Source organism: Tyto alba, unplaced genomic scaffold, assembly GCF_018691265.1.
Source record: "Tyto alba isolate M040663 unplaced genomic scaffold, T.alba_DEE_v4.0 Super-Scaffold_14, whole genome shotgun sequence".
Classification (NCBI taxonomy): Eukaryota; Metazoa; Chordata; class Aves; order Strigiformes; family Tytonidae; genus Tyto; species Tyto alba.
In genome coordinates, this window is record NW_024881276.1 from 13,249,931 (window position 1) to 13,483,167 (window position 233,237).

The 233,237-nt window shown below is 40.2% G+C and overlaps 3 protein-coding genes and 1 non-coding gene across 9 annotated transcripts; 1 reads left to right on the top strand and 3 right to left on the bottom strand.

Moving 5' to 3' along the window:
• Positions 1 to 5,435: 5,435 nt before the first annotated feature.
• On the bottom strand, positions 5,436 to 5,508 carry TRNAV-UAC. The gene has a single exon. It is a non-coding gene; the product is annotated as a tRNA-Val (tRNA).
• A 183-nt stretch (positions 5,509 to 5,691) lies between these two features.
• On the top strand, positions 5,692 to 48,354 carry PPEF1 (protein phosphatase with EF-hand domain 1). Of its 6 annotated transcripts, none has more exons than XM_033010112.2 (18): positions 5,692 to 5,915; positions 6,497 to 6,684; positions 16,684 to 16,873; positions 21,870 to 21,997; positions 22,778 to 22,829; positions 28,463 to 28,635; positions 30,398 to 30,512; positions 32,954 to 33,000; positions 36,944 to 37,110; positions 38,638 to 38,674; positions 39,125 to 39,274; positions 41,461 to 41,661; positions 43,151 to 43,336; positions 43,988 to 44,130; positions 44,762 to 44,868; positions 45,843 to 46,006; positions 46,823 to 46,907; positions 47,368 to 48,354. In XM_033010112.2, the coding sequence occupies exons 3-18, from the start codon at positions 16,831 to 16,833 to the stop codon at positions 47,559 to 47,561; spliced, it is 1,992 nt and encodes a 663-aa protein (XP_032866003.2). In that variant the 5' UTR covers positions 5,692 to 5,915; positions 6,497 to 6,684; positions 16,684 to 16,830; the 3' UTR covers positions 47,562 to 48,354. The 6 variants fall into 6 exon arrangements, with proteins under 6 accessions (XP_032866003.2, XP_032866002.2, XP_032866004.2 ...); XM_033010111.2 differs by having other exon boundaries at positions 6,515 to 6,684; XM_033010113.2 differs by having other exon boundaries at positions 6,615 to 6,684.
• Positions 48,355 to 48,875: 521 nt separating this feature from the next.
• On the bottom strand, positions 48,876 to 97,019 carry PHKA2 (phosphorylase kinase regulatory subunit alpha 2). Its single transcript, XM_042788579.1, has 31 exons — positions 96,814 to 97,019; positions 92,208 to 92,366; positions 90,841 to 90,888; positions 90,203 to 90,371; positions 89,270 to 89,352; positions 88,571 to 88,651; positions 85,819 to 85,917; positions 85,348 to 85,494; positions 85,064 to 85,117; positions 84,391 to 84,513; positions 82,270 to 82,365; positions 80,784 to 80,891; positions 80,001 to 80,079; positions 78,457 to 78,591; positions 76,400 to 76,509; positions 73,671 to 73,815; positions 73,143 to 73,221; positions 72,099 to 72,262; positions 71,272 to 71,445; positions 70,069 to 70,157; positions 68,794 to 68,927; positions 66,485 to 66,641; positions 64,930 to 65,009; positions 64,603 to 64,681; positions 64,350 to 64,479; positions 62,535 to 62,636; positions 61,787 to 61,905; positions 57,158 to 57,325; positions 55,539 to 55,592; positions 54,046 to 54,246; positions 48,876 to 53,531 (listed from the first exon to the last, which is right to left on the bottom strand). Exons 1-31 carry the CDS (start codon positions 96,889 to 96,891, stop codon positions 53,358 to 53,360), a joined length of 3,618 nt encoding a protein of 1,205 aa, XP_042644513.1. The 5' UTR covers positions 96,892 to 97,019; the 3' UTR covers positions 48,876 to 53,357.
• Positions 97,020 to 99,084: 2,065 nt separating this feature from the next.
• On the bottom strand, positions 99,085 to 160,961 carry ADGRG2 (adhesion G protein-coupled receptor G2). Its single transcript, XM_042788578.1, has 27 exons — positions 160,862 to 160,961; positions 148,878 to 148,996; positions 142,546 to 143,163; positions 130,308 to 130,352; positions 128,393 to 128,425; positions 127,446 to 127,487; positions 125,520 to 125,576; positions 124,253 to 124,320; positions 122,591 to 122,664; positions 121,479 to 121,518; positions 121,317 to 121,351; positions 120,162 to 120,244; positions 119,437 to 119,497; positions 117,923 to 118,803; positions 116,916 to 117,114; positions 116,429 to 116,585; positions 114,236 to 114,385; positions 113,897 to 114,019; positions 112,685 to 112,730; positions 112,476 to 112,579; positions 111,764 to 111,888; positions 110,612 to 110,880; positions 109,697 to 109,796; positions 109,116 to 109,390; positions 107,019 to 107,120; positions 106,110 to 106,262; positions 99,085 to 101,294 (listed from the first exon to the last, which is right to left on the bottom strand). The coding sequence occupies exons 2-27, from the start codon at positions 148,993 to 148,995 to the stop codon at positions 101,107 to 101,109; spliced, it is 4,146 nt and encodes a 1,381-aa protein (XP_042644512.1). The 5' UTR covers position 148,996; positions 160,862 to 160,961; the 3' UTR covers positions 99,085 to 101,106.
• Positions 160,962 to 233,237: the final 72,276 nt, after the last annotated feature.

Here is a 233,237-nt window from a genome sequence, read left to right on the forward strand (position 1 = left end):
ACATGTAGTATATATTGCCTATTGTATGTAGTATGTATTAATTTTCTTCCACCCCTATTATTTACCTCTACATGTCAATGCCTTTCCTAATAATAGCTGTGTGTAGAAATCTGCCCTGGCCTTACTGATCTTTCAGTCACCTAATTGCAAAGGACTGAAAACTGCAATTAATAGATCAAACAGAAATAGCACATTTCAGCTGTTTACTCGCTGATCTGTAACAATCTCAAACCAGAAAAGTAAACCTCCTTTTGCTAACAGTTCTACCTACAGCATCCTCTCAACCAGTTTCCATCAAAGAGAGTTATACATTTGATTTGCAAATGACTGAAAGGTTCAAGACAACAACAGACTCCTAGTGATTCCAGTGAATCTTGCATCCGTTCCTCCAATCTCTGTTAATTACGTGCAATTAGCAGTGAATTTTTAATGGCGTTTTTTGAAAGCAATTGCTTCAGAAGCAGCTTACTTTGTTTCCAAATATCTTGGATTGTATGCACAGGGAATAGATTAAAGCACTGCATAGATCACGTGGACTGCTGCTGAATTAAGACTAGACCTGTCTCTAGTCTTCTGGTCTATATCCATTCAAAAAATGCTGCACAAACAAGGACGCTGACTTCTCAGAAACAGTCCCCTGGGCAGGATTCATCTCACCTGCCTTTGGATACCCACAAATTTGGAATGCCCTGTAAACGGGATGTCAGTCATGGCATCCCTCTGCAGTTGCACCTCCAGGGCCGATGCATCCCAGTGTTGCCAGGGCATGTGACATAGATGGGACAAGTCTCTTGTCAAGGGGACTCGCTGCTTTGCTCAGCTTCAAGCTGTTTAACCTCCTCAGCCCAACACTCTTTCCACTTTAATTTATCTTCAGGGAGAGGGCAGGTTATTGCAAGCAGAACCCTGCACAGACACGGCCATCCTGCTTCATGGAGCTGGGCCAGCTCACCCCAAACACCGGGGAGCATCGATGCATGGCAGGGAGATCAAGCAGGGTGGCTCAACCCAGGCACCAGGAAGGGAGTAGTTTTCCTAAGGGCTGGGGGCTGCTCTTGATTTTTTTCTCAGAGGCCTCACACTCTTGCGCAGCACCCCTCTCGGGGCAGCGAGACATACCAGAAGGTCCAGCCAAGGAATGAACAAACATGACCCTCACTGAGGGTACCAGAGCGGCCTCTGGGCACCAAGCAGCATCTTGCTCCAGGTCCTACACAGTATCTGGTCAAGGGTCCCTGTCTCCCTCTCTTTGCTGTCTGGTCTAAACTGGGCTGCCACAGAGACAGAGATTTCCAGAGCTGCTGAAGACACTCTATGCAATCTACTCTCTCTATGCACTGATGATCACTTGGTATCTAAATCCCATGGGCCTGAAAATCTCATTTTAAAAATCTCTTCATCCACCTGTCTCTTGGAAAACCAGATCAGGGCTTCAGCCTCTCACCTTATGGTCTTGTAAGCACAGGTCACCGGGAGGCAGAGCTGCCCACCCAGACAGAAATCACCTACTGTATCTTAAAGAGAAATCACCTACTGTATCTTAAAAAAGTGAAACGAAATTCTCCCCCATCACCCTAAGCAGTTTAAAATCACCTTAGTTTATGGTCAACTCCACCTTCAAATAAGTCTTGATCTTGTGTAAGAAACGCAATAGCTCAGGGATCATGTTCAGAAATAGCACAGCTATTATCAAAGAACATTTCATCCAATGGGACACCCTCAAGGCTGGTGTCTAGTCAGTTATAAAATGCCCTCCACACAGAAAAAAAGGGCAGCCTTTGTTTAAAATTGTGTCTGTAGCATTCAAAAAATCAAATTGGTTCACATGAAGAGTAGACGGGCCTTAAAATTAAAGTCTGTGTATAAATACTGTGCAGTTCAGACCCTCTGTGTCTAATGGTGTTGATGGTCCTTCATTTTAATATCTGTAAACAGCAAACCCATGCTGCCACTGCAGACAACATTGGTAAATGAATCACGTAGTTAGTTCCTAGCAAGCATACAAATACTTTCAGGTACAGAAGACAGAAAACATTTTAAAGCCAGTACACAATACAGCACCAGAAAGGGCTACATTTGCCCTTTATAAAAATTAAAAATAAAGTTTTAAAAAGGATAAAAATTAGCCTGGCATTGATTATGGAACAAAACTGTAGCTGGTACAAACAGTCCGAAGTAGGACATCTTGGTGACATCCACACTGCTATGTAAAACAGGGGCAGGAACTGCCTGGGCAGGTTCACTTTTGGCCACACATCTTCTCCAGGTCCAGCTCATCTCTCATCAGCCTTAAGACATTTAGGTATGTTTTCATGGCTCTCAGATGTCTTGGTGTGTTTTCTTCCCCCCAGATTGTGGGAAATAACACAAAGGCCACCCTGCACCATTGGGGGATGCTTTTAGTCTGTGAAGTTGAGAGTACATCTTGTGTTTCCAGGGGTGCAACATGAAGGCACGGGGACACAAGGGTGCAAATCCCCTGGGGTGGCAGCAGGGGAAATGAAGCTGAGTGGGGGCTGTTCAACACCCTGCCCAGGGATGCTCCCTGGCATGTGTCCTTCCCCAGATAGGTTAGCTGGCCTGAACCACAACTTTACCAGGAGTTTGCTAAGAATTAAACAGCATGGATGATTGGAGGTCAGCACTCCAGTCTATACCTTTTCTTTGTTAACATGTATAGCTATAGCTCAGCACCGTTTGAGGAGCCCCAAGCCAGCGTCTTATACAGACTTAATGCTTTCTGCCGGTAACTTTCTCCTTATGAGAAATGAATTTGCTTCTAAGCACGCAGAGCTGTGCACCCACGAGCTCTCAAAACATATACCTGGGCACGGAGCCCTCTCTGGCACTTGACCAACCAGTGGTGTGCATGTGTGCCCTTGGAGGGCAAGCAGGAGCAAAAGCACTCGCATGTCAGAGAGAAGTGCAGCTCCACATAGTAATTTCGTGTTTCTCCCAAAGTCGGAGTGCCAGATAGCTAAATCAGAATGGCACACACAGATTCCTGCGTCTGGGAGCTGAACACAAACAACGTACAATGTCGCAGTACAAATGTGCGACTGAAGTACTCTGGTTTTAGCAGAGTTAGGGAATGTACAAAATGCACATTTATACATCTACATGTGAACAACAGGCATGTCTCAGAAGCAGGATACTGATGTGCAGAGAGAGCAAGACTGCCAACACTTTCAGAGCTTGAGTCAAACCGTCAGGAGCTGGATCCCCTTGAAATAGATGGTGTTGCAATGGTCTATACATGCTGAAGATCTGGCTCTTTTAAAAAAATATACTTTCCACAAGCCTGAAGTGTGAGCTTAAGTCCTTTTCAGAAAAGGATCCTTTTTCCTAAATGTAAGAAAACACAATGCAGATAGTTACGTGGTGCTGGCCAGCAGGATGAGGCCCACTGCCTGTAATTGCATGCACCTGGGGGAGCTGTGGCTGCCGTTAGCAGGGTAGGCACCATGGGATCACCATCCCTATTAGATGGGAAGTACCTACACCAAAGGCTTGCATAACCCTACATTAGGAGAAATCTAGCTGTAGCTGATTCAGCTTTGAGCCTGTGTCCTTGAAGCAGCCCATCTGTGGAAGACAGTTTACCCAAGAGGCGGGATACATTGCTTTGGCTTTACCTCCTGTGGGCTGCACACACGCCACTAACCAAGCTCAGCAGAGGAAAGCCAGACCTGAGTATGTCTGTGCTTTGAGGCTGCAGGACACAGAGGCCCTTAGTGTCGTTACGGTGCTTAATGTTATGACCTTATCCTGCTTGGTCTCACTGTGTGGTCTATGGGTGCTTTCTACCCGAAAGAGCTTTTGCACCTGGCCCAGGTATCCCTGCATTGCACTGAAATCTCTAACATCAGCTTGCCCATACCCCAGAGTGTTCCTTTAGTAAGAGCAAGCACTGACAACAGTTTAATAGTTTTCTTAAGATGAGGATGATTAAGGTAAGTTTCTTAATAAGACCCTGATTAAAGTTCATTAAGCCAGTTTTTCTTTCATCTTTAAGATAGGTAAATCACACCCTCCTGCTCTGACCCGCAGAGACTCAGGAGCAAACTCCAGCTCAGCAGAGCTAAGGTACTCATCTCCTCCTGCAGAGATGTCTTGGCCCCAGTACTCCTTAGGACTCCCACGCACAGACAGATGCCATGGCAGCATCCATGCCCAGAGGCTACCCTTTTCTAAAGGCTTGCAGGTGCAAAATGAGACAATACATTATAATTCACAAGTTAAACTGCTCCAAGGCAAGCTGAGAGGGCTCGTTCTTTCCCAATTAATGAAAGCAGTGATAAATACAGTACAGGGGAAAACAAGGACAGAGTTAACTGTAATTGCTAGCTGTGTGCTGTGAAAATGCGCTGGCCTTCCCCCAGCACTCAAACACTTTTCCAGATGCAGAGGTGAGACCAACAGCGCTCCAGTTTGCCCTGGTGAGACATCTCCTTAGGGCTGGGTCGGGCCACAGCCTTCGCCACGGCCGTGTGGGTGCTCACGAGCGCCCTTCACCCTGCCAGGCTGCTGCTTCTCCCCGCCGCCACCCTGGCTGTCCCTGGTCTCTGCCGTCTCTTCCATTACCCAGCCGAGGGACTGTAGTAAGGCAGGGATCCCTCGCCCACGCTGGCAGGGGAAGGCTGCTCTTGCAGGTGGCATTCAGATCCGCCAAGGATGAAGCCTCTAACCTGCGACCTCACCACAGCAGCCAGCCCGAGCCTGAGCTACACCTGTGAGAAGGGGCCCAGAGGAAGATGCAAAATGGCCCCCAACGGCCTGTAGATCAGGCAGGCTAAAAAGGAGGGGTGACACCCTTTTATTAGGCTTCCAGCTGCCCATTCCCTCACCCGGGTGACCTGCGGCTCAGCAAGGCTTTGGCACAGGGGGACCCTGTGACACCCAGGGCCTCCCCTCCGCGCCAGAGGCATGGGGGCTACCAGCACCAGCTGCCACAAAACAGTGCCCAGGGAGTATGGTACAGTGAGTGACCAGATTAAAACTTGTAAATCCTGCCCTGCGGGGCTGTGCCGGGCAGGAGGGTGGAGAGAGTCACTTCAGTGTCTCAAGGTGCTGGCTTCAGCCAGCCCTTGCTGGGTCTCTCTGCATTTTGGTTGATGTTGTTGCAGGAAATGGAGCTTTTTAGGGATAAAAAGAAAGCGCTGCAGCGACACTATCTAAATTACGTTCATACTCTTTGTAAAATGTGCTATTGTGGGAAGGATCTTGCCGGGACAGGGTTTCCTGCTGGAGGTGCCTTTCTGCTCCCCTTGTCACATACTGCTCCTGCTCTGCCGCAGGCAGGACCGTCGCTTACTTTACGCGCCTCTGAGGATGCTTGTCTTGGGGAGAAAAAAGGGAAACCTGAGACCCCTTGCTTTAAAGGAAATGATAAGATAGAGGGTGAACACCACCACAAAATAGATGACACTTGGCGCTGGTTCCACTGGGGCTCGAACCCAGGACCTTCTGCGTGTAAAGCAGACGTGATAACCACTACACTATGGAACCGCCACGCCAGACAGCCACTGCGGCACTGCCCCTATCGACGAGAGGCTGGCGCGCTTCTTCCCCTCCAGCCCCTCCGCCCACGCGCGTGCGGCGCGTGGGGCGGCCCCCCTTGCACGCACATCGCGCGCCGCACTCGGGTGGGCGGGCAGTCGTTGGGCACGCGGCGAGCCGTTGGGGGAGAGCTTCTGAGGGAGGGCGGGATAGCTCTCCGCAGATGCAGCCTCCGGGCGTCTTTTTCCTTTTTTTTTTTTTTTTTTTTTTTTTTTTTTTTCCAATTGCTGGTTAATTGAAAAATGTATTAATTAAAAAATTATCTTAATGCGTCCTCTACCCCTGAGATAGCTACAGAGGAGCAGTGAAGGGGGTAAAATCACTTTAATAGCTGTCACGCTGTGGGGGAAGCCCAGGTAAGGTTTCCGTGCGGCGGCTGCCGGCGTGCCTCCGCGTGTCAGGGCCCTCCAGCCGGCGCCTGCCCCGCCACGCAGGGCCCGGGGAGGCGGGCAGGGAGCCTGGAGGGCGAGGGCCCCGGTCCAGCCTGACGCCGGGACTGCGAGCGCTCCCGTCCCGTCCGCGCATTCGGGCACGTCTTTGCGGTCAGCCTGGGCGCTCTGGGTTGGTGCCTTCCATCGCGGAGCCCAGTAGGACCAATGCGTGGGGAAGGCAGGCTGAGCTCCGCGAGAGGCGTAGCAACACCCCCACCACCACCCCCAGCTGCTTCGGGGGGGGGATCCTGGCTGCGTGGATTCCCTGCGAATCAGTCGCGGGAAGGCGCCCGCCGAGGCGTGCCTCGGCTCTCTTCTCGGTGGGGGAGGAAGGTGGAGAGGATTTCCTCGGGGCGGGCGGTGCCGCGGCCGGGCCAGCAGGGGGCGCCCCGCGCTCGCGCGCCCATCCTCACTCCCAGGGCCCCCCCCCCCCCACACACACACACCCGCAAAAAAAAAGTTTTGTTACATGTGGGTGTAGCACGAGGAGGCCAAACTGTTTATAGGTCTGTCTTTGCTAAAAGGAAGCCGATGGAGCTGCTCGTGCTGTCTGCTCCGCCCCTACTCCCATCCAGAAGTATCCGAGATTACTTAAACTGTGGATTCATGGTGTTTCTACTGCAGAACGTGGCTCTTTGTGAGGGTACAAAGCAGTGCAGCTGTTTCTGTGCACTTCCGTGCCCATCTGCATCAGGTATTAATTCATTCAGGGACTTTTTTGTCATCTGTTACACCACATAATATTTGCCTTGTTTCATCTATTACGTTTTACTTGGAGTTTTGCACTATTTGTGTTGCCTCAATCCTCACCATACTAAATGCCCACATCCCAAAGGGATGTAGAAGTACTAATCAAGGCACCTGTACAGTGTTTATAGGACCGTAGTTAAAAGTTACAAGCAGAAACTATTATTTGGAATATAAAATATAGGTTTGTTAATTTTCAGAAGCACGTGGTGCCTGTAAGCAAAACAGTGTATCATTTGTAGCTAAATACTGTACTTACCTCAACTCTTGAAATTAATATTTTGCTGAAGCATCAGGTGATTTACTGTTACAAGGTAGAAAATTTTGCCTTTTGTCATTAGACTCAATTTCATAAGGATAAGATGAATTTAGAGGTGAAGAAAATTATTTCCATAGACTTTGCTGACCCCCTACCATGTATGTGATGGCTGCACTTGGTAGTTGACAGTTCCCAGTCTTTAAAAAAAAACAATAAAAAAAATAATAATAATAAAAAAATCCTTCCACATATGGATCATTAGTGTGTGTACCCTCCTGACCTGGAGAGCCTGATTTAACCCAGAGATGCCATTTGGGGGGAGGCAGTCTGGTAGGCTCGAGGCTTCGGGGGATAGGTTTTGCACTGCCTGTGCAGCTTATGGCTTACCACACCAACAAAATGAAGATCAAGCTGTCATTAGGCAGTTCTTGTGCCCGTTTCTTTTTCCTCACATTGCTTTACTAAGATTAGGCAAAATCTGAGTGCTGTAGATAGGTATCAGCTCTAAGCAGAGTCTGAAGCTAATTTACGAGGGAGGTAAAGTTGTGCAAATTAGGCCATTAGTCATTGCTTCCCAGAATAATCTGCATTCAACAGATAATTTGGGAAATCATTTTTTAAAAAATTTGTTTCATTTTTACAGAAGGTATCCTGATGCTTTCATAGAGTTCTGGTCTAGTATCTTGGCCTTCAGGGGTTGGGAGGCCCTACAGCTGCCTTTCTACCATCTTAGTGATTCTGTGTTCTTTTTGCCAAGGGTGCAGGTTTTGATGTCTTTTATTCATCATCTCACCGAGAATTGTCGGGGGGGGAGGAGTCTTTTCCTATTCACTCAAATTAACCTACTCCTGATTTGTGAGAACAGATTTCTGTCATCTAACTGACAGAGCTTAAAATTGTTCTGGACATTTATTTCTCTCTATTTTTTCTATTCTTTTTTTCTATTCTAATTTCTTTTTATTCTTTCTGTTTGTGACTGGACATCCAGGTCTCTCAGGCAGGGACTTTTCCCATGGCTAGTACTTTAAAATACTTTGCTGGGTCATATAAAAATACTTCTTTGAGCTTGGTAGAGTAAGAGGAGGGGTACCATGGTCATGGCTCAAAAAGGAGCACATTCACTTCAACAATGATTATCTTCGGTCTTTCTGAAAAATATCAGTTACATCACTCTGTAGTGGGTGCTTCTGAGAAATAGGCCTGAAGCAGAATTTGAATTATGCATGTGGAATGCCTGCATGGAGGCTTTCTCATCAGGTTAATGTTTCCAAAGTATTTGAAAAAATGAGTATGTGCTATTACATCAGGAAGAGCTGCTTGTAGAGGGATGTCCTGATTTCTGTGCTAGCAACATAACTGGTTTTTTTCTTGTCATGCTAGACTGCTCAACATATTGTCAGAAGTTTTTGGCCTACTTTCTGTTGCAGCTGTTGATGCTAAAACCCTTTCATCACCTTCAGTGTGTTTGTGGTTACGTGACTGCTGAACAAAAAAGCGGTAGTATGTGTGACCTTGTTGGTGGGACTGGTATGTTCTCTTTGCCCTGTGTAGAAAGGAGAATGGTCTTGTTTGGTACAGCCTGTGTCCTTGGACTTGAACAGGAAAGGTTAATTTGGAAAGCACATTTGTGTTTCCTCAAGTTGCATGTTATTGTGATCCCCACAAGTAACTGGAGAGGTGGCTCAGTCCAGCAAGACTGACTCTTTATCAGGTTGCTTGGTCACGTCATTAGGACGGAGGACGAACAACTTCATGAATAACAAAAGAAAACAGACAGTGGAGACTTTATGTCCCCCAGAACCTAACAGCTAAAGGTTTGGTCCTTCTCCCATTGATCTTGGGTGAAATGTTTCTGATGGATTTGTTGGCCATTGGAACGGGCCTTGTAGCCTGTCATTATGCAGAGACCTTGGAAAATGCCAATATAGATTAATTTATCAGGTACAGTAAATGTTTCGTAAATGATGTGTATCCCCAGAGTGCAGCAGAAAGAGGTTATGATGTGTTTTTGTTTGCATGCATTTTGGCAGAACGGCGTGATCATACATAAATGATTAGCTACTGTAAGCCTGATCAGGGAAAGTGCATCCTGCCAGAAAAGCAAACATCAAAACTCTTCTGGGTCATGCAGAATTATCGCACCTGTTATGTATCCCATTTACTGTCTCGTCTCAAAGGAGAGAAACGGCTTTGAAAGTGGAAGGTTGTGTCTGGGACTCCAGAACCTCAAAGGACTAGCTCAGTCAGTCAAACTAGTACATTCCCAGTGCCTTCTGCTTTGCTGGTTTGACGCTTTAAGTATCTTTTGCACATTAATAAATGGATATATTCTGTCCCATTAAAGACAAGATTCTGTCTGTCCTGAATGACATTTTGATCACTCTGTCCTTCACAGTGGCGATTGATGCCTTCATGACTGTCACCAGAATGATGGCAAAATTTTCCTAAAAATACCATGTTACAATATTATTAGACCTTTGGGGCAGGGGCAGGAGGGTGAAGAACTTGCTTTGTTTGTCTGTTCTCAGAAATCTTTTGCTCCCTATCCAGTTCTGGTGGGACTCCATCATGTGGAGAGACTGCAGAGCAAGGGGCATGGTGATCCCCATCTTGTGCCCATCCGTGTGGAGCTTTCTCCCACCACAGCATGCTTTATAACCTGTGGTCCTTTTTTGACTCGTAGGCCTCTGCACTGACCCCACAGAAGTGGCTGCTGTGCTCTGGTCCATCACTTTGCACAGCAGCAAGCAGCCCTTCCTCACCTCTCGGAAAGGGGTGGAAGGACAGAAAGGAAGGAAAAAGTGGTGTGATGAGGATGGGTGATGCTGAGGACTGAGCCCAAGACTGTATTGGTGATATTACAATACCATACTTCTACTGACACCTCATATTTTTGAGTGGCTTGGTGGCGTATATGTTAAAAATCGCATGCCACCGATATACTGCCAGAAGCAGCAGATTCCTCAGAGGCTGTTGTGCTAGCAGTGGGCAGTAAGAAATAGCCTGGGGCGTGACGGCTCTGCCCTTCCCCAGGCACCTATGCAGTGACTGAGACTCCGTGGTCAGCATGGCAAGGAGCTAGGTCAGAGGTGCAGGCCCTGCTGTCAGGGGTCAGGGTTTGATTTCAAAACATGCAGCGCCATGGCTTCCTGGCCGCACAGGGGAGCAACGCTGCAGCGTTCCTGGCTTGTCCGGTCCCTTTCCAGCAGTTGCCCAAGGGGCAGGCGAGCCAGAACATGAACTGAGCCTGCTGAATTCCTGTCACACATTTATGGGGAGAACATGTGCATGCACATGAAGAACTGAAGTGTACAAGCGTTAGTACAGTGCTTTTGAGGGCAAGATTTGAGCGCTTCAAAATTGTCCCATTATCTGGGTATGATTGAGTGTTTTGGAGAACACCTGTATCACTAATGTGCAGATACAGTGCCTTGTGGTAAATTCAGTATTTCTTTCCTTAAGGGCTTTCATAACCATGCCAGTCACATCAGATAACCAAATACCTGGACAGCCCGTAAGTTTTTTTCCGGTGTGCTAGATCTGCTAAAATGCAAATCTTTGCCTCAACACAGCAGAAAGGCCGTTCCTCTTGAAAGAGATCATGTGACTTGAGATGCAAAGCAGATAAGGTTAGCCCATCCCTTTCTCTGCCTGAGATTCAGGAGGCATGGTGACAAAACAGCTCTTCAACAGCACGCGTACGGCGCAGCTGGAGGGCTGCAGCCATGCGCTTTCACATCAGGCTGGACGATGAAAACGGCGTTTTCTCCTGACTGTTTCTCTCGGGAAGCTGTATAAATAGGTGGAGAGCAAGTGCATTGCAGTCTGAGCACCAGAGCCCCAGAGAGAAGTGGAGCACCTGTTTGGCAGAGCTGCATTCCTTGTTGTGCAGTTCTGCTTCCAAAAAGGGGCTGCTTTCTCTTAAAAAAAATAATCTTCTAAGGGTACTTTTGTGGAAGAAATCTTGGTATTGCTGAAGCAGAATGAAAAACCAGGTAATATCTTTGGGTGGGGTATATAGATATATTTTTTAATCTCACTTTTAAAGAGCAAATTGACTTCATCCTTAGTCTGTGTAGGAAATGACAGATGTATATGGGACTATTTGTGATTTTACCCTGAGAAAAATGAGTGTGCTTCAAACTATAAAGTTTGACTGGATCAGTTATCCAGAACTTCTGTGTACAGATGAGATCAAATAGCTTTGAGACTGCTGTATTTCATGTACTTTCAGGAAGAAGTATTTTTATAATGATAATTTTGAGCCCTGTTCTGCTGCTTAACTTAAACTTTATTAAAACTAAGATGAATTTCAGCTGAAGCATGAATTTCACTTTCAAACTTGCTTAGATTTCAACACATTTATTCTGGAACTTTGCTTTTTCACCAATTTCCCCCTTCAAATAAGGAGAATTAAATGGGATGTCATTAAGACCCCGCTTGTTAACTGCAAGACAGTGCATGATTCAGATTTTGCTTACAACGGTTGTTAACTTTTACGCTCCGTTTGGGTCTAGTTTACTAGACTTTGCTTCAGGATTTTTGGTTTTCTCCTTGCTTCCTAAATGAATCTCCCTCTAGAGGAGTTTAACATTTCTGGAAAGTAATATGATGGTTTTGCTTATACTTCAAGGTGATCTGCACGCCATTTGTGCACTTGTATTTGCTACACCCCCTCTTTTTAAAAAACATTGTCCCCAAAGTCTTGCTGTGCAAAAAATGAGTCTGCTTGCTTTGTTTATTTTCTGCACAAGATAGTGCAAATGTTTTGTGTAAATGTATCCTCTATTGATTGTCAGTAACATGAACAGGCATTCTCCCATCCTTTTTCTACAGATTATCTTTGTATTTTCATACAATTTCTGAACTCAGCAATTGCTTGAACAATCTCTGCATGTTCGCACATTTGCAGCTCTTGCTTTTATTTATTTTTGCAGTGCATTTTTGAGCTCAGGAATGTAAGTTCACCTTAATGAGCTGGGCTGTCTTCATCCTATTCTCTTTCAGGCTTTGCTGGCTTTCCGGTATCTTACTACATCCATTCTCTATTGATTCCTGGCCTAAATACTGAGATCTAGCTATTGCTAGAAAGGATTCCATCAGTTCTATATTGAGTATAGCTTTGCTTTTCTGAGCAGGCTGAATAAATTATCTGTGAAAAAAAAGACCTTCTCCCTTCTTTTCCTTCTCTCTTTCTGTCCTTCCTTCTCTCTTTCTGTCCTTCCTTCTCTCTTTCTGTCCTTCCTTCTCTCTTTCTGTCCTTCCTTCTCTCTTTCTTTCCTTCCTTCTCTCTTTCTTTCCTTCCTTCTCTCTTTCCTTCCTTCTCTCTTTCCTTCCTTCTCTCTTTCCTTCCTTCTCTCCTTCCTTCTCTCTTTCCTTCCTTCTCTCTTTCCTTCCTTCCTTCTTTCTTCCTTCTCTGTCTTTCTCTATGTCTTTCCATCTTTCCTTCTTTCTGTCTTTCTTTTTCATATATATAATCACTGAAAGTCACTTAATGTCAGTTTGTCCCATGGATGTAAAATATCAGGAGACGTAAACACATACTGCTTTGCCTATGTTTGATGTTCTCATATCAGCCCCTTGACAGACCTCATTCAGGGTTGGAATCAACATTACAGCTCTTGTGCCGTAGCCAGGTTCTCTTTCACTTTGTTAGTTGACTGTGGCTGCTTCATCCCGTTTTCTGCAAGGTGGGTCTTTTAGCTAATGACATCTTTAACTCATCTCTAGGTTCCTGTCCTTGACAATCCCAACTTTGGCAACAAAACAGTTTTGAAGAGTTGTCCCTCTGCAAGTGCTAACCTGGGTGTTGTAGTTTAATGTCTGGGTTCTCTTCTCTACGGTATTTTGCTCTTTCCTGCTTCATTCCATCAGCAATGCATAGAAGCAAATGCATCATAAACCCATGTTATAGCATCTCTCGATTCTCTGCAGTCCTCATTTCCAAAGGAAAACAACTCTAAAAGAAGTCTGTGAGTAACAGAAAATTTAAAAATTGATAGCAAGAAGATATCAAAGGAAAACCCCTGCCATTGGAAGCATCCACCCATCCATCCATCTGATCTTTATGGAGAAAACTGTCCCTATCTCATCACCTCTCCAACCACATGTTCCTTATAAGACATGTTATAGAAGGAGGTCATAAATACCTGTTGACAAATCTGGTTGAGAAAGGGGCGAGTAGGGAAAGGAGGCATGTTGCTGGAGGTAGATGTTGAAACAACATGTAGGGGAAGTAGCATAATTGTGGAAATCCCATCCCCACAAAAAAAAAAAAAAAAAAGGAGGAGCCTTTCATTCTCTATCAAAGGTAAGAAACAAGTGGAACGAATCAAGAAAAAAGTTAAATCCTAGTGGCTCTTATTTGTATGGCTTCCATATCATCAGGCTTGACCTAGCTTACACTTGTCTACCAGTAGCACAGCTCATCTAATTTTAAAAGATAAGGTATGCTTGAAAGGATGGCTCTCTGCCCAAAGGACCTGCAGCCTGATTTCATTAAAAGTCAGCTATAAATCTTTACAAGGTTCCCATTATTCTTGAGGCAGCCTGGTCTTTACATGACTGACAAACTGGAGGCATGATTGATTTTCGGCAGCACCTATTACATCCAGATCAAATGGTGCTGATTCATTATCTCTGTAAATCAGGCTCTTGACAGCTCAGGTTCTGAAAGCCAAATTTCTGAGCACTTGCTGCAGTGTAACCTTCAGTGACTCCAATCTAGAAAAAAAGCAGCATGGTGCCACTGTGGCTTAGCCTGGTGCATGTTGGAATGACATTTTATTTTGCTTCAGTGGATGGGCTGTGTATTCAGTACTTGTCCGTCACAAAATTGCCCTTTTGCTGAACTGAGAGAAATGTAGCAATTTCTTGAAGTTATATCTAAAAATGGGACAGATCACCGGCTTGTAGAAATTGAATTGCTTTTCAGTGAACATGACAGATTCTCTCTTAAGGGTAAATTGGTGGTATAGTGTCTGTAATGCTAACACAACATCATGTCCCAAATTCTCATCCAGCTACCTTGTATCTCTGAAGCCTTTTTGAATACCTTGGTAAAAGCCCAGCTTTCCATTTCATCAGCCAACATTTGGGGGAATTCTGTAATGGAAAACGATTCTTCACCAAACGTTGCTACATTGCATAGTAAATAGCTCACAGAAATGACTCTAATGTTTCAAATGTCTGTTTTTCAACCTTCTTCCCCATGGAAGATCTTCATGGCCGTTGCCTGATATTTTTCTACGCCTCTGCCCAGGCAGACAGGGTATGGCATGGAGGAGGAATTAGATTTAACCACCATACCTTGGGGGTGGGAGGGGAAGGATTTCTTTCTTTGGAGCAGCTCAATTAGGAGCAATGAAGAGCCCTGGCATGGGGGATGCACTGGCTTTTTGCACAGTGGCTTGTTCCCCTTGTTCATGATTCTTTAGTTGGAGAGGAAGGGCAGAAAGTGAATTTGCTGGGCCTGGGTGGAGACCCTGCTTGCTGGGGTCTTCAGTGGGTGTGGCTGGTCTGGCGTCTGGACACACAGGTTGGCAGCCAGGATGGCTCTATGGCCACCTGAGAAATAGGGTAGTTTGAATGTTCACCGTGTCCCTTTTAGAATGCAGATATTTGGGGCTGAAGGTGATGGTTATGCCCCTGGCCTAGCATTTTGATGACCAGATTTGGCCTTTTTAAGAGGTTTAATGATAGCATGTGTTTGTGCAAGTTTTCCTCCAAGTTCTGAGTGTATGTTTCCAGCTTCATTTACTGCTATCACCATAAAATTTCAGTCCCTGTGTATCTTTTTTCTTTCTTTGATCAAGGAGGTGCTAGAAGTCCATGAATTTAGAGGTAGGTGGAGGGAAGAGTGGGGATGACTGGAAGAAAAGCTTAAGTCATTGAAAGTAGGGTGTGATAGTGATTCAGATCCCCATTTCTTGGGTCAGCCCATTGTTTGCTATGGCTTGGGTGGAGTCCTGAGAGGCATGATGGTTCTGTTTGGGGCTCCTGTTGCTGGGCGCATGCTGACCTGCCCTTTAATGAAGATAGTGTTGCTGCAATAGAGCTTAGACTGTAAGCTCTTTTTGCCCATGGTCCTAGTCTTCAGATCACAATTCAAGTTGTGGCTGGCTGGTTTGAGATGGACTGATGAAGACCTGAGATTTTCCTAAGAGGGCAAGTGAGGAGGTGGTATTTAGAACAATTATTTGGAAAGAAGACAAATTTGTGCTATTAGTAATATCAGTGCTGTATTTGATGCTGTCAAAGCCATTGATTGGCTCAAAATTAATGTAACTTCACCTTTTTTTGATTTCATGATAGCTTCCCCATAGGGAAGAAAGGCAGTTCGTTGTGGGGAAAAAGCCCTAAAATCCTTCTTTCCTGAAATAAATACTGACTCAGTAAGTGGCAGACTGAGCTCAGATGTAGGATACCCTCGTGTTGTGGGACCCTGAAAAATAGCCCCACAACTGTAAAGAGCTGTGCGATATTAACGTAACATAACATAATGTAATGCAACATAAAATTATATACTATATAATAATAAATACATAAAAACTGCAGATACTCTCACAACAATAAAATGTATTCTAACTATTAAAATTGAAAATAGGCTAGTTATGCATTTGATTTCTTCTGTCTTATCCTCCTGTTATTTTTACTTCTGCTAGTAAAGCCAAAGTAGTTATGCATTCATGCTGATGAATTTCTTCTTTGTTTTAAAACTCAAAGGGAAAGGAATGTTAATGAAACAAAACAACAAATGCAGTAATTTAGACTTCAGACACTCTAGAGAGAAACATGTATCCCTGGAGACAGGAAGAGAGACAAGTCCGTGTGATTGTATAAGAAATCTTTAGCTAAAACAAAGTTCAGTCTCTCTAAGAGCATCAGTGACTTTCCTGTTACTTAGAAATTAACCCATTTTGTATCTCAAGGGAATTGTATTCATTTGAACTCGTTGATTAGGAAGTGTATTGCATTAGTGAATGGTATCATTTAGTGAAGAGCTGAGCAAGTGCCGGAAGGAAAGCCCAAAAGGCCACACTGCAAAATGTACTTTATTCATTTATTTAATGAAACCAAATCTTTTATTTCAAATGTTTCAGTAGAAATGCAACAGAAAGTTGGATGTTTTATTTAAATGAAATCTGATAATGAAGCAATTTGCTATGGCACTGTCTCTCTTTGTAAATTTGGTGGTGGTGACACTGAGGGATAAAGTGATAAATAGGGTGGTAGGGCACCTTTTCAAATCAATAGAGTGTTAGGAGGGCTGAGATTTGGGATATTTTTAGCAGTGGTATTAGATGTAATTTAAAGTCCTTAAAATTCTGCAGTTCCATTTTTCAAATCACAAGACTGAAGAGTGACATGCCTCTTTCGTTCCTCGTCTCTAGTAGTAAGGCTTTAAATAGCTGTGCTTCAGATTAAGAAATCACTGGTGCACATTAACTGTCATCTAACATGTTAGGAGTAAACTGTATTAATTACTGAGTTCATCTGTCATGAATGCAAGCTGATAGTAATCAGATGTGAAAAAGAAACCTAGTATGGTTCATCAGGTCCAGTTTGTATAGGACATGCTCTATAGTAATTGGTTATGAGCTGTAGGTACTTTAGATTCTGTGTTGTCAAACACTTTTTTTTTTTTTTTTTTAATCTCTCCCTCCCTCCCAATCCTTTCCCCGTTAGGAGTGCTAGGAAGAGTCCAGGAGCCCAGAAAGGTATAATCCTCATCACTGAAGGAACAACACAGGAAATGTGTGTAAAGCTAACAGCTGAGAGAAACATGCTTCGTATCTGCAGCAATTAAAACTGTTGGACAGAATCATTGGAACCATGGGGTGCAACAGTTCTGTAGCTGACAGAAAGTCAGAGAAAGGTGAGTGCTGCCTTTGTATTCAGGATCAATGGTTGTTCTCTCTGTGACACTAGAATAACATTGCAAGGTAGCTTTTCTCCCCAGTCCTGTTGTCAAAATACTTGTTCAGAGAAAATTATTTTCTAATTATTTTATTTTCAAAAGAGTACCTAGCTTTTAGATTCTGGCTGAGGTCAGAAGGCAACTGTAGACCATCTCTACTGTCACTGGCAAAGCCTATGGGGTAAGGTACTGAAGGAAACCTTCTATGCCTTTTCAAAACAGAGGTTTCCTGGGCAAACTGCCCCAATTTTCCTGCTGCTGGGTGACCCCAGTTATGAAAGAAGTACAAAAAAGCAGAGCTATTATAATGACTCTCAGAATCAAGCTTCTGCCATTACAAGTACCTGGCCTGAAATTCTCTCTGACACTCTCTGAGGTTGTCAGTTGAAAGTCTCCACAGTACCTGGTTGAATGTTCAATTAAAAAACTCATGCATCATCCCCTTGCTTTTAATCATGCCACACCCTGGTATGAACACACCAGGCTTTGTGCAGGTAAAGGTAAAAATCCTTCTGTTCCAGGATTGGCTCAGACCTTTGTTCAGACCCTTTGCATTCTCTTTCAAGGTTTGTCTTTAAAGCAGAATTTACAGGTTTGCTGAAAGCCATGTCATGTGGCACTGTGCATGGTTTTAGGAGGTTATTATGCTGAATAACCATGGTTGAAAAAGAAGGCTCTTTTTGGCTACCAAGCCAGGATGCAAATCACAGGAAACTGGTGACTAAGAGGCAGGAGTGCTTAATCATTGCTACAGGGAACCAAGCTGACAGGTTTAAGGGTAGCCCTCAGCTTTGTGTATACTACTTGGCTGTCACAGCAGCATCAGCGCTGTATGACAGCAGTGGAAGCAGAATGGAAACATCTGGAGTCACAGACCTACCTGTAACTGGGAAGCAGTCCTTCCTCTTTGGGTTTGCATGCTCTGCGTATGTGTGTTTGCAAGGCCTTGGAGATGAGTTAGTTGGTGTCATGGTTTGAGCCTGGTCGACAGCCAAACACCACGCAGCCACTCTCTCCCTCTTCTCTTCTGGCAATGAGAAGGGACAGAGAATCAGGCTTGGGGTTCAAGATAGGACCAGGGGGGATAGATCTCACATTATTGTCACGAGCAAAAGGCAGACTCGTTAGGGGAAGAAAAAAAAGAACATACATTTGTTACAGACACTAACAACACCACTTAACAGAGTAGGACAGTGAGAAACATTGCCACATCTTGAGAACATCTTCCCGCCACCCCTCCCTTCTTCTTGGGCTCAGCTCTGCTCCCAGTATCTCTACCTCCTCCCCCAGCAGCGCAGGGGGCCCTGCCCTGCTACCAAAAAACCTCACTGCTCACTCAAACCCAGGACAGTTGGGAATATTTCCGAGGGTGCAAAATCTTGGAGTGGGCATGAGGATCTATACTCTTTCTTGGTCCACAGCCATCAATTCACATTGGTATGGAGCGAGGCTTCGCTACCCCAGAGTTAACTTATGATCTTGTGTGCTTGTTTCACAACGTTTTGTCCTCTCCAGTTGCCGGATGGTATTCTTTTTGCACTTCAGCAGTAGTCAAATGATGATGAACTGTCATTCTATCTGCAGCCTGAGGCTGTACATCCCTCTAATGCATTAATAACATGACTTTAACAGGTACTTGCTGGTGTAGAGACGTTCTGCAACTGGTAATTTCTTTTACAGATGCAGTTTAGCTTAGTATGAAAATCATGTTCTGATTCAGTCCTGAGAATAACAATGCTGTAATAAGCACAATAAAAAAAAAAAAAAAAAAAAAAAAAAAAGACAGGAAATACTCTGTTAGATTTGCAACATTAACCATAGTGGTCGATACATATCTGTCTTATGTGGTACCAGTGGAACTGTGCTGTGTTAAATGATCAGGACCATCAAGCGACCCAGAGGGGCTTTAATGGGAAGTTTAATGGTTCTGATGCTGGAAATCGGTTTCTGTGCTGGTGGCTGTGCTTTACCCCATAGGTACTCTTCTAAACAGAAAAGTTGGTGACAGCCTTGCTGTGATGTGTCAGGCTTTCAGGTTTGTAACAGTGGGGAAATACAGAAAGGACAGAAAAGACATCTCAGAGTTTATGTAGAGTACAACAGATGCTCTTAGTCATATAATATCGAGGGAGACGCCACAATATATAGATTGCATTTCCTTCAGTCAGGAGGATTTTTCTAGGAAGGATGTGGTATTTGTAGGATGGGAGTCTACTGATTTTGGCCTTGTCCAGTAGAAAACTTTAACACTTAAACTATACTGTATATTTACTAATGGTAAAATAAGCAGACAACGTGCTATTAAGGCACCTGTAAGCATGTTTCTAAAAAAACTTCCTTAATGTTGCACATTTATTAATAGAATCACTTTTTCATGGAGGTTTTTCTTTACCTGAATAACTCAGTTTAAGAAAAAAGTCATTCTCACTCGGAGGTGCCACTTATCCTAGTCTCAAAATCCTGGTATTTATGATCAACTAAAATAATTGACTAGTATAAACTGTTGGCCCTTTAGTACAGTGCTTTGCTTTGCTGTTTTGCAGGGAGAAAAAGCATTAGTATTAGTTGTTGGTTGTTATTTCTTGTTTTGTATTGGTTTTCAGTATCAACTGTTCATTTTGGCAACTGCGGTAGGATAGAAGCATATTTACCTTAAGATATTAGTGTTGGTTCTAGTTTCCTCTTTTTTTTATTTTTCACAAATTAGCAGTGCTGTGCAGTGGTGATGTGACAAACTCTGGAATTCAGGAGAATGTCTCAGTTTTGTTTCTGTTCCTCTGCTCAGAAATGAGATCTGGTTCTTAGGAGTGTCAGGAGCTAAGATCAGTGTATTCCTTTGGTCCTTGTACCTTCGATACAGTTGCTCTGCAGCTGCTTTGACTTGTTCCCCCTTGATCAGAAGCAAAAAGACTGTTTTCTGTGTCCTATGCTGATCTATTCATGGTTGAGTTTCTTAAGGAACATCTTGAAGTGAGGTGTTAGCTGCCAGGCTGGAGGCAAAGGCTTGACATTTCTGTCCCCTGTCTACTTATTTACTGGTATCCTGTTGAGAGTACAGGGACAAAGAAGTAAGGAGAAAGAGGTAAGGAACCAGTCAAGAAATAATTATGTGTCTAATTTTAAGTGAGTAAATGTGACATCTCTTGAGAGCAGCCTCCTATCTTACTCTATTTTTTGTTGCCAGGCAAGAATATGGTGGTGACAATGTGGTTGCATTGAGACAGGTGTAGAATCCCGTATCCCCGTGCTCAGTCTTCCTCTCACTGTTACGCAGTGATGCATGTAATGCCTCTTGACTGCCCCTGTTAGTTCCCTGTAGGGGTAAGCATGTTAATACAGAGTCCCCTTCTGACCATAATTTAAGCAAATGAATAGATTTGAATTTGCCATTATTTCAGCTTCTCGATCTACAAGGCAGTAGCTGCATTTTGTTCTGATTTTGTATAGTAAATGGTGTCCTCTGGATGATAAATCCATACTTACATATGCCCTAAGTATCTGAAATGTGCATTTATTCCTCTCCAGCTGATCTTAAAAAAACAGTTAACAAGCAACGGAGGAATACTTTTCTCAAAGTTAGTTGATCTTTCTGGATAAGACCCCTTAAAGCAGTAGAGAGTCACAGCTCTGTGAAACAGCAGAAGTTACTGCTGAGCTCATCTGTTCATCCCCTCCCAATCTCATGGTTATTTCAGACTTAGCACAGCCCCTTCAGCCTTTTGCTTTCACTCCTCCCTCCAGGTCTGTCAGAGCTGCAGCGATCACCTGTAATGCTGAGGGCCCAACTGCTCGCCTTTCCTCTTGTCTTCCTGCTGGCAGTGCAGCTGCCAGCCACGTTTCACATCCTGGCTCCTTAAAACTGCTGCCCTCTGGGTACCAGGAGCAGCAGAGGGGATTATCTTCATGGTGGGGAGGGCTCAAATGGGCATCAGCTCCTGTTGCTCCAGTCCTCCTGCACAGCTCTCGCTGGTGGCCACTGTTCATGCAGCACTAACTGCTTGACATAGGTGTGAGGAGCTCTCTTCACAGGACAGTGCCCACCCAGGACCTCTTTGTGCCACCAGATGTTCTGCTTGATAAACTTGTATCTGAGCAGCTGAGGGAATGGGATCTGTTTCTGGTGTGACTGGGACCTGTAGGCAGCAGGCCCTTCGCTCTAGGCTGAAGTCTTAGTGATTGTCCTTCAGTGAAGTTTCTATTGATTTTCCAGACTGGGACAATCACAGACACAACTTCTTAAAGTGCTGAGTGGGATGTGTATTCAGCACATAGTCCAAAATGTTCTTCTGACATGTCCCATTGAATTCATGGGGTGAGTGTTCCTCTGTTCACCAAGCTAGCCAAAGATATACCTGCGTGCCTTTTGGCATGTCTATTTAAGCAACATATTATGACCCTCAATGCCATTTTTTAATATTTATCCTAAGGTTTGAGTTTTGCTGGCCTGCTGATACAGCTGTGCAGGCAAAAACTTTCTGTTAAAAGTGGCTGTTACAAACTCTGTTATTACATGTTGCTCATGTTACAGCTTGCAAAGTCTGAAGCTTTTTACTGCAGTTTGGTAAAGAAATACATTTTGTTGGTAGGCCAAACTGCTCTTCCTTTCCTCACCTGCCCCAAACCCACATGCTGCCCATCAGCTGAACATGGCAGACTTCTTACATGGGTACTGTCTTCAGGACAATGAAATGGGGAATGTTTCTAACAGTATAGGCTTGAGCAAGTCAGCTAGTTTAGGATCTGTCCCTGAAGACAGAAACAGTAAATGCATCATGTATTTGTTATCAGAAAACACTTTTTCAGTCTCACTTTTACAGAGTTGCATCTTAATGTTGTCTGTGCACAATGAACTGAATTTGTCATCTGTCTGCAAAATTCTGCAAAGGTAGCATGTGTGTTTCCATTGTAGATTATACTGTATTCATATATACTGCATTGGTTTCTGTTTTGACAGTCATTAGAGCTGCTATCCTCATCCAGAATTGGTACCGCTTTACAAAAGCCCGGCTAGAGATGAGGCGCCGCTATTCTCTGAATATTTTTCAGTCAATCGAATATGCTGATGAACAAGATCAACTACAGGTTTGTAATAAATTCTTCCTGTACAAGCAGTTATGTTATCCCCAGAGGGCTGAAGTTGCACAAACGTAAAGGATATGTGGTTATTGCTCCCTATAAAGCTGTGTCCTGTATAATAAAACCAATTCCCTGCCTCACACTTGAACTAATTAAGTTGTGTGTATACATACACATATATAACTATGTAAGCAGCAGGACACCATTCTGCACTTGCAACCATGTCTGGGTTAGAGGTTCTGTAGAGCAGCGCTATTAGCCAGGGATTGCAGGTCACCTTAACTGTGTCTGTGAGGTAAGGAATGTGCAACAGAGGTGTCAGTGTCTCAGCATGTCAGCCCAGGCTTCCTTTAGGGTCAGTACAAGGAATTAGGAACTTCTAGGGCTTTGTGTTCATCCTAGCACCAGTGTCTAAAATCAGTTCAGTGCGTTGCAGCAGTATCCTTCTATTGACTACAAAGGAAGTCTAGACGAATAGTCGGGATGACAGGCAAGATGAATTGCGCTCAGAAATGTCAGCAGCACTGATACAGCCCTGGGACTTTGTATGTATTCATCTAGTGTCAATCTACCAACTCATAACACAGAAGGAAAGGAATAAGCCATTTTTGTAGAAGGACACAAGTTGCATCATTATTGCAGGCTGACACTATGGGAACTAGTAGTGTCTTAGAGCCCCCCTAAATGGGAAATTGCTAGTTGTTGAGTAAGGAAAGAGAATGTTAATGCTTGTTGGATCCCCTAAACTGATCAGTGTGTGTATATTCTTTTCTTCTCTATACACAGCTATCCAGCTTTTTTACATTCATGCTGGATCACTGTACTCATCCGGATTCAGGTAAGGATAAAAATCAAAGCAATATGGAGATTCTGTTTGAAAAACCTGATGTGAGGAAAGTGAATTTTCAATATGATTTTTACAGCCTATAGCATGTGCTGGGACTGAGGTTTGATTTCCCAAATACTGTAACAAAAATCTGGTCCTGTAAGTGTCAACTCTGCTCAATATCTACTCAGTGAGTCAAAATGTAAGACAAAACAGATACCTGTTGTCCTTATGAGAATACTCAGAGGTGCTCAGAGTGCTTTCTCATATGTTACTGCCCCTAAGCTGATCTCATGCTAGACTTACTGACTCAGATTTTCACAGCTTTCTATGCATGTTTTCTTAAACTATGAGATGTGATTATCCAGAAAGACTGTGTCTAGTTGGTTTAGGGCAGGTGTAATCAAAGAGGTTGCTCTACTTTTTTTTTTTTTTTTTTTCCCTGAAGCAGTTCTGGGCCACTTATTAATTTAATTTATTCTAGATTTCACTGCAAAACATGTATCAATATGTGAATTATTAAAAACGAAATGCATTTAAACAGATGGAAATAAATATTTAGGCACCATTTCAGTTAAAGCTCAGTTATCCAAAGAAAAACCTTTAATTTTTGAAGTATTTTTGGATCCTTGGACAAAACTTACTTTTGAGGTCAGACTCAACAGAAGGACAGACTGAAAGTGATTCCTAAATCCAGAAAACAAACATGACTTCCCTGAACAAATTGAGAATAGATCTAATCCCAGCAGAGTTAAAAAGGAGGCTGTCCCCTTCTTATTAAATTACAAGAGAATGTCCTCTCTCTTTCATCTGGTCCAGCCACAGGTTATTCCAATTAAAATTTACACAAGACACTTTGATAGCAGGATAAAACCACCATCAAAACATAAGTGGTTCAATGTTCTAATGGCAACCATTAGAAATGGCAATTTTTCTCTCTTAAATACTTTAGAGTGCTTAATGTTCTTTGTGCTCTGCAAGGAATGAAATTATAAGTCTTGCTCCAAAGCCAAAGCAGATGATACAATAGTCCTTTGATTTTTTTTTTCCATTACCACTGTATTCTGCAAAAAAATCTGCTTTAGTCATTGGCAGACTTAAAGAAAATCAGACACTGCTCACTTCATGTACTTCTACATGCTGATATCACACCTCAGTCCAGCTTTTCCACCTGAGTGGGAAAGAAAATAGTAGTGCTAGGCCTGAGATTTGGAAAAATAGTGTTAATCTCTATTTTCATTATGATATTAAAAGGGAGTTTTACAGCTGCTCATTGTAGATGTGATTTATCTACTGCATCTATTGACTGAAGGAACAAAGGTTGAGTGCTTCAGGTGCCTTGTTGGGGCTCAGACCATGGCTGGTACGGAGCACAGGGCTACATGCATACACTGTTGGTGGGCAGGTGGAGATCCAGGCCCCGCCTGTGCACAAGGAGGGACCCAGGGTACTGTGGGCTGCCCCTCATCACCGCTGTGCAGGTGGCCTGTTTCTTTATCTTGCAGATATTGGGAGTTGCTGATGTGGTTAAGGCTGAAACACATGTTAAAGTGTATAGTAAAGCTCCCCTTTGTCTTGCTTGCTTAAAAATTTCATCTGTTAGGACTGAAGTTGTTAAGACTTGATAACTGCTACAAAGGCTTTATTTTTGTCTTGGTTTGTAATTTTCCCCTTTCTAACACCCTGTGTTACAGATACCAGAACCCAAAATGAAACTGAAATATTCTGTATGGTAAATATTTAATAGAGAGACGGCTGAGGCCGCTTATGCAAAGGAGCTGACTTAGGGTTTTTTTGAGAAATTGCGTATCAAATTTGTTTTGTGTAGTTTGTGGTTATGTTTATCCAACTACTGGCTGTGTGCATTCTTTACTTAAAGCTCTTGATTGCTTGCCCCTCTAAGTGACCTTTGCAGCGCCCATGTAGCTCCATTGACATAAGCAAAATCAGTGCTGAATAGAGTGATTCTTAATGAACTGCTTCCAATTCTGCTGAGTCATGGTCTTAAGATGTAAGCCATGGTGAGTGTGAACATAGCAAGCAGAGAGGCTTCAAAATGTTTTGCTATTCCCAAGCATTTTCTAAAACCCACGATTCTCTGGCTTCTTTTTCATCAGCTTATGCTCACTTAAATTAGAGTGATAGCATATGGTTGAAAAGCCTTCTTCAAGAAGATAATATATAATATTCTTACCAGAGAATAAGTTCCCTGTTCATCTCAGTATGTGATGAGAAAGCTAACTCAAGATTTTGTGATCTGTGTTTTTCCTTACATTATAAACCAGTCAGTCTCCACGATTCATCTTGTCACTTTCCTGTTTTTAATCTTCTTTTTCAGAATATGTTTTTCAAAGAAAGAAAGCAGCCACCATCTCATTAACACAGTAGTGCTTTTGATGTGATTGTTTATCTCTTGTACCCTGAAGCTTTTTTCATCCTCTCATCCTGCTTAAGATGCCAGTGCAGTTTAAGTTGTTATTGGGATATTATATAGCGGTGTGTCTTGTTCTTGTTCTACTTCTGATTAAAAGCTGTTTTCCAAGGGTTTGTGGGAAGTAAGAATTAAAACCTTTTCCACCTTATGCTTTTTTCCCTCCCACCCCGAAAAAATCTGCGCAACTACCCAGCCTCTTAGTCAAAGAAGGCTGGAAACTGCTTTTCTGGCAAAAGGTGACCCATTTACTCACTCTTTTGTGGATGCATTGAGGGTGAGAAGGCTGCAAACATGTCCTGGGCAAAGTGGTGGGACTGGGAGTCTGAGAGACCCCTGGCTGTGCCTCTCAAGATCACCCGGGCAGGAGTCACACCTCCTGAAGCCTTCCTTCAAAAGGGAACAAAAAAAAAGTGCTGTTTTCTGCAGATTCACTCCCTGTGATGCCTCTTTTATAGTATTAACATGCTTCCAAGGCTTTCTGCATGGAGTGATTCTTGCAGTGGGGTATAAGTCACACCTGCTTGCAGTATACAGCGCCCAGGAATGGAGTGAAGGAATAAATGTTTGGAGCATTATAGAAATCTTCATCCTCTTAGTAGGCTCAAAGTCCATCTGGCTTTGACCTGATGGTTGGGGATCAGTATCTGGCAGATGTAAGAGCACTCCTGAGGAGTCGGAGGTACTCTCAGGTACCCTGGTGCTTAGTCTGAAGGCACACAGATGGTGGCAGAACAGAGCACTTATTTCAGAGCCTTAGAAGTAGCTGATTCCCTGTTACCCCGATAGTGAGTGCATCCTTGGCAGTGGCATCTTTGACTTGCCTTGAACAACTCCCATGGCGAGGTGGTCTTGTCAGGAGAACCAGGTCCCTGGGCTTTCTGTGGCCAAACTGACACCATGTAGGTCTGGGCTTTCACGTTTAACATGGAATATGGCTACTGTCCTGTATGGTAGCTGTGCAGGGTCTACTAATAGCAAAGGCTCAACTCACTGAGCTTGGGCCAGACCTCTGGTGTCGGCATATAAAGCAGGTCATTCCCTGTGCTCCCTGTAGTCAGTGGAGAGATGCAGATGCTGGCAGAGGGTATTTGATTCTGTATTAAGACATGTGCCTGAACTAGGCATGCCAAGAGTTTTCATCCCTGTCTTTCAATATGGACTGAAAGAGCCCTGACAGCTTTGACTAGAAAATAACTAAAATGAAAGGGGTGCTGAATCCTTAGTCCTGCATGGGGCTTGTAGTTAGCTAGGGTACTCATCAGCCAACATGCTAATCCCCAGGCTGCACTAGGGCATCCATTACTGACTGCTCTGAGATGAGACAGTCATCCTGTCCAGGAAGGAGTCTTAAAATGTAGCTGAAAGACTGCCTGAGGAGATGTAAGCGCACTCCAAGGCTAATGACCATGACTGGCTTTTGACAACTCATCCAGAAGTGGAAAATGGGGTGTACTTTGCAGAGATATGCCCTACAGGGAAGGAGATTGGGTTTCCCAGCCTGGGCATATGCCAAAAAGGAAGAGAGGCTGCGAGGAAGGCAGGTTCATGTTCACAGGTAAAGGGATGGGTAGCCTGCTGTGTGCAGGGAGGGAGGGCCAGAGTAGGAGCAAGCATGGGCAGCTGTCTGCCTGGCTTGAAATGCTGAGAAGACAGCTGACTGAGTCATGCAAGATGAGGAGAGCCTCTGGCCAGAACAGGCATGCAATAAGGAATTTGGGTGGTCTGAGGAACTGGCTCCATGGTCTGCAACCACCCACTTCCTGAGAGGTAAGTCACAGGGAGAAATGCCATCCAGAGACCTGCTCCTAGAGCTGAGAAGAGACTTGGTGCAGGTGTGCTTGCCTGATCAGTATGTGGGAACCAGTGGTTGCAGTCCATTGGTGATGTTCTGGTGTCTGGCCAAAGCTGTAACTGTGGTGGAAGACTGCAAATCAGACTGTACCTGGGGGAAAAGGTGAACCCTGAGTGCCTAGGTGTTACTTGATGCCTTAATTCATTTACATGGCTGTACACTGAATGTGCTAATTAGCTTACAGCAGAAGAGCTGATAAAAAAAGGTGTTGTTTTTTTTTTAATCCAGAGCTGATAAAAAGTGTATTTTTATCTATTTATTTCCTTAATATGGACTTTATCCAGTTACAAGACAAGTTGGCCTTTATGAATCTCATAATTTATGAGGCCACATGCCAGTTCTCACTGCTGTGAGTTTTGAGTCACAGCCACAGGTGTTCCTCCAGCAATAAATAATACATTTTTATTTCCAGTTACATCTAATCAAGGTTACAGAAAACTTACTTGTAGCCCAGCTGAGTGTTTACAAAATCATCTCACAAGAGCAACTCTGCAACAGCGGCTGCCAGAACACTGTCCTCTAGGGTCTGGTTCTTTCTTTTAGAAAAATATGTGATAAAGACAATCTGCAAGAAGAAAACACTGAAATCTACTGTTCACTCAGTTACATTTCAAGGGTATGTCAAGAAAGTATTGGATTGAAGCAATTAGCAATGTTCCTGCTTTCTCCATGTTCCAGAAAAATTGGAAGCTGTGCTATGCTTTGACTGCTATGTTTTTGTTTACTTTATTTCATGCAATGGTTTTATGGCAGCCAACCAAAAGCTGGCATTGTCTTCTGGTGTGTCAGAAAGGAGTGCTTTGCAATCCACTGGGAATAAATAGGATTTTGTTGTTGACTTTTTAAATAATCACTGACCTCCTGGTATTTAGCCTAAAAATTTTATGTATCAAATAAAAGCAATACAAGTGAATCTTTAAAACCTGTATTAAAAGTATAATACTGAACTTTAAACAGATGATAGTCATTGAATGATCAGCCATGACTTTTGAATGTCACAAAACATTTGTTTTGTGGGGGGAGAAGAAAGTCTGCAACAGGTTATGTTTCTCATTACCTGTGAGAGCAGATTGCTCTACAATTTCAGTGCAAAATGTTTTGCATCCTGAACACAGCTACTGGCTGTGGGGACTGAGTTTTTTGCCTTTTCTTTCATTTGGTTGGTTTTTGCATTTTTTTTTTTTTTGGTAGTATTGTGAAATACCTGGAGCTCTTCCACTATACAAGGCAGGAGTTAGCCACTAATACTCCAGCAAGTAAAGCATCAGTTACATTCAACCAGTTCTGGTCATGCTGTTACAGCCCTATGGGGGACTGGTGGAATTTCTACACCATTGTTTTTCTTCTCTCTTGTTCCAGTTTCTCACATTTTCACCAGCCCTGGTGTGTCTCAGGTGGCGGATGAAGGCTTATCTTTAAAAGAATTTGAAAAGAAGATTGATGTTCCAGACTCCTATTATGGACCGCGACTCTCATTCCCCCTTACTGTTGAAGATGCCAATGCTCTTCTCCATGCTTTCAGGAATGAACAGGTAAGTTGCAACTAGTTTGATTTCTTTTTACTCATTTTACATCTCTGTCAAGTTGTAGCTCCACAATGAGTTGAATCCAATGTAAGGCTAAACTGGTGCCCAAAATGATATTTCACCCTTCCTTTTCCTCCCATTACCCTTTTCTGCTAGCCCCATGGGATCATACAGGTACACGGTGAGCTGTCTTGGGAAACCAATCTGGCTGGAAGCTAACACAACAGAATCAAGAACAGTCAGTTCTCAGACAGACCAGTTCCCAGATTTGATTCACTACTTGGCTGCATGACCACTAGAGCCAGCACTGGAGAAGGGGCAGGGACTAGTGGGGACCTCTTCTTCTAGCATTGGGATTACAGTGATCATGAAATGGGAACCCTTAGCAGCTGCAAGGCAGGAGTTACCAGTGACGGTGCAAGACTGGGGAAGGTGTCCTAAAATAACCTAGAAACTAGTTTTCATATTTCCTGGGTTAAAAGTGCTCCTTATGTGGTCCTCTTTTTTTTTTTTGTCCTCCACCCTATTCTTTTTAGAGGAATTGAGGTGTAGGGGTTAATCACCTCTTTTCAGTGTGCAAGACACCACCATAATGGAAGAGTGACTCTGAAGTATTGGTAATGTAGCGGAACAGGGTGATAGCACAAATCTCAGGAGCTTGCTGTCTGTGGCTGCCATGGCACCAAGAAGGCTGTTGCTGATTCTCTCTGTTCCTGAGCAAGCCCCTTTGCTGTCCTCTTACAAGATGAGGGGGGGCATTACATGGCACAGCTTTGAACTTGCAATCAGGTCAATTTGTGCTTAACAATATATAGAGGATAATGTTAATGTATATAAAGGATAAGGGTCTATCTTGCTTTTTAATGTACTAAACAAAGGTTTTGGGTTTGTTGTTTTTTGGTTTTTTTTTTTTTTTTTTTATGTAGTTTTCTGTGGGGGCTGATCTTAAAAGTAGCAAAATATAAAGTGCATGATAAATATGGCCACCCAGACTTCGCCTTAATGTCAGGTCTCTCTTCTCTTACTATGGTTGGCATTTTATTAAGGAAATTATTATATGTAACGGGCATTTTTTGTTTGCTTTGAGAGCATGAATGTTGAAAAGTCAGTTTGTAGCTCATCTATCTCCTCTACCAAATTTCCTCAGAGATGTGTTTGAATTAAAAGTCTTAAAAATTACTGACTGACAAAATTTTCATAAAAAGCATTAGCAGAGAAGACCAGAAGCTTCAATGTTGCTTTGTCATAACATCTTCACAGTGAGCAGAAAGTTAACTCTTACCAAGGCAACCCTTGCTGGAGTTTCCCTCTCATTATTTTTGCAATTTGATGAAATATCATTTATGGCCTTTGGTTTTTTTTTCGGTTGGTTTGCGGTTTTGTTTTTTTTTACTCACAACTAGAACTGCATCCTTTATTTTTTTCCCCCAGTTACTTTGAACAGATGACCTTATGCAATGATTCTGAGTGCTGTATAACTCAGTCTCATCCTTTCTGTAGATGGGAAGAGTAGAAACAATACACTAGAAATAAAATGGGAAAATATGTAAAACAAGTTCATTAAGGGCTCTATATTCATTCACCAGGAAACAAGTGCAAAGCTATGAACACTTCTAATTCTGAGCACTAAACCATACAGGCTGTAATCGTGTCTGGAGGTGTGTAGTATAAATAATCTTGGGAATACCTATCTCATATTAATAAAGCAGCCAGACATATTGCTACTTCTAATAAGTCTTTCTTTTCTCCATGCATTTTTTTCTCATAGCTGCTTCATGCCCGCTACGTACTGCAGCTGCTATGTGAAACTAGGAGGGTTCTTAAGGAGATGCCAAATATCACCCATCTTTCAACTTCCTACTCCAAGGAGATAACTGTCTGTGGTAAGGTGCCAGAGAAGATAACTGCTTTGGGCTATGGGTTGATATTCTAAGTGGTTAGAGAATGATAAAGACATTTCCAAATGTTGCCATTACAAGAAAGTTCTCAACGCTTCTTTTTTTCCCCTTTTTCTTTTTTTTCTTTTTCTTTTTCTTTTTCTTTTTCTTTTTCTTTTTCTTTTTCTTTTTCTTTTTCTTTTTCTTTTTCTTTTTCTTTTTCTTTTTCTTTTTCTTTTTCTTTTTCTTTTTCTTTTTCTTTTCTTTTTCTTTTTCTTTTTCTTTTTCTTTGTCTTTTTCTTTTTCTTTGTCTTTGTCTTTGTCTTTGTCTTTGTCTTTGTCTTTGTCTTTGTCTTTGTCTTTGTCTTTGTCTTTGTCTTTGTCTTTGTCTTTGTCTTTGTCTTTTTCTTTTTCTTTGTCTTTGTCTTTTTCTTTGTCTTTTTCTTTGTCTTTTTCTTTTCCTTTTCCTTTTAATTTTCCTTTTCCTTTTACTTTTTCTTTTCCTTTTTCTTTTATTTTTCCACAAATACATAAGATGGAGCAAACAAAAAAAACCCAAGGTTCCTGAGTCACACTGAGTATATTTTAAGAAAGTCCCTCACCTCCTCTTTTCTTTTCCCATTAAACATTTCTGAATGATCCAGTATTAATTCGGCTAACTCTGCAGTGTAGCTTAAGTATTCCTGCACTTCCATCTCTAAAATACCAGCAAGGGTTTTGATCACTGGCTGCAAGTGTCACCACTTTCTCCTCTTACTGAGAAAAAGATTTTGCCATCATAATTTACTCAGTGATGATTTTAATGAGGGCTTAATAGGGGTGGCAAACAAGACCTTTCACTGACAGCATGACTATCTAGAATAAATTGAAATTATAATAAACCCTCATTTCTAAAGGGACCCAAGAGGATGTATCAGTCTTTATACGACCAACAAATTAGTCTCACAGAGTGATGTGATGTCTCACAAGGTAAAGAATTAAGAGCTCATCACCCATTTATTTTGTTACACTTTTGTAAATTATGGATAAAGGGATGCACTATCCTGACTGGCCACAGAACACAGTAGCTGCAAAACAGAGCAGTTAACTCGTGACAGCTAGCAGTGTGTGCTGTATGTAACAGTGAAGTGGTATAAGGAAGGGTACTATGACACATGCAAAACCAATAGTGTTTTTAAAGTGAGGTTATGCACCTACTTTGATTGCCATGTTTGTTTAAATGAGGTTTTGTATAAACAATAATTTGTTAACCAAACCAACAAAACCTCTCTCCAAACCAAGGAAATACAAATTCATACTTCTTCACTGCACAGCATGTTCTTACTAAGCAAAATGTATGTCCTCATGTTTGTATTGCATTTGCACTATGTAACAAGTACCCGAAGGAGTCCCTTTTCTGCCATTGAAACTAATAGCTTTTATAACCAGAAAGGTCCTCTGCAGAAGATGAAAGACCAAATTTTAGACACAATTGGTCCAAAATGTTGATTTCCTTAGAGTAAGTTACGCCTCTCCCCATTTTCTTTTAATTTCAAATTAGTGTAGGTTAAATACACACCTGAGATGTTTGCATTCACGTACATGATGAAAATCTTATCATAGCTTGAAGGATTCCTTAGAATGACTTCAGCAGGCCCATAATTAATAAAAAGTTGCACAGAAAACATGTAGAAGGGGTAAAAATGTCACTTCTCTTTTCTTACTCACTGATGGTGAAAACATATTATCACAAGATAGGTTTTGAAACCATTCCGTGGCTTTGCGGTGATGAGTCACAGATGTGAGAAGGTTGGTTCCATGAGCATGCAATTGTTATGCAGAGGGGAGCTATGGCTGCAGTGATCCTTTGTGCTGGGGTGAAATCCCCCTGCCTGATCCAAAATAAGCCTCTGAGAAAGGGCCAAATTTGTCATCCCTGTGGTCTTAGCACTGAGACATACAAGCATGGACAGTTCTTGACACTCTCCAACAAATCCTGCCTGTAGTAATCAAAACCTGCTCCTGAATCAGCCAGATGTTCAATTGTGCTGAATATAGCAGGCTACTTAGTAAATTTAAACCTGTTAGTATATAGAAGTCTATCATATTTCGAAATGTCTTTTAGTGACATTTTCTGGTTTTCAGGTTCATAATATGTTTGTCCATCTTACTTCCATTTCACGGAGTGAACCTTTGGCTGTGTGACTGATCTGATCTTAAGATCCAGCTGGAAAGACGAAAACTTTATGCAAGACAATAGTATACTCTTGAAGTATTTAATTGCCAGATTTTACAAGCAGCTTCAGCATGTACCTTAAAATGAAGCTAATCCTAATACAAGACAAATTACTAAGGAAGACATGGGGAAAACCTTGTTAGGACTAACTGATTGCAGTTTTATAATTCCAGGGTTTTTTTTCCTCTGTGAGAAAATATAAAAAAGAAAATAATGTTTTTGTTTCCTGTAGGAGATTTGCATGGAAACCTGGATGATCTTTTACTGATATTCTATAAGGTAAGTAGATAGTCTGTGATGTGGCGTTTTCACTTTATGACTCCTTGTTAAGAACACATATTTATGTCTGGCAGATCTAGCACTGTTAGAACTGTACATGCGGTGTTCGTGTACCACACACAAATCCTGGAACAATTTGAATGGTGTCTTTGTCATAGCTTTGCCTTCTCCGTGTCCTCTTGCTTACAGTGAAGGAGGAGATCTGGGAGATCTTTCTCTTCCTAAATGTTGAACTGGAGCATGAACCAAAAGTTAAGAGGGTTCCTTGCAATGTCTCCAAATTCCTGCCATTGTTTTATATTCCATATTGACTAAAGTCTTCTAAAGCCAGGAACTAACTTAGATCCTCATGTAACATTATACCATGGATAATATTGGTCCTCCAGAAAAAATGAAAAACCTTTCATTTAGGCCCTCCATTGACATTTGCAAAGTGTTTTTTATTAGTATTTGTTTACGGGAAACAAAAAAGAGTATTATCTGTTTAAAAGCTTTTTAAGTCTTGGAAGCAATCAGGCAGTCTGCACAAAATGGAAATACCTTGGGCACCCTTTACATATCCGTGAACAGCTGACCATTTTTTTAAAGTTAAAGAAGCATAGCTCTGTTTTACTGATGTGAAAAAAATTAAGCTCCAGGCCATCTTTTCCACAACTGTATATTTAACTGAAGATGCAAGAAATTTCCTATATTTAGTCTCACATTTATCTTTAGCATGAATCACCACCTTTCATTTAACAGATACTCTCTGTGATTTGAGATTTCCGGGGGAAAGGGTTTGTGTATGATCCTAATAAATCTGCGCTGAATGGAGACTGCAGTAAACTAAACCAGGTGTTTAAACTATGTAATTCTCCCCCTGCTTCCAACTTTGTTACACTGTATCTGACACTTGTTGAACAGAAACGTGGTTGTTTTGCCGAAGTACATACCTAAAGCCTGAGGAAGTATAATCAGACCTTTTTACAGAGTTCTGCTTTTCTTACTAATCAATTACATTTAGCCGGTCTTTGGCTTACTGTCTTTTAGCTGTTATTTTAGTTAGACAATCTTCCTTTCTGAAACTGGAATAAGACTATGATACAGATTGGTTTCATACACAAGACCTGGAATGGGAAAAAGAACTATTTTGAAGATAATTTTTTGAAGCTATAGTTACATTTACAACTGCAATCAGCCTGAATTTTACTGTTTTGGAGTAAACCGAAGATGTTTCTTTTTCGCTTGTCCAATGGATGTTACAAAGAGAAAGAAACTCTAAGCAAGGACTAAATCCTGACTTCACTAAATTCAGAGTCAAAACTCCCACTGACTTCAGGGACTGGAGCATACCCCCCGTCATTCTCTGTTAAGCTTCTAGGGGAACCCTTCCACCAAATGGAATTAAATGGACAAGTATTTTGTCGTTTCAAAGTGATTGAGAAAATAGAGAGCACATGATAGAGCTGCGTAGTTACTTAGAAACAAATTAAATGACACAGTGTTTTCTGTCCTCTCTGAGCAGTTTACTCAGCTGACCAGCAAACCCAGTCAGCCTCTGGGTTCCACTTTTTCTGCTTCCCTAACTGTTTCAGTTGGAAGGGATTTCTTCCTCTGAGTTGGTATGAACCGCCCTTAACCCTAGACAAGAAGGTGCAATTCTAAACAGTGCCATGAGGGGTGTAAGTGATCTCAGGTCTGTGCAGAGCCATGCAGAGCTGAAGTGGCTGCTGAAGCATTTTGCAGGCCCACGTGCAGACCAGGTGCCTTGAGTGTGGGGCTCTGTCCAGGGGACTTTTATCATGGCACTTTTACAAACTGCCAACTGCAAACACACAGAAGCTAACAATCTACACTTTATCGATACAATGCTGGTTGTAATAGTGTGTATAATTCCTAAGCCTGGTTTGCATAAGGCTAAGATAATTATTCTTTTCCTCAGTAGCCAGTTTTTAAGGTTCATACAGTCCCTGCATTAATCTCCATTAAGACACAGTGTTTCCTGAAATTCCTTGAAACCTTTGAATTTTAAATTGTGTATTGCTAAGTTAGATTGTTAAATGGATGCTATGGATAGGAATAGCCTGAGGCTGTAGAAAATGCAAACGACAAACAGAAGTCTATTAATCACTAACCCAGCAGATACAGTAACGATGCCCAGCAGCAAGTTGCTAATCATTAGAGGACCTTGTTTGCCTTTTTGACATGTCAGAGGCTGCAACGGCATTTGATTTAGTTTTGTTCTTATTGCTGGTGGAAACCACAGAAAAAGAAACAAAAACTTTGCATGAATGTGGAACAAAACTAAAATGAAGTTGGAAGTTCAAAACCAGCTCTCATCTAAAACAAAGAGTTGTGGTAAGCCCTTCCAAAATAAGAATGATAGAGTGTGGAGAGTGCTTAAGTAGATCTGTCTTTCCATGAGGACTGCAGTTACAGAGTGGCTGTGTGTACCCTGACAATCTGCTGGTGATTCACATGCCTATTGGTTCTAAGGCAAAGCTTTAATTAATTCGTCTTTCCAGGAGCTGCTGCTGAGTCTCTCCTGTCTGTTCCACTCCTGAAATCTGTCCTTTCTTTCTTAAAATCACTAAAACCCACTGCATTATCAGAGTCTCTTAAATTGTCACTCTTGTGAGCACGGAGCAACCACAGGCCTCTTCTGAGTTAACTTGGAGAGAGCTGGGGAGAGGCTATGGCACATCCCAAGCAAGCTGTATTTACATCAGTCAGGATTGTCCCGCTGTGCAAATCGAGTGACTAGGATTCACTACTGCATCCTGACCTAACAGCACAGGACACTGATTGGGGCAAAAAAGGTATTTCCCGATGGATTCAAATTAAATGTTTAATTGAGTCCCTGGCCATTTGGCCATGCATCCTGCAATAAACCTGCTAAGGCAGTACACCAGAGAATGCCATAGGAACATAAGCAGTGGGATGTCTTACAATGCTGCCAAACACTGTTAAAGAGTGGCTTCCACAGCTTTAATGTGATTTTATAGATGTTCTATTGATAATTCTTGTGCATGCCAATCATGAAAACAGAGGTTTCCTTTTTCTGGCAAGTCAAAACTGAAATAATATTTCTGATACTCATGATTGGAAATGATGAAGCTACATGTAGCTGCTACTATGCCTTCTGTATTGTGATGGCACCCATTGATATGTTGATAACTAATCTAATGAAACATATCATCAATTCACAATACTAGCTTTTGATGAGTCACCATTCATAATAAAGCACTGCTCTATATCTTTAGAAAAAAAATAAGGTAGGAAATACCTGTAAGTACAGCCTCTCAGGTTTGTGATCATTCAAGTATGTCTTTGCCCTGGAGGGGCTAAGTGCAATGTGGTTAAAATTCAGGTAGTGCTTTCAAGATTAAAGAAACTGGAATCAAATTCTTCAGAGTTCTTTCTTAAGATTTGAGGGCCCCTGGACTATAGTCTTTCTCAGAAGTTTTGGAAGCATACACTGCAAACAATGTAAATGTATGAAAACCATTTTCTTACTGTGTAAGGAAACATAAGGACCTTCAGACTTGTGTCAGAAGATAATTTTTCATGGATTTCTTGTCTTCCACTCAAAATGAATTACTCCTTTCTAATTGCAAGTGCATAACTCCCTGGCAGCAGTTGCATTAACAGAAAAGTATATTTTATTACAAGAATAATGTTTCTTTTGAGTATTTTCAATTTAATACGTAGAGGAAGGGATTAGAGAAAGCATCATAAGAACAGCTAGAGAGGTCATCTCTTCTCTGATAGCTCATACAGGTTGTCTGATATGGAGGCTTTTGCTCTAAGCAGTGGAAATAAAGAAATGCTGCATTTTAGATCTCTCTATTATGCTTTCTTTTTTGCAGATTTTCTAGCAATGTGACCTCATTTAAATGCTACTTCCTTCATTACAGTAGCATAGCAGTGCCTCTAATGTCCTTGTTTTTGTCTCCTTCTGCAGAATGGTCTGCCTTCAGAACAAAACCCTTATGTCTTTAATGGTGATTTTGTTGATAGAGGAAAAAATTCTATGGAAATACTTATAATCCTGTTTGCATTTCTTCTTATCTACCCCAATGATTTACACTTGAATAGAGGAAACCATGAAGACTACATCATGAACCTGAGGTAGATTTTTAGGGGGCAGGGGAGGGCGGAGTATCTGGTCTTTCACTAGAACTGTTGGAGCTTTTGAATGCTGCTTTAGCCACTGTGGCACTCTGAAACAGAAATAATGTCTTACTAGGTATTCACATGTAGTTTGTATCTTCATGATGTGTGAGGAGGGCAAAGAGCATCCTCATTGCACACAGATACTTGAATGAGATTCGTTGCTTGTCCCTGACCTAATCACAATCCATTGAAGCCAATGGGCTTAGTGCAGCTTCCAGAGTATCAAATTTGGGGAAAGGGGATGGATGGAAGGATATTTTGGTTAAAGCATTGGCTTTTTCCATAGCTTACCAAAAGACATGATAGTATGCAATTTAATGGAAACAGTAAACCAGGAGCTGATATTTCACTTAACTTTAGCCAAAGATGCCGCTTCTCAAACACAAGGGGCAGGTAAATATCCTAGCTTTTACACAGTGGAGGGCCATTAGTTGAGAGATGGCAGCGTGCCCCATTGCAGGAACAGCTGAGACCCTGTTTTCTACCACAGACATCTGTACTCAGCTGTACAGCACTGCCATGGGAGTGAACACAGCCAGTGTCTCTGGCTGTAGTGAAAATGTGACTTGTAGACAAAAATAATTTCACAGACATGAGAAGAACTCAGTCCTAGTCCCTACAATTCTAAGACACCCCAGTCAGTCTTTGGGTGTCTGGCTGGTGGGTAACCTGTTGTACCCCTACTATCATTTGATGCATGCAAACAGAATATATTGTTATTTTAACACAGACATAAAGCTGGGTTAGAGGCCCATGTTCAAATCGTATTAATGATCCACATAAGAGAATCAGTTTTGCATGATACTTCCTTTTTCAGCACTTAATTAAAAAAAAAAAATCATAAAACAAGATCAGTTACTTTATGTACAAGAGAGGAAAATTCCCACCCGAAATAGTGGAAAATATTAACCAAGTCTGTGATGATACCAAGTGCAAAGATGCATTCCTGTGAATGGCTCTTTGCTGGGCATTTTGATTATCAGTGCTGCACATCAGTAAATTTGAAACGTGTTGTGAAAATGCCCTTTGCACCAAGGATATCTTGGTGTTAAAAGAATGAGGTATCAAAATCCTTGTCCCTTGTGGGAGAAAAGGCATGACAGATGACATTGTCTAATAATTGAATGATTTAGGACAAAATCTCTGTGGAGGTTTTGTGGGAATTTTTGCCCATCATCAGTTAGGTTGCTTTGAAATTTCTCTCTGGTGTCTAAAAGATAAAACTGCTAAGCTATTTCATTCAGATGAAGAAAAAGCCACTTAATAATTATTGATCTGGATTCTGTTCCTGATCTCTTTTATGTACAAGAAATCAGTTTAACTCAATTCTTGAGACAGAGCAGAAGAAAGCACATTTAAACTAAGCTGAAACAATGGCAGGAGAAAAAGAGGGCTTGGAAATTCCTGGCAAACACCATAGTGCAGAAAATCATGAAGAAGGGGCATACAGAAAACCAATTAATGATGCTGTCCTGTTTTCAGATATGGTTTCACAAAAGAAGTTTCAAAGAAGTACAAGGTAAGATTTCTCCTCCTTCCCCTGTATTTTCTTTGTAGCCTAGCATATGTAAAATAAAACCTGTGTAAGCAAGGAAACTTCCAACCAGTTTATTTAGGTGTAGTACAAGATGACTTCAGTAACGTAGCTGAAATTATTTTGGATTATCAATGGAATAACTGACAAAACAATTTTAAGTGTTAGCCTTTTATGCTCAGAGATCTGTGGGATGAAATAGATAACACCCATAAGGCCACTCAAGAACACAAAAAGAGGTGAACATGAAACTAAAACAGAATGATACAGAGAAAATCGAATGGCCCTAAAGTGAATGTTAAAACATGTTTGTCAGTGTTGCAGTTCAGGGCGTCACCTGGACGGAACTGTTCACACTGTGGCAGATGCTTCAGTGAATTTAGAAGCAAAAGAATCTGCCAGAAATAGGATCTAATATAAGAGTATGTTTTACAGGACCATGGGAAACTGATTTTACGTCTTCTGCGAGATGTCTTCAGCTGGCTTCCCCTTGCCACTATAATTGATAGCAAAGTTCTCATCCTACATGGGGGGATTTCAGACACCACAGATTTGGATTTCCTGAATGCACTTGAGAGAAATAAGGTAAGAGATAATATTCACGTGGGGGTAATTTTGTTTGTTTTTTTTTTTGTTTTGTTTTGTTTTGTTGTTGTTTTTGTTTTTGTTTTGTTTTGTTGTGTTTGTTTGTTTGTTTTTTTGTTTTGTTTTGTTTTTTTTTAAAGATAGTATAAATGCTCAGATAAGTTGTTTGCATTAGGAAAGGAAATGGTTGCTGTGTAAGGCATATAAGGAAAAAGAGTCTTGTTTTTCTTAAAAATCAGTGTTTAGGAAGGAAGGTTTCAGTTGGTGTTGGGAGCCAATTGTTTGGCTGCTGTAAAATAACACAGGTCTTTTGCACGAAAACCACTTTAGATACCTGCTTCCTGCAGTGGTGACGCATTAGCTAGAAAGTATGAAAAGTACTTAATTCTCATGCATTTCTAAACACTTTAGAAATCAATCTAGCCACATTGTTCTAGCCCTGCCTTTTGTCCCAGGGGCTGTGCTTCTGCCATCTGTTGTGTGGGGGAAGTTCTCCACCTGTGAGGTGCTCCCTTGGCAGCAGCTGAGCTTTGCACATGTGGAAGAGCCTTTCCAGCACCATCAGACTTCAAGACCTGGCCTTGAGAAAACAGCAACTACTGCTTTTCAGGGATTTAGAAGACAGAAACATTCATTTTTTTTCTGAAATTGTGTGCAAATGCAGCTCTTTCAAATCAGTGGAAGATGGTGTGGGATGTGGTCTTGATTTGGACAACTCAAGATGTCTGCTTGTGATTGGGGTGCCTAGGCTCCATATAATCAATGGAGATCCAAGCCTTAAAATTGCTCAAGCATAGGTCTCCAGTGCTTTTCAGGGAAACACCCCGTAACTAGGGATGTCCCCTCTGGGCTCTGCCTGCCTCTGCAGAAAGTCATCTTTGCAGGTCATCTCCACTGGTCTCCTCTGGGCCCGATTCGTATCTGCCCAGCTCACGCAGATTCACAGACACGGTAGAGCATCCCAGATGTCACAAGATATCTCTATTTAAGCAACCTTGCGTACCTTGTCATTAGTGTCTGTGGAATCTAGAGCTATTTCTCTCCTCCTCCTGTTTTCTAGTGCAGAAAGAAATGCTTTACAGGACAGTCAAGTGTATCCCTGTTTCTTAAAGATGTGAAGGACAACGTGTACTTCTGGCCATCAGAGTCTAGGCTCTGCTGGTCATACCACTGTACGCTAAAATTGGGTGCCCAGCTACAGATGTGTCTTAACTGTGAGCTGAGTCTGCCCGCCCTTCCACCAAGGCTGGGCTCAGCATGTTGCTGACGCAGTTATCTGTGAAGTGCAGAATTAACAGGTCAAAGTTGCTGCCTCAGGAGAGCATTGCTAATGAGACCTGTGGGCCACAACTCAGGGCAGTATCACTCGAGGACAACTGAGGTATTTTAATTGGTACCATTGGCCACTGACAGGTCTCAAATACCAGCCAGTGCACTGGGAAATAACCCAGTGTTTTGCTTTTTGTTTTGCATCAATCCTTTTCTTTGTTAAAAGAGTAGAATTTTGGGGAGTGTGTGAGGTGTGTGTGTTTTGTTTTTGTTTTTGTTTTTTTTTTTTTCCCCTCTGGAAATGTATTAGTATGAGGAAATTTCAAATGAGAAGAAAAGATACTCTCTGAAGAAGAGTCTGTATTAATGGACACTCCTGGAGCCATAGCATACAGTTCCAAAGAAGCAAATGCCCATGCATATTGGAAGAGGTCAATTTAACAATAAAAGGGCCTGATGTAATACTTCTGTTATCCTCCTGATATCCCATTTATTTTAGCCAAATTAACCTGGCAGCATGCTACTGTATCAGAGCAGTGGTGAATGCAGTTTCATATTCTGTACAGTATACATGTCTATTTTCAGTTTCTGGTGAAGCTGGGCACTTAAGTGTCATCCCTGAGCTCAGATCATACTTGCTGTATACTGGGGCCTTATGACTGACTGTGGCTTGTAATGAGTCTGTGTGTCTGGATAAGAATATGAGAGCAGCTCTGAAGAGGCTGGTCGCTGATAGATACAAAGCAAAATTTCTGCAAGTGCCAAACACCTGCACCTTCCACCAAACCTGTGAGTTCGGGACATTATGAGAGTTCAATATTGAGTACAGGAGATGGGAACTGATGTGCCTTTCAGCTGACACCTCTGTATCATGTTTATGTTCTGGTAACTCTTTCAATTTTTTTTTTTTTTTAAAGTTGAAATCTTTGATGCAGCCACCAAAGCCAGTGAGAGACATACAGGACCAAGTTGGGGAAGACACTCCCACAACCAGTCTCGGTAAAGACGTTGCCAACCAAAATGTTGCAGGGAAAGCACACCACATCTTTTCATCGGGCTCCACTGAGCCTTCAGGCTCAAATTTTTCTCCAGACCCCACCCTGAAGGAATGGAAACAAGTAAGTGAAACCAAAGACAGACTGATACTGAACCCCTCCCGCATAAAACCAGCAGGTGCTCTGTTCAGGCAGTATGTCCAAGTCTGAGGGAACCGTCTCTGAATAAAAAAGCCGTCATTCTTGGGAGTACACCAACCAGCTATTAGTTACCTGGATGCTTTTTGTAGAACTGGTAATAAAGGCTTGTGATTTTATACCTTACAAGTACAATTTACCCAGTGCTTTCTCAGCTGTTAGGATGAAACTGATCAGTATGGAATGTGCTTGCCTGCCCTCATGCGGTTGGATCTGTTGGTACATACGTGGTTGTCAGTTTAAATAGGTCAGACTGTACAATTGTTGGTGATACTGAGCACCTTTTTTTGGCTGTGGTTTTGGCAGCTGAATGCTGATCCTGTCAAAATATCCCAACTCCTGAGACCTACAGGCTGATTACTCAGGAGTGGATATACTCAATACTACTCAAGGGAAGTTTTTGTCCTCTGGCTGTTTGTTTCCTTTTCAATATTAGAAGCAATGCGGAGCTCTTGTCATACTGTAATTTAATAAATTGTGACAATTTGAAAAGCTTAATTTGCACATAAATTTAGAAGCTCAAAATTGGGTTCCATATAAATTTATTTTTTCTGAGCTTCTTTTCAGACAACTGCTTTAAGGGGCAGACAGTTTTGTTTATTGACAAGCAGATCTGTCTCTGAAAATGTGATTTCCTAAGATACCTATCTGACCTACAAAGTAACCTAATGAGCACGAGCAAACCCCCCCCAAATCTGACACTCCCCCAGCTAACCAAGCATCCACTGAGCTGTGCTGGCAAGCGTGAAGTGGAATGTGTCAGCGTAAACATTGTCCAGTGAGGTTTAAACGAACACATTTTGCCTAATGTTTGCTACTGATAATTATGAGGTTAGGTGACTTTAAACCATGATAATTCATCCTCATGTCTGAATCCTGATAAAATGCTAATACATAAAATCTTGTTTTGAAGCATGAGCTAACCAAAGGCAATAAAGCCAAAGACAACTCTTGTTGTGTTTAGAGCAGGCACTCCCATGCTTAGTTTAGGTAAAACCACCGAATCATATGGTTATCAGGTCTGTGCTGGGAAATAGAAAACACCTCTCACACCAAGACGTGAAGAAGGCGGCTTTTGCTCTCTGAAGTAGCCCAGGTACCATTCCTGGTGCACCTACCTGAGTCTGGAAACCTCAGCTGTAAAAGGGGGTACATTTCTGAAATGACATTTCATCTGAAAAAAAGTTCATCCAAAATCTAGATAATGTTTCTTAAGAAAAATAGAACACAAGTTTCAGCCCAAAAGAGTGCCCTGTTGGAAGGACAGGAGAAAGCCCAAGACGTCCTTGTTACCTCAGGTGTGTTTTCTCCCTGTACTGTGAGGCTTTTGCTATGGCCAGTACTTTTAGACAGCCATAGCCTGCCAGTCTCCACCTACTACCAGTGCTCACTTGCTTGAGTTTGCTATTTCTAGATCCTTGACATTCTTTGGAGTGATCCAAGAAGCCAAAATGGCTGTACACCAAACAAGTGTCGAGGAGGAGGTTGTTACTTCGGTCCTGATGTCACTGCCAAGCTGTTTGAAAGATATAATCTGAAGATGCTCATCAGGTCTCATGAATTTAAGCCGGAAGGTTATGAGATCAGTCATGATGGGAAGGTAAGATGCTTCCATGTAAAGTAGAATTCTCCTGTGAATTTCACAGGCACATCCACAGTAGATCCATCTGCAAAGCTAATTAAAAAAAAAATAAGTGACTTCTTTAAATCGGGCTTGGGGGAATTGTGTGCTGGATAGATGTTAAAACAAATTATGGGGTTCTGACAAACAAAATTCTTTATAGCTTCAGGGAGTGGGGACTGGCTTATTACTCGTGTGAAAACGAATGAACAACAAAATCCCTGAGGAGAGGTATGTGTAAATACAGTGCAAGAGATGCTCTAAGGATCCAGAAACCTTTTAATTTAATAATTTCTCTTCTGTCCCTGCTTTCTTGCTTTCTGACATGCTGCATCAGGAGGCCAGCAAGAATCCTGAAAACCAGGTCTATCTTAGAAAAAGGGTTCTGTGAATCAGCATGTTATATCACACTGCCCTCTGAACTGACATTTTCCTATGACAGGCCAAAAATACAGGCCTGGGGCTCTGACTCAAAAAGTGCAAGCGGTTTAGTGAACAACACAGTTGTTGATGTCTGGTTTTATATGTAGACAATTCTGTAACCTGCATGTTTTTCTAAGATCAGTTTCAGAAATCGGTCTCAAGAAGAGTTATTCTGGCCAATCCAGTTTCTTTGTTTCCTGTGGTCAGGTTATCACTATATTTTCTGCCTCCAACTACTACGAAGAGGGGAGCAACCGGGGAGCATACATCAAACTGAATCCTAAACTGATTCCACGGTTCGTACAGTACCAAGTCAGCAAGTACACACGCAGGCAGAATCTTCAGGAGAGGTAAAGCTGTGTGTTGTACACAGTGAGCGTGTACTCAGTGAGCACGCGAGTACCTGTCACAGATCTACAGCCTGATTGAATAATTAAATAGCCATTTATTTTCCTTGGCTTTCCTTGGTTTTCTGTTTTACAATTTAAAAAATAATGCAGTAGACAAAACATGCTCTAAGTGCTCTAACTTGGTTTCCTGAGAAAGTCCCAAAGGTAATTAGACACAGCAAGCGGTTAGAACAGACAATTGTCAGGGACTCGTAAAAGGCCTGCGCCCGTCTGTCAGGCCTGCTTTAAGGCTGCAGTGTTAATCTGGACAAATCCTGTTATGAATCGAATCCAAAAAGTTCATCATGACAGCTTTGCCATGCCTCGCACTGTGGTCAGATTTACTAAAGCAAAGCAGCTTAGAATTACCTGCATAAACTCGATTATCTCGCAAATTCGGGTTATACTTATGGGGCTTTGTTTGTTTCATTCGTTTTGGTGGGGCTTTTTCCCCACAGTGTTATCTTTTAGGATGACCCTGAACATGCTACATGTTAAACGATGGAAGAATTTGCTAATGACTGTTGAAAAGCATAAAATGCTAGAGGATTTAAATCCTTTAATGATCTGCTCTGCGTTTTTTTCCTCCTAGGGTGGGAACAATTGAATCATCTGCCTTAAAGTCCTTACGAGAGAAGATTTATGCTCACAGGTCTGAGCTCACTAGTGCTTTTGCACAGTATGACCTCAACAGCACAGGTAACACTGCCTCTCTTGTCCAGTTGCCACCATGGGGATAATGGCTTCCACGGCGGGGCGGGGGGCTGAGGGCACAAACCCCATGGAGAGCGGTCCCGCCTGGCGCCGTAAGGCTGGAGGGCAGCAGAGGCTGGTTGATCTTTTGTTCTTTCTGACCGCAGAGGAGGATAGGTGTTAGCAATTGCTCAGCCCCAGAAAACAACTTGGGGGGATGAGGCTTTAAGTAGGAAGAAGAAAACAACTGAAGCACGTGGGCAAATAAGGAAACGATGTTTGATGTTGGGCAGAGTTTGGGCAGGCAAACCCAGCTCCAGAAGCTCCAGGGTCACCACCTTCACTTAGGAGTGTCTTCAGAAGCTGCCAGACAGGGAACTGGGGTCTCGGGTGAGGGGGAGTTGGTCTCCCCCTGAGTCCGGGAGATACCTGCGGAAAGTTGACTGGCTATGCCACCAGCAGACACACACCCATCAGCTGAAGAAAAGTCAGTGTTAAATTGATACATGAACCTTGATGATTTCTAGCACAAATACAACTTTTCCTCATGATGGCATCTCACTTGGCTGGGCCATCAGCTGTGCCCCTAAAAGGGCAATCAGTAACGTGATGGTGCTGTTTCTTTGGCCACAGAACAACTGTTTAACACATTTCTATCATCTTGGGGTTTCAGACACGTATCTCTGTAGTTGCAGCTCAGCTCAAACCTCAAGTACTTCACGGCATAATCTGGTTTTCTCTAAAGGTATTAAAACATGCTGAACATCATAATAGGATCACCAAGTTGCTGAGGTTGGAAGGGACCTGTGGAAATGTCTAGTCCAACCCCACTGCACATTGTTACAAGGGTTTTTATCCCAGGGTTAGGAGAAAATGTTGATTTTTTTGCAACTGCTCTTAAAACTGGCAGAAGGCATGCTGGTGACTGATGTGTCTGTGTCACGTACGGCTTGTAACTGTGAACTGACCCCTTCTGGCAGGCAGGATTTCTGTCAATGACTGGGCTGCGGCGATGGAGTCTGTCCTGCAGCTGGACCTGCCCTGGAGGATGCTGCGCTCTCAGTTAGTGCAGATGAACCCAAACGGAAAAGTTGACTACATGTCATGTTTTTACGATTTGAAAATAGGTCAACCTACAAAAGAGGTAAGGAGGAAAACGCCTCCTTGCAAATCTTGGAGGAATGGCTTTTGGTGCAACTTGAGGCAGAAAAACAGTGGTTTGGCCAATGAGGTAGACACCTACAGCTGAACTAGTTGCTGAACTTCCTTTTATAGTCACTGGAGGGAAATGAGCACTGCTGGGCTACGAATCATCATTCCCTGCTAAGGTAGACGCTTAAAATAGGTTGGGTGAATCACATGCTAGAACTGCTTCTTACTTTCTGTTGACTCTCATGGGCGTTTAGATAACGTAGCTGAGGAGATGCGACAAAACCTGCCCAGAGCAATGCAACTCTGTGAAATGAGCTTTTCAGACGTGCTCCAGAGCCAATTCAGGCACCTGTAGGAGGGAGCTACATTTGTGGATGGACTTCTAGATGTTTAATGGTAGCTGAGGTCTCTTCTACAGAGTCCAGTTGTTACCGAGTGGCTGCTTTGGCAATGGCTATCGCCGTCATTTTTCTGAACGGCAGCACCCGTTCACCTATGTACAGAGAAAGCTTTGTATGAGTGCACGGCTTACTGCATCTTCCCCAGATTATCTGTGTTGCCACAAATAATTACTGAGGGTAGGAGGTGTGAAGGGCTTCTTCCCCCCTGCCCTGCCAGCTGAAAGTGACAGGTTTTAGCTGATTATTCCTCAGGGCAAGACATCAACTATCATTCCAGAGAACTCAAGCATAAGGATTTTTGTTTTAAACATTTGACAAGTTAAACTGGGAAAATAGTACATATTCTGTTGGTTAGACTAACTCAAACCAAGCTCTGAATGGTTTCCTGTATGTGATTTCAAAACCAGGTTCAGCCAGCTTTGGTGGAGACACTGTGCCGATACAGAAAGGATCTGGAGATCATCTTTAACATCATTGACAAAGATCGCTCAGGTAAGGCTAGGTAACTTCACTGTGCTGGCTCCAGCAAGCCTATGCTAGTTATCTTTCCCCGCTGTGTTTCCTCCTTCAGGCTTCTAAATATAGAGAAACCAGAGGTGATGTCATTTTTCCAATTTAGTGAAGACTAATTTAAGCAGTCAGGCTGTAACCATATAAGGGACAGTGCACAGAGCCTAACTCGAGAGAAAATTCTCACATATCCCAGCTCCAGGCACTTCTCTCTTTCGGGGGCTTTTTCTCCCTTCCACTCGCACTCTCCATATTTACTGCTTTCTCAATTCTGCTGTTGAAAGCACTCGATCATCCCCTGAAGTAAAAACGTTATTCTGTCATGAAATCATGAAACACACCCAAGCCTCGGTAGGCAGGTAACTTCCTTGCAGCGAAGGAGCGTGGATGCAGGAAGGGGAAACCGCACCGGGAAAGGCAATGTGGTGTCTGTCTCCTTCAGGTCTGATTTCTCTTGAGGAGTTCGGCCAGACCTGGAAACTCTTCGCTTCTCACCTGGGCATTGATGTGCACGATGAATCCATTGACAAGTTAGTCCTCAGCATAGACTACAACAAAGACGGCCATATCGACTTCAATGAATTTTTAGAGGCCTTTCACGTGGTTCACAGACTAGAGAAAAAGGCAAACTCATGAAAAGGCAGAACTTCCCGGGGGCCGTCTCGGAAGCTCACCCTCCTGGCACCAGGCACACGCGGTCTGGGAAACCAGTCTCCAGCCTGACCAACAATAAATGTGCTGCTCAGTACAGTAAGCACTGCGGTCACTGTGTAAGCCTTTATTTAGCCCCTCGTGGATGATATACACCTGCTAGTAACGAGACAGAAGAGGTGAAAACCCGCTGCTTATAGTGTTACTGTGTCCCTGCCACGTCAGTACCTCACCATTTATCCCCCTCCTTGGTGGCACCTCCCTCATCACCGTAATCTGTGAACGCTGCCAAGGTCACACCCACAGCCCCGTGGGAAGAGGAACATGGGAAAGGTTCCTCCGACAGGCCTCAGCGACAGCCGAGGCCGCGGCGATGGCCACGAGGAACGTGTCAGCCCCTCGCTGGTGACAGAACGGGCACGACAGGGGCTGCCGGCGGGCCAGCCAGGCCCCGAGAGGAAAACGGGAGGTGAACGGTCTAGTTAACATCGGTGGTTCTGCATTTAATCTTGCTCTTCGCATGATGCAGTGAAATTACAACATTCCAGGTCACGCTCTGTCCTCCTCAAAGTTTACAGACACGGCTTAAAGGAACGTAGTTGAAAGGTGTTTACACTTGCACTAGAATCCTTCTTGCCACTGGTTATTTTTCCCTACATTTGTTGGGGTTTGGAGCTAAGAAACAGTCGTAACTCGTCACCTCACAGAAGGCTAAATCCACAGCATGTTAATGCAACATATGATAGGTCGCAGAATAAAGCTTTAGCTTTCACGGCCACGTGTGAGTGTGGTGTCTTTTTGCCTGTCTTTTGGTGTCCTACAGGTATCAGAGTACCACACGCTTTTCCTGAAGATGACCTGGATTTCGTCAAAGAGATGAGTAAGAACACAAAAGTACACAAATGTCGATACTACCAAACCTAAATATTCTTGCATATAGTTAAGCATAAATTCTTTGCCAAGTAAAGTAAACCGAGAAATTCTGAAATGGAGTTTTTGGAAGCAGCACGAGAGAAGAGTGCAGTGCCCGCGGCCTGCCCCTGATGCCCCCAGCCCTGCAAGTAAAGCACCCCCGCCTGCTCCCCCGGGGCGAGCAGGGAGATCCCGGCCGATTCCCCGGCGTGTCGCACTCTGAAAGCGACAGGCAGGTACGGAACGGCGTGAGGCCAGGTCAGGAGCCTTTGGAAACAGCAGCGCCTGTCTGCCTTACTGAACGCAAGGTGCGTAACGTCACTTTTGGGTAGGAAAAGGTTCCAGCCTAGCCCGTCCTTAAATTTTAATAGCGAAAGATCAGCTGAGTAAAGTAGAAAGGTTTTATTTAACAACAGTGTTGGAAGTACAAAAAAAGAAAGCATCCTTCCCGGTTTCTCGTCACAGAATGTAACAGCAGCCCAAGCTTAGGGAACTGCTGTCTTTCTTAAGTCTTATTTTCTACAATTAAAAGCAAAATATTTTTCCAGAAGTATTTTGTAACTTGACAGACGAATGAATAAACATGCACACACTCATTTCTCTTGCCTAGGGGACGGGGAAAGAAAAATCTTCAGTAGTGCAAACAAAATTTACAGTAGAATTCTAACAGCATTGCTAACATTGACTGTGTATTTTTTTAGCACGCCTTTACTCTGATCTGGGCAGGGCGGGGTTCAGTCCCACCTTACTCGAGGGGGGCGACACAAAGGCTCCACCTGAGATGGACAAATGCCGCTGCGCGTGGCGGGGCCCCACCTCCCCCCTTGGTTTCGTTGCTGTGGGCACGGAGCGGCGAGGCGCAGGGGGACAGAGCGGCGCCGGGGTCCCCCTCTGCCGCCAGCCCCCGCAGCAAGTGGTGGGAGCGCAGAACCGCGGGGGACGGTGTGCCACGCGCCCGAAGAGACCCCAGGGACACCCGCCTCGAGGGGCCACTCCACGAGGGGACGTGGGGTAGGGGCGCCCCGCGCAGCAGGCAGGGAGGAGAGGCTTTCGGTGGAGCGGCGCTGGGTGCGAGAGGAGCTGAGCCATCAAGCCAAAAGAGACCAAAGCCTGCCCGGGCAGCCCCCCTACCCCTAACAGAAGAGGGGGGGTGGCAGGGGGAGAACCTGTGCAACATCTAACAGCACTAGAGACTAAAACTGGGAGTGGGTGAGAGCGCAGCAACATGTACTTAAATCCAAGCTGCTCCAGCTGAAGATCTTCCTCCATAACCCCCACACACACACACCTTTTTTTCTTTTTTATTTTTTTTTTTTTGTCCCAGAATTTTATGCAGCGGCTACTTCCAGCAGCGAGCAGTCCTCTGAGCAGGGACTGAATCAGTCGGCAGCCGAGCGCCCCAACTCCTGCCCCGCAGGTGCAGACGCTGCTGCTGGTGGCACCTCTCTTCCTCCCCCTTCCCGGGCAGCTCTGCTCCCACCTCTGGCCGCACCACAGAGTGCCCAGTGCTGGACCTGCCCTGGCCCCAGCTCCACAATTATCAGGTCAGAAACTGATTTTGACAAACTTTGTACCCCAAGCATTAGGTTTTCACATTTACTTGCCGGAACTGCAGCTGAGGGAGATTAATGCCGCCTCTGATCTGCCTAGTTTGGCAAACTCGTGCCCTTGGCACAGCAGCGGGGAGAAGGAACCGGCCGCGAGGCAGCGAGTGGGGCGGCTGCGGGCCTGGGGGAGCCGGGTCGGGGCCAGCAGGCTGCATGTGCACTGAGCCCGACACCCCTCCTAATTATTCTGGGCAGTTCCCCCTGCCAGCCCCGTTCCGGCGGCCCCCCCAGAGCCGTGTAGGTGCTTCTGGCCCCACGGCTGCGAACTGCTGAGGGCAGCCGTGCCCCTCGGACTGGAAAGCCTACGCCTCAAGCGGGTCTATTTTAACTGACGAACGCCGTTGCTGCTGAGGCACAGGATGCGTCTGTTTAGTTTCGCCTTCCTTCCATAAATGAGTTTCCAGGGACTTGACGTCAGCCGTGTCATCCTCTGCTGGCTCCCCTGGGAAGCCTGGCAGCCACCTTGAGCCTCCACCCATTAGCTCAGCCCGCACAAACTGCAACCTCCTCACGTATTTTAGCTGGGAGCACACCCCTGCCGCCGCCAGCGCCAGCTCTGCTTTGCGGCCGCTTCACACACACACACACACACACACACGGGTGGATCCCCAGCAAAGCAGGGGGCTATATAAAACCTCAGTTGCTTCATCAGGTTTCCACCGAAACGCGACTCTCCAGCGGGAACTGTTCTTCGGTCCGAGCAGTAACGCAGCAGCAAGCTGCTGCTGTGCCCGACCTGAAGGTAACAGGAGTTTCCCTTCCATTGGCCTCATGTTTCAGAATCCCACCCTCCATCACCAGCTACCTAAACACTTCAAATTATCACATTAAAACTTCCCAAATGCCAGCATTCTACTTCATGATTAATCATAAATATACCATAGGTCATACTATGATTTTTGAATTAAAGATATCAGTGATACTCCCATTAAAAAAAACAAGTGTTCAGGGGTGTCCAGGTATGTTTGGCCACAGGCTCACTCGCTTGCTTTAGACTTCAATGCAGCTGCATGTAAAACCAAACACATCACCCTTCTTGTTTCTGAAAACAAGGTCACACTGCAGGTAAAAAAAATAACTAAAGTGTCTGAGGGAAAATCATCTTGCATCTCTCACAACCTAGGGTTCAATGAGAAAAGCAAAAATAACTGTTACTGCTGACTTTTTGTAGGATACCCGATAGAAGAAGAAACCATCACAGAGGCTCCTTTATGCTCACGCTCTGCACTGTCACATCCGTCTGCTTAAAGTAGACAAAGGATTTTACTTTCGTTTACTGGGAAACAAGCTAAGTGATCTCTCACAATATGTGTGAAACCAAAACAAAACGAAACAAACCAAACCATAAGGAAGGCAAAACCCTACAAAACTGGCACCATGCCAATAAAACGACTTCCACATCCAAGTGCTAACTGTACCTGAACCGTACCCGTACACGAGCCCCCCAGCAGGCTCGCAGTTTGCACGGTGGTTAACGCAGTACGTGCCTCTCTCTGAGCGCCCAGTCCAAGGGCTCCCAGGCCCTTGGAGCGCCCAACTCTCCTGGCCTCTGCAAAACCACGAAACCTCCTCCTGAGGCCTCCCACACCTTCGCTCTCCTGAGCCGGCGGCTGGCTGCCGATGCAGCGGCAGCGAGGCTGTAGCAGGAGGGCAGGCGCGGCGGCGTGCGCCCCGGGAGCTCAGCCTCCTCCCGACCACCGGTGCTGCCGACTCGGGGGTTTACTTCCCTCCTTTCAGCAAGGTATTTCAGGTAGCTGCATAAAACTGGAACCAAACCCCTCCTTCTCAAAAGCACCCTGTACTGTTGTTACAAAAAAAGCTTTCAAATCCTGTCAAAATGGCATAGATGTAGGCTTATCAGCACAGAAAATACTTTTTGCAGGCCGTATCTGCTCTCTTCCCCTCTACCTGGCAGCACAAAATCTCTCTGACCCTCTCTGCTCGCAGGGCGGCAGCGCCGGCACACCTCCCCGTGCCGAGCGAGCCCGTGCCCACGGGACGGGCTCCAGCTACAGCCACTTTCCTGCCAGCCGGGTGCTGGTGGCAAAACCAGCAGTGCCGGCACAAGATAAGCCACAGCCGAGGCCTGGGGCAAAGCAGGGCCTTCCCCTCCAGAGGCAGCCTACCTCTGTTTTCAGTTTAAATGGCCACGGAGCCATTTTCCTGCAGGACACACCGATTCTCCTCACAGCAGCTCAGAGCAGCCACAGAAACTGGTTTCCAGTGGGCGGATTCAAGGCACAGGCACTAACATGGGAGCTGTCTGAAGGGAGACTTCCAGGCAACCCTTCCCTAACTACATGTGACAAGTGTAACTTCAAATAAAAAAAAAAAAAAAAAAAAAAAAAAAAAAAAAAAAAAAAAAGGAGAAACATCAAAGCCTTCCATAAACTCATGCTGCGCTGGAAGGGTGGCAATTATGCCATTCTTAACTCTGAGGCTATTTGCAAGGGAAAGGATCAGGGGACTTGGAAAGGCTGCTTGAGTGGAAGAGGTTTATCTTGTTCCATTCAGAGGAAAGGATTACAGGCATAAAACTGTCTGTCACCTTGGAGGAGCTGGAGAGTTGAGGTTTTGCCTCCAAAGCCTTGGGGATGCAGGAAGGAAGCTATTTTGTTCAGATTAAAGCCAGATGCAGCCTCCTGAGAGAGGCTATCCTCTCAAATTAGTGGATATTGTAAGACATTTGTCTCTACTGTCGTTAGCCCTGCACTGACTAGGTGCAAATGAGATGAGAATCAGGAGAAACGTGTATTAGAAATATCACCTGGGTATTTCAAGTTATTCCTATTCTTCTAATTTACATTTCCCTGGATGTTTCACACTGCGCATTAGTGATTCACAATGATGTACATTTACACACAGCAGGAGAAAAATTAATGAGTTCCATCACTTCCCTTATTTGGAAGGCTTCATGCTTGAGATACAGCTCCCTCGTTTTATTACGCCTTTTGATCTCCACAGAGTGATCTGTTTTCCCCCTGGCAGAACTGTATAATTCTTGGTAATTTAATATGAATTACATTTATGCACTTTGGGCAGAATAAGCCTCATCGTTTGTTACTTCTCACACACTCTTAAACCCAGGGTGGGCCAAATTCCACCTGCCTGTCCCCCGCAGGGAGGTGTGCACGTAGCACGACGAGTGTGAAAGGCTGAGGTAGTGCACGGCACACAAACATGCAGCAACCAAACAAGAGGTTCGTGACAGGGAAATGGGCAGGAAGAGCTTCCGAGCCTTCCCTCCCGCACGAGGCATCACTTACTGCATCGCACAGCCTGTGCTAGGCAGGAAATCATGTAAATAAATAATGATGGCTTTTGTTAGGTACGTCATGGTGCCATAGGCCCCGCTTGGAGCACTGTCATAAAAAAAGTGGCAAATTCCTGTGGCTACGTCTTTCTCCAAGACACTACCAGTAGCTCCAAATGATTTCTGAAAAGACACAAGCAAAGGAGGAGGGAAAGTTAGGCGTGGATGCTTACTTACTGGAAAAAACCTGCCACATGATTTTGCATTTGTGCTGAATACTGAAAGCAATTCTCCTTTCCCTCATGAAAACCTTAATGAGGATTATTATAAGACCCACACGACTTCGTTGGATCAATGTAAGTAAATGAGGAACATAAAACTTCACAGATTTCTGTCCTTTGGGTGGGGCGGGTGGGAGTACTCAAATATTGGTAATTCTAATGCCTTAGAAAAGCAAAAATTCACTTCAATCTACCCACTTACTTCAGAGCTTCTTAGCCACTGTACTTTTATTCCCTTTAAATCCACCCCAATTCTTACTGTTTTCCAACTCTATTTCCAGAAGACACTTAAGCGATTTGGTCTTTCTTCGTAGGGGAAAGAGTAAGGCTAAGATCAAGCTCATTGTGCACATACAAAAGGAGCAGGGGACAATTTTCAGACGCGGAGGCTTCCCACCACTGCCTGCTTAACTCACCAGCTCCTGCAGAAACAGGTCGTTGGCCATGTGCACGATTCGATCCACATGGATGATGCCCCCGATGCTGTTCACCTCGATGTCAGAGAGGAACGTGAGAACGAGAATAGCTTCCACCAAGAGCTGCCTGTACTCAGGCTGGGGTACATGGTTCAGCACCGACTCCACGTGCACAGCAAACTTGATTTCACACGGGGTCATCTGGCAAGTTTGAGTGGAAACGGGAAGAAAAACTGACAAACCCAAAAGGCTAGCTCCCCACATCCTGCAAGCACTTAACCATATGCTCCTCTCGGCACATGGGGGTAGGCTGACAAGCAAACAAAATGTTTGTGCAGCTTTAGCGCTTACAGAAACTTTTTCTGTTGCTAGGCCCGGATCCTGCAAACACTTAGGCAACTTCCAGAAGAGTGCTCCAGCCCTGCAAGCCATCACACACGGGTGTTAGTTATGTACAGGAACTGCTGATGCTTGGCTGGCAAATTAACTCTTTGCTCCTCACTCTGCCTTGTAAGTATCTTTCTGGCACTTCAGGTTAGTTGCAAAGCCAAAATGACTGTTCGAGTTTTAAAAATAACCACCTGCTCAGAGTGAATGCTTTTCCCCCACAGAGATATACCTATAGTGTTTGTAGAGCAGCCTAATTTGCACTGACACAGCTCTGTGGATGTTACGTGAAAGGCTGCTGCCTTAGGAGGTTTGTACTTATTTCACTTGATTCCTTTAAACAGCAAAATTAGATACTGTCTAGGTCTGACAAGCTAAAAATATAAACCTACTTATCTACACAATAGGAATAAATAAAGCTGTCCATTCTGAAAAAAAAAACAAACCCCCACGTTTAGATTTGGCATAAAATTTCAGCTCGTCTCTTCAGCTGTTACCAACATCCCTCAGAAGAGGGGGAAGCCAGAGACAAATCTGAGGGAAGCAGACAGGAAAACAATCTCAGGCACACAAGCACCTCTCTTGCACTGATGGATTACTGTTCACAAGAGTTTGTTTTATAGATGTGAATTCAAAACTTGCCAGAGCACTTAAAGACAAAGTGGCAATCCAGCTAAGGCAAAAAAAATGTAAGGAAAGGTTATGGATTTAAAGAGTCAAAGCTTTGGTTAGAAACAATCAGCCTTAATTGGTAGTTTAGAGACTGCGGTGCCAAGACACACTCACTGCTGTTGCAGTGTATTAATAAAAAAAAAAAAAAAAAGAAAAGTGGCAAGAGACATGTCTGCTTCCTTCCAACAAGGCTGCTTTCTCCTCAGCCTGCCCAGAGGACTGCCAACAGCCAGGGCCGCGGGGCCGCTCCCAGGGCTGCCTGCCGGGGACTCGCCTGCGCCGCCCCGGGGAAGCTGGAGCAGGTGCTGGGGGAAGGTCCAGATCTTCCAGCCTTCATAAAACCAAGGGTCTGCAACAGCAGCCCCGCTGCACCCTACCCTTTCAAACCAAACATTCGGCCGTGGGGGTAGAAAATCATGGGCGATTTACTGTACCTCTCTGGTGGTTGAAGAAGGAAGGACGTACCCATCAATGGACAGACCATGGCACTGAAACAACAACGTTTTGACAATGAACAGAAATTAGTCTTGCAAGCAAATCTGAGGGTTCTCTGTTCTAAGCCAATATGTGACAACTTTCAAACAAAAAGCCCCCAAACAAAACCAACAAAACCTGTTAAAAATATTATTCGAGCTTTGCTGAAGAAGTTATTACGTAACCTGGCAAACGTTAGAAATAGCCTGACATGACACGTAGAGAGCACGCTGTGTTCCAACCCAGCTACTGAAGGGGAGAAAAGTACTTAGAGAGCCACTACAGCAAGGGGCACACAAAGGAGGGAAACAAATCAATGCAATCTTTCTGTGGGAAAGGATGTACAAATAAAAGATAATGCAAAAGCATGTCAACAGACCACAGAAGTAAGCAGCTTTGTTTTCCCTTTTCGCTGAGACAACATCTAGTTAAGTGTTTCAGACCCAGGGCACCATAACTCAAGGATGTCAACATGCTGTGGTTCCTGGACATGGACCACCAACATCTGGGGAGAAGTGGTGTTAGAAATACCAAGTGGTATACAAAGAAAGAATGACAAACTAAATGGTGAGAAAGCAGGCTAAAGAACAACACATCTGGGTACCTGAGGTACAAAAACGCATCAAGAAGAGAGAGATTTTATGAACAGTCCAACGAGAGTTTAAGAATTAAATACTGAAGACAACTTAAATAAGCACAATTGATTTCAATAGCCAGAAAACCCATTCAAATACTCCCAGCTGTTACATTAAGTCAGGACAGAAGCGACGCTCACTCTACTGAAAGATCCCATTCCTAAACAGCCACGAGGTCATATATGACTCATCTTGGCTGACATCAACACTAACACCTTCAGCATAAGCGATTTTAGGACGACCAGAATCAATCTAAGCTGGCAATGCACATTTTTCCCAACTGTGTAGGCATGAACAGCTCAGTGCTGCAAGGTGCTGAATGCTGGCTTTCATCCAGCAAAGCAGAAGCACAGGTGCATAATCACCTTGAAATGAGTAAAAATTCCTAATTCCCCTCTCCTCCTTCCTGGAGTGCTGCTTCAACACATTTCCATACCCCTGATCTCCAAGGTGCTGGCAAGGACTTACTTTTCACTTAAAAACAAACAAAAAAACTGTTAAGAATGCCATACAGCTCAGAAGAGCCAGCAAGATGTCAGGACATTTTGGAAGAGTGAGTGCAGTTTCCTACTTCATGCCTCGCAGCCTTTCTGAACTGGGACCCACGAACAACACTGCCTGGCAGGGCCCCTCAGCAGCACTGACCACAGCTCCTGTCAGGCCACGGGCGATGCCAAGCAGACAGTGGTGCAAGAGAACCATCCACCCGAAATTCAGTGCTGCTGGTTTCAGAGGAAAATATGCTTTCCAACACACACACGAACTTGTGTTAAAGAAGCCCTTTTATGTCCAAGAGACACACTCCTACTAATGACTCTGGCCTTCACCAGTCTTCCAGCTAAAGACCAACTTCAACTCCCGGCAGCAGGCCACCTCCAGGCCGCCATTTCCCCACGTTACCACACAGCTGGCTTGCTTCCTACCCTCCACAGCTCTCAACTTACCTTCTGAAGGATTTTCCACACTTTCTCGTAAAAGCCAACAGGAACTCTGTTAATAGCACCATCAAGCCTCCTTCTGCGCAGCCACTGCCCTTTGCGGTCACCCCAGCTGGTGTCTCCACTGGAACCAGTAGGAGAAGTACTAGTGGGAGACGATGGAGTACTGCCCCTCTGTAAGAAACATTTGAAGCCTTGGTTAGTTGCTTCCTACCACCCCAAGTGCTACTCCTGGTGAATACATCATTCTGTTACCTCAGAAACAGGGAAAAAATACAGGCCATGATGTCATACAAGATGACAGAGCAGGATTGATCCCCTTCTCTCCCCTTCACAACAAGCTTCACTCCTCCAGCACTTCAGTCATTTCTCAACAAAACAGGCAAGCAGTTCAACAAGGCATAACCAAGTAAACTTCACTGCTTGGTTCAACACAAGGCACGACTATTTTAACAAGCATGAGTCGGCTGGCAGGGTGGTGTCACTGGTGAGCAAGGTGGTGGGATTTGCAGGTGGGTCTGACTCGGACTTCAGGCTCTGTGTCTTAAGAGAATCAAAGGGTCTGTGAGTCCAGCAAGAGAGATCCTCTATGAAAAAGCTCCATTAAAACAAGTAGATAAAAAATTGATTTAATGTGGCCATGTAATCATCATGCCTGCCTCTCTGTATCAGTCTTGTTTCCTTTATTGTCACTATCACCCTATTCTTTTACTCTACCAGACTTGAAGACTAAATTAGGCAGCAAATCATCTTCAGAGTCATGGCACTACCACCAAATTCTTGTTCCTGTTTCCACACATGCAGTCTGCCTACTCTTCGCACTCCCTGAGTCTGTGTGCTCTTCTGTTTCCTTGTTCCTTTTGGCACACCTCTTACTTTCGGCCCAGAAAGGACTACGCTGACAGCCCCCTCTCAAATCCCATCACCTCTGAGTACCAAACCGCCTGAGCAAAGTACTGTGAAAGGAGGAAAATAAGACCAAAAACCTGTATGTTTGCAAATGTAGGCTCACTGTTTTTACACAGCCAAGCTCTACAAAAATACCAGCAAACAAGAACAGTTCATTTCCACTCCTACTGGTGTCAGTGAGGCATAGGTGGTGTTCCCTTGATGTTTTAATGCTTGCTATTCCCTTTCCATGCTCACTGACCAAGACAGAACTTCCTCAACCCTGCTGAGCAGAGCTAGGGGATGCAGGAGATCAGCAAGAGGGTCAGGGACAAAGTAGAGAACTCCATCTGCACACAGTAATTAATTTGGCTACTCATGTGGTTCAGAGAAGCAAAGATCTCATTGAACAATTCTGTGCACTTGAACCAAACACACAGCTGAAGCCTGCTTTTCTGCACCAGAATGTGGGAAGAGACAGTCAACAGCAACCTGGCAGTTGTCAGGCCAGGCCACAGGGCTCGTGGTGCTCTGCAGTTGCGTATTTAGGACACCTGGGAAGTGTGCCATCGACAGCAAGTCTGCAGACGCAGAGAATCACAACCGCCAGCTGTGGACGCGTAGCTGCAAACTGCAAACTCTCCATGTCTTCATGACAGATTTGGAGCCTTGGACTTACTTTAAATTGTTGAGGTTTCTGCTGGTAAAATAAAAAATTATTTTCATTCTTAACAGTGAGACATTAAGAACAGCTACAGTCCTCTGTCTTGAAAGATGACTGCCTGAGGAGATTCCCATGCCCATAAACCCCCTGTGTCAGCAACGTGAAGCTCTTCTGGGTTTGTTACTGTCCAGGGACTGCCAGCGCTTATCAACGCTATCTGACTTCTAAATTCTGATGACACCTGTAACTTAATCCACCATCAAGTAGTTAAATCTGCTATGGTGCTTTATTTGCTACAACTGCTTAAGCTTCACAAGAACTAAGTGGATCTAAATGAGACACTCAACTTCTATGAAAAGATCACTAATGAGAATTTGTTGCCAATGAAGATGAACAAGACAAAGACGTAGGGACTGTAAACAAGATTTTACTCAGAAGTCACAGGAGGTATCTAGAGCTAAGACCCTTGCACACACACACAGGGTGAAGAGCAGGTGCAGAGCTCCAAGTGTTATTTTACCATGGAAGCAAACATGCCGCTGGACATGGAGGTGCCCTCATGAAAGAACTACAAAACAAAAACAGACACCAACACATCAGACAGACAGCCATGACAGAACAGAATGCAAACAAGGTTAAACAATCCATCCATGCAAAGACAAGAAACATGGAATAAGCTTGGGTACTCAGGAGAAAACTGCAACAGCCTCTTACAGTGCTGCACTTCACCTGTCCTTGGGGCTGCTGCTGCTGCTTCCCAGGGTCACCATGAGGCAGACCCTGCCGTGCCAGGAGCCTTTTTGGTAACCATGACTGCCCACACCATCCACTGAGCTCCAAGCACGGCCAACACAAACCGTCAGTTTCAGATGCACGCAAATGCCTCCCTGTGAGTCAGGGCTGGAAAAAAACCCCAAGCTCCCCACTTCCATTCTGCATTCGCTGCAATGTCAGCAGCTTCTCTTTGCATGAGAAGGTCATCTTGCTGCAGAAAGTATGCAGGCTGCCGACTGGGTGGGCAGCGCTGAACAGCTGCAAGGGAAAATTCTTGCTGGAATGTGGATGCAGCACGTCAGACTCTTTTCTGTAACTGTCCACCCCAAGCCAGGCCTCCTAATTAAGTATTAATGGTTCGGACCCAGGCAAAGGCTTGATGCTCAGATTCAGGAAACAAGGGCAGCAAACAGGAGAGCTGCATTCACTCAACACCTGAGTTCTGGTGAAAAGAGGTGTTAGTATAAGTACTTGAAATGTTCCTTGTAACACGAAGTTGCTTCCCCCCCCCCACCAAAATGACATTAAATTAGTATCTAGTGAATTATTCAGGAGATGCAGAGACACGTGTCAGGAAGCAGCATGAATGGCGAGGTGAGCGCAGCAAAAATAAAACTAGCCAACTCCTCCTCTGTGAGAAATACCACGTTTCCATCTAATGCAAAAGCAACTCAGGAACTACATTTCCAACCTCAGCAAAGTGCTAAGTGTTTCAGCTCAGGCCTACTTCTGTATTTAAAACAAAATAATGCTGCCACCTGGTGCCTAGTCCCACTGCCTTCCTGGAAAGGCCCTGCCTGAGGTCAAACACCCACTACAGGACTGCGAGCCCTGCTCAGACTGAACCCCCAGTCACTGCAGGGCCGCTGGAAAGCAGCTCGCAGCACCCCCACAGCCACAGCCGTACCACGAGGCTCGGCCACGACGATGCTCAGGCAGTTTGATGCCCATGGCTCACTCATGGCAACCAGGTCTCGCGAGACAGACACCATGTGTTTCACAGGTGCCTTTGCTTCCCTGCCTGGTCGTGTCTTATGAAGATTCATTAACTGATCTTTATTGTCACCATCAAGCGCTCCATGTCAAGACCATGCAGAAATGCCACTCCCTTCTGAAGGCTTACTGAGCAAATCTGTTTTGTACAATCAAAGGAAAACATCAAATACTTTCTTAGAAATTTAGAGAAATGGCCGCAGATTAAAGGGAACAGGCTTGCTTGTTAAGAAGCTCTTCAAAAAATAGCTTTCAAATATAGAACCATTTGCACTGTAAGTGACCTTTAAAGATCATCTAGTCCATTCCACAGGCAGGGACACCTCCCACCAGACCAGGTTGCTCAAAGACCCGTCCAGCCTGGCCTTGAACCCTTCCAGGGAGGGGGCAGCCACAGCTGCTCTGGGAAACCTGTGCCAGCGCCTCATCACCCTCACAGTAAAGAATTCCTTCATTATATATAACCTAAACCTTCCCACTTTCAGTTTAAAATAATTGCCCCTTGTCCTGTCACTACAGACCTTGGTAAAAAGCATCTCTTCATCTTTCTTATAAGCCCCATTTATATATTAAAAGGCTGCAATAACATCTCCCCAGAACTTTCTCTTCTCCAGGCTAAATAGCCCAGGCTGAAAAATATAGAACCATTCTTATAAATGCATTTTATTAGACTACTACTTTCCAATTTATCTTGAACAAAAGAAAATTACTAATAGAGACACAAAACAGAGAAATTAAAAACACTCATAACAAAACCATCAGTCACATTCATTCAGAATATTTTGGTTGTGTTTTCTGTGATATCTCTCCATATACACAGTTGCTGTGTACATTAGCGTACTGAACTTAAAATACATAGATAGAGATATATTCTAGTAGTAATCATCCTCCATTCCTGAAGAAACAAAACAGGAAGAAAACAAACCAATATTTCTTTTCCAAGGGTATCTTTTCCAAAAGGCATTTGGACCACTTTAGCCACTTGAGCTGAGTACAAGAATGAACACTGTTTGCACGAAAGCTTCACTTTGTACATCTGACTTTTCCTTAGCTAAACATGATAAAAGAGCTGTTTCGAAGTTGATGCCACAAATGCATTAGAGTTTGTTCAAGTTCTTCTATATTCAGCATGTGGTACAAGAACAAAAAAGGGGCACATTTTTGGAGGAAACATCCCCTTACTGCCTTCTACTTAGTGATCAGCTTTAAATCAAAGGATCTTTGGAAACTTCTGTCATTTACCAAGAATAAAACCTAACATAACACAGTTCCAGAACAGCTGCATTTTCTGATGAGCATTGATAGAAAACCCTCACCTGCTTCATCTCACTCTTCAATTTAGTAATACCACTTCTTTCTGTTTTGGTTGCTCCAGAATGCCCCATTTCATGAATAGAAATCGCAGGGCTAGATGAAGAGGAATCTACAGGTCGCACTAAAAGAAACAAATATACATTTTTAAAATTCTAGGGGTAGAAAATCAGATGAAATTGTATCTAAAAGTTAAACACATATCCTTTCAGAGGTGTACAATGCTCTTGGTGACAGCACCCTTTCAAATCACATCAATAGTTCAAACCTGACTGCATCAGGTAACGCACCTAGATTCATACTTGGCTATCAGGGCTTGATTTTCCAAGACACTGAGAAATCGTAGCTCTAAAAGATGTTAGAGTTGCAAGGAGTCTGTGAGCACTTAAGAATGAACCCAGGAGAAAGCTGACATGCCTGTTGGGAATATCTGGGCATCACAGACATGCTCCTTGAAGTCAGGTTAGATATGACCTTCTTATGGTGTTCATTCTGGTCACAGAATTTTTTCAGTTTAAAAGTTTGCCTTCATATAACTGAAAATTTGATACAATTTTATTTCAGTGCACAACAGCTTCCATTACATTTGTTTTGTTTATTCCACAGCAGACATAAACATGTAATGGCCACCCATGATTAATACATCCCCTATACCTCTATTTTACGTGCCAAGAGAGTAGAATCCTGCTTACAAGACAACCCAACTTAATATTTCTCACTTAACATATAACAGTACCCAAGCGCACAACTTACAGCTTCTTTCCACTCCAAACTCTTTTCCACTGAGAATATGGTGTAGGAGATTTTTCATATCAAAGGGGCTCAGATTCATCAAACTCTCTGAAGCTTCTTCACCTAGTTAAAAAAGAACATAAAAAAAAAAAAAAGATAAACATCACTACAGGTGGCTTTATAGCTTGTTTTCCTAAGCAAACTGCTGATGAATGAAGTTCAGTCACATTTACCTTTGTGGCTAACATTTCCTTTTAAAAAAAATAGTACATAGAGACACATTTCAAAGAAAATACATTTCAGAACTAAACTGCGAACACTGCATGGAAGTAGCACTATTCACATTAGTGAATATTATGCTGCAGCCTGTGCAAAATCTCGCTGAAGATGATGATGAGAAAGGAGCTGCTCCTTTGTAGAGCAGGATCACTTGGAAAGGCATTACAGCCATCTCCCAACATCAGAGGACATGTAGATCTAAATAACAGCGCCAGAGTTATTCCATAAAGAAATGCATTCATGCAGAACGCTTCTGTTTTATTTGATTAAAGGATCATGCTTGTAAGTGTGAGAGAAAAAGCACATACATACACACGAGCACACGTGTGCACAGACAAATCTCCCATAGGATAACATGGAAAAGGCAGCAATGAAACTGAGGGAAGTGTACAAAGCAGATGGCATTTAAGGCTAAGGAATAACAAAAGGGACCCCAGGAAAGACAGGCTTTGCCCTGTGAACAAAGCAGCTTCTACTATTGAGCTACATGTCTGGGGCAAACAGGGCTTTCTGTATACTCTCTGTACAGAAACAGAAATATCCCAGAAAACCACTTGGCTCCTTTTGTCAGCTTCTCCTAAGGGAGAAACCTTGAGCTAGTCACTCAAGTTAGAGAGCAGCAGTGTCCAAAGTGGGCTGCATCTAACCAACTACCAGGGACTCCCTCTTTACTCCGTGAGGGAGAAAACTGGGGAGACCAGAAAGTATGTTTCCACAAAGTTACTTCCCTTTAGGATGTACTAGAGCATTAGAAACAGTAACAAGACCTGAGCCATAAAAGTATGTCCAAGGGCACATTCCTAAGTGTCAGCATTTGACTATGTATTTGTCACATTAGCTTGCTTACTTTTCATGACTGCTCCTTCTTAGACTTCTGACCCCTTTCAATGAGGAAAATCCTTCAGTGACTTTTCAGATCTTTTTTCAGTCATGATTTCTCTCTAGTTTCACTTTTCTCCTCCAAAATTAGTTTAAAAATATTTTTGCCTTGCACCACTTGTTTGTTACTTACTTCTTCAGTTTTTGTAGGTCATATGCAACATCTTGGGGGCCTGTAAGAATTTTTTTTCACTGACCTCCTGGCAAAATAACATATCACTACCTGAAATCTAAACAGCAAATATTTTTCAACTAAGTACATACAAGGGCAGAAGACAAGTTACACATAAAAGGAAGAAAATGAGAAGTTACTTTGAATAAAAACTACCAGAACTATGAATTAGGGCTCAAATATTCAAAAGATACATAGGGTCCTAATTCTCATTGACATTAGTGGCATTGTGTCCCTAAATATACCACACGTGCAATTTGATGACCCGGACCTCAAACACTTACTGAAAGTCAGGGGACTTAAGTATTTAATATCTACTTCAGTTTGAATAACTGGGGATGGGGGGACAGCAATCTTTCATTAAGTCAAAAAGAAAAGTTATTTTCAAAGTTTGTAACTGTGCATGCTGAATGAAGAAGTTAATAAAAGGATTTAACACATATAAATGAACCGGTACGGTGAAGCAGAAGTAATGCCAAGTACCCTTACGATAAAATTGCTCTTACCTGAGCATTTCAGACTTCGAGCCAGCTCAGTGGCCATCACCTGAATTATCAGACCAATGCGGAGCCTGAGCATCTCCAGAAAAAGACTAGGCTGTGACCGGACATACATCGCCAAGTACATAATAATTTCCTGTAAGGACAAATCCATAAGGGCACCCATTCAGAGTGGGTCTTCTTGGCTTCCCCAGTCACAGAGCAAACACTGGTGCCACACTGGGAACTGCTGAAAACCCTTTTTACACACGCTGCATACCTGTGTCAGGACCGCAATACTGATGTCTTGGCCGCTGGCTTCATAAATCAGATCTGTGAGCTCCTCAGGTGGCAGCGGGCTGCAAGAAGGCAAACCACAGTTAGCAGTGATGCAGGAACCTGTTATTAACCTCTTGACCAACCACTGGAACCAAGTCACCTAGAAACATTTTTGCACCACAAAGGTGCCTGCGATTCTGACCGGGTGGCTGCAACTCCTTCTGAAGGTGAGGAAGAAGTTTTAAAACAAGACACTAGCAGCAGAATGGTACTTTCATGAAGATGAAGGGCAGGCTGCTTCTGTAATTGAGGTAGAGCTCCGACTTACGTGGTAATGACTTTCTCACGGGGTTCTGGTGGCAGGCCCACTGTAAGTTGCTTGTGGTGCGACAGAAGGTCTGTGCATGCCTATCATAATGTGACAGAAAGCAAGAGACCTTTCTCTGAGTCATGTGAAAGTGATAGTTTTTAATTCCCCAAAATGAAGCATTTCTTTAGCAATTTTTAAGTGCATTTCTATTAATTACTAGACATCCAAATCCAGCAGAATGCTGCTAACTAGTTGCTAAAGATCCCCTGAGGTCAACAGGGCTACAAAAGTCTGCCCAGGCTGAAAGCCTGCTTCCCGCTCAGTGTAATCAGCAGCATAATGATTAGGGACTCCAGTGGGGATGGCAGATCAATAAAGGACTTTATCCTTTATCGTAAGATAAATGTTTATTCTTTATTTAAGACAAAAAACATTTTTAATCAATGAAAAACTTGGCAGTATTGGCTAAAAAAAAATCCTGCGTACTAATATATCTCTTAAAACAAGCAAAACCCAAGCACATTGCATCACATTCCTGAATTTGGCACCCTAACACATTCTGAAATAGGTGCTTCCCTCAGTCCCACAGTATTTACTCTTTAATATCAACCTTCTTTAAAAGTGGGTGTTCAGGTTACCTGGTTTTGCATGCTGAATGGAAGACCTCACAGAGCAATGTTCCTCTGATTTTGAAGAGTTTATTTTCCCATCCTTAACGTGGAACAAAACAGATCATCTCTGCACCCTTCCTCCCCAATTCTTTGCCAGTATTCTCTCAATTTAACACACACAGCTTTCTGTGAGCATGTCTGTACTGCTCGTCCATCATGTGTTGAGGATGGAGAAGGTTATGCGCTTAATAATGAAGTACCATGCAGGGTGATTATCGCAAATTGCTCCCCACAGATATGACTGTCACTAAAATAGTGCACCATAGGTGTGACAGTCAGAGCTCTGAAAGTGGCCATGAATTAGACAAAGAGCTCTTCAGAAATATGTAGGGATAAGTAGGGAATTAAACAAATACTTTAGAGTACTTGAGAGGAAACATTTTTGTAATGTTCAAAACCAAACCTGTACCCTTGCAGTGGATCTTTGCTGTTACCATTTAATAGTCCCAGGTATTTTAATGCCTCTGAACATCCACATCCATGGCAGACTGTCTGCTCAATAAGACAGAAATTGGCAGAACGTGTTTCTGCATCACAACTAGCACCTTGACATCGTGGTGCTCCAAATCACAATAGCAATAGACAATAACCACCAACAACTACAGGTTTCAAAGCACATAATTACACTTCTCCAATTAGCAGAGATGAAATGAAGCCTTCACAATCATTTACAGTGTGACATTCTCAGTCCATACCAACATTAGCACAGTTCGCAGTACAGATGAAAGGTAAAGATTTTGTAATAAGATTTTAGATCAGAAAAGCAACTGTTTACTGGAAAAATGCTGCACTATGCATGTTGTAAAGACCAGAAGAAGGGCAATCGCAAGTCCCACCAGCAAGCTGGTAGTTTTAGCTTTTTCCAGGCAGGAAACTGAACCAGCATTATTTATATTTTTTACCTCAGCCAGGACTTCCACTCTCTTTTTGAGTATACCAGAAATATAACGGATTAAGCCCCATTCTTGATTGAGGCCTGCCTTTCTGTAGAGCTCGTTGAGTAGGCAATGAACCGTGACGCCGTACTGTCCATCCAGCTCTGTGTCCCAGTCAGCGCCTCTGCCAGAAAAGACACAGAAGGTAACTGTCATCAGACAAAATGCTACACTGCTTAACCTTACCACACAACGAGCAGCCTGATTTTCATCACATTGCTCATTTTGGTGACAGAATCAAGGAAGACGTGAGACATGCGGGCCTTTACCAGAGATCAGTGAAAGGTGGACAGAACCCTCTTGGTATCAGGAACTTTCATCTTAACTTCAGCACTCACTTAGCCATGAGCCTGTGAGTTGAAAGCAAGCGCCCAAAGGATTTCCCACCAGACTAAATTGAGCATGCACACGGACAGTTTGCAGGAGGAATGCTCCATGTAGTGCTTTTTCAGAGCAGAATTCAGCAATGTCCTCAGTACTGTGGAAGACTGCACCCATTTTTCAGATGACTCAGGGGACTCTTAACGTTTTTGTCCTGCCTCTTTCTTAGCTATTAATTAAGCTTCCATGCTGCTTATACCATTACTGAAAAAGCTAAGGAGATTTCTGTTCTTCTTCTGGTTTTGAAATGCACTGCATTATGGCTTCTCTTTCATAATGTTCTGAAGAGTCACAGAATGACCTTTCCCCTCCTGCTTGGAGGGACAGAGTCCACCAGAAGCCCATGTGCCTGCCCAGCAGAGACCGATACAAGCCACACTATTGGCCTCCTGGCTTGTATCAGAACTAGGGTGGCCAGCAGGACGAGGGAAGTGATCATCCCCCTGTACTCAGCACTGATGAGGCTGCACCTCGAATACTTTGTTCAGGTTTGGGCCTCTCACTACAAGAAAGACATCGAGGTGCTGGAGCGTGTTCAAAAAAGGGCTACGAAACTGGTGAAGGGTTTGTAGCACAAATCTTATGGGGAGTGGCTGAGGGAACTGGGGCTGTTTAGCCTGGAGAAAAGGAGGCTGAGGGGAGACCTTATGGCTCTGAACAACTCCCTGAAAGGAGGCTGTAGCGACGTGAGTGTCAGTCTCTTCTCCCAAGTAGCATGTGGTAAGATAAGATGAAACAGCCTCAAGTTCCATTAAGGGAGGTTTAGATTGGATATTAGGAAAAATTTCTTCACCAAAAAGGTTGTCAAGCACTGGAACCAGCTGCCCAGGGAAGTGGTTGAGTCACCATCCCTGGAGGTATTTAAAAGACGTGTAGATGTGGCACTTGGAGACATGGTTTAGTGGTGGACCTGGCAGTGTTGGGTTAACGGTTGGACTCAATGATCTTAAAGGTCTTTTCCAATCTAAACGATTCTATGTTTCCATGACTTCCACAGTGAAACAAGTCCAGAACAGGAAATTAAGTGTGTTTCATGTTGTTAAACAACAAAATTATACATTTTTCAGGATTTCCTTTGCACTTTGAAAAGCTGCTAAACATTTTGCTTGGGAAATCAAGACCAAAGAATAGGTCCTCACAGGAGAAAGACTAAAATAAACAAAAATTTAATCTTTGAAGCAGTAAGGAAGACTATCAGTGATTAACACATGCTTGTCTTTGCACCCAAAGATAACTTCCTGACAGGCTTCAGCAATATTATCCTGCACAGCAAAAAAAGCCCAATAAATGCACTCCAGAAGATGATTCCATTGGTTTGTATTTGCATTTTTTTCCCATCAAACCTATTTAATAGCAGCTGTTTACTAATCCCAGCAGCTGGGGTTAGCCTGTTTCCAAGAATGTTTTGAAGAGCACCGAGTTTTAGCCAGTGGTGCACTTAAACATGCAGATGTATTAGAGGGAAAATGGTGACTACTCATTAAAATTGCATTTTGCCTTTAGTTAGAAAATGACAAAATCAAGTTTCCCTCCACTTGCGTTCTCGTGTATAAAAATCACACCAAATCCTTCTGAGCTTTATTAACAGAGTGCCACAAATACAGCAAGATGTATTCTCATTCATGGAAAGGATTTGTGCATTTCACTTGTGAGCCTTGGAGACTGTGTGTATTTGCAACTATGTGCCAATCAACTCTGAAATTTGCACAAGCATTTTTTTGTATCCAAACTATTTATGTAATCAAGCTAACTGAAAATATGCTTGTTAAAGCACAAAATATTTTAACGTCTCCCCTCAAAACACAACCCTGAACAGTGGAAAGCTTTTGCACAAGAATAATCAGACAGTTGTGACCAAACTTAAAGATGCTGAAGTTTATACTCAGACAACTCACTTTAGTATATGCAAGATATATAAGATATCTGCTTGATCATGGAGCGTTGGACATTGCTTCAGCTGCTCAACAAGCTTCCTGCAATCCAAATCACCATGAGCATCTTTAGGCAAGTGCAAAACATTTTCACGGTCCTGGTAACAGAGATGGATGAAAAATCAAAGAAATTATCTTGAAAAAAATAGCAGATAATTCAAACCTTAATTTCCCATTAAACAATAACACAGAACTGCAACATAACTCTGCACTTGAAATACAGGCACATCACATAGTTCTTGCCAGACTACTGTAGACTTGAAAAGGGGACTCATCCCAGGAAACACAACACCCAGAATGGAACATTGTTTCTAGTTTTGGTTCAATCAACAAGCAAAGCCATTTTTTTGGACAAAACAAAGAAGTATTTTGTCAGAAAAGGAAAACAAAATATTTGCATGCTTTTCCTGTCATTTGCTGTTACTTGTAAAGAGAAAAGCAGAAGGATATTACCATTTTTTGTTGAAATAATTTAGAGCTTTTCGAGTTACATCTCTAACCTGTATATGTGACGCTTTATGAATGCAGATGTTGCCATCATAAATTTGCCAATCTTATGAAACTAACATGTTAACTAACCAGAAGATGCAACCCTGTGATGAGTTCTTGGATGAAGAAAAGTTTTGTTTAGTAAGCTATTCAGCAATTTATATGGTCCTAAAATACCATTTCCACAAACAGAGCCTGTAGAGCAAAATCCTTCAGGAGGCTGGATACAACCCCCTGCAACCTTTCTCAGCAGCTGGTCACACATACTAAAACAAAAAAAGTGCCCAGCACAACCCCTTCTTCATGCCTTGTAGTGGGATTTGGCTGGTGCCTTAAAGACACCTGTCCTTTCACACACTCCCCTCCTGCCCAGACATTACTGTAAGTAGCATTTCTTGGAGAACATCTCTAAAGGCCATGAACATCCCATCCTTCCCTTTGTGTGTTCAGTTAGAACTGAAGAAGATGACTTAACCTTTGGCCTTTAAAATTAAGCACCTGTTATATTATTTTCTGTTTTGCACACACAATTAAAATGTTTCCACTTGATAATGTCTACTGAGCCAAAAAACCTTCACCCAGCCATGAAATAAATTCCAAAACAAGGGAGTAGCTATCTGGTGCCTCAGGCAGAATGGTTTGTCTGTGAAGGAAAATAAGAACTAGCATAGGGTTTGGCTGGGAAACACAGGAAAGGCCACAGTATTGTGTCCTAAAACCACAAAGAACATAAAAATTCCCACAGTTTACCTTTGTCTCAAAGAAATGGGGATTATCAACAAGATTCAGAGACTTCCGGTGCGTGTTCAGAACTTTAGTGGGAAGAGACATAGACATAGCTGAAAGCAAAGCCACCAGAAAACAGAAAAAAAAGTCCATTTCAGTAACATGAAAACACCTATGTGAAGCAACTGCACTAGGCAAAAACAACAGAAACATCTCCAAGAATCAAAATATAGAGTGAACACTTCTGAGATGCTCTGCATGGAACTCAGAGACAAACTCACATTCTGAACCTTATCTCCTTGCAGGATTGCTGCAAGAGCTTCTGAGATCAATATGTCAAAGGCTCAGGCACTACATGCTCAACTGATACCCCTTATGACAGTTCATGCCTCAGAAAACGAACAGCCCAATGACCTGACCCTGCTAAGTGTTTTAAACATTTTAACAGGAAGTATGTAGAGAAAATGGTCTAACTGGTAAGATATAATCGTTAAAATGGTAATGGTAAATGCAGGCTGATCCTCCGTTAACTTCATATGTTGAATTCAATAGAGGATCAGATGACGTGGCATGTGAAAGATGGGAGAAGAGATTAACAAAAAAATCTTGGAAGTTATTAATTTACACTGAAGTTAAGGGAAGCCTTCCCTTAACCAGGGCATTGAGTACTACATACCCACATATAAAACTATGCATGCGTCAGAATCTATTTACAAATTGAGTCAAAGCATTATTTTAGTGTAAATCCTCCAATCAGTCTATTAGAAATGTAGTGTAATTAGGAATACCATCCTCCCTCTCTACTCCATTTGTTCTTACAAATTTAGAAAGTACATGCGCATACTTATATTTTACTGGCATTCAAACATTTGATTCCACCACAAGCTTATTAAAATAAGAAATATTTTCTATAAACAAAGACAAAAAAGGAATTCACTGACTTAGGGGCTAAAATTCTACCCAAGTGAGAAGCTGTAGCAGTTACCATAACATTGATTAAATGTTACATTTCATAAGAGGTTATTTATGTATACACCAAGGCATGGGACACTGTGGGAACACCACAGTAACGGCTTCAGATGCCTTCTCACTTCTTGGTAAGTACAACATACTCATGCCACTACTTCTTTTTAAATGGCAGAGTTTTTAAATACTTGAACTTATCCCTTGTAGCACCTAAAACAGCTTTTCTAATACTATCACTAAATAAATAATAGGGAGAAATACCTGGAACCTCCAAGCCCTTTGTCTTGGCCATTATTGACAGTATCTCTTTTGTGGAATGGTTTGCACTGAACAAAGGTGGTTGATTTGCAGTCTTTGAAGTTGGAGGCAGGTATGACCTCAGTGCTGTACTCTGCAGGACATCATTTATATATTGATCCAGCTCATCCTGGCTTTCTAGTTTGACATACATAAAAAAAAAAAGGTTTAATGAAGGTAAAAATCATGATTTATCGGTGCTTTCTTTTTCAAACATACCATTCTATTCTTGCTTATATAGAAGGGTACACAAAAATGGAAGAGTATCATAAGCAAGAGATTTTTAAGTTCAACAAATTTGAAAGAAAAAAAAATAATCCATTTTTGACACTTAGAAAACAGTTACATTAAGAAGTTGTTTTTCCCTTTAAAAGGAAGGAAGAGCGATTTTGTTGTGCTGGTAGCCCACAGATCATGGTTGCACTTGATAATCTTAGAGGTCTTTTCCAACCTCAACGATTCTATGATTCTATCAGCATTTCCACACATGCTCGTCTGTGACTCCTCACAGTGTCTTCCTCCCTCCAGCCTCTTGCACACACATCCCCATCTACTGACTCTTCAGACTCTGCTTTACTGCAGTACTTACTGATCAATGCCATACTATGAACATAGGAACAATATGCACAAATTCTTTCTCCAAATTAAATCATGCAGGTACGGTCCTCAAATTGATGCGTGAGAAACCTGAATGACTAGCAACTGCACACAAAATAGACTGCATTGTAGATAAATCCAGGCTCTGCTGATAGAACTTGACAGAGAAAAAATGCGAAGCGAAAACCCAGTACCTCTTTCATAGAAGTCTGCTGGATAGCTTCCATATTCACTGTCAGGACTATTGCGGCCTTCACTAGGGTTGTCAAACAGTTTTACATCACAGTCGGGATCCAGGAAGCTCAGATACGTATGAAAAGATGTGGTAAGAAATTCTGATAGCTTGCCTATCTTCACCCTGCAAAGAGGAATGCATGCCAAAGAGCATTAACATCCACCATTTTGCTTCTGATTAATTCTCACTGAGCTTTCAACAACTCCAAATTTATGAGACCTACTGTTAAATCCACCTTTGGCAACCACAAAGCAGCAGATACTGACACTAAGAAAAACAAATGCAAAACAATAGTTGTCTATCAATCGAGCTGGGTACTTACTGCTCTAACTGAACTTAACTGTGTTATGGTAACACCTACAGGCCTAACTCAGAGCCTAATTATGTAGGGTGCTGTATGTTTATATGAAGAGAGACCCTAAACAAAGACTAAACTTCAAGGATAATGGATGAGAAACTGGGGCTGAGAAGTTCCCATGAAGAGCACTATCTTTTCACAGAACTGCACTGCTGCTAAAAATCAGAAAGCTCATCTGATTGTCAGCTAGATACTGATTGAGAGTGGGCAAACAGAAAGAGAATAAGGAGGTACTGCAGCACCATACTAAATTGCTTTTATGTGTAGATGAATGGAAAACATAAGTTTACAAGTACTACACATAATTAATGTTTAAAACATGTCCAATAACTATGAAAGATAATTACTTCTTAAAAACAGAAGCCTAGCCAAGACCAGGTTTTTGTATTTCCAGAGGTCTGGCGTTTGTTTTTCCTTATTCATCAGTGGCAGTCAGAAACAGTACACCTCTTAGGAGACAGATCCTTCACGTTGCATCTGAGGTCCAGCTACCACCTGACTGCCACATAATAATTAAAGCTGAAACTTCTCTCTCTGCAGAGTTCCAGAAAAAGGTGTGTGCACTGTCATAAGTTCAAAAGTGAGGCCTGTATAGGATTTCATTGAAAAATCATGGAGAGACCCATTTGAGGGTTCTGACATTACCTTGCACCTCCAAAATAACCATCCTCTAATTTTCTTATGGTGGCAAGAACTGCTGGATGAATGTCAGTACCATCATCAACTGAAAAAGAATAATAGAAGAGTTGACGCTTACCAATATGTTCTTAAATTATCATGTCCAAATAAACTGTATTACTGAGTGTTCTCTACAAAAGTAAACCAGATAAATTTAAAACAGAACCCACAATAGCTATCAAGACTAGCTTATTCAAAAAACCCCAAACAAGCAAACAAAAACTAATCCTCTCAAGACAAGTTCCAAAGGGACTTCTATCAAATTTCTTCAGACGGAAATAGTATGCATATGATGGGGAGATGCAAGAATATAAAGGGGGGAGTAAAACCAGCATGAAATATTACCATGTCATCTAAATTTAGCATATACTTGAGAAAGTTAAACTGTACTTCTGATGTTGAAACAGTCAGATCACCTGTCTCCTCCCAAACTGACTTCCATCCTACTCCTCTGCAGTGATCTACTCTGCTTGATAGAGAGAAAATGAAGTTTACCAAGCATTGTGTGGGTGATGGGAAATGTCAGCGTTGGTCTCCCTGTCATCCTCCAACAAGACGTCAGGTAAGCCAGCTCTGTCTTGAGCATCTCCACAATCATCTGATTGTCTAGAGCCAGATAGAAGTGATGCTGGTCAGTAAACTAGAGAACAGAGAAATATGGCATATGAGTAGTTGTCAGCGCTCTCCTTAATTTTTTCCATTTCTTCCCTTAAATCATTTACAAAAGCCATACGAGCTATTCTTGACCACAACACAAACTGCATGAATTAACCTAACAAGGCCTAAGGCTGTGAAAAAGAAACCCATGCTTGTGCAGACTCCATTTTCTTACACTTGTAAGCTGACCATGAAAGAAGTCAGTCATACAAATAAAAAGCAGACAACCACACCCATGAAGTAGAATCTTCCCAATGATGAACTACAGTAACCTATGATCTGAAGACAGAAGTACTCTAAATGTGAAAGAAATAACTAACAATAACAACAAAACCAATAAATAGGCTCAAGTGCACGCTGGGGACTGGGAACTAATAACTGTATGTCTCTTGGGAACAATCTGAAAGTCAAGCAGAATTCAGAAAAGCTGGCAATTACTGTGGAAAAAAAGGCTGGACAAACAATGGAAAGTATATCAAAGCAGCTACAACAAAACTTAAGGAAGCACCTAAGCCTTGGGGAATGGTGGAAAAAGGAGGCTGGGATGTAAAATAAACATCAATTAGTAAGACACATAGTAGTCAAAGAGAAAACATACTCTAAATGCATCAAAAGTAATAGGAAAACACAGAAACTGTAGGTCTGTTAATAAAGAAAGAAAGGCGGTAGGAAGAGAGGATACAGGCAAGTCGAAGCTTTTTTTTTTTTTTAACTGACAAAAGAAAAGTAGCAAATTATGACCTGTAATATTACTTTTAACAAAGCAATCGGAGTCCAGTCTGAGTATGGGAAGAAAAGGTCAAAGAGCACAGAAATTCAAGCTGGCAAAGTCCAAAGAAATTAATTCACAGAACTAGCCAAAACAATCCCTGAGCCACCCGCAATTAGTTTTGATAATTCAAGAACAAGTCCCAGAAACCCAGAGAGAAGCAAACACACTGCCTGTCTTTAAAAAGGAAGAACCAGGGTAACATAGACAGTCAAGCCAAATTCAGTGCCTGAAAGCACAGGAAAACAAAGCCAATTTGAGACTGCCAAGATAATTAAAAAATCATAAAGCAAGATGGCCAACCAGTCATATTAAAAATCAATCTCAGCAAAGGAGTCCAATTTCCTTCTTTGGGAGCAGCTAGGAGATAGGTACAAGAAAGTGGCTGCCTTCTCTAAACTTCTGCAAATTTTCACACTAGTGAGCTGAAGAAAAAACATCTCAGGAGGCAGAACTGCTTGAAAAATTGTTCTCAAAAGGTAGCTATTAACGTTTCTTTTCAGAATGAAAGGTTATCTAAATGGGGTCAGCCTTTGCCCCACACTTAATCAATGTTCTCATTGGAGAACAGGATGAAATACAAACTACAAAATCACAAAATCTGTGGACATTAGTCAAGATCAACACACATGAGTTAATTGCTAACATTAGAAAGGTGAAATTAAACATTAATTCCACCCCCCTCAAAAAAAAGGCAGAGGGAAATATCGGGCTACAAAGTACAACAGAAAGTTTTACGGAGGTTTTAGTCAAACACAGAATAAGTAGGAACTGTCAGTGTGTTGCTAACGCAAAGATAAATGCCATTTTGGAATATATTAATACATACTTGATACATGGCAAGATTTCAGCTGGAATATTGGGTCCTACTTACATAGTAAGATGTGGACAGAGACATTTAGAAAAAAAATAAAATCACACCTCTAAGAAATTTTTCCCTAATTTGCAAAAGTGAAAAGTGGTGTGGGGAACAACACAACAAATAATCTGATACAAAGCTGCTTGTGATCAAATGACATGGGGAAGAATGGGAAGGAATCCACAATTTTTGCAGTAAATCTGATATTGTTTAGACATTACGAAGCACTGCAGAAGCCATCTACGGAGTCCACTGAATGTCATCCACTGGAATTGAAAGACTACACTAGTCAAACATATATTTAGGAGGGTATGAGCATTCTCTATCCTGCTCTAGTTGCACATGTTTATAGTAGGTAGAGTAATTCTACAGAAACGTGTGTCATATTTCATTAAATGTATAAATAAGAGCCATCATTCTGGGAGGATCCGAACTTCTAGCTACATTGAAAAAGGCACTAAATAAAAAACAAAGACAGAACATCCCTTTCTCAGCACTATCAACCCTTTCAACAGTATCATGAAAAGATTACACCTTAGTCCCTGGGGGTTACAGTCCTTGGCATGCTTATGTGAAACTACCTTTTTCATCAAAGCAATCAGTAGGACAATATATTAAGTGAACTATTTCTGCAGAAACTATTTCATTAGCTAGAATGTTGGTTCGGGCAGAGATCAGTAACAACTTAGTATTATTGATTTGCTGCGTTCTCCTAAACCAGAATCCCAAAAAGCCAGACTCTGTATGACAGAAGAGATTTATCAACATTCTTACCATGGTGATCATCCAACGCTTTTAAAAACCCCACAAAGCAAAGCACATCTGCTTTATCAGCCCTGTTCTGCCTCAAGTAGAGAGACAGCACATAAAAGCAAAGCGCTTCACTAATGATTAGCCATTAAGTAAGCAGTGATTTCCCTGCTAGTTTTACATCCTCACCTGAGGGGTAAAAGCAAATATTTGATTTCTTATCACGTACAGCTTGGAGGTGCCTAACACTCCAATATGTCGGTGTGGCCGTCCACTTAATTTCATGTTCTTGTTCCGGCCTGTAAAGAAAAGAGAAAAAACAAAAAAGTCTCCCCTAACATTTCCTGTGTGATTTTCCACAACAATCATTTTAGATTAGGAGATCTGCTTCAATGATATCAGCAAGGCAGAAGACAGATAATAAAGTGAGATACTATAGACTGGTTCATTTTGTAGCAACCATCAATATAATAGCTAGAGTCCTTCAAAGGCATGACTAAAAAGAAAAATTTTGGCTTCACTGACCATGGGATCAGGTCTCTTAATTAGTCATTGCTTAGTACCCAAAGCTTTCCCACCAAGAAGGACAGGATGTATGCCCTTTCAAAAACAGGGTCATCAACATGCAACAGAAATTGCAGTGCTTTCACTGTAAAACCTTAAAAATTCTTGCCCAGAGAAGGCTAAATCCAAATACAAACCACATCCAAACACAGATTTTCATTCTTTTCATCAGGCTAATAAGCTCCAGTCTTCTCAGTAGAGCTTATTAGCAAATGATCTGCACTGCACCTTTTGCTCCAGCAGCCAGGAGCTGACTGGAATCTGTCTGACATGGAATATGAGCCAAACAACTATGCGCCTGAAAAAATACCACTGTGAACATTCCCAAAGAAGTCACTGTTAAAAACAATACACAAATGTGTCAAATCATCCTGCTCACCCCCCCTACTAGTGAAAGAAAGCTATTATGAATTCTTATGAAATAAATGTAAGCTTCCAAAAAGACAGTTTCATTTGTTAAAAGTTCTTTGTGATAAAGAGGATATTTCCCAAAAGCAGCACATGCAATTTCCCTTCTCCATGTAAAGGGCACACTTTCTAAGACTTATTTGAAGGCCCTATTACTTTGGATGCTTCCACAAAAATTCCTGTTAAAACAAACAAACAAACATAAAAAGCAACAAAAAATGCCACAACAACAACAAAAAAACCCACCCACCCCATGAACAGTCTCATACTCTCCCGCAGCATTATCTGTAGCCAAATTGCCATGGGAACATGCTCCAGACTGACAGAAAAGGCACAGTACAGCTCCCATTGTCCATGCTGTAAAGGAATCTATCAGTGCTGACTGACCCCACCTCCACTTTACTTTTTGAGTCATGAGTTGCTGCCACACTTGAAGTAGTAAAACTAAGTTAAATTTGGAATACATGTTACAAATTTTCCACCAAGACCTTATTCATTCCAGCAAGGATTATCAAAAAAGACGGTTACCAAAAGATTTTCAACAAGTAGAACCAGTCACGAGTTTTGCGGCATTTATTCAAACCAACTGCCAGGCTCTGGGGAAAACAGACCTCTAGGGCCACTGATGAAGAACTGGAATGTGTTGAAAGCCCTGTGGTTAGTAAAGCCCTAACAGCTTCTGGGTTTGCAACAGAGACAGAGAGCTTCAGCAGTTCAACTCAGCTCAGGATTGGAAGGAACATTAGCAAGAACACGACAGCCCAAAGATTCTCTGAGAACAGCACTGCTTCTCTGATTTGGAGCAGAAAAATTCCCAGGCTGTCTGCTTGTAGAATGGCAACTACATTCCTCAGTTTCCAGACTTAAAAAGAAGTACTCTCACTTCTGAAAGGAAAAACAAATGTTTTTTTAGTGTGTTTTTCCAGCAATTTTTTCTAAAGCCAGTTCCTCTGTGGAAGTAGTTCCCGGAGGACAAAAAAAGTCAGTTCTTGACTAACTCCAAGGGCACAGGGAAACTTGCATTTTGGCCACTTTTTCTAAGGAGGCATTTTTTTTTTTCCTGTTGGAGTCCCTTATTTAAGACAGAAGTCTTAACTTTGTTAAGGTTCTTTGCACAAATGCATTTTTTTTAATCAAAGAAATTGATTTAAATAAAATAAATCGAATCAAAGAAATTGGGACCACGTGAAGCAAGAAAAATGAAAACCAAAACTCTACCCTTAAAATATACCTTGTACAGCAGTAGAGAGAGTCTTCCATGTTCAGATACCTACCCAGCATGGTGTAGAGGTTACTCAGGATGCGAGCTGGCTGCACTCTGAGCGGATGGATATCAGCAATGCTCTGAACATTAATTCCATGGTCTTGCAAGAGATTCTTAATTTGATTAGATTCTGCTAAAACAGTTACTACATAACAGAAGACAAAAACACTAGTAAGAATCACTGTTCTACTCTTTTTAACTGTCTCTGCTGTAACCTCTCAACTAATGCATTTAGTTGACTGAAAAGGCACAAAGGTCTCACTTCTTTCTTAACTTATGAGCCCGTGAGATCAAAAGGGATTGCAAGAGGCTGTCAGGCAGATTTTGGTGCTCTGCTTCTCAACGTGTCTTGCCATTCTTGTCCACGCTGGACAGCAGGGTAATTCAGGATGGAAGTGTCCTCACAAGGCCTCTACTCCAGCCTCCTGCTCAAAAAGCAGTGTCAGCTCTGAGGTTAGACCAGGTTCTTTGGGGCTTTATCAGTTTCTTCTGGTTTCTTTCAGTAATACTAGTTTGGATCATGCAGTCTGTTTTAGCAGACAGGGCTTTTCCCCCATAAAACAAGGGGAAACGACTTGAAAATCTTTGTTGTTTTAATACAGCACACTATAACAAAACAGCCAAGTAAATCAGAACAGGTGCTAGTACTTGTATAGCAATAAACATTACAGAGGCCATAAAATGGCAGAGGTATGGAAAAAAAAGGTCCCAAATCAGAGAAATTTACAATCCAGGCCCTGATCCTACCTCTTGTCCTGCTTGAGGTTTTGCCCATGTTAGGTGGCTTATTGGTTTGGGACTAATCTTTCAGTATTCTTCTTTGCATTATGGATATTTCACAAAGAATGCTAAAAATAAGCAAGCCCTTCTCTACTAGAAATTAAGCACTTCAAAATAACAAAACACCACCCCCCTGAGACAACAGGGGGTAAACAAGCACCTGCCCAGGTCACAGTGTCATTGACAAAGGCAGCTGCTGATAAACAAGCTTCTTGCTTTTCCAGAGCAATACCGGCCCCTGGAAAGCCTTTAAGCCCTGATCAGCTGGTGTTTGCTCCCTACTTAATTTTCTGGTTTTGGCTGTTCCTGCACGACTAAAGCAGCCACTCCCTGCAGCAGCCAAAAGATAGCTGTAAGTCTGGCTGCCTCATCTCTGTGTAGAGAGATCCACCCTACTTGCTGCTCTCTGGTTCTTCTGAAAAGGTGCTCTACAGAATGTAATTAACCTGACCCATCTCGTCAGTCCCACTCTTTCTTGCTAGAATCCATCAAGATACTCCTTTTCACTACAAGATTAAGTTTGCCACTCTCCAGTCCCTGACAAGACTTAAAATTTTAACAAATATTTTTAAATAATTCTGTTAAACCCGATCTTCCCTCCTGGAAAAAGGCACCTAGGCAAACAACTCCTTTCTCCTCACAGTATCATCAAATCATCTACATCCCACTCAAAAATCCACATTATTTTTCAACATGTCTTTCTTCTCTCCAGTACATAGGGGCTTTGCTATCACATGATTCAATTCACCCAGAATGTTCAAAAAACTCCCTCACCTTGTACCACAACATCAGGTTTAAATCCAGTGGAAAATCTCCTGTTTAAGGGATCAATTTCACCTGCAGCAAGAAATCCCTAGAATAAATGCAAAAGAAAGAAAAAAGAAAGAAAACAAACAAAAATTAACTAAAAGGCTTCTGATGACATCTAGAAGAAATCTTAAACAATTTTCATATTTTATCAGGAGAGCAGGACTTAAAGCCTGATTTATCTACCCCATCCACTATATATAGTACAATTCAATAAAAACAATGGCTGCTAAATTTTTTAGAACAAGAAAATGGTTATGACAACTGACACAATTTGCATTTTCAGATTTACTGTTTTAGAGCTGCAACAAGTGACACAATTTTGCCAGGCCACTGATTTTTTCTGTAGCTCCAGAGAGATATTCAGTGATTCCTTTAATGGGTTCATGGCTAACACAGGCCACCTACATAGGCATCTTATGCCACAGAGTAAGACATAGCCTAGTGAAGCTAATCCAGTGCATAATCCTAGCTCTGGGACAGTCAAATCAACCTGGGTGTATTTCTCTAGCCTAACCATATATCTAGGCCATCTGACAACTTATTCAGCTTGATTAGAAACAGGGAATCACATATCTATATATTAAAAAAAAAAAAAAACAAAAAACTCTTGAAAGCTCAGAGTTATCCCTCCATGGCTCATGTACATGTTTCTACTGGAAAAACCTGTCAACCAAACTGTACTTAAAGCCTAAGCCATCCCAAAACAAAATTAAATATAATCTGACCTACTCTAAAAGAAACAATTACCTCTGCTAATAGGCAGCTAAGGACATACAATGACTGGCCCCAAAGATGAGGCAACTTTCCCACCGAGACACGATCCACTGAGTGAGGATTTTCATACTCCTCATCCACCTGAAAACAAATACATAAGGAAAAATTACCCTAAAGTTGTGAGAACAATCAATAACATGGAAGTATTTGAAAAAAATATGGTTTATCATCTACATTTTCTAACCTGCCATTATTACTGACATCAAGATCCCTTGATTTTACTTTTAAGGCTACATGTTTTCTGGGACAAGAACTATGCTACCTTTTTGTACACTGCCCCACCCTTCAAAGCCGGAGGTTGAATGGGGACTCTGCATGAAGTTACAGCTTTAGTGTTAGCACTTCCCCTTTCTTCTCACCATGCCTTTGCTGCCTTCCCTCTGGGCAGCTTGTAGGTAATTGTGTGCCTGCTTTCCAACCCCTTGCAAGATGACACTTGAACTTCACCTCACCAATATCTACCTAGCTTCCTGAAGTAAAGGCGCTTTCCAAAAACGAAAGCTATTCTACCTCTCCTGTGTTAGCAAGAATGGTCAATGGAAAAATTAAGAGCAGACTCTTATTTATTTAGAAAAACTGCCTTGGTTTTGCAGCAGTATACAGATCTATTGAGGGTGGGGAAAATCCCTCCCAGATATGACAGGCAAAATCTACATTGTTTATTTGGCATGTTCATCAGATCATCATCATCATATCAAAATTCACAAGAAGGCTCTGAACTCTTACACGCTTGTTCCCACTGGGAAGGTAATTCACAGTTTCCACCTCAGATCTGCGGGCAAGACATCAGCTGTCGACACTCCCTGCCCAAACTCAGACCAACCCAGGAGGCTCCACACCCTTAGTGAGTGAGGACTGAGAAGTCTGGAGCGGGAGAAAAAGTTGGCAGGGAGGGATGCAAAGGCAAATAGCATGGAAGAGCACATAACCTCATCTGAATTTCGTTGCCACAACAGGAGAATCAGGTAAACAGTAACAGCAAAGTTGGGGGGAAACTTAAAAAAAAAAACAAACAAAACAAAACACCAAAACAAAACCCCCAGCCCAAAACCTAATCTATCTGAAACCTGTTTCTCTCTCACATACAAGCTCTGGAAAAGAAAGAGCAATCAATAGACTAGACAGGCAGGACAGTCTATGCTTTATTTCTTCTTTGAGCTTCAGTTCCTAAGTCAGCATCAGCACTTCTTAAATATCTGTCTTGCTGTACGGATTTAAACCTTTAGACCCGCTCTAGTATTTCTGCAGACACCCAGATTCCAAAGTGAAAAATATGACCATTTGGAAGCCTAAAGTTTACCATTTCTCAGTGGGAGCTGTGAGAGGCTTCTTAGTTTATAAATAATGTGCAATAGTCTTTTATTATTGCTGGTTTATATTTATCAGCTACAGGAAAACTATAAAAATCGACATTCATCTTGATATCTATACTGAAGAGGATGCTGCAGTTTCACAGTACCTTTTCTGGAGGGACCGCATACAGTTCAGGCATTAGCACTATTCCATTCTTCTCTCTAATAAGTATTCCTTCCAGAGCCTCTCTATACTCTTGTACCTGGAAATATTTTTAAAAGAGAGTGAGAATTCACATTACAGCCAGCAAAATTGAAACAGTAAAGTTAAAGTTTTAGTACTTTCCAACAGTACTTTTGTGATGAAAGATCATTTAAAAAAAAAAAAAAAAAAAAAAAAAAAAGAGGGGGGGAATTATGACTTGCTGATGGAAGATCAGGGTTGAAATTCTCAGAGATTGCTCCAGTATCTCAATATTACCAGCCTCAAAAACATGAACATGCATCTTTAATCTGTAACATACCACTGCAGTACAAAATTTCTAACGTATTCCCATCAAGAAGTCACTGGAACAAATCCTACATGCCATTTGCAACAGATGACAATGCAGTGACATGAATGTCAGGACTGCCAATATCCATAAAAGTGTAAGATGTACAAATTGTTAGCCTTCTACCATGCACATTTGTCTATGACTTTCTGAATTCTGCTTTGAAGGACTGAGAAATCAGTTTCTCTTAACTGATTTGCTTAAAAACTTGCCCAATGGAAAACTTACAATATATTTAAACTGTTTAAAAGTATCTAAGTTAATTGAACAGAAAATCTTCTTGTTCTTGTGTTGTTAGACAACGTAATATGAACAGGAATATTAGACTGATACAAAATAAGGAACATTTAATATTCATTTTACCAGATCCCTGTTTTTGTTCCATTTCTTCACTATCCCACTGCAAGCTTTTACTTACAGGAAAGCTGTTTTCAAGCACTACCAGCACCTGCCTCTGAAATTCTATTTCCCTTTCTGAATACATTGGAACATGCAAAGTAAGGTACCCACAGGTCCATATTATGGTACACTGATATTTTCAGTATCCTGTCCTTCCACACTCTTTTTGAGTCCCTGGGGTGTTTATTTTTCTAACAATTGCTGCCATTGCAACCACTTGTTTGCAGCAGTAATTGGGGAAGACTAGACACTCACTTGAGCATCTCAGTCACTCATTCTGCTGTTTAAATGGTGGGAACTGGGAGCAATTGCCCAGTCTGACCATGCCCTAGCACAGCTTGTCTGCACACCATAAAGGCAACCAGGTACATATCATCCCAGATAATCCAAATAAATTCTAGAGACTGTTTTGTGAAGTGGTATTTTATTGACATGACCAAAGTTTCAGTAAACTTTCTGATTTTTCCTCTCATGAAATAATGCTGTTTCTCTCTCCACCAGACTAATTTTACTGTGTTCAGGAAAGCAACTTACATTTCTAGTGTCAGTATTGCATCTGATTTACAACATCTGGTATAGAAATAAAACTTTTTGGTCTAAAATTCTCTGTTTTGTTTCTGATACCATTCTACTTTTTAAGGGCTTATGTTTAGCAATCTCCTTTCCCTCTGCATACCAGGTGATTTTAAATCACATGTATTTTTAAATTTCTGCAAGACATCAATCTGCAGAAGTCCTAGTATGAACACATTTAATCCTGGCTACTTGTTGCTCTTTAATTCACCAATACTTTCCAGGTGCCACTATAACCTTTGGAAGGCTACAATCAGTTTAGCTCCCCTGACCACTGTGATGCTTGACGTGGTAAAGGCATGAAGTAATTTAGTGAAAATGAAATGGCTCCTCATAATCCAACTCCAAATTTCTCTGAATGTACAAAAGGACTGAAAGTACTATGAATCTTGTTCTTAGCAGCCAAGCCACAGAGGTCGGGGGTAAAAAGAAGCTGGTCTCATCCTGAAGTAACTGGAAAAGGGGCATCGAGGTTGGTGATATGACAGAACCAGGCAAATAAACCCTGTTCAGCCCAGTTTGACCACACCAGCTAAGAGAGCCACTCAACCTGGTAAAGACAGGACAGTGAGGGCCCTGTGTGCACAACACTGCAGCCTCTACCATGTCATGAACTCTCCAGGAAAATGAGATTGGTTGAAGAATACTCCCATGCCACTGATGGGGCATCCAACTGATTCCCAAAATAAACATGGAGCAAAGCTACAAAATACTGTGGGTAAATGGTTTTGCATTTTCATTTAAAGTAAATTCTCCTTTCCTCACCTGTATTTTATCCTCATTAAATACTCCATCAATTAGGAAGTATGTCCAGAATACTGGCCACTCGCATTCAATATTCTCAAAGAGCTTGAGCTCAGCAGGATCATAGTGCAGTCTGCTTGGATCCTAGAAATTCAATCACATTCGTTTAGTCACAGTGCTAAATCAGCCACTCATATTCCAGAGGCAGCCTACTTCAGACAAGTAATTAAAACCAAGAAACCAATAAAAACACCAGAAATAGTTTCCATACAGTCTCTTGACTTCTTTTTCACATTTGTCTCAAACTTATTTAATCATTCCCTAGATAAATTGACCCTTCCCAGTCTCAGAATCTAGGGGTCGCCCAAATAATCTTGGCTCTGCCTCAGTTCAAAGACATTTTGGGATGCCTCAGAGACACTGCTTCCACTTAGGCACCAGAAGCATATCTAAGGGTTCATTTCTTACAGAATTATGGATTAAGTTCTGTCCTTAGTAATTGGTTTTCAAAACCTTAGCCTCCTTCAGATGTGTGTCGTTTCTAGGGTGGATACCTGGATGACCTCCAAATCCACTAAGATGTCTTAACAGTGATACTGAACTTCAGCCCTTCATGTAAATGAGACAAAAAATGTCTATAAAAAAAGAGATAAAATTCTTCCTAATGCCTACTGAAAATATACATCAGAAGTACCTCTCTAGGTGTCTTGTAACCATCTCGGAGAAAGCGACAGCACCCATAGCGGCCCTGTAAGAACAAACAAAATTATAGAAAATTTCACATACTGTTCTTCTCACAGACTAACATCAGCATGAAAGTATGTGCTCAGTTTTAAGTGTCACTCAGGGATTTCCCTCCCTCTCCCATGCACAGATGAAACAAGTCCAGCAACCCTTGTTTAATTAGGATTTTTGGTTAAGAAAGGGAGGTTCTGCCTCTCTTTCCCTCTGAAAAATAAAAATAAAGGAAATCCTTACCTGCAATTTGGATATGATTTCACTCTTGGTTACATTAACAAGGTTTAGATCCTCCACTGCAAAAGCTGGGTAAGAAATAATAGAGAGAAGGCCAGCATCTATCTCCTTTGACGTGGATGCCCTTGGCAACATGGAGTACAGAATAGACTGAGGAAAACATGAATAGAAGAGAGGGATGTAAAACAATTTACCTACATCAAAGGACTATGTCAGGTGCAAATGGAATAGACTATACTATTAGCAAACTGACATAGAACTCACTACATAATTATATTTAACTGAGGTAGAACAAGCATGCTTCACACTACTCACTTTCACATGATCTACTAGAAACAGGGTGAACAGCATAGTCTGAAGCCATCCTTATTACATTAAGCTCTTGGTTCAGTTAATTAACACTTCATTTAAAAACAAAATGGAGAGGGTGTTGGGTTTTCCCCTAGCAAAGGAAACAGAAGACTTAATTTTTACCTGACAGTGTTCTACTTCATCAGGAAGAACATGAATCACTGATTTGTGTCCTCCATGAGCTCCAAAAAGATCTAGTTCATCAATTGCTTCCAAAGCAGCCTTGAAAAACAAACAAACAAACAAACAAACAAACAAACAACAACCCACAATAATTATATACCTTTTAAGCCCAGTATACACGCTAGCACCTGTGCTTATCCTCAAAGGAAATTACCTAAAACAGAAGTTTACTCCAGACACATTTTTTCATCTTTAAAGGGCAGCTTGGCAGTATTTTAGAAAAAGTAAATATTTCTGTCTTTCTGCTAGCAGGATATTATCACTTCCCAAGGGAATTAAAACAAGACGCCTGCTCTCTGCACAGCCAACATCATGCTCCATGTCAGCAGGGGAATCACCCCATCCCATACCTCTTAGCCATAATGCACTTGCCTAGTGACAACATGAGCACTCCAAGCACTGACCCCATTTGGGCACTCCCTACTTTAACGTAGCAGGCTACAAAACCTGGCTTTGCAGAAGCGGGGCATGCAGCAGCGCACAGGGCATGTGGCAGGAAGAAAGCAAGGACTGCAAAGCCAGAGTCAGGCTAGCAGAGTTTTCCTCTGAAACGCATATTCATAGTGTTACGGTAGCACTGAATGTTGCTCCGTACCCATTTTTGTCCAGCATCTTCATGGTAATGTCAACCTCTGACAGTGCAGCTTGCCTTATTCACACTGCAGAGAGGCAAGGGTATTTTTCTTCTTCCATCATAAACATGGGTTTACTGGTTCTGCAGAGTCTCTCTCTAGCCAAGTGCCAGAGCAGCAGATGTTCCTGGTAGCAGCAAAAATCCCCATTGAGGAACTGACAGCTGGGGCTATGGGCAGTCTAAACGTTGAACAAAAGGCACCAAGATCAACTCAAAGGCCTATGCTCCATGCTATACTGGTGCCACAGGGAGACACACAAAGCAGATGCAGGAGAGAAATATTAAGAAGGAGAATTCCTGAATCAGATTTGAAAAAATAGCATTTATCCTGCTCTCTGCAGCAGGGCCTCCAGCGTGCCTCGTGGTCCCCACCCCAAACAGCACTTTTATTGAACCCAGAGCCACAGAGAAGCAAAGCTGTGCAGCAAGCCCCACAGATCATGCTGACACCAGTGCACCCAGGAGCTGTGTAGAGACCACAGCAACCTGCATCAGGCTGTTCAGCACAAAAGATTTGTACTGGACACCTAAGAAGTAACCTCCCCCACAAACACCTGCCCCACAGCTATCTGACTGAACTGTGGCCAAGACCAGAAGTTTCTCCCTCCTGCAGCAGCACAAGATCTTGGTAACTAATAAATCCTGCTGAAATGCAACTACACCTTCAACCTTAATAATATTTGGCTTCTGTCAGGCACCCAGACACCATGTAAAAACATAGCTGTGAATTACACATTTACATTTATGACCTTCTGAGCTTCATTTAGTATCTCTGTGACCTTGTGCTATGGAGGAACCAGAAATAGCCAGTTTCTTTTAGTTATATCTTTACTAATTTTCCTCTCTAAATTACTTGTGGATACTTTCTTAGACTGATATTCTACTGCCTTCCAGAATTTACATCCAGAGGGAACTGGACAGGCTTGAGAGGTGGGCCTGTGCAAACCTCATGAAGTTCAACAAGGCCAAATGCAAGGTCCTGCCCATGGGTCGGGGCAATCCCAAGCACAAATATAGGCTGGGCAATGAGTGGATTGAGAGCAGCTTTGCCGAAAAGGACTTGGGGGTATCGGTGGATGAGCCAGCAATGTGCACTCACAACCCAGAAAGCCAACCATATCCTGGGCTGCATCAAAAGCAGCATGACCAGCAGGACGAGGGACAGTATTCCTCCCCTCTCCTCTGCTCCCATGAGACCCCACCTGCAGTGCTGCACCTGGCTCTGGGGCCCCCAGCATAAAAAAGACAGGGACCTGTTGGAGTGAGTCCAAAGGAGGCCATGAAGATGATCAGGGGTCTGGAGCACCTCCCCTGTGAGGACAGGCTGAGAGGGTTGGGGCTGTTCAGCCTGGAGAAGGCTCCGGGGAGATCTTATAGCGGCCTTCCAGTACTTAAAGAGGGCCTACAGGAAAGGTGGGGAGGGGCTCTTCATCAGGGAGTGCAGAGATAGGATAAGGGGTAACAGTTTTAAGCTGAAAGAGGGGAGATTTAGTTTAGATATAAGGAAGAAATTCTTTGCTGTGAGGGTGGTGAGACTCTAGAACAGGTCGCCCAGAGGAGCTGTGGCTACCCCCTCCCTGAAAGTGTTCAAGGCCAGGCTGGATGATGCTTTGAGTAACCTGGTCTAATGGAAGGGTGGTTGGAATAGAGATCTTTAAGGTCCCTTCCAACCCAAGCCATTCCACGATTCTATGATTTAATCTTACCATGAAAACATCACATATAATACTGGGGCTAGAGAATTAAGATAGAGGGACAGAAAACCAGAGGCCGCTTTATGAGACTGCACCTTACTGAATCTATCAGATTCATGCCTCAATGAATCTGTCATTCTTCTTGCAACCCCTGGAACAACTGTGCTGAGGTCTTTCAGTGAAAGCCATTATCACAAGGATTTTACACTGAAAAACACTCACTCGCACCCAAACAAAAATTCTTACACAATCAGTTAACTATTGCACTGGCCAAGAAGACTATGCAAAGGAAGCCATCAGGTTTGCCAGAGCCCTTCAGTGTGACAGAACAGCCATGAAGGAGGTGACAGGAGGACATTCTCACTTTGGCCATCCCTACAGAGCTTGCATTCAATTCAGGGATGCCCTGGTTCGTCTTATCACCACGTTCCCAAATTCCATAATCCTGCAACAACATAATCAAGAGAAAATTGGCATGATCATATAAAAACCAATGTTTTCCCCCCTCGTCCCACAGCAAAATCAAACCCCTGAATTAAATTAGTTTATCTGCCTTAAAAAAGAAAAAAAAAAAAAAAAAATGCTCCAAGTCTCCAAAGAGCCCCTCCTCATCTTTAAAGAGCAGCACAGAAAAATACACCCCAAGGGGATCAGGCCTACAGTCATGAATCACTGTCTTCACAGAACACACAAAGCCCTTTATCCTTCCCCCAATGCATGCTTCTTCCTGTGCCCCTTCAACTCGTCACTTTCTGAAAAGTTTGTTAACACTTTGCTCTTTTTAGAAAGGCCTATAAGATTTTAATGAGACATCAAAAAATGTTATTAACTATCCATAAAGAAAAGCTATTATGACTGAACAAGTATACTTCACCCAGGCACCTGTAAATCCTCCACAGCCCTCCCACCACCTCCAAAGATGCTGCTCACAGTGTGAAGTACTGACAGGATCTGATAACTTCTCATGGAAAAAGAAGTCTGTATTTTCCCTCTCCATCGATAAATAATTTTCCACCCACAGCTGAGCAGCGTTCAGGTGATTTACATATAAATAACTACTTACAGCAACTTTGTAGGCAGCTTCTATGTAGAAAACAAGATTCTGAATAAAGGTAACTTCATCAAGGGTGAAGATAATACGTAACCCTGATTAAAAAAAGGGAAGAGAATAATTATATCAGAACTGAAATATTTACTCTTCAGTGAGTTTCATGCTTTTTTTTTTATTTGCTACCAACTACTGCCCACTGAAATCAACGCAAAAGCTCATGTTGCTTTCAAAAGATCATGCAGCAAGCCTCAATACTCACTGCTGATAAAATACTTCAAATGGCACCAGTACATACTGTTTCAAAGACTAATCAAAAACCACCCCTGGGAGGGTGGCATTCAGACACAGTGGATACAAAGCAGATACATCTGAGCCAGCTCTGGCTCTCATGAGCAGTGCATCCCAATTCCTGTAGCTCCCCACCCCTTCACCCGCTTAGTGGTCTACCGAGGGACCACCAGGATGACCAGGCACCTGCTCTGCAGGGGACAACTGCAAGGGGCTCTGAGGATAGAAAAACACATAAGGAAACAAATCCTGTTCTCACAGGAGTACAGTTGAGAAGATCACAAAATAAAATGGCACCAACAAGAAGAGGGACACAGATGGCACTAGTGTGGCACCTGACTTGATGTTGCCACTCTCTGGAGAAACCTGGTTGTCCATTAGGACAGCAGTCTTCAAACACAAAACTTCTCTAACGTGACTCTGAGTATCTCATGTATTAGCATGCCAACAAATATGAAGGGAAGGGACAATGCCAGTTACTGTAAACATGAAACCCTAACAAAGCCACATCTCTTTTCCAGAGAAATACTACTTTCTCTTGAGTAATAACTACGTAATGGTCTTTGCAGCTAGTGACAACTTTTTTTCCTTTTTAAATGAAAGCTGGTATAGAAAAAGACTGCAATAATAGTCAAGGCTAAAATATCTTCTGCTTACCTGATGCAGTCATCTGTGCCAAGAAGAGCAGGTAAAGGGAAGTTGCATCCACTTGTAGATGCCCCCACTGGTCGTCCCCAACCACCGTGGCACAAGTTGCAGAATTATACTTGGCATGTAGGCAGTCTTTGGTACTCTGTGTGCGTTTGAACTTCTCTACCTTATCTACCTAAAAAACACGGCAAATCTCAAATCTGAAACATTTCAAAAGAAATTCTCTAAATTATTTCAAAACTAACAACTTTTCTTAGGTGAGGAGAAACTTGAGGTCTTAATTTTTGTTACCTTGCTTCAGTGTGTTTTGACTGATCGGAGTGTTTAAACACAACCCTAACTTTGGGCTCCAGCTAAATCCACAACTCTTTGGGAAAGAATATTACCTTGTTGAATTTAAATTTGGTTACAGGTATGCATCATGGTGAAAATCAGTTTGCAAAGGCAAAACTGCGATTTGCTACAAGCACAATCTCAAAAAGGTGCAAGTAAGATCAGAGTTTTGCTCAAGAGTTTTAAAAAGACTCCCCACACCACCGTCTACACACACAAAAGAAACTCACTCTACAGAAGGAATACGTGCTTCAGACTAAATGCTTTGTAAATGCAACACGTACTAGTTCAGCTCATACCTACAACATTACCTGTCTCATCATGCACTGTAAGAGTCCCCGCATCAGCTTCACAACATTCTGCAGGAACAAAAATCAGCTGTTACAAACAACATTTGAAAGTGACAAAGTTCCCACCCCCTACTAGCATCCTGCCAAAAAAATGCGTATTTTCCTGAAATGCTTTATATGCCTTTCTTTTTTTTAATATACTGGTTGATTTTTATTCCCACATCCCTATTTAGAAGAACAGATCTTTTCCCAAAGACCCTCTCTAAACAGTGGAGCAACTCTACGGTCCTTCTATCCAGCTGAGGAAGTAAGAGGAATGCCATGTCTTGTAAGAATAATAATGATGATGATTTTTAGAGTGACACATCCAGGGAACAATAGTAAATGGTTGCAAGACATTGACATGTTTGGAAAACCTGTGGAGTTTCTTCCGCTTTATACATAGTACAACAGAAAGCAGATGACTAATGTAAAGAAAGGGCCTTCAGTGTGTACAAAGAGAAGCACAAGATTTTGTCTTAAATGAAGAAATCAACCCCATCTTTTTATCCAAAAATTATTGTAGCCTCAAAATATGATCATGCAAACTGAGCTGAGGTTATTCTGTCACCACAGATCTCCCTTGTTTCAGCAGTACATGTCAGCATAAAATTTACCCAGTGCCTTCAAAAGAACAGCAGGACACTGACACCACCACTCCCCCACTCCCTATTAAACCACCTCTACACCCTCACTCTGATACCCACTTTCCCCATCGCACATCATAGAAATTAACTGTGTGAATTACCTCCCCTTCCAGTTCTCTAGCATGTGAGTCTTACCAGTTTGAACATCATTGCCTTGTCTGGTTTGATCAAACACGCCTATACACCATGTAGGGCTTCCATGAGATGACACAAGTGCACCTTTCAAAGACTGCTACTTTAAATGGCATGCTTCTCCTTTCAGGGAAGAATGGTCTAGCAGATAAATTGCTACCCTGGGATACAAGTGACCTAAGTTTGATTTTCTGCTCCACAATATACCTCATGAGGGATCTCAAGTTTTAATCAGAGGCTTGTAAATCTAGGCATAAAATCTCTCAGAAGCCTAATTTTCAACAATCAGCCAAGTGTGGAAGTTTGATTCCTTTACATATTTCTTTTGCTTATATTTTAATTCAGATGTTAGCCTCCCTGTCACAGTTCTCCCAATCTTGCTTGCCAGAAGGCTGCTGGGAACACCGTACGCTGTGCGCTGCATGAATAACAGCGTGCTAGGAACAAGACATGCACTCCAAACACCCTGCCAGATCCTAGTCAGAGCAGCAATGCGAATGCACCATTCAAAACCACTGCTGTGTGAAAAAAACAAACAGCATAACTAGTTTACACCAAAATGTTACATACCTGCTCGAGCTCATAGGCTTTGGCCTTATCTTCATCCCGGTCTGCATTCTTCCGATAAGCCATCCCCAGCCCCCACACGGCCAGGATGCTGTAGATGTTGTCCCGTACCCAAGCATCCTTATGGTCCGTACTGGCTGAAAGCAGCCCCGTAACTGGATTCTAACCATGGCAGAAGGAATAAAGAACAAACAGTACTACCTGAAAACCCATCTTTCCATATCAAAGGGTAACAAAGCAAAAGAGAGGTCCAACGATGATTCCACTCTGATTGCACACTGAGGCTGCTCACAATTTTGCAAGAGAAGTGAGGTCCCATTTTTCTTTCCCAAACTCACACAAGTGAAACACAAAATCTCTTTGAACACTTCAGAAAATAAAGCTTATGGTATCCAGCTGGGCATCCTCATCCACATAGGATTATTATCTAAGACACTGAGCGAAACTTGAAATACATTGAAGAAATAGAAATTTAAATGTTACCTATTTGTAAGGAAAAGATGGTACCGAGTTAACATTAGAAACTGAGTTTAGGATCTATTCTTTATGTAACTGGTCTGTGGCATAATCTTGAGGAAGTACAAAAAACTCTACTTCCCTTCTAGGAAATTAAAAAAGTATTTCTGTTTGTTTACCTGCTTGGTTTATGACAGCTAAAGTGTGAACGCATGCAAAGCCTTTTTATATCCTCCTTTGGCAAATGTACAGAAAGACAAATTGTGATGGTGTTGAAATGCAGCAGTGTCTGAAAACCAGCACACTGAGTAGTTTCCTGCATCCAAAATACTACATTAAATTTTTCATTGAATCATTAGTTCTCATCACTTTACTATCATTAATTTTTAAGACCATCTTTCTCAGCTGTATGTTCTTCACTACCAAAAAAAATGAGGTAGAGAGGCAAAAGGTTAATAGAGCTTTCAATCAAATCAAGCCTCTATAGCAAATTTCAGTGAATGAAGCCCAGTTGCCTGGACTGGTGTGATAAGGGGCACAGATTACAATAATAAATATAAGTAAAATTAAAAAGAACACATACACCAATTTCTCATTTCTGCCACACAGAAGGACTTCACTCAAGTCCTTCTGTAGTTATTTTTAAGAAAGAAGTTTTGAGAGGGAGGATCTTCAACTGCAATTTCCTGAGCTTTGCATGCGACAGCTGCACAAGACAGGGATGACAGCCTGACACGCATGGCTGGGCACCGTCAGTGCTATCGTTATGGTTTGAACACAGCAATGGCTAGTGGCTTGCTGACAGCAGAAACACGTAGTACTGCTGAAAGAGTTCTTCAGTACTGTCTTTACAGACCAACAGCAGAACCACCTACTCATCTATTTGCTGGGGAAAATAGCACATATGATCCCAAAGAGCTTAAAAAACTTCGTTCTGAACTTGAAAAGTTAAATCAAAGAGTAACAGAAGTGAGTGAGCAAAGAAAGGAGACCCCACTCCCAGTTCAGTGCTGCACCTGAGTGGTTAAAACCAGGATCTTGAAGGCAGAATGCATATTCCCAAGATTTTTAGAGGGCACTTTTTCTCCCTCCTCCCATGCAGCAAAGCAAATTTCTATGTACCTGCAGCCCTGGCTTGACAGCGATCGCCCTGCTGCCTGAGAAACTACCATTTGGGGGTTTTTTTCCCCACATTCCATGCTGGGCTGGATGCCAGCTGCAAAACAAAAATGCCTCCAGATACCAAGATGCAAATACCTGAAAAATGGCCCATGCAAGACTTTAAAAGACCATTTGGTCTCCAGGGAGGCACCTGCCTTCTTTCAAGAGGCTGTATTAAACACATCCAAGGGCAGTTATCACTATTTCAGCACCTCTGGCTCCTCTACAAGAAGGTTCCAGCTCTTGGGGCGCACTAGGGCTGGCTCTCATTAATGTCTTTCCTCATGCACATTCAGAATGTTAGCAGAACAACACACTATATTAATCAATATTTTAAGTGGTTTGGGTTTTTTTTAGAAAGTGCTTACTCTTAAAAACTACCATTATTTTCTTCTGTTACCTCCTGACACCGTATGAAAAATACAATCCCTACAAGTTGCTAAAGAACCCAAGGAAACACTGAGTGTGCTTAACCCTAAAGATGTTGAAGGGATTTTAGCTCAGCTAGCACTTCAAACCATTACGTCTACACAGTGATTGCTAATTGGACTACCGGGTCTCATCCTGCAAATCACGCTGCACATACAGATCCAAGAAGCAAAGAATTTCACCAGCACCCATGGGGTATGTGAGTTGAGAGCACCACAACAGAAAGCTGATTGCTGGACTAAAGCTTTAAACTGTTGTATCATGCCCAATCCTATTTTTAACCCTGCAAGGTGCCACATATGGAAAACTGTCAACCCTGGTGAGGAGTCCAGACCTGTGCTTTGAATGCATGTTTGCCTGGTAGCACATATATTCTGAATTAAAATTTGCCTCTAAAATAATGTTGATTTAGAGTGATTGGAATGAATGTAAGATCAATTGCTGCTACTGAGAGACGTGACCCCTGGTGTACTGAACACCTTCTTATCAAAACAAAATGTTCCTGAGCACACTATGCATTCTCCTCACTGCACCCTTATGAGAGCGAGCTCTCATTACTGCCCTCCATCAGAGCACACCAGCTGACATGCCAAGTCTGCACATCTGGCACACTTCTGGATGCATGGTGCAAGGTCACAGTGACACATCACCCCTGTGCTGAGCAGCACCTCAGAAGCATCTTAAATGCCTCCTGGCTCTTCTGCCACGCTGCTCCTGGGCAAACTGAACTGATGGCTTGAACTCCCATCCCTGGCTCCATTCTGAAAGGCACTGGCAAGGCACCACCAGTGAAGCAGCCGCCCAGCCCATCCTGCCACGAGCTATTCTGCTCCCAAGCAAGAGGAGGCTGCACGTGGCCCAAGGACAACTGTCCTACTTGCCCAAGCAAGCACTGCATCTCTTCAATCAGCTGAGCAGGGCAGTTTCAATCTATTGCAGTGGAAAACCACAATGAAATATATATAGGAAAAAAACCTAGAAAGCCACCATGCAGCATATCTCTGGGCCCTCTTGTAATATGGTTGTTTCTCTGCCTTGCTGCTAGCCTGTGACTTGTTTTCCACACACAGAAGAAAATTTACTTATCTCCTTTCCCCACTGCTGAACTCTCCCCAGCACTGAGCACTTAGCAGAAAAGGCAGCACTGAGTCATGAACATGCATCCAAGCACTGCAAATAGCAACTACAAAATCCTGGGTCACTGGTGTAAACTCCCATATTACCATTAAGCTACCCTTTTTATTATTGTTAACTACTAATATCATTAAGGCACAGCTTTCACAGGGCCTGTTTGATCACTGGATCTCAGAGGCTCCATCTCTCCTCTAATGGAGGCTGTTATCAGCATCCTCGTCCTACAAACATGAAGATCAAGGCAGGCACTGGAAGCAACTTGTCCAAAGTCATTGCGCAGACACAAGGCAGAGACAGGAACACAACTGAAAGCATCTCCTGCACCCCCAAAAATGACCTACTTGCACTATATCCTTGCATTTATTTCTAGTGAGTTTACAATAATTAGTACACAAACATTAATTCACAGGAGTCTTGACCCTGTGCCCACAACAGTCAGTGACAAAAATCTTACTGACCTAAGCAGATTTGGGTCCTAAGTTCTTCTTTCACTGCTTTCCAGTTTCTTGTAACTCTCAGCAACTAATGTATGGGAACTGATCTGCGCAAAAAAAACCCTGCTGCCCTCATCTTTATGTACCGCACTGTTTAAATTGACACTGCAAGCACAATGTGACTGGCCATGCTCAGAGCTCGCCTGGGTGAAGCGAGCACATCAAGCAGAGAGCGCTATGCTGCATGCTTATGCGTATGTGCTGGCCAAAAAAAACCAGAGTGGGGAATAGTTTTTTTCCTTACCAACTCTGACATCTTAATTCTTTTACTGCTCACCTATGCAGGCAGCCCTGCCACACAAGCCAAGGCCCAAGCAGCGTAACAGCAGGAGCAGTCGCTCCCCTGAAACTGACGCTCCACGAGTGGCACCAGCAGCAGGCTGGGGTCGGGAATCTCTCGGACATGCAGCACTGCACACACGTACCACACAAAGCACACACGCCAGCCACCGCGAACCCTGCTCTGTCCTGGATTCACACTGAGCTGATGCTGACAGACAGACATGTGTCAAAGGCCCTGCCAGGGAGCTCTGTGGTACTGGGACTTAAGAGCGTTAGGGGCATGTATATATATAGCGGGTGTGTATCATATGACCATGAACACATTCTCTAAACAGTGTTATTGTTTGCAAGCTCAGACTTACTCATTTTCCACGCATCTTCCAACGTGCATTTACACAATCCCCTAGCGAGCACCCCCGAGGATCCGCACCGCCTCAGCATTCCCCGCGCCCCTCCTCAGGCAGGGGAAGGAGGAGATACGGCCAGGAGGCCGTGCGCCAGGGAGAGAGGAGAGGTTTTCTTCCACCGGCCCCGCCGCGCCCCTTGCGCAACCAGGCTTCGGCCACCGGCCCCAGCCGCTCCAGCCGCAGACCCCCCGCGCCCCGGCCGCCGCCCCCAGCCCCGGCCCAGCGTCCCGCGCCGGCTGCCCTCACCTGGTGGCAGAGGATGGTCCGCTGGACCAGGCGGGCGTAGCCGTCCAGGCGCACCCCCGAGTTGCTGCGGCTCCTCATCGCCCCCCGGCCCGCCGCAGCCGCGCCTCCTCCGCCTCAGCCGGCCCGCCTGACAGGCCCGCCCCTTCCCCCCGGCCGCGGTCGGCGCGGCGGCAGCCGTTGATGGCGGCGGCCTCCTCCCTCCCTGACGGCCCAGACCGACCGCCCTCCCGCCGGCGAGGCGGAGCGGGGCGGGGCGGAGCGGAGCGGAGCAGGGGGCCCGGCCTCCTCCCTCCCTCCGGCCGGGTAGCGGATGCCCGGGGCGGCGGGAGCGGCAGATGGCGATGGCGGGCGGCCCCGGGGGCGGAACGAGCGGGAGCAGGCGCGCAAGCCCGCCGACCGCCAGGGAGCAGCGGCGCTTCCGCGCGAGTGGGATGCTTGAAATCCCCAAATTCAGCTTTTCTGGAGAACCAGCAGTCCTCCCCCTGAGCGGTGTTGGCAGCTGTTTTTGCAAGCCTCGGCGCGCTGCCCCGGGAAGCGGCAGGAGCGGGGCGAGCGCGAGGGGCGGCGGCGCCCGAGGGGCTGGCGGGCAGCCGCGGTGAGGCCGAGCAGCCGGAGCCGTGGAGACACAGGTGACAGAAGTCAGGCTAAACGGTCAAACATAAAGGCGGTTTTATACATCCTGATTTCTTAAGATAAAATGCAAAAGGCCTGAATGTTTGTTAGAAGCCTCATTTTTTTTTTTTTCAACTTTAAAAAACCACCGGTTTGAGATCTGCGAGAATGAAGGGCAAAAATAATGCAAGATGTTGTCAGGTATTTTCACACCCCAGCCTTGGCTTTCCAACTTAATGACAAGATTCAGAGATTTCTGATGGAAATGAACCTGTTGTGTGAGTAGGCAGCTCCCCGGGGGCATTTGGCAACAGGTGCTTTTGACCCGATTTGCCCTTGCCTGACTCCAAGCCGTGGTTCCCCAACACGGGTAGGGCAGGAGCGAGCATAAAGAAGTCAGGCAAAGAGAACTAAGGCTTGAAAACTTGACAAAGACTTGAGAGAAAAAAAAAAAAAAAAAAAAAAAAAAGACCTGTGTTACATACAGTTGCAAAATGTTCAGTAAGTTCCCTCTGTGCTCCTGACAACAGAAGGAAAAACAACAGTAAGGCGTGGATGGGTGCTGAAGCACAGAAAGGATGTTTCCGAGTAACTGGAGGTGTGGGATTCACTCAGACTTCAGAAAGGACTTCTTGTCTGTTTTTTTTTTTTTTCTTACGTGAAATTACTGCATTAACAAAGTCAATTTTGTAACTTTTTTTGCTGTGCTTACTTCACTGGCTGTGTAACTGACAGCCATGGTTGAGAAGAGTCTTCAAAGTAGGCGTGCTGGTTCAGCGTTGGCAGCTGGACGGCGTTTCTGTAGGTACTGCACAGCAGGGAGGGGACAGGGCACGGCTTGGAGGTCCATGAGCTCCATCAGCCAGAGCCTTGCAGCTGCAGCTCAGGGAAGGCCGCACAGCCTCACGACATGGACCGTGTCACTCTCCCCTGAACCCTGCACAAGCTTCCTGCTGCGGAGTGTTGCTTGGTACAGAGGAGGTTGCATACACTTGGGCAATGGGTCTGCTGAGCAAGCTGGTGCCAGCTGTACACAGCATGTTGCTGTTTATCTATGACCAAGTGTAAAACCTCCTTTCAGATGTCCCTGAGTTAGGTTTGCAGCCACTAACTGATGCACAGAATTTTACTTCATGGTCTGGGAAGGGGTTGCAGCTTCCATTGAGCTCTGGGCTGCCAAAGCTAAACTTCCTAGTGGTGCACAGGAGCTCAAGTACCAAAAGATACTATGATGCCCAATGTACAAACACTTTATCAGCTAGTTTACTGATGGTAATTATTCACTGAGCTAAAATAATATGCTGCTGAGATGCAAAATTTTACTACATTATGTGATTTTAAATGGCAAAGTCGGGAAAGACTCCCCACCCCCAGGAATGTATCAAATAAAAATTATTAAAAGAATCCCAACATATGTTAGTATGCAAAAATAAAAACAAGATTCCAAGCAGGTCAGTGACAGTGGAGTATGTGTTTTCATAGGGAATTTAATTACTGAAGCCAAACTCAGCTGTGTGCTTTTGCTCGTAGCATTCTTGTGGAAGACCTTCACCAGACTTCAGGGTAAGCATTGGCTAGACCAACTTATTTCAGGGTTTTCTCTGCTAAAAAACAGACGTCCTACAAGCATGAAGGGTAAAATATATGCAAGACAATAAATGTGAGGGCTAGGTCAGCATTTTATCCAAGAGGTTACGCACTGCAGCTCACGTAATCTGAAGAATTGTAACACAGCCCAGTATAGTGACACATTTATCTAAACGACAAAGTTTATCTATTTTAGGTGTTGTACTTGCTGTAAATTTAACAGGGTTTTTTACAGGTGAAAATATAAATACATGAACATTAAATAAATTTACAAGAAATAGTGCAAAGGCAATTAGCCAAACAGTTAAAGCATTCACAGAAATGCATTCCAGCTACTAGCATTCCAGTATGGTCTTTTATTAACATGCAGTAAAAACCTTGTGGATAAACACAACAAATACATTAAATTCTCACTTGAAAAGCGTATTCGGAGTAGTCTTGGACATAGATGACCAGAAGAAACCATGCATTGCATATAGAACCACAAGGGGGTTTGAGTACTGAAGAGGTTCAATTGCTGAACTACAGCAGAGCCCCAGACAGTAGGCATTTAATTGAAGCTTTTTGTTGAGTGTTTCCAGGGCCCACTACCAAGTCCTCTGGGAAAGCAGAGCCCTTGCTCCTCTCTAGCACGCATCTGCCTCAAAAAAACCCCTTTACAAGGTCTGGCACTCCACACTGTGGCACCAGTTGGGCCTAGCTCTTGCTCCAGGAGCATCCAACCTTTGCCCAAGAACACAAGGGAGAAAAGTAATGGCCACAGCTGCACACCTGTGTGAGGCAGAAGAGGCACAACCAGGGCTCAGGCTAATTTCTGTTCATGAAGAATCTTCATAATGTTGTATGGGCTTTCAGCTGTTGTGCATGAAGAGCCAAAATCCAGCTTTTTCAGACAACTATCAAAAAGGGGAATGAAATTTTGCTTCAGGTATTACTCAGCTAGGGCCTCAGGATTTGGCTTGCCAACCAAGGGCCAAAGTACAAGCAGAAATACTCATTAGGATAACTCAAGAGCTGCCCCTTAAAAAACCAGCCACATAATGAAACAAACAATTTCTTGGCTACTAAATATAGCAGCTAGCATTTATTCTCTGCATTTTTTCTTCAAAAACTAACACTTTTCTACTTTATCATTGCAAATGAGAAATGGCAGTGTGTTTAATCTCTGGAACCATCACTCAAGATAAAATATTGACCCTGCTGAAATCAATGGCAAAAGCTCCCACTGACTTACTCAAGCCACTAACATAACTTAGTTATATTTAATAACCTACTGACTACTTTATTTATCACTCCCTCATTCATGGTACTCTACTCTGATGATACCCAGTTTCTATCCCTCTGTGGTGTGCCAAGAGGTCGCTAAAGGTTCAAGACCAATAGCGTTTGTATTTACAGTTCTGTACCTGGTGAATATATTTAAACCAATGTAAGTGATTTCACTTACTGAACAAATTAACTTCTGTATCATTCTATGTTAAAGTATGTCAATTAAAGAAAAATGCAAACTTACAACAAAGCTAAAACAAAATACCAATTATTTTTTCTATACATAGGAATACTTAAATTTATATTACAAGAAATAAATATAAAAGTATCATTAAGTTGCTTAAAGATTGATATTTTTCTGTTTCTGTACAATACTATAGTTTGCTACTACAACATACAAAAAGTCGGAGACGGTGTAGCTAACACTCTTGAAGATAACATTGCTTGTATGCACAAGTTGTAACTTCCTACATTTATACAATACTACTATGCATTATATCCAGATAAACTTAGTTGTAATGAAAAAGGTCTAAACAAAACTTTCCTTTAAGTGTAAAAAACAACCTCAAACCTCTAATGAAGCATCAAAATGGAAGTGTGCCAGCTATAATTTGACATCCAAGATACCTTGTCAAAATAGTAGCTTCGTTTTTTTTTTTTTTTTCTTTTTAAATAATTGTTCTTGTCAATCCATTGCATGGCTGCCTTGAAGTTCCAGTACCATATATTAAATAAAATCAGTTCTTGGTCTGCTCACATTATGTAAAACTCTTGAAAGTAAATCTCTCCTTCACACTGTAAAACAATGTGCTGTTTAAAAGGAAATCACATTTTCTCAATAAAAGTTAGGCTTCCCCTCTTCGAAGTCTTTCTGAGCGAAATATGGCTTTTTTGGCTGCTTGTATCATCCTTTTCTTGAAATACGAGTTGTTTGCCTGAAAAGTCATGGAGACACACATCACCGTTCTGTACACTGAAAGAAACACCATTCTTCTCACTGGAATAATGGCCTGCTGAAACAAAAAAAGGGCATCCCTTAATCATAAAGGTTCAGAATCAAGCTTCCCATGCTTTTTCAGTCACTGTAGGGAGTTTATGCACACTTGTTTTATCCCTGTGACTATTTCAAAATACGGATTTTTCTGTACATATGCTGCATATACTTCTTTTCCTGTGTGAAATCAATAAGAGATTTGAGATGTTAATATATTTATACACAATAGTATTCCATATTTTAAGCAATGAAAGTCACAGTTCTCAGAATGTAGACTTTGACTTGGAATAAATATCACTCGGTAAGATACAAAATACTTCTCATTCTAGTTTTGCTTTAACAAGTTAAGTTCAAAAGGTTTCTCAGGTTTGCCATGCATCTGAAAGAAGAAAGTGTTTGAGAAAACAAGAGTATTTTTTTCCTTTGAAAGGCACTCAACTTGCAGCATTTATTTCTGGAGGACAATCAGAATATGGCCTGGGTCTGGTCATGAGTCTAAGCCATATTTAGTCTGAGAATCTTACACGTTTAGGTGAATCTGCAATGAACATGCATAATACCACCGCTGATTAAAGCCTATTAATGAAATGCTCCACAAATGCTCAGTTCACTGGAGATGCATCATGTTCTAGATAATTTTGATGAGAATTACATTTTTTTTATGGTAAGTATTTGTGCACATGCTTCTGGTTGGATTTAGTTAGTTAGTTAGTTTAGTTAGTTAGTTATGTTTGTGAAGCAGTCAAGTTTAAAAGATCTGCCAGCATCCTGATATCAGATGTATCATATCAGTAGGAGTAAATTATAAGGAATACCACAATTGGGAAAACAGAACTCGTATTTTTGGGGGAAGGGGATCATTTTGTTAAACACTGAGAAACAAGTTCACAAACACAGGTGCAGAGCTGTCATTTATCATTGAAACCAGAAACAGAATAAAAAACATAAAACATCCCAGTTTGCTATTTGTGTTAATATTCACAACACTTCATATACAAACGTCCTCACAATTCGGTAGATTTACTGAAATATGTTTACTGAAAAAACACTGGTGAGAAACCTCTAGACAGTGAAAGATGACTCTTACAGGGATCAAAATTTGATCCTCTCTAGTACGCCTGGATTCAGTCCATCAAATATCTCAATACCCTGGAGCAGAATTCTCCTTTGGGTCTGTCTCCCCTTTTCACTCTTACTTCCTCAAGCTTCTGAACCCTTCCAGAAGGCGCAATGCCTCATTAAAGGATGCTCTTCAGCTACTCCTTGCTTGGGTCACCAGAGGGAGAAGCATTTGGTGACATCCCTCCCCTGCACTTAATCCCTCCCACAGAAAGGACTCTGCTGCTTGAGTGACTGGGCTGGACTGCTCTTCCCTATAATGCTTGCCCAGGGCCCCCAGGCACACAGGTTTAGTATCAGTCTACCCAAACACTTCCTCTAGAAACTAATCCTTCACTTTAGGCAGAATTCATACCTTTCAGCATTTACCCTACTGTTTCAAGCAGATGCCAGCATATCAGCTGCATCAAAATCTCACTGGCAAACTTTTCTTTGAGAGGCAGCATTTTTTAAATAAAACATGAAAATGTATTTCTAGCTCATAAAGCTTACTACCAGTTTGAAGATGTAATGCATGTAACATCTCAGGATGGAAGTTTAAGGGAATGGGTTTGTGGTGATTGCTGTCAAAGATTACAAATTCCATGCCAAACTACTGAGCTGCCACTGGACCCACAAAATGGAACCAATGGCCCAAAAGATTATGCAAAACCTCTTAAATATAAAGCCTAATCTTTCATTACTAATTTTAAAGGTCATTAAGCACTTAAAGAGGCACAAATGTAACCAGGGTAAGATGAGCAAAAGAGCTCTGTTAATCAATTCAAATCAGGTAAAGACTGAAATGACAGAAAATAACCATACTTGCTGACACTGTGATTGTACATATATAGTTGTTTAATCCCCTGCCTGAGTATAAATGTTTTCTTTTAGAAGGAGTGTTCAGAATAGCTGTGCCCTAACGTTAGGGCAAAACTTGAGAAGAAAATAAGGCTAGTCTGTGAGCAAATTCAGAAAGATCATTTCCCCAGTGAGGACATCTGCGGGTTCAGCCATGTGATACCTAATGGTAGTTTCCCAAACATGCAAATCCATAAAGAGAAAATACAAGAACAAGGAAATACTAGTTTGCCATGAAAAGATGAAGTTAGGCAGTCCAGTAGGCAAGCAAAGCCACCGGATGAATGGACACCCCAAACTTACCATGGCAAGTCATTCAGTCTTGCATCTGGAACAGCATTTCAGTGGAAGTATTAAGGCCAAAACCATTAAGGGTTTACAGCCCATGACATTTATGACATAGGTCTTAATTTCTAAAGTGTTTTCGGTGTTCACTTTTTAAAATGAAGCACTGCAATGTTATTTTCAAGTTCTAGCTGTGAGAACAGGGAAATAAGGTTCAGCAAATAAGTAGATCCCATGTACCTATCTAACACCAGTCAGCTATCTTTTGGAGGCATTTGCCCAGCATTTCTGAGATACAACTGCCCTATGTCTGGAAAATTAAGTGTAAGGAATTGTCTCAAAGAGCTTTGCTGGGAGGACCAACTCTATCCAAGAATAAGTTTAGCGTCTTCTTGTGGAAGTCCTAATGACCCAGAAGAATTATTTAGTCAAACAAACTATGCAGGCAAGGTATCATACAACTCTTTTGATATGAAGGAGGAATGTGGTGCAGGGCTCACAGCATTGAAAACATACAATAAAATATGAGAGAAGATGAGGTGGGTCACCTGAGACATCTGCCTTCATGAGTGTATAGGAACAAAATTCTATCAAAGTTCTTTCAGCTGCTTCAGCTGAGAAACTGTTGGCACAGGACATACAGACTCTCACACTGGAAAGATCTAATAATGTGAATAAAGTAGGATAGAACTGGAACACTTCCCACAGAATTGGCATTGCTCAATGGTTTAGACTATCAATTTTGCATCTCATTCTAAAATACTACCCAAACCAACAAAAACTTGTTCCAGAAAGCCACAACAGGACCATTCATTCAGTTGCTAAAACAAACAAGTTCAATAAAACATTTCTGCTATCTTTCTGTTGAGAAAAGTAGACAAAATGCTTTTGTAGCTGCATATAAGCATCAAGTGTTGCAGGGAGAGGTGGCATCTTTCATCAGAGTAACTAACATAACTGGAAAAAAACCCCTACAAGACATACAGGTTTTTGTGCCTGAAAATTTATCTCTTTGAAATGTATTCCTTCTACCTAAAAATATTGCCTTGCTTTGCATTTGATGACAGTGAGTTACTGGATTCTGGTTCTCAACTGACCTGCTAGATACAAAGTCTGTTAATTACTTCATTGTGTGTTATCCAAACAGAAAGGTTTTATAAAGGAATGACCAAAAAAAAAAAAAAAAAAAAAAAAGAGGAACTAATTTTGGAAAGCTGTTCAGGTTACATCCAAATGCTATTTCCTGAAGCATTGTGAACTCTTTACAATAGACAGCCAGTACATCCAAATGGACAGTAACCTATTAAAGGTGCAACACATAAGAATTTGCTGATAGCTCTTACTCTGTACATCTGAGAGATTATTTGTGCTGAGATTACCCCATTGATATTATCTGCTGTCTTCTGATGGCATATGCCAGGAAACAGGAACACAGCCTCTGTGAGTATGTTCTACAGCTTCATACTGAACAACCTGGCTGATGGCATGACTTCTTAGCCTCAACTCTTGATCACTTAGGAAAAATACCTCAGGCACGCAAGAGTAATGTCCTGTAAGCTGTGCTCAGTGTAGGCTTTTATACATTACAGATTTATAAGTTATTTTTCTCATTGAAAAATTGTCTTTATTGAGAGCTCAAACCAGCAGCGTGATGTGTGTCCAGCAAGAGTGTGAAAAACTAGAATATGTCCATTGAAAAAAGTATTTTAGTAAGTATATTCAGTGGAGATTCATATCTAGCTTTCTCAATAGACAAGTAAGCCACACCAATTTGCAACTGAAGTTTTCCAAGTGGAATTGACTGGAGTGCTACGGACACCTGCATTTCAGCTTCTTAGGAACAGAGCAGAGGGTAGCAGGTGAGAGGACAGTACTGTGTTAGGACAGGAAGGATAGGAATTTTACTTCTGAAGAATTGTTTCCTGCAACAAAGATATATTTCTGTTAGGCAAAAACATCCTTAAAAACCCCACAGGTGAAATAAAGAGCTATACAGGAAGTCAGTTGCAATACTCTGAAGGCAACAGTGATGCAGCCCTCTCAGCAGCGCTCTCTTTAATGGGGTGATCTTACACCATTTTCACTTACTTTTCCTCTCATAAGTAGCTTCCATGTGAGCATTTAGTTAAAGTTCTTCCTCATACTACCTCCCACATGATTTCTTTCATTCTTTCAAGCTATATTATTATCCTGTATTTGTTTCTTCTTCAGGCAATGTTTGTTTTAATAAGGTTTAAAACATGAACTGTTTTAAAATATGCTTGAAGTTTATTGTCATATATTCAGGTGACAAAAGTGTTAACAGCAGCTTCTGGTAATTACTCTAATAATGAATATTACTTATGATTTGATAGATAAATCAAGAGTTGCCATTGAGTAGAAGAAATGGATATTTTAAAACTTTGTCTGTAGTTCCCTAAAACAGATGTGTGGTACTACTTCTGAGGACATCCTGAAATATTCTGACCCTATATTTATGAATAATATTTTTTCAGCACTTCACTTTACATTAGCATGAAAGAACATAGCACTTCTGTTTTAAGACAAGAAAAAAAATAGCTTGAGAAACACTATTTTGCATTATACATACCATTTCCATTCGCGTGCACTGAATAATCATTATTCATTAGCAATGTTGTAGAGTTAGTAGAGTTACTGTTTGATTGTAAGGAATTGGAAGAACTGGATACTCCTTGATTTACAGTCTGCTTCTTTAAACCATTAGTAGCAGTTCTACTCCAGTCTACAATAGATACATGTTACAGAAAATAGCACAACTCATACAAGCAATACATTAAAAATATAGTTAATAATGCAAGCAAATTAAAATAAAAACAGGGTTTTACCCACTCTCCTCACAGCATTCTAGACAGAATTATATTCTCCTAAGACTCTCATGATTCCTGATGTTTAAAATTTTTTAAATCTACTTTTTTCTCTTGTACCCTTTCTAATACCAACAGCCAACTGTCATAGTTTTACAACTACAGACCAGATCAGAAAAATAAAGTACAGTTGATCCTCTAAGTTAAAGTTTATAAAAAGTATTTAGCTTTATTAAGAAATCAACTAATGAGTAACAAAATAACATAAAATCATTTATAGCTTTTTTTTTTTTGGTTTAAACTATGCTTCACCTTGTTTTTGCGGAAGTTACTGGTAAAACTACAGTTGACGAAGATGGAAATCTTACGGTTTGTAACTGATCAAAAGTATTCTGCAAAGACATGCCTTTATACTGCAGTGGAAGAGATCAACTGCAGTTAACAGCTTAATGCAATAGCATGTAAGCATTAAGAAGTACATCTACTACCACTTTTAGAGAGTATAATATTGGAGGTTTATTATACCTTTGACAATAAATTAGAATTGCAACTGCAGCATCATGATTTATTGATTTTTTTTTTTAAAGTATTATGAAATACTAGGATCTTAACACTGAGTATAAGTATTCAGAAATAAAAAAAAAAAAAAAAAAAAAAGAAACATTTGCATTTACCAGAGTTTTCAGCCAGCCTGAACTTCCCACAACAGAGATACCTTCTCCATTGTTTACGGACATTCTCCTTTGTTACACAATAGAAGATAAAAATGAAGAACCCTGCAAAGCAGTGATGTTAGAGAATGTTGCAACACTGACTTTTACTACTTCTTAATGAACAATGTTTTGGTTTTCTTTTATTTTTTTTAAATCTCTAATCAAAAGTAATGACACCTTTCTTTAGTGAAAAAGTTTACAACTCTCAACACTGAAGACTACTTTTCCCTTACATCAACAACAGGAATCATACACACAGATGCAAGAACAATAAATATAACCAAATCCACAAAGTGTATAAAGTTTTCTTCTATCAAACAAGAAGGGAGAAATTCTGTGGATCCTGAAATTTCCTTAGCACTTTTGGAAAAGAATTGAAAGCAGTGTCAAACAGAGAGTATGATACGCACTGTCAGGCTATGTTGCTGTGGTGTGACACTGTCCCATCTTTTATTAGCAGATAACCTCTTACCAACTGGAACAGAACCAATAACACTACGAAATTTTGAGCATTCATACAAAGAAAACAGCTTGTATCTAAAATAACAATAAATGGTAGCCCCTTTACCACAAATTCAAAGCCAGATATTTTCTAGAAGGGATGAGGCTCAACTCTGTCTCTTGCCAGTGCCACATTACAGACTCATTCTGAATGCTTCTCATTCACTTCTAATTGACACAGGGCAGGATATAACTTTCCCTGCTTAGAAGTCCATCGTCATTGTCCCCCTTTAAGGAAAAGTGGCACTCAGTCTGCACAGTTTTCCAGCTGTGATGTGTCCCTGAGAACAGATGTGTTACATTTACAATGAATAGAAAATAACATGAAGGAAAACTAAATGATCCGACTGGTGCAGGCACACATGTATGTTATGTTTACACTGCTTTTAAGGCCAGTTAAGCATGTTAAATCCCGCTATAAGAGATTACTCACACCTTTCTTTGCTTAAGTATCTTTTTTAACTTTGGCTTTTAGAATGAAGTTTTGAATGTAACCAAGTGTTGCTCTATACAGACAGTTCTATACCATTTTCAAATACAGTTTTGCAACACTGGCATAAGCTTAAAGTCAGTACAATTTATGCACCTTTATTACTTCTAATATCAAAATCTGCCCAGCACCTACCTGAAAATTGGGTAAAGGGGGAACTTAGCTTCACATAACAGATTACTCTGACCACACAGAATCTAGTCTTGTGTTAGTTCAACAAGATCACATGCAAGACCTGGGAAGATGTGGGTTCAACCCCTCAAGTTACTGAAGAGTAAGTTACTCAAAAATCAACAGAGCAAGTAGGGGAGGGGATATATACACTGAGCTGCAATTTTCATTGCTTTAGTCTCAGGGAAATCATCCAGCAAGTCATCTAAAGAGCCATTTAATCAGAAATTTGGTTCCAAACTTCAGTAGGACAATTCAGGTAAACTTGATAACTGTAGGCACCTACAGTACCTCCTATTTATATGAAAGCTTTTGCAGCCTCTGAAACTCTGCTTTTGGATATGTCCAGTAGCATCCTGGTGTTTGCAAAGCTGCATGTCTTCACATTTACTTCCTGTATGTTCTTAGGTACTAAAAGACATGCTTAAGAGTTAGATGGGTAACTTTTAGATGTTGCAGCCTTGACTATCTCAATGGACCTTTGTTGAATGCCACACCTCACACCTAAGCCCTATGGGTAAGTAGAGAAATGACACAGTTTTCACTATATTAATTGCATTAATATGTGAACACTTACAGTAACTGAGTATTTACAATTGATCTGTTGACTAGAGAAATACAGTCACTTCCAGTGGTGTCTGGCTTGCATACATTCTAGAAATTACAATATTTATAGATCTAAATATACTATACCTATAAATAGAAGCTAGCTTTCCTGTACCATACCTTAACTATAATTTAAGATTACAATAAAGCAGTATGATCTCTAATTTAATTAACATGTTAAAGCATGTATCAAAATTACATCTTCATTGCTGAATCAAGAAGATGCCATTTCCAAATGATCTGTTCATTGTATTGTACACAATGGGCTGTCACATGAAGGATAAACTTACCTTGCAAAGTGTTGAAAATGGTAAAGAGGTAAGTAAATACCTCATTTACTGTGAAGAAAGCAAATCCCCAAGTAATTCCCAACAAGAATGTGAGGCCAGCAACACTCCTAAGGTCTTGAATACTGGTTTTTCTTTGAGCACCAAGTTGTTTTTTCTTTTTGATACGACAGAGCTGGATCAGCACAACAATGAACATGCTGATATTGATCAGGAATATCAGGCAAAAGTATCCCACAGCAGTAATATAGAAGACAATTCGATTTTTAATCCAGCAGCTAGAATGCAAGAACAGTCTGTCAACCATTATCAGAAACAGAAATTAAGTAAAATAAACATGAGATAAAGCTGTAGTTTGTTGCACAAGCAACCATTTTGCCTCTTTAGTAAAAAGTATTATTTTGGCCAAAGAGTAAGAGATTTCATATAGGCAAAAACCACAAAACACATGACATACTGTAGAGCTATACCATTTCAAAATTCTCCCGTTGCTTCCTTCCCCACCTTTACTTTAAAAAAAAAAAACCAATTTTGTAGGACCTCCCTCCCACCCATGCCCAAAAAAGCACTTCCCTTTAACTCACAATTCATCAGGTCTGTTTACTGAAACCTTTCCAGTGGTTATAAGTCCATAATTATCTGGTGATACTGCCAACACGATGGACACAACTACTGCTGGTAACCCTAAAAGATTATGAGCAAACATGTAAGTGAAAATCATGCCTATGACAGTATTATGAAGACTTTAATTCATTACATTTTTCTGTGAAATCTACAACTTGTTTCTGAAATTTGTCAGTTGAATTCTGTTGACTACTAGCTGTCTGAAAGAATCTAAAAACTGGAGCATTCAAACCGCTCAGGAGTGTAACTTGCCAAGAAACAAGAAGTCTTCTCCACAGCTAGCTCCAAACCTTTCTGAATAAGGCAACAAATACCATCACTCATCAAACTGATTTAAAACATCAAATAGAGCATACCCGATTTTATTTCTTACATCTCTTTTAAGAAAACAATTCTGTTTATTAAACAATTCTTTTAGTGCCTTCACTCATATTAACTCAAGTGGCCAGAGAGAATAATTTGGTCCAGAATCTCTTTATCCAGTTAGATCTGTTCTGCTGCTTTTTGTTAGCAACAGTGCTATATATGGAATATATATATTTATTGGCATTTATTTTCAAAACACAACTGATGCCATCCATCTGGTAAATGGAAATGGAAGTATGCACATTCGTAATTGTTTCTATTGTACTTGCAGAAAGAAAATTATCAATTTGCATTGCAGCCTTCTCAGTTCTGCGGTTAGTGGGGAGTTCCCTACCTCAGAAAGGTAGAATATATAGGATCAGGTTTATTGATAATGACTACCTGGTCACTGCAAGGTCATAACATTTAATGACTGCTTCATTTTCATTTCTGAACTGTGCCACATTCACTGAAATACCTGATAAGAGGATTTATCTATTTAGCATCCAGAAGGAAAAAAAAATACATACCCCAGCCAACAATGCAAAATTTTAGAATATATTTCCGTACATAGGTATTAAAGACTTTCACAAGGGCCAGATACATGTGGAAAGCTTCTAGGCCCATCCAGGTGAACGAAACCAAGAGGAAATAGTGAAGAAATACTGCAACTGCAATGCACAGGCCTTGTGTATCATACAGTGCAATCCATGAATCAAGGAGGAAAACTAAGTTGAGTAGAAGTAATGCAGTACACAGCTGAATAAGAATTTTGGAGGGGTAGTCTCTCCGGATTTTCCTAAAAAAAGCAAATCAGTGAGATGACATCAGTTGCCTATGGATCCCTGGCTTACTTTCTCTCTTGTAGTCTTAGTCTTAAATCATCTTCTTGATTCAGCAATAAAGTGCACAAATGCCAAGAAAAAAATATTTATATATTTTCATTCATATATAATGCTTCATATACTGCATTTATATGTGGAGAGAGTAATTTTAAAAATATTTCCAAATTAACAATCTGTATGAATAAACTTTGTTGTAATAAGCTTACATAAATACAAACAATAACTTGGATTCTTAGAGTTTAGTACCATGATTTTTGTTTTTTTGACATTGTATGTTGGATTCCTCCTTCCAAAAACCAAAATGTGACTGTTCTTTATTGCTAAACTAGATTAGGCTTTTGAGTGGGCTTCTAAAGCCTTGATAGAGACAAGTTAAGTCGTTGATGACAGGATAATGTGAGAATAAACATGCTGAATAACTTCAAGGAAGATTTCCAAAACATAGCATAGAAGATTCAGTCATTAAGGCTCAAACATAAGAAAACATTCCAACAAACAACAAAGAATACAAATGTGTTTAAAAATGCTATCATTCTGCACTGCTTTATATATGTTGTATCTTAAACACATACTTTCACAATTCTATTATGTAAATCATTATAAAATATTTAAGAGTGCTACTTCTTCACTTCTTACTGCATAGAGCCTCATGATTAATTCACTTGTAGACAAGATTAACATTCCTGAGGACTGAATCAACACCTTCCTGGTAAATTGGACAAATTTGTGCATTATTAATGGAGATGGAATCCATAACTATTGGGTAGGACTTTGCAGTGAAAACTACAGGCAATCATAATTGAAGAATAATGGGAGCTTAGCTGAACAGGTACTTACTCAAAGGCTATGTAAGTCACAAGAGTAATAGAAAGAAAAATTGCAGAGAGGCCACAGCCTATATAGGATATAAAAGTCAGTACCAATTCTTGTGTTGGATTCAAAGGAGTATTTCCATACAAGTTCTAAAATGGAAACAGAAGTTAATTTCAGAGAGATGTTTATTAAATGGAAAAAGATCAAAACAAGTCACAATGAACCTTTCCCTCTGCAATTAAAAAAAAAAAAAAAGGAAACAGTTCTTTTCATCATGGATCTTCTAAAAGGTTGACTGAAAAACAGAAAAGCCAGTCTAGTCCTGTGAGAAACAGGGAGTTGGACTCGATGATCCTTACGGATCACTTCCAACTGGAGATATTATGAGTCTATGATTCTAATTGTGAAATCCCATTCGATTAAAAACCTGTTTTAAACTTGATTTATCCTAATTTTTATTTCCTACAATATAAACAACTGCCTAAATGTAAAAGTTGCAGCTTAATAAGCACTTAAGGAATTTTTTATTCCAGTGGAACTCTTGGACCTCCATTCAACAAGCAGCTTAAGCATGTGACTAATTGTATAGCTAAATGTGCTAACACTGAGATGAATAGAACCCAAGTAGTATTTCATAGGTGGTATGTGCTTACTGAATACTCATTTGCTTAAGATAACACATGCTTAAATGTGTTATTGAACCAGGGCAAGATTGTATAAGTTTTTAAATAATTACCATCAAAACTGCAAAGCTTGTGAGGTGGTTGCATGAACAGATTGTTTCATTTACTCTACTTTCTTTAACTATGCAACCTTCATATGACCAGCCTCCATGTCCACCTGTTAAAGAAAACAGCTTTGTTATTCATAAGAGCCTTTATTTATAGTAACATGAGTTAACATAGCCAAAACAGCATGGTATCTCAGATGATATCACGTACTTACCATTTTTATTAAAGTCCCAAAAAACACACCTAACTGTTGAATTATCCTGTTTAGAAGGTAAAAAAAAAAAAAAAAACAACACATTTTACTAACTCTGAGTTTATCATCAAGTAATTTATGAACTATCTACAAAATGCAGCCAAGAATAAATACTATATACAGCAAATATAGCTGTTTTACATTAATGCAAAATTAATTTAGGTGCATAGAATGGATTAATATTGCAATATGCAAGTGAAAATACACTGAAAGAATTTGAAGTTACCATACAGGATCTAGCTCTCATGCTTATGTTAAGATTCTGTTCCTGGTAGGACACTATGAATACCCTTTCATTGTCTTCCCACACATACAAATTCTTGAGATTTCTCATCCTTCCTGATTTTGTAAGTATCAAGAACATGACCACACAGAAAAGAACAAACTTTTTCATTTGCAAACATATGATCACTTTGTATTACCATGATGTTAAAGGTTTACATATAGATTTCCACACACACATGGAAATCCTAAAAATAGTAACAGTAATACACTATACTGCTATAAATACAAATACTTCTACAGTTATATCTCAAAACACAGTATTATATCAATTCAAGCAAAGACTACACTAAGACAGTTCTTGAAAAAAGCTTCAGGTACATTAGTGGAATGCCTAAACTCTTCAGTTTAAAATATTTTAGTATTTTAAACTCTTTTAAGATATGGAACAGAAGACTTTATTCCTTGATGCTCATTTAGGAATGAGATGCTGTATATAAGCCCTAACACTTCCAGATGACACAATCCTGCGTTACAGTTAGAACATTGTTAGAACAACATTCCCTTAAAAAACTAAGTAAATATTGCTTTCTGGCCATGCAGCATCTACAAATCTCATGACTGCAGCACCTCTGTAGCAACTCTCATTATCATGCTTTCTTCTAAGAGTTTTTATTCTTTGAAAAATAAAACAGAATGGGATGTAGGAAAGATAAAAACTGGATGGATAAGTGATAGAGCAAAATTACCTGAAACCATTTGAGAACAAAAATTGGTATCAGTGATAAATAAGCAAAGATAATTGATTTTCAAAGTCCAGATGGAGATGAAATGTCCACACTAGTAAAGCAGAACCAACCAATATGTATTCTTAGTACAGTGTTTCTTCTACAGCAACTCTAATGGAGGCAACAAAATTGTACTTTAAGTCTGCCAAAATGTAAATCATACCTGATTAGGTTTGATATTCTGTAAAGTGACTGTAACATTTGCCTTTAAGTTGCTAATTGTAAGGTTAGCAACACTTGATGATATAACATTGCTGATTAAAGATGCATTCTTCAAGGACAGATCCTGGAATGACAAAAAAGAATCGTACTTCAAAATCTTAAAGAAAACAGTAGTAGACTACAGCACCCACAAGCTCAGTTATTATGCAGAGTGAGCCTTCGACAAAAACAATTACTTTTTAAAACAGGAAGTTTTGAAATGTGATTTGTGGAAAAAAAGTCCATTCATATTTTATGGCTTGAGTTTAAAACCCTTATGAACAGAGGATCAAAAAGATACCTGGAACACAGTGGTCTTTTTAAAGAAGTTGAATATAATTCTAGAAGCCAAGTCCAACTCTTCAGGGCGTAAATTTGTCAGCAACGATGAAGGAAGTGTAATTGATCCGAGATTGTTCAAATCATTAATTGCATTAATGCCTAGAGAGATCTGAAAAATAAGTTCAAGGATTATGCTTCATTTCAGTTACAAAAGAAATTTGAATTATGATTTATTTTCAGTTTAGAACTTCAAAATACATATCTCTATAATCACTGTCAGGAACTCACTGCTGCTCTCTCATTCCACTCCTGCTCCAATGAATAAATAGCATTTGCAGGCCTGAAAAGGATGCAACTCATTTCAGGTCTGCCTACCACTGAAAATACCCTGGCTTTACCCATTTGCTTACAGGGACAGAACACATCACTGTGGTGGATAATATTGATTTGAAAAAGGTAAAGAGCAACAACCTAGTTAGGTCTATGTAAGTAGTAGGGAAATTAACATTTCACAGCACAGAAGCCTGCAAAGGCAAAAATTTTTATACCCATATGAAGTATGTCAGAATTCAGAAAAACTGTAAATAGTCATTATTTGTCAATAGGTTTTTAAGTATAGTCGGTTAAGCAGAATCTAAGAACATAAACCTGAACTTTATGATCATCTGGCAAAAATGACAAAAATAAACTGAATAAGCTACAATTCAGATACCTCAAGAGCTTAGTGATCTAACATTATAAAAAAAAGATCTGAACTTTCACCCAGTTTTCTGTGCTGTACTTACAGGACAGAGCACTTTGTTCAGTACAAAATCTCTAACATTTTCTTGTCGCACATTAGTCACTTCACATACAAGTATCATAAACTCAGAGTTCCTGAGAGATGTGAAACATGAGCAGAACTGAAGAAATTATCTGTGTATTCAAAGATGACTGTAATAGGAATAATAGTGAGCTCCCCACAGTGCCCTAACAATATGGTTTAATGCTTCTGTTTAGTCCAGTGATCTCTAAACTTTTTTGATCATATACCCAGTAGAAGTTTTTGAGCATGCACCCCAAAATGTATCTCTTTCTAAGCTATATGCATGTATTACTGTACTAAGATATTACACGTTATAAAGAAACACAAAAATAGATATTTTAAAAGGATGAGATAAAGATTAAACATTTTTAAAAGATGTATTTTTTATTTATTAATCATATAAAAAATATTTTCTTACCACACCCCAGTGGAGTGTCGTGTGCACACCCTGGGGTACTCACACCCCACTTTGGAGATCACTGGTTTAGACAGCCAGCAAAGAAATACCAAATCAATTCCACAAAAGCATTCCTGTTGCTCCGGTTTGAACTAGATGATACTTTTTAAAAATTCTCTGTATTTCATTGCCAGTGTCATGAGATTTTCAGAAAATCATTACTGAACAAAGATCTGTTTTTCAGCACTACCACCCCCTAGTCACTTCACGTTCATGCACCACATACTGCTAAACATTTCATATAATTTTCAGTATCACAGAACAGTTCCACTACTACTTATAGCTGACACTACATTAAGCTGTTTCCTTCTCTGAGAGGAGAAAATGTGTCATAATTTATCCAGAACTTTCCATCTCTCCTTGATTAAGCCTCCAAGGCTAGTATTGCCCAAATTATTATTTTCTCAAGCAGGAGGGAGGTTTTGAGTGAAACAAAGTGGATCCAAACATTTTAAGCACCTCTTTCTTAGCAAGACCAACTAGTCATGAGTGACAAATGCATGAATGTCATTATCCAAGCAACATAATAGTTCCTTCCTGGAACCCTCTGCAATTAATCTCCTGCTGACAGTGCTAACACTCCTTGACAAATTTCAGCACTGTCAGGGTGCGTGATTAAGTGACTTAAGTGATTCAGGGTTTTTGGGGCAAAGTTATTCTGCCAAGCACTCTGTCCATTCCGGTGTTCTGGCTGTACCCTCTCTAACAGCTTATTAGTCAAGTACCAGTTTCTGCTAAGCCTGTTTATTTACACAACAGAAAATCAAAGGAAAAACTAAGGAGGGCTTCAAAAACAAAGTATTTTTTCTTTGAAACTAACACAAACAAAAGATCCTGAAATTGTGACATAAACACAGAACAAACTCATGTTAAACATAAATGTAAAACCATAAATACTTAAAAATAAATGTTTGAGATTTTCTAAGTATTTAGAATTATCAGTGTTTAACCTGCAGATCAGCTGAGTCCTGGACAGCAAAAGACATTTGGTTGGAGCGGATGCTATTGGTTTTGACAACTGCTAGAGCCAAGGAAGGGGAGGCAAAATCAGCTGACGTTGATGCGAAGTTCAATTTTAAGCCAATATAATCCACCAGTTTTATAATTCTGTTAAGAAGAAGAGATACTTAGTATTACCAAGCACATACACCCCCAATTCTCACGCAAGTTGTGGTTATGGAGCAGTAATCCAAGCATAGTGTAATGACTCTGCTCACTCATTGTGCTGTCAACACAAAAAACACACCGTTTTCCATGGCATTATATTATAGCAGAGCTGGTAATACTAGAATGACACTCCGTCCATTTTGTATAAGTACATTAAAGAACAAGAAATATTCTTTTGGATTATGATTATTTAAAAATAAAACTTGCTGAAGCCAACTTATCAAGACAGTCAAAACAACACACCTTCAATCTATTGCTAGAATGACCTACCTGTTAGAAATTCGGGGTGGTAATGGCTGAGAATCAGTCAGGACTTTGCTAACCTCACTAACCATTCTTTCTACATCTTTTGGTTCTACTTTTCCAGCTGCTAAATCATTTTCTATTTTGGACACGATTTGCTCAGCTGTGGTGATACTAATGGTGGTATATACAGAAGTTGTGTATGTGGTAGCTGATAGTATCTTTCCTGTGACAAAAGAAAAATCGTGCATTTATTTAAACATTGTGTTCAACAAATGAAGTACGCTTTGAGGAGCAGAAAAAATAAGCAGTTCTTGTGACCAACAAACCTTATCACAACTTGTAAGGTCTGTCAACATGTTATGTGAGACAGAATCCCTTTTTCCCCTTTTGGCTACTTTGCAGATAGCAATACTTTAAATCATATGAGAACATAAAGCAAGGTTTCAAACAGCCAGCATTAATTCCACTTTTTACTGATTAGAGAGTTCCTCACATCAGACTATTAGTGATGTTAAATAATCTATTATTTTGGACTTTTAGCCACTGGATGCCTGCATGTAGAATAAAATCAAGATAAGATCAGCAATTTGAAGAGAATCTTGCAAAGATGCATACAATCTTCATAGGAAAATTCATAGCCACTAAGACTACTCCTAATCAATAACAATATTTTAAGGAAGATCTAACATTGATTTGCAATATTTTAAATACTAACTTAGTAAAAAAAATAGCTACTTGGCTCTGTGACTTAATCTTTTCTGCCAAAGGTACCTGCTGGGAACTTGGCACAGTACCTATCTATCACAGTTACTAACCAATTCATAGGGTGAGGTATCACTCATCATGGCCAAAGGCATCAGAATGTATTTTAAAATAAATATACACCTCATGAGAGTTGTCTCAGGTTTTTCACAGTACCTGGAAGGTCACAACTCAGATATAATCTTGTTTAATAAAGTTTAAAAGCAAATTCAGTATCTGGCATTCAAATTTAAAAAAAAAAAAGAAACAATTTTATTTGTCATATTTACCTGTGCTCCCATTAGGCAGGCTATCGTGGCCATCAGCAGTAGAATGGGGATGAGCAGCTGAGACAGAATGGTTGACAGGACTAACAGTAGGGGTCAAAGTTATTGTGAAAGGAGTAAGGGGAAGAATAGGTGCTCTAGTAGCATTTTTGGTACTAGAAACAGGTTGGGTCGAATCTGTAGCAGGATGAATTTGTGCAACAGATTTAGTGGTAGTCTTAAAGGGCGGAATTACTGTTGAAGGTTTGGGGGGAAGCTTAGAAGAGGAAACTGCAGAATGCTTAGTGAAACCTACAGAAGAAGAAATTATTTTAACGGGCTTGCTAAGATATACAGCATCAGATTTAATTGAGAAACCAGCATTAGTGACAGATTTTGTTGCAGGTGTAGAAACGGTGGCCGGTTTGTTAGAAGCTATGGAAGGAAAAGTTGGCATGGCAGGTTGAGCATGAGACTCAGAAGAGGAAAGCATAGTGGTAACACTGGTGGTAGATGTGGAAGTTTCAGTAGTAGATGTGGTGGAAGTTTCAGTAGTAGATGTGGTGGAAGTTTCTGCAGTAGACGTGGTGGAAGTTTCAGCAGTAGACGTGGTGGAAGTTTCAGCAGTAGATGTGGTGGAAGTTTCAGCAGTAGATGTGGTGGAAGTTTCAGCAGTAGATGTGGTGGAGGTTTCAGAGAGAGGACTTGTAGTGGGAGATGTGGAGAGAGTTCCAGAAAAATAAATTTCTGTGAATGGTGGGATCAGTGGTCTAACTGTGGGACTTTGTTTGGTAGAAAGCATAGTGGGGGAAATAAAAGTATTAGAGTGGGGGGAAGTCTTTTTAGGGAGAGAAGAAGAACGAGGGAAAGGAACCCATACAGAATGAGGTGGCACTTGTATAGAACTGAAAAAAAAAAAAAAAAAAAAAAAAGCATAGAAGTGCATGTTAAAATTTAATATTTATATTTTTCAAGAAAATGAGTTATAATATAGGAATATATACAAATGATCTGGGCATACTACTAATAATGTGTATTTTAAAATCAATCAGATTGGATGTTTCATGCTCTAGTAACAAACATGAATTCTGTAATTTTTGAGGGTTCTTACATTCTATTTTGCTGTAGTTCTTAACTAGCAAGTCCATGAATAGTACTACTGCCTTTGCTGACTATTCTGGAGTTGACCTGATGCTGAACACCAAAGTTATCTGCATCAGGGGGGAAAAAGAGAAAAAAAAAGAGAAAAGAGAATGGAAGAGAAAAGGAAGAGAAGAGAAAAGGAAGAGAAGGAGGGGAGGGGAGGGGAGGGGAGGGGAGGGGAGGGGAGGGGAGGGGAGGGGAGGGGAGAGGGGAGAGGGGAGAGAGGAGAGAGGAAGAGGGAGGATTGGGGAGGAAGCTATGTAGGAAAATGGCAGGTTGTTCTTGTGGAGTCCTTCCTGGCTATTACACTGCAACACTGCAACATGGAAGTTGACTCTACTAATGCATTAGGAAATTTAGGAAATAAGCAAGTCAAATTTTGTATTTATACTTACTACATTCGTAACTCTTCAGCAGTCAAGAAACAATACTTCGGTGATGAACAGCAGCACCGTTCTGAGATAACAAAGAAGCATTAACTTAGTTTATCCTGAAGCACAAAAATTGCTAATACTGTTAAGAAGGATATTCAAATAAGCATGTGTTTTATGTTTATAAAACAATTGTGGTTATTGCACAATTGATTTTTTCTGAAATTACATTTGCAAAACAGATCTTGACCAGTCAGAATACTGCAATACCCCCCAGATGTTCCTCAGTGCCTAGTAAGTACAGATTTTCCTTTTTGTTATTGTAAACAAACCAAAATGTAAAGCTACATCTTTTGAAACAGAGACAAATGGTATGAGTCACCACTCCATACTATCACAATATCACTAAGAAAGCTTGGCTACTTTATAACTTTTCAATCCAGATCACCATTTCAGTTACATATTTATGTTCTCAAGTAATGTTACACCTAATCCTTTCAAAGTCTGCCTTATTAATGTGGTCAACAATTTTATACCAAAGTTTTTTAGTATAAAATATATCTTCTCCCTCCCCACCCAAAAATCATTGCTGCATTTTTGACGTATTTATATTGTTCAAAAAAAAAGGTATTTTTACCTAAAAATAAGTAACAATCTTTTCTTTCAGCTACTTGGAGATCACGTGTAAAGATATGAAATTTAATCTGAAAGGGTAACTGTGAAGAGACTGTGTTTAAAGCATAACTTACCAAGTTGGCTTATTTCTGCTTTGTCTGTTAAACTGCTTATATTCTCTCTCTCGGCCAGCTTCACTATGAAGTTGCAGTGTATACTATGAGAAGAAAAAGCTTTAGACTCAAGAAACAGATCTGCCTCAACTTTACAATGCATGAAAGTAACATCAAATGCTAAGTGAAAGCACATTAGTACAAATGCTAAGTCTGAAAGCACATTTTTCCTAGGGTCTTTGAGATTTCAGGATATTTTTAATGTGCATAAAACACTAAAGCCAGGCTAAATAGAAGAGCAGTACATCAGTTTATGGCTGCCTATTTTCTCTTCTCTCTACAGACACTGTTGATTCTTAAAAGGGGTCCTCCCTAATTAATGTTAGCCATTAAAGAGTTGACAACTTTGTAAAGATAATAACGCAATCTCCACTGTTACTGTAAAGAAACTCCAGAGAGGAACTAGCAAGTGTCCTAGGTGGCTATGTCAGTGTATATGAAATCTCCATCAGCTGGGAAAATCCAGTTCTCTCTCTCTTGACTCCAGAGAGAACTTAAATGACCCACCTGTGCAGGTTACACATTTACAGTTATAGCTCCATGACTTGAAAGCCTGCCTAAACTAGCAAACCTACAGTAAGAATTCTTCACGTTCAGCAAACTCGAACACACAGGTGAATGAAAAGGCAACACATAAAAGATGAAGTGAAGCTTCTTTCCAGTTAACAAGAATTAAAAGAGTGCCCAAACTACTACCAGTATATGACAGGAAGGTGTGATCTGACTTTCTGTCTATTACTATTTGAGCGATTTGGACTTTTCTTTCATCCTGACCCAGGAATATAAACCCCAAATTCAAGTATTTGGGGAAATGAAGTTCCACATTTTGTTTTAGAATATAGTCTTTCCAAGCTGACAATTTTAAAAGACCAGCAATTTAGTGGTGAGTAGCAATTAAACTGACAGACATTATCTGTATTTCAGGGTTTCTAGGATCACCTCTGTGGAACAGCCCTGCTATTCAGCCCACATATATTTCTCCATTCTCTTCCTCAAATTTAAATTCCTAGAATGTTTGTTTTTTTTCTTCTGTTACACAGTCATTCATATTGATATATCACAAGACAATATATGAGATTTTAAAATATATGAGAATTTGAAAAATTAACAACAAACCTCTGGTTTTCTGCACTGCATTCCATAACAGAGGACTGTAATGATAAGTGAAAATAGAAAAAAATTGTCAGGAGAAAACATGACTCATACTTAAATAATGACATTATCAGAAATAAGTTGGAAAGAAGTTTTCCAAACAGTAACAACAATTAGTAATCTTACCTCACTTATTGCTTGCAATGTTTTGTTGAACTCTGAAATTCTTTAAAATAAAAAGTTACTATTTTGGAGGATTTCTAGTTATGCTTTTAAAGACAATTACAACTATGTAATGAAAAGAACAAGCAATTACTGAGAAAAAAAATATTTCCAGTTGATCAGTGATTTTTTTTAAATCATACCAGTTCTAATATTGTAAAAACACTTTTCAAAGGATTAAACATTTTTAAAGTTGCCTTTTACTAGGCACTCCACAAATTAAGTTTAAACCTCTGTTATCAAATATTTTAACATCAATCCAGATCTTTAAAAGTTATTTAAAAGAGCCAAAGATAAATCTTAATGTTGCCTTTTGGCAAGCAAGCATTTGGAGCAGAATTCTGATCTATACTCAAAGGCACAGAAATAGAATGAGTAACAAATATGGATTTCTTCTACAAAAAAGACCTGTTGGCCAATTACATCTTTCTCTTATTCAAACCTATCCTTATAAAGACTGTGAAAGAAGAAACTACACCAAAATAAAAATACAGATATGACTCCAAGAATACATATTAAAAAACATGTAGCTGTGGAATTTCTCTGAGTAATTTCCCACAAGACAGATCGAATCCCTGAAATTATAAAAAACATTTATTCATGAAGAGCAGCAGCCAGACTGGCATTCTCAACAATCCACAGCTCAGGTCCTGATGTGGTGGTGGCAGTAGTAGTAGTAGTAGTAGTAGTAGTAGTAGTAGCAGTAGTAGTGGTGGTGTTGGTTTTGCTATTGTTATGATTATCATTATCACTATTATTACTATTATTAAGATCATCAGAATATAAACAAGGGCTTTGGGCCTTGTTGAGCCCCAAGGAAACTAAAGGACCTAAAAGGAAATCAGCAAGCATACCATTTCTTAGAACAAACACCAGTGGTACATAAAACAAAACTAAGACTATTCTAACCAATATGAACTTTATGTTAAAGAACAGTAACTTACAACTCCTGAAATTTTTAATTTATAAAGTGCAGGAATAATGCAAAGCGAAGAGTCTGCTAACCAAATGGAAGGTCTCACTTCATCTTTTTTCAAATATAACAAAGATTTCAATCCTTATTTGAAATTACTTACCTCAATTCTTGTGGACTAGGTGCTGGAATTGCCATTAATTTTGTAACTTGATTGTTGACAGTTATGTTATTAATCTGTTAGAAACAAAGATTCCATGGCTAAGTAAAACCAGTCATTTTTAGCCTTAGAAGAAACATGTTAATTTCACACATTTTAAGTGTCTGAAATTCCAAAGGTAAGAAGCAGATTTTCTCATGAATACGTTTCAACAAATATTTACCATGACACTGTTGTCAAAACTTACAGAAGGGATTGGCTCATCTAGTATAGACCAAATAACAGGATCTGATTTGTGAAAGATATGGGCAAAAGGATAGTGACCTCACCATATCTCATGTTGGAAAAACTGGAATTCAGCTTAGTTTGCAACAAAGACAGTTTAGACCACACATTGAACAAACTTTCTAACTGTAAGTGCAGCAATGGGACAAGCTCCATAATAGACATAAGTAACAGACAACATAGAATCCTGGGAGTAAGAAGTCAAGAACTGAGGTAAAAGACATGATAGGAATGATCTAAACATATATGATCTAGCCTCAGGGCTGGGGGATACACTACGGTTTATCTAATGGCCCTTTACAGATCTGCATTCTCATGTTCTTCTGGTTGCCATCATTAGTGGTTATTTTTGCATTTCATGCAAGCAGTGAGCCCCATGATGAAAACATCATCTAACACATATGGTACTGACATTTCCCAATAAATATTATGCTGAAAAGAATTTCAAGAGACAGGAAACTTGTTTTTCTAATAGCTCTAGGCATAACGTTAATACACTTGGATGGTTTCAGCAGGCATTGTCAACACTGAAATGCAACGCAATGTAGAGGTGGTTTTTGCCAGGTGCCTATCCCTGAGCAAACTCAATACTCCATGCGCACCTGGGCAGTAGCTCTCTGCTGTGATTTTGCTGACTACTCTCATGCTTGCAGAGACTGGCATGTGAAGTCTGAGACTGAGTGTAGACAGGGATGGGCAGGAGAAAGATACGAAGTCCTTTACGAGCTAATGTCTTTTTTTTCCCTCCCTCCAGTTTTCCATCTATAACAACTAAACGTTCTCATTCTCATAACCTCAATACTGAATAAACTATATGATACTTGCTTTGCATGATATTATTCCCTTAAACCTCTGTTGTGTTGTGTAAGTGGACACATTCGTGTTACATAGGCCTATTGAAAAATTAATAACTGATTAACCACATGCCAAATAGCATAGACCGATACCCTATTTATGAGAGTCTCAACATGAATTATTCCCAGGATGCAATCCAACATAATTTATAAACACACTGTTGCCAATCTAATGATGCTTGCCTTCTAAAGTGCCTAAATTAATCTCCAAAGGAAGATCCTGTATGCCTAAAGGTAGATTCCTAGTTAGGCAGCTCTTCTCTCCAGACTTCCCAGGGCTTTCTCCTCCTTTTGGTGTCTATATAGAGAATACAGGCCCGTACTGTAGGAATTTTGCTTATCTGGAATTCTAAAATTTAGCTGCAAAGCAGCTGTTTAAGAGAGAGAGAGTAGATCCACCCACTGTAAGTATTAACTTGTACTCCAAACTGTATTCGGAATAAAATAAAAATATAAAAAAACATAGCAACAATGTTATGAAGTTTTAATTTCCTTACAATGAAGTTTTAAAAGAGAGAACACTTACTATTTCTACATTTAGTGACGTGTTACTTTCTTCACTTGCCTCAAGTTTCGCCTTGCCCACATAGAACGCTAAAACCAAAAGGCAAAAAAGAAATTCAACAGTAAACCACATAAGGTAAAATTATTTGAGAATTTAAAAATTCACTGTCTTGTGTTACAATAGAAGGGAAATAAGAACACCTACACTAGCTTTACTGATCATTCACTCTTTTTGTAATTGTTCTTCCATCTCTTCACTTACAATTTCCACAAATTAATTAGTCCAATAGCTTAATTATTTTCTGTTTATTTATTTTTGCTGGCTATCTCTAAATTCCTTCTATTTCTTTTGTTTGTTTGTTTTTTCAAAACAGAAAAACTGCACTGCACATTACTATTTATACAACTCCAACTCTCACAACAAGAATAAAATGTGTGGGTAAAGGCAAAGTGATAGTCTGAAAATTATTCTGTTAGGGATTAAAGAACTTTCAGGATACTATAATTCAGAGCATCATTCAACAGTCCTTGAGAGCTGGTAGGCACATTTTGAAGACAAAAAGGAACTTCTAAAACATGTTTCTTCCTGCAGCCACACATCCAGTGCAGGCTATAAAGACCTGTACAGGAATGCATACGTGACATCACCCAAATCATCTAGCAATCTACTGTGTCAACCAGTAGGGAAAATTTATAGGTGGCAGATACTTATTCTGCCTCTTTCTAATCTATAAAGTACTCAGCATGTGGCTACTTGGCAGAAGGGACTTAATTTATTGAAGTGTTTTGGAATGCAGTAGTATGTATCAACAAAATCTTTCGTTACATTTTTGTTAAGACACATAAAGGGAACATTACTGCCCTTTCCATTTTCCTTTGTCTGTTCTGTCACATTACACTTTTAAAATATGCAGGCTTTTACAACAATTCTCCTAAACATTATGTCAGCTTCTGTTCTGATAGAGTTAAGCTCAATATGGCAGACATTAGCATCTACCATAGCATACTGGTTTCTTGTTTTCTCGGGTTTGTAAATCTTATCTGCAACTGTGTATTCTTTGATAAGAAACCAAAGACCAAAAATACAATAGACTAAACATTACTTTTAAATAAAAAACCTACATTATATATTAATTTTCAGAAGTGAAACAAAATCTCTCTAAATTCACAAGAATATTTATTACGGAGCTAGCTTTTACACAGCAACTAAAAGTTGCCTCATTACTCAGAATAGAAAATAGTTGGACACGTTTTTTTATACGAAAAAAGGGAAAAAGAAAACCACTAACCTGAAAAATTGCAGACAGATGTTATGTTGCATAAAATGGTTTCTCTTGCTATAACTTCTTTTGGGAAAAAAAAAATCTAGTTAGTAAAAAAGTTGAACTTAAACCCAGTACTGACAAACATACATATTTACAATTATTTCAATGCCTTAACTGCATCTTTACCTTTTAGAAATATTTCACATACTGTTTAAGCTTCACTTCTCTAGGGCACTTACTATGACATTTTCCAAGACACAGTATTCAGACTGAAACATTCTGCTTTTGATTAATTAATTTTTAATAATTTTCTGTAACAGTTTCTGACTACATGCAAGTGGTCTCTATTTTACATTTTTTTAAAATCTAAATTAAACAGAAATCAGCATATCATAAATAAGCTCTTCAGATACCCCAGTGTTCAATCACTAGGTAGCATATTACCTGCTTCTGAGGATCCTCCTATGGCTACTTATGATAGCATGAAACTAAAACTGTTCTACCTGATAGAATTCAAACCATGATGAGAGCAAATATGTATACTCTTATCTAATAGAACATGTCTTTAGTTAGTTACAGCAAGCTTTTGGCTGCTCCCATATTTTGAATACTACTTACACTGCAAATAAGTAACACTGATTCCAAATTAAGGGTACTGTAAACTGTAAAAGGGCTCTGTTGCATAAAATCAAAATAAAGGACCAGAAGTATATTTGCATCCAAGACAAAACTACACTTGTTCATAAAAACAACATGGCAGCACAACTTTCCTCACATAAACAGATAGAGATTGGCCTTCTTTAACAGAAAAACAAACGCTATTTGCTCTGCTGTTATCATTAGCTAGTCCCAAACGACATTGGAATTTTTTTATTTTTTTACTTTTTCGGTGTTACAAACATTTGCCTGTTAAAGATTGATGCTTCACCAATTTTATCACCATCAACAAACAGCCATCAGAGGGTACAGACTGTGAGCTGGCAGCAATATTCAAATTATTAGAAAACATTTTTTTTTTCAGGCAGCAATTTAGATTCAAGTAAATTTGCCTTCCCTTTCATGTTGGCAGTTGTCAGTGAGATAGTTATGAAAATTGTATCAGCACTTTTTTTTTTAAAACAATCCTTAAAGAAATAAAATGCTCATAAATAATTGAATTTGTCAAAATTATTAACTACATAAAGAACAACACTTATAAAAACTCAACACAAAATCCGGGAATGACACGGAAGTAAAGAGTAACATCTGCCTTTTTTTCTTTATAGAGCACCCACTCATGTGCCACCTAGTCTTGCTTAGGATCTCTGCATGCCACCAAAATGCACAAAATAAGTAAGCAGTGTGGAGGATAAAAGACTGATCAAAAATCACTAGTGCTTCCAGCCCCCAAAGCTCATCAAATAACACAGTTGCAAACTTCTTGCAGGTGACTTTCACACAGTCAAATTACACTAGCCAGTATGGCTCCAAGCCAGTTCTACCACTTGCACTAATTCAGTGCAAATACATTCTAACTGGTCTACCAGGCTCCTACATGGATAGTAAAAAAATTAAATTCAGCCTACTCTTATAGACTGAACCTGCTCTGAGAACATCATGACTGGAGTCAGCCTGCTTCAATATACTAAAAAGCATGAGGACCTTTTTTTTTTTTTTGTAAATAAACATGGTCCCTAAGATTGTGTTTCTTACATCTTTGTGGCAACCAGCTGCTCTGATTTACAAAATAACCAAACTCTTCTATATGCAACGACCTATCAAGCATTGGAGAATTAGACCTTCTACCTGGCTGGAGATCAATGTAATCTAAGGCAGACTGCTAATATGACACACCATAATACCAATAAAAAAGATCCTATTAAAAACATGTGGGAACAGACTTCCTGCACTCATACACACTTAAATTTTGAGGAACATAAAAGAAGATCAGGGGTGACATATGAATCCTACCTGGTTTTATGGTGGAGTAATAATCAGTGATGTCAAGAGCTTCTGTTAAAAAAAAAATAAATTAAAATTAAGCTTTCACATTTTAACTTAAAAAGCCTATGGAATACATGTCATAAACCCAAGTTTCCTAATTTCTACTTTAGGCTCTGTCTTCCCAGGAGAAGTGTAAACACATGGGGAAATTAAGTTACTTTCAGCATGGGAAATGAAAAAGCAGCATTCTAAATAAGATCCATCTAATCAGCTGTTTATGTCCCCACATATGCCAGTCACTCTAGTCTCCCTATTATTCAGTGTAGAAGGTGGTGCTTTTAAGGTGTGATTCCCATTTAACTTATTCTACATGGGCACTTCAGCTTAAGACAAATTATGTTCTAAAAATGTGTCTTTCTCTCCATGAAGAATAGCAGGATGCCTAGCTTCTATACAGACATGTAGGAATCTGTACTGATATGGAATGGACCTAATCCTTGTTTTCAAATGCAAACCTCAGGGAAAAAAGGGGTAGCAAGTTGTTCTGATTGAGTCTTTACTGATCCCATCTGGCGATTCATTGCAAGAACATGTATTATGTAAATATCTTTAAGGAACAGGGTGTACATTTTAGTTCTGTAAAATACTTTCCATAGAATCAGAAAGTACAGAAAACATTCTGTCTATAGATACATCAACAAAGTACATACTTGCTAAAAATAAATATACTCAGTTTGGGCTTTGGAAAGCAATGTAATATTGTGAATAAAACAAAAGGTTAACAACCCAGTGTCTGTTAAATGCACTACAAAACTCTACCCATGGAGATTTAAAATACAGATTGGGAATAAATACAAATTTTAAGATAATGTTAAAAGATAATTTGGAATAAACAAATCCCAGCTATTAAAAAAAAAAAAAAAAGACAACAAACATCTCCATTCAGACCTTACTTTCTTCATGCTAATTGTTACCTGCAGTTTGTGTAGTCTCCTCTGAAGTCATATCTGAAGAAGAAAAATTAATAACAGTAAAAACAATAAAAATAAAATAGAAATCTAAAAGAAAAATCTAAATCTAACTAAATCTAAATAAGATATACATTAATAAAATCTCGCCTGAAAGACTAATAGGATACATGATAAAAGTAATAATAGAAGATTCTGAAAAAAAAAAGATGATATGAATTTTGGAGAAGAAAGATCAAGCATGCAACCCTTCAAAAAGGAATGGAATATTTTTTATCTAAGTGCCATTTTAAGAACAACTGCAGTGCTTTCTAAAAATGCTCACATTATTTCAATACAAATATTTAAAATAATGTTCACATTATTTCAAAAATCTGAGTATCTGAATGCAAACAGCTGGTAATTGAGTTCCTTCAGATAAGTTTCTTTTATTGGTTTCATTATTTCAGAAGATGCAGATGAATCTGGCATATCCAACAGCAGTAACTGCTTAGCCCCAAGGACCTCTTCCTCCACAAACTCACAACATTCATGAGCAGAGATCACACCCTGGGTTTGGTAAACTGTCTCTCCAATAAAACTATTTTTGCCAATAACTATATATAAATAAAATAGAGTGAGGATGCAATTTTTTTTTCAGCTACATCAAATGAAAAAAAAAAATTACTTTAGGACAACATGAGAAAGTTTAAAGGTTATTCAGGAAGGATGTGCTTAGTAAGCACATTTTAGGTGTCAGCACAGGAATACAAAGAGGACCACTTTATAACACTCCAATATGACAACTTAGTGACTTTTTAAAAATGGGCCAGAGTAGTTTCATAACAGAACAACGTTATGCTTTCCAAACTTCTTTACTCAAAGCTTCACTGTCATTAGCAGAAGCAGTATGTTAAGTATAATAAAGAAAAGTTGGTGGCTCTGCATAAAGACTGCATATCAAGGAAAAAGAAAACAATCTACTTCATTACTTGAAAAGGCCAAGGGGGCTTTTCTTTCTGATATATTTAGTTCAACTAGACTAGCCATTTTGAACCTTTTGAAAAGTGCCCTCTTAATTCCATACTCAGTAAAAGCTAAGCCTATTTGGTTCTTAAGTAACAATCCTGAAGACAACTAACAGGCAGCCAAAATATGAGGAATCAGAATGAAAACTAAATACTGACTTCATTTATTTGGTTTTATTTGGTATTATTTGGCTTCGTATAAAATACAACAAATATTGAATTGGCTGCAGTTGTTAAAGATGAACCTGAACCATTCTCAGAGAAAGACTGTATCTGTAAAAGAACAAAAGCATGTGTGTTGTGTCTTTATTATTTCTTTTCTCCAGAGTACAATATGTCAGTATACATTAAGCAAGAAAGCAACTGGCTTTCACACAGCTATTTCTGTGTGTCTACATTCTTAATTTTTAAAAAATGCTTTCATAGATGATGTTCATCACCTCTGGTCCCAGAAGCCATTCGTCTCGTGTGTGTTTGTGTGTGCATGTGTGCACGTGTGTGTGTGTATGTGCGTGCGTGTGTGTGTGCAGTACACCACACTGCATGAAATGACATATGCACATCTGCTAGGGTGGGAGGAGATGTAAGGGAGCTCGATCGCTGCAGTATTCCTCCTCTGCCATCTCTGCAAACTGCTCACTGTTTACGTTACTGGACAAAAGGCTCCTGATCAAACAACCTGCACCTACTTCATCCCCAAGCATCACTGCCATGAGTGATCCTATAAGGTAAACTATTTCATTACAAAGTAGAATGAAGAAATTAATTTTCTCTTCAAAAAATATACAATGAAAACATAAACTGTTGGAACTCAATTACTATACGACTTTTCTGCATTATCTCAGATAAGAGCAGATTTTTCTAACAGGAAATAACAAACAGTGCAGTAATCAGTAAAGTCCTGATTTTCTTACCAGAAATAGTTGCTGCAGCTGTTTCTCCGGAATTTGCAGCTTTTGCTTCAGACAGAAAAAAAAAAAAAAAAAAAAAAAGAGGGGGGAAAAAAAGGACGATAATGAAGTTTCAGACACATACATAATCATCCTCAGCAGCCTTTCCTTATATTATCTAAAGTTTACTTCATTCACCAGAAGAGGGCAACACCTGCTTATCAGAACACTTCCAGGTTGTCAAAAAAGGCCTATGTAGCAATCTCTGATTAAAAAAAAAACAAACCATTTTTATGAATTCAAATATAATTCAACTGAAGATTATTTATTTTCAACAAATACTGTACAGTCTGCATTGTGTAAGGTTAAGAAAACAAAAATCATTGACCCAAGTTATGTGCCACACTAGCCTGAAAGCTGTATGGCTACCCTGAGCATCTTGCTAATTCTGGAAATGGGAATCAAGCATACATAACCAGATGGCTGTATTTGGGTATGAAGAACTCTTTTCGGACTTTGTATAATAACACTGAGACTTGCCATTTAAAATTTATCCCATACATATCTCTTCTCCTTTCTATCCTGCAAAAAGCAGCATTACAAAATGCTAATTTATTTCAAATTTGAATCTCTGATCTTGATAGGAGCCAGCCAATTATTCATGTAAAAAACACTAGCCACTAAATCTTTGATGTTGTTACAGTCAGTATTTTGATCAAAAAGTAATTAGGAAATTTGATAGCTGGTTCACATAGCAAATTCAAGGTTAGCCCTTTCATTCACTGAGTGGTTTTTGACAGTGCCATGGACAAGTCAAGTCACAGCTATCACATAAGTATCATCTAAAGAACAGCTGTCTGCAAATATGAAGCAATACTTTAAAAATATACTTAAGGTACTTTGACGTCTTCTCTAAAAACTCAAAAGTCATCCTCTAATGTTACTTACAATATACTATTTATACTGTAAAGCCTTTCCTACTGTTGTAGAAAATTTAAGTCAGAGATACCAAAAGTCTCTGCAGAAATCCAAATTTTTTTGTTTAAACATAGTAAACAAGGAGTTTCTGAAATGCTAATCACTCACATGATTCCTTGCTCAGACTATTTTGCTTGCCTTACTGAAAACTAGTAATACCTTCTTTCCAAAGGATAAATGTAAATATAATTTCTTCAGTGAAAGGCGAATTGGAGTCATCTCAGTGACCTTATTTTCATTTTCTCTGGAGAATTACTGATGCTATTTGCACCATGAAACATGCTAATAAGCCACCAGCATGGTATGGATAATTAATTTGCAAATATTTACATATTCTTAATTATCACCATTAATTAAAAAGTAACAGTAGCAGCAATCTTCCTATGCACTTTCTAAAATACAAGAACAATGGGGGAAAATTACACAGAACCTCCATATATCTGTTACCTGGTTTTTGCTAGGCAACATAGCAGCAGTTTCAACTACAAAGGAAGATATTTTAGGAGCAGAAGTTTTTATATGTATTTGTACACATGCATATATATACACACTTTTTTAAACATAACCATTTTAGATGTGCTGTCCATCTTAATTCAAGCCAGTTTGCAAAACTACTTTGCATCCATTGAGAAATGAGTGTCGCGTCCTTTTGAAAGCTGGAAGTTGAACTCAAAATCGAGTCCAATTTTTTACTCATTTTATCACTTTTATATTTATGAAAGACACACATTAAGGTCTGAGCTTTCCCACTGCCCTTTCACTGTCAATGTCTTCAGAAACCCTCTCAGCATATTTGCTTGAGTGAAGATGAAGTAGACTAAATGGCAGCAACCAAAAATGTAGCAGGTACACACAGCTGTGCTTTCACACAGTTATTTTTGTAAAAATGTGGTAGAGAAATGCTGACAAATTATTCAAGAAGTGGAATTTTATTAATACAAAGAGAAACAGAGAAATTAAACCAAGAAAAAGCAGTTGGGTAAGACGGGGATGCTTTATTCCATACGTATTTACGCATTACATGAGATGTACTTTGAGAATACATCTACATCGTGATATGCATCTACATCATGTAGATGCTCACCTGCTCAAAAGCTGCATCACCAAAGAACATATAAACAATGAGCAGATAGATTAGGCTGCCAGAAATGAAGCAGCTCAGGTGGACCTGGACTGGGAATGAAAAGGTGAGCTATTTCTAGCTCAATGGGCCCATGAAACATGTCCCTAGGGACACCTAGGGAGAGGTGGAACATACAGATGAGCTCTTGATCAAGGTGTGGATCTGACAATTAAAGCTATCACACAGGCTACCCGTGAATGTGAAACATGTGCTGTAATCAAGTGAGCCAAGTGACTAAAGTCTCCCTGGAATAAAAGATGGTGACTGGGCCTAGCAGATTGATTACATCAGACTACTGCTGCGAACCTCCCACTAAGGCAAGTGTTATATGATTCCCATGGTGGAGGCAACTAGCAGGTGGATAGAAGCATACCCTGCAGACTATGCCACCACCCAAAACATTATCCTTAGCCTTGAAAAACAAGTGGCAACAAAGCACAACAAACGGTTAAGGCACTATCACCTACTTCAGCACCCTTGATAGCTGACACCCTGCCTGTTGGGGCAAGGAGGAAGAGATATTCTCTTCAAGTCACTGAATGTGGTGGGACACTAGCCACAGCGAAGATGCAGGCCCACGGAATCACAGAGGAAGAAAGATTCTCTTTGAATTGCTGGAGCTGGTGGGATGGTTTCTCCACAGTGCCTTGATAGCCAGCCATTCCATCATCACCAAGGTGTTGGCATATGACACTGGTGCGTACTGTACTAACCTCTGCCACATGACCCATGTGCAATGGACGTCATCCAGATCTTTGGAGACCTGGCTGTTGTCTAAGTTGCTGTAAACTACCTCCACCACAGCTAATTCCCTCAGATACTGGACACCTTCCTTCTTCCACCAGTGGTGGTCCACTTGCATCTGTAGTCTACACCACCATCCTTGGAATCTGAACCCACTGATCCAAGTTAAAATCTCTGTTGGACCTCCAGCAACCAACCAGTTGGAGTGACACACAGGAAAGTGCTCTGATAGAGCAAATTCCTGGATAGCAAGGTATGTGGGAGAATCTGGGCAGATGCCAAGACCAGTTTTCACCTCTGATGACTTGAGAGTTTACACCTGAACAGGCATGGAATCCTGCTGAAATGGCAGACCACTTGAAGGAAGGATGTCTTGCTTACACCAAAGTCAGACAGAGACTTTTGGTGCTGTGGCCTGGCCTATGCCTACCAGGCCTGTGTCCAACACCCTAGAAGAAGCAAGAGGGTCTCTGGATCTAAGGACATACAAATGGATGGTGTGCCTAAACCAGAAACACAACCCTAACCATAACAGCCACTCCTGCAGTCAAGCGGAAACAGTGGAAGTGGAGGCTGACTCAGTTAATGAATGAGGAAGAAGATTCAGAAAAGGCAGCCTGTTCTGCAGCAGGGCAGCCACAAGAACAGGAGTGGGAAGTGACAGAAATCGTAAGAGACATAAAGCACCCAATCCCTATTCTTGATCAAGCTGTGAGATATGCACAAAGATTACAGCTGCCAGCCAGGGAAGCAAATTGCTGACTGGTTGCTCCAATGCTGAAATAGTGTGGCCAACGATCAGGAGTAAGAGAGTACATGAGAGCTTGATGAGATGTAAAGAAATGTCAGTTCATGTTTACTGAATGTCATACACTGCATGAAGTTAAAAGCATCAACTCTGAAATATGGCAGGATGAATACATGGAAATCAGATTAATTGCACTATGTTTAATGTTTTAGGCATTTTCCTTTAAATTAACTGTTAGTTTTAGTTGATTTGCATCCTGGGTAGAAATGTTCGCATGTAAAAGGAGGGAAGGAGAGGGAGAACCAATATTCTAAGTAAAATAATACACATTGATTATGTAAAAAGTCTAAGTAAAAAATTACATCTTCATACGTTATCAGCCCACTGAATTTAAACTATTTCAGTAAAGAGAAAACCAAGTTACATCACACATCTCATTTGAGACAACTAGGATTCAGACTATAGAGAAATACAATTAGTCTTTTAAACATCTAGCACTATGTGAACTCCACAGATCATGAAAGCTTGGCTATAACCTTAATTTTTACAGTCAATTTTCAGGAAAATTAAGACTTCTCACTATATAGTAAAATACATGATCCTATGAGGTATGTGTTCTAGAGCTCTTATGTATAGGCATTGTTACTTTAACACTGTACAGTGATTATGTATTACGCCACCTATAAAATTATTTTCTTAACACCTAGTGTGGTTTTAGGGATGACCCTTAAGATACAATACCAACTTTAAATAATATGCAGAAGTGAAGCAGTAGTCAGATAAAACTGTTCTGTATTGTTCAAACAGTAAATAGTTTTTTTTAAGGTAGAATGGGTTGAGTAAAAATAATTGAGTCAATTCTATATGAAGTGGCCCTTTGGATAGAGAAGAATGTATCCTTCCATATGTGGGTAAACTGGCTTTCCTCCCACATGAAGTGAATTCCACCTCCAAAAATTTACCTGACACTGATTCTGTCTTACTAAGTGGTTAGCACCTTGTGCAGAAGCCCTTATCTTCAATCAAAGGGTGCTGGAGGAAATTAAATTCTCAAAAGCAACCCACCTCTTGAAGTATTCAGCATCTCACAGAAAAGACCACCACACTGCTTCCTCTGCCCGCTGAAAAAATTTAAAAAACCTGCCTGTGGAATCTGACTTTAAGGGCTTTCTCACATACTCTTGAGGAGCCAGTATAGACATCATCACTGTAGACTAACTGCATTTCCCATCCTCCGTATCCCTTCAACCTACTTTGTGAATTTTTGAGAATACAAGTAGTAGTATCCTGAAATAGGTAAGAAAATTGGCCGCTAACACGTTTAGCACTGTAGGTTTGTAAGAAGATAGTGAACTCTAAAAATCCCAAATGCTTTTAATGATAAGTCCAGCAGTATAGGGAGCAAAATAAGTTAAACATATGCCATGGATATGGAGCTGGCAAATGCAGCAAGTGATGATGGCATGCATAATTTGAAGGGCACTTTTTTCTGGACACAAATCTAACCATGACTTCTCTTACAGCACAATATTCACATGCCGACAGGTGGTAGAAATTATCCGTGAGAATGAGACTTGTCACTGATCAAGGTACAGCATTAAGTTCACTAATCAAGTCTTTCATCAGAATCACCTTTGCATAGAGAAAGAGGGAATGAGGAGAGGCTGTCATACATTATTTAATTTCACTTACATTTGTCAACCCTTCTTTTTTGTTGTGTTTAAGAACTAGAAAAGAAAGTGAATAGGGTTTATTTGGAGAAAGATTAAAGTCCAATCTAAAATATTCCTAAAGTTGACATGTAAAAAGGAAAGTAAAATAACCCAAAGTATGCTAATTACAACCTAAGAGAAAATGTATTTCCTTTTGGTTGTTCACAATCAATAAGAGCAAGAAAAATCCTTACTATATGAAACCTCATTTTATTTGCTCCATGCATTTTTATTTGCAATATTTTTAATTTAGTATTATCAAATCAACATACCTAATATCCTATTTCAAAATTAGACATTACATATTTTAGCAAAACTTTTCTACATTTTCTCTAATAGAGAACACTCCCAAGGATCCAAACAGCAAATAAATAGGCAAATAACATTATTCAGTATTATTCTTTGCTTTTCGGGCAAGGGAGACAGAATAGATCTCCACAAGAACTGTCTTTTTCTGATGGAAAAGACAACTGCATTAAATGAGAGAAGCACCAGTTTCTGTTACTAACATGCATCATTAGAAACAAAAGCAGCAAGTCCCTTACTGTCTTCATAACACTTTGCACTGTTCTGACACAAATTGGTAGCTAAGCCAACTTGAGAATCCCATCTAGCATAGGCACAGGAAACTGTTCCACTGGTATGAAACCTGTTTAGCAACTCTTGCCATTGCTCCATACCACAGCTGCAAAATGCTTACCCGGGAATCAGTATTTGCACTGTGATAACCTTCATTTCCCATAATGACTCTGTATGACAATTAGAACCAGTGTAACTTTAGCAGCTCCAGTCTGGTAGGAGACTGAATCCATTAATACAGTACTTAAGGCTAGGTCCACAAACTGATGTGTCTCTCAAAGAGACCAGTGACTGGCCCTGTCTACAAAATTGCCCTGTGCTTACATCATTCCTTAGCATGACAGATCTTAACTACCAGTCTACTGGCTCTGTTAGGATGGCATGGTCTAGACATGTCCTGCTGAAGCTGCTCCACCAAGTAAAGCATAATTCAAAAATTAATTCAGCCAAAGAGAAAGAAAGGGAGAAGGAGGTTTTGTAACACAGTGGTCAAGATGGGATGGATGGTTCTGGTCCCTGCACCAAAGGCACTTATAGCATTCCTTTTGTTCAGTAACTTAGACACAGGATACAGAAAAAAACCTTAAATTATGAACAGTGTACAATGTTCTATCTCCAACTGGAAGACTGAAAAATATCCTCTTTTTCTCCCTACCTACAATCTAACTTATGATCAGTACACATTTTCTTAAAATTTTTGGAAAGGCAACACCCTTTCTGATTCACCTGTCTTCAGGCAACCCACTCTGCCAGAAGCAGTTCAGTTTTTCCAGGGTGGAGGAGTGAGAAGCAGCTAAAACCCGGCTGCAGACAACACTGTGCAAGAACTAAGTTAGTGGCAGCTGCTTCTTGCTCCCCTATCTCAGGGGAATAGTATTGCTGCTAATATTGTTTTACCTAACACTTCATGATCACTTTTAAACATTTGCAGAAAGCATCCTTTGAGCAAGTCTGAGACAGCAACTAGAGTGCTTTCTTAGGAGAAGAAGAACCTGAACTGTAGTGAACTAGAGCCTCCACACGGACACCCAGTCTGCCCAGTTCGTGTGGTGTGGAGGGGCAGGGGATGGTTCAGCAAGAAGGGTTATGCCTGCTGGACTCCGTCTCTCAGGACAGATCACAAGGGGCAGTTATTTCTTGTCAGGTCCAGACATGAGATAGGCACTGGACATTTAAGGCACAGCAACAGCCCTGGCAATCCATAGAAGATAACATTACTGGCAGGAAAACATACATTTATGGACTTACATGTTCTGCAGCCTAGATGACAAGTTTAGGAAATTAAGTGCCTAAAATTTTACTTATGTTAACTGAAAAACATGCCAAAAATGAGAACAGTATGTATTATCACCCAGGACTACTTCAAACTAAAGGTACCCTTCGCCATGTCAGCTCTCACAAACAGATCAACAGCAGAATCCGAATGGAAGAATCCCAAGGGACACTTTTGTGGCTATGTAATATGGTCTCCCCATGCCACAGTACCTGGCTGACACCACAGAATGTCATAACAACAACTGTGATTGCTGATAATATCAGTTTTGACTTACAAATACACACAAAAATACCAGGAAATTAATAAAAAACTGATTTTCTAGATAAGACGTGATAGCAAGCTTAGTGCTGAAAGTTTTTTCACCGAAAATTCAACAGATCCAGGCAGGGCAATTGATTTGCATTAAAAATCCTCATCAGAAATGACAAATTGGAAGTTTTCATTCAAAATAGATACATAATATCACTTTCTGGCTTAGAAAAAAATAATTAAAGCCATTTTACATCAAAAAGTAGATTCCACACTGCATTTTTAAGTCTACAAATTCTCATCTAAACATTCTCACAGACAACAGTTATCAGTATGTATTATACCAGTTACAGTACTGTGCAGCAACTACCGTCCATTTGTATTCAGTGTTACTAGGATACAGTCAATATGAAAATGCCTGGCATTAATATATTTCACAGGAGTTGCTTATGAACAAAACTGAGTTAGCCCAAACAGCAAAATTTCAAAATGGTGCTGTTCTAAAATCCATCTGTTTACAGAAATAGGCACTGAAAACACAACATTCAATTCTCATATTCAGATTAAATCCGTATTTTCTATTAAGAGATTGGGTTCCTTTAACATTTGATAAACCTTTCAGGTGGATAAACATTCTGCCAAAATGAACCATCCTGTCATACAAGGCATTAATAACAGTAACACGTAAAAATCCTCCCCAATTGTTTCACTGTAGACATTAGTCCATATTGACTTTTTATGTAAGTTAGATTTTGAGGTACATTGAGTAAGTTTATAAGGTAAAACTAAGTGCAATCTTAATTTTATGTTTTGGTGCCTCTTATGACACCTCGTGTCTGCTTTGACTCTTAGCAGTGGTACCATGGAAGAAAGGATGAGTCATCATTGGCTACTGGACAGAAGCAAATGTAAGAAAATTATGAAAGTGCTTGTTCACACCAGGCTGTCACTTTGGCCAGTTCATTTTAGTATCCTTAACAGAAAATTTAGGTGCAATATTTTTAACTCAGTTTTGATGTTACACAGGTTTTTGTATTAGATACTGAGGTGAATCAAATCACCTCTTCTCTGGTAGGCTGATGTCCAAAAAGCTACTTCTTTTGATATCACAGAAGAGGAAAGCAACAAGAGCAAAGAAAGGGAAGGTCAAACATGCATTCTGTTAATAGGTAAAAAGTAGAGTGGTACATGACTCATCAGATAGGCACTCCAGAGTTACGTATTTTTTTTCCCTGTCACATTTACTTCCTTTAACAGCTTCTACAGGTTTCTGTATTATTCTGTCCTTACAGTTTTAGAAAGAAAATTATATTGGGGCAAATAGTTTAGTTTTTCATCTCCAGCTTTCACGATCCAGTCAGTAAGCGTAACAATATGGTCCAAAGTTTGGTACCCAACAGACTGGGATGCAGACTGGATGAGTGGGTGAGTGGCAGCTACATTTCCACCTTCTGCCTGCGGTGAAGCCTTGGGACTCCACCCACCCTTCCAAGAAAGCTGATCCTGTCATCAGAAGTGCACACCACTTGGGAAATCTTTAAAAGGGATTACATGAGCCTAAATCATACCTCCTATCGCCCACACCTGCACACTAGAACAGCCTGAACTGAAGTTTTCCTCTTTGACCATGCAAAGGCAAAATAGTCACACAGGGCACCGGTCACTTCCCATTTTTCCCACCACTATTAATCTGCTGTGTTCTCGCAAGCCTGGAAACCTCCTCCAGCAACACCAGTAGCAGGCTCAGCAATACTGGGAGTGAAAAGGATACATGGAAAAGAGAGGGCAACACTTTCATCTTGAAGGTTGGACAGGACAGTTTAGAAAAATCTAAAATGCCACAATATAGACACTGAATTGTATTAATGTAAAAATCTGCAACCAAAAGGAACAGGCACTGGACTCCTACTAAAAGTTAAGTCATTGTTACCACAAATGAAATGAGAGTGCTTTACTGTCAGTGATGTTATTTACATTTATGCCGTAAATAATTTATTTATTCACTGAAATTTGTAAAAAGATATCTCTGTGCTCTTTGCATAAATCTCTGTGTTCCTTGCATAAATACAGTGTAACAGTTTGGATATTTATATTTGGATTAAGAACATTACTGTTTAATGTGTAACTGGAATTATTAATGTTTAAACAGTACATTTTTTCCAGTTGTCAAGTTATTATTAAAGGCAACTTGCAAATATCCCATGTAAAAATTGAAAACTGAAGAGCGGGTACTCACAGATGACTAAAATTTCTTTTCAAGCATTTAGTATTTTAAACTCACCTATTTTCTTGTGGGTTTGTATTCTCTTAAATCACCCAGAGCTTTATATTACTTAGTGCACTTTTTTCTTGGATTATGCAGAGATAATAGTGGTATCATTCATATTGTCCACATTAAAGTATGTAGCTAAATAAGAATCAATCATCGAGGAACAAGATATTTTCCAACGTTGGCATTTGGAACGGTGAGCACATCTGTCTCCACTTACATATTTTTAAATACCAGGAGATGATCTTTAAAGTGAGATACATTCGATCTGTGGCACTCTTTCTCCATATCACAGCTGTTATGCTACTTCTTATTCTCAACAAAAGGAGAATTATCAAAGGAACCTGAGGAATGTAAGTGGAAGGTTAGTGACGCACGGTGTGCAGGGCCTCCTTCCCTCTTTGGCCCTACCTGCAGTATTTACACCAGCTCAGCATGCAATGGCTACACCAAGAAGAGAACCAGAAGACTGAGTGACTGAAAGAAGCAAGAGTTGCATCTTTAACTCAGATCTACAAGTCTGATATTGCTAAGTTCTATTAGTCCAAAAAATGGGCTCAGCCTTCACCACAAACTAGAAAGCAGTCAGATATGTCCTTTCTTGCAAATCTTCAGATGCATAAAATATGTAGCTACTGCAAAGGTAATCCCGTCCACTTCTGGGCAGTGAACTTCTTGGTTAAAGTTAATCATGCCTTTAAGTGCTAAACATGCGTGTAAATCTTATCAGAATCAGGATTCTGGTCTTTATTAGACCTCACGTGGTTAAGAAAAAGCTAAACACATTTTTGGTAATCTGAAAATTATTATAAAAATAAATAATAAAACCAAAAGAAAAATAATCTGAAGAGTCAACAAGAAGGCAGGAAAAGGAGGGATGGAAACAAGCTAATACTGTGACATTAAGTAAATCTAGACTTATTCATGAAGTGGATCACTGCCTATGAGACAAAAATTAGATAATGGCTTACACTGCACAAAGATTCTGAGTGGTTAAGCAAAGGAGAAATCACAGAAAGCATGGTAACTTTTGACTGAACGGTTTTCAAATTGTTGTTTTATGTTGGCACAAAATGCTAACCAGGTCATAATAAAAATCCTGAAACTTGTCCTCCAGCACAATTATGACTGTAATGAACCACTTCCTTTTCACCTTTTGTGCCTACACGGGAGACATAGCCCTTTCCTAAGCTTTAGTCCTTTGCCAATTACATTCTTTGCAGATGCAAAATCAGGTATTTCTGAGGACTTGCTACTTAAAGTCCCTCTGTTTTAACAAAAACAGAGAAGCCCCCAAAATCAGATAATTTTTACACAGCTGTACAGAGGAACTTATGAAAAGAAATCAGATTGCAAGACCAATAGCACCATCAATTAAAATTGCCTGACGATGACTATTATATGTTCCTACTGTCAATGCTTTGGTTTTGTTTAATCGTTGGACTGACATTTGCTAAGTATATGCCTTTCACAGGCTGACTTGGAGGGGGAGGGAAATCAGCTAAAATGCATCTATTCCTGAAAATAGGCAAATAAACTGTTAAAAAAAATCTAATGGACTTTTCTTCGAAAAGCTGTTATTCTCCCAAGTTATCTAGATGCGATGACTTCTATTTGGCAGTAGAGATGGCATCTGTACTGAAACAACCCTCTGTCAGCATAATTAAAGTTCAATTTGGCTAAGCAACAGAGCTTTGGAAACCACTCATCTTGCACACTCACTAGAGAGCTCTTGCAGTTAGACAAAGGATTCCACAAGTCCCTAAATCACTAATTCTAAAATCATTAATCAGTTGGGGCTGAGCTTGGGCATTGCCTAAGCAAGCTGCCTTGTGATGCTTAAGGATGCTCTATATTCCTTGGGGACAGAAAGGGCAGAAAGTGCTGGAGCTGAAAATAAGAAGGTTGTTCTTTCCGTGCCTCAGAGAAAGATAATCTGGTGCTCCATTCTGACCACGTTTTATCCCACTATCCAGACAGATCTCTCTCAGACTTTATTTGTACCAAATTTTTGTCTGGTAGCCAGAATGTTCCCCCTTTCAGCCCTCAGATGGTGTTCCTTCAAACACAGTCACACATGAACAAAAGAAAGACATCTTTTCTTTTAGCTCTTCTCCCAAATCACACAACCCAACAGAGAAGATGTGCTCCCAACTACAGCACCAGGCCAGCAGAGACATTTCATTCATTGTGATCCAGTGTTAGGCATTCTCCATGAGTCCTGGTTTGTCAGACAGACCTTTCCTGAACAGAAGGTATGTAAATTAATTATTTTTAAATGACATTGATAGAAAGCCCTAGTACTCCAAGGAGTTTGGGTTGGATGCATCCTGCTGTCATTACCACTATATGGACAGTAGACAGACACTAAAGTTTAACGTCTTTAAAGGACTGCTGCTATGCTTTTTACATTCGAATAAAAGCTGGAAAAAGCTGCAGATCCTCACATGATCTCATTGAGCATTTAGATAGAAATTACTGATAGACAAATACTTTGTAAAATCTGGAAGAGAACTGTTAGAAGCATTTGGATCAACTTTTGACAAAAATACTATTTTAAAAACAGGGGTGCAATGGTACTTACCACATGGCAATGAGTTATCCTCTTCTATTGTCTCATTATAGTCCCAATCCTCCTTCCTCCAGCGTATAACACCACTATCTTCACAGTTCAGAGATTGCTTTATATTTGCTTTATCCCACATTCTGAACATGTACAGCTCACCAGTCATGCCCAGGTTAGGTGACGTAGCTGTACCCGGCAGCTTTGAACAGCCAAGTAAGAACTTCCCCTTTCCAGGGAAATTAACTTTCCCAGTTAGTTTTTTGTTCACTTTTTTTGTTTCATTTATGAATACCTTCATCTCCTCATCTTCACCTTTCCACTGAATACATATTTGGTTCCAAGTGTTTTCATCAAGTCTTGCTGTTGTATTTATTTGATTTCCAAACAACCATATTCTCAATTTACCGTGATCTCCTGTAAGTCCAAGATCATACTTATTTGCAGAGAGATTGGTGTGAGGTGTTTCTTGATTGTATACATATGCTGTCCAGGGACTATCTGAGGAATATAGCTTGAGGCGCACACATACAATAAATTCTTTCAAGGGATGCAGAGAAATTCTTGGTGACATAATCCAAGGATCTTTGCATGCAGTCTTAAAGACGGCTTTATATTGTCCTAAGAAATCCTCCTGATCTAAATAAAGAAAAGGTGAATTGTGAAATTATTTCATTTTTAAAAGGATTGTCTATATGAATGTTATTCTTACATATTGTACTGTTCCTATTGTACTGAACCTAGGAGTTTTCAAAACAACACATTACAAAACAACCTTGTATCCTTCTCTTTTGCTTTTTCGGTACTGGGGAAGCAGCAAATTTGGAGGCTCATGAAAGCTTAGAAGTAAAACTCACAAGACAAAGGATGATCATGTAGCTCTCTAAGGCAGCACTCAAACCACAAGTGGGAGGCAAAAAGAGAATCACAGATCCTGGTTCTTGTTCCCAGTACTGCACAGGTATTTTGCATTTGGTACTGGGTAAAATACAGAAACAGAGCCAGAAGATGGGACTACAGCCCTTACTGCCTTCTCATGTCCCAGCCTTGCATCCTCTTCTCTGAATAAGATCATGCTTCTCCATGCCATTTTTTTCCAACCTTGAGATTCTTAAATCCTCTGCTGCATACTGGCAGAGTTTCAGCAAGAAAGGTAGAAAATAGCCATATTCTAGAAGAGAATGAGTTTAGGTAGCTTTCAGGAAAAATGTTTTGGAGCCACTGTTGTTTTTAATACTTAAATCCCATCCAGCCCCCTTTCCCTGTTCTCTACCAGGGCATTTACTTGCAGAGATATCTGGTCTGTGAATGTCAAATCTACTGAGGCATTGAGATGGTGGCAACCCAGAGTTCAGCTATGGCAGTAAGTAGAATTTTAGGTGCTAACAGTAAATTTATTGGTGAAAAGAAGGTGTCAGGCTCTGTCAATGCTGATAAAATGAGCAGTGCCAGGGAATGTCCCAAACACTGGAACTTGATCATAACTTGTAAGTTCTTGCAGGTTTCTCATTTCCTCCATTGTCCCACCACAGGAAAGCACAGTTTTTTGTGGCTGCAGATGTAAGCTCTTTGGAGCTGACTCTCATTTTGTGGAAAAATGCACATTCTAAATGCACAATCATTATCATGTTTGATTGCTTTATGGTGCACTCATCAGCATATAAATAACTCCAACCTAAGAAAAACTCTTATAGGACATGAAATGGAACTACAGAAAAAATGAAACAGCCTGGTAGATGCTCAGCCAGTGCAAGAGAACACATTACTGACACCTTTAAGGAGGCATTTATCTATCAATATATGTAGAGCTTTTATGTACTCTTCAGAGGATGTGATTCATCATGATTGGTCAGGGTTGGATAGCAGGAAAAGATCAGTCAATATAGGAAGAAAGCCTTTCCATTAGCTCCTCTGTGAAAAATTTCAAAGTAACTTGGATCAGATTTATTTTCCAAGGTAGGTTACATTCATAGTCCTAATTAGCTGTCAAGATCACAGCCAGGTCTTCCATGATCTTCTCAACCAACCAGAGCATCAGCTTTCATCGGGCCAATTCTGAATCAGAAATGTGTTCAACTTTTCTGTCTCTTGACCACTGGACTTTCAAATTTCTTTCTCAATAGCAACAAATGAACAAACATGAGGAAGCTCCTAATTTCCAAGTGCAGCTCGATAGGTACAAGCTACCAGAAAAAGTTTGAAACAAAATATATAAACCAGTTTCATGGAAAATCATTGATAACTATTCTTGTTGCATACTACAGCTTTCAGACTCCTTTTGTGATGCTAATTATCAAAAACCTGTAGTTATCTTTTACAACCCTGAATCATTCCAGAAGTTCAACATACATCATGAAAGTGCCATAGAAGTCTATAGATCAAACAAAAAACTTTCAAGGTGCAGGCTGAATTAGGTGAAAATCCTAAATAGCAGACAGTGGATTCTGAATGGCAAGGTAATACTTAAAATGGTTCCACAGCAACGGAGAGGAAAAACACACTAGACGCAACTGCAAGCAGTGGCACTACGCTCCTCCCACCCAACTCTATACATCATGAATTCACACATTCAGTTTGGCCATTTGTCAGAGCCTAAAAGCAAACTCTGGGATACTCAGCTAAGAACAGTTCAGCACAGAAAACTAGTTTTTAAAACATGACTGAAAATCTGGGGTGACGAAGATTGGGCAGCAGGGGAAAGCGTCACAACAGCGGAGATTTTTAGATACAGACTCAAATGTACTTAACCTTTTTAGTAAAAGGATGACTAAAATTGAAATCAATTTGCTACCTTCAAGTTAGGACAGATCATGAGGAAACTGATTTTACAAAGGAAACAGCTAGCTAGATGTACAGTTATATGCCAACACTTTTGACAGTCTCTCCAGAGAAAAATAATTGCTGAAGTCTTTCATTATTAAGTAGGAATTACGCTGAAGGTTTTGAAAGACTTGATGCAGCTGCTGTTCCTCAGAGACCATATGTCAGAAGTGTATTTGCATGATTCTTATACCCTCCAAAATCCGTGTAAGCAATCTTGAGTGTGCAGATGGCCAAAGTGATCAATTAAGGAAGTTTCCTGACATAGCTTCAAAACTTGAAGTCACTGTTAGCTATCCAGATTGAAAGACTGAAAGTCCATTCATGAGCAAAAACGTTAATCAAAACTTGAGGTACCATCAGCAGACTTGATTTTGGAAGTGAACAAATTCTGAGAGAGGTCTGATTTCATGGTAAGCATTAAGTCAGTGTTTATGTGCCAACAGTGAATTAAATAAAGGGCTGCAAAATCCTACTACATTCTTTAGGGGAACTGACACTACAGAGTTGTCAAGGGAGACAAAGTGGACATAAACTTGTAGGTAACCAACAGAAATGTTGCAAAACGAGACTAATTCTGCTGATGATTCTCCTAGTCTGTTTTTTATCACTCAGGAAGACTGCTGTTGATCAGTATGCAAGGCCTGATAAATTAATTTAAACTAACAGAAGAGTTTAGACAGTTCTACCCTTCTGGAAACTGGAAAGTCTGGCCCATTTTGCTCTAAATAGTTCAAGAAAAAAAAAGGTGCCAAAGGGGTACCAAAGTTAAGAAAATAGATACCAATGCTATCTGAATTGATACAAGAAAGGCTTGGGAAATTTTGTATGGTTTGCCTACCCAATGAAGACTGAAAAAGCACAAAAGAAATTGTAACTATAGTCAGAAAACGCACTTCACTGTTCGAAGTGGAACACATGCAGTACAGTGTTAAATTAGTTAAATTAATTATCAACATCATCTTGGCTTAGTCTGTTTGATATGTGGGTGGATGCAACGTAAGTAGGAAATAGCATTACTTTAAAGCTTTTGGAAGTTCTGTTAATCATCACTTATTTTCTTTAGTAATGGTACTTGTGGGCTGTGGCCCACCCTTGACCACAGAACCAAGGAGCTGGAACTGGCTGTGCTCTGACAGTGGCATTCCTGGCTTACAATTAGTTCCTTTGGGTCCAGACAGTACAAATCACACTCAGACACCTAGCCATGAACATACCTTTATCACTACAGCACAGAAAAGGTAGCATAGTAGAAAGAATGCTCAAAACATCTCCCGAGTAAGAAAAATAAGCAATTATCACAATTTGGAGTCAAGGAAACTCCATGCAATAGTAATTATGGGCTGACTTTTCAGTATCATTTATTGTATTCAAGCACTTAACCTCTTTCAGAAATGCAAATTGTTCCTTCTTAACATATTTATCTCTAATAGATGCAAAACCTGAGGGTTTTACCCTCACTAAAACTAAGAGCATCCACTTAATAAGTGTGTTCTCTTTAGCCCTAAAAGAAATCCTAAAATGTATGCACATACTTTCAAACATTTAAAATAAACTTTCTGAGAAAGACAAGGTAATGCAAATGTAAACCAAAAATGTAACATTTTTTGCAAACATTTTCACATAGTAATTGATAACTTTATAAGAAAGAGCCAACCGTACGTAGTAAGAATTAGACATAAAGGAGCAGATCTTCTACATAAGCACCGGTGTTATTTTCCTTACATTACTAATAGCTACTCTATCAGTATAGCTAAGCATTAATACAGTTGAGTATTCTCTTGAATAAGAATAGTCACAAGTTTATGTATCTGCACAATCTGGCTTTTACCAGTAACAACAATAGTCATTAATTTGTATGCAAGTGTTTGCCACCTGTAACACATTTGGCTTGCTACAGTCCATTAAGATGACATCACGAGAATCTTGCATCCTAACGTATTCTGCCTAGAGCTCATAACTTTTCTTCATGAAAAGTTTAAAACTCTAAACTTTCTACATGTGGGTCACTTGATTCTGCTGAATGTTTTGGCAATATGAAGCTAAGACCTATTTCCTCAAAATTCTTTTCAACCCTCCTTTTCATTCGCCACATTATCCAGAGTGTCCTAAACATCGGAAAGAACACAGGCATTTCTTCTCTCTTCATATTTCCTGGATAACACAAACATACTTTGGCACCTTAGATGAGGAGAGAACTGAGTAGAGATGCTGCTGACAGAGCTAACAGGCTAAAAAAACAAACAAACAAAAAAAAGGCAGAACCATAAATAAACCCTTGCATTATTTTAAGTTTTCCTGAAGGATTACTGACACTTGCAAGTGATATGTAGGTGAAAGACAAAATCCCTGCTTCCTCAGAACTCTAGATGCAGTTGAATTTTCCCTGGGAAAATTCTTGTATGACATACACCCATATGTTGAGAAGTCCTGTCATTTTTACTATTTAGACTACATGAGGTTAACACCTTACCATCTTAGTAACAGTTTTATCACCTGAATCTCAAATTCTGTCTCAATGAAAGCTTCATTTTATGAAAATGACTACATTTGGAGAATTAGAATAAGAATTAGTCCAGTCTGTAAAGCTATGAAATTTCATTCCTAGTACAATGTCATTAAGCAGGCATACTTACAAAAACTACAAGAAACTCTGACCTTCTGGAGTAAAATAACATGCCATGACATAGGAAGCAGTTTCTAAAACTAGCCATTAAGTACATGTCAAAAAACACTTCTAATTTTTTACTATTCCATGCACATTACCAACACTTATTATTGTTACTGATAAATGTAGCACACATTATTGATATAAGGAAGTTTTATGAATGACAGATATTGTTATTTATATCAGTTGAGGTCCAGAGTAGTGACAGACTTTTATCTGCCAGCTTACAGAATAGCCACAAATAAAACACAAATTGCTGATTCTACTGTACCTCATACATGTCAGTTACCCAATTTGTACAAGAACCTTATGCATTTATTTTTCATTTACTGTCTATAAAGAGCATAGACTGTCAAATGCAAACACTTAATTTCTGCTACATGTTTTAGACCTTACGACCTTTTCCCTAGGCATATTCAGATCCACAACCAAGAGCTACGCAGGAGATATTCTATGCTCATACATGCACTAAGTAGAGTGAAGCTTAAAGAGTCTTGTGGTGTTTGTGTAAGAGCAGTATAAAAGATTTAACAACATGTTCTGAAAATAGTAACACTTTCAATTTAAAAAAATAGCAGGAGAGTAATTTGTCTTGTTATTACACATTGTGTTTACGTTCTTTCCTCATCTATAGCTGAAAAGAAGTTACTATTGCTGATTTTTATGAAAACAAATACATAGGGTATAGAAATCCAAAGTGCTAAGCACCAATGGTTTCATTTCTTATTAATGGCACTTTTTCATCTTGGTTTCAAGAGGGCAGAAACCTGCCTGTTCTGAATATATTCAAAAGTCCTGTTCATCAAGACTAATGTTATTTATTTTGAATACCAACACTAGATAAATCAGGAAAAAATTGTGTTACCTTTGCCTGCTGTAGCCAGGAACAAATGAAGTAAAAGGACTGCTAGAACAATCCTGAATCTCAAGAAAATGTCCTGTATTCGGCCAACACAGCAGTGCTGTTTTCCCCAGGCAACCATTCTAGAAGAAAAAATAAATAAATAAACCACAATGACTAAAAAAAGTGCAGATGTGCAGATATTATGACAATTTACGTTTCCAGCCCAAGAGTGTAAATCTTTTCAACCCTGTTACACTGTTTGGTATATATCATACAGAAATGCACAAATACACTGTATATTGCCAGGTTACCAAGAAAGAAAGAGCTGTTTGCTGAAAGGAAAAAAAAAAAGAAAACCAAAAGAAACCCCACACAAGCTCTAATTCTCCAAAGACTCACAAATACATCAAAGCATGGCCATGAGTCCTTGTACAAATAAGGCTTTCAACATTTGAAAAATCAACCAATCAACAACAACAACAAAAAAAAAAAAAATAAAAACAAACAAACAAACAAACCACAACAACCTACAAAAAGCAGCCAGAGAGCAAGCTTGGAGACTGTATCCAAAAGCTTTGTTAATCTCAGTAAGTACATAGAAAGCATCTCTTCAGTTCTCTACCCACAGGTTCTGTCATCTGACATTTTAATAGCAACACTGTGAACTCCTAAGGAAGAAGTAAGAGTTTGATTCCTGATCCTCATCTTATTCTCAAAGCAAGAAACTACTGCAAAAAAAACTGAGAAATGCCACAAGTCACTGTGGGCAGCAAATTCATGGAGAGTATCACGAAAACCTGGCTTCTCCACAGTTCTGCTTAGTGATGGTTGCTTAAGTGAGCAACATGACATGGTGGTGGAAAAAGAATATTGCTCCTACTATAAGAGATAAAGTTCTGTGAAATTATATACCTTTTTAAAAGAGATCTTTCCAAAAGAGGTATATCTTCTTAATATTTTGTATGATGAAACATTAAGTGAAATGTTCATGTGATTTTTGCATGCGTTACTTCTTAAATAAAAAGGTTTAGAGATAGTTACAAGTGATTCTATAAATGATTCTTGAAACAAATACACAGCAGTAAACTTTGTGTAATGTTTATCTTTAATGTATCAGCTTTATGGTAGACCAGAGCATTCTGCATGACACCAGAAGTTTAACTTTGCCATCAAATTTGGTGCATGTGTGGGCGTATCAGCAAGCATTCATACTGCTCACGAACTTTATTGTATTTTTATACATGCTGTATCAGGCTGCAATAGTTTCCCTTCTTTTCTCGGACTGCAAATTGTGAACTCTTTCAAGAGTTGTAAATTCATGTTCAGGTTATAGCTAAATTGTATTTTTTGTAAGCATTCACATTAATGTAAGTATTTCATAGCATAAAATGGTTACTATAGGCTGGGCTCTCCAAGAGCAGTGCTAGAGGAATAAACTGAGAAACAGTGAAGTTGCTAGGTAGTTGACATTTTGGAAACTGATTAAATGTGCATGCAAATAAATTATATAATAACGTAACATAGAAAACATAAAGTAAAGGCTTTTTAAAAACAGAGAACTGAAACACTGTTGCCAGACAGCGTTTTCAATAATTACATAGTATGTGATATTTCTAGCAGAAAAATAAAATCATATTGATTGCACTGAAACAGACCAATCTGGATGATGACACATACTGCTTCCACTTTGCAGATTCTGGATGCTATATTTAAAATTGAAGTACACTAAGGAAGTAACAGTCAAACTGTGGCAATATCATGAATGACATCTGCATGGGTGCTGCAGATGTTAACCTGCAGGAAGAAAGGCTATTGATAAAAGGAATACAAAAATCAAACATACTAAAGATGAGAGAAAATAAATGGTGTAACAATGGACATAGCTAATACACATAATCCTATGCAGGAATAGACCAAAACCAAACAAAAACAAGTAAAAGGAGCAAGAAATGTCAAAGACGGGCTAGCTTTCTTAAGATTCACAGGCAACATGTCCAAATCTGTCTTCAGCTTGCTTCTCTTGCATGCTAAAAAACTATGTATTAATAAAGCTGTTCAGTCAGCAAACTAAGTAGCAGAATTACATAAGTTATCCTAAGAACCTGATAATGAAAACTGCCATGCTTAAATCTATTTGACAACTTCAAGGACTGTGCACCTACAATATAATTTACCAGGGTTAGAAGATGCCTATCCAAAAGCTGTGCTTCCTTTCTTTGCCTACTCACGCTTCCCATTCTTGTCTCAAATTATGTCACTTCCAAGCAAAACCAAGCTGCACATCTATTCCTTCCTTTTATGGGGACATCTCTTCTTTTGTACAGTAAACCCTCTATCCATAGTGATGTATTTAGTCAACAAATCAAACAAAAATTCCAGAATCCTTTGCCTCTACTGTCTAGACATCAAGAGTTGAAATGTGAATGGGATGTATCCCAAAAATACGCAGTGGCACCCACAAGTTTAGCCATCAATGCTGGTTAAGTACTGAAGCAAAATGGTTGCTCTGTGTCATACATGCTGATTCAGAATGTTTCTACATTCCCTGCATTTAGTTTCCTCCTCAAGCCTCAGTTCTGCAAAGAGATATACATGAAATGAGCTGACTAGGATAAAGGTTTACTCCCCTACCATCAAGAGTGCCTTCTATTTGGTCCAGTATACCTCATTAGACAATCATGTTAGTGCCCCATCCACCAGAAGTAACAACTGCATTCCAAGAGTCTAAATTTGAGGGCAGGAGCCAAGAAATTCCTCGTTCAGACTCCAGCTCTGCCTGAGTACTATGATGTTCCTCTAACTCAGGCCTTCAAGAGTGAGCTTTGCTAGTATTTGTCCAATGTTAAAATGAAATAAAATACTTTCAGCACATTTAGGTTTCTACCCCCTCTGTTTTTTTTTGACATTGTTCTCATTTCCTGAGATGGGCCTAACAAAGAAATGGGGACAGAAGCACATACTCTTGTTGGTAAAATACAGTCACATCAAGAACTCTGAAGCTATTGAAACCTATGAGCGCAGATTAACGGTCCCAGGGACAGCAGGAAAGTGAGTAAATGTATAAAGCAACATCCTGACATGGTCACAGTTCAACTGACTTTCTACAAGAATTTGGACATTTATGCTAGTTCAAGATTTGTTCCAATGTCCAGATAAAAAATACAATTAAGAGTAAGGAAAACAACCTCAGTGTTTCTTCCTTTTTGCAACAATGCTGTTTAGACGCTATCAAAGGAAAAGATGGTGCTAAGACTGATAGATATTTTTAGATTTTTTTTTAAAAAAGCAAGACATGAAATATCATTTCACCATATCTTTTGAAATAAAGACCATATGGTACATTCCGAAACATCTGGATATTATGTTTCTCTTAAATTTATTTAAGCCCTTCTTTGTATTGGAATTCTAAAGCTCTACTCTTAATAGTGACCCTGAAAAGTAATGTAATTGTAAATATATAGTTGTGGACATTACAGAATTAGCCATAAGTGATTTTTTTCATTTGTTACCAATTTTGTTCATTTGTTCAAATGAACAATTTTATTGTTCATTATAATAGATTAATACAGCATGACTCAGAGAGCCCAGCATGAACCTGCATAGTTTTTACAGTAGGATGAAAAAATGTCACTTGTAAATCAGGCAAATCTAATCAAGTACAATAGCTACTGGGCACAACTGCTGAGCCACCGAAGTGTGGGAAAGAATTCTATGCACAAGCTGCATGTAAAGATATAACTGGCTGTCTTTGCTTTCTCACTTACTATTCTCAAATAACAATTAAGTTACTTCCATTTACAAAGAGCTAACTGCCTGAAGTAGAAGAGAATATAATCAGTTACTTTTCTTTATCGTCGATAAAATGGAAATTCAGAAAACAGGAGGTAAGGGCTCTAGGCATAAATCTATTCCCTCTTGTTTGCTCTCCACGAAGAGTGTTCTATTTTGACCAGTGAGAATTTTGTAGCATTGGTACCTCGGCTCACAACATCTCATACTATGTCATTAACTTGGAAGTGCAACCAGAATTGATAGAACTTTTTTTAAGACAAATGAACAAACGTACTTCAAAAAATTAGATGGTTGTTTTGCATGTTGTATTATACATGTTGCAGTTCTGCATTAATATCGCATTCTCTGGAAATTAAAGAGGTTACTGGAAGTGAAGACAGGAAGATGGTATAAAGAGGAGTCTGTATTCTTATAATTAGTGTTAATGAGCTTATGTCTTGCTATCTTACTATTTTTTTGATGGAACAGTCCTTCAACACAATGGGAGTTTTACCTGCCTAAAGAGCACAGAGTTTCTGCAGGAGAAGTTACTGAAATCTAACAGGTTGACTGAGACAAACACTGTGACAGGGAGCCTGCTGCAGAAGGATGGGCAGAATAGAGGGATGAAGGTCAGCATGCCAACAGCAACTTACAAGAGCAGGCAAGAAAACTGTCAAAACCAAGGCCTGTAAGCTTTTTACTGTTTACTCTGCTGCACCCAGCTTTGTACCCCTGAAAGATGAGTAACATTATGTGAAGTTGGTGTTTTTAAAGCCCTTCACCTAGCAGGTCAGTCAGAAATATCCACAGTGAAATGACTTTGAGGTGTCCCAGGAAGCTGGCCTTGTGTTACAAACACCAGTGGAAGGCAGAGGAGATGGAGTCCATGCCTCTGCAACCAGCCTCAAGGGGAACTGCATGGTGCAGCTCCAAAGTGCAGTGTGAGCAACCTGGACTGCTTTCCAAGTGTGCACCCACAGGTGACATATCAAGAGATACAGGGCTTACCTTAAGCCATTTGCTTGCCTTGCATTACAGCAGACAGATTTTCAATAGCCTTAAAGGAAGTGCAAAACATAAATACAGCTGTTCTATGCTGTAGTATACTTTGTTAAAACACTTTTTAAAAAATACATTCAAATTTTATGATTCTTGTTGAATATACCTATTTACAGTCAGTCTTTAAAATTTAAAAAACTATTAGTTCTTTCATGCCAGGTTTTAGCCAGAGAAAGTTCTCACTGCCAATGCATAAACTGTTTGTAACAGAAACACGCTGGAAACCATGACACAAAGCAATCAACCACTGATTTCTAACCATGCTGTTTACTGCTGAACTTCAAGCTGTTTTGTTCAAGTCACACTTATTTCAGCCATAGTCTTTGGGGCTCATTCTGTTTACTTTTGTAGAGATCCCCTATTAAAATCTTGGATTTCAATATAAATATTTCCCAAATTTATAGAATTTACCACTGAGGGGGAGGGTAATGAATAGCAAGCTTCTGGCTGTTGTCCTATGACAGTCTGCATTATTCAAATCTATACCAGGCGATAAAAGGCAGAAAAAAGCAAGAGAAACATCCTACTGCCAGTTATGAGAACTTCTTGATGCCTTTAATTACTTTCAGAAGCATAAGACTGTAGACTTCTTCCATCAACTCCTTATATTTTCCAGACTGGAACCAAAATGTAGTGAAGTTTTTATGTTATTTTTAAATTTTGGCTGAAGCAAGTTAGATGTAATAGGGAGGACGTTTATGTTGGAAAGTCTTATGTCACTGTGAATTTTGGCACATACAGTATTCACTGACTTAACAGCAGAAGTAACACCATTGATTTAAAAATGTTGTTCCATGGAGGCTTTTTAAATGCGTTTTTCCAGAGGACAGCAACAGGATTACTGTTTGATAATATCTTGGTCTTCATTTATTTTCCCCAGTTCTTATCAAAGGCTGTAAAAACAGGCATACTGTGTTCTACACAGTCAGTTTATGTAGGACACCAGCTTTTCCTAAGACTGCAATGGTAATGTATAGAGCCAGTTCAAGGACCTTCCATACATGTCCTCTTGACATAAATCCTTACTGTTTTCAAAGATGTTCCATATTTTACTTTTTCATAAATTGGCTTACAGAGAGCAACAAGCCACTTAGCTATAAACATCAGTCTTCTGCAAAACTCATTGGTTCAGTTCTTAACAGAAATAAACAGGAGGAAAAACCCTCCAAGAAATCCATTCTTTTGTTTAGTCTTTCAACTGCTGCACGATACTGGGACCAGAAATACTTTTTTTAAAATTTTATATTACAAATACCAATCTGTGCATGCCAAGGTCTGCCCTCAGTTCAACTCACAGCCTCCCCTTACACTCATGTAAAAGTGTAAGCTTAATCATTAAGGCTTGCATAAGTGGATTCATGAGTGTAGTATGTGCCAGAGTGCTATTGGATGGTTCTCCATTACAGACCTCAGTGCCAAAAAGTATTTTTGGTACTTAATTCTCTCTTACAGTAACGTGTGTCATATATAGTGCAAAAATGGAACACGGGACAATTTCAAAGAAGTTTTTGTTCCCTCTTATCTAGTTTGGCAATGTTTCACCTCCTCATATCCAGCAGTCACCTGGAAGATGAGCAAGAGGTCTCTTTCTAGCTCGTATGGAAGTTATCCACTATCTAGGAAACCCTCTTCTGCATTGTATATTCCCCTGAGAGGACAGTATTATCCACACACTCCATTAAATCTTCTAGAGCAAACTAAAAAAAGTTCAGTGGCAATACCTGAGCAGGTTTCCACTTCAAAGAGTTTACAAAGTACTGATGAAGCATAAGAAGCAGAGATGTAATAAAGTACTTATGTTTGTCACAAGTCTGATTACTTCAACTACAGGCAGGTTATTTATGTTTTCATTAATAATAATTTGGGGTATAGAGGTATATTGATTGGGGGGAGGGGGGAAATACAAAAGAAGTGTTCTGCAGAGTAGAAGACTGAAAGTACAACAATGACTGCATTTAAGTTGCCACATAGAAAAAGATTAAAGGAATGCTAGACATGCACATTGAGCCATGTAAAAGGGATAAGGAGGGTGTACAAAGATGTAAGCATAGAAAAGTAGACAAAGTTTTACAAAACCTTTATATTCAGTAACAGGACTTAATTTTGATTCAGAGAGAAAGAGGGAAGGACAAAGACCCCTAAAGCTGGAATATTCAAACCAATGAACAATGTAAGCAGGCTGTAAGGCATCAAGTATGGGCCAGGCATGACAGAAAGAAGACTGTTCCGCTCATGCTTTTTATTTTCCTACTTTTGAAAATAAAACCTGAAAGTTTCTTTAATCTTACTGTAATGGGGGGGAAGGAAATAGTTGTTTCTGCTCCACTTATACTTTCCTTCACCACTATCCTTTCCATGCTCTCTTGGCTTTAACAGCAGCACCCTAAATAACAAATTATATTGTGATTTCATCCTAAACTTCACTTTATGGACTTAACAGGTCTCTTGGATCTTGCACTTGGAGCTGTTAAAACTGCTCTGGAAGCTACAAAGCACAATACTTGGTGGAGACTTTTTGTTTGGTTGTATGTTTTTTCTTTTAAACAATCCCTCAGACTGTTTTAATCAACAGCTTAATGACCAAAATTAATAGTTTGTACCAAAGAAATAAAGCTCATCAGTTTTGAAAGATGGATGCACTAAAGCAAGCATCTTCCAGAGTCCCACTACAACTCTGATTAGGAATATGGAATCATTGCCCTACACAGCCTAAGGAAATACAGTCACTTTGGCAACTCAGTCTTCTCATGGGGTAAATACTAAGGGGTCCTTTATTAAGACTTTCTAGGAAACAGGGTTATGCCAGAATAGTGTTCTGGGCCTCTTTTAGCACTGCTCCTTGTTAGGGTACAACATAAGTCTATGGAGCACAGGAAAAAGGAGATGGTACCATTGACAGGACAAACCCCAAAACCAGTTGTCAGGGAATGAAGGAGAGGCAAAGTTCCAACTGGAGCCTATGTTAGACTAATACAACTGAAACGAGTTAGTTAATAGCAGTCATTCTTAAATACTTGAAAGTCATCACACGAGAGTAGATGACTTCAAAGCAACTTTAGAATAATTTATTTAAACCGGCACCATTTCTGTATGAAGCCCCCACCACATGTTTCAGCTCAGAAAATTTACTTTGTGCAACTACATCCCACATGGCTTTTTTCACCATCACCACCTCTATAAAAAAGGTGATTAGCCTTCTTACAAATAAACCACCCTAACCACAATGCTGACTTGCTGAAAGATAAGAGTGAAAGAAAGCATTTTTAAATTCAAGTTATATGAATACATGGACTATGTTATGAATAAATTATGATGGAACAACAAAGCCCCCCAGACTTCAAAACATGAAGTGACAAGTATTGTCAGAAATCCATTCAGTCAGTTTATGTCCATAATTAATTTGGTGCATAAGAAAGTAAGACATTCAAAGTGTGTTTGGGAACTCACAATTTAAATGTGGAATTTGGCAACATTCACAATCAGGCATGCCCAGACGTCTATTAAATCCAGGCAGAGACCCACAGTAATTTTTTTCTCTAAAGAATATACAAGGGATTTTTAAGAGAATATTCAAAACACTAAAAGCATTGGTAAAAAGATACTGGGTTTTGTTACATGTGCATAATAATGTTTCCACAGTCAGCATATTCACATTACTCGTTTTCCTGCTAGTTCTACCATTTCTAAGTATGTCACATCTTGTCAAACATGACAACTTCTGTCAAACCTACTGATGGATCTCTTAGGCCTTAACTCTTCAATGATTCCTTTAAGTAACACCATAAATGAGAACATACACAGTACTTAATATGTGAGTGGTTTTCTTTTTTGGCAACTAAGGCATCACCTGAGGTACGAATCTCATGCAAATTTCAGAAAACATAAATAATGTGATAAATTCTAGTAATTTCCTTGAAATTCTGCAGAGTGAAAAAGTATTTTAAGTAAGTTGGGGAACTTCATAAACTATTTCTTTTCCCTACACTGTCTCATCTAGTATAACTGACATTCTCCAGTTCTCTTTTAAAGCAAACAAAAATAAGTAAATTGCTACAAATTACAGTTTTTCTCTGAGATGTTAAGAACACTGTGTTTCAGTAGCCAGCAGAAGAGGGCCTAGAACAGAAGAACAAAAACACTGTTTTAATAAGGCACTAGCTGAAAAGCAGCTGTTGTGTCAAACAATAATTAGATTTCTGGGCTACAGCACTAATCGATAAAAGAAAAATAGAAAATGCTGATGCTGGGACTTTAGCTGCCAATACACTTCTAAAAACTTTTATCAGTTCCACTACATATCACCTGCAATTAAACTGTCCTGAAGCCACTGTAAGTAACCTTCACAGGTTGAGCACCTGTGGTATACAAGATGTTCAGCTCACAACTGGAGACAAAACCATGGGACTCCAGGGAGGAGTTCGAGATCCATTTCTTTGTCTTTGATTTAATGTCAACTACAGAGGATCTTTTGTCTACCCCGAACAACAATAAATTTCACAGATACTTTAGCACAAAATGAATGCAAGACTCACAAATAATTGAGACTTATTAATTACTGTAGTTACACAAGCCTATCTTTTCACAGAGCAAGTATAGGTCCCTTCCAAATTGTAATCGTACCAGGAATTTATGATTGGAAAGACCATCACAATCATGAGCACCTATATAATAAATATGAAGTGATTCATTATGTTCCTTTCTTGTTCACAAGCTGAGTAGCACCCACCAGTGTCCTGCAACAAATTAATATTCTCTAAATCCATGCATCTGAAAAAAGAACAAAGCTTTTAATTGAACCTAGACACAATACTACTACTAAACTTACCACTTATCAGAAAGCTAACATTTCAGGCCAAATAGCATGCCTTATTCATGCCAATTCTTCTGTTGAAGTCAACAAGATTAACTGTGTGAGCTACCCTGATTTTGGCCTTCAAATAATCTAATCTACTACTCCATTGAAAACATAAAATTCCAAACTCAAGTGTAGTGATCAGTTTTAAAGCTATACTGTGTTTGCCAAGGCCACTGATCATGTTACATATTAAGAACTAAAAATGGTCCAAATTTAACAAGTTATTCTCTCATGAAGTCCAAAACTTTCTCAATCAGCCCACATTCTACGGTTATTAGTGGAAGACCTGACTAAAATCTTTCACAGAACAAAAACTGTATAAATTGAGCACTGAACTTCAGAATGGGAATGTAGTCCTTTATCTTTCTCCATCTAGCTCTAATGTGAGCCAATTTCTGTTGATGTATTAGAAATAGAAGTTTAACATTCAATTTGAAAGGCACTGAAGAGAAAAAACATGCTCACAAACTCCATCTGATCTATAGAATTACCTTAAGATACTGAAGTAATATTAATAAAGATACTAGTAACATTAGTTCACTTGGTGTCTGACTACCACAGCAGAAATAACATACTAGCTTGCAGTGTAAGTAGAAAATTCTTTGGCCCCTATTCATATCTGAGCAAACATTGTTTACACTCAACATTTCTCCTGCATCTTCTTTCAAAGCATTTCGCTTTAAGAGACTGTCCTTATCAATAAGTTATAAGTGTGCTTCCTCCATGAAGACAAGACCTTCCTCAGAGACTTTCCTAAGCGAAGGCATGTTTTCTCGTCTTTAGTTTAATTCAACATATATATTTCCAGTCACCCAGCAGAGGACCAAATCCTGCTTGCTTCCCCCATGCAAAAAGTTACCCAACTGTATACTTTCCAGTTTAGGAAGGAAGGGCTAAAGTCATAAGCCTAAATCTCAAGAACAGGACTATCAACTTGCACAGCTCTCTTCTCATGATGATGTACACTGTTAACCTATGCAAGAAAAAGGAAGAAATGTGTTTTCAGTAGAGACGTAACGCCAGTTTTACCTTTTCAGCACAAATGAGAGAGCTGAAAACCCAACTAATTTGTTTTGGGACCAAGTAACACTTAGAACTGCATGCATAAGGTTGTAAACTCTATTTTGGCTCATGTTAAAGCCCATTCTACCACGTCTTCAGCATTACTATAACTGAATTAATGTAAGTCAAAACCAGCCCAGGCTTGTACAATCACACATTTAATTTGCTGGACGGGCATGCCTTTAGAAGTCTAGTGAATTAGTTCAAACATTTCTTTAACATTTCCGCATAAATCAATGCAAGACAATCACACAGCAAAAGCAACAGAGTTCAGTACTGTTATACATACTACCCATGAATGACAAAACCTATATATTTGCAAAGCAATGCAAAAATAAATACATCTGGGAAAGGACGCTTCCAGTACGCCTAGCCAGTGTAAGGGGACAAAACAAAAAACACACAAAAACCCCCTCAAAACAATTATTGTGCACAACCGGCACAATTTTACTTTTGGTGATACAGGTTACCTTGCAGAATGTATGAGAACCAAGCAGCAAAACCTTTTGAGCTGAAGATATTCTCAGCACTCATTCCCACAGAAAATGTGAGAGCAAGACCTGACCCAGCCTAGAAATACCGTCCCAACGGGACACTGCCCTAGCTCTTCATCGTAAACCACATTCGAGCCCAACTGACGCCTCAGTCAAAACCGTTCACTTTTTAAGCCCACTTAAACACCTTACTGATTTTTTTTTTTTTTTTTTTTAATCGCCGTTGATTAAGCGCTTAAAATAAGGCTGGAAACCAGAAGGAAACTTTCCCACCAGCAGAAACGTACCTGGGTAGAAGAGCAGTCCCCCTCAGGGCGAACCCAGAAACGTTCCGCCCGCAGCCCCTTGCCGCGGCCTCACTCCCCGCACCGGCCCGGCCGCGAGTCCCAACGGCCACCAACGGCCCCGGCAGCGCGCGGCCCCCGCCCCGCTGCCACAGCACGCCTGGTGCTCGCAGGCGGGATCTCCCCTCCGCTCCCCCCGCACGCTGCTTCCCTCGGCCAGGCGAAAGCCACTAGTGCCGCTCGAGGGGAGGGATCCGTGGAGGGGGACGTGACTAAACGGGGGCCGCGGGGCTTGCCTGCGGAGGTGGAAGCTCCCCGCGCTGCCCCCCTCCGCCCGCCACCACCAACCTCACAGGCAGCTGCCCGCTGGGCTTTTCTGCCCTCAGCCCGGTCGATCCCTCCCGGGGAGGGTCGGCGGGAAAGCCCATCCCCAGGAAGCCGCGCACCTCTGCCGCCCAGCCCCGGAGAGTCGCTCACCTCGGCCCGGCAGCGCAGGGCGGCTCCCACCTTCGCAAGCCCGCCGCGTCCCCAGTGCCTCCGAGAGCCCGCCGCCTCTGGCCGCCTCTGCCCCCGCCGGCCGCGCAGCCGCTCACCTGGCCCCGGGGGACCACCCGTCCCGTCCCGTCCCGTCCCGCCCCGTCCCGTCCCGTCCCGCGCCACCGCCTCCCCGCCGCCTTGCCCGCTCGGCACTGGGCGCAGGAGGCGCGGCGGCCGGCCCCGGCAGCTGGGGCAGCCGCTGGACGCAGCCGGGGGGGGGGGCGGAGGCAGGCGAGGGAGGTGCTGCGACAAGCCGAGAGGGAACCCGGCGCTGCGGCCGGCCGGGCCGCCTGGGAGCGGCCCCCGCGCCCCCTCGGCAAGGCGGGCCAGGCGGCGGCGGCGGCTGCGGGCGCCTCCCCGCCCGGCGGCCCCGCGGGTGCGGGCGGTGTCCCGGGCCGCTGAGGGAAGCGGGGGCCCGGCGGGGCAGCGCCTGGGGCGGGCGGCTGGCTGGCGGCGGGTTGAAGGCTGCGAGCAGGACCGGCTAAGGTTGAGAGAGAACCTGGGGACGCGTTGTAGCTGGATGCGACAAACTCGGGGGAGAAGGAGTTGGTGCTGTGATTAAACTGTCTTAAGTTCCTTGGCGGACAACGTTTTCAGTGTTAAAACAGCCTTCTTTCTTGTATAGCTTACTTCGCCCTTAAAACAGGCTTAACTACATTAAGCCCTAGTGTAAATGTAGTTTTTCAGAATTAGCAGCCTTCAGCTATTTTCATTCCAGATTCATAGGTTCGGTCCAGATTACTGACAGTGTAAATGAACTTCACTTAGCCATCAGGACAGCAGTATGCTGCTGTGGCCCTCCTCTTCACTCTTTTTAATTGCTTGGGATGAATCATATTCTGAAAATGCGGAATTTTCAATTACTTATTTTTTTCTTAATTTTTACTGCTTAATGTACCAAAATGTTTAGGAACTGTGCTTGGGCTGGAGCTTTGGTCAGTAGGCACTGCTGAGAGGAGCCTGGCTCCTCCAGGGCATAGCTGGGGAAAGCAGCTCACTGCATGCCCTGCGGGAAAGGCTGGAGCTGTAATCAGCAACTCCTCTCAGTATTACTGGGTTCTACAAACTCCACAGGCAACAGGTCTTCCTGAGGACGTAGTGGGGTGATGAGTCCATGTGATGAGCAGGATTTCATAGAGAAATACTTCAAAAGAAAAGCTAGGGCTAGATGAAGAGGCTTGTTTCATTTTGATCTGCAATGTTTAATTTTGATCATTGATCAAAGATGGTTCTGTATGCTTTGGAGCCAGCATCTAGTGGTACATAAGTCCAGTGCTTTTGCAGTTCCTCACACGGGAAAAAACAGGAGGCAATTATCTTTCTCTGCCTGGCTTAGTGGAATATCTTTAATTTCCTTAAATTTTTAAGTATCACAAATGGTGTTCTCTTCCTAGCCTATACCGCCAGTGAGAACTATGTCTCCTCCTTCACATCCGATCTGGATGTCTGAGGTCAATAAGGAAGGAGAGAAAAATAGTTCTGAAGTTAATGCTAGGGGTGTGGATATGTGAGAATATTGTTTGTCTATGAAAAGGCTTGCCTAGAAGCTCTACATCAGTGCTCTTTTGACACATCCACAAACAGCGTGCTTTATCCATGTGGCTCAGTGATGTCTCAACAGAAAAGCTAAAATGTTGAATGACGTTGGAAATTGAAGCCCAACTTACCCTGGGCACGTTACGCATTGGCAGTGCAGGTTTCGTAAGCGTACTGCATTACTTGTTGTGTGAATAGTTAACCAGTGTACAAATAAATGCAAGTCTGCCTCTGTCTGCCCGACAGCTCTAATAAATTATACATTCTTTTGGATAAAAAACAGACAGTTCCTGAATTTTCAAGCACTGAAATGTAACTGCAGGCAGGGGAATTGCTTCATAGTACCTATTCCCTTTCCACTCAGACCAAGTTCATTTACTATGAGAAAATACTGTGTAATTTATGAAAGGAAAACAATTTATATCTGTAATTTTTTATTTAAACTGTGTATTGCATGCAACCAGGTAGTGTCCAGTAACATACAGATAAACTATCCAGAATTAATTGGTAATGACCTAAAACCCAGGACTCAGTAAAGAACTTAATTTCCAAAGTGCATTTTTATAGCTGTGCTTAGCTGGAAAAGCCCCTGAAATCTCTGTACACTCACTCAGATACCAGTACACCAGCTATACAGTTCTAGGACTACACTGGATCTGGTCGGTGTTGCATGGAAGCCAAAGGCAAACTCCTATGCACTTACCAAGAAAATGCAGACTGTAGCATATCTGAGGAACAAGCATGGATAACTGAACGATAGAGAACTTTTCAGTCCCATTAGTTTTGTCATGTTTTTGAGAAAATGCCAAAAAAAAAGTGTTGTCTTAATTCAGATTGCTCAATGTGTCCTTTATTTTATGCTTGTGCAATACTGAACACTGGTTTAGTAGGAACGGCAGGTAACACATGCAGGTTTAAAAGAATGATACTCACTTGGAGAGAAGGAGGCAAATCTTCTCTCCCCAGGCAAAATGGTCATATTAATAACATCCTGAATAGAGCTAATAGCTCCTGGAGCTGGAAGGCACTCCAGAAATTTGCTGATCAAAAGGCGACTAACGTGAAAATGGGAGTACAGATACCATAAATTGGTGTTGATATAATTTGGCCATGCATCGTCCTAGTAGAGAAATACTGGATTTCAAAGGGTTGACAATTCAAGCATTTTATTTTCACCTGTGTTCAACAAAATTGACTGTAGAAACACCAACACTGACTCCAGTGCCTAAATTCTCATTAACTTCACCTTAAGCAGAATTTCATATTATGCTTTCTAATTGGTTTGGGAGTTATTATTTTTTATTTAAAATCTTTCTCTCTTTATTTATGTGTGTGTGTATACATGTTTCCTAGGGAAATAAGACATTACTGTGATATACTGCAGCATTCGTTTCACGTCTATAATTTATGTATCCAAATGGGACTTGTTCTAATGATGTAATTCATGTCTCAGTAAGAAAAAACACAAATAATTGATGAGAGAAAGGGGAGAGGAGAGGTGGTGGGAGAGGTGAGGTCTGTTTGCCTTTTCATTTATGCCCCGAAGGCAGGATGGTGTTGTTTCACACAGGTGAAACACTGGACAGCACAGGCTTGTCCTGTGCTTGCTTCTCCCTGCTCTTCCCTATTCCTAGTGCACAGGACTGGAGGTTGCTTTGCCCTATGATATGTATATGGTCAGTCCCAGGGAGTTTAAGTAGATTATTCTTTTAAAAACAGAAAACCAGAGGAATTACTGTTTCAATGAATCACATTAACATATCACCGTTTATGTCAAACCCACTCAATTTAAAAACAAAGCAAAAAGACCTGATAATTCCCATGGCTCTGGATTTTGTGAGCTTTTGTCTTCTTCTTTGCCACATTACAGGTTTCCATGAACACCAGAAACAGACTGGAGGTACAAAGAAGCAGTTAAAATGGTACACTTCTCTGTTCAGTATATAAATATAGCTCTCCTCTCCCAATTGCTCATGTTCTGTTCTGTAATCTCATGTACTAGTTATGAGTCATGTAAATTACAGATTATTAGATAAAAAAATAGTTTAGATGTTTTTTTAAACTGATGGTAACACTGAAGATTAACTAAAATAATCTATAAGTCTATTTTCTGCTTCCAGCATTGCAAAGATGTAAACGACAAGCGGATAATTTTAGGATGAGAAAGTGATACAGACTAGCTGTGATTATGAAAGGAGTTAAACATATCAAGGGAGGAGGATCTTAAATCTAATCTTAAAACTGAAACATATTTCGCACAAAGTTGAGAGCTCAGTTTGTGAAAAAGAGGCTGCATCTCTTCAAAATCTATGTGTGACCAACAAATCCATATCTTACAAAAGAGTCTTTGGAATCGATATATCTATCTAACATCCTAACAGAATAACTACTTATTAATATTCTTTTGTCAGAAAGTAGCATATAGGCGTGGATACCATGAGCGCAGTGTTTGCTGAATGTTAACTGAACCAATATGTAAAAGAAATCTCTTAGATATGTAATCATTAAATAAGGAGGTTTAGTCTATCCAGCTGTGATTTTACACGTTGTCAAATACTAAGTACAACACCCAGGGTAATTTTTTCTTTTGGCTGTTGCAGTTTCTTCATAAAAAAAGAAATATGTAGTATCTTCTCTACTGAAGATCCAGGAAGGATATTAAAATAATAATAATAACTATATCTCTCTGGTTAACTTCTAAGCCTCAACTCACCACAGAAATATGCATGTCACTAGTTTTTGAAAGAAAACACATTTAGAAAGTTGCATCTTGTATCATTACTGATGACAAGTGATGTTTATGCTCACCATGTTATTTGACCCTACTGAATTCCATGTTGCAGGTTCTCCTGCTTATAGACACACAGCCATGTTATATCAGACTGTACTCCAGCTCAGTGTCTCTATTGCATTTACATTCCAAAATGGGGTATAGATGGGAGGCATTTTGTTAGGTACACAGGCCAAAAGAAAAAATAAATTTTCGATGCTGTTTTGTCTAGCAAAATTTCCTACTACTTATACAAAAAGAGTGAGTGGTTATATGTAGCAGCGGGATGAGCATCTTGCTCTGTTGGGTGACCAGCCCTTCAATACATCACCCTCTCCATATGTTTTCATGCAATGCTTCATTTTGTAGAGTTGAGAGCTTTCATTATTACCTGTTGGAGTTAAAAGTGAACAGAGCACAAACTGAAATGCAAGAAATTCCATTTAAACATAAGAAAAAACTTTTTTATGGTGAGAGTGATCAAACACTGGCACAGGTTGCCCAGAGAGGTTGTGGAGTCTCCATCCTTGGAGATACTCCAAAGCCATCTGGATACGGTCCTGGGCAACCTGCTGCAGCGGCCTCTGCTCTGAGCAGGAGGCTGGACTAGACAATCTCCAAGGGTGTCCTCTAGCCTCAGCCAGTCTGTGATGCTGTGAGAAGAACTGCTGCTAACCCTCTGCTTTCCCTCAGTATAAAAATATACTTTTGGCCAAACAAAGGACAGTGATCCTCACATTGTGAAAACCTGAAGGTGACAAAAGGCTCATGTACCAAAAGCCCAGACACAGGTGCTAATTAACGTTATGGGAAACTACAAAGATGAGTTGCCAAGGAAAGCAATTCTGAAGAGAACATCTGGAAAGGACTATAAAAGCTTTCAGTTCTCCATTTATGGCACTCACTGTCTTTAAATTGTACCAACATTTGTATTTCCATTAAACAAACATTTTAAAGGAGTTGTAACTTGTCCATAAAAAATGAGTCTGTGTGGATCTTGGCAGGCAAATTATCATTATGGAAACGTTTCATGTCTTTGCTTTTTCTTTTTTAAAAACTTAATTTACAAAAATGATGTATTAACCTCTGTAAATTTACACTGACTTAAGTGATTCCACATTAAATGTTCTTGTGTAGTAAGACCTTGATCATAGCATGAACTGCTAAAATAAATCCAAGGGAGTTACTGTAGCCCTGTTGCTTCCCAGGTCCATATAACTTGTAAGGCAACAGAGAAGGATCTTTTTTTATGAGGGAACGCTTTTCTAATGTATGGTCTGCAATGTGCATCTTTCACATACTAGGGAAGGGATTTTAGCTTTCATGCCACGGCCTTTCCTCACTGACAACACTCTTTTTTTCTTCTTGAGAGGAAAACTTGCGTTCATAGTTGTCCTGTCTAAACTCTGTCCTTGGCCTTGCTGTATCTTTTAAACAAAGAATGTGCATCTCAGCTGTAAAATAAGAGGTAGAGTAAAATGTGAGATGCTGTCATGTTCTGAGGATCAGCAAGGAAGGCAACCTGCTTTTGATGTATCAAAGGAGGGGAGTATTCCTTCCCCTGGCTTAACTATAAGTTATTCCCCTGTTTTTCAGTGTTGAACTCTGCCCGCACTTTACAACAGGTGATTGAATCAGGGAGTGGGGAGAGACCTTAGCAAGCCATTGCAGTACTTCTGGAAGACCTTTCTGCTGAAATTTCAACTCCTACAATTTTAATGCCACTGACTATATTCCTTTTCAAGCTCGTCCATTTTTCAATATTTTATTGGTTTATAAGTGAGTAAAGTAGTTCCTAAAAGGTCAACTAATCCATGCTGCCCTTGATTTTACACCAGCATAAATCTGTTTCACAAAGTTTCTTTTTAATCATACTAGAATGCTTGGAAGGAAAACGAGAGCTTGAAAAATTTTCAGCTCAGAAGAGCCTTTCCTCCGTGGCTCTGTCTGGGGTGCAGGAGTATATACATATAGAAGTCACAAAACTGACTGTTAATACTGGTATTCTATAGGAGGACTAAGGCAAAGGAGATACCTAGATTTCCAAAGACTTCAGTGTATGTAGACTTACAGTAAATTATTTCTGAGGCAAAGACTGAAATTTCAAGTGCTATTCAAGTGGCAGCTTCTGGAACAGGTTATGTGCAGCTAGACAACCTACTACAAGTCAACTACATTTCAACAATTAAATCTCGTTGGATGGAGATACTACACACGGTAAGAGTCATCACATAAGATATGGCTAGTTATCTTCATCTGGGATGCATTGAAATCACTAGTGGCATGTCTGAAGTCTGATGGAAAGGGACAATAAAATGGTAGACAGCAATTCAGTTGTTCATCTATACACCAGAGATAATATTTCAACCTTTTTCTAGATACATCAGTTGTTTTATACTAAATGTCTTTTTATTTAATCTTTTAAAATGTTAACAGTGATGCTAATATGTCAATCTTGGTGGTGCCAGAAAGCTCTTTGGCTAAGTGACCCACCGGAGTTTTAATAAACCTCAGCACTGCCATTAGTTGTAATTTGACTGACATTCTGAATGCTCTGTGCAGAAAATCCATTTCTTGTTTCTACCTAGGTCAAATAATTTGTAATATTAAATATTAAACAACCTATAATACTGGATGATTGAGATAAAAAAAGAAGCACGTAAAGCCTCAAGTGCCAGGAAATGAATGTTTTCTTTTACCCTTACGTGCATGTCTCCTCAAATAGTTTAGAATGTCTTCTTAAAAGCTCTAGATATTTCACAAAACTTGATTTTATTAAAAAAAAAAATAGTTTTTTCAACTGGAATGATTCAATTGAATAAAACATGCTTTTATAATAGAAGCTATTACCTTTTGTTTCATGGTGCAGGGGGGTGAACCTTTTTGAATTTAAAGAATTACAACTTTTTGGCTGTAGAGCTTTTCTGTATTGAATCCCTTAACAATTATTTTTGGTCTTGACTTTTCTTCTTCCAGACTTCTTTTCTATTTTCCTTATTTTTCAGATATTGTATGTATTTATCTAGATGAAAGCCTCCATTGTGATAAGCACGGTGAAGATCCACAGACCTTAAGGGAGCAAAACCTTTGAAAGAAAACTGTCAGCCAGACTGTAGACCATTGTATCTTTTCTACAAATGTTTTTCTATTCCTGAAGCCTTACTTCTATTTCTTGCTTACATTACTTACTATATTGTATTCTTAACCACTTTTTATATCTTCATTTCACTGTTATATTTCCTCTTCCTACCCACCCTGTTTTGGTGTTCAACTAAATGCAGTAATTTGACCAGCCATGGAAAACACATGATTGTACTCCCCTAAATACAGCTGTGCATAAATAGAACTCACTTTAACGCTGAATTTGATCCACATGCTCATTACTATACTGAAATCAAATGGGCATTTTACTGAGCATACAGGTCCTTACTTGTGTACCTTTTACACCTTGGGGAATGCCTTCCTTGTCTTTCACAGAATCTTGAAACTCTTAGCAAAATTCTCCTTGAGGGAAGCAGTCAAATACCTATACATCATATTACAAAAAAGGTGATAATGCTACATTTATTTATACTAAAGAACAACTTTAAGCTTTCAGTGTATGTTTGCTTTGTTTTATGAGCAGAGAAAATGATAAGATACTCAGGAGAAAGTAAAGTTTGTGTCTTACAGTCCACCTTGACACAGTGGTAGACTAATTAGTGGACAAACTAGTATTGTCTCTTCAGGTAAAGTTATTGGATTGTACAGATTTAGAGAAAACAAAGTCAGATTTTTTCATAACTTTATGCAACCACAAATTTTACTCCCAAGTTCTCCAATTTTGTTTTGTTTCAAAGTTCTGCTTACATTTCTGTGCTTTATATCAAGTCCTTGCTCAGTGTGATAGCTTTGAAACCAGGCAACTGAAATGAGGAGAATAGTGTCACTGGACTAGCAGTACAGAAGAATAAAATTAAAACCACCATAATTGTTATGTCAGTATGATTTGTTAACTATCTCCTATAAATCTTGTTTTGCCAAGTTTCCCTTTTTGTAGTCCCTAAACTTGTTTGGGAGTTTTGTGGGGGGTGAGAGTGTTTTGTTTCATTTTGTTTTGTTTTCTTGGTGCCTTTTTTTCCTCATGAATTATCTTTTATCACCTTAAAATTTAGCCTGGCTCTGACACAAATTTGGATGTCACGAAATTTTCTGAAATATATTACCTTCAAGGTTAAACTAAAAAGGTACAGAATCTTTATATTATTCTGGGTAAATAACTCACAAATAATAGCATATATATTTCAAGTATAATTCATTCCTGTTCAAAAGGCCAGGAGGAAGTGTACACATACTTTGTGGAGTTAAATATCTGTTTTGAGGACTTAGGTATTATTTAAATGATTACTAGATCTTCTGCAAATCTTCTGAACATAGGTGAAATTCATCCTTTTTATTTACATTTTGTACGTAGAATTGGAACTAGTCCTGCCTTTCGGAAAGGAGATACACATTGCTTAGGATAGTATTTGATGATTACCTTGGGTAATTCTCATGTTCAGTGGCATCTGACTCTGACTTTTAACCTGAGATACACGGCAAAACTGAAGAGCTATATGATTCATCTTCATGAACAAAAGAGATTTCCACAGAAAACTGGCTCATACATTACTTTATTTTTAGGATCTTTTCTGTATGATAAATTATTTTCTCTAAATTCTATTATTCTTTAGTTGGTTACTGTACTGATTATAGATTATTTTTTGCAAAAATGCAAAGCAACATTTTTGCAAAGATGTCAGGTAATGTTGACAGGACGTTGTTCTACCTTTCAGGAAAGGCCCAATGGTGGTCCCTCATACCTCCAAGAAAGTATTAAGCAGAGACTTCTTTATGCCACTTTGTATTAGGTTATTTGTTTTTTTTAGAGAATCACTAAGGTCTTAAGAGGAGTTCTGTTTAGTCCTCTTTATTTAGAAAGGTCCATTCAAATGGAAATGGGTCTGGAAACTCTAGGACTGTGCTAGGTTCCTGAGTCAGCAAAATGCCCATGTCTGTGGCCAGAAAATAAAATAAATAAATAAAAGGGACATAATACAACTGTGTTACAGGTCTGAAAATAATATTGCCAAACAAAGTTTATGACCAGCTGAGATCATCATGTCCTAGATGACACCTGGAACATGCTTCAGTAAGATACAGTTTTGATGAGCTTGACATAAGTATAGTTGCTTGGAGGAGACAAGGATGGATATAACAATGATCTTCAGTTATCCAAGAATACTGTGGAATAAAAGAATAGTATGATGAAAAAATAAGCAAGAATATGGATGTTTGTACTCGACAGTAGAATCTAAAATTTTTTTCTTGGTAGTTGTGTTTCGCCTTACATTCCTAATTATTCTTAAATTCATAGCACACTGAAATTCATATATGATCTTTAGGGACTATATATAACATTTCATGAGATCTGGTCTTGGCAGAAGTTTTCCACAAGTAATGTAAGGGCTAAACTTATACCTCCCAGTAACTTCAGAAAAATCATATTTTCAAAGTCTTCTGGCAATACAGCCGTGGGTCCCTTACATCTTTTATATCTAGTAATTTCTTACATAGCCACATATTGTGGTTTCTTTGCTAAGTACATTTTAAATTTTATTCAATGGTTTAGTACATTAAAATATTGCCCCACAGAAATATTTCCATTTCAAAATAATTAGTCATATTAAATGAATGACTGTCTCTTTAGAATATTAACCTGGTTTTATGCTATCTTCAAAGAGTTGCCTTTAAGATTTGTCTTTCATGATCGTAAAATATTTGAAGCTGAATAATTTGATTTAAAAGGTATGACATTTGCAAAGTAATTTATGGGGTCTCTTGGTTCCAGAGATTGTATCAGGCATAGTAAGTGTGAGAATGATTAATGTCACGAGGGGCAAGATAAGCCAGAAATCACAGTAAGCATCTGGCATGTGTTTGTCTCTGCCATATCTGCACAGTTCTTCTGTATTATGCAGCACTGCGAAGTGAGAACATGGTCCGAGCTGCACTAAAACCACTTAAGAAGTGGCAGTGTATTGTAAAAGAAAACAGATATTGTTGCTTATAAAAGGTAACAGAAACTATCACAGAGCATGTGGTGGGTTGGTCTTCTCCATCTACCAGGCACCCATCCAGCTGCTCTCTGTCATTCCCTCGCCTCAGCAGAATGGAGGAGAGAATACGATGAAAAAGCTTGTGGTTGAGATAAAGGCAAGGACATCAGTTACCAATTACGGTCACAGGCAAAATGGACTTAACTTGGGGAGAACTAGTTAATATTTATTTATAAAATATTGTTATTATAAGTAACATAGTTGGATAGTGAGAAACAAAGGAAAAAACTAAAACGCCTTATTCCCACCCCATGTTTTTTCCAGGCTCAAATTCAATTCTTCGTTCCCAGCCCCTCTCCCTCCTCCCCTTAAGTGGCACAGGGGGATGGGGTATGAGGCTTGGGGTCAGTTCAGGACTCCTCTGCTCCTCTGTCCTCTTCACACTTTTCCCTACTCCAGCATCGGTCCTCTCCACGGGCTACAGTCCTTCAGGTTAAACCTGCTCCAGCATGGGTCCACCCCAGGACACCTTTCCTGTCAGCAGAACACACTCCAGTCCGGGCTCTCCATGGGCCGCCATGCCATCAGGATATATTTACCTCCATGGGCAGCAGTGTGGATAGCTGCTCCGCCATGACCCTCTCCATGGGCTGCAGGGAAGCACCTGCTCCACTGCCACCTCCGGGGGCTGCAGGGGAGTCTCTGTTCCAGCACCTCAGAGCACCTCCTCCCCTCCTTCTTCACTGGCCTGGGTGGCTGCGGGGCTCTTCCTCTCACTACTTCTCCTCACTCCTCACACTGCCATGGGGCGGTTTGACCTTTCTTAAGCGCTTTACCCCAGAGGTGCCACCACGGTGGCTGCGGGGCCCAGCCGGGCCCTGCGGGGGGTGGTTGGAGCCGGCTGGAACCGGCCGTGTCCGGCCCCGGGGCAGCCCCGGCCTCCCCGCACAGAGGCCCCCACAGCCCCGCTAACACCGAAACCTTGCCACCAACACCCAAGGCATTGCATTACAGATCAGTATTGCTTTTCAGATAACAGTAAATCAGAGTTAGTTTTCTGAGCTCCATGGAGTTATGTCGGTTTCAGAACAGCTCTGAATGAGGAGAAGACAGACCCCCAGACATCCACTAGACACTTTGGGGTACAGACTGTTGCCCTAATGCCACAAGATGTTGCTGAAGCAGCAGATTTATTATGGTTCATGGGGCAGTTGCACACTTCTATGATAATAATATTCTACTATAGAGTAATGAAGTATTTTCACAAATTGTCTAAGCTGAAAAGCATGACTTGCACATCCTAGCTTGATCATTTTGCCAAGGAAACATTTCAAAGTCTAATAATTACATTTTGCATGAACACAATAGCCCTTTGTTTTTCATGAAGCCTGAAAAAAATGGCTGTTTTTCTGCAAAGCTAATAAAAATGGACTTCTCAATTTAGTTGATTATCTCTAATTCCATTTAAGTTTGCTGACACTTCAGATTTCTTTTATGTGTACTGGCTTTCCAATGTTGCATTTAAAATATAATTGTAATTTAAAAGATGCAGCTATCGAAATATAAAGACGTTATTGGTCTGAAGATAATGTAGATTCTTTAGGCCTTGGTAACTCATCTAATCCTGGTAGCAAAGGTTTCAGCTCTGTCTTCAAGCTATTGTGATGTGAACAGGAGGACAAATAGATACTTCAAGCATTCCTGCATGATTAGAATTTATTTTCACAGTTAATATCTCGAAAACCAAAAATCTTGAAAATGCTTATCTTAAGATACAATAAACCTAGCAACAGAAAAGTAATTTTCTGGGAAAAATGGACCTTGCTGCCTGAATTCTTCTTCCGACTTACTTTGTGATATTGCAACTGTTGACTTGTAAATACCTCTCCACAGGTAATGTGTAATTTATATAATATATATTATATAATATATAATTAATATGTGATAGTATAATAATATAATAATATGCCTCTATCAGCCTGCATATACACTCCCAATGCCTGATTGTCCTTTCAGTTTGCTTTTGTAAAAATGTAAATTTAGCCTGAGTTACGATCTCGTAATCCTTGTGAGAGGTATATACAGTATTTAATATGTATGTGAATTTATGATTCTCTTCTGGGCAAGTGTATATGTGAATAATAAACGATAATCATCAATGTGATTAAAATATCTGATTTGCCTTTATTTAGCATCATAAAACCAGAAATTAGTAAACTTTTTCTGAAATATAAAAGCAAAGTGAGTTTGATTAAATATGTATGTGACTATATGTATTCACCAAACTTGAACTGAGAAGTATCCTTGAATGACTCGAATTATTTGAGCACTAGTGAGATAGAGAGATGGGAGCTAATACAGCTACTTTCAACTACTACTGTGACCAAGAATGACAGATAATGACATTTTTACAGATAAATGAATGAAGATTAAGAGAGACGTAACTGTGAGGATTAAATAATCTAGAATGTCAACTGGATGGAGAAATCTTTCATGAAATGTGCTGGGAAAATCTAATAAGCATTTTAAAGAATCATTGTCAAATATAAAGCATGTTTTTAACTACAAAGCCTGGAAATTCATCCAGATTTATCTAGTAATAAGTTTGATATTTAGCTTCAGAAATATTAAAAATTAAAGTGAGTTATTTCATATACATAACTTAGATAATGCTGTCTCCCACAGGAACAGTCAATAAGTATAAAGGGTGAGGAAGTCCTCACAAACTTTTCTACCGGGAAAAGTGAGCAATGAAAGGCCATTGCACTTAAGGACGTTATAGAAAGTCTCTGTGGTTAAATTCATTAAGAACGGCAAGTGTAAATTCCTGAGTTATACCCACTGGATTCATGGATTTTCAGGCTGGTCATACTTGCTGCAGAGTGCAGCATCAAGACATCTGCTGATACCCCTTGAATCATCATTCTTTGTGAAAGGATGATAACCACAGACTACCAGATTTTCAGATGTGAAATTGCATTTTGAATTGTACTAATGTTATTTCTCCATAATAAATAACTGTGAAGTTGCCAAATATACCTGAGCTTCCTCATCAATAAATAGATATACCCAATTATAAAGAAAGCAGTTATAAAGAATTTCAGTCCCTGAGAATGCGTGAAGCAGAAGTCAATGTTTGCTGTTGCAGTTTCATGTGATGAAAGATTAGATTAGATTTCATCTAAAACAGGCTAAGCCAGCACACAACATCCTCTGCTTTTCCCCAGTTGCCCATCTCCATGGTTCCTTCTCCCCTTTTCACACCACATCCTGCTTTGTACCAGCGCAGCTACTTGCATGCCCACCCAGTGAACTCGGGTTTCTTGCATGGGTAGCTTTCACCTGGGTTTGTCCCTCAACCCAGGGGATGAAGGACCACATAGGATGTTTTCAGATGAAGAGTGGGGGATGGCTCTGAGGCAGGAGCAGGGAGCAGCAGGGGTGGGGGTGAGGCAGGGACACTCCTCTCAGTGGCAGACTCAGCCTGAAGTGCTCATGGGACTGCTGTGTCAGTTAATGCAATAATTTCCTGTTCTAAATTTAGTGAAAGTGGTAATGCCAGATATCACTGTGTGGTAACTGCTAGCAAATTCCTCCCTTTTGAAATAATGAGCACCAAATGTGCAGCCAGTTAGACATTTGTTGTTATATATTCAAATTATGTTGAGGGCTCCATCACAGAAGCAGGCATGTTCTTAGCAAGCCCATGGCACTTATTTTCATCTCATTTTTAGTGATGAAACAGTGTTATGTCTTTCTCAGGACATAGTGCTTATGTCCCAATATTTAGTATGCAGGCTTTTTGTATGGAGATTCACTTTAGAAGGTACAAGATAACATTTCAAAAAAGGTGTACAAATAAAACCCTGCATTCAGTTAATGTATGCATGAGTGATTGGAAGGAGACTAAATTCCCAGTCTCATCTGTATGTTACATATATGTATCCCAAAGAAACAGGGCCTAAATTACAAACCCTGTTAAAACATTCCTGGGTGCTCAGAAACTTTGTGATCTGCGTGGGAGAAGTCAGTCAGGACCTGATGACTGAATAGAACAAGTTTACAAATTTCTGGACACCCAAAAAAACAGAACAAAAGTATTTTTTTTTCTATAAGACACTGTGGTCTAGTTCACATGTGGTAGAAAAAAAATGCTTACGACATCACAGCTTTTACCACATCTCTTTCCACTTAACTTTTTTTTTTTTTTTTTCTGTGAAAGGGCCGGATTTGAGAGTGTTTTCATTCGACTTCAGTAAAACAAAAGTGGAAGAAAACACATGTTATTCCAGGTTTCGTGTCTGAAGATATTTGGGCCTTTGATTGCTTAAGCCAGTGGTTCCCAGAGTGAGGTTACAAATTGGTGAAGGCTTACCAAGCCACAATAAGAGGCTGGAAAATAAATATTGCTAGGTTAATAGGTAGAATAGATAGATTTTTTTAAAATTAAAATATTTGTGATAAAAGCGTATGAAGATTAATGATTGTCTAAGCCAGTATTTCAGTCTGTGGACAGACATAAAAAAAATGCTCATAGGAAACAATAGTTTCTCAGGAAGCTATTGAAAATGTTTTAATTCATTCACAGTAAAATCACCTCACTGTATATAGACTATACATTTCAGGATTTTCTCTTCTTTAAGCATCAAAATGCCTGAGCAATGGTTGAGACCTTTCTCATCCTTTACAAGATAGACACTCTTTCCAGGAGCTCATCATGTGTGGTGATGACCCGAGTCCTGATAATTCTGGTCTGTACCCAAAGAACTCTACTCCACTGTATTTGGGTAGATTGCAATTCTGTGTGGATCTGCTTCTTGCTAAAGGAAGAAGTCATTCATTGGGAAACTTCTGTAAAGCTTATTTTTATATATTTGTATAGTCACATGCTCCTGGGGAGGTAAAGAACAACGTTAGTAATGTATTTTCTTATGTACAGTCCTGCCCATGCAGTATGTACACAAGAAATCAAAAGCAGAAAGGATTAAAGACAAGGGGCCATTGGGATAAGAAAAACAGGTTAGGGCAAATCAGAGGCAAGCAGGCTACCTGAGATAAGAAGGCTCTGGAGGAAATTTCCTCTTTACTCCCATCTTTGTAGTCCACAAAGTACCAAAGGTTGTGTGGGGAGAGAAGCTACCGCAGCCTGCTGTTCTTTCCAAAGACATCTACCGGGTGTTTAAGTAGAAGCACTGTACTGGGAAGCCAGTCAGTTCCTTCTGAGAAGAGGTGCACTTCCCAGATGAGGTAGTTGGCATGCAAATTGATGCCCAACTCCAGAAGACAGCAAGGTCCTACTTCTGCAGGCAGACAAAAAGGTGTATGCTGAGGCACAGTCATGCTCATGAAGTTTAGGACCACAGTCTAGTGGGGCAGGCCTGAACACAGTAGTCCAACAGGTACCCAGTAAGGGAAGCTTTACCATAGGACTGGAACAGTTACCAAAGTTTTATAAAACTCGTATCAAACTTCAGCATAAGGCCATGTAAATATCTATAATTCATTCACAGAAGATCCTAGTGTTTTCTTAAATAATGGGATCTTTCTGTTTTGATGACCTTAATTAGAGTTTTTAACAAGTGAATATTGCAAGCTTTCTTCTCAATAACTGATGATAATTCCAAGGGGCATTGTGAAACTAACTTGGGATCTGCATAAAATAAAAGTGAGTTTATTTCCAGTGTATTCCAATTATGACATCTTCTTGGCTCAGCGATATCTAACAGTGCCAAGATAACTTCTAACATTTTTTGCATAATTCGATGATTTCACAATAGTTTCTGTAGTCATCTGATTTTTCTTGGACAACTGCCCAAGATTTTTGAAGTGACAAAATAATGACCTAACTGCAGATGTAATGTATGTTGCCTGCTTAGAAATTGTATTCAAAAGCTTGCTAAAACCCACCATCTTGAATTAGTTATGGAGTTTTTAGGAGACTGGGGAAATTGTGTTATGTAGATATTAAGTTCTCCCCCTTAGCAGAATTCATTTCTCCAGCAACAATAGGTCCCCAAGTATTTCTATGATCACTCATGCCTATTAGTCAAGGAAGAGGACTGTCAGCCTGATCCAAAGGTGAAGCAGAACTGATTTTCAGTATAAGAGCCACAAGAATGTTAAATGAGTCAAGTTCTTTTGGCATTTCCACCTGGTAAACCATTCACTCTATCTTCTAAAATAAAAGGTGCAAGGTAACAACCATGGCAATTTTTGCAGGAGCAACTAACATACTCTGCTGCACACTGATCTGACTTTTCAACTCTGCGTGCCTGATGTTAGGCATCTAAACAAAGGTGCGTCTCTGAAATGGCAAATTCCTGCTCTTGTCCTTGACCTTCTCTCATGCAGAAAAGAGCCTGTTTAACTTAGACATCTAAATTTTTCCAAGTTTAAGTTTAGAATTTTTAGGGTTTTAGGGCTGAGAGAGGTTAAACTATCCAGCCCGCCCATAGAAGGACATTTCAGTTCCGTCGGCTCATCAAGTACACATAAACGGGAGGTAACAAATCATGTGAGCTAGCTGAACATTATTTAAAGCCAGCAATAAATAATGGTGAAACCACTAGGTATTTTTAAAGGCCTCTCTTTAATGTGGACAATGTAAAGAAAGCCTTAGGAATAAAATATTTTTTTTCCCTCTTTTAATCAATAAAAATGTAAAGGGTGGTAAGATCAGAGCTAGTGTTTCTGTAAGATGTGGTGCCCTGAAAATTTTTTTTCATTTACCTAACTATACATACACATTGTTTAATAAATCAGTTATCTTAAAATTCAAAGCATATTTTCATAGTCTTACCTTTAATTTGGTTTGCTATTTCAAAAAATTCACCCAATGTTCACAATGTTTAAAATTCTTTTAGGCACATGAATTGTATTTCAATTTTTATCTAAATGCACCTTGACATAATTCAACATTAACAAAAATACCAGCTAGCACAGAACAAACATGTCATAGATTTGTGGTAGTTTCTCTTCTGTGCACCACCAGCAGTTCCAACTGCAGAGGGGGCTACTAAGTCTGTGGGTGGTTCAGAACAGGAGATTATTTTACAGAGCTTTAAATGACAGCTTCGCTTCCTCTAATCTAGAGATAATCATCATTTTCTGTAATTCACATTTTGGTGAACTGAGAAAATTGTATAATTCCTTTTAGAAACATTACATGTACAGTTTCTGTGTTGATCTCTGCCAAAGTTCCCAAGAACATCCAAGGATTGTGGCTTATTATGATAACATCAGTGAAGTATTAAAGAAAGTGATTATCTGATTTGGAAATTCAAAAATCTATGTGATTTAACCTAGGGGTCAACTTGCCAGAATGTCAGGATCCTGAGGGCTGCAGCTTTCTACTAAATAAAACAGTTGTTGCTAAAATGCTATGCATTTTGAACAATGTCTTCCTAGCTGTTTATTTCCTAGCAAGTTACCAGCAGCATCCATTATGTACAAAAAAAAAAGTTTATAAAAAGGACTTTCCATTTCTAAAACTAAACAAATTAGTTTTGCAATATGATTAGGTTAAAGAAGTAAAGCATCCCATAATTACTGAAGGAAAATATTTTCAGAGACTTCGTAGTATTTTCTGGTACATCAGAATATGTAAATAAAAGCCATGAGCCAACATAAAAATATTGAAACAAAAATGTTGCAATACGAAGGAAAAACTATTACATGAGATCACAGACGCTATAATTATCAAATCGTATTTACAATTTGAATGTGCCAACTTCAGTTCTTGTTTCTCTAAAGCTATTAAAATTTCTATGTCACAGGCACAGCTGCAGAACTCCAGTCCTTCATTGATTTCAGGGGAGTGAAATTTCAGCCGCTCTGTTAAACTGGATGTTTTACTCCAGAACTTTGGAAATCAAATACATAGTCAGCGTTCAACTTCAATAATCTTGATGAGTCCATTTCATTTGGAAATATATGCACAAGAGAATAGTGTAAGAGCAGAGCCTCTGGAATTCTTAGTGTTGGTGTATCTGTCTTTAGTGTTTCCATTATAAATCCTTACTTTGACGTGTTTTTCAGTATACTGTAACATCTGGCAGAGAAGCTTTTAGTGCTGGTGGGATTAAAAAAACAAACACACAACAACATCAAAAAAACCACAAAACCCCACAAACTAATATGACTGTTCTATGTTACAGGACACATTAAAATAAAGTCTGTGGTTCCTATCTCCTCCAAGCTGATTGCCTTAAAAAGAGTCCTGCTTTTAATATGTTATAAATCTTTTTGGCCTCTCATGTGGTCTAAGATATTTAAGAGTTGGAGACAACAGAAGAGGATAAATGACCAGACTAAAAGTGAACTGCTTTTGTAAGAAGTAGTGATTTCATATATTTGTAACGAATAAATGAATTAACTTATTCAACATGCATCCATGATTCGAGGTGAATCAACATTTGATAAGGGCCCAGAGTCTGTGGATCATATCTGGGTTAGGAACATGTTTTGGAAAGCCTCTGGAGCTGAGACAGCCTCTGGGATGCATTAGGGAGTGTCAGAGCAGAGGTCGCTTCTGGACCCAGCAGCTGCATCTCATTCCGTTTTCCTTGGACCGCACAGCTGCTGCCTTCGCAAAAGCAAGCCCGAGGGTGTGGTGTCCCAGACATTGGAAGCTGTGGCCAGCCCACGCTCTCCCCCAACGAAATGAGGCCTTTTCAACACCTACTTAGCGTCAGCCAGAGCCCTCCCTGGTGGTCTGGTGGGCAGGATCCCGCGCCCTCACCTCTGCGTCTGGGCTTGACTTCTGGTCAGGGACTGCTCAAAAAGATGCACCAGCCTGCGTCCAGCCACACGGCAAGGTGGACCGGCTCATGAACAGAGCTGAAAATGAGCCCATAAAGAAGTACATAGCTGTCAGAGGAGTGGCTTGAGCCAGTCGGCCATGTGCTGCATGCTTGCTGCTGCCAACACCAGCATCACAGTAGGAAGTTGTAGCTGGGGCAAAAAGGAAGGAAGGAACCGTCCCCATCAGCCACAGCACGACCGCAGGTCAGCTGGCTGAATGAGGAAACTCAGCCCGGGGGGGTTTCTTATCCAAGCTCTCCTAGCCTAGCACAGACAACCTCAGGGAAGAAATTCAGTGTACTTTTGCCTGCATTAATGGCAAAAATAAATTTTTAAAAGTCCACTGAAATCACCATGTAAAAAAGCATCAACAGTATTCGTGTAGTTGAAAAAATCCAAAGACTAGATTTTTTTGTTTTTAAACATTTTCAATTGTTATGCCGAAGTTAGTATGTGACATAGCATAGTTAGCAACTTGGCATAAACATGTGAATAATGAGATATCCTGTAGCTACATAGACGGTAACAACAGAATACTTTAATAAAAAATTACTTGTAATAAAAAATCAACAATAAGGCCCAAGATCACCACTGTCAAAGGAGTTTCAAGTGCATTATGGATCAGAAACTGAGTTCTGGGAAAACTGTTAAAAAATAAACAGTTTGTGCCAAGGTGACTGAGGGAAAGTCCTTTCTACAGATTTATTTTTTCTCTTTATCCAATCAGCCAAATATGGGTTAGAATTGCACGCAAAAATATTGTACAGACAAATTCTTCCAGTGTTTCTTCAGGAGCACACATGAATATGACTGTTCAGGAAGAAATATTGTAGGGAACCCAATACTCCAGCCTAAAAATACCCCCAAGCTTATAACACTTTTATTCCATTAAGACATACACTCAACTGACACTTTGAGAGAAAACAATCACCTCTTCTCTATGTTTTTAGGCCAACACAAGGAAATGAAAAGCTAACACATTATAATGGAGTTGGGGATATGTGACATTAAATGCCAGCCTGGTTCCAGGAGAACCCAAACACCATTCAGGCTTATGTACTCTTTAGGACTGGCAGATTTATTTTCAAAATCTCTCTGGAAAGGGGGTGGGAAGTCTTTACACCTTGGGCAGTCCACCCAGGAACATATATATAGCTTTGTTCTATCGTTGATCTTATCATGTGACCTTAGTTCTGGTCTTTCTTTGCCAGTTTTGCTTACCTTTCATGCTTTCTTATCTTAAGTTATAGCTGAAGTGTTTCTCCAGGGCAGTTCTCATTCACCAGACGGTATCTCTAACTCTTATTAAGCACTGCTTAAGCTGAGAGTAGGTGGCCATCGGCTGATACTTGAGCTGATGCTTGATCTGGGGTTGCCGCTTAGTCCAGTAGATTTTAGGCAGGGTCACCTGCACTCCTGGTCAGATCCAGATGCCGCTCTCTCCCTGGCTGGGATTTCTCACACTCCCACGAAGCTAATTCAAGTCAATCGAGATAACTGCAGGACACCCAGGATACTGCTGTTACTATCAGTTCCAGCTAGGAGGTTCTTGTGCTTATGAGGCTGGTTTTCTCACAAAAAGATCTTCCTACCCGTGATTTATTCACATGTTCGCCGTGATCACTGTAAACATATTTTGCTATCCTCAGGCTTGTGCCACATTGCTTAGGAAATAAATTTCAGGTTTTGTGGCTTTCTTTTGTTTTTCCAAATTATTTAATTTGACTACTGGCTCTTCACTAGTAATGGTATGTGATTAGTCACATAAGTCTAACAACATTTTCCAGTTGACTGCCCAGATGCCTGAGAGCTTTAAAACAGGAGAAAAAGGAAGGATGATTATCAAAGACTGAATAATTGGCAAAAATAGCATTCTTGAAAGAGTTTTTTTATTGCTGTATATTAGAGTATATTAGAACATGTACACTGTAAGACAAGACATTGTTTGTGTACTGGAATATATCTAAAATTACATTCCACTGTAATAGAAGTTTAGGTTACAGTTAAAGTTACTTAAATTAATATTTTCATTATTTTACTTTAGGTAAAAATTGGCTTGTGCATGTTTTATAACACACCAATACCCCTGTTCTTTTCTTTCCATCTAAGCGTGCACAGCCAATTTGGGTGTTCCCAATTTTGACTCAATGGCTTGCTCATGTTGATTATATAATGACACATATTTCCAAGGCTGTGGTTGGGTGCAGGTGCTAAGATCAACTTCTTGGTGTTTTGATTCTCAGGAGGATCTTCAGAAAATGAAGCATCTGTGGTTACTTTTATAATTATAAATCATGCAATGAGATCATTGTAAGTGTCTTTGTTTTCATAATAACTACGTGTAACATTTTAAAGCACATAGATTGTATACTGGAAAAAGCATTTAACAGGGAACATCCCAAGGTAAAGTGCCCTGAACGTTTCTAATGCACTAATCTTTATATACGTATAGGTAAAGTCCTCTCACCTCTTTTTTAAGGCAACTCCTTCATAGATTGTTTCCAACACTTTTCAGAGAAAGTATACAAACTGTACTGCAAACAAAGGCAATACCTAAACTACGCACTAATGGAAGAATCTTTGTTTAATAAGTGAAGTTAAAGCACGAGAAATCTGTAAACACTTTACTACTCTGTAATAAAAATCACCTTTTATTTGCATACTACCTTTTCTTCTTATTAAGGAAGTGGCAGTTTGTACACACTACTGTTTGCGCTACATGATACAAATGGAAATAATAAGCTAGTGGCTAAATATTTACTTATTGCATTCTTCCCCTATATGCTATTCACCAAGTCATGCAACTTGCAGTTTTACATAGGAAGATGATCAATGATTAACCACAGGTTACATCAAATTCCCTGGATAATCCCACAGATATTTCTGTAAAAAGGGTAATGTTTATGAGAGGCAGAGATTCACATAAGGATTATGTCCTCTTTTCTAGGTGAATTTCTTCTGTGTCCAACATACTGTTTTCTTCCATGTTTTCTTTTTGTTCTATGGTATTTGGTTGATGCTGGAAGAGAAAATTGGTAGTCCATGTGTTCATAAAATCATTTTAAAAGTAGAAATACTTTATCAAAACCCCCAAATATTTTCAATCAAAAATGACTAATTGCTTAGGCTTGCAGTATCCTGAAAATTTTCTGATTTTCTTAAGGGTGGCAAATGCTTCCCACAAGATGCTGTGCTCATCCATACTATTTTCTATGAAAAACAAACAAACAAGAAGTTTTAATGAAAATTTCATGCCCTAAAGGGTAAGAATAGCTGATAAAGGAAAAGGTGTGCCTCTGCAGCATGACTCACCACGCAGGGACTCCTGTGTGTTAGGCAATGGTCACCTCGATTGGGTTTCTGTATGCAAGGACTGTTCTGCTGCGAACTGTACCAATGGGAGGCACAGTGGTGGCAAGGGCAAAGGGGCAATGACAGAGATGTGTCTCATGATAACTTGGAGAGAAATGGGTGTCCAGCGCAAGCAAGTGTCAGCGTTGCGCAGAACCGAGCAGGGATTTGCTCCGTCATACGCCAGCTGGCTCCACTGTGCCACTCGGGTAGAAAAACTGAATGTGCTCCACATCATGAGACAGAGAAAAGGCCTCTGCTGAGCTGGAAGGGAATATGCAGATTTAATCTCACCAAAAATGTCAGCTGTGTAGATCTTCTCGAGGAGCTTGACTCATCCTTCCCTGAGCATAACCTCTCAGGGACATCATTTTGCCATTAAGGATGTGCAGGCCAGAATGTTGCCACTGTGCATCTCTCCTGAGCACAGTGCCAGAGACTTCATGATCTGCTGACCACTTTCCCTTGGTGAATCCAGGAGCAAATCATTGTTGTCTTCTTTTGGATGGAATGTTCTATGGGAAAACGGAAACCTACGTTTGCTTTATCTCCTGATCTGGGTGCATGCTTCAATCACTGATGTGTGTATAACTCTTTGTACTTTTATACCGTACCATGTACTCCACAGAACTTTTCTTCTGAAACCCAGCTAACCCCTTATTCTCTTCATTTTGGCCTCATTTAAAAGTTAAGGCAAAATGAGAGTGGCAGGAACATGTTTACAGACTTTTACAGACTTTCATCATATGAAAATAAAACATGTTTCATATACTTCTGTACGTTCACACACATTTTAATATACCACACTAAACCACCCCTAATCTTATTCCTAAAGAGATTGCTACACATCTGCTTTCATCACAGGAGTCTCTGTGCCACAGCTGCAAATGTACTAGTGGTGGCAAAGGTGAGGCTGAAATGAGTGTATTGATTTCTCAGTGATTTCTACATTATATATTCTGTTGCATCAATCCCAAGAGAGAAAGGATGCTAAAAACACCTGGGGTTAAAAATAGTAAGCGTCAAATATAAATTTAAATAATTCTAGAGGCTATAGGAAGAAAGCAGGTTATGTAGAGTTCTAGATATTTGCAAGACTCACTGAGTCACAGAGTTAATGGACTTAAAAGATAGCTCATCGCTTCCATGTCACTGCTACTGTAGAATTATTTCTTCTACTACTTTCTCCAGTGCTTTAATCCACTCCTATATTAATATTTTCTATTTATACTTATTTTCCTTAAGTGCATTATATTGATTTTGTATTTCAGCACACCACAAAAGCTCCTATCATCATTAGGGTATAAACAAAGCATGCAAAAAATCCACCATAGTACCAAACTGAGAAGTTATAAAGTAAAGCCACAAAATGCCATGTAGAATTCTAGATATTTAGCTGAGCGGTTCACTGAGTCACAGAGTTATTAGCGCATTAAGGCACCTGTTAACTTTATCTGTGTGAGTACCCCCCCTGAATATAATGAGAATGCTCATCTTGGTTCTAGAAAGTGTTAGTGTTTAGAACATTGTTTTATGTTTTTGGCCATATGTCTTATCAGACTTGTTCAGCAACATCCTGAGACGGGAAATATATACAGCTAAACAGTCAAGACATGATGGTTTAAGAGAGCTTCAATGCTGCATTATAGATGTTAAACAAAACAAAACAAAGCAAAACACCACCACAAACACAGGGAAAAAAAAAACAAAAAAACCAAAAAAACAACAACAACCAACCAATCAATCAACCAAACAAACAAAAAAAACCCCAAAAAACTACAGAAAGGAATTTCCCTCTCCAATATAGAGAGAAATTCACCCTGAGCAGAAAGCTAGTACAACATTTGTGTACTTCTTGAATTCAATTTACATAAATTGGTCCTTTACTTAAATGGTATGTAATATTTAGGGATTTCACTTCAAAGGCAAACAACATGCAGGTTTCTCTGTTTTCTCCATGTAACAGTATAGATCATCTCATTGCACTGGATTCTGAAATCACACAAAACCTATCCCCTTCTGGCAATCAGTATCTATGGTCTTCCGTGAAATATCTGCATTTTCATATTATGAAACTGCTGCCATGAATTTACTAGTAAGCTCCAACTCTAACAACTTAATTTCTCTTATCAGTAGCATTCTCTCATGATATTTCTAGTTTAATTATCAAGAATAATAAGGATATGCACTCTGTGTGATGTTTTCAATGTTTGCACTGGATGATTCCTAAAACAGTTTACAGATTACTTAGCACCAAAATAAATGTCTGAGTTTGTAACCATGACTGATTAGTAAGATTCCGGAGACAAACAACCATTGGAAAATACCTGTGTGTCTACCATGAAATTTTCCGCTTAGACCATCTTGAATTTTAACAGTGTTTTGCAGAATGGCTCCTAAAATGCTCATAAAGCTTCTTGTTGACATCTCCAGCCCTCACCAAAGTGCTTTATACTCTCATTGTGCTATTCTAAACAGAAACCACCATGGTTTGTAAAGACTAAACTGTTAATTGTAGTTCACATCTGTAACTATTTTGACTAAAAGCACCAGATCCATAACCTCGCAGTGACTGGCTGAATATCTGAGCTGATTTCCTGCAACACATAACTTAGTATAATTATACAACTTATTTGAAGGGGAGGTACAGTACACCAGATTGAGCCGATGAAAAATAGGATTGGCACTTTGCTGGAGTTTGGTTAGTCTATAATTTCCACTGGTGTTTTAGCTTCTCAAGCAGAAAATTAGATTTTCCTTAGTTCTTCCATATCTGTGCAAAGAATATGGCCCCACAGAAATCACTGAAGTAATTAATGCCTTCCTGTAATGAACAAAAGGCTTGGTCTATCAGAAAGGTGACTTTCACATTGTCATTCTTTTTGTAACTACCCAGAGAAGAGTCATGAGGCTGAAGGACAAGCATGCAGTGTGCCTATCCAGGGAATAAGTGCACCTTTGTATGTCTTACTCTCTAGGTAAAACTTATGCTTGGAAAGATTATGCCACCTTCTTATGATGCCCAGGTGAAACAGAAAAGGCCCAAACAATAGGCCTCAAACCAAAGTTGACTTCTGAGTGAATTCCCCGACCAGCAACCAGCATCTTATCAGCAGACTGAAGCAACCAGCATCTTATCAGCATGAAAATGCAACCCTGGGAACAATCCCTGGGAACTATAAGTAACCAATAGGAAGTAACTATAAATCCCAAATGTAAAGAAAAACAGAAACTCCTCAGACATGCCCGGATCCTGGCCAGATCTGGACACACCTGAGTGAGGCATGTCAATCTACCAGATATCTTCTGTGCATTTTGTATAGATCTGTTTGTTAAACTGTACAAAGCTGGGCCCTCTCACAGCACAGACGCAGACCTCACCCACGAGCGGACGCCCTGCGTGGGACTTCCCAGCTGCCGGGACAGGCTCTGCGACCCTTGGCTGGGACGGGGCTCCCCGGCTGGTGCACGGGTCGGGGGGGTGGTAAAGTAGGAGGGCAACTGGTGATGGATCTTTCTTAATCACTATAGCCAGCTTTATGTAGTAATGACTAGGTGCATTACCTTGCTTATTCTTTCTGCTGCTTTAAACTAAAGTAAAATAAGCCTATTTCTTTAGCTTGGTGTGTGTGTCCTTTGTGTTAACCCCATCAATTGGCAAAACAGCCGGTGATCCTGGCATGTGCATCTGTAGTATGAGCTGGCAGTAAAGTCTTGCAGGTGTGCATTTCTACTGAAAGCATGTAAGTTATTTGGGAGTGGAGCAGAGGAACACCAGTAAAGAGGTAAGCTCAGGGTCTTCTCCTCTTTCCTTATTCCTACTTTCTGCAGTCCAAGCCCCTGTGAACAATGGAAGGGATGTCCCATCTTCTTGAGAGGACTTCCCATCTCCTGTAGCTTCGCTTCCTGGAGAAATCTCCAATGTTTGGCAAAGATATGTGTACTTGCAGCTCACAGTTGCACATCCCTGCACCTAGAACGTATTTACACATTTATGCCTCTTCCTGGGAACTAGAATATAAAAAAGTTGTCCTTGGAATAATGTATGTTATTTGCTCCCTCTTCTAAATATTTCTAAACACAGGAGCATAAATTAGTATGTGTAATGATTTATGAACAGGTTGGAATGTTCATTATCTTATTCTGTTTTTAAAACCTAGATTAAAAAAAAAAAAAAAAAAAAGAACAATGCAAAACAAATCAGAATAAGTAACGTTGACAAGACAACTGGAAATATCTGATAAATACTAACAGGTTGGTAGACACATTGTCAGAAACATACAGTCTACCATTCGGTCAGTAGCTACTGCTACTTAGATTTAGCGATAGCACCTTTAAATCAATAGCTGCTTTTTAATATTTAATATCCTCATACCATTAGCTGATTCTTATGTCTCTTTTTTATTGCTAATCAAAGCTATTGGCAATGACCTTGACATTTTTCTAGGTTTTTAGTGGCTCAAGTTTCACTTAAATTAGCAAGCACAGGAAGAGCTTTTTGTTGATTTAAAATTCACCTACATTTTAAGAACTTTGGTTGCACTTCCTTATTTCAGCAGTAAGCAATTCTATCATTTTTATATTAAATATAAGACCTAAATTAAAATGGTTTGGACTTTTCTGTTTTCATTGTGTATAGTAGCCAGATACAATCAAAGTGACTTCTTATATATATCTAATTATGTGTTATGACTACAGGACACCAAAAAAATAATTTAAATCTTCTATTGTAATTGCCCAGAGAAGCCATTGTCAGTTTGGGTTCCCAGTTTGGGTTTGCAGTTTGTTTGAAAGGATTTCTGGGACATTTTCTTATTTCATGGTTATTGCATAGCTGTGATGGGAGGTATTCAAACTCAGCGATGAGTTTTTCTATGTTTTTTTAAGTGTGGAACATACCTTTAGCTTAAAAATTCTTATTTTTAGTAATAGAATTACTGCGTAGTTAACTGCATCTCAAGCATTTCCTTGTGTATTGAGGACAGAATACAATAATGTTCTCTGTGAGCAAGAAAAGCACACAGCTTCTCATTATTTAAATTAGGCAGGTAAGAATAAGGAACAAGGTTCCAGAACTGAAATCACACAGCAATTAAATAAGCATCGATCCAACACTGCTTTTTCACACAGACTATTTTCCTGTTAATGGCGTTTTAGCAATTATCTTATCAGTTGCTACTAGCCCAATAGTGATTTACCTAATTCTGCCCATGTAGTTAGACTGGTGTTAGATTATATCCATTGAAATGAACACAGAAGTTGTATTAAACAGCTCATTTACTTTTCAATGACTCACAGGAACTACTTAAACCAGTTTACTTTGTACTAGCAAAAGCTTTGTACTGAAAGTTACAAAAAAATGTAGGATCTGATCCAAAGCTTATTTAAGTCATTTAAATCTTACCACTAAGTGCAATCAGCCTCTTACATACATGCGTAATATTTAAAAAACAGTGTTGGTCTCTCCTTCTGTGATTTCTCCTGCCTACAAAAACTTCTGCAGTATTTTGGCATGTATCTCTCACTGAAGTTAATCATATTCCCACACAGAGTTAGCCTGCAAGCTCAGGTGAGTTGCTAATCATCCTCTATGCTCAGGGCTGCATCAGTGCAAGTGAAGTCCAGAGTGGTCTTTCAAAGTACACTTGCATGGATGAGAACTTGACAGGTTTCCTAGTGTTATGCAGTACTTTAGCAAGGTGTTGAACAGATCGGAGGGAAATGTAGGTGCTATTTGCTTAGAGCAGAACTGCGCATGTCCTGTGGGAAGGCATCCGAGAAGCATGGAAGTTGAATGTCAAGGTCATGACTTCACCCTGCAAACCTGCTGTTTATGTGAGCCAGCCTTACATATGTGACTCCACTGAGAGAGGCGTATTCATTGCCCAAAGACTTACAAAAGGATTGTTAGCAACACTTCTTGCAGATCAGAACCAAAAACAAAGCTGCCCACAAAAGCTAATGAAAATTTTAACAAGGAAGCAATTGTGGAACAAATTCCATCATACATACTGGAATAAAAATGATATTATATGCATCTGAACAATCCTTTCCACACAGAGATCTCAAGACACTTCCTACATGTGTATAAATATTTTCTTTCTCTGTGGGCAGGTGTGAAAATTAATTGCAACATAGTGGCTTCCCACAAGTGACAGTGAGGATAAGTGGTAGACCTAAACAAATTTATGTTGAACTACCTTTTAAGTGAATACCATTTATTTTTGTTATTTCTTCTATTATTGCTTGTTTTTCAGAAATATGCATACCTCCTTCTCACACTGATCAACACTAACAAGCCTAGCTTCACTGAAGTTACTTATGCAAGAAAATACCAGCAAGAGACCTGTATAATACTGCCCTTTAACAATAAGATTATTCCTGTGCCCCCTAGAGTCTACAATTTTATCTCCTTCTGCAAAAGGAAGTCTCTTCTGTTATGAAGTCTATGCTATAAATGATTTTCTGGAAAACTTGCCAGTTTTAGAGGTACATTCTAAAACCAGGGCACCCTACCAAAGCTGTCTAATGAATCCTGTGAGTTAACCTTATACAAGTCAAAGAATCAATATTTTTGCAGCATGGATCATGCTCTGTACCACCACAATCTGGTAATTAACATCCCTATCATAATATTAAAAGTGCTAAGAAATTTCAGGGGCTTATTATATGACTCAAATGCCCAATGCAAGAAATGTCAGAAGGGCCTGATTATTGTGTGCTCAGCATTTCTTGGACATCAGGCTCCGTTTAGGTGTCTAACTCTCAAAATAAAGTATTACAAATTATAACTCAGCTGTGAAAATATTGGGTGATCTTTGTAGATGCACTGGTCAATGGCTCAGTTAAGTGCAAAGAGTTTTAAGGTTAAGCTTCTTTACTGTTGAAATGTGCAAAAGGTATGCCGAAGGCGCGTTTTCTGCTGGCTATTGGCACGCTATTGTCCTACAGAGGAGCAAATGTATTTGTAAGGCCTGTTGCTGGTGTTGCAATTGCTTAGTAATTTTCAAAAAAACAGAATATAGAGACAATGGTGACACTGGGCCAGGTCTGAAAAAATAGTGCTGTTCTTAAATATGTAAATTCATTTACATACTTAGAACCAATATACATTATTTTCTTCTAGAATGAAGTATTCACATCTTGAGTATGCTTTTAATCTAGGACTTCCATGCTCAGGTAATGAGACATTTTGGTTATATTTTATATTAACATTAATTTTATAACAAAGACAGAATAAGTAATAGATTCAGTAGTCATTTGTTCTAGATTGTTACAAGCACCATACCAGAGGATATATAAAACAGAGGGTTATATACCATGAAAAAAACCAACATGGTTATCTGTTGAACACTTAACAATATGTTGTCATAAATCTCTCAATTTTTTAGCCATTTATTAGTTTTATATACACAAACCTTTACAGACAGTGGCCCTAGATTCACACTGAAGGAATCTTAAGAATACTTCTAAAATACTCACATTCTTCTCATGCCTCAGTGTCTTTAAAACTGTCATGAGATACCCATATCAGAGGCAGTTTTAGGAGTGCACAAGCACAGCAGTTCCCTCATATCCTATGCTACGCTGTGAACAAGGGACTGGAACAGGGCAGAGCACTCAGTCAGACAGCAGTGCAAGTCATCCATATAGCTAGGCAACAGGAGAAAAAGCAGCTTTTGAGGGCTCCCACAACTCCAGCTGTGAATCACAGTGAAAACCAGGCTAACACATCCAAATGGCAACTCTGCTTCTCAGTGTGTTACTGAAGAGCATAGGTCGACAGGCTCGTCTTCTCAGAATGCAACTCAATTTCCTAGAAATTGCCCAGCGAGGAGCAGAGAGGACATGATATTTCTATTACAGAATTGCTTCGTGCTCCTGGGACGCTTCATTCTAAGTATGGGCCAGTCCTAAGAAGGAGGCCAAAGACAGAAATGTTAATGCTCTTAATTAAAAGATGTCAGTGGAATCAAATTTATACTTTTAGCTCTTCTGTTGAATTTCAACACTGGCATAGACACCTCTGATGGCACCAGTAGAGTTTTATTTTGACTTTTGACAGTTCAGATACACTGGGTGAGAGGAACAGAGTATTTCTGGCAATTCCTATTTAGAAACCATGCGTCTGAGCTACCTCAAATTTCAGCTAGTTTTGGATCCAGCTCGGGATCACGTAACTTGGATTCATCTTTGTTATTAATTAAGTCCTCAGAGGAATACTGAAAAAACAAGTATTAAGATTTCACTGAGTACAACAAGTTATGGTAGTCTGTATAATCTTTGCCCAACTTTCTTGTGGGAAGGCATTGTGATAATGTAATTACCTACATGCTCTCAGCTTTCAAAACATAGGTCTCCCATGTAAAAATTTGTAGCATTTATCACTGTGAGTGCTTCACAGTTAATAATTTGTTTTTAAAGTGTCCCTTTGTGCTAAATAGTTACTATTATAATCTAGATTTATATAGATATGTACTCAAAAAAAAAAATCAGCTCATCTGTATACTCAAGAGTGATTGAAGTTGAGCCGCCCTGGGACTTCATAGCATAGCAGTTTCAAAGTCCTGGTATTTCCTAGTATAGTAACTAACAATGTATTCATCCTACAGCCATACCAGAAAAGTGATTCTACATACTTTTTTAGGTGCCAGAATGATATCATGGGCCAACAGCTATATGCAGGCATATATATTCATATACATTCTTCCCATTTTCACATCGGAAGACCATGAGTCACTGGCTTTTTCAGCACCACACAGGAACTCCATGTAGGTGCATGAAGCTTATGTGGGTTCAGTAGAGACAGACCTAGTACCTAGTCTAGTACCTGGAAGAGAGATCCACCCTGTGAGTTACTATATAAGTCACAAAGGAAATAACTTGATTTCAAGTGATTTCAAGGCTTGGGAAACACCTGAGATGCAAATGAAGGTTAGGAGAGTATTGGGGCAGGAGAGAAAAGGGAGTTTGCTTTGAGTTGTTCTTCAAAAAGGTATACTTCTGGCTCTTGAAGGAGACAGAAAACTGAGCCACATAGCCCATGAACTGAACTAGAATTTCCACTCTTATGGAAGCTGCCCTATGGCAGCTACCTTCAGCACGAAACATTTTCTCCTCCTGCATTTCCCTATGTCAAAACATAGTCTCATTTATATCAGACCTCATCTGTTTCACTTTCATTGGGAAATAGGTAGAAGGATAAATAGCTCTGGATAGTGCCTGACCAGATGCAGCTATTGTAACCCAAGATTTACATGGGTTACAGAGCGAGAGTACAGAGTGCCCGGACACTAATGAGGAGACCCAGTTGTCTCCAAGGGCAGTAGCATCATGAGGCAGCAGTTCTTTGCCTGCCTGTAGTCTCCTGCATGTCAGACTGAGGAGATCCTGAAGAAAAGATGATGGAGAAGCCTTCTGGATCTTTGGCAGCTAGAATACAGATGTGTAATATCTGGTCTGCACCTTAGTAATCAAACAACCCAGAAATGTTCCCACTGAGTGTGCTCAGACCTCCTACCTGATGCTCTCCCACAGCATGGGTGCTGAGGCGGGGGTGAGCTGCTAGGCTAGTTAAGCCATCCCATACTTCAAATAGATTAAGCACACCCTTTCTCTCATTTTTTTTTTTCCCCACTTTTGTCTTTTGTAAGACTTTTAAGCTGCATGGTCTGCTTGGTTTCGGTGAATGACTGCTTTCCTTTGCATCGTTGGTTAACCTGGTATGCATTAAGAGTGATTTCAAGATGCCTGAATAACAACAAAGCATTCCCCACCCAAAAGATAAACCGCAGCACCTTAACAGCACTGTAATATGCACCTCCTGTGTATCAAAGAATAACAGGGTGTTCTTCACAGGGGTGAGGACAGGAAGAAATGCCTAGTGATCATTAGGTAACAGGGAAGGCTTTCTGCCAGGCAGCAGGGCACTGGGAGCTACGACTCACTCCAGAGAGCAATGAAGCAATTTCTTTCAGTGGCACTGCTGAGACAGGATTCATGCCTGGTTCTAATTAATGGAAACCAGGATTTACCCTTGACATCAGCAATAAAAGTTAGTGTTATAAAGACACCTTGTTTCACGGATGGCAGGGGGTGAGGGGTGGTTTTTGTTTGGTTGTTTGGTTTTTTAACTTGGGTATTACAAATTAGTGAATAAGGGGCAGGAAATTTCAAGCAAAAGTATTTTTTGGAGGCTGGGCTGCAATTTCATACAGAATGGAAAAAAAAAATGTGTAGAAATCACTGATTGGAGAGGGCAAAAAAAAAGCGCCTTTTTCAAGTGGGGAACTTTTCACCTATTTCTATTTGCATTTGAAGTTCACAGTATACACGGGTGCTTGGAAATTCCAGGGGAAGCTTCAAGAAATGCAAAACTCTGTTAATCCAGCATTCTTATGATCAGATAAGTAGAGAAAAGTTATTCTCAGAAGATCAGCCTTGCTCTGGGAAAATCAGAGGCACTCTTGAAGCTTGAGTACAACTACTCTTTGCTGAGAGAACTGGAAAAGATGCTGAAGAAGAAGGGAGCTAGAAGAAAGGAAAAAACAGTCTGAAGGGCTGCAGAGAACTGAAGGAGGAGGGACTTCATGGCCATGACAGGAAAGTTTAGTGACCCAGAGACCCAGTGGGTTGTTTGACTTTGAAAGTCTCTGCCTCTAGGCTTCTATAAGGAAAGTTTGCGTTAAGGCATATCTTGCAGTCTTTGAAAGTTTATTGAAGAGCATAAAGTAGCAAAAGACCACTAGATGTCTGCCTTACTAGTCAACCTGGAGAGTGACGTCCTGTTTTCAACAGCCTCATCAAGGATGAGATTCAGATTGCAGCCAGACTGAAGAAGCATTATTTTAAAGGTTCTGAATCTGGACTTCAAGGAAAGGAAGAATCTGATTTATTCATGGCTATGGTTGAACTGCTGGAAAACCTGCATTAGATTAACCACAGACTTCAAAAAAATGTCCCCCAACTGGTTCACTTTTGTTAGCATCAAATATGTGACTGTAAATAGGTCTTGTGAAGCTATCTTTGTAAGGATTATAGACCTCAGCTCTGCCTTCAATATGCTTGGATGTCTTATATCACTTCTGTTTTACCTTGCAGCTGCAGACCTGCAGTAAGAGATTTCCCAGTGCTATATCCCACTGTTCTCACTTTGTGAAAAGCAACAGAATAGCACTTAGTTGCTCCATATGAATGCTGAGATGGCTAAATTGACCAGTCTGAGACCCTTAAAAGGATGTCAGAAAAGCTCTACAGTATTGGTAATATTATTGTTGATGTTGAAAATTTGCTTGGTTACTACAGCAATGGGCTCTATAGAACATACTCCAGAAAAAAAGAAAGAAACTAAATATTTGCAAAGAGAGTGAGTCACCAATTGAGTAGGAAGATTAATCAAGATTTAACAATGAGCAACATTGTGATGGATCTTGCTTAGAGAATGGGATTCACCAGAACTTTCTCTTAAAATAAAGTTTTCAGGAATGGGCTTAGCTGGAAATTCTTTTGCACAAAAGAAGTGCAGAAAGAGGTGCTGTAAAATTATTATTATTTTAAACTGTGGGTATATTCAAAGGACTAAAAGGAAACAATTCCTTATTCACTCCTGAGATCTCATTTGACTATGTATAGTCTATAGAGAGAGGTTAATTGGCTAAAAAGTCTCTTGGGACATGTAGTAACTCCTGCCTGGAAAACCACTGCTGCCCAGACAAAGGGAAAGAAGGCAGTGAATGGAATCAGGGAGGGACAAGCCAGAAGAAATATTTTTTAAACCATTACCAGAGTTTAGAGTAGTCAAACAGCTCAGTTTTCCCATTTGCTTTTGTTATCCAGATAGCCATTTTGATACCCTGCCACATTACACATGCAAGCTAGTAAAATGAATACATCCTGTTCATAAAACAAAGCCATTAGTCAGACAGTTGTGTCTCTAAAAAAACTAAATACACAGCATTGTTCAAAAATTAGCCAGCGTCAGAAATTATGCAGCCTTCTGTATCAATAGCATTCTGGAAGAAGACCAGATCTGTCAACTTCAGAACATGTAATATGATTTAATAACTATAGCAAAATGTTTGGGTCCAACCCATCCTTAGTGAAGATGGAAAACTGTTGGTGTTCCCACACAGAATGTAGAATGTTTAGTTTGCATGTGTTTTTATCCTGAAAACATGAATTGTTATTATTATTAAATCCATTAGCAAATGTTTGCAAAGAGGGAGAACCTTGTTAAAGTTTTTTACTGTGCATTTACTGAAAATTTCTGGACCATGGTCCTACTTGACTAACCTGATCTCCTTCTCTGACAGGGTGGCCTGCTTAGTGGATGAGGGAAAGGCTGTAGATTTTGTCTACCTAGATTTTAGTAAAGCCTTTGACACTGTTTCACACAGCATTCTCCTGGAGAAACTGCCTGCTCATGGCTTGCACAGGCATATTATTTGTTGAGTAAAAAACTGGATGGATGGCCAGGCCCAAAATGTGGTGGTGAATGGAGTTAAGTCCAGTTGGTGGCTGGTCACAAGTGGTGTTCCCCAGGCTTCAATACTGGGGCTAGTTCTATTTAATATCTTTATCTATGATCTGGACGAGAGGATCATGCACCCTCAGAAAGTTTGCAGATGACACCAAGTTGGGCGGGAGTGTGGATCTGCTTGAGGGTAGGAAGGCTCTACAGAGGGATCTGGACCAGCTGGATCAACGGGCCAAGGCCAACTGTATGAGGTTCAACAAGGCTCAGTGTCAAGTCCTGCACTTGGGGCACAATACCACCATACAACGCTACAGGCTTGGGGAAGAGTGGCTGGAAATCTGCCTGAGGGAAAGGACAGCTGTTGGTTGACAGCCAGCTGAATGTGATCCAGCAGTGTGCCCAGGTGGCCAAGAAGGCCAACAGCATCCTGGCTTGTATCAGAACTAGCGTGGCCAGCAGGACTAGGGAAGTGATCATCCCCCTGTACTCAGCACCGGTGAGGCTGCACCTCAAATACTGTGCCCAGTTTTGGGCCCCTCACTACAAGACAGACATTGAGGTGCTGGAGTGTGTCCAAAGAAGGGCAACAAAGCTGGCAAAGGGTCTAGAGCACAAGTTCTATGAGGAGCAGCTGAGGGAACTGGGGTTGTTTAGCTTGGAGGCTCAGGGGAAACCTTATTGCTCTCTACAATTCCCTGAAAGGAGATTGTAGCGAGGTGGGTGCTGGTCTCTTCTGTCAAGTAACAAGTGATAAGACAAGAGGAAATGGACTCAAGTTGCACCAGGGGAGGTTTAGATTGAGTATTTAGCAAAATTTCTTCACTGGAATACTTGTCAAGTATTGGAACAGGCTGCCCAGGGAAGTGGTTGAATTGCCATCCCTGGAGGTATTTAAAAGACATATAAATGTGTTGCTTAGGGACATGTTTTAGTGGTGGACTTGGTTGATCTTAAAGACCCCAAAGGGAAGGTCCGTACAACTCAGCCCTTGCTTCACTTACTCAGGCTGAATTGCTTTGAGGTTATAATTGTGTACTTCAACAGACCCAAATCCTCGAGTTACTTTTGTTTTGGGGAGAGAGTTTATTAATTATGAGGTGTGTGTGCCTGTTTGCTATGAAGTCCTTAATGTTACTATTTTAATGTTCCAGCACACTATCTTCTTCCAACACAATATCTTCTTTCTCTCCTCCCCAATATACAGGGAGGTGATCATGTGATTGAATACTCAACTCATAGAACAGATAAAGAAAAAAAAAATTCTCAAGTTCACACAATAAAGAACAACAAGTATAAATCTTCCTATCTCAAGTAGTCTCAGTACATTTTCAGAAGTCTTACATGTCTCTCCGAAACAAGCCTCTGTGGGTAATGTGGAATTTCCAGAAGTTTCTCAATGCAAGCACATGGCTCTTCTGTAAGTTGTGGCACTATGCTTGTTCTAAACATTGAAGAGAAACAGTTTTCAGACAAATTTTTAAAATAAAATAGGTATATTTTTCTTTAAAATGCAATAACGTATGTAGGTAGGCATAAAAGAGCATAAAAGTAGACTCAAGATGGGCTTCTCATTACTTAGCTAGAAATGTTGCTGTTGATGGTCCATCATATAGATCAAATATAATGTCTTAGGCAGCCACCATTTTCTTCCAAGGGCTGCAGCATATGGAAAATAGGCCTGGTCAGAATATTTTTTATGAAGTTCTGTTTTAACATGCTGTTTTGCTAAAAATGAAATTTTCAGAGACGTACCTGGTTTTGACATAATCCTCAGAGTCATCATAAGAAAACTGCTCCAAAGCAAGCAAAACCTATATTTTCAAGTAGGATTCCCAGCAGCCACCTTTGCAGAAACCTCTCTGCTCTTCATTTCGAAACAGGTATTCTGATGATGTTGTATTTTCTCAAAAATTTTTGAAAGGTTTATTTCAATGAACACACATGCACACAAAAACAACCCACATTTTGAAACATCATGGTGAAATGTGATTGTCTTCCTCTGGGCAGCACCAGTGATTATTTGAGCACAGAGCACTTGATCATTTTAGGTCTTGTATGAAATCCTCACCACAGCAACTAGAGAGAGGTCTCCCATTAAGCAATTGTTCAGCAGAGAAAAGTGAAGTCTGGCAGTGTCTGGAACACTTGGCTGACATTTGCAAGTTCATTTAACACAGTGCTTTAAACATGGCAGTAAAAATGTGGAAAAAAATAGAAAAAAAAGTTGAGAACTGGAAATTTTATCATCATACGGAGCCATGCAGGACACCAAACTGCATTACTGATAAGGTTCTTACCTTCAGATCTACAGCAGAGACTTATATTTTCAGAATAAACAAAATCTTCGGAAACAGTAAAGGGCTATTAAGGTCCCCATGGATCAATCACTGAAAAGAGATGAGAGACCAGTATATGCTGCCAGCAGGTTGCAGAGCAGAGGACTGTAGAGAGCTAGGCTTGACTCATGGCTTTGGCCCCATCCTGTTTATTCCACTTGCCCCTGTGCAACCATCTCATTGCTTTTACTTCCATACTATCAGTTCTCCAGTCAAGAGATCACTGAGACTTTTCCCCCTTTTAATCTTCAAATATGGTGCCATAGTAGCTCTTGCTGATACAGAAGGAGTCTTTGGTTCCTAAGAAGAACTGCTTGATCATCCTGTTAGGATGGCACATTTGAAGCTCCATTACACACGTATTGAATGTGTGGATGGTATATGTTCAGTGCAGTTGATATTCTTGAAGAACATGCCTATCACATGCCTATGTTTCCACTGAGGATCCATGAACGGTTGCCACAGTGTCAGAGTTAGGTGAATTGCCCTGGGGCAAATAGAAGAGCCGTTCTTGAAACAATAACCTTGCTTTTACTGTTCTCAAATCCTTGAAAGAAAGCACAAGAATATTTAAACTCTTGTGTTTGTTGGGAAGCTTAGTATTGGCAAAATAATGTACTCTTGACATCAATTATCATCTGAAAATTCAACGATATTACCTGAAAATTTCTCCACAAAGTTCAACTTGCGGAAAAGATCTACCATGAAAAATTCCATTTCAATTTCTTAAAGAAAGAGGTTGTGTAAGAAACTGAAAATAAGAATATAAAAATTAATACATTGGGATATACAGAGTCACCTTAGCTATAATCCCACATATGTCTTCTCCTAAACTATGTAATCAGAAACTTGCTTTTCCTTATGTCTTCCCTTTCCTTATTCAAAATCTACTAATTGCCTATTATGCCTAAACTGTGTCTCTATTCAAACTATATACCATGCTTAGGACAGGTTCTTTCTGCAGCTTAAAAATCCATGTTCTACAGTTGAGAAAAATCATAGTTTCTTCCTGTAGAGGAGGCAATTGTTTCTGTAGCTTGTGGATGAACATAGCACCATCCACAAAACCAAGTTTAAAATGGCCCCACAGGCATCAGAGTAAGCTATATACATACATCCTATGTTCCTGGAAAACTTGATCACTATATAACACTTGCAGAAATATTTTATTATATTAAGGACATTTTTGCCCTGATGCCTCTCTGTCACACACACTTCTAAATATAAGAAACATGCATAAATTTATGTTTTAAAGAGAGTAATTTAAAATTTCCGAAGGAATATTAGCTGCATATGCCATACCTTTCTAGGAGATGGTATTATACAGCATTTCTTACACAGCAAATAGACTAGGAGCGACATGTAGCTGAAGAGCACAAAGTTCATCTCATGTATAAATGCTGGCTGCACAGAAGTCCAAGATCGTGGCCAGCCTTTTTGTGAGGCAGAAGGTATGGGAAGTAGGTACGTTGTGTCTGTATTAAAGAAAGCACAGTCTAGCCAAAATTAAAATCTTAGCCTAACTGGAAGGCAAGACAGGGTTAAGAGAGTGACTACAATACTGGAATTATAATATTTCAAAGCTATAGGACCCTAAACTTTACAGATAAATCACTGAGTTTTTGCATTTCATCTCATTGTCTTATTGCACTTTGCATCTCTGTGTGTGCAGTATGTGGCACTGCTTTCTGTTGACATAGCTGAAACTTCAGTGAAGATATACCTCTGACGATGATGGAAATACAAATGTTTTGAGGCAAGTTTTGGTAGAAGTCATATTTTCCATGAGACTAACAGAGATTCTTGGGCAAAAGATGCATGCTTTTGGCCACACCAGCCTTTCTTCTACCCTGAAAGAGCAAGTACCTTCAAGGTTTGGTACAAGTTTAATTTGTTTAAGAAGGTGGCTGGTACCTGTGGAGCTGGAGAGGACTGTTAGCTAAAAAAAAAAAAAAAAGAATGTGGTCCTTAGCCACAGAAATATACCTGAATCACTCAAACTATCCATACTGGAGAATATATGGCACAATTTCCTCTGTTATACATAGTGGGATTATTTCTCTGTATGGACATCAAGGTGCCTCAAGAGGGAATCCCAGGTGTAGTCCCACAGCTCACAGCAATGTGGAGTTTTTATGTGGATCTGGAACACCTTCAGAACCACCAACAGAGAAATATTCCTGGGCCAGCACACAGAGGTGGTCAGTGGCACAGCTGTCGAGAGGTACTCCTTGCCTCTCAAATATGGGAAGTCTAACTACAGTAGAACTGAACAGAATTATAATTATAAAATAAGTGTGTGTCTTGACTTCAAAACTTTTACTCTCATGTAGAGTTTTGAATTTAAATTCCCAAGCCTGAAATCTTAAGGTATTTTTCAAGTTTCCCTTTCTGTGTCAATCCTTCATTCTTGTTTGATCTCTCTAGTTTTCACCTCTTCTCCCTTCAAATTACAGGGAGGACTGTGGATTGTTCTGTTTCTTGAGTTTGTTTGCTTTGTTAAGAATTTGGTTGTTGCTTCCAGTCAGACAATTATTGTCTCCCTCATACTAATTGCTTCATCAAAAGGCCAGTAATTGCAATAGCATCTCACAAGTCTCTTCCAGACCACACCATGTGTGATAACAAAGGGTGTGGTTCCATTAGCCTCTGCGAGAAATCTTAGCACATGGCCTGCTGCAAGCCTGGAAATGATCTTTCAATATCTTATAATTTGTACTTTAAATGTTATTTAAACATTATATTTTTTTAAACTCTGAAGCCACACCCTTTTCAGTCAGTATCATGTGTCTGCCAACTTTAAGAATTATCCAACTTCTGCCTTAGCCCTGTTTTGATTTGATTTGATTAATTTTGTTTTGAAGCATGGATTGGTTTGTTGGGGGTTTTGTTTGGCTTTTTTTGTGTGTGTGTGTGTGGGGTTTTGTTGTGTTTGTTTGGGGGTTTTTTTGTTTGTTTGTTTGTTTGTTTGGGTTTTTTTGTGGTTTTTGTTTTGTTTTGTTTTTTGTTTTTGTTTTTGTTTTTGATTTTTTAAGAGGCTACGTTTGGGTGTTCCTTACTCTCATCAAAACCAGAGCAGCCAAAATGATTTGTTCAAACTTGTGAGTGAAAAAGTACAGCACAATTTTTGCTGTTAAGCTCCTCCTGTTACTTTAGGTCTAAAAGAGGAGATCGGAGCCTTGTTACAGTATAAATCAGATGTCATTAATCTGTTGCAAGCAGCTCAAAATCAGACCACAGGTTACACCTACATGACCTTATTGTGTTAGCACTAAGTTATCCAAATCCCCACCTCCAGGAGAAAACCATCAGAGGCTGTAGGATTGTATCCTTTGTCTTCCATCCATGCCCCAGTGGTACACTGCCCCCAGCATCCACCCATACTGGGTCGCTGCCATTCCCAGGAGTGACAGGCAACTTCTGCTCGTGACTAACGCTCAAAGACACCTTTCCCATGAGTTTCTCTGGTGCATGTAGTTCTTGGCCATGTGAGGCTTTCTGGTGTACAGCTAAGAAGAGTCACCTGCTTCCAAGTAGTTTCACCTCTCCATCACCTACTCTCCTCTGTAACATCAGAGGAGCACTCTGATCATCTCTGGAGATATACTTTGCACATCTCAACAACTTTGGTACAGTTTGTTTTCTTACAGTAGGAAAAAAAAAAAAAAAAAAAAAAAAAAGAAAAAACCCCACAAATAAACAAAAACAGAAAGGCAGGTGTGAACATGTAACTCCAGAAAAACCCAGTTAAATTTGCTGCTATTACTTTGAACCCCATGGAACTGGAATACAAACAGCCGAATTATATTTGCAGAGTGCAGCTTTAAGGAGATATTTGTACTGCAATGGCTTTAGTGGGCATAGGGGGAAAATAAGAGATTTGGAAAATAAGAGTGACACTGTTCCAAGTTGTTTGTGCCACCAAGAGTTTTATTTTGCCCAAGGAACTCTCTGAATATCTCACCCTTGTCTAGTAAAAGCAGCTGTTGAAAAAATACTAGCAGAACTGCAGGGAACAATGACCTAGAGGCTTTTGGCAAAGCAGAGAATGGACAGCATTCTGGGGGGTGTTTTCGGCTTCATTTTATGGAGTTCATCACTATGGAAATTATGCTTGTTGATATTGGTAAAGGGTGGCAACTCTGATGAGGGAATAGCTTGTATTCAGTTATTTATGGTATGTTTTCCAGTGAGAGAACACAGGGAACTAAAAGGAGAGCAATAAAACAAGGGAAGACATAAATCCCATGTAAGAAAAAAAAAAAAAAAAAAGCAAATTTTTCAGTACATAAGGAAGGAATAAAATACAACCCCCCAAAGCCCATGTTCTTACCACAACAGATAGCACTTTATGCTGATTATTATCAAAATGGGATATAAAGTTTAAAAAGAAACTCCAAACAACTTTTAGTAATGGCAAAGTCAGATTTATCATCTAGCTATATAGCTAGTATTTTGCTTCTCCATCATAGGCAGTATTACATTTCCACTTGGATCTTCTGAAAATACAGATGAATGAGATAGAGATCCATGACATATCTAGTACTGATTCTTTCAGCCTATTTCAGGCATTTGTAGATGCGAAAATCAGATAGGCTAAAGCTGTATTCGCAGTTTATGGAGCAGAAATACCAAGAGGCTAGGAGGACTTTTCTCTGTGGTAACCCAGATATTAAAATGGAATGGTTTAGACCATTTGTATGTGGAATGTGCCCATCGCCACAGGCCAATATACATTAACATGGTCAAAAAACACTGACAAAAACTTTTGCTGCTGTTGCAAAGGAGAGAGTTTGTGAAATATTGGGAAAGTATCCTTTTCAACAGACACAGAACTGGCAAGCTAAAAACACCTATTCTTTGCTGGCATCTTCATTACTCTGCTAAGCGCAGCCCTGTCTGTAATACCTTCATGGAAATCAAATTACACACTACAGGAGCTTTTGGATCCTCAGGCTAGGACTACCATAGCCTTCTCAGTATCTCTATAAATGCACCTTTCTGGCACTCCCATCTTGTAGGTGCTCTGAGTTACAATACCAACATGATGACTGAAAAATTTTGTAATGGTTCCAAAATGCCAATTTCTGCATTTTTTATGTAACATGACAAATGTGCAAATCAGACATTATAATAATATATAATTATATATTATACATTCTATATTATATATTATAATATTATAATATTATAATTAATCGCATGCATGTTTTTTCCATGCCAGTCTCACAAGCCCTTTTGTCAGTATCGTCTCAGGATTTTTCTTTCCACACACGCCTTCTCCTTTGATTCACAAATTCATAAACAGCAGGGCTGAAAGGAACATAAAGAAATCATCTGGTGTACTTTGGCCTGAAGTAATAGCAAATGCACCTAAATCATTCTAAATGGATATTTGTCTGACATCCATTGAATAATTTCATACTATCCAAGCAAAATATTCCAGTTCTTCAGTATTCTTATTATTAGAAACATTCTCCATGTGTCTAACTTATGCTTCTCTTTCTGCAAGTCTGTTGCTCTTACATAGAAGAAACATGTAGAAGATGCTGTATAATTTTTCTTTTCTATATTTAGAAATTTTTATATTTTGTCTCCTATCTCATTTTCTCTAAACTGAGTCTTTTTCTCTTCTCTTCTGTAGGTCTCTTAGAGTTCATCTAGTTGAGCCCCTGAACAAAGGAGGCTGTCCTATATTTAAATAATTTGTATTTATCTCATCAGTGTTTATCTGTCCTCTTAATAATACAGATTTCATTATGACTGTAGTCATAGTTGTGTAGTTCTTAGTTTATGTCTGGTCTTTCCCCAGTAATTTACCTTCTGACTTACCCAATGTTTCATAAACTCTTCCTAAACCTCTAATGGAGTATCTCTGCTCACATGCTTCTCAGCGTGTTTCATGTAAGGAGATGTGAAGTCCCCTTATGGCCAAATAAGATAGAACAACAGGTGCCAGTTGCTTTTAATGTAATTTATAAACACTTCTAAAATGAAGAGAATATTTTATCTAGGGTCCACTTCAGAACCAATGCAGACTGTATTTTCCCCTCTCACAGAGCTCTGCAACATTATGCTGTGTTAACTAAAGCAAAGTGAGCTTTATGTTTAGTGGTACAAAGCCAATTTCAGTGCTTTTTAAAAAACTCCACAAAGAGTTTTGCTGTAACTTACCATGATGCAAAAAGAATGCTAGTGATGTGTGACATATATCACACCTTTTTAGGATGATGTATGGAGTTGACAGATGGTTTTGCCATTCTTCTCATGTATGCAGCCCTAAATCAGAGACATTCATACAATATTTCATGCATAAACACTGCTTAGCACCTCCAGTGCCTTTCTGGTAACTGGGGATCATTAATAAGGTATAATGACATGGACATACAGTATCCTGTGGCAAGCAGTTGTAAGAAAATAAACTAAACATTGTTAACATTGAGTCATCTACAGTAATAAACCATACAATAATACGGGCTAGAGAGGGAAAAGACCTATTAAATCATCCACTCCATCTCCTGCCAAGGCAGGCTTCTTTTCTGCCATATATCATTAAGTGCTTTGTCCAGTCTAGTTTTAAATTATTCAGGCAATTTGATTTCCACTATTTCCTTTGGGAGACTACGCTACAATTCAATTCAGGAGTATGTTTATTTATTCCTTGCTCTTTAAACAATATTTTCTTTGTTTATCTTCACTACTTTAAAAACGACTTTCCAAACTCTTTTATTTTATTACTATTGGAACTAGGATTTAAAATGGAGGATGGAGAGGACTTTGGATGAAACAAAGACATGAAGTTCTCCTGGGAAAGTAAACAAAGGGAACGTATTATCTTTGGGGTTTCTTGTTTGGTTGGTTGTTTTTCTTAACATCTCACACCATGTCTTTATATACCTCACAAACCAGAGCCAAATATAATAGCAGCCTTTACACGCCATTGCATAACTTCTCCTTGTCCTGCTGCTAGCTGTCCTGTGTCGGTAAGCATCCCAGGCGGTGCTGGGGGAGGCGACGTAGGGGCCATGTCCCGGAGGAGGCAAGGCAGCAGGGAGGCAGGGAGGGGTGGCTGCCCCAGCACCCTGTCGAGAGAGCCCACTGCCCACGGGCTGCCCTCGGCGCCAGCAGCTGCCTGCAGAGCCGCCCAAGCGGTGCTGCGGGCTGGGCTCGGATGCGGCAGGGGTTTCTAAACCTCCGGGCCACTCAGAAATGTGAGGTCAGCTCAGGGAAGCCCTCGGCACTTCACAACCTCCCTGCGTCCTGCGTGTCGCTGGGCGGGCTGTCGCAAGGGGAACGATCGAGCACTAAATGTGCAGGGCAGCAGAAAACACAGATAAGTGATTACAAGGAATGATTAAAAGGCATGTGTGTGGCATAAAAGGATAAATAGTAAAGAAAGAAACTCCTAACCCCAGTTGTTCAACTGTGCCTTGTCAAGTGTTTCAGCAGGCTCGTCCCCAGCCCTACGCTCCGGTACACTTTACAAGAAGTTTTCAGGTAATAGGAGTTTAAAAATTAACTGGTGCAGCCTGTGCTGTATGTTCATGAGCCACGGCCCTTTGAAGTGGGTAGAAAAATCCCCCATCAATTTCAAAGGGCTTTGGAGCGAGCCCTGAGCACACAGAGACAGTAGTTAATTTTATACTCGGACACAAGCAAGCGAATGGCATGGTGGCCAGGACAGCGAAAAGGCCTCACCCCCGCTGCCCTGCCAGTGGGAAGGGCTGCCGGGAGATGGCGGCGGGCAGAGCCAGAGCACGGCCACCTGGCACAAAATGGCAGCCAGCCAGCACGGCGTCCATGCTGCAGGGGTGCCTCTGGCAGGCACCTCCCTCTTGTTGCCTACATTAAGGCAATGCAGAAGTATATGGAAAAAAATAAGCCGCCCTTCCTCTAAGTGAGTACAGATGTTCCATCTTGGGAAAAGGAGCAACTACAAAGTAGTCTTCTGGGGAATCACCTTCGCTTGGCAATGGGAACGGAGAGGAAGGTAAGCTAACTACAGGATAGCTGGAAATACTGTAATACTAAGAAACACACTAAAGGGTAAACCAGCCAGGGTCTTGGAGTAAAGAGGACATAATGTGGCAGCAGACTGCTGCTTCCCCCACAATCGCAAAAGAAAGTGAAGGTCTCTTGAGCAATCATACAGAAAACTCTAGGGTTAGGTGGCAGCCAACAGCAGCAGCTCCTTTATTTAGGTCTCCTTTTCCTATCTTCTGACAGAGGAGAAGGGATGATGCCGTGCTTGGTGGAACAAAAGTAACAAATTTTGCTCCTCAGTACCTAGAGAGCACTGAAGAGGATGAAGGCGGTTTCCCAGGCAGCACTGAGATGCAGGCACAGCTAGCCCTCCCCATGTTGCTGTGCCTCGGCCCCAGCCCCACGTCCTTGGGGCAGACTCACTCCAGGACACACGACACCAGCTCTCTGAGGTGCTGATAAGGGACTAACTGAGGCCAGGGAGTAACACCTGAGCTTCACTGTATGCTTATCCTATTTGGACTCCCTCTTCAGAAAGGATTCCTTCTGAACTTGTTCTGGTTCCCCTTGCACGACAATATGTCTACCTCAGAGGCCAGGCACACCCATCCAGAGACAGAAGGCCTTTGGAAAGCCATTTTCCATCATTATTAATCACTTTCAGTGTTTTAAGAAGGTCATTTGAATTGTGTTGTGCTGTTGCTAGGGTCTGGTTGTATTCTTTAGAATAGTTTTAGAAGAAAAAAAATGTAAAAAATAACAGCATATTAAAAATAATAATTAATATTATAAAATATAAGGACACATGAAGTATTTCACCAGATTACTTCAAAATATTGGTATGTGTTATAAGTTTCCCATTTGTAAGAAACCGCAGATGTTTTCAGGGAATTCATTAATTTTTCCAATTTTTGTGAATGTGCTTGAGCACATTAATCAAAATAATGAGTTTTATTTTTTTAACTGTATGAGCTCTATTTAGCATTATCCATCTGAATTTACACGATTTGGTGTGAGATCCACAAGTACAGCCACCATTTCTGGCACACCACGGGTGCTGCATTTAAGCAATCTAGTTTGGGACTCAGGCAAGTAAAATTCTCCTGAATAAGGCTTTGCCCACTCCAGCACCTGAGTTGAACACTAATAAACACTTCAGGCTGTTTTAACTATAGTCATTACTTGTTTCCTTGGCAACTTTGTTTTAAGTCTATTTATGTGAAAAACACACAGAATATTATGAACCTGTGGAAAAAAAATATTTGGTAAACTAAGAATGGGACTGGAAATAAGAACCACATAGGAGGATGGACCACAGTGGTGTCTTCTAGCCTTGGTCTCTTTATGGGGCACACAAGCTGAGAGCAGACCAAGGCTCAAGTGAGGGAGAGTTCAGTGGTTGATGGGTCTCAGCAAAAGGAGAGAATACTTTACAAAAGCTGTTTATTTCTACTCAATCACTGAACTTCTCTACCCAAATGTTTTGTTCTATTCAAAAATGTTTAGCCATTTCATGATAAGAATTACATGAAATATATTCCTGGATTGGTTAGTGACTCTATATTGCTGACAAGCTACCCATAACTTGTTTTGTGTTTTAAATATGTAAAGTAGGCACCCCTTAGATGTTATAAAAGACATTTTCAGCTACCAGTTGAAAAAAAAAAAAAAAGGTCATAGGGGTACTATATTTAAAAAGAAGAGAACTTTTACTTTCCGAATAGTCAAGATATTAATGACTTTGTTTTTTATATATGGATAAATATTTACAGTTGTTATTAAAGTAAAGACATACCTCACAGTTTCATCCTTATGACTCTGTGTGGCACATTTATAGGAGCTTAAGTTATTTCCTGTGCTATACAAACATGGGACGTTGTCACTTATTTTTGATGGTGGTCTGTACTTAAGTTAGGCTATCAGTTGAAGAAAAATGTTTTAACTATTGTCATTCATTATATTAATATTCGGACTATGAAACCTGAAAATACAGTTTGTTTTTAATTTGATGTCTAATTCTTCAATCTAAGAATTTTCTTAGAGTCCTTTTTAGGGATACACTGTCCTAGTCAGATGGACCAACATGTGGGCTTCAACCAGCTCTTGCGTAAGATGGATGCCACTTGCACTCCCCTTGACTTCTTTGCTGGGAATGAAAAGTGAGGAAAACAACTGTTGACCTTTGACTAGAGCCTGCCGTGATGCTGAGTAACACCTTGCTCTTGGCACAGACAGTGTTTTTTGTGGAGTAACATTTAATATAATGGTTACAAAATCCATCTCTGAGATTGAGGGAGGTGAAGGTGTACAAAGGACTTGGCCCATTACTTCATGGTATCACTGCACATCACTGTGCACTCTTTGGGACTGAAGGGTAACATCTACACTGTGCCATACAGCATGGAGCAAAAATCTCTGAATTAGCTACCAGCAGTTCTAATGTAGCCACATGGCATCACATGCTTCATAAAGCTCTATAGCTTGCAACTCTGTCCCTGAGCTAAATTAGCCCTACTTCTTAGCACAGCTAATTAACCTAAGCAGAGTCCACACTGACAGAATACTGCCTTTGGTCCTAAAGCCAACTAGGTTGCTGCTATCTGAGGATGTCCAACGACTATGTTCCATTATATAGTTGACATGGACATGTATGTGGATGTTTTCAAACGCAAATATTTCAATCCAGTGCCAGTGTGACTTAGCCGGCAGGTTGGGAGATAGACAGGAGGCTCCCATCAGGCCAGGGGCAGCTGTAGGCTGGGATACCAGATGAAGGCAAATATTTGCAGTGCTATGTCCTGTCACAAAAGAAATAATGTATTTCTTTTCACCTGGTCAAATGTCTTTGCGGAGAGTAAAACAACTAACTCACACGTATTGGCCAAACCCTCTCTCTTCCCCAGCATTGCACTGACACCAGGGGACTTTCTATCAGTTGGGGTTATGGGACAATGGGAACTGCTGTCTGAGCAGGAGTGCCAGCCACCAGGCAGGAACTGGGTGCCACCTTCAGACTAACACTTTTCTTTCCATCAGCCCTCCCATGCAGGGCAGCTGTCCCAGAGTATCCAGAAGAAATGATCTAGGCAAGACAAACTGAAGCCAGAGGCTTCCTTGTGTACTCCAAGGCCAACCCCATCTGCCAAGTTACACACATCTAAGAATACAGTTAAATAAAATATACATACTTTGCCCCTGAAGAGAGATGATAATATTTTAAAATAAAAAACAGGAGCTGGTAGATTCCACTAAAGAAAGAGGATTTAAAGTAAAAGGAAACTTTTCAATTAAATATAAATCCAGCCTCTTTTGTTTATTAAACATCATGTTCAGTGATTTTTACAGGGATGATTTATGTTCTAAAATATCTTGCTCTCCTTTAGCCTCTATTGTAGTTAAATTTGAGACATCAGATATTGCTATAGCAACAGTTTGCTTTCAGAAAAACAAAATTTGTCAGGGAATATTTCACTTCCCTACAGAATTAAGGAGTTGGTAAAGACTAAAACAGAAATATCTGAAATCACAGGTTAGGGTGTATAGAAGCATGATGTACTACAAACTTATTCCAGAGTGTTGCCAACTTTCACAATTATTTAATATCTGAAAGCCCCAGCATTTGACATCTTTTATTTGATTTTTTTTTTTAATTTTAAATAAATTCAGAAACTAGATTGAAGAGAAGATAAATGATTTTTTTTTTAATTGAATTTGCTGTTTATAGGGAAATATTTGCCTAGTTAAACTACCTGAACAAGCTGCTTGGAAGTACCAGTATGCAACAATGACTACTAAATCAAGGATACATATAATATAAATGTATTTAAGAAACTCACTTAAGTTGATAGATGATATGAGCGAAGCTTTAATAATGTATTCCAGTGGTTTATACAAGAACACACAAGTTGAAATATAATTCATGCATATAAAAATTTCTACATATTACTTATGGAAGGCTAGTGGGTGTCATGCACATAAAATGCATGCTACAGAGTTGAATACCTCAACCTCATGCACCTTTCTCCTCCAACAAATAAACAGACTGTGTCTGTATTCCATAGTGATAGATTTTTTTTTTTTTCAATTAAAAATGTCTGTAAACTGAGCATAGTATTAGTGTTAGAAAACTAGAGTTTATTGAAACACCATTCAGGGCATTGATAAACATAGAAATAAGTACATTTTGGAGCTTGACTATTGTACACACCTGGTATTTAGTTTTTAAAAGACAACAATAAAAAAAAAACCTTGCCCAGGGAAATGTAGCTGTGAGTGTCAGAGCTTCTGCTGAGGATGAGACACCATAGCCAGTAACACAGCACATTTGCAGAACAAGAAGTTACCACAGTATCTTCACAGACCCCTGTCAGACAGAGAAGGAACAGTCAGTGCTATCTGGAATCCCATCTGAAAGCACCATAGTGGTGATGACTCATTGCTGCAATATTAAAACATCTACAACTGTGTTTTAGAAAAAAAGCATAGCTAAGAACGGTCAATTCTATGTGTACATATGTATTTATATCCATGTATTTGTATGTTAGGTTTCATATGAGCATTAACATTGTGAACAGCTTCTGGTATGTTTAAAAAAGGAAGGAATTGCATAAAGGAGCTCAGAATACTGATGCATATTTAGCACTATTAAATGGTAGAATGACACCAAGAAAGCATATGCTGTCATCTTTAGAACTAGTTCAACTGAGAACTGAAAATCAAAATGATGTGTGGCCCTGACAGGGCATGCTTCATATAACTTGTCTAGTGTGCCATACAACACCAATTTTCTATCAGTTTTATGTTCAATTTACAATCCAGACACTTGTAATTGATAAAATAAACTCTGTATCCACAGGTTACAAAGACAGTCCTGTGCATTCTTAGGCGAAAAAGGGAGCAATATTTGAGCTATTTGCTGGACTGTCTATAATAGAGCACAGAGAGAGGCTGATGTCTTACTTAGTTGGACTGCCTGGTGTTTAGAAGACAAGATAAAACAAAACAAACTCCCTCCGATGGAAAAATTGTTGCAAACAGTCATGTACCATGACATGTAGCTACATACAAGCTATGGAGTCATAGACATCTTCTTTATGTCCCAGAAGTGTGGGAGATAAAAAGCACAGAGCTGCTGCTGCTGCTCCCGAAGTCTACGAGGGGGAACAACCACATCAGGCTGAGCTGGCAGGGGATACAGTCCGATGAACAGATGTACCAACAGGAACATGGGTATCTTTGGGGAGACCTGGTGATCAGACAACAATTCTGAATTGCACTGGTTGAGTCAGAGACCAACTGAATGTCAATTGCCTATCTGAATTAAAAATTTTGCTTACATAAACATTGCTAATTAATTTCATTATTGTTGTCTTTGAACAGGAAAATGTGGGTAAGTGAGCTTTCTTAGAAGGCAACTGCTGTGTGAAACAGGGCTGATTACAGAGTGGTCATCGGTTCCCACTCAGATACTGAGTGAAACAAACCTCTGCCAGGTAGAGTTACGTGTAAACAGCACATGGGAGAGGGTCCTTGCATTCTGCTTTCCATAAAAACAGAGGAAGGATGCCACCTACCCTCGTGCCTACCAAGAAAATGAACAGTCAGTAAAACCCAGTATTTTTAATACTTTTTAAGATTCAGATATTAGAGTGCTTTATGCAGAATCTAAACAGAAATATTTATTTCAATCCTATACACATTCTGATTTCTCATAATGCCTCTGGAAATTGATACTGAATTTGTTTCTTGCAGAGTAATCTAGACTGTCAGAAGAATCATCTTTCACATACCCTCAGTATTACAGGAGGGAGTTGCCTTGGGAACTTAAATTCAAAAGCAGAGAGAAAAGATTCTTAAATGTTACTTAAGACCTGTAGGAAATGTTAGCAGAGTTTTAGCTGACTTCACTATGTATTTAACACTAACTTATTTGTCCCTTAACTGTACTAAATCTGTTAATAGCACTTTTTCAGGATTGGAGCAGTCCAGGAAAATTCCAGACTTCACTTTGGCTAAGCCAAGAGGAAAAACAATCTGTAAAGCAGAATTATGTTAGCAGGCAAAACCTGAAGTGTTCAGACCATAGGGAAGGTTGGACTGATTTTCTCAGAGAATGGGGAAAAGGACAGCTACACACAGGTGCCTCTGACCAGCGTTTGTCTGAAGATTATACTGGCTATTTTCAGTTTTTAGGTTTACCTACTTTTTTCATTTGGGCACCGTGCAAGAATGATGCAAGGATCATACTACTTTTTTAGACCACTTACAAGAAGAGGAAAATACTGAATAAGAACACAGTGAACTTGTTCTAGTTATGAATGATGTAAAGTAGTATGGATCTATATTTTTTGCTGAATTTTTAACCTTTTCATAGCATAGAGGGAGAGACCTACTATGTCATCACTTGAGAATAAAATTATTTACTCAGAATTGTTCTTAAGAATCAAAACTTTTCTTTCTAGTCCCCATCAAGAATCTTCACTTTCACAGTTGATTTTACATGAAAAGTGCTCCATGGAGTTAACTGGTCTTGTCATGACCCAAGTAGACACCTTTACAAAGGTAGGTATATTTGTTGTTTGCCATCATTAATATAATACCACCAATAAACTAGATTATATTTTGTCTTCTTGAGTCTGCAGACATCTTGAAACAATTCCTCTGAAAAATGTACCTGTACAAATAAGATGACCACATGAGAATTAGTAGAAGCTTTTATCTGTGTTACTATCTCAGGCTCTCAAAATTTACCACAGCTTTTCCATTACATCAGTTTTCAACAGTGGTGCAAGAATCAGGCAGGAAATGTTACGATTAAATTTAAATTAGTTGGCTATGAAAACATTCAGGCATTTCTATTTACTTTTGTATTATTTTCCTCATTTCATGCATTTAAAAACGTGTGTGTAACACATATATATTGATATATGCGTTTTGAGAATCTATATGGAAAGCTTGGAGAATTTAGTGTCTTCGATAAAGATTTTGGGTACAATTTACCCAAGTATACATAGGCACTGTGAACAATCCTGTATTTAGTTGCTTTTGTAAATTGGTTAGTGGCTTTGTTTTGGATTGCATGTGTTCTGTGGTTTGGTGACGTGACAATGTAGTCTCTAACTTCAAAATCAAGTCCAGAAAAAATAGAAAGTTTTAAGACTCACACTCCAGGTTGTCAAACAGCCTCCAAACCACTACTGACTGTCTTTTCTAGTGAGGCCAGGGGAAAGCCTTTTCATAATCTGGGTCATGTTGAGTTTTTATCTTTGGGGGAAAAGTATTCCTAGCTTTCAGAACAAAATGCATCTTTAAACTTTTTAACAATACAGCATATGTAAACCAGGTGTATTTCTCCATGCTCTCCAATTCTGTTTCATTCTTTTCTTCTGTGTTTCTTTTCATTAGTTATGTATCACTCCTTTAGTTTATGTTTTCTATATCAAAATAACTGGACAATAAAACTTTGGTATTTAGCACCTAAATTCCTCCTTTTTTTGTTTTTGACTACATTATTTTCTCTGCTGGAAAATATAAAGATGAATGGATCTCCAAAGCCAAACAACATTTATTTTTCCTTCAATGTCCTCACATTTTAAGATATGTAATCAATCAGTGGAGGAAGGTGTAGAAGTTAGAATAACAGGCAAGGCTCAGATGCCCATGGTGGTAGCAGAGGAAAGTATGGGGTAGAAGCAATAGGACATTGCCATAAAACCTGTCAGCATGTAGGCACAGAGCCAGGCTGTGACACAGCAGAGATTGAAGCCTCCCACAATGTGATGGGGGATCTTTCAAGCTGGGATGGACAGCAAAAGCAGAGAGATGAAGCAGGTGGCTTCACTCCAGAAAGACAAGAAGGTAATACCAGGGAACAGATCTTGCAGGGAACAGAATTGTGTGGGGATTTTCTTGGGCTTTGTCTTTAATTTTAATTAAGTTGTTCTGCCAAAACACCTCCTGCACAGCCCCAGGGAGGAGAGTCTAGTCAGGCTGAACCAATGGTGAATATTTTGTCAAAGTTACTTTTTGGAGACTCAGATCACTTTCACTCAGCTCAATCTTCAGAAGTACGGAAATTTTTCAAAACCTCTTTACCTTCTGATATATCCCTTCTCCATCTTATATTCTTCTGGGCTTCCTCACCCTATCAGATCTTTCCTCTTCTGTCTGAACTACCCTTTCATTCTCCATTCCTCTTTTCTTATGACTTTTTCTTATTACAATCTTCTGACTTGTTTGTCTGTCAGTCACAAATCTCAGATCCTCTTTGTAGAAGACACCTTAATGTAAATAACTTGAAAGATGTGAAAGAAGAAAAATCAAGACATACGTTTGGAAGGAGAGCTGACTGCGCCTTCTCCCATTAATTCTCTTGTTGCAGTAATTATGTTAGAAGGATGCAACAGGATGTTTTGATGTTTTGTCTGGTGGTTTTGTAGGAACTCAAACAAGATTTTTATCATAATGGTCCTTTCTGACCAAGAATCTATGCACCCCTGGATCTTCCCTGGATTATGTTTCCCACAGAGAAATACCCCAAGTTTTTTCCTTTTCCTTTTTCTTTCTGCTACTGTTCAAAGAGTATGTTTACCTTCTCTTCATTTCAAAGTAGTGCAGGATTTCCATAGTACCAGTCTAACTGACGTGATTTTTTTTTCATTTGCAGTCACAGTTCTAGAGATTTAACATTCCTGGTTTAATTTCAAACCCACAATATTAAATCAGCTTTGATACTAGGCAGGGAGAGTCTGCCCAGCCAACTGTAAATACACGTAAAATGCTTACACTTATTCCATTACAGCATGCATTGGTTATTACATTAAATCCTTAATAAAGTTACATTAAAAGGCCTATAAGAGCAAGACAGAAACTTCCCACAGAAGGGAAATATTGAGTATGTATTTCTGCTGTGTCTTTAATTCCTTTTGTCTAGACATCACAACAGCTGGTAGGCATATCCTGCCAACGTTAATAAAGTCTCTTGAGGATACCTGGTAAATTAACAAATACAGCAATAAAAGTAATGGGATTAGAATTATCTAACTATAATAATGATAAATCATCTATTAATGAAATATACAGACACACACATGCATAAAAAAATATGTACTTACAGGCACATATATGTGTATGTGTAACTTCTGAGCCAAAATCCCCGACTCACACCACGCCCTAGTAAGCCTGCTTTTTCCATGTAGATTTGTACATGTACAGTTCTTCATGGCAGATGGATCTGATGGTCAGGCCATTGTAACATCTTTATATGAGGATAACAACATGTGTGCACAATGCCAGACCTATGCATATATATGTGTGCCTGCACACGCTGACACAGCCGCCCTCCTCTGAGGTGAGTGAGCCCAGGCACCCTCTAACTCTCAGGGGGTGCCTGCATGGTGATACCTTGTGTTTGTGTTTTTGCATGCTCTCTGACCTCTGGCTGAGCTTGGATGGCCCACTGATCCCAGATGCCCTCCTTGAAGACGGAGCTGAGCCTACTCAGAAAGAGCCCTCTGACTTCTCCTCTGAGTGGGTGGCAATGATGTGGCAGGACTCTCAGATGAGCCCCTGAGCATTCTGTGAGCACAGGATGCTGGCAGCTCTGGTGGGGTTACACAGAGCCCCCTCCACAGGTGTCCCTGCAGGCAGGCAGCAACCAAAGAGTCTTGCTGAATCCCTCAGTGCTGGGTGAATGCAAAGAGGGAATTGCACCATTTTCGACTGACCTTTTTCCAATTAGAAAGAGGACAAAGGATCTCTCTTCACAAGGAGCCACATGGAGAAGACAAGGTGGCTACAAGTTTTACTGGCAGAGGTTCCATCTGGAATTAAGAAAGAAAATTTTTACACTGAGAACAATCAATCACTGGAATAACTTCCCCAGGGACATAGTGAAGTACCCATCAGTGGAGGTTCTCAACAAGCAAATGCACAAGGTACTAGCTAGTCTCATCTAGGCTCCCTCTCCCATGAAATGTTGGACCAGATGATCTTTTGAGGTCCCTTCCAGCCCAGGTTGTGCTGTGGTTCTATAATTCAGTTGAAAATCAACATGGGTTCTCCTGACACTCCCAGGAGGTCTATGAGTTCCACTGCTAGAAACAGTTTTTCACAATCAGCTTTAACTACGACACTCTTCTAAAACAAAATGTATTGAGAGAAGAAAAGAAACTCAGTTCTTTCACAGCTGTGCAATGGACACAACTGTAATCACAGTTTTTAGGAGTCATAGTAAACAAAGAAGGTCAAGCTTGCCTGCAGTGAGATCTTTTCCTTGGTTCGTTATTGATCAAACTGAACAAAATAATCTGAGAGAACACAATAATCTCCTCCTGATACACAAATCTCTTCCTTTCTATATGAACCCTAAGTAACCCCCTTTTCCCCCAAGCTTCATGTCCTTCAGTATAGAACAGATAACAACTCGGCATCCTTGCAGTAACCTGGCCCACGGTTTACACCCACCTCATTGTCTCTGGATTGCATCTGCAGAGATAACCATTACCAAGCTCAAAACTGAAAAAGGGACTTGTAAAACATTTTTTCCTCTTTAAAATGAGAAATTTCCACCTTTTCATAGACTGCATCCCACACTATGCCTTTCTTGAAATTGTTAATAAGTTAAAAAATGAAAACAATAATTAAGATAGTTATGACCTTTATTTTTTTGTGAGTTTTCAGGGAGTTTATACCTCTCTCTTAAAACAATGAAATATTATATTTATTGTACCTAATTTTCCAAACACCCCCTGTGAATGTTATAAATTATTTCAGTTTATAAAGGTATTGAACTGATTTCATCACTAAATGAACATTATCTGCACCAACATACATAGTTTCTGTCTTCACATACCTCTCCAAAAGACAGTGAGGTTTCATCAAGTTTAACTGCGGTTCAATTTGTTGCTACGGATATAAACTTCAGATTTGCTTGAAATAATGGCTATAGATTACAGTCTCTATAGCTACAAGAATTTACAAGATGCGTGAAACAATATCTCAGGAGGAAATATAAATGGCCTTATGATGATATTATATGTTGAGTCTCCTTTTAAAAGAGCAAAACAAGAAAGTTTTCAAGTTTTAAGCATGGATGCTGTCATTAAACTGCTCTGACCAGTCCTGAAAGAGTTCGTGATTTTTTCTGTTTGTTGGTCGCTGTCACCACAGCAACTAACTGGTTCTACATGAAGCTACAGCACAAGCCAGCAAAGGCTGTAATGGAATACATTCCTTAGCATGAGTCAACGCCTGTGCTGAAAAGGTAGCACACTGTTTTGGAAATGGGCTCTAAAATGGTGTGCTCTGCTCAGAGACTGGAAATAAGATATTGTCTAGAATCAGATTTCTCCCTCTTCCATGTATTTTTAATTATAAGTACTATAGTTATGCTTTGTCTGTGATGGATCAAGAATCCTGATCTTCCAGTGTGACAGTAGCCATGGAAAGGAGAGAGCTGAAGCTGAGGTTGCTTTGTGCCCTGCAGAACAGAAAGAGATTGATCTCTATTGGTCACAGTGTAGGCTGGTGGCTATTTCCTCTCAGAGTAGCCTTTGGTGTGGTGGTTTTCACACTGTGTCCCACAGACCCTTGGGGATTTGTTGACTGCTCCCAAAAGGTCTTCAAAATGGGACTATAAAACTCAAGACTACTGGTATTATAATTTAAATTCACTATCCAGGGATCTGTATTCCCCTTGGAAAACTATGAGAGGTCAACAACTCAAAAAAAGTTGAAATTCACTGATATGCACAATGGAATAATACCTACTGTGTAAAGTGAGTCTCATTCTGTCTTTATAAAACCAGCATCAGTCTGGAGAAATTCTGATTGTACTGGGAATTACACTGGTGCAGATGTAGAAGGCCAACATTTTTCACTGGCCAAAATGCTCCAGCTCATGTATGAAAAACTCTAGACATTGATTAGTAAAGAATCAAATATATTTTTTCATGTGATTTTTGGGGAAAGCTATGGCTCAGTTTTAAGTCATTATAAAAGCAAATTTGAGGAAAAGTAAAATCGAATTGTATCCCAAACTGCAAATCACAGTAATGTTTAAGTAAATTATTAACACCGTACATTTAATAAGATGCATTTGAGGTTACCAGTCTGTGGAAGGAGTTGCATGAATTTTAGATTTATATTTTAAAGCAACATTGCATTGCCAGGTTCATAAATCAGCAACCAGATGAAACCTTAGGGTAGATTATTTTTGCACCAGTGTATTCTCTGTGCAGTCAGAGCTACTTTGGAAGTTTTTTCTGAGAACAAAGTGAGAGCTTACTTTGCATCATAGATATTATGTCATCTGCTTTAAAAAATAAATCTACAACTCCAGCCACAGGCTGGTAATCCCAAATGTAACATGTCACATTTGTCTTAATAATACACATATTAATAATCAGAATTTTAATAATGGCTTTGTCTTGGAATTGCTGTTTGGAATATGATTTAATGTTACTTTCCCTCAAACTTTCCTTTAAGACATTTATTATAAATGTCTTAAAATTGAGACATAATTTCCTCTAAAAAAAACCAGATGACAAAATACATTTGGTCCCTTAACAGTTAAACTTAGGGAAGGCTTAACAAAAGGCTTATGTGAGATATCAGAGTTAGAACTAAATTGGTCAGTAAATATATTATTTTTGTTCTCAGTTTAAAGTAACTGCTTGATCTTATTTTCTGACTTCCCCAAATAACATTTTCACATATGACTATAAATCTTGACAGCTGTGAAGTTTATTTTTATCCTACCACTAATGGGGAAATTGCAACCACAGTAGTCTCATGAACATTTTCAAGCAGATTTGCAGGGGCCACCCTAACAAACTATGATTCTCGGGTAGAACACTTCCTCAGAAAATGAAATAATGACTTTGTCTTTTCTGTTGCAACATATGGAGATGATACATAAGGTTAAATAGTAAAAAATAATTTGTAATTTATCTCTGTCATTTTGATAAATATTAATAATAATATTGAAATCTGGAAGAGAGTCCACCAAAATAGCAGAGTTTGGCCAATAAAGTCTTACAGATTGATAGATTAGTAAAGTTATTACACCACCTGCCTGTTTTCTTGCATAATGTCATCTGTGGAATGGCATCCTGCGACTCATATATTGAGTCTAATAACTTGTGATCAGCTCTGGAAAGTATTTTGGACAATTTCAGTTTGAGGATGAAGAACCCCACACTTCTGACGATTTATTTGGGTGTCATTATTACCACTATTAAACATACCTGCTTTTTTTCTAGTAGCTTAGTTTTTCTGGCCATTGGTTCTTGTTATGCTTTCCTCTACTAGATTATCCATGGTAAAAGTATCAAGAGTGATATTTTATACATGAAAAGCTTATTTTGTGTATATAAACAGGTTGTGGTTTTTAAATTTATCACTGTAAAGCATTATAATCATTCTGAGTTACTTGTTTTTCACTTTCCTCTCTTTCTGCATAGGGGTTTCAGAACAGTACACAGTATACCAGTATAAGCACTATAGACAAAGATAAAATAATTTTTCTGCTTCTTCACACTACTTCCCATTTTATATAAGCATGGATCATAATAAGTATTAATACTTATCTGTATTTTCACAGTGATGAATGAAACCTTTCCCAAGCCTTCAGTGCTACTGCCCCAAAGTGCAAAATCTGCAAGAGTAACGGTTTTGTTACATAATATTAAGAGTATTTCTGAATCTTGACATTAATTTTCCACATTTCTTTGCTTCTAGGAATTGATTAAAAAGTCTGGACTCAAAGCTTTTGACAAACTACCAAATACTATATATTCCCACAGGTCTGCTCAAAGTAACCCGAGGTGATGCTTAAGTCCATTCTGTACCAGTTTCTTAATTTTCTCTTAGAAAAAACAAGATGCTCCCTCTTCAAAAGGACAGTTGGCTTTTCTGTATATCAGCTGTGTCCTGAAAGGGAACACTAAATCTTAACTAGATGTGAGCTCTCCAGTTGTACATAACTTTTTTTTTTTTTTTTTTAATGATAAGAAGCCCAAAGGTCAGAGGTTCTTTAGAGAACATTATCTTGTGCCAATTCACATATTTAGAAGAAACAGGACTGCTTCTAAGTGTTGATGAAATTCATCCCATTGCAAATTAGACCATATGGCACATGAAAGCTCCCTCCAATCCAATTTGTAAATTACAGAGTGAAGGGAACTGAACCAATTTAGGATTTGCTTTCATCCTGCCTCTCTCCTTCCCCACAACTGTGCAATCACTAGACACATGCTTGATTTTACTTAAAATGAGCAGGCCATAATGGGGTCTGCTTTCCTGGATGTAAAATTAAGCCTCTGTGAAAGTATTTGCAGGATTTGGGCTAATTTGCCTGGCAAGCTAGAGAACTTCACTCTGATTTCCATTATATTTATCATGTACCAGATGCAGGAAATGTAAGGATTTTTAGAATGGTGTAATCCTCAGTTAAAAAATGATGGTCATATACCTTTGTCAGATTGGAAATCTATGGATCAGACACATCCTTATCTCTTGCTTACTGGACCTCCTTGACTGAAATGACTTTATTTCACAAAGTACCAGCCTAAGGAACCAAGTCCAGATTCCATAAAGGAGAGTTACTACAATAACAGTGATACAATGTATTTATTTCAGACAGGGAAACCTGCATGTTGTGAGATGTACTTCAAGAATCTCTCTACTGCAATGTGCAAAATAAAAGTAACAGGTCAGAGGTAAATGTAGACTCTTGCCTTTGACTACATAGAGAAGAGATTGTTTCAAAAGCAACGTACATAAGTCCAAGGAACCAAGATTATCTTAGTTCAGCCTTCCCATAGATCTATTTTCCATTGTTGTCTGGATATGGAGGACAGTTGCAGTAATATTTTTAATAATAATAAAGAATGAACAAGCGTTACATGTGTCTAGCAATGAAGCCAAGCCCCTGTGCAAATTTCAGCCTATGTAGCATTTGGCAGGGTCAGAGAGTGAAAATACAGTAAAACTTCCCTTCTTTTTTACTGTGCTTTAAAAAAATCCACTAGAGGTATCTGTTATTCCAGCACTGGCCACACCAAAGAACAAAAATCTCTGAAATCCATTGGGAGTGCAGTTAAAAAGTTATTGTGGGCTTTGTTTGTTTAACAGGACCTATGAAAAAGGAAATTAAAATGCTATTTCAGAAACTGTTGGAGGAGGCAAAAGATGGGTATCACCAAACTCCTGGATTCTTTTTGTGCCACCCCTATAAGCCCCCTTCCCTGCTACCAAAAAACCCCACCACTCGCCCAAACCCAGGACACTCTGTTTCTCCTTAAATGAAAAAAAAAAAAAACAAAAACCAAAAAAAAACGACAGCAAAAACTATAACATCCTCTGATATTTTAAGGACTACAAGCACATCAATGAAATGAGGGTGGTGAGGCACTGGCACAGGGTGCCCAGAGCAGCTGTGGCTGCCCCCTCCCTGGAAGGGTTCCAGGCCAGGCTGGACGGGGCTTTGAGCAACCTGGTCTGGTGGGAGGTGTCCCTGCCCGTGGCAGGGGGGCTGGAAATAGATGATCCTTAAGGTCCCTTCCAACCCAAACCATTCTGTGATCCTATGAAACCCACTTACTAACCTGTCTGTTCTGAATTTGAGTCTAATCCTAGATGCATAGCAAGCATGCATTGCTTTGAAGTTGTGACACTGAAGCTAAGATATTTGTTTTCATGGCTGAGAGAGTCCCTTTAACATTTTCCGGTTTATTCTGCTTAGTACAAACTAATATTTAACTCCTGCCTTTCTTCTCTATCGTGATCATGTTACATGTGATTCTTCTCACCTACATATGACCGTTTCAAATTAAGTACATATTCTAAGACAGGCTCTTCCAGAGGGCCGTTTATTTTACTGGTGATATTTTATGGTAAAGTGAACCATTCTGTAGGATTTTTTTATTCTCTTCAGTGACCATAAGGGCTAAATAATGAGCTCAGACAGCATGCCTCACTTCTGTACTTATGAAACTATGTAAGATGACCCCATCATTTTTCAGGTAAACCTGTGAATCCTTTCATTTGGCCTTATGGTTCTGATTTCTCTTTTGCATGATTTTTGTTTCTAATCTTAAATTGTTCTCCATAAGTAATTTTGAATTTATTTCACATTTCACTCCCATTTAATCCTATTTCTAGTATGCACTTTTGCGTGAAATCATTAGTTCTTATCGTCCACAGTACATAGCTATTGTCACAGAATGACCCCCAAGAAAAAAACATAACATCGTTGTTAACTTTTTGTCCTTGGATGTGTTCTCCAATTTCATGCACTGTACTCCCTGTACTCTTCCATCTGCCAATGCATCATCTTCATGTACATGTTTGCTTTGAGGCACATTTTGTATGTGTTCCTAATACTGGCATTCTTTATATTTTGCATGACAGACATTTATTGGAAACCTGTTCTCTCTGTGCCTTTGCTCTGACTTTATGCTCTGTGTGGATGGGACCTTGTTCTTGACTCCTTTTATTTTTGTGTGCATTGCATTCCTGTCTGAGGAAGTTTGCCTACAAAAGGTGTAAAGTTCTCATTATTTAATTAAGAGCATAAAGAATGCCACCTTCAAACTTTATCTCTCAGAAGGAGATCTACACTGTTTGTGTACAATTTTATGTATACACACATGCACACATAAAGCACAGCTGCTATGCAAAAATGCCCATAGTAGCTCCAATTAGCAAGATAGGGAACTGTATTAGCACATCTCAATTTCTTCTGGAACACAGATTACTTGATTTAAGTCTAGCTCAGTGTTGTGGATAAGCCTGCTCAGCTGCCAACCACCCTGCAGCCACTCACCCACCCTCCCCCCCAACCTGGGAATGGGGGAGGGAATTGGAGGGGTAAAGGGAGGCTCGCAGGTTGAGATAGAAACAGTTTAATAATGGTAATAAAATTAAAACCATGACAGCAATAGAAAACATAAATGGGCAATGCACAATGCAATTTCTCACCACCCGCTGACCAACACCCAGCTCATTCCCATCTAGTGATCCCAAAATACCAAGATCCCGCAATTGCAACCCAAGAAGCGAGAGAGATCCCCTTCCTGATCACCCCTCCTCTATATACTGAGCATGACATTATATGATATGGAATATTTCATTGGCCGGTTTGGGTCTGGTGCTCTGGCCGTGCTCCCTCCCTGCTCCCTGTGCCCTTGCGCACGGGCAGGACATGGGGAGTTGGAGAGTCCTTGAAATCTCAGCAGCAGCCAAAAACATCAGTGTGCTATCAGCATTCTTCTCATACCACACCCAATGGTGAAACTAAAACACAGAAACACAGCACTATTCTAGTTACAAAAAAGAACATTAACTCTATGTCAGCCCAAACCAGGACACTTGGTATCTCTATATGATGATGTTTTCCATGACAGAAGAAGTCTTTTTAAAAAATCTAATCAAAACATGGATTTTTCTAGATTATTCTTGATGGATCTCCATTCGAGGGAGCAATATAAATCAAGACATGACAGCATTAGCTGCATACAATTTCATAAGACTTATTCCCACTAGCGAAAGTTCAAAAGCATTTCCCTGACATGAGTGAGATTTGACAGATGTGAAACTGCTGAGAGAAAGAACATCAGAAAAAGGCAGTAGTCTCAAAATCAATTTTCATTACAATCTGAGTATGTACCCACTCTCTGAAATACACTGATTCAGGTCTGCTGCTTTTACTCACCCAAGTGACCATTTCTTATGGGACTAGTGAAATTAGTCTCATTACATCCTTAATTGCAAAGGGACTGTTTGCATGTGGATTACTACACGATTATGGGTTTCTGAAAAATTCATGGTTACTTTTATATCGCTTTTAATGATGTCAAATTTCAGTTTGACAACATCAAACACTCAAATTCATTAAGAACCTAATCAACTGGCTGCCTAGATGTTTTTCAAGAAGCCTTTAGGTCAGGCAGACGGATCCACAGCTTTCCTTGAATATAAACATCCAACTGATAACAATGTAGCTTTGCACATGCAAAAAGAGGACATAAGACTGTTTTCAGAATTAATGTCCTTGTAACAATGCCTTGAAAAGAAGTATGGTCAGAAACTTGCATTCTGAGGGTGCATGGAATTCTTAGAGACTCATTATATTCTTAGATTGGTCACCTGGTATGACAAAGTGTCACAATTAACTGCTACTTCCCTGATGCTGAATGATAGTCTTATTAACAAAAATCTCTCCTCCTTAAGTGCTCACCCGCTAAGTTACAGCAGTTTTCCATCTATGGAAGGAATAATGGCCTTGCAAAACCAAGGTCTGGTAAGAAATAATACCAGAGTAACAGTCTAGATCAGAGAAGGCGGCTGGCAGCTTTGTGGGGTGATTTTACTCAGCCTCTAACAGGTCAGACTTACCCTACTGTGACTGCACATGCTCGGGACCTTTCTTTGATGAGCAATAATCCTGTCTAAATGAGTTGAGGGAGCAGCACAAATGGACAGCAGATGTGCCCCAAACTGGCATCTGTCCCACTAAACTGTTAAGTAGCTCTGATCTAAGCGGTAATGAGTCTCAGAGGGTGACAGTGTCTCACCCTGGCTTTCATGGGACTGATATTTGGTTTGAAAAAAAAGTAAATGCGGTCTTTAATAAAAAATGCTACAGTAATAGCCTTAAGTGCTCATTTCAGTATCATTGTGGGGCTTACATTAATTCTAACATATTAACTAGAAAATTAATTAGACTTATGAGGGCTGGATGGCACCTTCAGTGTCAAAGATTTAGGCTGATTCAAGGCATACTGTTGTCTGAGACATGTTTTGATCTTCCTAGTGATACATCTTTTGCTGGCACAGGCAATCAGCAACAGAGGCATGGCTGAATCAAAACTAGATGTGCTGGGAGAAATGAAGAAGTTATTCCTATCTACTGTCCAGGAAAAGTCAATCTAGAGGCAAATTGTTAAGTATTTTATTCCGTCCCTTCCTGGAATAATTTATGCTCTTGAACATTCTTTAACATATAGCTAACAAGCAAGCTTCAGACTATACAAGTGTCTATAAATATTTCAGTTACAGGTAGACCAAATGCAGAATCTAATTACTAAAATCAGCACTAGATTAAGGCAAACCAGAAAGAAAATCAACTGAATACAACACCCTGAAGCACCACCATTTTATATTTCCACCTTTGGCCTTTCTTCTGCTGTACAAGTGGAAAGAAGTGCACAGGACAAATGAGGGAGCTCTTCAGCTGACCAAACGTATGTGTTTCAAAAATTTGGAAAAATAACAGGAAAACTCACACTGGCTCAGATTTCCTTTGCTTCTGTTTTCTGATCTGCTCTTTCAGCTAAGCTTCTCCTAGAAGAGCTATAAAAAAATCCACGCTGGAAATCTGCAACATTTACACTGCTTTGGGTCAGCCAGCTGGATCACTTGTCTCAAACACTTTTCCAGCCATTGAGAAATGTTCTCACAAATTCTTTCCTTACTAGCTTTTCAAGTGGTTGGTGGCCACACTATCATGACCCCATATACCAAATTTGTACAGCCTTGTCTTGCTCCATTTCAACAGCCTGTCCAAGTGAAAAATAGGTAAAAATAATATTCTAATATTGTGCCTTCCTTGGTTTCATTGCTGCCTATTCCTCACAGATAGCTGCGATTACCATCACTAAGTTTTCCCTATTTGAACTCTCTCAGAACAAACATTAGTACTGGAAATTGATGTGTGGTCATAATGTGATCTAATATGGGCTTACCCAAATCTTTTTTCTAGTATAAATCATCTGATTGTTTAACACATTGATTGAGCTGTATATCTGAATAGTAGATTATATGTTGCAATTAGAATGGCTTAAAGTGTTTCTAGGAGTTAAATTCTGGTGGAAAAAAAAAAAAACCAAAAAACAACAAAACAAAACAAAAAAACACTATAAAATGCATATAAAAAACAAGCCAACCTGCAAATCTTAAAAATATGTATTCTAATATTTGTGGAAACTGCTGCTCAGTCTGCTTGTCTACTCTCACTGAAAAATTGATGAAAAATTAATGGAAAAAACAATGAACCCATTTCAGAGGAGACTAAAACAAATTGCTATGAGCCTTGCTGAACACTGCTGTCATGCTGCTGTAGAAAAATACAACACATGAATTTTCCTTGCCCTTACCCACTCCATCCAACTCACATGGCTCCTTTCCTCACCAAAATGTACTTGTTTCAGGTAAATGGGCTAGCAGAATTTTATAAGTTTGTTTTATTTGGATAATATGTAAATCAAACTAGCTGATTCATTTGAATTATTATATTTGAGAAAAAAAATAGCCATCTGTAAAAAAATGGGAAATGTTCCAACAAATATAATTTAAAACAAATGAGTGACTATTGAAGTTTTTAATGGGAAAGAAAATTTGCCATCAGCTAAATTATATGGCACCAGCAGGAGAATACTGGAGCCTAGCTGGTGACAGATCTGGGAGAACACTGCTTGTCATATGAAATAGGAGACAGATGCTTGAAGAAAAAGTAGAGCAAAGGGACGCAGTACTGCATAGTAAAAAGATCCAAGACATAATTTTTGTATAAAGTTTATGGGACTTAAAGCAGTTGAAGCTAGTCAGACAAAAATAAAGAAATTCTGCCTTATTTGACAGACACTGTAAAATTAACAAACACTTGAAAACTGTATTCCAAGATGAACTCTTCTTCATGTTTACTCATTATTTAAGTACAGCTGAAGTTAACCGTGCACTTCCAAATTCTGAACATAGAACACAGTCTTAAAATCTTTTAATGATTTGCCTGGTTTACATCAAAGGGTTATAGACTTGTATGTTTGATTGCAGATATACACATATTGATATATTTGAAAGCTAATACCCAGTGAGTTTGACAGAAAACATACAGAAATCAATTGGAAGCTTCTCACCGATTTTGATTGAGTCTGGAGAAGATCCATCATCTGAAAATCAGTCAGGTAAATGTTGTCCTCATCTAGATGGTAAATACTCAGGCAACCTTTCGTAGCCTTCACCAGCTTCTTTATGAAGAGACATTGACCTCTTCCTCCCTCTCCTGTGGCTTTACAGTGAATTACTCTTCAGCAAATACTTTTTGCAAGCAAGTCTATGTTTGCAGCACACCTTGGCCCTTCAGGCAAAGACTCCTAGTATTTGTAAGCAAGGGAAACACATCAAGAAGATACGCAGCTGGAATAAAAAGCCATCATTGTTCAGGGTCAGCTAGAACCATGGGCAAAGCTGGGATTTGCCTGGGAGAGCTGACTGAGAGATGCAACAGGATTATCATGGCCCTACTGCTTGTTTCGCTTGAGCCAGAGCCCTGGAAAGTCATGCTGGTTGCTGCTGCTGGCAGAGAAATCCATGGGGCAGCAGTGCTGCTCAGGCAGGCCCTGGTGTCTGTGCTCCCCATCTCCACCCAGGCCTCAAGAGCCACAAACCCAGCTCCAGACAGTCCTTCAGCTTTATAGCTCTCTCCATTCCTTTCTGCCCCTGGCTCCGAATTTTGCTTAGCCAACTCAGCCTTCCACAACTGCTGAGACGCCTTGTGCTAGCACTGCCTTTGACCACTTGCTCAGGACTTGCCTGACTGATAGTAATGCAAGCAAATATCTAATATCCAAATATAAACCAATAAGACAGTCAGAATTTTCTGAGTTTTTAGGCCAAAACTGTATGGAAGATCCCATTTAATGTTACCAAGAAAATAATGTTTAGAAAAAACTGTGTAGCCATTGCCTTTTCATGCTCAGGACCAGGTGACACTGAATTCAGCTCTAACAAAGCTGTACTTAATTTTAAAACCTAGGAACAGAGTAATAAATACAGGGTTCATTCTACCCATGCAGGAAGTCATATGCAGATTACCAGAATAGATTCAGCAGTTAGCCAAATTCCCTTAACAAATTCTTGCATTTAAACGCTTTTCAACCATCCTCAAGAAAAGGACATTGAATGGAGGGACTACTCTTCACCTCTCTGAAAATCAGAAGCCTGTTTTCTTACTTAATTCACTCCCCACTCCTCATTCTCTTTGTATATATTTAGAGCAGTCTTGGTTGCAAGATAATCAAAGATAATCAAAGATAATTTTGAATGCCATTAATCATGGCAGAAGAAAAGAATTTCTGAAAGTGTGAGATTAGAGAGAAGTGTGGAGGACTCAGTTTTATTTCTGAGTCCTCCACAAAGGGGCAAGAGTGTTTTTTAGTATCAAAGCTGAGGAAGCCAAATTAAAGAACATCCTTAATTCTCTTATTTGTTCGATCTGCTTTCATAAGCATAGTGTTCTCCCCTATAATTATTTGCAGGTTTTCTGCACATGGATCCAGATGCACACATGCTAAAACAAGTGGCATCATATCATCACAAAAGTAGAGTAAGCAAGGGATGAATCAGAATCTGCTAAGGGTTGTCAGAAACAACGTGGCTTAGTGCAAAATGGCATCAGAACATACGAGTCTGGTATCGAATGGTCATGACACATATTCAGGGTTGGGGGGGTTTTGTGATATATGACTCTTACTGTATAGCATAGGACTGGCTTAGATTTTGCAGAGGTTCAAAAATCTTCGCAGCCAGTAGTTGTGTTTCTTTGGTGTGGGGGGTGTGGGGAGGAGAGTTGTATAAATTTGACTCTGCTCAAATTTATGAGCTTCATTTAAACCAGATAAACATTAAAATTACTGAAGGACAAATCTAAACTAAGCACTCTTTCCCCCAAGGGAAGCAGGGGACAGGGGGCAACGGCAACAGATTGGGAACTAAAAAATGCCCTTCTTGGGCTCTGGGAAATGAACACCACAGATACAACTGGGGAAGCAATACCAAGCAGTCACACCCTTTCTAGTGTAACCAGTTTATTTTCAGTTTGTTCCCTTAATATTATCCTAACATTACTTTCTCGAGTAACTTAGCAACCCCCAGTGCCCTACTGCTAAAACGGGTTGAGTCACTGCTGGGACTCCCGGCAGTTTGGGGTTCGCTCCCGGGTGCAGGAGAAGGCGCAGAGGCGCTCCCATCCCTGGGCTGCAGTGCCGCCCGACGGCACCTCCACCACACAGCTCTCTCCTTCCCCCCTCAGGCTCTGAAAAGCCCATAGTCAAAGAACAGTTATCTATGATTCTGCTGGCAACGTAACTCTGACAAAGTATTTCCTCGTATCTGCACTATTCAATTTTCTTATTAGCAGAGCAAAGGAAACCCAGAATCTTCCATTTAGTTCTGGGAAGACATAAAATGGGGAGGGGCAGAGGGTTAGAACTCAGAGTTATTTGGAAGTAAAATTGGAAGAGTGGTCTGAAAGACAGGATGCAAATCAGTGGTTTCTACTGGAAGCAGAGAGCAGAACCCAGCAAAAAAAAAAAAAAAAAAAAAAAGGCAGGCAGGGAGCGACGGGGCTGGCAACAATCCTGCACACAAGAATTTGGAGTCGTAGTGGCTCACAAGTGAGTGTTGTTCAAAAATGTTCTGCCACTGTGAAAAAGGCAGGTGTCATACAGAGCTGTATCGATAGGAAAGTTACCTCTAACGTGCTGTGAAATAGGACATAGAAGAATAAGGATGCCTGTGTAAAAAACATAAAGTACAAACAGTTGGTTTCTTTAAAAAGTTTTATATGTTTACAAAGGTTTCATAAAATGTTTGTTTAGAGCATTTGCTTGAGCCTTGAAGACACAAAGTCTAAGACCTTGATTTTGGGTAAAACTATACTTTTGTATATACCTGAAAGTCATACATGATCTCAAAATACAGAAGAACTAAACTGAGTACCAGACATAACATACTGGTTTTCATAACAACAAGATCCAGCAACCACAGAAAATATATCTGTTTTCTCCCCAGTTTTCAAACTGATCAGTTACGTTCAAGTAACTCCACAGTAGTTTGGCTTGCCCAGGAGAGTAAAATAATATCTTTTTTCCCCTAGGAGTTTACTGTGTAAACGAATACAGCCTTTTCTACAGCAGTACTTCTCTGTATGTTGTAATGCTAATTACTCCAGGGACTCAAAAAAAAGTAACATAATAGGAAGCATAGAGAGGAATGGTATAAAAGGATAAATAAATCAAACATGAAAAATTACATTATAACTTCATTGGCATCTTGCTCCTTCAGTGTTTTCCAAATAATAATGCAGGAAAGCAATCAGAACAACAAACAGAAATTATACTTTCTTAATCTATTTTTCTGTCACTGCTAGAAGCAAAACATCTGGAAGATCCTAGAAAACTACTTCTCTTCCAAACTCCAACAACTCCAAAGGAAACAAATCATCTGAAGGATTTTGACAGTGTAATTAATTGTTCTAATTCCCCCATCAATATCGATTGCACGTGTCTCAGTTTTAAAAGTAAGTGGGGAGCAGCATTCCTGTCTAAAGCAGGAACTACTGGAAAATGTAGGACAGAATGGGAATTAGTCAGAAGGGGTGAGAAGCAAAAGAGCAAAGCAGAGAGAAACATTTTTTTGTGAGAGATGTAGAGGAGCAATGTGGACCTGAGAAAAGGAAGAGAGGAGGTGACGAAACATTTGGTCAGGGAAATCAAATGATAGGGGAGGACAGGAAGAAACATGGGAGAAGATGAAACAAATGAAAACTCAAAAGAACAAATAATGAGGGAAAAAGGATTGTTCCTGCTGAGCAGTTTCAAACAGTGTGTAATATATTTAGAACTGGAGGATGCATCTGGAGTGAAGCTGGCGATTCAGACTTTAAAGATGGAAAAGGAACTAAGGCTACATCTGTTCTGTTTGATAACTTAATTCTTCAGTTCAGTCCCAGGACCTGGTCCCCAGTCGTTCACATCTGAGTATGATCATCCAGTTGTGTGCTCTCCTTTGGAATGAACTGACTGCTTCCTCCTAGGAAGAAGCCAGGGCACAGGCCTGGAGGCTGCTGCCTGTGACCAGCGTGGGTGAGGCTCTGCCACCACCTTTCCCAGCCAGTCCTCCAAAACGGAGCCAGCTCACCATGCCACCACACAGATTCCCACGCCACCGAGCATGCAGCACAGTCCCACTGCACAATGCCAGTCAAATGCCACTCCGAAGGGCTGCTACACGGCCTCAGTTTACTTCAAGCGTTTTGAAAACTAAATAAATGCGATGAATAGTTCTTACAATTTCAGGGCCCACCGTACGGTGCTCCACAGAGCAAACACACCAGGGTGTGAATGCCCCCAGAGAGGAAATGAGGCTGACGCGATGTGACCAGGGGCTGTTCCGTGGCAGCCGTCCTGGCGGCCACAGGTCAGTGTTAAAGGAGACTCGAACTCCGTCGTGGGTTACTCTAGGATTTTATTCAGGTCCAGCAGCGTTGGGTCACCTCCGCAGAGAGTGACAGCTTACATGAGTTCGCATACATGTATTTATGCACCTACAAAGCATTACCTAATCCAGAATACACAGAATTATACTTTATCAGTCATTATTATCTTGACAGTGGGTTTCACATCTTGTTCTGGAGTCCGACCACTTCGTTGTTTGTTTCTTCTTTCTTTTAGTCTTCAAGGGAGATTACCTCAAGTTCTGTACGTCTCAGTTCTTAGTAGTCACAATGATAGATCTCCCATTGCTTCGGTAGCTAAGGGCCAGTTTCTCATACATCAACATCCTTTGAACTGTCAGGCCCACCATTACCTTTGTTACAACATTTTATTGATGCTCTATTCAGTTGACTGTGCTTGCAGCCCTGGGCTGGGGCTATACAGGGGACAGAGCTGATAGAACAGCTTGTGCAGCAGCACTGCATTGCAACATTTTCCCAACACAGTCCCCCACACTGCCGCCTTCTGCGAGTCAGATCTGTGGAGGCACGGGAAGAAGAAAAATCAGGCAGTGATCTTCTGACTCCTGAAATGAGGCGAGGATTGGTTTCACCTGGATGTAGATCGACGGTGAGCCGGGGTGAGTCCCCAACGCTGGATGTTCCCCTCTGTCTTTAACCCAACAGCAGACATTTGTAACAGCAGCTGCAATCCAAAAAAATGATAACATTTCAGGATCACACCCAGAACAATAGAAAACAGTGAGTTTTGGCCAACTGCCACGCAACACACCCTTGATGTGGTAATACTAGAGTCACACATGGCAAGGTGCTCCATTATGAAATATTATATAATCATCTTTCATTAAATTATTTTGTAGTGTCATTATCTGCTTATGATTTTACTATGTTTTCCTTTTCATTGTTTACTTTATTCATGAATAGGCTTTCTGCATTAGTTTTCTGTGGGACAATTTAATCATCTCACAATGTTTTAAAGAGTTTTTAATGGAGAAAACAGATCAATATTAGTGAAATACCATGAAAAGTAAAGAAGTCACAGAGGCAATATAGATCGATGCTTTACTATATATATCCAGGGAGGACAAAAATGGATCCTTTCTCATCAAAAATAACCATTTCCTATGACTAATAGAAGTGTTAATAACATAATCGGTCTATAAATGCGTAATTATAAAAAGTGCTCCATTTTTTTCTTTCATGTGGAGAAGGAACAGTTAGATGACACTGAACTTGAAGTAAGCGTGACTGCATTCTTTTGTCATAATAAATTATCCCATCCCCGGTGCCACCTGGCCTTGCTATAAACCTGAGTAGGCCAGGAGGACGTTGGAAGTATTTGTGTTTCGTGAGTCACGCCAATATAATTGGTAGGCACATGAACACCATCGGTGCGCATGGATCCATCAGTAATCCCTCCAGGACCACACAACACTGACTGATAAAAGTGCAGGCTGCAAACTTCCAGGCAGAGGTGCCTACACCAGCCAGAAGCAGCCTGGGACCCCTCGGGCTGTCGCAGTACCTTGGCAGCCCAGGGGAAAGCCCCACGCAGACCTTTGGGATAATGCCTTCTCCAGCTGCAGAGCCACTCCCAGCCCACAGAACAACATCTCCAGCAAGTCTGTGCTTGCTTTCCAAGCCGGGAAGTGCCATAGCCTAAAGATACCCTGGGAGAAATGCCTTCTG

Bases quoted from the DNA above. Each gene is read 5' to 3' on its own strand.
- PHKA2 (XM_042788579.1), bottom strand. From the start codon at position 96,891: ATGAGGAGCCGCAGCAACTCGGGGGTGCGCCTGGACGGCTACGCCCGC. The intron at 90,889-92,207 runs GTATGTAACATT...TTGTTCCTGCAG, and splicing joins AAGCCTATGAGCTCGAGCAG to AATGTTGTGAAGCTGATGCG. The intron at 57,326-61,786 runs GTGAGGGTTTTC...TGTTTCTTACAG, and splicing joins TGAAGAGTGAGATGAAGCAG to AGGGGCAGTACTCCATCGTC.
- PPEF1 (XM_033010112.2), top strand. From the start codon at position 16,831: ATGGGGTGCAACAGTTCTGTAGCTGACAGAAAGTCAGAGAAAG. The intron at 33,001-36,943 runs GTAAGTAGATAG...CTCCTTCTGCAG, and splicing joins TTTTACTGATATTCTATAAG to AATGGTCTGCCTTCAGAACA. The intron at 37,111-38,637 runs GTAGATTTTTAG...TCCTGTTTTCAG, and splicing joins GACTACATCATGAACCTGAG to ATATGGTTTCACAAAAGAAG.
- ADGRG2 (XM_042788578.1), bottom strand. From the start codon at position 148,995: ATGGTTGCCTGGGGAAAACAGCACTGCTGTGTTGGCCGAATACAGGAC. The intron at 118,804-119,436 runs GTAAGTATAAAT...TTTTTTTTTCAG, and splicing joins GCTGAAGAGTTACGAATGTA to TTCTATACAAGTGCCACCTC. The intron at 109,391-109,696 runs GTGAGTTAAAGG...CTTGCATTCTAG, and splicing joins GTAAACAGACCTGATGAATT to CTGCTGGATTAAAAATCGAA.